Source organism: Ovis canadensis, chromosome 1, assembly GCF_042477335.2.
Source record: "Ovis canadensis isolate MfBH-ARS-UI-01 breed Bighorn chromosome 1, ARS-UI_OviCan_v2, whole genome shotgun sequence".
Classification (NCBI taxonomy): Eukaryota; Metazoa; Chordata; class Mammalia; order Artiodactyla; family Bovidae; genus Ovis; species Ovis canadensis.
In genome coordinates, this window is record NC_091245.1 from 230,072,201 (window position 1) to 230,360,558 (window position 288,358).

The window sequence follows — 288,358 nt, forward strand, 5'->3', positions numbered from 1 at the left end:
GTCAATACTGAAATCAGATTGACTATATTCTTTGCAGCCAAAGATGGAGAAGCTCTATACAGTCAGCAAAAACAAGACTGGGTTCTGCTGTGGCTCAGATCAGTTCAGTTCAGTTCAGTTCATTTCAGTCGCTCAGTCGTGTCCGACTCTGCGACCCCATGAATCACAGCACGCCAGGCCTCCCTGTTCATCACCAACTCCTGGAGTTCACTCAGACTCACCTCCATCAAGTCAGTGATGCCATCCAGCCATCTCATCCTCTGTTGTCCCCTTCTCCTCCTGCACCCAATCCCTCCCAGCATCAGAGTCTTTTCCAATGAGTCAACTCTTCACATGAGGTGGCCAAAGTACTGGAGTTTCAGCTTTAGCATCATTCCTTCCAAAGAAATCCCAGGGCTGATCTCCTTCAGAATGGACTGGTTGGATCTCCTTGTGGTCCAAGGGACTCTCAAGAATCTTCTCCAACACCACAGTTCAAAAGCATCAATTCTTCAGTGCTCAGCCTTCTTCACAGTCCAATTCTCACATCCATACATGACCACAGGAAAAACCATAGCCTTGACTAGACAGACCGTAGTCGGCAAAGTAATGTCTCTGTTTTTGAATATACTATCTAGGTTGGTCATAACTTTTCTTCCAAGGAGTAAGCGTCTTTTAATCTCATGGCTGCAATCACCATCTGCAGTGATTTTGGAGCCCCCCAAAATAAAGTCTAACACTGTTTCCACTGTTTTCCCATCTATTTCCCATGAAGTGATGGGGCAGGATGCCATGATCTTCGTTTTCTGAATGTTCAGCTTTAAGCCAACTTTTTCGCTCTCCTCTTTCACACCTTATTGCAAAAATTCAGACTTAAATTGAAGAAAGTAGGGAAAACCACTGGATCATTCAGGTATGACATAAATCAAATCCCTTATGATTACACAGTGGAGGTGACAAATAGATTCAAGAGACTAGATCTGATAGAGTGCCTGAAGAACTATTGATGGAGGTTCATAACACTACAGGAGGCAGTGATCAAAACCATCTCCAAGAAAAAGAAATGCAAAAAAGGCAAAATGGTTGTCTGAGGAGGCCTTACAAATAGCTGAGAAAAGAAGAGGAGTGAAAGGCAAAGGAGAAAAAGAAAGATATATCTGAATGCAGAGTTCCAACGAATGACAAGGAGAGATAAGTAAGCCTTCCTAAATGATCAATGCAAAGAAATAGAGGAAATAATAGAATGGGAAAGACTAGAGATCTCCTCAAGAAAAGAGAGATACTAAGGGAACATTTCATGCAAAGATGGACACACTAAAGGACAGAAATGGTATGGACCTAACAGAAGCTGAAGATATTAAGAGGAGGTGGCAAGAATACACAGAAGAACTGTACAAAAAAGATCGTAATGACCCAGATAACCATGACAGTGTGATCATTCACCTAGAGCCAGACATTCTGGAATGCAAAGTCAAGTGGCCCTTGGCCCTTAGGAAGCATCACTATGAACAAAGCTCTTGGAGGTGATGGAATTCCAGCTGAGCTATTTCAAATCCTAAAAGATGATGCTGTGGAAGTGTTACACTCAATATGCCAGCAAATTTGGAAAACTCAGCAGTGGCCACAGGACTGGAAAATGTCAGTTTTCATTCCAATCCCAAAGAAAGGCAATACCAAAGAATGCTCAAACTACCACACAATTGCACTCATCTCACATACTAGTAAAGCAGTGTTCAAAACTCTCCAAGCTAGGCTCCAAAAGTATGTGAACCGTGAACTTCCAGATGTTCAAGCTGGATTTAGAAAAGGCAGAGAAACCAGAGATCAAATTGCCCACATTCGTTGGATCATAGAAAAAGCAAGAGAATTAAAAAAAAATCATCTACTTCAAAGACTATGCCAAAGCCTTTGGCTGGATCACATTCTTAAAGAGATGGGAATACCAGACCACCTTACCTGCCCCCTGAGAAATCTGTGTGCAGGTCAAGAAGTAACAGTTATAACTGGACATGCAAAAACAGACTGGTTCCAAATTGGGAAAGGAGTACATCAGGTTGTATATTGTCACCTTGCGTATTTAACTTACATGCAGGGTACAGCATGCCAAATGCCAGGCTGGATGAAGCATAAGCTGGAATCAAGATTGCTGGGAGAAATATTAATAACCTCAGATATGCAGATGACACCACCCTTATGGCAGAAAGCAAAGAGGAACTAAAGAGCCTCTTGATGCAAGTGAAAGAGGAGAGTGAAAAAGCTAGCTTAAAACTCAGCACTCAAAAAACTAAGATCATGGCATCTGGTTCCATCACCCCATAGCAAATAGATGAGGAAAACAATGGAAACAGTGACAGATTTTATTTTCCTGGGCTCCAAAATCACTGCAGGTGGTGACTGCAGCCATGAAATTAAAAGAAGTTTGCCTCTTGGAAGAAAAGCTCTGACTAAACTAGATGACATATAAAAAAGCAGAGATATTACTTTGCCGACAAAGGTCCATCTAGTCAAAGCTATGGTTTTTCCAGTAGTTGTGTATGAATGTGAGAGTTGAGCCATAAAGAAAGCTGAGCACCAAAGAATTGATGCTTTTGAACCGTGGTATTGGAGAAGACTCTTGAGAGTCCCTTGGACTGCAAGGAGATCCAACCAGTCCACACTAAAGGAAATCAGCCCTGGATATTCATTGGAAGGACTGATGCTGTAGCTGAAACTCCAATACTTTGGCCACCTGATGCAAAGAACTGACTCCGTAGTAAAGACCCTGATGCTGGGAAAGATTGAAGGCAGGAGGAGAAGGGGATGACAGAGGATGAAATGGTTGGGTTTCATCACCAACTCAATGGACATGAGTTTGAGCAAGCTCTGGTAATTGGTGATGGACAGGAAAGCCTGGAGTGCTGCAGTCCAAAAGAGTGAGACGCAAGTGAGTGGCTGAACGGAACTGAACTAGAACGTAGAGCATAAATATTCTCTAGATAAATGAATAAGTAGATTTATGGGAGCAAAGAGTTTGGGTACTTAATCCAGATTGGGGCAGAGTCACTAGGGAAGACTTCTTGAAGGAAGTAGGACCTCCTGACTGGCTCAAGAGTTAGCCAGATGAGGTGGGGTCAAGTGCCTTCCCCTGACAGGGAAGGGAGGGAAAGAACTGAATCACTTTTAGTCTAAAAGTTTACATCAGGATCGGTGGGAAGGGACCAGAAGAAGACACAACACAAAATACGCTTTATTTAGGAGCGCAGACAGGGATTTTCAGTGGGAGAGTGACATTGTCAAATCTGAATTTACAAATCACTTTATCAGCTTTGTTGAACATGGATTTCAGGAAGAAAAGAAAAGAGACATGAAGACCAATTAAGAAGCTCTTAAGTGTTACTGGGCAAGAAAAAAGGAATTATTGAAGAGAGGTATGCACAGTAGAAATAGAGAAGAGGGAATAGCCTTAAAAATGTAAGGTATTGTTGTTTAGTCACTAAGTCGTGTTCGACTCTGTAACCCGTGAGCTGTAACCTGGCGGGCGCCTCTCTCCATGGGATTTTCCAGGCAATACTGGAGTGGGTTGCCGTTTACTACTCCAAGGGAGCTTCCTGACCCAAGAATCCAACTCGTGTCTCCTGCTTGGCAGGCAGATTCTTTACCACTGAGTCACTTGGGAAGCCAGTTTAAGGTATGTCCATTATCAGTTGTCTTTCAGCTCCAAGTCCACTCTTCTTTGCCCGATTTTATGACATTGGAGCTGGACCATGTAAATGTTTTCCCATTACCAGCTAGCACAGTGTTAGGCTTTGTCAATAGAGAACGTTGGAGTAACACCACAGACTACTGTAGTGGGAAGACATTTCAGGATGCCTGTTGTCCATTTTTATTATTCACACTAGAGCCCAGAGAGCCTGAGGGACTGGCTCGTGTTGTGCCTTCAGGTCACACACTCAGCATGGCAGCTGCCTCAGAGCAGCTCCAACAGGCTGCTTCCGCAGCAATGTAGGAATGTGCATGTCATACAGGAGATAGGATGAAAATTTATGGATAGTTGGAATGTTATCCGGGCTTCCCTGATACCTCAGTTGGTAAAGAATCCACCTGCAATACAGGAGACCTCGGTTTGATTCCTGGGTTGGGAAGATCCTCTGGAGAAGGGATAGGCTACCCACTCCAGTATTCTTGGGCTTCCCTTGTGAGTCAGCTGGTAAATAATCTGCCTGCAATATTTGAATGATTATGCCAAACTTTTAACTGTGTAGATTACAACAAACTGTGGAAAATTCTTCAAGAGATGGGAATACCAGACCACCTTACCTGCCTCCTGAGAAATCTGTTTGCAATTTGAAACAGTGGACAGGTTCCAAATTGGGAGAGGAGTATATCAAGGCTATATATTGTCACCCTGCTTATTTAACTTATATGCAGAGTACATCATGAGAAATGTCGGGCTGGATGAAGCACAAGCTGGAATCAAGATTGCAGGGAGAAATATCAATAACCTCCGATATGCAGGTTATACCATCCTTATGGCAGAAGCAAAGAGGAACTAAGGAGCCTCTTGATGAAAGTGAAAGAGGAGAGTGAAAAAAGCTGGCTTAAAATTCAGAAAACTAAGATCATGGCATCTGGTTCCATCACTTCATGGCAAATAGATAGGGAAACAATGAAAACAGTGACAGACTTTATTTTCTTGGGCTCCAAAATCACTGCTGATGGTGACTGCAGCCATGAAATTAAAAGACGCTTGCTCCTTGGAAGAAAAACTCTGACCAAACTAGACAACATATTAAAAAGCGGAGACATCACTTTGCCAACAAAGGTCTGTCTAGTCAAAGCTATGGTTTTCCCAGTAGTCATGTATGGATGTGAGAGTTGGACTATAAAGAAAGCTGAGCACCGAAGAATTGATGCTTTTGAACCATGGTGTTGGAGAAGTCGCTTGACAGTCCTTTGGAGTGCAAGGAGATCCAACCAGTCAATCCTAAAGGAATTCAGCCCTGAATATTCATTGGAAGGACTGATGTTGAAGCTGAAACTCCAATACTTTGGCCACTGATGTGAAGAACTGACTCACTAGGAAAGATCCTGATGCTGGGAAAGATTGAAGGCAGAAGGAAAAGGGGTTGATAGAGGATGAAATGGTTGGATGGCATCACCAACTCGACGGACATGAGTTTGAGAAAGCTCCGGGAATTGGTGATGGACTGGGAAGCCTGGCATGCTGCAGTCCATGGAATCACAAAGAGTCGGACACAACTGAGTAACTGAGCTGCACTGAACTGGAATGTTATCCAAAGAATAACTTTATAAGAAATGTGCCAGATTAAGACAAAACATTAAATGCCACTGCAGGAAATTGATGTAATCTCAAATTATATAAAATCTCAAAAGTCAATAATAAGAAAACACAATTTAAAATGAGAAAAATTTTGCACAGACATTTCAGGAAAATGACATGTGGATAACAAACACATGAAAAGATGTTCAGCATCATTAGTGACGAGAGAAGTGTGAATAATGACTGCAAGATACCACTAAACTCCTAAATTAGAATGGTTAAAATTTAAAAACAAAACCAAGGCCAAATAACTGACAATGCCAATTATTGACAAGGATGCAAAGCAACTTGCACTCCCTCACATTCCTGGAGAGAACCCAAGATGACCCAGTCACTTCAGAAAACCGTCTGGCAGTTTGTTATAAAGTTAAACACACACTTAACCCTGCAACCAGCAGTCTACTCCTAGATATGACCTCAAGTGAAATGAGAACTTCATTCACAGGGAAACCTGCATGTGAATGTTTATAGCTGCATTATTCATCACCACCCAGTACTGCAAACCACCCCCATTCCTTCAACTGGAGAATGGATAAACAAGTACATCCATATAATGGATTATTCAGTTCAGTTCAGTTCAGTCACTCCATTGGGCCCAACTCTTTGCAGCTCCATGAATCGCAGTATGCCAGGCCTCCCTGTCCATCACCAACTCCCAGAGTTCACTCAGACTCACCTCCATCGAGTCAGTGATGCCATCCAGCCATCATCCTCAGTCGTCCCCTTCTCCTCCTGCCCCCAATCCCTCCCAGCATCAGAGTCTTTTCCAGTGAGTCAGCTCTTTGCATGAGGTGGCCAAAGTACTGGAGTTTCAGCTTCAGCATCATTCCTTCCAAAGAATACCCAGGGCTGATTTCCTTTAGAATGGACTGGTTGGATCTCCTTGCAGTCCAAGGGACTCTCAGGAGTCTTCTCCAACACCACAGTTCAAAAGCATCCATTCTTCGGCGCTCAGCTTTCTTCACAGTCCAACTCTCACATCCATACATGACCTAAAAAACCATGGCCTTGACTAGACGGACCTGTGTTGGCAAAGTATTAGTCATCAATAAAAACAAACTGATAAAAACAACATGAACGAATTTCAGATGCCCTATGCTAAGTGAAAGCCACTTGATTTTCACTCCAGTTACACCATAATCTGGACAAGGCAAACTGTAAGGACAAAACATTGATCAGTGGTCTCCTGGGACTAGGTGGGAGAGAAAAGGGCACAAGAGAAATTTTTAGAGTGATGATAAAGTGCTATATCTTGATTGTAGTGGCGATTACACAAGTGTATTTATTTGTCAAAATTCATAGAACTGTCCACTAAAATGGATTAAATTCGCTATAAAATATACTTAAAGTTTTTTTATAATGCTATTGCTTGCTGAACACAAGTGGAGATTTGAATTTTAAAAATCTCTTAAGTTACCAATATGTCAGCTCTCCTGAGTTGATCTTTTAAAAGAAAAAAATATGAACAGAAATATGAAAATTCTGAAAAGGAGTACTTACTAGCTCTGCTGTGTTGTAAAATATATATAAAATTTTAATTAAAACAGTATAGAACTGGCTTATTAATAATAATTTACAAGAGGCAAATTTTCTGAAAGTCTAGAAATAGATCTAAACACATTTAGAAACATAGTGCTTTATGTTAATAGCAGCATCTCAAATAAATGGGAAATGATGAATTATTCAATAAATAGTAATAGAAAACTGAGTAGCCATCTGGAAAGAAAATTGGTTTATATATCACACTGCATATCAGGAAAAAAACCAAATGAATAAAAGTAAAAAAAAACCCAAAACACTGATACTATGGAAGTGCTAGTGGAAAGCCATGAAAGGGTCATTTTATAAATGAAAAGGGGGAATTTTTATTGTTCGTTCACTCATTCACTCACTCAAATATTTATGTCTCAAGGGGGGATTTTTTTCAAGAATAATACAAAAACTCAGAAACACCATAAATAAGAAATTGATTACTTGCATAATAATTAAAGAAATCTCTGCAAGAAAATCTTCGGAAGAAAGAAAACTTCAAAAGAAAAACAACGGAGAAAAGTATTCATAATCATCCTAGAGGAAGAATCCATCTTTCTAACATGAAAAGATCCTACAAATCAGTTTTTAAAGGTTCAATGGAAAATAGATGAAATATATAAACAGTTTAGAAACTATAAATGGCTCTATTCTGACTTAAGTTGAGTCCTCCTAAAATTCATATGTTGAAGTCTAACACTTGGTACCACAGAATGTGACCTTATTTAGAGATAGGTTCTATAAAAATATAATTAAGTTAAAATGAAGTGATTTCCAGGTGGTATTAGTGGTAAAGAATCTGCCTGCAGTGCAGGAGACTGGGATTTGATCCCTGGTTTGGGAAGATCCCCTGGAGGAGGGCATGGCAACCCACCCCAGTATTCTTGCCTGGAGAAGCCCATGGACAGAGCAGCCTGACCAGCTACAGTTCATAGGGTCACACAGAGTGAGACACGACTGAAGTGACTAAGCAGCAGCAGCAACATTCATATAATGGAATATTTTACACTTACTAATAAAATTAAGAAAGACTGTTTGTGTACTGATACAGAAAAATTTCCCAAATATTGAAAAAGCAAAATATATAACTGGGTACAGTGTTTTTCTGTGTGTGTATGTCTATATATAAACATTTGCTTGAATATGTTTAAAATATCTCTGGAAGTTTTGTTGTTTTTGCTCAGTTGTTCAGTCATGTCCGACTTTTTGTGACCCCATGGACTGCAGCACACCAGGCTTCCCTGTCCGTCACCGTCTCCCGGAGTTTGCTCAAACTAGAAGGGTATGCACAAGAAAATATTAACACTGAATTCTCTTTGGAGAGGAACTGGGATCCTGAAGGGCATGGTTGGAGAGACACCTTTTAAAACATGACGCTTTTAAAAACTTCTTTTTGAATTTTGTACCATGTGTGTACCAAATGGCTTGTTGGGTGGCTCAGCAGTAAGGAATCCACCTGCAATGCAGGAGATGCAGGAAAAAACCGGTTTGATCCCTGGATTGGGTAGATCTCCTAGAGGAGGGCATAGCAACCCACTCCAGTAGTCATGCCTGGAGAATCACATGGACAGAGGAGCCTTGCAGGCTACAGACTGTGGGGTCACAAAGAGTCAGAGACAGCTGAAGCGGCTGAACACACAACACAGAGTCATCATATGTGTAATATAAATAAATATTAATATATACCTTCTACATAAATACACTTTCTTTTTTTCTGCCACAAGGTGGCAGTGTGAAAAGGCTTTATGGAAGCCTTTTGAAATTGGTCTCATGACAAATTTTTATTTGGCTTATAATTTTCAAGGATCTAACTGGAGGGTTGAAAATATATAAAATATATTCTCATACAAGACAATTATTTTGGGGGTCATGTAAGTATTTTTCCTTGAGTTCCCTAGTTTTTTAATCATAGTCAATTTTGTTCTCTTTTTGCTTTAAGCAAAGCACTGTAGGTCCTTGGTAAAATAAACAGTGGATAGGACAAAGGGCTTTTTATGAAACATCAGTCTTCCTCTCCATTCCAGTTTCATTCCCCAGGGACAACTATCTTTATTATAATTGGGATCACACATAAAACTTTGCATAGTATGCATATATCTCTGGTTTTTATTTTACCAACATTAGATAGTATGTGCTTCCTACAGATGAAAGACAAACTCTACTCCCTCAAATTACCCTCTCTTCTTTTCTTACCAATTTTTGATAAGTTATTTGTGAATTCTCCTATTGGTTACCTTTATACTTTAAATTGTTCGTTTAAGTCTCCAGTTCTTGTCAACTTTCAACATCATCTCTTAACCTCCTGACATATTAGATAAGGGTGTTACCATCTCAGCTCTTTTCTCCACTCCTCTCATCCACCTCCCAACTTTTGTTAGCTTTACTTTAAAAAAAAAAAAGCTTGGTTGAGATATAATTTACAATTTAAGGTTGACCCATTTAAAGTGTGCAACTCAAATTTTTTGTGTGTATTTACAGTTGTGCAACATCACCATAATCTCAGATTAGAACATTTTCATGACCCTTCAAAAGAAACCCCATTTCCATTAGCTCTCCATCCCCATTTCTACACAGCCTTATGCATCCCTAACCTGCTTTCTGTCTTCATAGACCGGCCTATTCTGGACACTTCTTGGAACTGAAATCATGCAATATGTAGTCTTTTGTGACTAGCTTCTTTCACTTTGCAAAATGCTTTTGAAGCGTGTACCCTATTCCTTCTTTATTGCTGAATAATACCTCATTGTGTGGATATACCACGTTTTGTTTTTCCGTCTTGGTTGATATACATTTTTTGTCATTTCCACTTTTGTTTTGCTATTATGAATAATGTTGCTATAAACTATTAGACTGATTTTTCACTTTATTCTGTACCCGTATTCTGTAAAGCTGTCTTTAACCATGTATTATAATCACATAATCATGTGTTATAATCATCTTGTCTGTCTTGCCTATAGTTTGATTCGAAACGTTGCTCTACTACAAAGCCACAGTTATCAACACAGTATGGTACTGGCACAAAGACAGAAATATAGATCAATGGAACAAAATAGAAAGCCCAGAGATAAATCCACGCACCTATGGACATCTTATCTTCAACAAAGGAGGCAAGAATATACAATGGATTAAAGACAATCTCTTTAACACGTGGTGCTGGGAAAACCGGTCAACCACTTGTAAAAGAATGAAACTAGAACACTTTCTAACACCGCACACAGAAATAAACTCAAAATGGATTAAAGATCTAAATGTAAGACCAGAAACTATAAAAGCCCTAGAGGAGAACATAGGCAAAATACCCTCCGACATAAATCACAGCAGGATCCTCTATGACCCACCTCCCAGAATACTGGAAATAAAAGCAAAAATAAACAAATAGGATCTAATTAAAATTAAAAGCTTCTGCACAAAAAAAAAATAAAAATAAATAAAAGCTTCTGCACAACAAAGGAAACTATAAGCAAGGTGAAAAGACAGCCTTCGGAATTAGAGAAAATAATAGCAAATGAAGCAACTGACAAACAACTAATCTCAAAAAAAAAAAAAACAAGCAACTTATACAGCTCAATTCCAGAAAAATAAATGACCCAATAAAAAAATGGGCCAAAGAACTAAATAGACATTTCTCCAAAGAAGACATACAGATGGCTAACAAACACATGAAAAGATGCTCAGCACCACTCATTATCAGAGAAATGCAAATCAAGACCACAATGAGGTACCATTTCACACCAGTCAGAATGGCTGCAATCCAAAAGTCTACAACCAAAAAACAACAACAACAAAAAACAAAAGTCTACAAGCAATAAATGCTGATGAGGGTGTGGAGAAAAGGGAACCCTCTTATACTGTTGGTGGGAATGCAAACTAGTACAGCCACTATGGAGAACAGTGTGGAGATTCCTTAAAAAACTGGAAATAGAACTGCCTTATGACCCAGCAATCCCACTGCTGGGCATACACACCGAGGAAACCAGAATTGAAAGAGACACATGTACCCCAATGTTCATTGCAGCACTGTTTATAATAGCCAGGACTTGGAAACAACCTAGATGTCCATCAGCAGATGAATGGATAAGAAAGCTGTGGTACATATACACAATGGAGTATTACTCAGCCATTAAAAAGAATACATTTCAATCAGTTCTAATGAGGTGGATGAAACTGGAGCCGATTATACAGAATGAAGTAGGCCAGAAAGAAAAACAACAATACAGTATACTAACACATATATATGAAATTTAGAAAGATGGCAATGATGACCCTGTATGTGAGACAGCAAAAAAGACACAGATGTATAGAACAGTCTTTTGGACTCTGAGGGAGAGGGAGAGGGTGGGATGATTTGGAAGAATGGCATTGAAGCATGTATACTACCATGTAAGAAACAAATCACCAGTCTAGGTTCGATACAGGATACAGGATGCTTGGGGCTGGTGCACTGGGATGACCCAGAGAGATGATATGGGATATTGGGAGGGTGGTGGGAGAGGGGTTCAGGATTGAGAACTCATGTACACCCGTGGTGGATTCATGTCAATGTATGGCAAAACCAATACAGTATTGTAAAGTAAAATAAATAAATAAATAATAAAGGGCAAAAATAAATAAACAAATAAACGTTGAAACATAATGGATATGGTTATATTATTGTGTATATGTTGCTCACTACGAGAGCCAAATAGTGCACTAGGATTATATTAACTTCGCTACAAAACTGACATGAAGTTCTTTATCCCCCTGAAGTGTCTCTTCCAGAGCCTTCTACTGTCTGTCCCAATGTAGAGTCACTGCAAGAGGTCATCTGGGGATTGATAACTCATGGGAAGATCCCACATCTTTCTCTTTTTTGTTTATTCTTTTTGTTTTAAGGTCATTCATCCTCAGGTCACTTCCTCAGAAATAGTTGATGGAGATAAATTTTTGACATATTTGAATATCTGAAGATATCTTTACATTACTTTCACATTAATTTGACATATAATTCTATAATGAAGTATAGAATCCTTCACTCAAATCTAGAATTCTCAGAGCCTTGAAGAAATTACTCGTCTGCTGGCACCTAATATTACTGTTGGTAGTTCGTATAACAGTGGGATTCTCATTCCCTTTTTGGTAATCTGTTAATCCTCCTTCCCCTCTGAATCTTTTTATGATCTCTTTATACCTGGTGTTTTGAAACTTAATGATGATGGTGTCAAGCACGAATTTTGCCTCATTTATCATGTTAGGCAGACTCATGTCTTTCTTCAGATTTTGGAAATGTTTTGTCCTTTTTTTAAAAAAAAAAATCTTCTCCATTTTCTTACTTCTCTTTTTCTTTCTTTTGGTGGAGGATGTAAATGTTGACCCTTAGACGGTACTTTTCATCTCATCCCTTGTCTGTTTTTTCTTGATGTCCTGGGAGGGTTGTTTGTTTGGTTTTTTTTACTTTGTTATTTGGTTAATTGTTAATTACCCCTCAAGGAAATCCTGTTATTGTTTAGTCACTAAGTCATGTCCAGTTCTTTTCTGACCCCATTGACTGTGTAGCTTGCCAGGCTCTGTCCATGGGATTCTCCAGGCAAGAATACTGAAGTAGGTTGCCTTTTCTTTCCCCAGGAGATCTTCCTGACCCAGGGATTGAACCTGAATCTCCTGCATTTGCAGGCAGATTCTTTACCACTGAGCCACCGAAGAAGTATTTTCCTTTAACAGTTCTCTAATTTTCTTTATTCACTTTGGCAATTTTTGTTTCTCATTTTCAAGCAGCTTTATTTATAGTTTTGAATGTTCCTTCTTCGTTGCATTCTATTCTTGTTTTATGGATTACTGAGTTCTTAAATCTCTTTCAAGTGTTAATTAGAGAGCCATTTACCCCTCTATTCCCCAAATTATATTTGTTTTTTTCTGTGATCAGGTGCTTTGCTTGCCTGGATCCTTATCTTTCTTGCCATTGTTACTTAAACACAGTGATCTTTGGTGTTCTGCTCATCTTTAAGACTGAAGGATCAGATTGATTGTTCTAGGTCACTGATGTGTTTTCTCTATTACACTGTAGGTCTTTTTTTCCCCCCCAAGATATCTCTTCTTAAACTGACAAGGCTGAGAATTTTTCATGATTTAAGGAGGTCTTGTTGACTGCAGACTTGCTTTAAAGTGTGTGGCTAAGATGCTGATCATCTACCCAAGAGCCTCAACATTTCAGACTAAGGAGAAGGAAGCCTTAGTTCTTCCCAAGCAGATCCATATCTCTGGGTAAATGCTCGCTTGTTTTTGTTTTCAGTTTGTTGCATTCAAGATAAATGTCAGTTGTTTTACTTGCATATAGGCATAGGCAGGTCATTGAAGGGCCAAATGTTCACCTTCAATGTACCCTTGTTCCAGACCCACCTCATCTCTCTCTCCACCATCCCAGTTCCTGGCCTAGTGTCTCCCCAGATTTCCGCCCTAGCGTTGGCTCTTACCTCCACTTCAGTCTCTTTAGACTTGCACTGTGGGCTTCCTCCACTCTGATTAGCCCGCTCCTACTTCTCATCTTCTTGAAATCACTTGATGCCCCTCTTCTGATGATGCACCCTTTCACTTAGCGTCCTTACCTGTAAAGGTTTGTTTCTTTTTGCTCTTTTACATGGTCATTTTAATTTCAGCATTTCAACAAGTTCTTATATGGAAATACATATGTTCCATCACCATATTGAACTGGAATACTCTGGTGATGATTCTTAGTTCTGCTTTTATCTTTTTTCTCCAGATCATGTGTGTGCACGTGTATGTGTGGAAGTATGTGTGTGTGTTTATAGCAGCAGTTTGCAACCCTAGTACATGTCATCCTATAAAATTTGGAAATATGGGAAAATAAAAAATATCTATTACTCACCAGAAATAATTAGTTGCCATTATGGTGTATTTATTTTCAGTCTTTTCAATATGCATATGATCTATTTTTAAAAACAGACTTAATGTTATATCAAGTACAATTATTTTTTACCAAGTACAACTTTATATCCTGCTCTTTTTACTTGTATCATAAACAATTTCTCAAGTCACTAAGTGATCTTCTCTGATATGGTTTGTAATGGCTACATAGTATTTCACAATACAGATAGACCATCATTCACTTACTAATTCTGTTGTTGACCATTCTGCTTGGTTCCGGGTTTTTTTGTTGGTTTCTTAATTTGTTATCATAGAATATATCTATCACCCCTAGCCTTTTTGTGTGCTTTGATTTTTTATTCATTTATTTATTTTTATAAGTCCTTTCTTAATATTTATTTGTCTTTGTTGGAATTTAGTTGCAGCTCAGTTGCCTCATGGCATGTGGGATCCTAGGTCCCCAACCAGGGATCAAACTGATGTCTCCTGCTTTGGAAGGTGGATCCTTAACTATTGGACCACGAGAGAAGCCCCTCTTTTGTGTTTTTTTACTAGTCTTAATTGCAGCTCAGAACTGTACTCTGTCTGATTTATACAGTGAAGAACTTATTAAAAGGAAAGCAGATATCCCACAAAATTACCACAAATCACAGGGAATTTATGATTTATTAACACGTGTATTGCACAGGTTCAGGTAAGGGCTTCTCTTCTCTTAGTCATGGAGAAGAAGCCATCACTGTGGCCTTCCTGCTCTGAGAGGTCCCCTTTACCTATCGCGTGGAGCTCACTGGATAGCATGTCTCCTAGATGTTCCCTTTTTCATTCCATTCCCCTCCTCCTTCCCCTTCCCCCATCCTTTCTAGTCAGGCTTGCCCCTGAAATTTGTCAGGTCTGGGGCAAAAGTACAAATTTGAATCAATATTACTATGTCTAAATATTTAAGTGTTACAAATTATCCTAAAATTTTTTAAAAATTTGTTCTATCTTCCTCCCTTGACATTCCTAGTAATCTGGAAGGCTGAGTTCTAGGTTAGAATTCTTGTTCTGCACCAGGATGTGATGGTACAGGATAAACCAGCACCAGTCTGCAGCCTCAGGCCCTTGGTCCACCCTGCTTCTTTTCCACCTTCTACTCAACCCTTTGCCTGCCTGCGGCTGCCAGGAAATAAAGTCCTGAAAGTGGCTCCAAGTTTGGCCAGAATCCTGGGGCCACAGTACACAGCATGGTCCAGAAGAGGGGGGATGTATACCCCCACACTCCTTGCTTGTGTGGGGTATATAACCAAAGAAGCACCGGAGGTGATCCACGTTGGTCCAAAGTGAAGCTATTTGGTCCAGTTCAGACTTACTTTTCCCCGAAGCCTCCTTTGTTGCTGAGAGTTCATAGTGATCTCACCTTTACCTTCGATGTTCCCAGAGCATTCAACATTGCTTATCACTCATCTGAGCTTTTAATCACATGTTCACTGTGCTGTTGTTCAGCTATTTCCTTACAGTGTAGGTTTCCTGGCTTCCCAGCTAGAAGACCTGGGTTCATATCTGTTAAGTGTCAAATATTTCAGTCTTCATAAATACTTGATAAATTAAATGGCAGTAAACCCCACCAGTAGAACAAACCAATAATAGTAACTTTGTTCTCAACTTAATGCCTTGTTTGGTATTTCAAATATGACCATTTATGTTTTTGCCATAACTGCATGGCCGCATCTCTTGATTATGGGAAACACACACACACCCTGGAAAAGTGTCTTTTAATAGATGGAAACTAGTGTTATAATAAAGGTTGTTATATATCTAAAGTACAGCTCCAAAATTTAACTATTACATAGAAAATTTTGGAGTAAGCCAATACACTATAGAATTGTTGTCTTCAGTATAGGATATGCTGAGAAAAAAGTTTCATCATAGCACAGAATAATCAGTTAAAGTGAAGTCGCTCAGTTGTGTCCGACTCTTTGTGACCCCATGGACTGTAGCCTGCCAGGCTCCTTCGTCCATGAAATTTTCCAGGCAAGGATACTGGAGTGGGTTGCCGTTTCTCTCTCCAGGAGATCTTCCCAGCCCAGAAATCAAACCTGGATCTCCTGCACTGCAGGCAAACCCTTTACCATCTACCTTCTGGTTAACAGATATCTGTCCAGGGTCCTGCAGGAAGTTCAGTCAGTTAATCAGGCCACAGATATTTCCCAGACACCTTCCATTTACTGCATGCTGGACTCAGCTCTAGGCCCTAGGAGTATTGAGTAGCAAATAAAATGACAAAGTCCCTTCTCTCATGGACCTTATATTCAAACTGATTATACCAGAAAACTGTTTTAGAAGATTCTGGACAATGCATGGAACTAGCGAAGAGATTCTGTATCCACCCTGGAGATCAGAATGGTGACTTTGGATTGTTTATGCAGTGATGACCAAGGGACACAAACCTGAGTTATAAAAGACTTTTGTATAAAAGTAGACGGCCACACACTGTCTCACAGAGGCTCCACGCAAGGCCGTTACTCTGGAAAGCAATCAAGCTGTCTTGTGCTTCGTGACGTACCCTGAGACTGGCTCTCACATGTCTCCGTTCTTTTCCTCAGATGCCACTGTAGGAAGCTGTAATGCCAGCTAGTTCAAATACGCAGAGACGCTTCTTTCCCCCATGATGTTTCTCTTCCTCATTTCTCTCATTCTTGCCACTTTTGTGGGAGAGCACATTTTGAATTCCAAATGATTTAAAAGCAAACATCTAAAGAAAATGAGAATTTTCTCCCTAGACTCAGGGAACTCACATTGTTATTTATGTTAGTATACATTTAGTCATCTTTTCACACCTGCAGGTACTAAACATATGAAAAAATAAAAAGAATTAATATATGTTCTAGTAAATACATATGTAGTATCCTTATTTATTTATTATCCTTATAGACCTGGGTCTGTAAATTCCATGAGAACAATCACCTCACAGCTATGATATCAAGAATCCAGCTGAGCTTTTAAAAAAGAGTTTTGTATATTTTACAATTGCTTACATTCAAACAGAATTATAATAACGTTGATAACCCCTTTCCAAAAGAGACTGGGGAGGAGAGAACGGGGAGAAATTCAGGACAATGTTTCACTGTTTATAACGTTTGTGTCTTTGTTACAGCGAGTGGTTTCACTGGGACTTAATCACTGGAGGGAGTGAAGGTAAAGGAGAGGTGACAGCTTCTGAGTGACCCCAAATAGCCAACTCAGGGTTCAGGTGGTCACAGCATTCTCTTCAGACCTCTTATCCCATTTTTCTCTCTTTTAAACATAATGGTAACCATGATAAGAAGCAAATCAACTCCAGACTGCTTTCTCTCCAGCTCCTCCTCCACCTCCAGCCCACACCAAGGTCAGCCACAGAGGTGCGGGTTTTGGGGGTTTTTTTTTAGATTTTTTTAATGTGAATCATTTTTAAAGTCTTTATTAACTTTGTTATAATATTGTTTATGTCTTATGTTTTTAGTTTTTTTGGCCCTGAGGCTTGCAGGATCTTAGCTGTGTGTGTGTGTTAGTTGCTCCATCGTGTCCAACTCTTTGCAACCCCATGGACTGTAGCCCACCAGGCTCCTCTGTCCATGAAATTCTCCAGGCATGAATACTGGAGTGCGTTGCCAGGGGATCTTCCCAACCCAGAGATCAAATCCACACCTCCTGCATTAGAAGGTGAGGTCTTAACCATTGGACGGCCAGGCAAGGCCCAGTCACACAGTTTTGACTGTTCAAATGAGATGTTTGCAGGGCAACAGACAAGATGCCTATGAAACTTTAATTCTTTAAATTCTTAAGATGGGCTTCCACATGAACCAAAGGATTTTAAAGTATATAAATCTTCTCCCTTCCCATTTGCAAATACCTTAGGGCTCACCCTATTTGCAAGGGTCTGATCAGGAAAAAACTCATGTCCACTCTGCCCGGATGGGTGTTGCTGCCATTGTGTCTCATTGGCGTTCAGTATCTTTTTCTGAGGCTGGTCCTCCCTTGTCGCAGGTGGTCACAGTTGCCCACTGAGTGACTGTGCCCCACAGATCGGGTGGGACCCAAGCCTAAAGTGATCCTTTTAATCAGCACTCTCCTTGCCTCAGCCCAGGCTTAGCCAATGAGGCCTCTCAGTGGGGTGAGCCCAGTGCAGGACACCCCCACCCTGGAAGCTCTGTGTCATGGCTGGTTCTGGCATTCACCTCTTGCGGACCAAAATCACTGCCCCCACTCCCTCCCAGGCTGCTCAGTTCCCTTTCTCCAGCTCTGGGAGCAGAGCGGACGGATGACCCTACTCCTCGGACACAGCGTTCTGGGCTCACTTTCCTGCAGACACCCACACTCAGAAGCAGGCATCTCCAGACCACCCTGGCATCTCTCGCTCTGAAGTTGGAGGGAAAGTCATTTTATCTGCAGGGACACATATGGCAGATAAGCTGCTGCTGCAGGAACTCATTTTAACTATCACACCTCTCCTTAGCCACTTTACTCAGTTATCACCCCTCATTCTCATTCCCCAGCCCCAATAATTGTCTTGTTTCTAAAGTTTCTCAGTCCTTCAAATCTCAGTGGGGTATACTAGAAGATATTAAAAGAAGCAAATGTGAGTGAAAGTGAAATAAATATAAAGCTGCAAAATTTAAAGTACTATAGAAATAAAAATAATTATTAATAGATATAGGTTAAATACCAGAAGGGTAGTTATGTGTATGCATGTATGTGTATGTGGTTATTATTGTGATAACTTCTCTCAACTAAACAACATAAATGAACAAGAATACTATCGCATAGGATTCAGTTTGCCCACAATGCATACAACTTAGTGGGTAAACATTCAACAGCTGAGCGACTTCACTTTTACTTTTCACTTTCATGCATTGGAGAAGGAAATGGCAACCCACTCCAGGGTTCTTGCCTGGGGAATCCCAGGGACGGCAGAGCCTGGTGGGGTCACACAGAGTTGGACATGACTGAAGTGACTTAGCAGCAGCAGCTGCCATTATTATGGTGAGCATTCTTATTAGCATGGCCTTTGAACTATAAAATTTCTACCTGGCAGAAACCCCAGCAAGAATAATCACTTTGGTTTGAGACTTGGTTTAAGTCCTAACCATGCTGACAGAATTTCAAGATGAAAGATCCTTAACAGTGGCTGAGTTTCTTATGTTCTTTTCAATGGGAAGATTGACATTTTCCTTTCTTCTTGAATTGGGTCATTTATTAGCATCTTTTTCATTTAGAGTCACACTGCCCAATATAAAGTGTAACATTAATGTAACCCATTTTCTTCATGATGACTAAAGCTTTTTGTTTGGTAACTGTGGTCTGGGAAGATCAGTAGAATCTTGAAAAGACTTACTGAAGAGCCTGCTTCAGACCTTGTGTTACCCACATCTCCACCTCCTTGACTTGGGCCTTGTTTCACAGTCAGCCTTGAAGGAAACAGTGTACCTGTTTGTTTTGGGGACCAAATGACTTGGGTGGAAGAGGGATGAAAATGGAATGAAGTCAGGAAAGAAGAAGACACAGGGATCCTGAGACCTTTCCTCTTCTGCAGCCCTGGACCTCACTTCTTCCTGCTGAACATCAAATATTAGAGGTGGGGGAATTCAGGTTTGCTGCCCTCTCCAAATTTGGAAATTTTTAAAAGATACTACTCATATTTAGTTACCTTCTTATTTCCTCTAACGCAGATATTTGTAGTAGTTGCTACAAATTTGAACCTTCATCATTTGCAAAGGAGAAGAATTGTCTGGCTTTGCAGAACTGCTGGGATCCAAAGAGCCGTGGGAGTAACAGCCTTTGGAGCTGGAAGGGAATGCCAAGATCAGGGCTCTCATTTGATGACGAGAAGACTGAGGTGGTTCAGTGGGTCAGTGGCATGGCTGGGACCCAAGTTTCTCCTCCCCAATTTTAGTACTCCATCACAATATCTGACTCATTCTTAAATAAGTATTTGGGTTCCTATTATGTGTCACAGTTCTTTTTTGAAAACAATTTTTTAAAATGAAACATTTTCATATTCTAAATATTAAATAATAATTATAATAATAAAATTATTATAATTTTAATAAATATAATTGTAATAATATTTTTAATTAATTAATTTTTTGGAGGCTAATTACTTTACACTATTGTATTGGTTTTGCTATACACTAACATGAATCCGCCATGGGTGTACATGTGTTTCCCATCCTGAACCCCTCTCCCACCTCCCTCCCCATCCCATCCCTCTGGGTCATCCCAGTGCACCAGCCCCGAGCATCCTGTATCATGCATCGAACCTGGACTGGCAATTCATTTCACATGTGATAATTCACAGGTTTTAATGCCATTCTCCCAAATCATCCCACCCTTGCCCTCTCCCACAGAGTCCAAAAGACTGTTTTATACATCTGTGTCTCTTTTGTTGTCTCGCATACAGGGTTATCGTTACCATCTTTCTAAATTCCATATATACGTGTTAGTATTAAAAGATGCTTACTCCTTGGAAGGAAAGTTATGACCAACCTAGATAGCATATTGAAAAGCAGAGACATTACTTTTCCAACAAAGGTCTGTCTAGTCAAGGCTATGGTTTTTCCTGTGGTCATGTATGGATGTGACAGTTGGACTGTGAAGAAAGCTGAGTACCAAAGAATTGATGCTTTTGAACTGTGGTGTTGGAGAAGACTCTTGAGGGTCCCTTGAACTGCAAGGAAATCCAACCAGTCCATTCTGAAGGAGATCAGCCCTAGGATTTCTTTGGAAGGACTGATGCTAAAGCTGAAACTCCAGTACTTTGGCCACCTGATGCAAAGAGTTGACTCATTGGAAAAGACTCTGATGCTGGGAGGGATTGGGTGCAGGAGGAGAAGGGGATGACAGAGGATGAGATGGCTGGATGGCATCACGGACTCGATGGACATGAGTCTGAGTGAACTCCAGGAGTTGGTGATGGACAGGGAGGCCTGGCGTGCTGTGATTCATCAGGTCGCAAAGAGTCGGACATGACTGAGCAACTGAACTGAACTGAATACTGTACTGGTGTTTTTCTTTCTGGCTTACTTCACTCTGTAAAATATTAAGCATATTTAAACATTTAACCAGGTCTTAGTTGCAACATAGTTCCCTGACCAGAGATTGAACCTGGAGTCCTTGAAGAACTGGGAGCACTGAGTCTTAGCCTCTGGGAAGTCCCATGCACAGTCCTGGGCTTGGTCCCCTTCCTCAGTGAATTTACGTTAGATGGTCTTCAGGGAGATACAGGGTGCTGTGTAAGGGGTAAGGACGTCTAGAGGTAGACTTCTAGGTAATAATGACAAGTCATTTTGGTGTGATTGGAACATGAAGAGAAGGCGAGAGGAAGTGAGATGGCTAGCAAAGGAGGCAGGGTCGGCTCTTGAAGAGCTGTGGAAGCTGGTGGGCAGCCACACAAGGATTCTGAACAGAACAGCGAGATGACAAAGTCTGTGTTTAGAACGGCTTCCCTGGCAGCAAAAGGGTGAAGAAATTACTCCAGAGCTGTCTGGTGCGGCGTGAATGGCTTTGAAGTAAGCCCAGATTATGAACCTTTAGCCTCTGAGTCAGTAGGCAGGACCTGACAGCTTTTTCCAGCAGCTTCGAATGGTTGTTCCAGTGTACTGTACAAAAGTTGTCATTTTCCATGTTACTGTGATGAGAGACAGACTGCAAACCGCTGCCACGGAGGAGAGCAAAACTCTAGGTAGGGAGTGGCTCAGATAGGAAATCTGAGTGGTAAACATATTGATCTGGACCAAGAGGTGAGGACCCGACTCCAGACTTTGGTTGTAGAGAGTGAGGGGAAAGTAGGAGTAAGAAACCCCTAGCCTTGGGCAACAAGAAGGGTGATGGTGCCATTCACTGAGATGGAGAACACAGGCAAAGAGCTCATTTGTGGGGAAGGACTATGTGTTGGGACATGCTGCTTCTCTGGTGGCTTGGTAAAGAATGTGCCTGTGATACTGGAGACTTGGGTTCGATCCCAGGAGACCCTGGGTTAGGAAGATCCCCTAGAGAAAGGAATGGCAACCCACTCCAATATTCTTGCCTGGAGAAATTCTATGGACAAAGAAGCCTGGTGGGCTATAGTCCATGAGGTCTCAAAGAGTTGGACATGACTGAGTGACTAACACACACACACTGATGAGGTACCTGAAAGACATCCAAGAAGAGATATCCAGTGAGCAGGAAAGTCTGTGGCTCTGGAGCAGAGAAGGGGTCTAGGCTATACTGTAGACTTGGGGATCCTCAGCCTGTCTATGAGAACCACAGATACGACAGTGAATAAGATGGCAAGAGAAATGTATGGAGTAAAAGGAAAATGGGGTCCAAGAAAGGAGCACCAAAATCTTGTTGTTGTTGTTCAGTTGCTCAGTTGTGTCTGCCTCTTTTCTACCCCATGGACTGCAGCATGCCAGGCTTCCCTGTCCTTCACTATCTCCTGGAGCATGCTCAAACTCATGTCCATTGAGTCGTTGATGCCATCCAACCATCTCATCCTCTGTTGACCCCTTCTCCTCCTGCCTTCAATCTTGCCCAGCATCAGGGTCTTTTCCAATGAGACAGTTCTTCACATCAGGTGGCCAAAGTATGGGAGTTTCAGCTTCAGCATCAGTCCATCCAATAACTATTCAGGACTGATTTCCTTTAAGACTGACTAGTTTGATCTTGCCGGAGAAGGCAATGGCACCCCACTCCAGTACTCTTGCCTGGAAAATCCCATGGATGGAGGAGCCTGGTGGGCTGCAGTCCATGAGGTCGCTAAGAGTCAGATACAACTGAGCGACTTCACTTTCACTTTTCACTTTCATGCATTGGAGAAGTAAATGGCAACCCACTCCAGTGTTCTTGCCTGGAGAATCCCAGGGATGGGGGAGCCTGGTAGGAGGCTGCCTATGGGGTCGCACAGAGTTGGACACGACTGAAGTGACTTAGCAGCAGCAGCAGCAGCAGCAGTTTGATCTTGCAGTCCAAGGGACTCTCAAAAGTCTTCTCCAACACCACAGTTCAAAAGCATCAATTCTTCAACACTCAGCCTTCTTTATAGAAAGGGCTTCCAAAAGAGAAGATGTGGCCAGAGTGAAGGAGGAAGGTCAAAGAGGTGTCCTGAAAGTCAAAAATAGAGCCTTCTAGAAGATAGAGAAAGTTAGGGGTATAACATGCTATAAAAACTTGCATTTTGTGGGGCTGTAAATGACCTCTAACCCCTGGTTTGCATTTGTATTCTCAATATGCATGAGACTACTGGAAAGAGAAGAAGGCAAAAAAGTAGGTGATGTGAGGTGACGTATGTCCACTAGCCTTATGAGGAAATTGAAAAGATGAGGTCATCATTGAAATAGTTCGTCATCATTTCACAATATACACATATGTCACCTGTCACCTTGTACACCTTAAATTTACGTGTCATTTGTCAATTATGTCTCAATAAAGAGGAAAAAGACATTGTTGCCTGGGCGTGTGGGAGAGAAGGAGAAAGATAAGGGAAAAAGAGACCCTGAGAGGGTCAGTCAGAGCTGCAGAAACTGGGTAATGAGGGGCCTTGTGAGACTTTGGGTCTGAGGGATAAAGGACTGGAGACCTGGGTCTCACTCCTATGCCATACCAGGACCACTGTCTGGCTGGGCCCACAGAGCAGAGGGCCCCGCTTGGGGGTAGCATCAGGACCAGCCTCTGCTGGCTTAAAGAGGCAGTACTCTCTATTTAAGATCTTGGAGAGAAGAGCAGGAGAACATATGAGTTTTCTCTGGGGCCACGACAAATCACTGGGGAAACTGGGGGCGGTGCTGAAGTTTTGCTGGCAGGGTGAATGAAGGAGCGAGAACAGAGTGTCTTCTCTGTGTGCACACTGAAGAGATTGGGGTCTACCTAAGTGTGGGAGAAAGAGCAGCATTCTTAATGAGAGCTGCAGGAAACAAAGTTGCTCAGGGAAAGGCCAGCTTTCAGAAGCGGATGGAACTTTCAGAGGAAAGATAGAGTATATCAGGGAGTTGGTTTTCTTGGAAACAAGTTTTAGAGGCCTCCATGGGGAGAAAGTTTCAGGAGGGAGTGGAATGACAGAAAACTAGGTCAAGGAAAGAAAGACCGGAGAAATACGGGGTTGAACGTGCATAGAGGAAGGGTGATGAGAAATGGCTCTGACTAAAGATAATCAGGACTGGAGGGGTGGGAGAGACAGTTTGGAGGTGGGGTGCGAAAGTGAATTCAGATCTCACAAAGAGCCAGCCGTGCTTCCAGAAGGGCCTCAGCCCAGGGAAGTCTCAGTCACTCTCCATTCTTCGGAAAAGGCATCAGACTCTGGGGAATCGGGTATGCCCTCCTTCTGGGGAGAATTTACTCGTGACCTGGTCTGCAGACTTGCAAGGCAGGGTGAGGGTTGCTGCGTGTCTTTTCCCTTCCCGTGTCTCCTTTGTCTACCAAAGTAACTCAAATCCTCTAAGTTAACTACCTGTTGGTAGTAAGAGTGCCTCTAGTTTATGTTAACCTTTCAACCTCTCATCTTAGAGTTTGCTTTTTGCTAGTTAATTCCATGGGCTTCCCAGGTGGTTCAATGGTAAAGAATCCGCCTGCCAGTGCAGGAGCTGTGGGAGACAGGGGTTCGAACCCTGGTTTGGGAAGATCCCTGGAGTAGGAAATGGCAGCCCACTCCAATATTCTTGTCTGGGAAATCCCATAGACAGAGGAGCCTGGGCTATAGTCCATGGGGTCACAAAGAGTCAGACATGACTGAGCAACTGAGCATGCCTATAGTTAATTCCTTGCATACCTGATTCTCACACACTTGTACACATGAGGACCTATGTGTCCTGTTGTGATCCCCTGCCTATCAGACACCCACAGGCTGGGCCCACCCAGGTTCCTCTGGAGCGGCTTGGCAACTCAGTGAGTCACGGTCAAGGGGATGGTGAGGCCCCTGGCTCCACCTCGGTGTTCTATAACTAGGAAGAGAAAGGGTTTGATCAGAAGGGAACGACAAGAAAAGCAAGAAGCAAATGTAGTATAATGGATATGGTGTGCAGTAAGATAAGGACATATTCTCAATAGGTAGGTGAGATTTCTCTTTTGGTGTATGGGGTGCTTCATCACAGAGTTACTTCAGAGGCAGGTGTGGGGCAGAGTTTAAATCTTGGATCTGAGTGCAGAAGTTCTTAAACTTTAGCAGATGTCAGAACCCCTGGGCGGGGTTTATTAAACCCCTAAATTACTGGCTCCCTGCAGAGTTTCTGATTTGGTAGATCTGGGGTAGAACCTAAAGAGCTTGCATTTCTAACATTTTCTAACATACTCTTGGGTGGTGTGATGTTGCTGGTTTGGAGATCAAATTTGGGAAACCATTAGCTTACAAGAAACAGGAGATTGCCTGGATAACTAAAGAGGAAGAATTTGGGGCTGAGGAAAGGAAAGATCCAGGGGGAGAGAAGATAGAGGCAAAGGGGATGGCAGAAGGCTGGGTGCTGTTCTTTGTAATTCTCCAGGCTCTGATAAAGACCTTTCGAATATAACATACTTTGGGCAAAGGGATTTCTTGTGGAAACTGGAAATGAGGTTGAGGTCTGCATTTGGGGGTGAAATGAGGGTGAAATAGAGACATCACCCATGAGCCAAAAGGACTTTAAACCTACAGAATGTTTCAGAAATCTCAGGAGAATGCTTGAGAATTTCCCCAGGTGATGGAAATGGAGGGTGAGAGGTGGTTTAAACGAATTGCACTTTGTTTATTTATTTTTTACTTTATTTATTTGGCTGCACTGGATTTTAGTTGCAGCACAAGGGATCTTTGATCTTTGTTGCAGTATGCGATCTCTTAGTGACAGCATGCGGTAGGTATCCAGTTCACAGGCTAGGGATTGAACCCAGGCTCCCTGCATTGGGAGTGCAGAGGCTTAGCCACTGGGCCATCAGGGAAGTCCAGAGGAATTGCACTTTAAAACTCAAGGAATGGATAAACAAACAAACAAATAAAATTCAAAGGTTGGGGGCCTGGGTTTTCACACTCCGGCTGACGTCTATACTGTGTGTCTTCTAAGAAGTAGTACTCTCTGGGGAGAAAGAAAGTTTCCGAGAGAGAGAGAGAGAGAGAGAGAGGACGTTACACATTATCTTTTCTTGGGGAGAATGTGATAAAGCCAGTGCTCACAATCCATCAAATGTTAGCAAATACACAGAATGCCTGGAAAATATAGAAGTTGCTCCACTTAATAAGAAAGGATTCAAAAACCTTTTAACAAGGCCCTGTGTTCATTAAGTCCAAGGTGACGTTAGTATGCAGATGTCCACTACCTGCATGTCCACTAACTGGTGACTGGGAGAGACAGTGACGTTTTTACTCTGATATATCTTTCTCCCATATTTGTCAAAGTTTGAAAGAGGCAACTTTTTACATTGTCACATTACAGCTTACCACATTGTTAACAGTGGTTACTCTAAACGGTGGGATGATTACATTTTCCACTTTCTCCATTTCTGTACCAATTTTTTAAAAATAGGGCATTGCATTATGTTTGTGAACATTTTTAGAAAGCAGATTTATTCATAGTTCAACTGTTCATGAACCTGATTATTTTTTCACTTGAAAAGGGGAAAAGGATAATAAAACAACTTTATTGTAATGATGACATTGAAATAAAATTTAAATTTACCATGTTGATACTCAACAGGTATAGATGATCCCTTGCAAGTGTGTATTTGAAACTCAACTGAACTAACCTGTCTGGTAACAAGTTTATTTTAACAAGCTTCCGACAGAAACCTGTGATGAATGCAGCCATGTGGGCACACAGACTGCCTTTCTTGCCTTTGTTTCACTCCACAGCCTGTATACAGACATCTTCTCATCTGGTCACAAGTCAGGGCTAACCTGCTAACAAAGACAGGCCATTTTAGCAATGTTCAAAACTGTCAACTGTAGCTCAAACAGTAAAGAATCTGTGATGCAGGAGACCAGGGTTCAGTCCCTGGGTTGGGAAGTTCCTCTGGAGAAGTGAATGGCAATCCACTCCAGTAGTCTTGCCTGGAGAATTCCATGGACAGAGAAGCCTGGTGGGCTACAGTCTGTGGGGTCTCAAAGAGTCGGACACGACTGAGCAACTAACACACACACAAAACTGTCAATGTAGTTGTAACATCAGGCAGTTAACAGCGTACAAATGCAATTCAAGCAGGGACAAATGCTGACTTTGCTCTTTGTATTTCCAACTCCTTCAAATTGACCTTTTCAAAGTTTTATTATAAGTAACAACATTTGTTTCATTATGTGTTTATTTTTTAAATATTTTTCTTTCTTTCTTTATTTGTCTGCACTAGCTCTTGGTTGCAGCACACAGGATCTTCTATCCTCATTGCACCTGCAAACTTTTGGTTATGGCATGTAGAGTCTAGTTCCCTGACCAGGGATCGAACCCCAGGCCCCCTGTGTTGGGAGTGCAGAATCTTAACCACTTAACAACAGGGAAGACCCTCATTACATATTTAGTTTCTTTATCAAAAGTCCAGATGACGTCTCATTTGTAGAATAAATAGCCTTCTTTCAAGAATCATTGGTACTTCATTGCATTTATAGGATTCATTTTTGTATATATATATTTTTTTAAAAAACAATTCTGGCAGGGCTATTAGGGCCCATCCCAGCCTGCTTGATGTCATTCTGGCTGAGAAGAATGTTGAGGAGTTGCTGGAAGAGCTTTTCTTTCCTGATGAAAGGGGCAGCTGTGGCTGGCACCTCCTCTCCTCTCTTCTTCCTTTTCTAAAAAGCAGGCAGACTTTATGTCTGGAGCCTGAGACACCTTGCTGTCCAAGGGAGAAGCTGAGAGGACTGCAGAGGGCAAGTACTGCTATCACTGAGCTGCTGAACAAACAGGGGAGGACCACTCACCTCAGATTTCCTGTTCTGTGAGAAAATGAAACCCTTATTAATCTAACCCTTGTTAGTCCTTACTTGGGAGCTGGTTTTCTCTTTATTTGCAACCAAACTAATTCCCAATTTATTTAGAGTCCCATCTGGGTGTCATGGCAGTGAGACTGCAAACGGGCAATATGCAGAGCCAGGCAGGCAGGGCGTTGGTACCTGGAAGCTGAGTAGCAAGTTGAGCTGCCCCAGGATGGAAGCTCAAGGGCGTCAGCAGAGTAGGAAGCAGAACTTCTCTGCGGAACTGGAACCCTGATGTGTTATCAAGCCAGGGCTTCAGGGTAAAAAAAGACAGGAACACACATGTGGGCCTAAACACAGGGATGAGGTGCTAGAGTTAGAACAAAGGGAAAACTCACTTCACTATACGATTCTGAATTCCAGTTCTCTTTTAGTTCTTTAGGATTTAGAGGAGGGCTGGCTGTAGATATTCAACTCTGGATGACTGGAAGAAGGTAGGAGTTGACTGTTCCAGTCATTAGTCAGTGTCTACTTCAGGGCCCAGGATCTGATAATGCCCAATGAATTGTTTGTGGAATTCTTAACTGCATTGTAATAATCATGGGTTAGCCATCTTCTTTAAACAGTTCTAGTTTCTAAAACTGTGTTTTGGACACTGTTGGTATTCAAGGATAAGGAGGGTTATTTATGACATTTGTTACCACACTGATTTTAGAGTTATTTTGTGCTCAGGACTCATTTGGTTGTAAGTGACAAGAACTCAGGGGGGAGAAAAAGTGAACTGATGGTTTTTATAACTGACTGACATACAAATGCAGTTCAGGAACAACTGGATCCAAAAATTAAAATAATGTCATTTATTCTGTCTTCCCATTCTGCTTTCTTCTATAGTGATTTTATTCTCATGGAGGCTCCAATAGAGGCAGAGAGAGCTACATACACCTCAAGACTCTATCACGCCAATGGTGGGGGATGGGTGAGATTTTTTTCTTATAACTCCAGCGCAAGAGTCTTCCTGGGAAGGATTCTGTTTGAACTGACTGGGGTCATGGGCTTGTACTTGAACTGATGAGTCTGATTCTAAGGGGCAGAGGATGAAATGCTCAGTTTGGGCAGGCCCAGGTCTCAAATCTGTTCTTCTAGTACACATGGGAGATAAACAAACACACAGTTCATGAATTCCCTCATTCTGTATTTCATTATGAATTGTGCATCGCCTCCACCTATTTCCTTCCTCTTTTTTTTCAGAGTTTCTTTTTTGTTTTATAGTTAACATAGAATAGGGATGTCCTTGGCAGTCCGGTCTTTAAAACTCTACATTCCCCTTACAGGGGGCATGGATTCAATTCCTTGTTGGGGAACTAAGATCCTGCGTGCCACACACGAGGCCAAACAAAACAAACAAAAAATCCAATACAGTAAACTCTTTAAAGGATGCAATTTGATGTTTTAATGTGTGTGCACCTATGAAACCCTCGCCACAGTCAAGAAACGTTAAACTGTCTTGTCTTCTCAGTCGCCTCCAATCTGTGACAGTCTCTCTCTCAGTCTTATGACATTGACATATTTTTAACTTTTACTTTTGATTTAACTTTAGACTTACAGTTAAAAGTTTTAACTTAGTTAAAAGTCTACATTTTTAGATTTTTTTAAATGTAGTTTAAAAAATGTCCATATATCCCTTGCCCAACCTTGTCTCCTAATGTTAATGTATTTGCATGACCATGGTACAAATGATTGAAACCATGAAGTTAACATTGATATTAACTGTTAACTAAAGACCTTTATTCAAATTTCACCATTCTTCCCACAACCGCTTTCTTTTTGTCCCAGGATCCCACATTGCCTTCAGTCTGCCTTCTCTAACCATTCCTCAGTTCAGTTCAGTTCAGTCGCTCACTCCTGTCCGACTCTTTGCAACCCCATGAATCGCAGCACGCCAGGCCTCCCTGTCCATCACCAACTCCCGGAGTTCACTCAGTGTCGCATCCATCGAGTCAGTGATGCCATCCAGCCATCTCATCCTCGGTCGTCCCCTTCTCCTCCTGCCCCCACTCCCTCCCAGCATCAAAGTCTTCTCCAATGAGTCAACTCTTCGCATGAGTCTTTCCTTATAACCTTGACTTTTGAAAAGTACAGTAGAGTTATTATGGATATTGTCTCTCAGTTTGAGTTTATCTGATGCTTCCCCTTCGGGGCAAGATTAACATAGAATGATTCTGTGCCCTTCTCAGTGGACTGCAACCATCATGTTGCTGTCTCATTACAGTGATGTTAATTTTGATCAGTTGGTTAATGAGGCCCACTATATTTCTCCACTGTAAATTGACTTTCAGACGGAAAATACCCTGTTTCTCATCATATTTCCACTTGAAGTTTAGCAGACACTGAGGACTTTTGCCAGTAGCAATTATTCCTGTGGTTGTTTGCCAAATGGTGATTTTCTGTTTCCATTATTTCTTCTCCATTTATGTATTGGAATTCTGCTGTACTGAAGAGCTATTGCTTCTCTCCTATTTATTTAATTATTCAGGTATTCATTTTTATCAGTATGGATATATCCAAAATATACAAAGAACTCACACAACTCAATATTGAAAATAAACAACTTGATTAAAAAATGGGCAGAGAATTTAATTAAACATTTTATTTCAAAGAAGACATACAGATGGCCAACAGGAAAAGGTGCTCAATATCACTAATCATCAGAGAAATGCAAATCAAACCAAAAATGAGATACCACCTCACACTCGTCAGAATAGCTATGATAAAAAATGATAACAAATAACAAGTATTGGCAAGGATGCAGAGAAAAGGGAACTCTTGTGCTCTGTTGGTAGGAATGTGAATGGTGCAGCCTCTATGGAAAAAAGTATAGAGAATCCTCAGAAAATTAAAAAGAGAACTACCATATGATCCAGCAGTTCCACTCCTGGGTATTATCAATAGAAAATGAAAGCATCCCTATGTCCATTGCAGTAGTATTACAATAGTCAAGACATGCAAGCAGTCTAAGTGCCAATCGATAGACGAATGGATGAAGAAAATATGGCACACATGCCATGTATACTTAGTTATAGAAAAGAATGGTGCCAGGGCCCAGCCCCATTGGATCCAGGATATCCTCAGGGAGATGGCATCGGCGTCTGAAAGAGATTAATTAGAGATCTAGAGGGAGATAAGGAAGGAATGTTACAGTTAAGGAAATAGAGGAGAGAAAGAGGCTGATATTCCTTGGTTTACACAGAAAGCCAATAAAGTCCCAGACAAGGGACTTGCTCTGTTCACGGAGGCTGCAGGCACCCTCTCGCTGGAGTGAAGATGCAAAGCACCTTCTCCATCGGGTCTTAGAAGCCCAGGCAGAAAAGTGAACGCAGAGAGCCTTTGCGCTCCAAGGGATCAGCCTGAAAAACAAAGAGAAAGAAAGACACGGGGAGACCAAGCTTCGAATGAGGCCCAAACTTTATTTCCCAGGGGGACTTTTATACCTTGAGCTGTACATAGAAAATAATGGAAGATGTAAAGTCATGCAGGGTCAGCAGTTCTGACCTTTATCAAGACCAGGCTTTCTTTTTACATTCCTTCCGACATACAGAGGTCTCAGGTGATTTACATCATCTTCTGGCCAAAAGGCCTGCCAACATTTTTATGACCCTTTCTGATAATGATTAGTCAACCAGAAAACTTATTTTCTCCAAAGGTGATTATTCTAAAGTCAGGTGCCACTCTCAGAAAGCACTAGAAAAGGTTACATTCCCATAGGTTAAGGGTGAAGTGGGCTATAACATGGAAAGCATTTCTGATGTGGTTAAATCAAAGGCTACAGCTTATTTTTCTACATACCAACTATACTAATTAACGTATGTTCTCAAAAACATAATGGGTAAGGGATACGGAATCTTAGCAGCAAATATTGGCTCAACAATGAAGCCCTCTACCAGGACTGTTCTACTAATTTCCTAACTCCCCATAAGACTATATTTTGAGAGTATTATAGGCTTCCCATACCTCTCACGGTTGGGAGGCCATGACAATCACATGCGTAACTGCAGGAGCCTGAACAAACCTGTCAGGCAGGCTAGAAAGTCATCAGAGGGGTTTGGATTGGAACACTCTATTATGCCCAGGAGACTTATTAAGCAGAGCTCTAAGTTGAATTTCTTAGAGAAAGTTGGTCAGGGATAGCCCCTCGTTAATGTCAGAGGTATTGGTGAGAGGCATGATAAAGTAAAACAGACAGATTCTGGTTTTGGGGTAGATGCTCGAGAAGGTTCAGGGGGGGTCCCTCGAGGCCTGATCTCACCTTGCCCATCCGGTCTCTGCATGACATTGTCATGGGTGGGCTCTCCCGTGCTGGCTCTCGGCAAATGGAATCTTAGCATTTGCAAAAACATGGTTGAAACTAGAGGATACTATGCTAAGTGAAACAAGTCAGAGAATGACAACTGCTGTATGACTTCACTTACATGTGAAACCTAAAAAACCAAACAAGTGAACAAGCATAATAAAATAGAAACAGAGAACAAACAGGAGGGGAGAGGGACAGGGAATAGGAAAAAACAGGTGAGAGAGATGTATGAGTTACAAACTTCCAGTTGCAAAATAAATGAGCCACAGGTATGAAATGTAAAGTGTGGGGAATAGAGTCAACAACTATGTAAAAAAAAGTAAAGTGAAAAATATTTGCTGAGGAAATATTTTGAAAATAAAGTTATAATAATGTTTGAGAAAATTTGAAATATTTTGGAATATTGCAATCAGAACTAGGAATTGTTTCAGTAGGTTATGTTTTTGCCTGTTATAACTATCTTGTCAATTGCAAATAAGTCTTCATAATCTAGGATCACTAGACATGTAAAGGTAACCCCATCAGTCATTTCTGACTTACTTAGTGGGACATTCTTCAGCTGAATAATTTTAAGTCATAGAAAGCTTCCCAGTTTTATGAAACAGACCCTTGTCTTGTTGGAAATGTCACCAAATAAATTATTGTTGGTAACCTGGCCACTGACTGGCACTATGTACTTTTGTCAGTGCTTCAACTGAACTGAGTAAACTTTGTGAATAAGAATTCAGAAGTTGTGAGTGAATATGAAACTTATAACTGCCTAATAACTACTAGAAGCCAGAAGTATTGAACTGTAGTTAACCAAATTCTCACCATCCATGTGAGTTTTGTGGTTTTGAACGCTACAAGATTTTTGCTGAAAAGATTATCATTCTAAATGCACACAGTGGATTATCTTTATAAATGCACAACTCATTTTGATTGCTATCAAATGGGTGCAGAATGAAACGTATAGAGTCTCTTCAATTGATGCCAGAATCTCTTGCAGAGAAAGAATGTTTTATTATTTGTTTTAGGAAAATAACTTGACCCTGTGAGTAGGGAAGGCAGGAGCTTATCTAATAAGAAATGTCTAAGCTACTCTACACAGGAACGTGAATAGACTGTTTTGCTCCTTTGGAAGGGGAGTCAGAGGAGAGGGTCTGTGAAACGAGGGGGGCAGTGGTGAACAGTGGCCATCTGCTGAAGCCATCACAAGCTGGGCCCCATCTCTGCCAACATTGTCTCACTATAACAAACATCTTTTTGTTTAAGAGTAACAGATCTCCCACTGTTCATCAACAGGTGGTAGAGGATGGGACTTTTGTTTTCAACACAATATAACTGGTAATTTTGACAAGAACATATCAACTCCGTAACATCTTTAATTCTGTTCTTCCATGGTTCTTCCACCGTTCCTTTGTAAAATACTCCATACAGAAAGTTCTTCCCTTGATCCTGGATAACAATGACAGGAGACTTGATTTCTTTGGTCACTGTTGGGGAACACAGCAAAGTCCTGAGTCTTCTTTAAATTGCAGAACACAGTCTCGTTTCAGAAATTAGTCCCACTGCTAAGCTTCTAACTTCACTGAAGCCACAGGTACTGCCTCCCCCTCAGGTAAGGAGGTAAGACCTGCTACAAGAGGGTTGCTGACTCCTGGTAAAGGTACAAGCTTGGCCATTTCTGAATTGCTTTCTTTCTGCTTCTGTAGTTTAATGGAACTACATTAAAAAAAATTTTTTTTTTTTGCCTGCACTGGGTCTTTGTTACTGCACACAGGTTTTCTCTAGCTGCAGCACGCGGGAGCTACTCTTTGTTCAGCACACGTGGGCTTCTCATTGTGGTTGCTTCTCTTACTACAGAGCAAGGGGTCTAGGCATGTGGGCTTCAGTAGTTGTGGCACATGGGCTTAGTTGCCCTTAGGCATATGGGATCTTCCCAAACCTTGTCCCCTGCATTGGAAGGTGAATTCTTAACCACTGGACCACCAGGGAAGCCCCCTGAATGCTTTATTATTTCCAGATAAAATGACCTCAAAACTGTTGGGTAAGTTTCTTAGTTCATCGCCCTTGATTCACTGCCACTGTAATCATGGCACCAGTTGTGGCTGTGCTTTCTTTGATGTCCTGGATATGAACAACCACAGTTCAGTGCAGTCGCTCAGTCGTGTCCGACTCTTTGCGACCCCATGAATCGCAGCATGCCGGGCTTCCCTGTCCATCACCAACTCCCTGAGTTCACTCAGACTCACATCCATCGAGTCCGTGATGCCATCCAGCCATCTCATACTCTGTCGTCCCCTTCTCCTCCTGCCCCCAATCCCTCCCAGCATCAGAGTCTTTTCCAGTGAGTCAACTCTTCACATGAGGTGGCCAAAGTACTGATATTCAGCTTTAGCATCATTCCTTCCAAAGAAATCCCAGGGCTGATCTCCTTCAGAATGGACTGGTTGGATCTTGCAGTCCAAGGGACTCTCAAGAGTCTTCTCCAACACCACAGTTCAAAAGCATCAATTCTTCGGCGCTCAGCCTTCTTCACAGTCCAACTCTCACATCCATACATGACCACAGGAAAAACCATAGCCTTGACTAGATGGACCTTAGTCGGCAAAGTAATGTCTCTGCTTTTGAATATACTATCTAGGTTGGTCATAACTTTTCTTCCAAGGAGTAAGTGTCTTTTAATTTCATGGCTGCAGTCACCATCTGCAGTGATTTTGGAGCCCCCAAAAATGAAGTCAGCCACTGTTTCCACTGTTTCTCCATCTATTTCCCATGAAGTGATGGGACTGGATGCCATGATCTTCGTTTTCTGAATGTTGAGCTTTAAGCGAACTTTTTCACTCTCCTCTTTCACTTTCATCAAGAGGCTTTTTAGCTCCTCTTCACTTTCTGCCATAAGGGTGGTGTCATCTGCATATCTGAAGTTATTGATATTTCTCCCGGCAATCTTGATTCCAGCTTGTGTTTCTTCCAGTCCAGCTTTTCTCATGATGTACTCTGCATAGAAATTAAATAAGCAGGGTGACAATTACAGCCTTGACATACTCCTTTTCCGATTTGGAACCAGTCTGTTGTTCCATGTCCAGTTATAACTGTTGCTTTCTGGCCTGCCTACAGACTTCTCAAGAGGCAGGTCAGGTGGTCAGGTATTCCCATCTCTTTCAGAATTTTCCACAGTTTATTGGAATCCACACAGTCAAAGGCTTTGGCATAGTCAATAATGCAGAAATGGATGTTTCTCTGGAACTCTCTTGCTTTTTCCATGATCCAGCAGATGTTGGCAATTTGATCTCTGGTTCCTCTACCTTTTCTAAAACCAGCTTGAACGTCAGGAAGTTCACAGTTCATGTATTGCTGAAGCCTAGCTTGGAGAATTTTGAGCTTTACTTTACTAGCGTGTGAGATGAATGCAATTGTGCGGTAGTTTGAGCATTCTTTGGCATTGCCTTTCTTTGGGATTGGAATGAAAACTGACCTTTTCCAGTCCTGTGGCCACTGCTGAGTTTTCCAAATTTGCTGGCATATTGAATGCAGCACTTTCACAGCATCATCTTTCAGGATTTGAAATAGCTCAACTGGAATTCCATCACCTCCACTAGCTTTGTTCGTAGTGATGCTTCCTAAGGCCCACTTGACTTCACATTCCAAGATGTCTGGCTCTAGATGAGTGATCACACCATCGTGATTATCTGGGTCATGAAGATCCTTTTTGTACAGTTCTTCTGTGTATTCTTGCCACCTCTTCTTAATATCTTCTGCTTCTGTTAGGTCCATACCGTTTCTGTCCTTTATCGAGCCCATCTTTCCATGAAATGTTCCCTTTATATCTCTAATTTTCTTGAAGAGATCTCTAGTCTTTCCCATTCTGTTGTTTTCCTCTATTTCTTTGCATTGATCGCTGAAGAAGGCTTTCTTATCTCTTCTTGCTATTCTTTGGAACTCTGCATTCAGATGCTTATATCTTTCCTCTTCTCCTTGGCTTTTCACTTCTCTTCTTTTCACAGCTATTTGTAAGGCCTCCGCAGACAGCCATTTTGCTTTTTGCATTTCTTTTCCATGGGGATGGTCTTGATCCCTGTCTCCTGTACAATGTCACGAACCTCCGTCCATAGTTCATCAGGCACTCTATCTGTCAGATCTAGGCCCTTAAATCTATTTCTCACTTCCACTGTATAATCATAAGGGATCTGATTTAGGTCATACCTGAATGGTCTAGCGGTTTTCCCCACTTTCTTCAATTTGAGCCTGAATTTGGTAATAAGGAGTTCATGATCTGAGCCACAGTCAGCTCCTGGTCTTGTTTTTGTTGACTGTGTAGAGCTTCTCCATCTTTTGCTGCATAGAATATAATCAATCTGATTTTGGTGTTGACCATCTGGTGGTGTCCATGTGTAGAGTCTTCTCTTGTGTTGTTGGAAGAGGGTGTTTGCTATGCCCAGTGCATTATCTTGGCAAAACTCTATTAGTCTTTGCCCTGCTTCATTCCATATTCCAAGGCCAAAGTTGCCTGTTACTCCAGGTGTTTCTTAACTTCCTACTTTTGCATTCCAGTCCCCTATAATGAAAAAGACATCTTTTTGGGGTGTTAGTTCTAAAAGGTCTTGTAGGTCTTTATAGAGCCGTTCAACTTCAGCTTCTTCAGCATTACTGGTTGGGGCATAGACTTGGATTACCGTGATATTGAATGGTTTGCCTTGGAGACGAACAGAGATCATTCCGTCGTTTTTGAGACTGTATCCAAGTACTGCATTTCAGACTCTTTTGTTGACCATGATGGCTACTCCATTTCTTCTGAGGGATTCCTGCCAGCAGTAGTAGATATAATGGTCATCTGAGTTAAATTCACCCATTCCAGTCCATTTTAGTTTGCTGATTCCTAGAATGTCAACATTCACTCTTACCATCTCCTGTTTGACCACTTCCAATTTGCCTTGATCATAGACCTGACATTCCAGGTTCCTATGCAATATTGCTCTTTACAGCATCGGACCTTGCTTCTATCACCAGTCACATGCACAGCTGGGTATTGTTTTTGCTTTGGCTCCATCCCTTCATTCTTTCTGGAGTTATTTCTCCACTGATCTCCATTAGCATATTGGGCACCTACTAATCTGGGGAGTTCCTCTTTCAGTATCCTATCATTTTTCCTTTTCATACTGTTCATGGGGTTCCCAAGGTAAGAATACTGAAGTGTTTGCCATTCCCTTCTGCAGTGGACAACATTCTGTCAGACCTCTCCACCATGACCCGCCCATCTTGGGTTGCCCTGCAGGCATGGCTTGGTTTCATTGAGTTAGACAAGGCTGTGGTTCTAGTGTGATTAGTTTGACTAGTTTTCTGTTAGTATGGTTTCAGTGTGTCTGCCCTCTGATGCCCTCTTACAACACCTACCATTTTACTTGGGTTTCTCTTACCTTGGGCGTGGGGTATGTCTTCACAGCTGCTCCAGCAAAGCACAGCCACAGCTCCTTCCCTTGGATAAGGGGTATCTCCTCCCACCGCCCTTCCTGACCTTCAGTGTTGGATGGCTCCTCTAGGCCGTCCTGCGCGGCGCAGCCACCACTCCTTGGACGTGGAGTTGCTCCTCCCAGCCACCGCCCCTGGCCTTTGTCGTGGGGTTGCTCCTTCTGGCCGCTGCCCCTGGCCTCGGCGCGGGGTAGCTCCTCTTCGCCGTTCCTGCGCAGTTGCAGCCTGGCACTCTAGGCCACTGTCCCTGACCTCAGACGTGGGGTAGCTCTTGGCCGCCGCCGCCACCTGCGCTTAGTGCCTTATAATTTGGAAAACCTCACATTCTCTTTACTATATAATTCCGTGAGGTCAACGTGATGGGAGACAGTAGAGGGGTATTTAAACTTGGTAGCTATTGAAACCCCAAATCAGAACGTGTTTAGCTTGCTTACAGGGCACCTTCCTGTGACTGAGGCCTCCTGTTTTGTTTCTTGAGACAGAGAATATCTAAGTGAGGAGTATGACGTGAGCACCAAAGTTTGTCATAAAATTCATGCTTTATTGCCTCTTCTTTGTGTCACCTGTTAATAACTGCAAAACATTTCTCATCTTTTATCCTTTCCCTATATTCTATCAAAAGGAGATTGTTGCAAGTATATAAGCATAGACCCAAAGCAGCTAAACTTTCTCTCTCCCCACCATGTTTTGGGGTAGCTGAGCCTTGCTTATTTAAGTTATATGCAGAGTACATCATGAGAAACGCTGGGCTGGAAGAAACACAAGCTGGAATCAAGATTGCCGGGAGAAATATCAATAACCTCAGATATGCAGATGACACCACCCTTATGGCAGAAAGTGAAGAGGAGCTAAAAAGCCTCCTGATGAAAGTGAAAGTGGAGAGTGAAAAAGTTGACTTAAAGCTCAACATTCAGAAAACGAAGATCATGGCATCCGGTCCCATCACTTCATGGGAAATATATGGAGAAACAGTGGAAACAGTGTCAGACTTTATTTTTTGGGGCTCCAAAATCATTGCAGATGGTAATTGCAGCCATGAAATTAAAAGATGCTTACTCCTTGGAAGAAAAGTTATGACCAACCTAGATAGCATATTCAAAAGCAGAGACATTATTTTGCCGACTAAGGTCCATCTAGTCAAGGCTATGGTTTTTCCTGTGGTCATGTATGGATGTGAGAGTTGGACTGTGAAGAAGGCTGAGTGCTGAAGAATTGATGCTTTTGAACTGTGGTGTTGGAGAAGACTCTTGAGAGTCCCTTGGACTGCAAGGAGATCCAACCAGTCCATTCTGAAGGAGATCAGCCCTGGGATTTCTTTGGAAGGAATGATGCTAGAGCTGAAACTCCAGTACTTTGGTCACCTCATGTGAAGAGTTGACTCATTGGAAAAGACTCATGCTGGGAGGGATTGGGGGCGGAAGGGAAGGGCACGACAGAAGATGAGATGGCTGGATGGCATCACTGACTCAATGGACGTGAGTCTGAGTGAACTCCGGGAGTTGGTGATAGATAGGGAGGCCTGGCGTGCTGCAATTCATGGGGTCACAGAGTCGAACACGACTGAGTGACTGAAGTGAACTGAACTGAGCACTTTATCACCTCAGATTTATTTAAACCTTTTTTAATTGGAGGATAATTGCTTTATAATATTGTGTTGGTTTCTGCCATACATCAGCATGAATCAACCACACGTATATATATGTGCCCTCCCTCCTGAACCCCCCTCCCATTTCCCTCCCGATCCCACCCTTCTAGATTGTCCAGAGCACTGGGTTGATCCTCCTGTGTCACACAGCAAATTCCCACTTGCCATCTGTTTTACATATGGTAATGTATAGGTTTCCATGCTACTCTCTCAATCTGTGTCCCCCACTGTGTCCACAAGTCTCTTCTCTATGTCTGTGTCTCAACTGCTGCCCTGCAAGCAGGTTCATCAGTACCATCTTTCTAGATTCCATATGTATGCATTGATATATAACATTTATCTTTCTCTGACTTACTTCACCCTGTATAATAGGCTCTAGGTTCATCCACCTCATTAGGACTGACACAAATGCATTCTTTTTTATAGCTGAGTAATACTCTATTGTATACATGTACCATAATTTCTGTATCCCTTTGTCTGTTGATGGACATCCAGGTTGCTTCCATGTCCTAAGCACCTCAGATTTTTAAGCTTATGGATTTTAAGCATGTACTTTTGCATCTGAGAGTTATCTTTCTGAGAATTATCTGTCTATCCTTTCCAGGCAAACATTATCTTCTGTAGCATGCATGGATCACAGTCCACAAACCCCAGTATATTAAGTGGACTGTGATACTGAGGCTGCCACTGTTTTTGTAGGCTCCTGTATCTCTCTGATCATGCTGGTTACGGAAATCTTTGGTCAAGTTGGGAATCCATGGGCCTCTAAGCCAGTCTCTTCGTAGAAACAGAAATAGCCCTTCATTTTAGGCGTCATAGCTTCCTTCCACTAGGACCTGATTTATCTTTAACTGGGGGCTTCTTTTTACTTCTCCTAAACATTCAGCCTCTTCTGTCAAATGTTACTTACCTCAGTGGATTGAGGCTTTTGGGAAAACAAAAGGCAGATAAGTCTAGGGAGAGATTACTTCTGATTTCTTGCTACATACATAATTCTTCAGGTAAGGAAGGGAAGGGGAAAACACAAGTGGAAAAAATTAGAGCTTAAAGCATTAGTCAGCCATATGCATTCATTCTAGAGGCAATTACACTTAAAAAAAAAAGACTATCTTTTTTTAAGAGCAATTTTAGGTTCACAGCAAAATCAAAGGGCAGGTACAGAGATATCCCGTATATTATTTCCTGCCCCTCCCCCATGCATAGTCTCCCCCATTATCAACACCCTCCACAAGTGATGGATTTTCACAGACACATCATTATCACCCAAAGTCCATTGTTAACATCACCCTTACACTTTTCTTTTTTTTCAAAAATGAGAATAATTTTATAAAGTATGTTATATTTATTGCCAGGGAAAAATATTCACAACATATTGTTTCGACAGCAAGTTAAAAACTGTTTATCAGAATGTTTCCAAGGTTGTAAGAGAAAATTCAACTATGTGCATGCTAAGTTGCTTCAGTCGTGTCCGATTCTGTGCAACCCCATAGACGGCAGCCCACCATGCTCCCCTGTTCCTGGGATTCTCCAGGCAAGAACACTGGAGTGGGTTGCCATTTCCTTCTCCAATGCATGAAAGTGAAAAGTGAAAGTGAAGTCACTCAGTCATGTCCGACTCTTCGCGACCCCATGGACTGCAGCCCATCAGGCTCCTCCATCCATGGGATTTTCCAGGCAAGAGTACTGGAGTGGGGTGCCATTGCCTTCTACCCAACTATGTGTATGCTGCTGCTGCTGCTAAGTCGCTTCAGTCGTGTCCGACTCTGTGTGACCCCATAGACGGCAACCCACCACGGTCCCCCGTCCCCATCCCCAGGCAAGAACACGAGTGGGTTGCCATTTCCTTCTCCAATGCAGGAAAGTGAAAAGTGAAAGTGAAGTCGCTCAGTCGTGTCCGACCCTCAGCGACCCTATGGACTGCAGCCTTCCAGGCTCCTCCGCCCATGGGATTTTCCAAGCAAGAGTACTGGAGTGGGGTGCCATTGCCTTCTCCGAAAGTCTAAATGGATGTATGTCACCGTGTAACAACGGATAGCTTGGATAGCACTGGAATTCACACAACGTAAGCAACCCTTTCAGTAAACTGGTGAAGACATCTGAGATTGACTCGGGACTCACTGATACTAAATTTTATTAATATTTTTCTGTAATTTACTGTTGAAGAGCCTAAGATCTGAAAGTACTAGCAATATACAGTATACTGAGGTCCGCAGCTTTATTCAGTACAGTAAATAACTTCCAACTACATATTAGAGGGAAGTGTGATGAGAGCGTATCTTGAGATATAGCTGGATAAAGTTTCTTAAGAGAAAGGACTGAACTGTTTGTTTTGTAATTCTAGGGGTTAAGAAGGTGAAATAGGAATTTGGCGGAGACATTAAATTGGAAATCAGGAATTCTGTGCAATAGTCATCTCCAGACAACAATTTCGTATCGTGGAGACGCGGCGGAGGCGAGAGTAGTAGTAGGACGAGATGGAGGGAAACGGTCCTAAATGCGTCTTGAGGTCCCACTACCCCTCAGAGTTAGTTCTCTTTAAGTACAAGAGAATTCTCAGTCATCAGAAGCCCTCTCCTATGCGGGAACAAGTATTCTGATGGGTTTGTCTCTCCAGACGCTGTAAACAAAAGCAAAGCCGGGCTCAGGCGAGGATGGCACTCGCTCACTGGGGTGCTGTGTGCGCTCAGGACGCCTCAGGGTGCTGGGAACCAATGAAGTCACGACGGAAGACGCTGCGCTTTAAAGTCTAGAATTAGCACATGCCGACTTGGCTCCACGTTAAAATAAAAAACAGAAGTAGTTCTAAGAATCTTTTGTAGAAATCACAGGCCTCCGCCAGGCCCCGCCTCTCCCCGGAAGCCATCCAGAGGGCCCAAGAGGGACTCCAGAACAGACTCAAGGCAGCCAGAAGCGGCCCCGCCAACTGAAGCAACCCCTGCGGCGCGCCTCTGCAGCTCCGGAGCTGCACCCGCTCCTAGTGCGCAGGCGCAGAAAGCTGGCCGCAGTCCTCCAGCCGAGCCCTAGCAACCGTGCCCCCACTTCAGCCCTAACTGTGGGCAGTTTACTTTCGAACCGCGGCCCCGCGCTCTTTCTCATTGGCTGAGGCGACGCAGTTGAAGGTTGCCGGGAGACTGCGCCTGCGTCGTAAGGCGCCTGAGCTCCGCCTCTTCTGAGCACCTGAAGGCCTCAGGGCAGAGGAGGGCGGGGACGCCAAGCAGCCCTCAGCACCGTCGGGTGGCAGTGCTACCCTGTTGCTGCTAGTGGAGTTGCCTGTTTCCCGTCCTCACGGTGAGTTTAAGGAGCTTTTCTTCGGTCCGAAAAGGCGGCTGTGGGTCCCTCCTCTTTGCTTGTAGCCCAGGCTGGTGTACGGTGTGTGTTTGAGGCTTGGTAATTCAGAGGGCTGGCTTGGGTCCTGCGTCTCTTCCCTCTTGTCCGAGGTGAAGAGCTGGGGGACCTTGTTTTCCCTCCCGCCAGGATGGAGCTGCCTTCCCGTGAGAGAGAAGGCCCCCTGTGGCGGGGTGGGAAAGGGGCCGGGCTCCGCCGAGCTGAGTGACCGCTCGGGGGTCGGCGTGGATGGAGGACGCCGAGGCGCGTTGGGAGAGAGGCCGGGAAGGATTTGTCGGAAACCTTCGGGAAAGGGAAGGTGAAGGCCCTGGTGGTCGAGCCCCTTCTCTGGCAGACGTTCTCACCGGAATTAACGTTCTACACCACGGTAGGTGTAGTTACACCCATCTTACAGATGTGAAACGGCAGTTGGGAGAGGCACTAGGTAAAACACCTCCAGGGATTCTCAACATTTACGTGGCAGAACTGAGACATTAACAGACGTACTGATGGGAATAACCGAAATCAAGATTTGTGATTTTCAACTGGCATAACCTTTCACTCCTATGAGTGCTTCTTGCCTTCCAGTTAACTCTCAGCAGTCCAACATGACCCTGAAGGTTTACTCCGTCATCACCATTGTTAGCTAATGTTTTCGAGATGCTTGACGCTATAAAAAGAGGTCCTTTGTGACAGTTTATTTGGTCACAGATTTGTTGGGATTTTCAAGTTACAGTGATACCTCTCCTGCTACTCCACAGCTATTGATATTTGTCACTACTTTAAAACACACACACACACAGTGAGGCTCAGGGAAGGTAAGTATCAAAGATAGTGATATTTCCTTTTGAGAATTTGAATCTAGAACATTAAGATAAAATAATTTTATTTCAGAATAAGGATAAAAGAATCCGAAAAAGTTAAAGAAGATATATATTCAGTCTCCAAACCAGAAAGTCAACTAAATGGTAAGTTCTGGGAGATTAAGTGAATACCAAAGAGATTTTCAGTAAATTTTTAAACTGTAAGGTGATTTAAATTTTTGAATCTTTTTTTTAAAAAAGGAATGCATGTTGATGGTATGTAAAATTCGAACCATGTAGAAGAATCTTGAAATGAAAAGTAAACAACTCTCTTATCTGACCTATACCTTAGTCACTGTTAACTCTTGTTTACCCTGCTGCTGGAAATTTTACAAGAATGTGTGCATCTTAATACAGACACACACGGTTAACACAGATCTGCAAGTTGAATTTATTAAGTTATTGGGGTACCTTTTTACCATGCATTTACATACATATCGTTGCTGCATTCCCTTTTCTTTTTAAGGTTTTTTCCAGTGTGGACCTTTTTTATAAACTCTTGATTGAATTTGTTATAATATTGCTTCTGTCTTATGTTTTGGGTTTTGGCTTCAGGGCATGTGGGATTTTAGCTCCTGGACCAAGGATCGAAACCAGCATCCCTTGTATTGGAAGGCAAAGTCTTAATCCCTGGACTGCCAGGGAAGGCCCTGCATTCCTTTTTTATTTTTTTCATTTTTAATTGGAGGATAATTGCTTTATAATGTTGTGTTGGTTTCTGCCATACAACAGTGTGAATGAGCCATAAATATGTACATAAGTACACATATACACTCCCTCTTCGTCCTCCCATTCCCCACTGCATTTCTTTTTAATCACCAAGTAGCTATCATTTGGCACTTCCCTGGTGGCTCAGCAGTGGGGGGTTGGGTTGGGGGAGGTGGAAAAAAAAAGAAATCCACCTGTAATGTAGGAGACACTGTTCAATCCTTGAGTCAGGAAGATCCCCTGGAGAAGGAAGTTGCCACCTGTTCCAGTATTCTTGCCTGGGAAATCCCATGGACAGAGAAGCCTGGAGGGCTACAGTCCATGGGGTGGTAAAAGAGTTGGACACAATTTAGTGACTAAACAATAACAATAGCTATCCCTTAAAGTAAGGGACCATAGTTTAGCTGGCAAGATGAAATTTTGATCTTAGTTGATGTTAGTTTTAACGTTGCTTTTTTCCCACCAAATATGTATTTTCACTTTGAAAATATTTTTTAAAAAGGCAAACAAAATCTTAACTCCTCATATCAGTTCCTTATTAAATTGCATTAATGGGCTTCCCCTGGTGGCTCAAATGGTGAAGAATCTGCCTTAATGCAGAAGACCTGGGTTTGATCCCTGGGTCGGGAAGATCTCTTGAAGAAGGGAATGGCTACCCATTCCAGTATTCTTGCTTGGAGAATTCTGTGGACAGAGGAGCCTGGTCTTTTTTCAGTTTGAGGGAACAGGTTGATGTCAAAATGCAGGAAAACATACAAATGGGCAGAGTTAAAATCAGATCTGACCATAGAATTTTTTTGTTTTGTTTTGAGTTAGGTGAGCCTTCATTATTTTTGTGCATTTATTCTTTTTTTTTTTTTTTAAATCAGGGCCACAGAGATGTGAGACCCAGACTGGGTGGTGGCACTTCTTGAATTTTCCCAGACTTATAGCTGACTCACTGTCTTAAGTACTAGAGCAAGTCATATAACTCTATAATGTAGCAGATTTCTCTTCAGAGGTGGTAAACTGTAATGAATGTTTTATAACCATTCATGTTTAGAGATGAAAGACAATAATGCATTAGGGAATTAAGGCTTTTAAAAAATAGTTTATACAGGAGAATGATATTTTTGATATGCCCAGTTCTCCATCATCTGCTGTCAGTGCTGACCATACATAATAAGCTGGTTAGATGCTGGAGACTCCATAGAAAATCAACTTTCTGGAGAAAGACTGCATAAAAACTTTAGAAGTTCAATAATGTGTTTGTTTTGACACTTAAGCACAAGAAATCTGAGAAATAATTTATAAGTAGATGATTTAGCTTCAGGTTTATTTCTAAAAAGATTTCTTTTTTATATTCATATTTCTTGGTGACTTTTAAAAGGGAAGCAAGGAATCTTGAACTAAGTTATCAGTTTGTCCTTTGTCTCTTAGTCCCTGCTGGAGGAAAATAACATTTTACATGGGTCATTTTAATTTTTTTGCTTTTTAAAATTATAGAATAATAGAAATTGATTTCAAAATTAATTTGGCAGGGGTGAGCCTGGCTGGATGATAGGCAAGACACTTAAACATTTTAAAATATTTTTAAAGCTTACATATAATTTACCATTTTAACCATTTTAAAGTTTATAGTCAGTGGCATTAAGTACATTTCACATTGTTGTACAGCCATCACCATCTATCTCCAAAACATTTTCATCTTCCCAAAGTGAAGCTGTACTCATTAAACAATAACTCTCCAACTCTCCTCCCTCTAGCCCCTGGCAACCACCAGTTTACTTTGTCTTTGTAGACTGTGCTTATTGGCTTTTATATTATGTGCATTTTTCACATCTAATGTGATCATACATTTTTTTTCCACTGACCTGAGTAATTTTCTGTTACTGAGTTAACTTTACATTTCTGGAAAGAACTGTATTTGCTTCTGTACTGTATTCTTTTAATGTGATCAGGATTTGTTTTTGCTAATATTGTGTTCAGGATTTTACATCAGTATCCATTTTTGTAATTGTTCTATTTTTAGTTTTGAGTTGTCTTTGTTAAGTTTTGCAATTGTGTTATATACGATCCATAAAACAGTTTGCAAACTTGCCATCTTGTATTCTCCAGCAGTAGTACAAGTAATTGTTTCTTAACCACTTGGATGAACCCACCAGAGAAGCTTTCTCCCTTTCCCACCTTTTTTTTTTTCCAGAGCCTTTTTTTTTCCCCCAGAGTAGCACTTTTCCAGCTTGTGAATTTCTCTCATGGTTTGCTTTATCTTCTCTGGTCAATTTTGGTATTGGAACTGACAGAGAATAGTTAATTTCTTGTAGACTTTCAAATAGGTATTCTCTATAATTTTGGCTTTTCCCATATTTGGCTTATTTCCTTTTTTTAATGCTAAACTTAGTACATTTGTTGTTTTTTTCCTTAACCCTCTTGTTTGCATTGCATTGCGCGCTTAGTCACTCAGTCATGTCCAACTGTTTTGCGACTCAATGGACAGTAGCCTGCCATGCTCATCTGTCCTTGAGATTCTCCAGGCAAGAATACTAGAATGGGTTGCCATTTCCTACTCCAGGGCATCTTCCCTACCCAGGGATCGAACCCTGGTGTCCTGCATTGCAGGCAGATTCTTTACCATCTGAGCCACCAGGGAAGCCCCTTATTGCTGCATAACCAATCCCACATTTTAGCAGCTTATAACAAAAATTGAAACCGTTCCCTTGGGTCCGGAATCTCGGAGCTGTCCGCTTCTGGCCCATGGTCTCTCATGACATTGCAGTCATTGCCAGATTTTACTGGACCAGAAGTATCTGCTCATTCTGTAGTTGCTTGAGTCTTCGTGTTCTTGGGGGCTGTTAGACTAAGGGTCTTAGTTTCTTGCCACAGCGGTGGACCTGGTCTGCTTGCAACGTGGCATCTTTCTTCCCTTAGTGAGAGTGATCTAAGAGAGCTGGAGAGAGCCAGAACATTCCAGACTGAAGTTTGGTCTTACAAAATCTTAAAGTTACATCTGCTGTATTGTTTGTTAAAAGGGAGTCACTAAGTCCAGCCCACATTCAAGAGAAGGGAATTACAAAAGGATGTGACAACTGGGAGGTAAAGGTCCATCTTGGAGGCTTCCTGACATAGAAAGCTAAAGGTTTGTTTATTTAAAGAGCCAGGCCTCAGGTTTATCAATTCTTAGAGTTTTCTGTTTTCTAATTCACAGTTTTCTTCATGAGTTAGAATTGTTGTTTTCTTTTGCTTTTCCTAGGTTCATTTTCTTTTTTTCCCCTAACTTTTAAAAAAAGATGAATCCTTTTTATATTACTTCTTTAGTTTATTAATGAATGAATAAATTGTATCTTGGCTGGGTAGAGAATTCTTAGGTCATACCCTTTTTCTTCCTGACCCCTGTGGGTATTGACTGCTATATTGTCTTTTATCATTTCTAGTTGCTTTGGAGGTGTTGTGTTTATCTACTGCTGTGTAACAAATAGAAGGTTTAGATGCCTAATGTCCAAGATGACTTTTTCACTCACATGTCTGGCACCTCGTTGCTCCTCCACTTGGCCTCATCAGCAGAGCAGGATAGAATTTTTACATAGCAAAGAGGCAGGAGTCTGTTAGGCTCCCTAAGGGTTATATCCAGAACTGTCATCGTGTCACTAGTACTGTATCCTGTTGGTCAGAGGAGTCACATGTCTTGTCCAGATCTTTTTGAGGGGAGAATAGATTTCATCTCTTGAGAGAATACCAGCAAAGTTACATCTCAGAATAACGTATCTGAGAAATAACTTTTGTGGCCATCTTTAGAAATTACAGTCTCCCAGAGAATTTTGAGATCATTATGTTTTTATTTTCCTTTTTTTAAAGTGTCTTTTCTGGCTAGATGCATGTGGGATTGTCTTTATTTCTTTATGTAAAATTTTAATATTTTAAATTACCTGTTAATTTGTTGAAAGTAAAAAAGAATTTAGGTTTATAATGGAAAGCAGCAGCCTCCTGCCCTCATGTTCCCGAGTCTTGATTCCTGCTCTCCAGAAGCAATCATTTCATTCCATTTAAATATTTCTTTTGTTATTGCTTCTATATTTCTAAATAATTGGCTTTTGATATGATTTCTTGATTTTTCATTTTTAGGTATGTATTGACTTCTCTTATAAGGGAAGATTAAGATAAGTTCTTAAGCACTGTTTCCTTCCCTATTCCCTCCTCCCAATATAACTTTTTCATTTTTTAAATTTGAGCTGTTACAACAAACCTACCTTAAACAACAATCATTGATTTCTTAAACAACACTCGTTGATTTCTTGTAGTTTTGTAGGCTAGGAAGTTCAGGATCAGGATGCTGGCACAGTTGGGTTCTGGCCAAAGCTCTCTTCCTGGTTTGCAGATGGCCATCTTCCTGCTGTGCTTTCACATGGCAGAGAGCAGAGAAAGAGAGGGAGCAAGCTATGTATCTCTTCCTTTAAGGGGCTCATTTCGTTCATGAGGGCTCAACTCTCAAGACCTAATTACCTCTGCCTCATTTACACTATCACATTAAGGGTTAGGATATTAACATATGCATTTTCAGGAGACACATTCAATCCATAACAGTCATGCTTTTTGGTAAAATCAGTATTAATATTTATAATGTTATGATTAATGGGACAACTGAGTTATATAATATGCTGTAATATTTCCTCTTTTCATGATTCCATCATTTTCTCCTACATTTAGTTTTCTCATTACCTCTGAGTATGTTCAGACACATGAAATACTGTCTGTTCCATTTATTTACTTAAAGACATTTCTTCTGGATTTCTGTCTTCTTCCTCTAGACCTTTTCTCTAGGCTTGCTGCACAGTTGTCCAGGATTCCATTTCACAGTTACCGGGGTGAGAATTCTTGTTTTTCTTGTCTTCCTGCAGTAGTTTTTTTTTTTTTAAGAAATGGCAAGTAGTGGGGGTTTCAAAACCCAGGTAGTGGGTTTTGAGACCTCTTGTGTCAAACTATCTTTAGACTACTTTCAAAATTTACTTTTTCTGGGTGTAGAATTTTAGGTTGAAAGCCATGTTTTCCTATTAAAGAATTGCTTCATTGTCTTCTAGTTTCCAGTGTTGTTGTTACACACAGCATAGCTAAATCTAAGATACTCATCCCAGAAAATACTCATTGGAAAAGTTTTTTGCTCCTTTTCCCCCTGTCAAGAGTCTAGGCTGGTTATGGAAAATTTCTGGTACATAAAATTTCATATTAGTTTCTGGAAGAACTAGCCCCTAAGCATGCTAGCCACTTTTATCTTCTGTTTCTCAGGCAGCACCCAGAGTTAGGAAGTTCCTGACCTTACATATTAATAGTTATTTTCAATCAGGCTTACTTCTGTTAGCCGGTCTTCACTTCTCATGAATGTGTTGGCTAAAATCAGTTTTTCATAACAGTTAGAAGAGGGTAATCTGAGAGTAGATTTGATTTCTGTATCTTCAAGTTACCTACACATTTCTGATTAAATTTTATTAAAAATATATGCTCTTTGTTGTTCAGTCACTAAGTCATGTCTGACTCTTGGCGACCCCATGGACTGTAGCACGCCAGGCTCCTCCTCTGCCTTCCGCTATCTCTTGGAGTTTACTCAAATTCATGTCTTTTGAGTTGGTGTTGTTATCTAACCATCTCATCCTCTTTCACCCCCCTTTTCTTTTGCCTTCAGTCTTTCCCAGCATCAGGGTCTTTTCCAATGACTTGGCTCTTCGCTTCAGGTGGCCAAAGTGTTAGAGTTTCAGTTTCAGAATCAATTCTTCCAATGAATATTCAGGGTTGATATCCTTTAGGATTGATGGGTGTGATCTCCTTGCAGTCCAAGGGACTCTCAAGAATCTTCTCCAGCACCATGATTTGAAAGCATCCACTCTTCAGCACTGAGCCTTCTTTATGGTCCAGTTCTCATATCCATACATGACTACTGAAAAAACCTTAGCTTTGACTGTACAGACCTTTGTTGGTAAAGTGATGTCTCTGCTTTATAATATGCAGTCTAGGGTTGTCTTGAGCTTCCCAGGTGGCTCAGTGGTAAAGAATCTACCTGCCAGTGCAGAAGACTTGGATTTGATCCCTGGGTCGGGAAGGTCCCCTGGAGGAGAGCATGGCAACCTACTCCAGTATTCTTGCCTGGATAATCCCATGGACAGAGGAGGGCTACAGTCCATGGGGTTGTAAAGAATTAGACGCAACTGAGTACGCATGCTTGCGGTAGGTTTGTCATAACTTTCCTTCCAAGGAACAAGTGTCTTTAAATTTCATGGCTGCAGTCCCCATCCACAGTGATTTTGGAGCCCAAGAAAATAAAATCTGTCACTCCTTCCATGTTTTCCCCTCCTGTTTGACCAGATACTATGATCTTGGTTTTGTTAATGTTGAGTTCCAAGCCAGCTTTTTCATGCTCCTTTTTCACCCTCATCAAGAGGCTTTATAGTATCTCTTCACTTTTTGCCATTAGCATGGTATCATATGCATATCTGAAGTTGTTGATATTTCTCCTGGCAGTCTTGATTCCAGCTTGTGCTTCATCCATTCCAGCATTTTGCATAATTTACTCTGCATATAAATTAAATAAGCAGGGTGACAATACCTTGTCGTACTCCCTTCCCAATTTGGAACCAGTCAGTACCATGTCTGGTTCTAACTGTTGCTTCTTGACCTGCATACAGGTTTCTCAGGAGACAGGTAAGGTGGTCTGGTATTCCCATCTCTTTAAGAATTTTCCAGTTTGTTGTGATCTACAAAGTCAAAGGCTTTAGTGAAACAGAAATAGATGTTTTTCTAGAATTCTCTTGCTTTTTCTATTATCCAGTGGATGTTGGCAGTGATCTCTGGTTCCTCTGCCTTTTCTAAACCCATCCTGTACATCTGGAATTTCTCAGTTCATGTACTGTTGAAGCCTAGCTTGAAGGATTTTTGGGCATTACTGTGCTAGCATGTGAAATGAACGCAATCATATGGTAGTTCGAACATTCTTTGGCATTGCCCTTCTTTGGGATTGGAATGAAAACTGACCTTTTCCAGTCCTGTGGCCACTACTGAGTTTTCTAAATTTGCTGACATTTTGATTGTGGCACTTTAACAGCATCATTTTTTAGAATTTTAAATAGCTCAGCTGGGGTTCCAACACCTCTTTTAGCTTTCTTTATAGTCATGCTTTCTAAGGCCGCTTGACTTCACACTCAAAAGATGTCTGGCTCTAGGTGAGTGACCACACCATTGTGGTTATCTGGGTCATTAAGGGTTTTTTTTGTATAGTTCTTCTGTGTATACTTGCCATCTCTTCTTAATCTTTCTGCTTCTGTTCAGTCCATACTATTTCTGTCCTTTATTATTGTGTCTATCCTTGCATGAAATGTTCTCTTCATACCTCTCATTTTCTTGAAGAGATCTCCAGTCTTTTTCATTCTATTGTTTTCCTCTGTTTCTTTGCGTTCTCTTAAAGGCTGCCTTCTCTCTCCTCACTCTTCTCTGGCACTCTGCATTCAGTTGGGTATATCGTTCCCTTTCTTCTTTGCCTTTCGCTTTTCTTCTTTCCTCAGCTATTTGTAGTCTCCTTAGGCAGCCACTTTACCTTTTTTGCATTTCTTTTTCAGTGACTTTGGTCACTGCCTCCTGTACAGTGTCATGAACCTCCATCCATAGTTCTTTAGGCACTCTGTCTACCAGATCTAATTCTATCTTTTCGTCACCTCCACGGACTACCCTGTATCTCAAATGGTAAAGAATCTGCCTGTGAGTCAGGAGACCAGGGTTCAATCCCTGGGTTGGGAAGTTCCTCTTTGAGAAGGGAATTGCAATCCACTCCAGTATTCTTGCCTGGAGAATTCATCGACAGAGAAGCCTGGCGAGCTACAGTCTGTGGGGTCATGGAGTTGGACATGACTGAGTGACTAACACACATTCGTCACCTCCACTGTAGAATCTGAGCCACCAGGGAAGCCCTGTATAATCATAAGGGGTTTAATTTAGGTCATACTTCAGTGGCTAGTGGTTTTCCTTACATTCTTCAGTTTAAGCCTGACTTTTACAAAAAGCAGCCGATGATCTGAGCCAGTGAGCTCCAGGTCTTGTTTTTGCTGACTGTGTAGAGCTTTTCCCATTTACTGATATCCATGTGTAGAGTTGTCTCTTGGGTTGTTGGAAGAGGGTGTTTGCTATGACCAACATGGTCTCTTGACAAAACTTATAGCCTTTGCCCTGCTTCATTTTGTACTCCAAGGCCAAACTTGCCTGTTACTCCAGATATCTCTTGACTTTCTCTTTTTACATTCCAGGCCTTATCATGAAAAGGACATCTTTTTTTGGTGTTAGTTCTAGAAAGTGTTGTAGATGTTCTATATTTGCCAAGTAACCTTTGAGACCAGGATATCTAATGCTTCCATTTTATATAAGTTCAAGAGATGATATTTTCTTTGCAATATGGTTATTTTGAATATCTTCCTTCTAAAAAAAGTTGAACTTTTGGGATCCTTAAATGGGTTCCCAGGGAAAATGTTTTCTAACTTTTTAACAAGTATAGGATTTTGGAGGGAAGCTTTGGAGGGAAAGATGGTGTTCAGTTTTAGGGTTACTTTTTGATACTTGCATTAAATAACTCTAATATTAAATCTAAATTGAATATATGTCCATTGTTCAAATTTTATTCCTTTGCAAAATAGTATCCTGTTTATTTCTTCATTATGAATTCTGACATCACTTAAACTGAAAAAACGTTTTGTTTTTCTTGGGTGGTTTTTCAATTTCAGAGCTCTCTGTTAGGTTCAAGATAATCATAAAGGCTTCTCAACATGTAGGCACATGAATTTATCTGCAGTGAATGTCATCTTCTGTTCTGTTGCCCAGTTACTTTTGTTTCCTGGAATACTTCACAGTTCAGGCTTATTAGTCTCACACATCTTGGCTCATTGTAGTTCTTAATGCTGTTAGTCTGAATGGCGTATTTTCTGTTTTCAGATGTATTCTTGATAGAACTTTTCCTAAGCAGAAATTTTGCTGTTTTAAAATAAAAGAACCCTAAAACTAAGGTCTGACATTTTTTTAGCATTGGTCTCTTAAGGGGCACTGTTTATTCAGCTAGTATTGAGTGAATGCCTGTTGTGTCAGGTTCTGCACTTAGACACAATGTCTGCACTTACTGCAGGCTTATATTCTAATGTATAGAAAAATGTTACAAAATCCTTTATTATTGGTTTTTTTTTTTTTTTTTGGCTATGCCACACAGCTTGCACGATCTTAGTTTCCCAACCAGGTGTCAAACATGGGCCTTGGCAGTGAAAGCACCAAGTCCTAACCACTGGACCACCAGGGAATATCCCCACAAGTCTTTTAGATAAAGTCCATCTAAGAGCTAGAAAGTAGAAGTGCAGTGTTCAGTGAGATTAACAGGGGACCAGATCTGGGGAAGGAGGTGGGGCTCAAGTTCAGGCTTGAAGGAATTTGGTTTTGCACATGGTGAAGAGGGGGCACATAGAGCTATAAAGACTGAAGAGGATTTATGTTTATTAAAAGTACAATTAGTTATTTGTAGATGTTGTTTATTGAAACTCCTAACAGTTTTTATAGAGGATGATTTGGTAAGCTTTAGATTTTACAAGAATGGCACTTGGAATGCTTGTTGGAAATAACCAGTAATAGCTTGCCAAGAAGTAAAGTTACTTGTGTCAGAGAAGATCTCTGAACTGTTGCTGGATTTCTTTCCTAAAGGAAAGATGACTAATTGCGTTCTTTAGCACTAATGCTCTGCTGCTGCTAAGTCGCCTCAGTCGTGTCCGACTCTGTGCGACCCCATAGATGGCAGCCCAGCAGGCTCCCCTGTCCCTGGGATTCTCCAGGCAAAAACACTGGAGTGGATTGCCATTTCCTTCTCCAATGCATGAAAGTGAAAAGTGAAAGTGAAGTTGCTCAGTCGTGTCCGAATGCTCTAGTGGTCAGTAATTCATAATTACCACTATCAACACTTCATCTTTCAAACTTCATTGCCAGGACTAATTTAGAAATGTTTTCCCTTTCCAAATCTTCAAATTAACATTACTGTAGAATATTACACTGTGCTGATTCAGGGCTTTAAGCACATACACTAGAATTCAAATTCAAGAACCTGAGAAATTTATAGAACAGTTAGAAATTTAGTAACTTACTTTAGAAACTGTGGTTGAGTCAACTGGGAATGTGAATTAAAGAACATAATTTTGCTAAGAATCAACTTGTTATTTAATATTTAGTTCTGTCTATTCATTACTTGTGTATAGTTTTGATTTTAGCATCTTAGAATGTAAAAAGTTGCTCAGGCTATTTATAATCATTAGGTAGACTTCCAACAGAACACCCCAAAGTGACCTCTTAAAGGTTATCAATAATCAGTGTTAGGAATTAAATTATATAGAGAATCATTGGTGAAATCTTAGTAAATATCCTCTTGTAAATGACAAGTACAATATATTGTTTGTAGGTTAACACTTAAAACTTTATATAATGTATGCAAATATGTCTTTGTGATATGTAGAATTAAAATACTTTTTTCTCTTGACAGGAAATGCACAATTTTGAGGATGAGTTAACATGTCCCATTTGTTACAGTATTTTTGAAGATCCTCGTGTACTACCATGCTCTCATACATTTTGTAGAAATTGTTTGGAAAATGTGCTACAGGCAACTGGTAACTTTTATATATGGAGACCTTTACGCATTCCACTCAAGTGCCCTAACTGCAGAAGTATTATTGAAATTGCTCCAAGTGGTATTGAATCTTTACCTGTTAATTTTGCATTAAGGGCTATTATTGAAAAGTACCAGCAAGAAGACCATCCGGATATCATCACCTGCCCTGAGCATTATAGGCAGCCCTTAAATGTTTACTGTCTCCTGGATAAAAAATTGGTTTGTGGTCATTGCCTTACCATAGGTCAGCATCACGGTCATCCTATAGACGACCTTCAGAGTGCCTATATGAAAGAAAAGGACACACCTCAAAAACTGCTTGAACAGTTAACTGACACACACTGGACAGATCTTACTTGTCTTATTGAAAAGCTAGAAGAACAAAAATCTCATTCAGAGAAAATGGTCCAAGGTGATAAGGAAGTTGTTCTCCAGTATTTTAAGGAGCTTAGTGATATATTAGAACAGAAAAAAAAAATTTTCCTAACAGCTCTTTGTGATGTTGGCAATCTGATTAATCAAGAATATACTCCACAGATTGAAAGAATGAAAGAAATAAGAGAGCAGCAGCTTGAATTAGTGACACTGACAACATCTTTACAAGAAGAGGCTCCACTTAAATTTCTTGAAAAAGTTGACGATGTCCGCCAACGTGTGCAGATCTTGAAACAAAGACCGCTTCCTAAGGTCCAACCTGTTGAAATTTATCCTCGAGTAAGCCAAGTATTGAAAGAAGATTGGAGCAGAACAGAAATTGGACAAATTAAGAAACTTCTCATTCCTGAAATGAAGATCTCTTCAAAAAGGATTCCCTGTGCCTGGCCTGATAAAGAGGAAAAAGTTGAATTTTTTAAGATTCTAAACATTGTTATAGTTACACTAATTTCAGTGATACTGATGTTGGTCCTCTTTTTTAACCAACACATAATAACCTTTTTAAATGAAATCACTTCAATATGTTTTTCTGAAGTCTCTCTCTCTGTTTACCAAAGTTTATCTAAGAATGTGCACAATTTAAAGAATATACTATGTCACACTGTGTATTTATTGAAGGAATTCATGTGGAAAATGGTTTCTCATTGAACATTCTAATCTGGATTATTTAAGGCTTATTCTGTACAGCAGAGGCTAATGACCATCGCTAAGTAGAGGAATATAGGGGTAACTTGGATAAATAAAATAGGCTGAAGTTTGTTAGAATTGCAACAGAAAAATCCCTCTTATGCTTCTGTTGAATACAAAATGTGTCATCAGAAGTTAGAAATGAGACAATGTCTGGTTTTCTGAAAACCAGAACGAACTCTAGTGAGAACTTAAGTATTAATACATTATCCCATTTTTATTGGTTTTTAAGGTTGACTATTTTAACATTCTTACACCAGTAGTGTTTTAGCATTATATACTGCAGTGGTTGGCTTTACAGTTCTTTGTGTATACATAGTTTTTAATTAAAAGATGTCAAAATCCTGAAAGATAAAACCTTTTGAATGGGCAAATAAATAAAGGTGGTGAGAAGAGGTTTTATATTCAAGTAGCTAAGTCAAAGTGATAGGGGATTGCTGATGTTCAAGATATGTTTGATCAAATGTACCTGATCCACACATTAGTGTTTTAGATTTAAGAGCCTACAGTTTCTGTAACATTCATTCCTAATAAAACTGTTGCTTAAGTGTTGTTACGGACAAAACAGTAACGTTTCCTAGCACTTACTGTCCTATGATTCATGTAAATTTATTTTAAGATTGTATTGATATTTAACTTTTGTGGTGTCTTGTTAGTCAAATCAGTTCTTGGGAAATATTGATACATCCCACCCTCATTATGTTTGGATGGCATCATGTTAACTGTATGTCTTTAAAAGTGTCTAAAATTTTCCAAGTCTTTTATGCTAATGCCAATTCAGTTCAGTTGCTCAGTTGTGTCCGAGTCTGCGACCCTGTGAACTGCAGCACACCAGGCCTCCCTGTCCATCACCAACTCTCAAGAGTCCACCCAAACCCATGTCCATGGAGTTGGTGATGCCATCCAGCCATCTCATCCTCTGTCATCCCCTTCTCCTCCTGCCCCCAATCTTTCCTGGCATCTTTCAAATGAGTCAGCTCTTCGCATCAGGTGGCCAAAGTATTGGTTTCAGCTTCAGCATCAGTCCTTCAAATGTATATTCAGGACTGATTTCCTTTAGGATGCACTGGTTGGATCTCCTTGCAGTCCAAGGGACTCTCAAGAGTCTTCTCCAACACCACAGTTCAAAAACATCAGTTCTTCGGTGCTCAGCTTTCTTTACAGTTCAACTCTCACATCCATACATGACGCTAATGCCAAAGCACCAATAATTTGATGTTATTTTCTTGAATTGTAAGGGGAGTCTGCCTAGCTGCCTAAGTCAAATCCCTTTGATGTAGTTCCCTTTTTGTTAGCAAAGACTGAATTGTGGTCCTGGTAGACTTATTGACACTTTTGTCCATGCAATCCTAAGTACAAGCTCACTTCCCAAAATTCCAAGTAGATAGCATGTTTAGGAGCTGAAGCTCATAGTCCTAGAGGTGGCTGTAATCAGGGCGGCAGTTCCAGAATACTAAGATCTTATCTGCTGAGTAAAAGTCTAAAGATGGCTGGCTGTACTCAGTTCATGATCAGAGTATCAGAATAGAAAAACTAAATGTTATGTGGGCAAAGAACATTTGCAGGTAGAAGATGTGTATAGAGCTACACACCAACTGAAGCCTGGAGTTGCACTGACTTGATTAAAGTTATAACAAAAATGCCACATACGTTTTGAAGTGTATATAATTAGTCTCACACTTCTGAAATAAGTATTAATCCTTGCTTTTTTGTATGTTAGCAAACACACAAAATTGCCAAAGCCATATATTTAGTATGAGAGACCCATATATATATTTTAAGAGTTCACCTGTTGTGTTACCTTTAAAGAATTTAAACCAAGGTTTTTACTAGGGTTTCTAACATGTCTATGAATCACAGCTAAAAATGGAAACATTTTAGGTTTGACATTCATTTTTTAAATAACTTGCCAGTTTTTAGTAAACAATACTTTTAAATTTTATGTAGTCTGCATGAATAATCAAATATACAAATAACTCATACATGCTCTTCCCTTTTGTATTTTTGAGGATGAGATTATAAAATTTGAAGTATATAATCTTGAATCTTCATTTCTAAGTTTTTATGTATAACAAGGTTTACATTGTAATAAAACTCATTTGGATCTTTGCATTGAGTGGTTAAATAAGGTGCTGAAACTCAGGAGTGGTTGCTTTGGAATTTTCATATGGGCTATGAGGATTATGTATTTTAACTTTTTAAAAGCACTACACTTTACTATTCTATATCTATTGGTTATGAAAATATAAAAATATTAAATTCATCTGTTCTCACCAATGAAAAGACCTTGATTATACTGATACTTTTTTCTAGTTACCTTTCCCTTGTATAATCTTGACTTTATAAACAAATGACCATACTTGGATTTTAGATCTTACTTTATTTAAGTCCATGCTAATGTATTTACATCTTACTGATTATGATACAGACTCTTTGTTGGGTTTTAGTACTTAAACAGTGCACTATGAATAAGAAGGTAATTTAAAATTTTAATTCCTCAGGCTCTCTATCTAGAAACTGAATAGCTTAGACCAGACTTCTGATTCAATATCAGGATTTTTTCTGAAAATGAAGTGGTTGCCAGCTTATTTCCAGTAGTATATTCTTGAGTTAATGCAGTGTTAACACAATAACAAGAAAGCCTTTGACAACTTGATGGACAAACAGTACTGCATGCTAATTTCCATTTATACTAAAGAAATTAACCCCTATACACTTAAATCATTCTTTTTCTGAAGCAACTATAGTGGGTATATATAACCACTCAAGTTATTCAGACATTTGCTGGCCCTTTCACAAGTGTTTTAAACAGTCAGGCACCTTGAGTTTAAGAATGTATAATATTCAAATTCTCATTCCTGCAATTCAGAATCACTAGTTTAACATGATTTAGTTTACAACTGTACTGTTCATCAAAGTAATATACTTTTAACTCTGCATAAGAGGAAATTATCTGATCATCCAGGCATCTTATTTTCTCTATAGTTGCCACTTACAAAATTGTCAGATTCTTAACAATCTTCTAGAAACAGGCACAGAGAATATTTTATTAAACTTGTAACATCTCTTAATTAACAGCATAAAATAGAAACTATATGATACAATTTAAGAATAGGTATTTTATATAATTTATAACCCTTTACAAATACAAAGTAAATACAATATGTTGAATCTACGATAAGATTTGAAAAATCTTCAGATTAAGCAAGTTTAGCAAAGTCCTTTAGATGCAATTTCTTTTGGGTTTACTGCAACGCTTTTTGTTATATTATATGTCTTGTAAATTCCAATAAGTCTATCTGAAATCTCAAACATATTATTTCGAAGAGAAATTATTATGAACTGGGCATTTTTTGTTTGTTCCTAAAGAGAAAAAAACAATAAATTAGAAAAATTATACATAGATATGTAAATGTATGAATAATAATAGAGATCTAACTTTACTTCCCTAAAATATTTCTTGGGCAATAAATTGAATGACATTGGTAATTAATATGAACAAGAATGACAACATGATAGTATCTGGGTTAGAGAAGAACTCGGGTATTTGGAAGGACAGTTGCCTAGAAGTCTTCTAGTAGAAAAAATTCTACCTGTGTTTCTGCTACTAATTTACATTTATATTTAACTTTTCCAAAATGGAACCATTTTGCTCAAATAAAGTGGTCTCCGTTAATACCATGGGAATAGAGAATGGCAGAAGCTGGAAAGAAGCCAAAGAATTCCATGTGTAATGTTTAGGGAACACATAATTTTCACAATGAAAGCTCTAAATGATTACTTACATATATGTAAAATGCAACAATAGATACATTTTTGAAGTCAAGGGCTGCATCAATCTCATCCATGAAGTACAGTGGAGTGGGTTTATAGTGATGAAGAGCGAACACTAAAGCCAATGAACTAAGTGTTTTCTCTCCTCCTGAAAGGTTGAAGATCTTCTTCCAACTTTTTTTAGGTGGTCGAACACTGAGATAATTAAGAAAATCTCATTACTTAAATTACTTGCAAAGCTAAATTAAGACTCCATGATTTGTTTCCTATAACTGGCTTCTACCACCCTCCTTGGAAATACCGAACTTGCTTTTTCATTAATATAAATTCTTGGGTTATTTTATAAAAATATTATTGGAGGATGAACACATAAGAACACCTAACAAAAATTTAAGATTTAAACAGTAGATCAGTAAGTAATTCTTGCTATTCTTCCTGTTTCCCATGAATACTGGAGTGGGTACCCTATCCCTTGTCCAGGGGAACTTGCTGACCAAAGAACTGAACCAGGGTCTCCTGCATTGCAGGTGGATTCTTTACCAGCTGAGCTACACAGGAAGCCTATAGGCAAACTAGTATTTGTCAAATAAAATACATTGTAGGCTTAACTGTCACATCCCACCCCTAAAGAATGTTAAGTTTGGAGAATATGTACAGAGATGGTAACAGAAAAATCCAAAACTTGGTATATGGCATCATTACAAACCTGAATGTGATTCCTTCAGAGAAAGGATCCATGCTGTCTACAAGGTCCAGCTCAGCATCACCTCCCAAAGTAAGCATTTGGTAATTTTCCTTTAATTTATTTGTTATTATATAAAAACCTGCCATGAATTCATTAAGTCTTTGTTTTCGAAGATCTTCATATGCCTGTCTAAAATTATCTCTTTCATTAGTAATTTTGTCCAATTCTGCCACCCGTTGTAAATATAATTCTTCCTATGAAAAGAATATGAGAAAAACATGTTATACATTTGACATGAGAATTAAAACTGCTAATTATATAAAATAAAGGCTTAATTTAACAATTTAGGGTAAGGACTAAAGAGACTTTCTGACCATTACATGAGTTGTTTACTTGTACCTTCTTTTTATAATCTGCAATGGCGCCAAGATTTGGTTTCATTTCATGACACTGGGCTTCCAAAACTGCGATTTGATTTGTTATAGAATCTGGGTTCTTGATTGCTTCAAGCTCTTCTGGGCTTAGAACTGGAATCTTTTCAACGTGGTTATCTTCTATTGGATGCAGTGATATTTTTGAAATCTATAAAGTTAGATGAATATTAGAAAACACAGTGTTACTTACAATTCATTGTTTCAAAAAAACCTCCCAGGGACTTCACTGGTGGTCCAGTGGTTAAGAGGCTGCCTTGCACTGGTTGGGAAATTAGGATTCCACATGCCACAGAGCAACTAAGCTCAGGTACTATAGCTAGAGAGTTCATGCACTGTGATAAAAGTTCCTGCATGTAGCAACTAAGACCTGACAGCCAAATATATTAAAAAGCAAAAAGCTCACAAATTTAAGACAAATCACCTATCAGAATGACATATAATAAGTGGTGACTCATTTGTGTATCAACTATTTTTCATAGGACTTAAAAAAAACATAGCTGTAGTGCCCAAGTGTTCATGTTCAATCTCTAAATCAGCCCTGGGATGAAAATGTTGATTAATTCTAACCATTGCCCTTATTTTTCTGTATATAATAACTCCTATATACTGTTCATTTTGTCCCCTATAAACCTGAGAAGTGATTATATAGCCTGAAATTAAGAATTACAACATACTTCAAAAACACAAACCCCAACTTTTTTCATAAAGGCTATTTTAAATTTACACTTAACTAACAATTCTCACCTCTCTTTGCCAATATTTTATTTTAGAATTATGTTCACCAATGTGACCATCTATTTGTTCAAGTTTCAACTTGATACTAAGTGCATCTTTTTGGAGAGCATGTTCATTTTCCTGAATTACTTTTAGTTCTTGAAGTAGGTTTCGATGTTCTTTCTGGATTTCTGGTAAGGATGCCTAAGAAACAAAAAGAGCTGCTATACGTATGATCTCACAATAGGGATTTGCACATTACAAAGATGAAGTTAGCACTCTCACCTCATGCCTCTTTCACTTTAAAGAAAATGTTTTTATTTACAGAAAAGTTAAAATAGTTATTTTTTATTACACAGATGAAAGTTAATATAGTTGTGTGATCTACTGAATGCTCACTACACAAGGCACTGGCGTCATCCGTAACTCTCTGCTGCTTCAAGCAGCGCCCCTCCCCTCTCCCCATCTTACCTCTGCATCGTCTGTATTCTTCACAACCTCTGCTGCTTTGTCTTCAAGACTTTTTAGCTCTGTTGTTAAGTCATCTACTTCTTTCTCAGTATCTTTTATTTCTTTCTCTGTACGTAAGACACTGTCTTGTGCTTTTTTAAGATTTCTAAACAAGCAAAATCTTATATTAAGAACTTTTCATGACATTAATGTGACAGTTTTCTATCATAGATTTAAAAACTTTTTTTTACTAAAAAATCAATTGGTTTTTATGTTTATACACACACTTGTGGGATGTTGTATATTTTATTAAATTCTCAGTATAAATTAATGAAACTTCCATATATAAAATTTTAGTTTCATTCAATCTTAAGACTATGAAGCAAAATTGTCCATTGTAGTATTATAGTCTTGTCATTTTCTTGTCGGATTGGAGGGTCTTAAATCTTTAATTCTTTAAACTATACCTTCAAGTAAATTACTTCCTAGTTCAAGTCAGGGAAAATAAGTGTTTTAGGTAGAGGGGAGGAAATGGAACAAAGGACAACGGGGATGACAATGACACACACAGTTATTTTTTCCCTGTGACTGATAACTGTGTTTAGGTAAAACACTGCTTATTAATTAGCACCTTTGAACAAAGTACACTGCAATAACTGAATAACCAGATAATCACTATGCAACCAATTTATAATTTTAAGACAAACAGCTGTTTACATTTCAACATTTTATATACACTTTGCTTTATTTTAGAATACTTTAATACTCTAAAATTTAAAACAAGACCTGTATTATGAATGTATTAAAAACTTTTTGGGACAATGGAATAATTAAAATTTTCAGTTATTAAAACAATTATGCTAATAGATCTCATCCTTCTTAATTCTCCTAAGACCTAAATCTACTTAAATGAATCGCCATCTATTCCTCTAAACCAGAGAAATGAAACTCTAACTTCTATGTCCTCACAACTGGGGAGTTACATAACCACGTTTTTTTAAGCTGTACCTGTTTTATCAGTTTTTAAAAAACTAATCATATGATAATTTATTACTGGCATCCACCTATTAAAATCCTACGAGGTAACAATGTCAGATCTTAATAAGTAACAGGAAACATTTATTAGACATTAAATTTAAATATTAATCCCCTTTTCAGTGTGATGTAGGGAAGAGGAAGGCAGGGTAATATGCAAACTCTACCTGTCAGCAGTCTTGATTGCCACTTGTGCTTTAGTAATAGCAGAAGCACATTCATCTAATTGCTTATTTATTTTATCAAGTTTGTCTTGTTGGGCCTTGAGTTTATGGTTATTGATTTCTACGATGATACTGTGTAACCTTTTAACCTCAGCTTCCACTTTACCAGCTCTCTCAGCCACACTGTTATACTCTGGGGGATAAAAAAAAAAAGGTTAATTTGTGTTTCTACACTAATAAGCATCATTTGTTAGATGCATTCAATAAATCTCTTCAGTCAATACAACTTAACCTGATACATGCAAAAGAAACTTTTAAACATTTGAGGAAAAGGGCCTCAAAAACAAAGCAAAACCCCAAACAAAAAACCATAATGCCCTTTATCAAAACAAACAGTGTTACAACAACATATAGTTGAATTCTCTGGCTCAGCTGTGAACATAACCCATTATTTCTTGATGGCTTCATACTGTGCAGCTCTTTTCAGAAGTTTATAGGGTACTTTATTTGTTTCATAGTGATCTTTTACCCTTAGACTCTGTACTCAACTATAGACTGGGGGTGAAGAAGTTGTGGTTATTTAATTCTGCTAACCTCGAATTCTCTTCCCTATAACAAAGTGGGGGAGACAGAATAAAGTGGCACTTTTCTCTGTGGCACAGAAGGCTCTTAAGTTACACTTTCTAGATTCCCTTGTATCTAGTGTTCAGACATAAATTTAAGTCCATTCAATCAAGAAAAAGCATACAATTTGGATGGCAAAAGTGATGAACTGAGCATGTTTCTGCTGGAAGTCATGGAAAAGTTTTCTTGGTGGTAGTAGAGGCTCTGATGTCCTGTCAAAAGTTTTGTGAAAACTTACAGGCAATGGCATTAACTTTGACGGGGTGGATTATGATAGGTACAATGTGCTTCTGTTGCTGGCAGTTATAGTGTCATTTTCCTAACTTGATACATGGCTTTTCAATTGCAGAAGAGGCAGTATAGTTTCTTTCATGGTTCTTCAGAGTAGCTCTGGAAATTATTCTTAGCGTTTAGCCTAGAATTTAAGGTATCACAATGATCCTATAAACAATCTTTTTCTCTCTTAAATACACAGTCTCACACCAAAAATCATATTTATACTAGCCAGAGTGGATTCTGTTCTCCATATCTGAACCCTAATCATTATATGATGTAGGAAAGATGAAAGGTGGCAAAATGGTAAGGGGCTCAAGCTGTCGATATGTATGTCTAGAAAGGAAGCAGAAACAGTGCCAACTTATGGAAAGAAACTCAATAAAGCTTCTGTGGGAGGTATGTAGCATTTAGCACAGAAGAAAGTGGGTAGGATTTGCTGAGAGAAAAAGAAAAGACTTAACTATTGTTTCCTCTTGACTGTCTATTCTTCTCTGTAAGAGGGAATTTCAGTATTCTCCAAATTTTACAACTATCTTTTTGTTCCACATTTATCAGAGAATTCTTTAGTCTGATTTTAAAAGCCCATCTAGTGGGTTTAATTACAATGTCTATTTTTCGTATTTCTGAGATCACCACTTGATTAAAAAAAAAAAAGGCATACCAAAACCCTGCCCCTTTTAGTCTTCTAACTCTCCCCTCTCCCTTAAGGATACCAAGATACTATATTTATTGAAGGAATTGTTTCGCTCACAGTGGCAAGTCTGTGTGCTTAGCTCCCTTGTGAGGTAGAGTACCAGGTGCTGTGGGGTCATGGCATCATGACTTATACTGGGATGGGCCAAGTATACAACTGGAAAGGGTTCCACTCTTCAGAAGATCATTTTCCTTATATTCAAGTACCTAACATGCATTAAATTCCCCCATTTATAGTATCATCTCTGTTAGAAATAGGGGAAAACGGACATCATGTAATTTATAATTTCAACGTCACCATTTCATATCACCTTGCTCCTTTTATTCTCCACACATTTGCCAGATTTTTAAAATCTAAATTAATGTAAAATGAAATATTTAATCTTAAAGATATGCTTGCATAAATGGGCTTCCATATCAGACATTGAGAGTCTACTAATAACAACCAGTACTTCCATGAGAGAATATATATATATGGGCTCCTAATAAAGTCAAGGAGTCTTTTTCAAATAAAATACAAATTTTTGTAGTCTCTCAATGAGAGTGTTGTTATAAATGACAAAGATTTATTTTTTATTTGACCACTAGGTTCCATCAAAGGCAGTAACAAATACTGTAGGTACCCCGGGGAAGGAGAAGTAGGGTGAAGTCTGTCTGCAAGAACAAAATACAAATCCAAAATAAATGCAAGGAAAAAAAAGCTCCTGTCAGGTTATGTCACCTTCCTGTATATCACTCTTCAATGGCTTTTAATTTCCCCTGGAGACATGGCCTATGAGGCTCTACGTTATCTGGATTCTTCTATCAGTTAAATCTAAGGATTCTGGTTTCCTTGCTAGAAACTTCTGACATACTACTTCCTGCCCTAGGGCCTCTACTTTCTCCTCTACATTCTTCCTGGAATGCTCTTCTCCCCCATTTGCACTCATACTTCCTTTGGGTCTCTGCTCAAATCTCTAGCACTAGCCTGTCTAACCATTATGTCTATCTGAATCCCTATCCCGTTGTTTCCCTGGTTTTACTTTTATCACCTAGCACCACCTGTTACAGTATGTGATGTATTTTTTAGTTTCCTTATCTCTTAAGGGTGAATTCCTTGAAAAGAGGGACTTTATTTTGTTAACTGCTTGATCAATAGCATCTAAAACAAAGCTTGGTCAGTAGCAGATACTTTTTGAGTGAATACCTCAATATTAAAAACATAAACATGACTACAGAAAATAAAAAACACAGGTATATATTAGTATGCAATGTGCACAGTGGACATCTGTATGGTTACAATCTTTTCACTTCTTTTTCTTTTGGAAGAAAACTCCCTTATTTTTTAAACATTTAGATAATTGCTCCAATTCCAGTCCATCTAATACTTATGGATGAACAATCAGTATTTGTCTTCCTTTGCTCATGAACCAGACTGTAAAAAGGGTCTTTCTTGATGTGACGAAGGCTGTTTCCTGGGGTCACTGAAATACTGTGAAACTCACCGTTACCACCTCCTGCCATAAGATGCATACCTATGTATATTTAACTGAAGCCAACATGGAAGTGGGCTTCCCTGGTGGCTCAGATGGTAAAGAATCTGCCTATAATGTAGGAGACCTCAGTTTGATTTCTGGGTCAGGAAGATCCCCTGGAGAAGGAACTGGCAACCCACTCCAGTATTCCTGCCTGGAGAATCCCACAGACAGAGGAGCCTGGCAGACCATGGGGTCACAAAGAGTTGGACACGACTGAGCATCTACATGACCTGAACATGGAAATAGAAGCAGGCTACTCAAGTACATGACCAGAAGATTTTAATGTCAAAGCCAATTCTGACTATGAGCCTGTGAACTAATTCCCTTTCTTGTTTAAAAACTTTGGTAGAACAGTTACATGTTTATATATACACAAGAAGAAAAACCTTCTGGAAAGAAAAATGTATGTTCTTTAAGTTCTCATTAAGAGCACAGGTACTGTAATCAGATTGCCTTCATCCTGAATTCCTTATATCACCACCATACATTATGTGACCTTGAGCAAATTATATAAACCATTCTGCACCTCAGTTTTATCTGTCCAATGACGTACTTAATTTATTAGTACCTACTTTACAACCTTCTGAGGATGAAATAAAAATAAAAGCTGTAAAACAGCATGGTCACTTGAACATAATATATATAATCTACTATTTTTTATTCTACAAACTGTGATCTTAAATAATACAAATATTACAAACCTGTTTTTGACAATATAGGGGAAAAAGTCTATACTTAAACATACCTGTCTTGAAAATATTAACATTTTCTTCAAGCAGTTTCTGCTGTTTTTTGTCAGGGACTGTAGCAAGTACATTAGCTTCAAGTTCCTTAACTTGGACATTCAAATATTCTTCTTGCTCTGATAAACGCTATAGAATGTTTTAAAATTCAAGGTCAATCTTTTAACATACAAACAATAATATTTGCTTTAAACATTTTAAATTAAAAAGGAACTTAAAATCTTTAAGAAAAACACAAAAACTAACAGGAAAGGGCAGAAAACATGAACAATAAATACAAAAATTGAAAATGGCCAACAAAACAGATGAAATGTATAAACTCATTATAAAGACAAGTTAAATGCTATTTTTCAGTACATCCGTGTAGCAAACTTACAAAATATTGAAGAGTACTTAGTGTTCACTTAGAAAAATTATTTGCATACGCTACCAGTAGTAAATGAACTAGAACTTTTGGAGAACAATTTGGTGTTATGCACCAAATGCTTAAAAACAGTGTACACAAAACTGGGTGATGATTACAATTTTAGGACTAAGGAAATAATTGGATAAACATATTAAGGTATGCCTAACAAGAATATTTAAAACATAGTGGTGTACACAGCCAACACAGAGAAACCTTTATCAAACTGTGGTACAAACTATGTCAATATAATTGCACACAAATTAAATTTACATTTGCTTGAAAAGGAAATTAATTACTGAGTGAAGAAAAGTTACTATTCGACTATAAAATTACATATACAAATTTAGTATGTATATCAACATCTACCACATACATAAACACATACGCGCAAACTAGGTACTGCCACTAAAAGTTAAAGGACATACACAAAAACTGAAGGTGATCATTTTTTGTGCATTTTCTAAAAACTTTCTTGGTTTTGTTTTTTTAAAAAGACTGTGGGCATGCATTGCTTTTTTATAATTAAGAAAACTTTCTACTTTGTAAAGAGAATAAAATAAATAAAGGGTCATTGTTAAGGGAAGGCACATTTCTCTCCAGTCCAAATGGAAACCAGAAATAGCTGTGGCTGGAGCAACATTGTGACAGGACATTTATCTATTAGTACTCAAGGAACAAAAATCAACAGACCCTAACCCAACCTCCCCCTCCCCCTTATATTTTAAAAATTATAAGCAAACAGTAAAATGCCTCTGGTAAATTGCTGTTGAATTCCAATAGTTTCAGCTTTGGTAAAAAGGTACCTGGATGCTTGCAGAAAACTTTTCTAGTGTATTCCTCATTTCTCGTTCACTATGCTTTAACCTAAGTATTGCTTCTTCCAGTTGTACTTTCTGTTCCTGAATTTGCACTGCTTTTTGAGAGTCTCTCTGCAACTGTGATTCCATTTTATTTACCTACAAAGAAAATTACCAGTGAATTAAATTTACTCCAACAAGAGTTATTTCAGATTAATAGCAATTTACAAAAATGATGAAAACCCAAATTTCTGATCTTATAGACTAGAAACAGGGAGGGAGGTTCAAGAGGGAGGGGACATATGTATGCCTATTGCTGATTCATGTTGATGTATGGCAGAAACCAACACAACATTGTAAAGCAATTATCTTCCAATTAAAAAAAAAAAGACTAGAAACACACCAAACAACCCAGTTCTAATTCTAAAACCTAATGCTTAGGAGATGGTCAACTAATTTCTGCATCATAGATTCAGGTGAAAGACAATTTTAAGTGTTGTACAATCAATTATAGTTACAGTGAAGGTATACTATGCAAATACTTAAGAGGAAGAATATAAACTACTTTAGAATTTTCAGGAAGAAAGTAGTATAGTGTTCTGATTGTGATAATGGAACATAGGTTTTTCTGGGCATTCTGACATTCTGTTTCTGGAAACAAAATATTTTGAGATAAAAATCTGGAAACATATCAGAAGTCTTTGCTATATTTACAATTTAAATGATTATTTTGAAATACAAAAGATAATTATGTAATATAGCAGTAACTGTAAATGTCAAATAATAATAGTGAAATAAATCATATGATCCAAATGTGATAACAGAAAAAAACATATATGTTGAGTAAATATTTTCAATTAACATACTTTTAGAACTTTAACAGGCTTCATATGAAATCCCACAGCTTATACACTAGCCATTTATAGAAAGTTCAAACTGTTAAATTGAAAATATGATTGCAGTACATTTAAAATAGTACAATGTTCTACAGTATGTTATATATCAATAAAGCTGCTTTAACAAAAATGTCTCAACTATAATTTTATACATGCTGACCTCTTCTTCTGAGATTTCAACAACAACTGATGAACCCATCCTTCCTTTCATTACTTTGCTTCCACCACCAGTCATTGTACCTAAAGAACAGAAAAGTCAGACTTACATGTATGTATCCCCCAACAGGATTAAACAGACTCAACGGCAAAGGAAAAGAACTATTACCTGACTGTTCTATGATTTGCCCTTGTAATGTTACCACTCTCCATCTTCTATCTTTTTGATAAGCTACTCGTGTGGCTTGATCTAAGCTGTCAGCTACTAAGGTATCCCGTAAGGCAAAGTAAAAAGCTTGGCGAATTGCCCCATCTTTTACTTTTACTAAATCAAATAACCGAGGAGTATTCTCAGGAGTTTGAATTTTGGTCATTTTCTTTGCCCACACTGCCATCTAAAAAAAAAAAAAAAAAGAAACCGACGTTTCTTTAGGTATCATTTATAGAATACACATGTTAAACATAAGGATATATATACAAAGTTCTTAGTATCTACACAATATTATGTTAAGAAAAAGATATTGTAAAATTCTATTCACAGATGATCTGATCTTAATATATTAAATTAAAATTATATATATATTAAAATTCTTATATATATATTAAAATTCTGAGGAATCCTCACATGAAAGAACTATTAAAACTAACATGAATTCAGCAAAGCTGCAGAACATAAGATTAATATGTAGAAACTGTATTTCTATACACTAGCAATAATCAATCTGAAAATGAGATTAAGAAAATCCCATTTATAATATATTAAAAAAGATATTAAAGAACAAAATCAAAGGATTTCTAATTTTAAAGCTTACTACTAATCTACACAGTGCGATATCAATGGAAAGTCAGACATATAAATAAGAGGCCAGAAATAAACTCGTACATTTATGATTGGTTGATTTTTGACAAGCATGCCAAGAAAATTCAATGGGGAAAGAATACAAAAGGTGTCGTAACAACCCAATACCCAAGAGTAGCTGGACCCCCCACTTTATAAAATTAACAAGGATTAAAAAACTAAATGTAAAACCTAAAGCTGTAAAGCTCATAAAACAGAGAAAGTAAATCACCCTGCCATTAGGATTACACGGTAGCTTCTTAGATATGACACCCAGAACACAAGCAACCAAAAGTAAATAAACTAGACTGCTATCTAAAATTTGTGCTTCAGAGGATGCATCACAAGAACATGAAAAGATGGCTCATAAAATGGGAGAAAACATGCATATTATGTGTAAGAGACTTATATCCAAAATAGATAAAGAACTCTTACAACACCAAGACAAACCAATTAACGAGAAGCAAAGAATCTGAACAGAAGATAAAGAAATGGCCAATAAATAAGCACATGAAAAGCTGGTGTACAAAAACCTGTGTACATGAACGTTCATGGCAGTATTAACCATAAAAAGCCTAAACACGGAAACAACACAAATGTCCACCAAATTGATGAATGGATAAACAAAATATGCTACAGAACATAATGGAGAAGGGAAGAGCATTTAGCAATAAAAAGGACTGAAGTGCTTATGATGCAACATGAACCTTTTTTAAAAAAGAGCAGACAGGGAACTGGATCTTAGTTCCTGTAAAAGGGATCAAATCTCTGCCACCTGCAGTGGAAGCACAGAGTCTTAACTGCTGAACCACCAGCAAAGTTCCATCATGGATGAACTCTGAACACTAAGTTAAAGAAGCCATAAACAAAAGGCTACATATTATGTTATTTCATTTATATACAATGTCCAGAATACATAAATCCAGAGACAAAAAGTCAAAGGTTGTGGGGGTGGGGTGGGTCGGAGAACAAGGGTAGTGATTGCTCATGCGTATGGGGTTCCTTTCTTGGGGGTAATGAATATTCTGAAATTAGATAGTGGTCATGGTTGAAAAATGAATTCTGTGAATGTACAACTATATATTTTACAATAATTAATTTTATGATTGTGAATTATATCTAAGTATTTTTCTATTTTTTAAAAAAGTAGTTATTGAAGATGGAAGTTAGCAATTCAAACTACCAGTCACTCCAACATAGGAATGCATATTACTTTAGGGAAAGCAGTATAAGTTTTTTTTTTTTTTCCCCACAACAATGTAACCCCTAGAGCCTAATACAATCCTCAGAATCTATTAGGTGGTTCACTGAAGTTAACTATGAAGAAAAAGCTAGGATTCAAAATCAATCAACACCTGGCACTTAAAAACTAAAATACAGGTAGATTATAAATACCCACCTTATCCAAACCTATGAAGGTTGCAACTCCAATATTTTGTCTTTTAAGGAAGTTTACACATTCTTGGGCTGTATCAATAGAATCAACAACAATGTAGTCTAATGCATGACAACAAGATGAAATAGCAACATCGTATTTTTCATCAATTGTTCCTAAGTCCCCCTAATAAATGAGAGGAAAGAAAAATAATCAATGCATCAGCAGGGAATTAGGCACAGGATCATTTCATTACTATTTCATACAGATTTTCCAAGTTTCATTTAATTGAAGAACTATACCTACATAATTTACAAAAGTACAAAATGGTACACAATGAAAAATTTAAGTGTCCCTCACATTCGATCTTTCTCTTCTGCAGAGGCAATCACTACTAGAGCTTTTATCCACCTTAAAAAAAAAAAACTTATGGATATACAGAGTCTGAAATTTTAATGAGCACAAAATGAACAGAACTGTTTTCACTGCATGTAAGTGAAAATGTATAATGTGAAGATCTGAAACCTAAAATTATTATAAGCAAAATAACTTACAGAATAATAAAACTCTGAATTATTGAAAACCATCTAAGTAAATGTTTGTCTATTAACAACTTAGCTATCAAGTAACATTAACTAGTTTCATTTTTCCTTGAGCAAAGGAATAGGATCAAACTGTGTATCTTCAAAAAACTAAGGCAGAAGTCCTTGACATGCAGACATGGATGCAACTATGCTGGATAATTTTCATTTGCCCTTCTGAATCACCCTCTTCTGCTTCCTTCTCTGGGAAGGCTGATTCAGGAGTGCATTAATTGGTTCTTCTGGCTCTCCAGCTTAAGACAAAGTGAGGCACCGGCCAGAAATGGTAGAATAGATGAATGGGGTATCTATTTTCCTCACTTCCTTCCAGCTACTGCTAGCCATGGCCAAATTCCCTTCCTTCTTCAGGTTCAGGAGCTCAGGCTTCAGGCACCCACTATCCCTAGCCTTGGGTTTTGACATCATCCTTTGTGATTTTCCTAAACTCTAGTTACAACCCTCAGTATGATGGTATAAACCTCAAAATATAATTTATCAAATTCTTATTTTTTTTTAAAGAAAAAAGTAGTTAAGTTTATCAGTACAATTAGATTATTTTCTTAAAGTGACTACAATTATCCCAAACTTTTTTAATGGACTTCCCTTATGGCTCAGGAATAAAGAACCCGCCTGCAGTGCAGGAGACCTGGATTTGATCCCTGGGTTGGGAAGATCCCCTGGAGAAGTGAAAGGCTACCACTCTAGTATTCTGGCCTGGAGAATTCCATGGACTGTATAGTCCATGGGGTTGCAAAGAGTTGGACACAACTGAGTGACTTGTACTTGCACTTTCTCAACTTTTAATGTTAAAGGATCCATACCACAAAGAATTTTACCATGTCTGAGTGTAAGAGCAAAATGCTTAAAAAACACTTAATATACATTTAAGTTAAGAAAACTATAATGTCTGAGAAAAATACAGTTATTTATAAATAAATTTACTTTACCAGTCGTCCATAGATTCCTGGAATTCTGCCAGATTTTTTTTCTTGAATTATTGCATCAAGGACTTTTCCCCTACTTCGATTCATTGCTAAGGAACTCTTTGCTTCTTCAACTTTTTGGAAAAGATCACGAACCAAACTTTTGAAATTTATTTCTTCTTGTGTAAGTTTTTGAAGTTCTTTTTCTTTCTAAAGGTGAAAGTAGAGAAAATGAATCCCAGAAGCAGACACCCTTATTACAACATAAGGCCAATAATAAAATACCTGAACCAGAACTCTGCCGTCACACTGTAACTGCTTGCTGCTTTGATTTTGAAAAATATGGATGGGTTTTCTATTCTAAAAGGGGCATAAGTTATTTGGGTCAATAATAAGGTGAATGACCTCAATATAGTCCTAGGAGCAGTGGTGCACTGATTGATAGAAGGAGTAGAGCTAGGGTTTTGGAAATCCCAGTTTTGTACCATACAATTATGCATAGTAGTAGTAGTTTACTTGCTAAGTCGTGTCCGACTCTTGCGACCTCATGGACTGTAGCCTGCCAGGCTCTTCTGTCCATGGGATCCTCTAGGCAAGAATACTGGAGTGGATTGCCACTTCCTTCTCCAGGTAATTATCCATAAATGTTTCCTAATTCTTATATTCTTACACTAATCAAAAATAGCTCTCAATATAGGACTCTAGATATGGGTGACTGGGTATGGCTATGATTAGAAAGTGGTTTGCTTTCTAAATTAATAGATAATAAACTGTATAACAGACTTAATATATATTACATTAAATTATATAGTGTTATATAGCATAATTCATTATTCTAATTAAACCAAGGAAAACAAAAGCACAGCTCTGAAACGAAGGGAAACATGATGAGTGAACAGTACTATTTCTATACAAAAATGTCAGGCTGCCAACAAAAGAGAAACCTCACACATGTACACAAAAATCCTAACTCTCAGTTTCTCAGTCTACCTATTTAGAGCAGCCATTTTCCCAACTGACATTCTCTTTCATTTCTTGGTTTTAAATTATTACCGCTATTACCAGTCATACTGGTTTCAAGTAGAAGCTCAAGTTATAAACACAATTTACCCCAAAATAAACTCAATCACCAAGAAGACAGAAGTCATAACTGAATATAACCTAAGTTTACATTTAAATTCTACATGGCCATGAAGTTTTCTCATGACCAATCAGTGTGCATTTACTAAAATGAAAAAGACTATTTTCAGTGTCAGTTTGCTTCTAAGAGCATCTTCTATTGCAATTTGCCTAATGATGCTTTGGGAATTAAAGTTATGGAATTCCTTACTCAAGGAGAGAAGACTGATGAACTAAGATGTCTTGATTAGTTAAACAACTTACAGTCCCAATAAAGAAAGTACGTCCTTAAGTTCAAAAATAGAAAAATACACTAAGACAGTTGACTTGCAAATTTGTTTATACACACGCATTTGACTTTCCTGTATCACCCATAAGTTGTCTACATTTACATTTAGGGAAACAAAAACTTTCTTTTGTTTAAATTATTTCTTCGGGAAATAATGATGGCGATAGCAATATTATTTGCTATTTGACACTTGAGGGGAGAACAGTTTCTTGACAGTCTCAATTTAATTTGTATCAGATAGAGTACTGAAATAGTAACCTCATTCTTTTGGGAAAGATTACACTAAACAACAGCAACAAAATCTATGTATCCAGTCACACCAGATATTGAGATTAAAAAAAATATGTATGTAAATATGTATGAAAATAAAACTAGGGTTGATAAACAATGTTCATATGAAACACAGAAGCAAAAATTTACCTCCTTTAGCTCATGTTCAGTTTGAGGGAGTTTTGCCTCTATATCTCCAATTGCAGCTTTCCTTTCTTTGAGAGTCTCAGAAGCTGCCATTAGAGCTTCTTTGGCTTTACTTAATTGAGACACTGCAGTATTATGTCGACTGAGATAGATATCAAGTTCTGATTGAGCTACATCCATCTTTGAACGTGCTTCATTTACTGATTTGCTGAAGTCCATAAGTTCTTTCTCTCGACTCTGTTAAAATATGACAGGCCCCCACTTAATCTGAAATACGTGTTTTCAAACCTAAACCGAAGTGGAAACCATACATTTTAAATTTAACTTCATAGATTATGTAAGCACAATATATAGAAATAACTCTCATAAGTGAATGGACTAACAGTTTTTCCCCAGTTGTGAATGTTTATGGTATATAAAGTCTTTCCCCAACTGATTTAATAACAGCTTAATGAGGTTAACAGCTGCTACTGCTAAGTCGCTTCAGTTGTGTCCCATTCCGTGTGACCCCATAGACGGCAGCCCGCCAGGATCCTCCGTCCCTGGGATTCTCCAGGCAAAAATACTGGAGTGGGTTGCCATTTCCTTCTATCTCAATTTAGAGACTAAAATGACAAAAAATCATGACCATCAACACACACACCCACACTACTGTAGAATATATGTTCAAAGTACTATCCTGAATGTTTTGTAAGTATCAATTCCTTAACCCAACATTCCTACGATCATCATTATGCCCATTTTGAGGAAACTGAGGTCAGATTTAAATAACTTGTTCAAAGTCATGCACTCACTCATAAGTAGCAGAGCCTGTTTTTAGCTCCAAAGATACCTAGATATGAGTCCTGGCTTTGTCACTAACCTAGGATGCCAAGGCACATGGGATTACTTGATATACATGAGATGAGCAAATGTGAAAAACTGATCTTAAAGTATTCTATTAGGAAAGTGACTGTATGATACTTAGCCACTTTATCACATAGGCATCCTACTTACAAACTCTTATAGATGATATCAGAACATGTCCATATTTTAAAACAGAATCAATTTATAGTTAGTCTGTCGAGAAACCCCGAAACACTTCACTGAGGTATAATTTACAAAGATCTTATATGTAACTGACTTAAGCAACCAAGAATGAACACAAGAGCCATAGCTTTAAAACTATTACACAAGAGCTACAAAAGTAAAGAAGGGAGATGTTGACCTATGGTTAGTGTGGTCCCAAGCAATTAAATTACCAAGAAAATAATTTAAGAGAAGAGAAAACGTGATGACTAAACCAACATTAATAGAGAAAAGCACATAAAGCAAAGTATGTGATATGCATTTTCTTCTACCACTTTAAGTTCTCATTCTCGGTTAACGTCTTTTTAAAATGAGAAAGCAGAAAACAAAAAAAGGAGAGTCTAGGTTGACCGTTTTTTGGGGATGTTAGATAAAAGCCCAAACTTTTCATTCTAATAGTTCATTTTTTTACTATTACTATAAAAATAATCTTTAAGATAGGAGGGGAAAAAAGCCATCAAAATAAACACCAACTGATAAAGAAATCTTACTTCTTTTTCTTTTTGAAGGCCTTGTGTTTCCTGCTTAAGGCTATCCATAACTTCCTTTAATTTTTCTTCTTCTTTTTCTTTTTCTTTCTCAAGGGCATTGTTTTTAGTTGTTGTCTCCCTTATGATATTCTCACTCTTGGCAGGTATACCTTTAAATTCTTCAACCTAAGATTATAAAACAAATTAAAAAGTTACTAGGAGCATGTATCTTTAGGCTATCCAATACCATTAATATTTGACTTATTTAAAAGCATTTCTCAAGATCTTCTAGATCTTTGCAGTTTTCATTGTAATTAGGTTTGAACCTGCTAGCTTTAGCAAGTATACTTCCTTAACCATATGCTATAATTTCTATATTCTCAGTCTAATTCATAGAATCAGGTAAAGATAATTCTATGAGTTCTTGATTCCTTACAAAAGACAATTCTCCTTGGCTGGGCTTTATATCTTTCTTCCTTCTGCTCTAACTTTATGCTGTTATTAACTTTCTTCACCTACGAACATGGTCTGAGTACATGTAATTCCTTAAGTACCCTTCATGGTACATGGTACATTACAACTTTACACCCCCTAGTCTCTCTCAAATCCTAAGATCTTTCCCAACTTTACCCTTTCAGAGTCACTATGTGGGACTCGTATTTTATTCCATTAATACCTTCCAGTAATAATCACTCTTTCACAGTTGGTGTCCAAAGGTTAATAACTACTTAAGTTACATTTGGCTTACTCTGTCCAATTTAGGGGTTACAATGACATCCATGGTATTTTGCTTAATCTGGTTATCTATAACGGGAGAAATTAAACACTTCCCAAAACATTATCCCTCAAACACTGATTCATATAAGATGTGCTACTACTGTAACACAAAGTATTTTGTGAATAAATGCATTTGCTTATAAGGTAAAGCAGAGCCTATAAGTACCATGTAAATATATGGTACAAAACTTTGTTGAGGGGAGGGGCTTTCAGTGTTGCCTCTATTAATACCTGATTAAACTGTGAATATATTTGAAATGCTCCAATTAATTATTAGTCTGGGTCCCAGCAAATTAGGCACTCTGGTCTAAAGTTCATCATCTTTTAAATCTTCAAACTAGCTAATCAACCCCTTGCTATAAATTATGGCTTCCTCTTCCCTCCTTTCTAAAGAGAAACTCCTGCTGATATTCTTAACTTGATTTCTATAGACAAAGGTACTACTTTTAAAAGTCTATGCTATGTAGCCCCAAACCTCTTTTTAAACCATATATTATAGAAAGATTATTTTGTCAACAAAATAGAATTACTGATTTGGTAAACAATTCTCCAACAATGTACATCAGATACATAAGCTCTAAAACTCAAAGTCAATGAATGCAGGATTTCCATAGTGGGTGAGGGGGAGAATTAGGTTCAGAGATAAATCCTGAAGCCCTTAACATTCAGAATTCCAATTCATTTTCTAAGGGGCAAGAACATTCATGAAAAATAAGAACTACATCCGACAGACATGAAATATTAAGCATTTCCCCCACATAACCTACCTTTTCTTTATCTTTTTGAAGTTGTTTCTCTAGTTTTTTGGCTTTACTTGTAGCATGTTTCAATTTTTCCCTAACTTGAACATCTTCCAAATCTAGTTTTGTAAATTTTTCTTTGTTCTCCTCAATAAATTTTGTAATTTTACTCAGCTTCCTAGCAAAGTAAGAAAATTATCAGTCACTATTTTGGATATTCAGATATTTTAAAGTGACTTTATATACCTTGCTTGAACCACTATGTAAGTGTACCAAGTTCTTATAAGGTAGGATCCTAATACTACCTGCTTCAAGCTAACCCTCCTCTCCATCCATATTTGAAGAAGTTGTTAAAATGTGTGGTTATGAGTTATTTTGTCCTTCAAAGCTAGATTGGAAATAGTGACTATGATGTCTAGGTATATAAAAATTTGACCATTAAAAAAAAACAGGCAAAACTCATTTTAAAGAATAAAAAAACGAAAACTGAATAGGTAAGGGATACTGGTATCACTGAAGATTGCCATGAAAAAAGTAATGATACAACTTTAAGACAACTAACCTGTCAGGTTAAATACCTATTTTTGCAATGATGTTTTGTATTATTGGGTTCTGCCACTAGGGGGTAGCATTCTCCACTATTAAAGACCAGAGTTGGGCACTCAAACCTGTGATAAACTGGAAATGCAGTTCAGTTTTTTGGTTGCAAAAAGAAACCATTTAAAATATTTTATATGCTGGCAAATATATTGCCTTCATATGCTGTATTAAGTTTATATATAGACACACACACATACATGTAATAAAATAATCTACTTTTAGTACTTTCCAAAAGATTATTACTTCTCTATATCTTTTACAGCTTTATTCTTAGCTTTCATTTCATTTGACAGTATATTGCTCTTCTCATTAATTTCTTTGGTATCTTCATTAATTTTTTCCTTTTGAGTTTCCATTTCAGCAATTCGTTTCTGCAGATCATAACTAGAGAGAGAAAAAAAGCTATCAGAGATCCTAAAGTACCATTTTAAAAAGTCTGAAACTATTTTAAGTAAATTCAGCTGTTTCTATATCTAGGTCTTTGGAGGGGGAAGGAAGAAACCAACCCAGGGTCAAAGCTAGCATTAGGACCAAAATAGGATCCATATAAACACAATTAGATCTGCTATTAAATGAATTAAAAAGAATTTATAAGTAAAACTATTAAGTATTAAGCATAGTGATATTTGTGAACCCAACTTCAAGTAGGATAGTTAAAAATTAACTTCACTACTATATCAAAAACTCTAATTTAATAAATTCATCACAACCACTTGCAGAATTTTTTTACTTCAGTCTTCACATTTCTCTAATACAGGAAGAGAGAACAGATTAGATTAATACAAAAGTTGATAAATTAAGGTACTTACATGTAATATTGACAAACGTGATTCTTTTTTCTAAATATTTCATTTTCCAAGGTAAGAAATTCAATGGCTATGTTTTTCTCTCCTTCTAAGGCATCTTTTTCCTTTTCTACCATTTTAACTCTGTTTAACTACAAAAGTTAAAAGGATAGAAATTGTTCATGTTAAGTGTATTGAACAGTCTGAATTTAAAATATGCCAACATTAGATAAAAACAAACTACATTCATAAAACAATGTTTCTCTGAAATATTAATAAGGAAAACATAAAACTTTGCTTAAACAATTATGATCTATCATAACTTGAATTATCTGGCTTAGTAAAATCTGTTAATCAATGAAACATTCTGGTTTACAAAAGTCTATGGAAGATTCACCTTCTCTCCTCTGTGTTCATTTAATATTTCAACTCTCCGACACAAGACTTTAATAGGTTCATTCAGTCGTCCAGAACCAATTATATCTTCTAAATATTCAAGCATACCCTCATCGTGTTCAGTCTGGCCTTTTGGTTTCATCATAGCAATTTGTTCAACTTCACCCTTTAAAAAAAGTAATTTTTCACACTCACTGTATATGTTTGGCTACATCAGCCTCAAGTAAGAACTAGAAACAAGTCAATTAGCAAATCCAACATTAAACTAAATGATATGAATCAGTAGCATAAAGAGATTTTAGTAAGATGCAAATAGGACTTCCCTGATGGATCAGTGGTAAAGAAGCCTCCTGCCAGAGACTTGAGTTTGATCCCTGGTCTGGGAAGATCCCACATTCCTCAGAGCAACTAAGTCCGTGTGCTGCCAACTACTAAGCCTGTGCTCCAGAGACCAGCTTTGCAACAAGAGAAGCTACTGCAATGAGAAGCCTGCACAACACTAGAGTAGCTCCCATTCACTGCAACTAGAGAAAGCCTGTGCAAAGCAACAAAGACCCAGCACAGCCAAAAATAAATACATAAATAAAATTATATAACAATGCAAGTAATGATGTTCTTACTTTCTAAACAAACAAACAAGCCATTAAATGAAAAAGGAAATACTATTTTCTCTCACGGTAATAACAGGAAAACTGACTGCAAACTAAAGGTCTTGGTACATACAACACTGGAAAACTTTTGCTTGCAATTATTATTATAACAACTTTTAAACTATAGTTAAAATCTAAGATTAACATTATATATTTGCATTTATGCAGTTCAGTTACAAAGAGAAACGAAAAAAGTACAGTCAGTAACTTTCAAGGCTGACTGAAAGGCAGCCATTTAACTTGATGGGGGAGAAAATTTTGTCTGAATATGCTCAGGCAAAATGCTACTTTACTCCACACCAGTAGTCTGCCTGTACTCTTTATTACAACAGAAGAAAAGGGACAGACAAGTACAAAACTAAAAACATACCCCTTTATTTCTGCAAAACAGCACAAAATGTTATCCTGAAAAAAAATTTTTTAAAAGGGGCATATATTCTGTCTCAATTTAAGTATCTACAGTATTTATAAATGAAACTTAAAAATCTGGGTTAAAACTTGCTAATGACAAAGCATCATATTTCCAAAATCTTCAATATAATTATATACAGTAGAAAAAAACTAAAGATCAAACAAGAAAGGATAAAACAACTCCTCGAAAAATCTACTTATTAGGGACTTCCCTGGCGGTCCAGTGGGGTTAGGGTTCTGAGCTTCCACTGCAGGGGGCACTGGTCTGATCTCCAGTTGGGGATCTAAGACCCCATAACGGGGGGGTTGGAGGGGGGAGAATCTACTCATTAAAAATCAAAATTAAAAAAAAATTTATAGATGACCAGTTTTCTGTATTTTGACAACAGCACATGATTATAAAACACAAGGTGAAATGTTATCCTAAGAGCCTGTCATTATTTAGATTTCTCTGTAACCTTGGGTATGTATGAATTAGATTTAGCTAAATATTAGTGTTTAAACTAAAACATGTAGACATTTATATAAAATATTTTTATATAAATATTTCAATTTATATAACTGAAATATCTGCTTTCAATTATCAGTTCTTTCCAAATATTTTAGGCAAGCTTTAGGTTTTATACAGAACTTAAGCCTGGAAGAGTATCTAAAGCTTTGGATCACAATAGGTGAGACTCTAGCCATTGTACAAGCCAAGACTTATTCAGTTGTTATCTAAACAAAGTTTATCAACAGCAACATTGCTGACATTTTGGGCTGAATACTTTGTTGTGGGGAACTATGCTGAGTATCATAAGATGTTTAATAACATCTCTGACCCTACCCACTAGATGCCAGCAGCATGAGGCTTCCCCCAGCTGTTAACAGCCTAAACTGTCTCCAGACAATGCTACATGTACTGGGTGAGAGAGAAAGCAACAACTACTCCCAGCTGAGAATCACTAACCTGGAAGTAGTCAGTTTAACTCTTTTATGTCTGTGTTTATAATCCAAATATCTGACACCAAATAGTCTAACATTCTGATCTGATTTGAATAGCTGAACACTTACAATAAGATAAATGAAAAGCCATGCCAAGAGAACTTACGTATCTGAGTCAAATCACATAAGGTATTATTTAGGCATACATTTTTCAGATAACCAGAAGTTATGACTTGGTGTAACAATCATAAAAAATATTTCTAAAGGTATTATACTTTTCAGGCCAAACTATTTACTAAAGTGATGGAATACTACTATTAGACTGCCTAGCTTCAAACAAAGCATAGTGGTTGCTTGTTTTTGGTCACTTGTTCCTCCCTTTCCAGTTAAAATTAAAGATACATAGCTCTGATTTCTTTTCATTCTAACAAGGCTGCCCAGCAGTAAAAACACTTTCAAGTGAAAGAAAAGGACATTTATGAATCAACATTTCCATCTCAAGTCCCATATAACATTGTTTTCATTTGTTATATGGGATCCATTAAAAAATGGTTATTATCAATTAACACTACTGAATCAACAGGTCATTAGAACATTTAGGCCTCTGCCTGTCATATGACTATTAGGACTGTTGTGGTATTTCAATGACAACCTTTCTTGTGGTTCTGTTCCTTGATGTTCTCTGACTGCCTTACCACCTGCTATTTGTTTTCTTCCTTACCTTTCCAATTTGTGTCATTTCATGTATAATCTAAGGGCTGACAGTCTATGCTTAGAAGACCACTCATTTCAGAAAACATACCTATCCCATGTGAAATTACAAAGTAGTTTTAGTTTAAAGCAATAACCTCAATACATTTTAATAATAATTTAAAACCTGAATTTGAAGTCACGTTGAAAGCTCCAAATCACAAACAGTGGTAATATGGTAGACAGAAACCCAAACAAGTTTTAAGTTGCTATAAAGCTAGCATCTGAAGCTGACAAAAATTTTATAGTCCTCCTCAATGTTATTTCTATTTTCCATAGCTTAAGTATACTAAACAAGGTTTTAAACACATTTCTTCCCTGTTGTTTACTAACTTCCTGTTTTAATTTATATTTACACTATATCAGAGATATTAAGCAACTGTGGAAAATACCATTTATAGTTTTTAAAAGCAACATAAAAATAGCATGCATATGTCAAGAGGATATTTATAATATCCAAGGCCTAAACCTTAACTTATTGAACTGGGCAGAAAACCAAGATATTGTGACTCATTTACAGCATGCCTCAATAATCTAATTTATAATATAGCTTAAAAATCTAAGAGGAATAAATAGGTACTATGCTTTATCTTTATTGAAACAGAATCCAAATTTTACCAAGCACTGAATCACAAACTCAAATACAGTACATGTATAATAAAACTTTTCCTAATAAGGAAGGCCTTCAGATTTAAGGTAATTATGGGTGTCTGCATCAAAATTAATGGTCCAGATTTACTAGGTGTTGAAATTTTGCCTTGGTTATATTTTTATTTTATCCATTTTCTATTTTACTGTTAAGTTATTGTTTTTGTGCTATTCTAGTAAATTTTTAATTTGTGAACTAACAAAAGCTACGAAACTATAATGACTGAGGTCAGTATCTGTGTAAAACAAGTGCAAAAACAGAAAGGACAACAATTTAGGAGGTAGACTGCTTGGTATTATTTTGGGTGCTTAGAGATAGCTTCTTTCACATAGTGAGGTGATGAACAAGACACTTCTGGATAACTGAAGTACTACTGATAAAACTAAAACAACTTCTTTTGATACAGCACAGTCTTATTTCTACAGATAAAAGATCAGAATTCAATAAGCTTATACGTTATGCAAGCAGGGAAGAAGTATACCGGAAAGAAAAAATGAACAGGTAACTCAGATCTTGGTTAATCCAATCTCCAAATTACTGAATAAGAAAAAAATCTTAGTTCTTATTTTTAAATTTTAGTTTAGATTTTAAAATATGAAGACAAAAAGCATATGAAGTTGAAAACTGTGACAAAATGAGCTACTGTGAAATCTTTCAGCTAATAAAAACTCAACTTGTTCATACCAAGAATTATGACAATGGGAAAACAGCTCTCAAACAAGGTATAAACAGGGAAATGTACAAAAATGTACGGATTACAATGGCCAATTATAATCTAACACTTTTAGAAAGCATGTAGAAGGACAAGAAATAGATTTCTACCATCTTTGGATCACTTATAGTATCTCAGTTTAGTGACTCATTAGGAACTCATTAAAATAGCCAATGATGAAATTTTAAATCATTTCAAATACTAGAAATGCCTACTTGAAGAACCTACTATACCATTATAAATACTATATAAAAAAATTATCCTTATGGACTTCTAAATTTCAGTGCTTTTTAGTCTAAAAAATAAGTTTTCACTTTAGCTGAATTTCTATCACTTAGCCTGTTAATCACTGCCACTGGCCAAAGAGCCTACATTTTATTCAAAGCAATCACCTATGTTCTGATGGTCTCAAGTTCCCAGTCTCCCAAACTAGTTAATTTTTAAGATAAATGTTATTTAGTGGGAGATAAGGTAACGAAAATTGTATTCTTACTTACCTTCAAATGCTTTAAATTTCTAGGGCAGGAATCTAAGATTTTGATAAGGAACTAAATAAAAATCCATAGAAACCACTGCCTCTTTCCCTCAAACTTTAAAATAAAATAATTATATCTAGTCCAGTCCCTGTTTCTTCTTCCTAACAGGTGAGCTCCTAAGAGTCTTTATCTGTAAATTTAATCAAATGGAATTCAATTTGTTAATGTGGAAAGTTTACCTTGGTATTAAAAATGATTTCAACAATGTAACTGTTAAGATGATTAAAAACAAGTTGAGATTATGAGGATAAAGGGCTTAAGCATCCTGGACACTTTAGAAGCACATACTGAATATAAAATTTACAATTTAAAAACTATTCTGATTTATCTCTTTGAGATGTTACTTTATTTAATTCCCTTTATTCACAGAACTATGTAGAAAGGCTACACCAAGGAAAAAAACACACAAGGGTTAAAATACAATCTATTTTGATGAGTCTACGTACAGGTGTAAAACTCTGATTATTTCAGGGTGATAGTAAATATACAGCAAATAATAAGATAAACACAACAATAAGTTCCTGCAAAATGGTATCATTATCAAATTTAGTTTTCTAATGAGGCGTAACTTTTTAATCCATAATTAACCAAATCAAGTCCCAGAACAGTTAAATTTGATTTAAAAAACACGTATAGCTTTAACCCCACATTTATGTAAATTCAAATCTCATTTAGAAATATATCTGCTAAGGAGTTCCCAACATCCATTTTAAATTAAGTTTGGGTTACAGAAGTATACAAATGAACTGGTAGTGAGATACTAACATAAGTCACCCCAGAATTATATTTACTTACTTTCCACATATATTATGTATAAATAACTTTTATTTTTAAAAAAATAGTTGTAAAATATAGACTAAAATGGAAATAACGGCTAACATTTTGTAAGTTTCTTACTGGGAACACTCAGCCACACTAGTAAAAATTTCTCAAACCAAAATCCAGTTTAAAACCAGTAGTGCAGGACACTAAAGAATATCAGCAGCTATTTCCACATCACTATAGTTTTCCTCTTAAGCCATGCTTTTACACTAAAAACTTTTTTGAAAGGTAAAACATAGAGAAGATGAGGGATTTTCTTACCAAGCAAATCTGGTAGAAAATATCTTTACTCAAATAAAGAATAGTTTCTTTTATAAAAATCAACTTAACACCATGTACTTAATGTTATAGCTCTTTAAAAAGCCTTTAATAGTATGATACTTAAGAATGAAATATCACTTTCTAATTTTCCAGTAGTAGTGGTTCAATAGGCCATTTGAACCAAAACACAGAGCTTGTATAAGCTTTTAATTGACCATTCTAAGTATTTAAAAAAATAAAAAATTACATCAGAGAAGTCTGTCAAACACCAAGAATCCAGAGTGGTTTTTTCCCCCCTTTTTTGGAGTATATAATATTAGTAGAGATTACAAATAAGAACAAAAGTAAAAGAACTATTATTAAAAGATAACAAATCTTATTTAAAATGTTATCATAAAGAGCAATACAAACAAAAATGATAAATAGTTGCTATGTCCCTGTCACGCTAAAGCAGCACAATAATATTGGTGTTTAATATTTATTTTACTACCCCAATATTTACGTGCTGCTAGAGCGGAACAAGTATGTCAGTCCATCCAAACAAACTGAGCATATGATCATGAAAATACAGTTTTGAATGAATTTCCTTAAATTTCTAGAGCAGCAAATAATGATTCGCATCTTGACTGTAGTATGTAAACCATGATGTGCTGCTACAGTACTTTAAGGCCTCAAAAATACAGGATTCATCCAATAGGGAAAAACCTCTTTACGCTTTTACTAAAAGAAAAAAAAGAGAGAACCTCTGATGTCTTAATAAACTTACCTGTAAGATTAAAAATCTATTATGATCCAAGTCAATTCCATGGCTTCGAAGAAGAATTCCAACATCCTTAAATGTAGTCTTTTTCCCACTTACGTGATAAACAGAAGTATTATCTCTGTAGGCCGTTCTGGATACATAGAAGTTACTGTTAGGAATGACTTCATAATCATCCCCTTCCTGTTTTGAGGAAAAACAAAACCAGAAAACAATTGCTGGTATTAAGTCATAAGTTGCTTCAAATTTCACTCAATTCATATTGAAACCAATTCTATGGATTAAGAACTTTAACTGGATATGCACAAAAGCTAACAATAGTTCTTAGAATTAATTATCTTAGCAAAGAATAGAAATAATTTTCTATTTCTAAGGAGTTCTTGGACTCCTTCCTCACAGATCACAAAAACCAAAGTCAAACCAACTACATCTTCAAGCCTAGAAACATACTTAACTGAGAAAAGAACTGAAGGGAAACAAGAATCCCACTGTATCCAAAACAAACTCACCCCAAATATTAAACCACCTTGATAGATTACATTAGTTCATTAAAAAAAGCTGCAAGGGATGATTCAAGGAAAAAGGGAGGGGATGGTAGTACGGTGATATAGATTAATTTTTTGGGGGGGGTGGTGGTGGTGAAAAATAGCTATCAATTAAAGGTAAAAAGAACTGCAAAGAACTGACAACTACATTCCCCTATTTTTTAATCAAACAAAAAGAAATGAAGGGCAAATCTGCTTTAACATTAAAACTTGCTTTCCTTTAAAAACTAGGTCATTTTGAAACCATGACTTTTAAACTTCACACAAATCAAGTGTAATTAATAAGCTACAAAATCAAATCTGATTTACTGGCTATCTACTTTCCAACCCAAACTGTATAACAGAAAAGCACTAAGAAACAAAACTAAAATATATACCACCATGTAGATTTATTTAAAGCTCGTTACATTAAAATTAAAAACAAGACCTAGAGGCCAAATCACATCCTCATTTTGTTATGTAATTAGTTTTCTACATTTTTAGGTTCCAGCCAGTTTTGAACTACGAATTCCCAAAGCTGATTATTAAACAGAAGAGAAAAAACCCCAGTACCAACAGAGCCATGTAAATAACCCAAATAGGCATTTTATGTATAACTGTCTCCTTTTAGAGGGAAAAAAAAAGTTAGCTTATCCTTCTGCTGTTTTAAAAGGGTAGTAGATTCCTACTAACTTTAACGTGAATTGAAATAACAGAGATGGTAAAATTAGTCAACTTACATTTTCAAGTTTAGGTAACTTATCTGAAAGCAAGGAAAACATAACTTTAAAACTGGTACTCAAGATACTAGAACTGCTCAAAAAGGTACTATTATGAGCTACTTATAATTCATTTCCATGACTAAAAATTTTAATATTTTAACAGCCACCATCACACCTCAAAAAGAAAATACGATCATGGAGGCAATGAAATCAATACTGGTTCTGCTTTAACCATATACTAATTTTTACAAGCTAATTTAAGCCCAAATTAATAAAATGTGTAATGTACTGAAATCCTGTCTTCCTTACTTGAAGATGCAAATAACTAAACAAAATCCCTTACCTTATCAATTATCTTTTGGAAATGAACAGCTACAGTGCAACTCTGAATATCCTTATGTTCATCAGAATTGTGTATTAGAACTGAGAGTTTTTTAGATCTTATTTTCTGTGCTCGATAGCCAAACACAAAAAGCATAGAATCAATAACATTGGATTTGCCACTGCCATTTGGCCCAATAATACAGGAAAATCGCTGCATAAAAAGAACAGGAAAAAAAAAAAAGTTAAAAAGGTTATACTACTGATTTTAATTTAAAATAATTTAACTTGCAGCAAAACTACAAGTATTCAAAAAGCTTTTGGTGCTAGAAGATAGTTTTCACAGATCATGTCTTGTATGTTACAAGTTTCAATACTTTAAATGAGATCATATTCTAATTTTGACTCAGACTTTTTACAAAATTCATTCTTACAGTTAAAAAGAAAATATTCTTTTCAAACATAAAACCCACAAATTCTATTCAGTGAGGAAAACTTTATAAAGAAAGGTACCAAAAGACAATCAGATAAACAAAAGCTAATTTTAGTAGTTAAAAGCATAGAAACCACACCATGTATGTATCAATCAGAATACACAATAACTACAAAACTGAAACAGTTTGTAATAAAGATGCATTACCTTACAACAGCTATTTAAAAATTGTCAAATACCTTATGGAAAGGTCCCAGAATTTTTTCCCCAGCGTAAGATTTGAAGTTCTGGTTTACAATATGAGTTATCATAAGACGAGGAGCTCCAGGTTCATTGGTCATTGCAGGAGGTGGGGGAGGAGGGATGCTATTCAAAATCTCTTCTAAACTTCTACTATCAATTTCCTCACTTGGAGTTTCTAAGTCAGTCAAAGGAAAGGAAAAAAAGGGGGAGAGAGGAAGCCTGCATCAGTGCAATTTGTAGCCTGCTAATCTATGAAGACGTCATTTATGAAACCTAGGAATCTCTATTTTTCACTCAAATACAGTATTATCTTACATTCACAAAGGATGACAGTCTTTAGGCTTTGTCTTACGACAAAGGAAAATTTTTGAAAGAGATGCCATCAGTCACAAAATTCTATAGAAATATACCTTTTAGGAGTCAATACACTACATCGTAACGCAAATCTGGAAAATCCACAATCACTTGAGTCCCTGCCTGAACAGGTGGTCAAATCCTACGGCTCTAGATCCAACTTTCAGTATCTGTTAAGCATCTGAAACCCTAACTTTGGACACTGGCGAGCTCCCGTGACAGTTACAGGGGTTTCATGTCACTCAATTCCTGGACTCAACAAAACCTACGGCGCGTGCGGGCGTAGGCGCAAATTACCTTCTCTTTGCAATTTAAGATCACCGAGGTGAAGTTGTACGATCAAGCAACTTTTTATCATATTAACAAATAGTCACGCTGACACTGAAAAAAGTCCACTCTGGCTGACCGTGTCGATTTCCGCGGAAATATAAGACAAGGAACAGAAGTTCAGAATTTTAGCTATTTACTATCCCCCATTCCTCCAGCACCGTTAACCGAAATTTCACTGTCGAATCTGTGAAAATCGCCTTCTTGACCTTCGGATGTCAACCCCGCAGCCCTTCTCGTCCGCGCCCTGGAATACCAACCGTCCACGCGCTTGCCCTCGGCGTCGCGAAGGGCTACTCACCTGCGGTGGCCAGCGCCTGGCTCCTCGCGCGGCCGGGCGGCGGATCGGGCTCCGTGTCGCTGCAGGTGCTGTCCGGGGACCGCGGCGGCCCTTCCTCTCTGCGATGGGCAGTGGAGGGCTGGGTGCCTTTACGGGGCATGGTCGCTGGAGCCGAGGGAAAGCCGGGTGCAAGTCAGCCCGCGGGCCGGTGGCCGTGCAGTCAAGTTCCCTGTCGGCCCGCCACCCGTCCCACTCAGGGAAAACTTCATCCACCCGTTTTCTAGGGCTCCGTTTAAAAACCCCGCGCAACGCCAGCGAGTCCTCGGGAAAGAAGGCACAAAAAACTCAAGTGCTAGGAAGGCGGGATTCGCCCTCTCAAGTTCTAAGCAAGTTCCTAGACGTGCTTGCGGAGCGAGCAAAGAGAGCAACTGCTTAGGTTCTTTTTATTTTTTTAATGTCCCCCTCCTCTGCCCACAGTGTAAATGTGTAAGAATACCGTAACGTCATTTCTAAACGAAGTTACATCCCGCACGCCGACATTTACGGACATTCCCACGCTCTCGGGGCTGGGGATCAGAGCGCAGATTCTTGTCTCTGAGTCCGTACTAGCTTTAGGTTTGAGGGGTTCTCAACTCTTCGCAGAGCAGTCGGGAACCAAGTGGCGGTTCGCCGCCCACCTTCCTCTCCCCGCCATTTAGCCCTTGGCGCGGCTGACGGCCGGGGGGCTTTGAGGTCTCCGTTTACACGGCGGCCGGGGCCCGGCGGCTGCGGTCGACCGCTCGCGACTTTCAAATCGGAAGCCGGCAGCTCCAACTCCGCTTCCATCACCTTGGGGTGGCAGGGGTTTGTCCCTGAGGTCCGCGGCGAATCCCGCTGGACAATAAACTACGAAAGGCCACCAGTAAGGGCTCAGACCTAGTGATCAGTCCCTCGGGAGAAGAGAAACGGGCAGAGGGCCGGGACAGGGGGCGACGCCGTAGCCGACCAAGATTTCTGAGAAAAGGTCCGCGAGGGCTGAGAGGGGCCCAGCCCCAGTGCCACAATCGACGCTTCAGTAGCTCAGAGAAGTGGCGCCCGGGAGAAGCGCGCGGGAGCTTCGACCGCCGGGGAGCACTGAGGGGGGAGGGGTGACAGCGAGCGAAATCTCCCCGCGGCAGCCTCAGCCTAGACTTCGGCTGCTCCAGCTCAAGGCCTCTTTCCAGGCGCCTGCGGACGGGGCAGGAAGTGAGAGTGTGACAATCGATCAGGAAAAGAAGTACTTTACCTGCGGGATAGTCCGCTCAGACCAAGGCTGGAAACGGTTGTATAGGCCCCCCCGGTTCCTACCGGTGTTTCGGCTCCGGGTCCTTCACTCGAAAATGGCGCCTAAAATACAAACTCGAACGGAAATTCGTTACAAACGCGCGCAATGCTTTCTGGGAACCACTAATTTGAAAAAAATGCGGCGATTATCGCCATCTTCTGATACCTTACGCGCATGCGCGAACTCCTGGCGGGACCCAAGCTGCAAGGAACGTTTTCTACAAAGTGAAAAAAAGCGAAACAATGTTTTCCGTGGCCCTACGGCAATAGCACTCTTATAAATTTTTTTTAAAAACAAACCTTGCGAATCTTGAGAAAGATAAAGTGGAATTCACCCTTCAGTTTAAGTCAAGGACCAGTCGTCCAATAACGTCCCTTTAGAAGAGGGCGGGCCCACTGAGGGGCGGGGCCTCAGGCCCGCTCGGGTGACGCGCTGAGGGGAAGTATCGCGCGAAGAGGGAGTGAGCTTAGCTCTTAGAAGTCGCTATGGTGACAGGGCTGTCCTGCTTCTTGGTAACTGGTCTCAGTTCTGTGAGAAAGATCGACCCCGTTTTCCTGGAACTTAAGGTAAATCTGTTTACTTCCAAGCGAGAGTTGAGGAAAGGATTTGGAAGTTGTGGCCTTTACTGGATTCACCTTCCCTACTTTGATTGTGTGTGTGGCGTGGAGCATCGGTTATTGCCGGTCTCACTGGGCGCTCTGGACTTAGCTTTTGGGATGCGAAGGAGGAAGCCCTGAATTTGGAGGGAGCAGAGGAGCAACACGGAGGAGAGAAGATCTGGATTGGTGAATGATCGTGTAGTGAATAGCAAATAATGATTTCGAGTTATTGGTGTTAGGTCATTAATGTCACTAGTGAAAAGGGGTTTTAAGTTTTTAAAATCATTCGACTGAAAGACTCTAATGGAAGAAACGATTTGCTGGTGTCGTCTGGTTATGGGGAAATTATTGATCTGCAGATATTTCTTAAGTAGCTTCTGTATACACTGCACTCTCGGGCATAATCAGGATTATGGAGCAAGTATTCCTGCTCCCAGATAATTTAGTTTTGTTAATGGGTTTTTAACTAGGAGTTTGTGGATCTGGTAGTAGGTGATTGGGGTTCAGAGTTCATACCACTTCTCCACTACTCTAGCCCCCGCCTGCCCCCGGAATTGAGTACAAAATTCTGTGTGCTTGTGAATTTTTCTGGGGAGTTAGTTTTTCCAGAACTTTGATCAGATTATTAAACTTGGTCCTGTCCCATCGCACTGTTAACCGTTAATTGATCTGAATAAGTCCAACAAATATTTATTCAGAGACTCTTAAGTACTTGACTGATAACTGGGAGCCTCTTTTATTTCCCCTTTTAACTTTTGCATACTTAGGACTTGGCATGCTGAGGCCCCAATAAATCTTTATTGAGTGAATTTACATTGTCATTCTAAGTAAGAAAGTATGATTCTTGCCCTGAGGAGCATCATGTTAAGGTTCAGTGATTCTCAAGAGTTGAAGGTGTGGAAGACACTCCCCTTAAGTGTAAGAATTCAGTGAGGTTGAGAGACTAAGGTGATTTGAATAAACACTGACTCAGTATTGTAATACACTTTTGTTTATTTGTAGTTGAAAAAAATTATTTTCATAAGACAAACTACAGACAATAAAGCTCAATGAAAAATTTGGTTGGTAGGTGTACCAGAACATGTACATCAGTTCTGTTTGAAATCATCTGGAATCTTTTGGATTTTTAAGTCTGTAAAACAATACTAAACCCAAGTTGGAGAGATATTAACCCTGAAAAATATCGAAGACTAGACCAAATTGAGTAATGTATATGGGAAACAGAGCACCATGTAGGAGAAAGATGTAACAGATAACAGAATCCCAAGTCTCATCGTTTTTTTAAAGCTACCTACTTAGACAATGTACTCAGTTTGTCAAACTCTGTTTATTATGAAACCAGCGTATAATACCTACTGCATAGGATCGTTTATGATTGTTCATCTAACATACACACTGCATGCATTTGATATTGCTGTGTTTATGACATTGACCTTGTTAGGGTATGTGCTAAGGTTGAATAATGGGGTGTCAAGTTAGAAGAAGGTTAGTTTATGAAGAGTCTTGAAAACCAGGTCAAGGATGTTAGATTGATAAATCTTCAAAATATTAGAAAAATTTTGAGCTATGGAGTGACTTGGTTAAAAAAAAAGTTAGCACTTATGTGGGATGTATGAAAAGAGAAAGAGACTGAGATCAAGCATGGCTTAGATCGTTACTGTCCACTTCTGTATGTAGGAGGTGAGAGGTGCCTATGCAGTAGAATGGTAAAAATCTGGACACATTTAACAGTTAATAGTCTGAGCTCTTAAAGTTAGATAGTAGAGTAGTAAAAAGCTCTCCGAGGAAGGCGGGCGCGCAGTGGAGGCGGCTGGCTGGTGGGATGGCAGATGAAGAAGAGGATCCCACCTTTGAGGAAGAAAATGAAGAAATTGGAGGAGGTGCAGAAGGTGGACAGGGTAAAAGAAAGAGACTTTTTTCTAAAGAATTACGGTGTATGATGTATGGGTTTGGAGATGACCAGAATCCTTATACTGAATCAGTAGATATTCTTGAAGACCTTGTCATAGAGTTCATCACTGAAATGACTCATAAGGCAATGTCAATTGGAAGACAAGGTCGGGTACAAGTTGAAGATATCGTCTTCTTGATTCGAAAGGACCCAAGAAAGTTTGCTAGGGTTAAAGACTTGCTTACTATGAATGAAGAATTGAAACGCGCTAGAAAAGCATTTGATGAAGCAAACTATGGATCTTGACATCTTTTCTGAAGCTTCATTATGTTCTGGGGAAACCATACTTAATAACTGTATTTTCCACAGTAAGGCCCTGATACCTAACCATGTGAATGAAAAAATGGAGAACCACAAAGTTTTCAGGCTTTATTTTCATGTTTTCAATTTTAGAGTGATATATGAGCCTTTAATTGCCTGCCATTATATTACCCTACTTGAATGACATATTAGATTTTAATGACCACATGTAAGTCAAAGTACCTTTGGTTTGCAAACCATTCAGTTTCTTCTGACTCTTGACCATCTCAATGATGAATTAATATTTATGTATACTTGTGCCATTGTAGGTTGTACTATAGCTGTTTAATATGTGAAATCTAAATGGCACCTTTGACTTTAATAGCTAAGATGTGTTTCATATATTTCTAAAGCTTTTAGACCAAAGTAGTGTAAGTTATTAAAAGATGGTGAACTGGTTTGTGTTTCTTTTAAGGAGAAAACAATATTAGAAAGTACAGTCTTTTGTAGGAGTGTTTATTTGTCTTAAGATAATTTAATACTCTTTAGATAACAAGAGTGATTTTTTTTTATTTTTTGAGAAACTAAGAATTTCCTATGAATGGTTCTGTGTTGAAAGACATACTGGATTACAAATCTCTGGGGTTTATAATATACTGTTTGTCAGATTTTAAAAGAACTCATTTTCCCAGGTCAGATTAAAACTTCAGAAAGTGCTTTCAGTAGCAGGAATGGCATTGCTGAAAAGTTGATGGCAGGTAAGCATTTGGGGTAGTGTTTTATTAACATATTTGTTAGTATTTATTTATTCTGAAAATGTATACTTGACTAAAACCATGTGTGGCTATGGAAACCACTTTTGTAGTTCACAAATTTTGTGTGTATTTAGCTCATTGTATTATTGCACTTAGCTGAAAGTAAGGATTAAAATTGCATTTAAAGGGATCACTGGATATTACTCTTGGTGAAACTGAATGTTTTCGTGTGCCGCTTATAAGCATTGTCTATGAATCAGTATTTAGGAAGATTTCACTTTCTTAACCTATCAATGTAGAGAATAAAGTATGAAAAATTAAAAAGAAAAAAAAAAGTTAGATAGTATTCTTTGTGAATCTCTGGATTAGTGATGAGGGGATAAGAAAGATGTCACAAATAAATCTTAGTTTTACTACCTTTCATGGTTGTTGTAAATAATGTTTGGTCTTAGTGACTGATAAGAAATGTAATTTCAGAAAATCAATAAAGTGACCAATAGCTCTAGATTTAGTTGAGCCTAACCATAAATATTTTTTAAACAGAATAAATACTTTTTAAACAGGCTTAACTCAGATTGATAATGAGGAACAGACATTGATAACCAACAGCTATAATGGAGACAAATCTAGAGTGAAAGTCGGATACTCAGAATAAGTGAAGAAGTGACCTGAGAAGAGATTAGGGTCACAAGAAGTAGACTTCCTCCCTCTTGATTGATCCTTGCTAGTACTTTGCATAAAAAGAAGCTGGTTCTGTTGGGATGGGCTCAAGTTAAAACCACCTTGGAAAGTATAACCAAGTCTCATCTTTCTGGTCCAAAATCATCTACTAATAGCCATTATCTATAATTTCAGGCAGTTCGAGAGGAGAACCCTACTTTTTGTATTTTAAAAAGTTGTACCCCATGGGAAGAAATAAGAAAAGTTCAAGGGGAAAAATTGGGAAAGAATTAAAATTAACATCTGCAGTTCTTTAAGTGCATAGTTAAATTTTGTCATCATTATAATAATATGTGACAGAAGACCAAATCCAAATTGTCTTGAGGAAAAAAAATAGCTTCCGTAAGCAAGAAGTTAGGTGAGTATAACTGGATTCAGTATTCAAAGAAAGAACTAGGAGTGTGTTTCTTTGCTCTGCGTTATGTTCCCTTGTCTTGGCATTATTCTCAGACCTCACATAGTGGCCTCTGATACCACCATGCTCTCCCCTTGCCGTATGGTAAGATAGTTATAGTAACTCTTGCCTTGAATCTAAACTTGAAAACCTGGAAAGTTAGGGAGAGTCTTTCTTCCCTGTCTTTTAGTTGAATAAAAGTTTCCTTCAGAAAGCTCTAATTGACTTAAGCCTAGGTCTCATGCTGACTCCATTGAAGCGATATGGGCTAAGAGGGAGTAAGTGGTATTCCAAGAAGAAATTCTTTGTAGCTCAGAACAGAGTGAATATATGAAGGGTAATGAAACACCAGTTTTCTCTACAAATAGCAAATAGTTAAGTTCTTCCGATGTTTCAGGCAATCTACTGGACATTTGTAAGATGTTGTTTTTTTTTCCCCCCAATCTCATGTCTACTCTATCTCATTTAACATCATAACCAACCTGTGAGGTAGGTATTATTAGCCGCATTTTATATATAGAAGAAAACAGTACAGTGTTTGGAAGATCACGGAGTGAAGGTTTCAGTCAGAAGTGTGGCAAATGCAGTAGAAATGGCTAAGAGAATGAGAATGGTGGATCTTATAAAAAAACATTTATTAGTTTTTTTTAATGCAGAAATGCTTAAAGAAAAAAGCAAAACTATGCCATGAACATATCATTCAAATATTCCTATGTTAAAACTATAAATGTATGGATAAAATATTATGAACATGATAACTTCAAACAGTATAGAATAGTATGAAATGAGGATTAAAAGCTTCCCTTTTCATACCAGTGTCTCTACCCTTACAAAGCCTCCATTAAGTGTCTTGCACGTCTTTTGAGAAAAACATTTTAGTATGCATTAACGAGTATATATCTCTTCCCCTCCTATTATTTTTTATCACAAAAGAGATTGAGTTACATAATACTGCTGTATACTTTGTTTTTGTCATTTAAGATATTATAGACATCTTTCTGTATCGATACATATAGATTCATCTCATTTTTTAAATAGCTGTACAGCATTCTAGTTTGTCAGTTGAATGTGATTTTTTTCTCTGCTAGTTGAATTAAAAGGATGAATTAAAGATGACTACTTATTTTTAATTTTGTGAATCACATGGTTTATTGGCTCAAAGTTATTAGGCCATCCTGGATTATAAATATAACCAATATGAATAAGATTAAAGTATAGCTAGCTCTACTTAGAGCTAGAATTGCAAGGAAATATGAATACCACTCCTTATATATACCTGGGAAGCCCCAGTACATATACTTCAAATACGTACAGGAGTTGGAATAGGGTGGAGGTTGGAGGTCTTTAGTAATTGAACGATACTGCCAACCCTGTTTCCATTGTTTATTAGGTGTTTGAATCTGTCCCTGGAAATGGTGCATCTTCCTCTGCCTTCCCTGTTACATGAGAGATCCCAGCTCTAGTCTACAAGTGGTTCTATGATGGAACCAGTCGAGTAAAGATCTGCTTCTCTCTCACTCCTGTCTTTACTGGAAAAGAGACTTAGGAGTCTAATCAGAGGTATCAATTTAGAAAACTATTGATAAGAATAATACTTTTAAAAACAGAGCCTTGGGTAATTGTCAGCAAACCATTAATTTCAACTGTTAGTATCAATGCCCATGGGTTAGCCAGTGTGCAAATGACCCAAACAGAACCTGTTGGAAACAAACTTGTGATCTAATGCTTGCATTTGTTATCTGTCCTTCATATTCTTATTCACTTCTGAGGCTCTCTGCTATGTTTTATCTATATGTCTATTCTTGTTGACAAGTCATAGCTTCCCTCTTTCCCTCCTAAAATTTCTCTCATTTTCTTAGTGCTTTTACCTTTTAGTTTTTGTTCTTAAATCTAATTTTCTTTCTTTCTTCTTTTTTTTTTGTAAACTCTTACCTTTTTAAAGTGTACCATTCAGTGGCATTACATACATTCATATTGTTGCACTACTTTCACCGCCATCCATCCACAGAACTTTTTTCCTCTTGCAGAACCGAATCTCTGTCCTCATTCCTCCTTCCTGCCAGGTAATCACCATTCTGATTTTTGTATCTCTGTATTTGACTACTTTAGGTATTTCATATAAGGGGAATTACATAGTATCTGCCCTTTTGTGACTGCTTTCATTTAGCATAATATGAAGTTTAATTCTTAACATTAATTCTTAATTCTATTTTCTTAATTCTACTCCACATTAAAAACACATGTATCTGGAATATGAGTGTATAATCTCTGATAAATATTTAAATTTCTGGTTTTTGATAGTACTATATAGAATTCTGTAATAAGCTTGTACAGTTTGTGTATGTCTCTTGGTATACATTTACATGTACTGATATATGACAAATTCCTATGATTAGGAATTCTTCCCAGGGTAAATTCCTTATATATACCTACTTCAAATCAGTATCTTCTAACTCAAAATATGGCATAGATGTGTTAGATTGGCAAAACCTAGGTAATTTGCCTGTGTCCTAGCTATAAGGAGGGCTACAGAGGAAATAATTTTTTATTTGTAAGGTAGGAGATTCCCCAGAGCTGGAGAAGGAAATCAAAAGTGTTGAGAGGTGGGGCGAAAAAAGAATCAATAACCATTATTACTAATTTCCTGCTCTTCACTAATGTATGTGACTATGTTTCTCTATGCCAGTGCTGAGTTCTGGGTGTTTTGTATTTGGTCACTTTGACAACAGGAAATGGTATCTAGTGTTTTTCATTTTCATTTCTTTAATTAAAATTAAGGCTGTGCCTTATTTCATGTTTTTGATTGCCCACTGACCATCCTTATTTATGTTTTTGTGAACTGTCAGTCTACAAATGAAGTACTCCATTATCAGTGTCCTTGATCAGATGGCTTCTTGGGACCATGCTGTCTTAGTTATCTTCTGTTTCTGTTGTATTGCCATTTGATCCCTGTCCACTGGTTCCTTCTCCTTTGCCCCGAAACATAGAGGCTAGTGTGACAGGAGCAGTTTGAGTGAAAAGAGAGGAAACAGGAGATGAGGTCAGAGACATGATGTGTCTATTAGGACTCTCTGGAGAAAGAAGTGTTAATGTTGAAGCCTGTAGTCTTAGAGCTGGAAACTCAGGCAGAGTTACATGTGCTCCTAGCAAGACTTCCCTTTTCTCTCTTATGGAACTTTTCCTCAGCACCACAAACCTCCTAAGAAAACCATTCCAGGAAGAAGACAATTTAAACTGATTATCCGCCTTCCTTTATTTGACCATGGGGACTATTCCATCATTCATTACATCCCTGTTTACCTCAGTTTCCACATTCAAGACTATTAATCCCCTGCATTAGTTCACTATTAAGTTTAACTACTGATGACACTAACTTAAACATGATAAAACTTTATTTTCTATCACTTAAAGGTTAGATAGGACTGGTAGGACTCTTTATAATGTCAAGAATCTTGGTTCCTTCTGTTTTGTTGCTGCATTATGTATGTCTTGATGCATGGCAGGGAGCATGTTATTATTTTCCAAGTTTTAATTTGCCAATTATGTTGATTTATATTGCTTTTATAAGAGGTAATTCATTTATTTTTCATATTGTCACTGTGGGTAAGCATTACTGTTGGATAGTGTTATCTATTGCCCCCACCACAAGATATAAATCCCAGATTGGGCCATTAGGTTGATGATTTTGTAATATCCCCATTGGATTTAAGAATTGTTGATGTCCTATGTGGTTCCACCCAGTTTTTAGGGCAGTTAAGAAACATAATCTTTATTTTGGATGGCTAAGAATGCAGCAAAAATTTAGATTCTTCTACCACAGAGGCAGGGAAGAATGAAGAAGGACAGCAGGCTCTTTATTTCCATTTCCCACCATCTGTCCTAGACTTAGCTCTTCCCCATCTAAACCCTACCACTCTACCTTTTGGAACTCACAGTATGTCACTGACCAAATCTATGTTCTCAGTGTTTTGGAGTAAACATTATAGTTTTGTCTTTTAACTTCTTAGTCTAATTTAAATCTGGTTGTTTCCTAAGAAAACTACTTTCCTCTTGGCTGTTTCAAACGGAGGCAGTTTTGCCTTTCAAACCTCCATGTGTCAAAGGACCTTTTTTTCTCATTAGGGTTCTGCACAATTGATTGTGTTTCTCTTTCCTCTTGTCCCTTTGAGACAAGTCTTACGAGATCAAACCATTCTCTTCTTTGCCTTTTTGCAGTCATCTACAGATCTCTTTGCTGTTTTTTTTTCGTTCAGTGAATAGTATTTTAGCGTCTGGGTACTGTGTCTATCTCCACCACTATTCTTGTCATTATTCTCAGTGATTTAACATTCCCAAATCAATCCTTTGTTTCTCTGTCCTCTCAGTTTCTTGACCTTGGCCACCCACTTTGACAGTCTTTACCTACCTCATCATTAACAATATCTATACTTTCCCAAAATCTGTTTTTAAGTATTTCATTGTCTGTCTGTCTCCACTTGTTTTTCTCTAGCTTACTTCCTCTAGAATCTTAATGCTGACAGTTCTTCAGACTTCAGTAGGACTTCTAGGTTGTTGAAGCTACCATCTGTTCAAGTTCTGCTGGGTAGTCCCATCCCATGGCTTTGAATATAACCTTTGTGCTGATAACCCTCAAACTGAGGTCTCAATGATATCTCCAGCTCTGCCCTATCTGTTAACTCCAGACAAATATACAAATATTTGTATATTTGTATATCTACTTTCTCCTTGGATTCGTCATTCAGATATCTAAAGTCACCTTAAAGTTAGCCAACCAAAAACAGAAATTTTATATCCCTTCCAACTTGTTCCTCCATTCAGTTCAGTTCAGTTGCTCAGTTGTGTCTGACTTTTTGGGACTCCATGAACTGCAGCATGCCAGGCCTCCCTGTCCATCAGCAACTTCTAGGGTCTACCCAAACTTATGTCCATTGAGTCAGTGATACCATCTAACCATCTCATCCTCTGTCGTCCCCTTCTCCTCCTACCTTCAATCTTTCCCAGCATCAGGGTCTTTTCAAATGAGTCAGCTTTTCGCATCAGGTGGCCAAAATATTGGAGTTTCAGCTTCAATATCAGTCCTTCCAGTGAACACCCAGGACTGATTTCCTTTAGGATGGATTGGTTGGATCTCCTTGCAGTCCAAGGGACTCTCAAGAGTCTTCTCCAACACCACAGTTCAAAAGCATCAGTTCTTCGGCGCTCAGCTTTCTTTATAGTCCAACTCTCACATCCATACATGACCACTGGAAAAACCATAGCCTTGACTAGACGAAACTTTGTTGGCAAAATAATGTCTCTGTTTTTTAATATGCTGTCTAGGTTAGTCGTAACTTTCCATTAGTCTTTTTCATTTCAGGAAATGGCAGCTCCATTGTGCCTGTTGAAACTTGAGTCATTTTGGTTTCTCTTTCTCTTAAACCAAATTCATCAACGAATCCTGTATAATTTTATTTCAAAATATATTCAGAATATGACTCATTCATATCATTTGTATCCCTACTGCCTTCCTCATCAATCCACTTTTGTTCTCTCCTGGGTTGTTGAAATCCTAACTGGCCTCTTTGCTTCCAGTCTTGCTCATTTTTGCCTTTTTTTTCTTGTTATACCATCTGTAGTGTTCTCCATAGTGATATTTTAAAACTGTATGTCAGATAACATCATTCCACTGGCTTCTCTGTTTATTCAGAAGAAAAAAGAGAAACTTTTATTGTGGTTTTCCAACCTTTATGTGATCTGTGTCCCTCCCTCTTCTTCCCCAGTTTCCTGCCATCCTCTTCACTCCCTCTGTGTTGGCCATACTGGCCTTATGATCTGACTTAGCTTTAACAGCATTACTAGCGACTGTGTTTAGCAGAGTTTGAAGGATAAATGTAGGATCAGGAAAATTAGTTTTGGAGCTATGACAGTACTTGAGGATGATGGTGGCTTTAGACTTACGTTAGAGATACTAAGAAGTGGCCAGATTTGGAGTATGTTTTGGTAGTTTGGTGATCAGGATTTCCTGGGGACAGTTTTTCCTCTTAAGCCCCATGAATGTTGACTCATGCTAGATCAAAGACAATTATAAATGATTTTTAGTAGCAGAAGCTGCTACTTTTAGATAGTTGCTCCTGTCTGCTTCCTGTATAAAGTTGCAAAATAGATTATTTCATACTCTAGAAATTTTCTGTTATTTCCCCTCCCATGCCACTTACCACTGACTAGTCAGATCCTTGGTCATCAATCCGTTTGGGCAGCTAAAAACACCCTAGTGCACCCCTCAGACAGCTTTGCACTTCCCTGAATTGACTGTGCTCTAATTTGTTGTTGTTGTTCACTTACTAAGTTGTGTCCTATCTTGCGGCTCCCATGGACTGCAGCATACCTGGCTTCCCTGTCCACTATCTCCCTGAGTTTACTCAAATTCATGTCTATTGAGTCAGTGATGCTATCTTACCGTCTCATCCTCTGCTGCCTGCTTCTTCTTTTGCCTTTAGTCTTTCTCAGCATCAGAGTCTTTCCCGATGAGATCAGCTCTTCACATCAGGTGGCCAAAGTATTGGAGCTTCAGCACCAGTCCTTCAGGTGAATATTCAGGGTTGATTTCCTTTAGGATTGACTGGTTTGATCTCCTTGCAGTCCAAGGGACTCTCAAGAGTCTTCTCCAACACCACAGTTCAAAAGCATCAATTCTTTGTCACTCAGCATTCTTTATGGTCCAACTCTCACATTCATACATGACTACAGGAAAAACCATAGCTATTCACTTATTCCTCTATTCATTCTCACACCAGAATGCACATATGCTTCATGCACATGATCTCCGCTCAATAGGATGTACGAAGAAGTGTTTTCTGAGCAGAAGAGAATCTTCCCAGTGTTAGGATGCTACCCTCCTCTTTCTCTGATTCCTTGGCACTATATTTCTGAACAGTTGCAAATTACTTTCTCATGAAAAACATAGTCTTTACTGTCTATATGGGATGATGATTTCTTTTGGTAAGGAATGATTCCTAATTATTATGGATTTCAGCAGTTGGAGATATTTTGATGTAGTATACACCATGCCTTTGCTAAAGATCTTTAAAGTTTCTGGTTAAAATTGTATATTTACACACATGAATTCTTGTCTATTATGTTGTTTCTCATTTCCAAAAGCAACAGTTTATCTGCCTTTATTCTTTTAAAATCCTTATAAGCTGGGTGAGTTTGAAACAGCAGCATGTTTTTACTTTTTCCCCCCTCTAGTTAAAGGAGGTCTGATAGAAGGGAGGTAGTAGTTTCAAGAAAGGTGCTAAAACTCCTAAGGACCAAAAGTGAGCCTTAGAAGTGTGACTAGGAGAGATTATTTTCTTGATCTGGCTGCTATACGCAGGTTATACTTCAGAAGTTATACATAAATCTCCTTAAGTGAACTGGAGAAGGGAGAGAGAAGATTTCTGACCCTAACTGTTTAGTAACTGGATAAAAAACTTCAGATTTTTTTCTATGGCCTTAACAACTTTCTACTCATCCTCACAAATTTATGAGTAAGTAAAAAAGGTGCTTTGAGATATCGCTGTATTTCTGCTAAGCTAACTCATGTCAGTAGTGTCTGACTCTGTGTGACCCCATAGACGGCAGCCTACCAGGCTCCCCTGTCCCTGGAATTCTCCAGGCAAGAACACTGGAGTGGGTTGCCATTTCCTTCTCCAATGCATGAAAGTGAAAAGCGAAAGTAAATTTGCTCAGTTGTGTCTGACTCAGCGACTCCATGGACTGCAACCTACCAGGCTCCTGCGTCCATGGGATTTTCCAGGCAAGAGTACTGGAATGGGTTGCCATTGCCTTTTCCGTAGCTGTATTTAGCACCTTGCTAATCTAAAAGTCTTCTCAGTTTGGGAGAATGAGAAGTTATCTAAGGCAGGACCACTGAATTCTTACCTATCACTAAACACCTCCTTTGATGTAGTTAGCAGTAATTTTCTACTTGGTGAAGAGGATTTTTTTCCTTTAATTACACTTTCATTTATTTTTTTCTCTCTAGGTTAGTAATATGATTCAAAGAATCCCATAACTGTAAATTGGATTCAAACAATTTAGCATTTTCTTCATTTGTATCTTTTGATAATATGGTTATTTGTGAGAGTGTAACTTGTTTTTCTAAGTTTTTGTTTGCCAGTTACATTGTGATTTTTATATATTTTTTATAAGGGATTTATTACCTCTTTCGTAGATAACTTGCTTATTTTTCACTTTGTCACCATGGCGGCCATAACTGGTGGCAGTCTGTTTACCTACAATAGAATGTAAATCTCAGATTTGATCACTAGGTTGATGATGTCATAGTATTCCCATGTGGGTTCAATAATTAAATCCCATAAAAATGTATCTTAGTCTTTGATGAGACCTTTGGAATTTATTTTAATGTATATCCATTCACTGGAAAAGGTCAATTTTCATTCCAACCCCAAAGAAAGGCAGTGCCAAAGAATATTCAAACTACTGCATAATTGCACTCATCTCACGCACTAGCAAAGTAATGCTCAAAATTCTCCAAGCCAGTCTTCAACAATACGTGAAGCATGATTTACTGGATTTAGAAAAGGCAGAGGAACCAGAGATCAAATTGCCAACGTCCGTTGGTTCATCGAGAAAGCAAGAGAGTTCCAGAAAAATATCTACTTCTACTTTATTGACTACACCAACGCCTTGACTGTGTGGATTGCAACAAACTGGAAAATTCTGAAAGAGATGGGAATACCAGACCACCTGACCTGCCTCCTGAGAAATCTATATGCAGGTCAAGGAACAACAGAACTGCACGTGGAACAACAGACTGGTTCCAAATCGGGAAAGGAGTACGTCAAGGCTGTATATTGTCACTCTGCCTATTTAACTTATATGCAGAGTGTATCGTGAAATGTCAGGCTGGGTGAAGCACAAGCTGGAATCAAGATTGCTTGGAGAAATATCAATAACCTCAGATACACAGATGACACCACCCTTATGGCAGAAAGCAAAGAAGAATTAAAGAGCCTCTTGATGGAAGTGAAAGAGGCAAGTGAAAAAGTTGGCTTAAAGCTCAACATTCAGAAAACTAAGATCGTGGCATCCAATCACATCACTTTGTGACAAATAGATGGGGAAACAGTGAGAGACTTTATTTTTGGGGGCTCCAAAATCACTGCAGATGGTGATTGCAGCCATGAAATTAAAAGACTAGCTGTGACCAACCTAAACAGCATATTAAAAAGCAGCGACATTACTTTGCCAACAAGTCTGTCTAGTCAAAGCTATGGTTTTTCCAGTAGTCATGTATGGATGTGAGAGTTGGACTATAAAGCTGAGTGCCGAATAATTGATGATTTTGAACTGTGGTGTTGGAGAAGACTCTTGAGAGTCCCTTGGACTGCAGGGAGATCCAACCAGTCCATCCTAAAGGAAATTAGTCCTAAATATTCATTGGAAGAACTGATGCTAAAGTTGAAGCTCCCATAGTTTAAAAAATCTTTTGATTAGGCCTCAAGACAGCCCTTGGAAATTATTTACCTGGTCAGATTTACTGACATTCTGTACTTGTAGGACTGTTTTAGGCAGGTTGTGGAGAACCTCTGAAGTCCCACCTAAAGCCTCCAGTCACCCATTGGCTGAATTAGTCCACTGACTAGTTTTCTTCCTCTTTCCATGTATTTGATGCCAGCAGGATTGAAAGTGCTTCAGTCATTGGGGTGCTAAGGACCGATGTTTTGTTTGCTTTTAATTTTGTGTGTATATATATTTGTTTTTAATGTGTATTCTGTATTTTCCTCCTTTTATTTTTACAGTGAATTCAATCAGGTGGCATTTAAAAAATTTTGCTGGAAGGTGGAGACATGAGGCTGAAGATATCTCTTTTAAAAGAACCAAAGCATATCCTTTTAATACTTATAAACCTTATTGTGATCTCCTTATTGTAGTATTATTAAAAGTTTTCTTCTATTTTGTAGTCTAGTTGGAGAATGGATTTTTTCATTCCTTTAATGATAGTTTTGTAAATTATTTCTGAAATATTTGAGGTTGTATGTTGCAGGTATTTTTCCAAAGCAAATTATTTGCACTAAATCTTTCAAAAATGTATTAACTTTTTTTCTTACTTTACTTTAGTACTACTGTACTTAAGTACATAAAAAAGGTTGGTTTTTGTTTAGTCTAAGAAGTTTTTTTTTAGAAAAATCAAGTAATTTCTCTCTTTATTAGACCTAGTATGTTTTCACTGAATTCTGTTCTGTTTTTTCATACTCATAACAAAATGGAGGGTAAGCTGGGGAAGTCTGAGCAGTCAGACCTTTATTATTTCATGTGTGAATGTGGCAATAATAAATATTTTATCAAATGCATGACCCTGTATTTTGTCAGCAAGAACTCCCAATTATATGTCAGAAAGATATGGTAGGCCCCATTACCTTCATTCGTAGTTATTTAGACCAGTGCTTCTAAAAGTATCATCTTCAGACTTTATTACAGGCCTGTGAAGGGATAAGAACAGAAATTGAAAGTAAGAGGGAAGAAATTTTTGTAGCAATTTGACAGTCACAACATCCAAATGTAAGATCATTTTCCTAGTAATTCATTTTATTTTACCTTACAAAATGTTACTCTTTAACATATTTGAAATAAAGAAAAATGTGATCCTTCAGCGATAGAAAAGCAGTGTTTTAGACATTTGATCAAATGTTTTGAATTTATATTACTTTTTTTTTTTTTTTTTTTTTACTGTTTGAGTGAAGATGTAATTCCTTTTATTTCTCATTGAATCACTTTTATTCTTTTTTCAAAGTGTGCCCTCGGAGGTCATGCTTTTTACAGTCTTATAGATTTTGACTGTCTAGTGTCTGCTTTTACCTTTTCAAGCTGAAGGATAATGGTATTTTTAGACTTTCTTATTCTAGCAGTCCTCTCATTTCTCCCATAATTTTAGCTGACTTACTAGTTTGAAGACACCTCACATATGTCTGCTGGGTACTTACATCAGTTTTTATGAGGATAAAATTAATGTTTTTTTGTTTTGGAGTGTGTGTGTTTATTTTCTTTCTAGGTTTTAGCTGACACTTTACCTTTGTATAATAAAGATTTTAACTAACACTGTTTAAGCTATGACAGTTATACTGGAAGAATTTTTTCAATAATGGTCTAGTGATATCAAGGTTCTTTTGTTTAAATTTTACTTTGAATTCTGAGTATTCCAGTGCCACTTTGTTACCTATTTGTGCAGACTCTTCAGACCCTTCTATAATTTCATTTTTTACCTTTCTGGTTATTTGCTTAATCTATCATAATTTGAAGTATTAAAAAAACTTAGAACATCCCAGAATAATTATGGCACATAGTCTCTTTCTTTTTTCTTAGAGTTTATTGATTGCTTGGATAGAAAGCATTGATGAAAACAGAAGGAAGTAAAATGATTATACAATAACAACAAAAGAGCAAACAATCCAACTAGGATGATATGGTAATATAGAAATCCATATATAAACAGGAGAAAGCATCTCTCATGAAAGACAATCTAAAGTTCCTTCTCTAGGATACACAACTCTGCTAGGGTAAGAGCCTGTTCTAATGGAGGAAGTAAGGGCCAGTTTAGTACCTCAATTTATAGAAATCTACTTGATAAATCAGAGACCAAAAAATAGGTTAAAGTAAGAATTTTAGGGTTTATGTCTTATCCATATCACCTTGTGTGGGCAGTAAATTGTAACTGAATTACTTCCTGAATTTAATGTCAGGAAGTTTGATAGGATTTTAGTTTCAGCTATTAAGCTGTAAATTTTTTCCTGGGTAAATTATTATGTCATTTAAGCAGGTATTTAACTGTTAGATTTCAGTGTTCTTTTAGCAGTTGATTTTTAAAAACTTATCAAAATGATACATGCTTATTCTAATAACAATACAGATATAGGTAAATTAAAAAAATACATATTTCCCTTTTTCCCCACTTATCCTACAACAGATTAGAGTAGACCTTTCATTCCTTTTAATCCGTTAGGTGTCTTTCTGCATCTTTTGGCCTTGTTTATAGAATCTTGTGTAACACATTAAAATTTTTTTCATGTATTAAATCTTTCTTTTTTTCTCTTTTGGCACCTGGGTTTCTTATCCTGCTTTCCATTCTTCTTACAACTGTTTTGATAGGTGCTTATTTTCCTTTCCTTATATGGAAAAAATATGAAAGTCATACACTAAAAAATAGGTTTTGAAGCTTGAAACATTTGGCCCTATTTTATACTGTTCTTATAATGTGCATCTGCAAGATATTGTGTTTGTTAAAACTGAAGGCTTTTGTGTGTTTTATGTCTCCTTAATATGGTGACACATCAAGAATTAGTAAGCTGTGTGGGCTGGACTACTGCTGAAGAGCTGTATTCATGTAGTGATGATCACCAGATAGTGAAGTGGAACTTGTTAACCGGTGAAACAAGTCAAATAGTAAAGCTGCCTGATGATATTTACCCAATAGACCTTCATTGGTTTCCAAAAAGTTTAGGCATAAAGAAACAAACTCAAGCAGAAATATTTGTCCTCACAAGTTCTGATGGTAAGTTTTTAATAAACATTATTTGCTCATCTTTGTTTGTAAAAGATACTGCTTCTTAGTATGATTTATGTTTTGAGTTGTTTGTCCATTTCCTATGTGGTCAGTTGGTCTGACCAACTGTCACAGAAGAAAGTGAGTTAAACTGGCATATACTGAAATCAAGTGTGAACCTTGGGCTTTACTTTTTCTGTTTTCACAGATATTGTTGTGCTTTTAACAGTTTTGGTTTCTAATTTCTTAAAGTTTAACAGTGTAAAATAACCACACTAACAATAGGTATAACACACATTCATTTAGTAAGGTCTCTAATAAAGTCTTTATTTTCTAGTATGTGCTAATTTGGGCTTCCCAGATGGCACTAGTAGCCAATGCGGGAGATGTAAGAGATGCAGGTTGGATCCCTGGGTTGGGAAGATCCCCTGGAAAAGGACATGGCAACCCACTCCACTGTTCTTACCTGGAGAATCCAATGGACAGAGGAGCTTGGCAGGCTACAGTGTGAAGAGTCAGACAGGACTGAAGCAACTTAGCACGCATACTAATTTTCACTTACAGAGGTGGAAAGTAGTTTGATCATAGCCTTATTATTGGTGAGTGAAAGGCACCATTTTTCTACTTTTTAAGATGTTTTTGTTTCTTAGAAATAACTTGAACTGTTTTCTGTCTGTGTGTGCTCGTGTGCTAAGTTGCCTCAGTCGTGTCTGACTCTTTGCGATCCTATGGACTGTAACCTGCCAGGCTCCTCTGTCCATGGGAATTCTCCAGGCAAGAATACTGGAGTGGGTTGCCATGCCCTTCTCCAGGGGATCTTCCCAACCCAAGGATTGAACCCATGTCTCTGATGTCTCCTGCAATGGCAGGCGGGTTCTTTACTAGTGCCACCTGGGAAGCCCTTTCCATCTGTATTACACTTTTTATCTTTGGTGTCAGTTAGGAGTACTTTCATCAAAGTAACAGTAACTTATTAGGCTAACAACTTACTTACGCACAGCTAGAGTTTTCTGGTTTACCTAGCTCCTGGGGAAGATCTTTAAGCACAGAGGCAGCAGGCCCCTAACCCTTACCATCTCTTGGACAGACTCTCCCCAGGTGAGCATGAATGGCAGCCAGCAGCCCAAGGCTTAATTTACAAGAAGAGGAAAATCAGCAGACACAGTGCCTCTTCCTCAGTCCCTCTTGCAGTCACCTTGCAGAAAGGGTCCAAGCTTGGGTCATGTGCCCATCGCTAAGTGAATCATTTTAGTCAAGGGATTGGGACACTGATTGCCTGAGCATGGCAGGCCTTTGGCCACTGTGGAAAGGGAAAGAGAAGAGGGCTTTTGTAACCAGAAGAAGAAAGGGATGTTACGGCAAACAATCACATCAGATCCCAGTTCTTCTACAGGCAGAATGTATGGCAAATTTTAAACTTACTTCCTGAATCTTGATTAGATGAAATATTGTATGAAAGTATTTAATACAGTGCCTAGTGCTTACAAGATTGACTCTGAAAAGAGCTAGACTTGTTTACCTCTGATGATAATATGAAGGGTAGACTTAAAAAAACTTAATTTTGATATAATTTCACATTTATAGAAAAGATGTAAGAATTGTACAGATAATTTCCTGCATATTCTTTATTCATATTCACTTATTGTTAACATTTTGTCCCATGTACTTTATCATTGCTACTTTTTTCTCTCTCTTCTGCCCCCCACACATACTTTTTCCTGAAACATTTGAGAGTAATTTACAGACATCCCACTTTAACCATATATCAGTTCAGTTCAGTTCAGTCGCTCAGTTGTGTCCAACTCTTCACAACCCCATGGACTACAGCACACAAACCCTCCCTGTCCATCACCAATTCCGGGAATCTACTCAAACTCATCTCCATTGAGTCGGTGATGCCATCCAACCGTCTCATCCTCTGTCGTCGCCTTCTCCTCCTGCCTTCCATCTTTGCCAATATCAGGGTCTTTTCCAATGAGTCAGCTCTTCGCATCAGGTGGCCAAAGTATTGGAGTTTCAGCTTTAGCATCAGTCCTTCCAAAGAACACCCAGAACTGATCTCCTTTAGGATGGACTGGTTGGATCTCCTTGCAGTCCAAGGGACTCCCAAGAGTCTTCTCTAACACCACAGTTCAAAAGCATCTATTCTTCGGTGCTCAGCTTCTTTGTAGTCCAACTCTCACATCCATAATTGACTACTGGAAAAACCATAGCCTTGACTAGATGGACCTTTGTTGGTAAAGTAATGTCTCTGCTTTTTAATATGCTGTCTAAATTGGTCATAACTTTCCTTCCAAGAAGCAAGTGTCTTTTAATTTCATGGTTGCAATTGCCATCTGCAGTGATTTTGGAGCCCCCCAAAATAAAGTCAGCTACTGTTTCCACTATTTCCCCATCTATTTGCCATGAAGTGATGGGACTGGATGCCATGATCTTAGTTTTCTGAATGTTGAGCTTTAAGCCAACTTTTTCACTCTCCTCTTTCACTTTCATCAAGAGGCTCTTTAGTTCTTCTTCACTTTCTGCCATAAGGGTGGTGTCATCTACATATCCGAGGTTATTGCTGTTTCTCCCAGCAGTCTTGATTCCAGCTTGTGCTTCATCCAGCCCAGCATTTCTCATGATGTATAAATTAATTAAGCAGGGTGACAATATACAGCCTTGACGTACCCCTTTCCTTTTTTGGAACCAGTCTGTTGTTCCATGTCCAGTTCTAGCTGTTGTTTCCTGACCTGCATATAAGTTTCTCAAGAGGCAGGTCAGGTGGTCTGGTATTCCCATCTCTCTCAGAATTTTCCACAGTTTATTGTGATCCACACAGTTAAAGGCTTTGGCATAGTCAATAAAGCAGAAATAGCTGTTTTTCGGGAACTCTCTTGCTTTTTCGATGATCCAGCGGTTGTTGGCAATTTAATTTCCGGTTCCTCTGCCTATTCTAAAACCAGCTTGAGCATCTGGAATTTCATGGTTCATGTATTGCTAAAGCCTGGCTTGGAGAATTTTGAGCATTACTTTACTAGCATGAGAGATGAGTGCGATTGTGTGGTAGTTTGAGCATTCTTTGGCATTGCCTTTCTTTGGGATTGGAATGAACACTGACCTTTTCCAGTCCTGTGACCACTGCTGAGTTTTCCAAATTTGCTGGCATATTGAGTGCAGCACTTTCACAGCATCATCTTCCAGGATTTGAAATAGCTCAACTGGAATTCCATCAACCTCCACTAGCTTTGTTCATAGTGATGCTTCCTAAGGCCCACTTGACTTGACTTCCAGGATGTCTAGCTCTAGGTGAGTGATCACACCATAGTGATTATTTGGATCGTGAAGCTCTTTTTTGTACAGTTCTTCTGTGTATTCGAGCCACCTCTTCTCAATAGCTTCTGCTTCTGTTAGGTCCATACCATTTCTTTCTTTTATTGAGCCTATCTTTGCATGAAGTGTTCCCTTGGTATCTGATTGTAAGTGAGTGATCACACCATCATGATTACCTTTGTCATTAACCATATATGGTGCTGCTGCTGCTGCAGCTAAGTCGCTTCAGTCGTGTCCGACTCGGTGCGACCCCATAGACGGCAGCCCACCAGGCTCCCCGTCCCTGGGATTCTCCAGGCAAGAGTACTGGAGTGGGTTGCCATTGCCTTCTCCGTTAACCATATATACTTCAATGCATTTCCTAAGAGTAGAATTTTTCTGTTACTTAACCACAATACATTGATCAAAATCAGGAAATTTAACACTGATACAATATTGTTATCTAATCTACAGTTTGTATTCAAATTTTAGCAAGTGTCCTAATTATTTCTTTTATAGAAATTTTTTTTCTTATAAAGAATAATATTGTTTTTATCATATCTCATTAATCCTTTAACCTGGAGGAAATCCTCCATCTTTCTTTTATGATCTCGACTGTTTTAAAGACTATGGGCCTGTTATTCTTATAGAATGTCCAATCAATTAACTTTTGTCTGATGTTTTTTTATGATTAAATTCAGCTATACATTTTTAACAGTAATACTTAAGGCATCAGAGTGGAAAATTCATAATTCTGGTTTGACCCTTTACGGGTGACATTAACTTTGATTACTTTGAAAGGTTGTATTCACTAAATTAATCTACAGTGAAAGTGAAAGTGAAGTCGCTCAGTTGTGTCCAACTCTTTGCGACCCCATGGACTGTAGCCTACCAGGCTTCTTCATCCATGGGATTTTCCAGGCAAGAGTACTGGAGTGGGTTGCCACTTCCTTCTCCACTATAAAGTTAATATTTTCCCCTTTTAGTAAATAATTTCTAAATGGATACTTTCAGACTATATAAAAATATTCTCTTCCTCCTCAAATTTTCTCCCACTATCTTAGAATTTAAGACTCTTAGCTGAGTTATTTGTTACTAAGATGGTTGCCAAATGATATTTTTTAAAATTCCATAATATCTTTTATATTGATTAGCTGATATTCTACTTCAAGGAAGAGCCTTCTGTCTCCCGCCCATTTGTTTATTTGTTTACTTACATCAGATTAGACTCATAGATTCTTATTTCATTTTATGTTATTCGTTCTTTTCTATAATTAGCAAATAATTGCTTTACAGTGTTGTGTTGATTTCTGCCATATGACAACATAAATCAATTATAACTATACCTCCCACCCCACCCCCCATCCCATCCATTGTTTTATTTCTTGAGCATCCTATCACTATCATTTACAAATTTTAATGCTAAAATTGCCCCAGATTTGGCCAGTGGGAGCTCCATGAAGCCAGGTCAAATGAATTTTTGTTTTGCCATGGAGGGTGTGTTTCCTCATCTTTTGAGCACTTTGCTGGCACAAGATGTTCCAGGCTCATTTCGTACTTTCTCAGTCCCAACTTCCAAATCAGCTGTTTCTCCAAGGAGATGTGTTCTTTTTTTGTGTGCTTAATGATATCTAAAAACTAAGATGAGAGTGCTGCTGCTGCTGCTAAGTCGCTTCAGTTGTGTCCGACTCTGTGCGACCCCACAGATGGCAGCCCACCAGGCTCCACCATCCTAGGATTCTTAAGGCAAGAACACTGGAGTGGGTTGCCATTTCCTTCTCCAATGCATGAAAGTGAAAAGTGAAAGTGAAGTCGCTCAGTAAGTGTCCGACTCTTGGTGACCCCATGGACTACAGCCTACCAGGCTCCTCCATCCATGGGATTTTCCAGGCAAGAGTACTGGAGTGGATTGCCATTGCCTTCTCCGGATGAGAGTGCTAGGTGTGTGCATTTCAGTGGGATATGTTTGCTTCAAGGCCCTCTCATAGGATGGAGCTAAGAAATATATGTTACAAACATACATATCTATAGCTATTTCTTCCTCCCTTCCTCCCTCCCCCGCTTCCTTTACCTCCTTCCCCTTCCTCCTACATTTCCTCCCTCCCTTCCTTCCATGGTTCCTTCCCGTGACAAAAGCCATAAGTTAATTTTGGTACTGCCAATTCTAGTTCAGCACTGCAGGGTTAATTCTAGGCATTTTTCTTGATACTTGGAAACAGTGTGGAAGCTTGGCTCCCATTATTATCAGTATGTTTACTCACTTGTTTAATTCTACAATACATAGTAGGTTGTTTTAGAATTGCTAATCCATATAATTTCAAAAAAAATAAAAGTTTAATATTTGTTTTTGTGCTTGTGTGTTTAGTTGTGTCTGACTTGTGACCCCCTAGACTGTAACTCTCCAGGCTCCTCTGTCCATGAAATTTTCCAGGCAAGAATACTGGAATAGGTTGCCATTTCCTTCCCCATGAGAAACTGTATTTTATTTTTAGGTTTATTACAAAGTAAAAAAAATAAGGTAACCTACCACAACTAGATGTGGGTAAAAGAGAGAACCAAAGCAGAGTAGTTGAGTCTTTTCTCCTAGGTGGAATTACGAATATCTTGGCTCTTGTGAAAGAGAAAGTAAAAGATGGTAGTTCAAAGGAAAAAAGTGGAAGAGTGAGACTAGAAACAGAATCCAGAAATAAAAATGAAAAATGAAATGAAAAAGAAATATTCAAAAATAGAAGAAAGTGGATCCCACTGGAAGATGGTTGGTCAAGGGTTTCCTGCCAGATAAACATCTGAGATCATTTTTATATATGGATGCTGTGTTCTCTGCTAATCAAATACTATAAAAAGAAGTATTATTCTGGTTTGAAAATACATATAATATGAGATCTACACTCAACACATTTTTAAAATATAAATTTATTTATTTTAATTGGAGGTTAATTACAATATTGTATTGGTTTTGCCATACATCAACATGGATCCGCCACAGGTATACATGTGTCTTAACACATTTTTAAGTGTATGAAAGTGAAAGAAAGTGCAAGTGAAGTCACTCAGTCGTTTCCAACTGTTTGCGACCCCATGGATTGTAGCCTATCAGGCTGCTCTGTCCATGGGATTTTCTAGGCAGGAGTGCTGGAGTGGATTGTCATTTCCTTCTCCAGGGGATCTTCCTGACCCAGGAATCGAACCCGGGTCTCCCACATAGTAGACAAACGCTTTACCGTCTGAGCCACCAGGGAAGCCAATATTTAATAATTATATATATATTATATATGTGTATATATATAAACACGGAGAAACATATATGTATTTATATAATTTTGTGTAACGACAATGTTGTACAGCAGATTGCTAGACCTTTTCACTTTGTATGATGTTAACCCAATACTTAAAATTTTTTTCTTCAAAATTTAATTCATTGCTTGAGTTTCCGTCTTATAGTTGGCACCAGCTTTCTTCTGTTGACTTTTCTCCCCCAAGGCTGACAAAAAAGGTTACAGATTTTGGAGTTCATCACTGTTCCCTTTGTTATGCTCTCTTCATCTTCTGTGTTAGTGGTAACATTAAGAAAAAAACCCAACAAACATGGGATTTGGGGGTCAGATCCTGAAGTATATAAAGCAGACTCTTGCCAAGTATTTTGTCTCTCCAATAATTCTCTCTTCACCATTATTACCTCTTTTTTGAATATTTCATGCAGCTGTATCCTACTTTTTAGAGGTGATATATCTTTCACAATGTGTTAAAAGATTTATATTTAAAGAAGAATTATGTGAAATGCATTAGGGGAACTGCTTTGTAAAGGAATTCTGGTGTAAAATCTCTTGTAAATCCAATAAACACTCCTTAAATTAGTGAAAGTTGAATTTTTTATACATTGTTAAATATCTTAAAGTAAGCCTTTTATTCTCTTACTGGTTAATAAGTACATTTAAAATCCCAATTTAAAAAGAATTTTTGTGTTCATTTCTTTTTATCAGAAGTTAGTGGTTACTGATCTCTTTGGCTATTTACAACCATTTGCCAAAACATTTCTGCTATAAAGCAGTCTGCAAAAGTGGTCATGTGACCTTTTTTCTAATATCCTATTCCAAGCCTTCTCATGTTTCCATGGACATTTCTTAAGGCATTTCTAACTTTGAGAAATGTGTTTCATATAATTTTAATCTACTACCTCTGTTCTTTTAAATAGCATTTTCCTCTTTTTAGTGTATCTTTAATAATAGATACATTTTTTACATTTGGCTGTAAATATGCATGTTTTTTACCCAAATCATCCACTGTTTAATCAATGAATTGCTATCAATTAAATAAATAAATAAATTGTTTATATTCTCTTCCCAATCCTACCCTTAACAAATAATTAGAGGTAATTTATTTGGTCTCTAGTTTTTTGGTCTAGCACTTTTAAAAATTTATAGAAAAGCTGAAGGGAAGAAGAACCAAAATCGTTAAAGGAATAATTATGTTTAAAAAATTTTTTTGATATATGTAGTTTTATACTTAGGCTTTACTTGGGTTGTGCTATTCAAGCAATGTGTAACAATCAGACAAATTACAAAGGTCAAAGATTTACTGAGTGCCAAATCTGTGCAAAGAGCTGGCCTTAGTTGTCTCAGTGTATGTCTTCTGTGAGGTTGTGGAAAGTAAGAATTCAGCATTTGTCAGAAAGTCAGATTACATATTTTAGGATAAGAAATATCAGTGATCAAAGTACATAAAATTTCTAAATATGTTGAAAAGAAATTTATGGACCTTTCATTTATGGTTCACGAGTTGCTTTGTTAATCTATTTGATGATAGATTCATTCATGACATGTAGCAATTCAGTATGTTGATATTTTGTGTTAGGCAGCATGCTAACATTTAGTGAAATAGATTGGATAAAGTAAATATTGGCCACTCACTATATGTCATCTTTCTAGTTTCCTCTTTTGAAATCCACCCCTATTCATATTTTTAATGCATTAAAAAAGTATATCCAAATTAATTTTTTTAGTCTCATAAAGAGAGTACTAGTACAGTTGAATTCAAAGTAATCTTGTTACATTGAAAAATGACCCAGAGGCAAATAGAAAATTAAAAGGAAGATATGAGGAAAAGTAGATGGCACTAGTGGGTGGTTAGATGAAGGAAAGGGGTAGTTTATTGATGAGGGCCTAGAAAATAAATGATCAGATTGAATGAGAGAAAAAAGAATGTCAGAGTCTTAAGTTACTAAGTATGGTTACTGAGTTGGTTAAACTTAATGAATGCTATTTATGTAAAAGCACTACTGCAAATAAAACTATGACTAAGACATGGCCCCTTGAAAAGAATTACAGCCCAATGAAAAATGCTGCAACAGAGCTACAAATAATATGCAGTGTGTGTAAAATGCAGGAATGATTTTGTTGATGGAAATGGTTTGGCGGTCAGTGAAATAACCACAAGATGCTAGGTATAAAATATTTGAAAACCGTCTGTATTAGAATTCTCCAGAGAAACGTTTTAAAGCCCACCTAATGCATCTGACTTAAATATATTTTTAATGAATTGTTAGTAAGAATCTTGAGAAGTCTTAAGTTAAAAATGAATTCAAACAAATCCTTTGAGGCAAAATCTGATTAGGCAAGCCACATAATTACTTTATAGCAAAAAAAGATATACATTTTTTGAGGGGGGGTGGAATTTCTAATTCCACTTACAGTTGGCTCTCAGTATCCAAGGGGTTTGGTTCCAGGACCCCTGTAGATACTAAAATCTACAGATGGCAAAGTCCCTTGTATAAAATGGCATAGTATTTGCACATAACCTACACACATCCTCCCATATACTTTAAGTCATCTGTGAAAGTGAAAGTGAAGTTGCTTAGTTGTGTGGGACTCTGCTACCCCATGGACTGTAGCCCACCAAGCTCTGCTGTCCACGGGATTGTTCAGGCAAAATACTGGAGTGGGTTGTCATTTCCTTCTCCAGGGGATCTTCCCAACCCAGGGATCGAACCTGGGTCTCCTGCATTGCAGGCAGACTTTTTACCCTCTGAGCCACTAGGGAAGCAAGTCATCTCTAGACATCTCTAGACTGCTTATAATACCTAGTACAATACAAATGCCGTGTAAATAGTTGTAAATACAATGTAAATGCTATGTAAATAGTTGATGGTGCAGGGCAAATTCAAGTTCTGTTTTTGGAGCTTTCTGGGCTTTTTTGTTTGTTTTTTGGTAGGTTGAGTCCAAGGATTTCAGAACCTTTGAATATGGAGGACCAACTGTACTTAATTATTTTATCAAAAACTATATATTACTAGACTTCATGATCATTCAAAACAACACTGCAGTTGTTTTGGCTTCCTGTAGTACTTTTGGAGAAGGCAATGGCGCCCCACTCCAGTACTCTTGCCTGGAAAATCCCCATGGACAGAGGAGCCTGATAGGCTGCAGTCCGTGGGGTCGCCACGAGTCGGACACGACTGAGCGACTTCGCTTTCACTTTTCACTTTCATACATTGGAGAAGGAAATGCTAGCCCACTCCAGTGTTCTTGCTTGGAGAATCCCAGGGACGGGGGAGCCTGGCGGGCTGCCGTCTATGGGGTCGCACAGAGTCGGACATGACTGAAGTGACTTAGCAGCAGTAGTACTTATTCTTTGTATAGTTGATTTGTTCCCTTGACATCTCTTAAATACTTTGCAATACTTGTAATGTAAGTCAGGTGCATTAGGTGGCTTTAAAATGTTTTCTGCTGTTTGCCTATAAATGTGTGAACTTTCGATGACAGCAACCAAATAACCTACTTCTTTTTGTCTACCCAGTGCCTGGTACAGTATAAAATAAGGCAAGGATTTAAAACATTTGGGCTTGTCCGTTAAATTAAAGAAGGAGGCCTTTAGACTTGAGGTGACTCTAATGGTGTATACTTCAGCAAGTCAAAATCTAAGCCTGTAAATGAATGCTTCAAGATTACAAAATTGAAACTGAAGGATAACCAATCACAGACAGCCAACTAGGCTTTAGGATATAGTCAGTCAGTAATATCCTTAGTTTTGTCATTTCTCTGTACCTGAGCTCCTGTCATTGGAGCACTCCTAACCACTTAAGGTTTGGCACTGCTAAATTGGAATTGATTTCTGTGCAAATAAACTCAGTATTTTTCAATATGCCTCAGTTTTTAAAATTTTTTTAACAGTGTTCAACTATTTAGATCTCCATAATTCCTTCTACAACCTGTTTTTCAGGTTATATAACTTTTTCTAGCTTTTCTATAACCGTTTTTTAAAAAAAGCATAACTTCAAAATTCTGTTTAAACAGAAGACTTTGTTGATATTCCTCTTGGGTTCCTTTGACCATATTCCAGTGGAATTTTATTGTCCCTCTGAACTATCGTAGTATCATATATATATTCTGTCATACCACTTGTTTCAAGGTTTTGTAATTTCACTTTTGTGCCTGTTTTTCAGAATAATTATTTTATTTGCCCTGTATCTCTGATGCCTAGCACCATGCTGACTAGTCTAATAGTTGGTACTCAACAGATGCTTGTTGATTGGATAAATTTATAAAATAGATTTCTCAAGTATAATTTCTTTTAGGCAAATTTCATCTGATTTCTAAGTTAGGAAGAGTGGAAAAAAGTGTGGACGCTCACAGTGGAGCAGTGCTGGCAGGACGATGGAATTATGAAGGAACAGCATTAGTTACAGGTAAGTTATCTGCAGAAATGACATTTAAAATGAATTTTTTAAAGAAAAATTTCCAGAAGAACAGAATGTTTTAATTTAGCAGTAGTGTCTTTTATCTAATAGCAAGTAATTGGCACAGTATTGATCTAGACTGCTATATAATGTTATAATTCAGAGTGTCATATTAGTTTTCTTACATGGCTAATGGAGAACATTCTGTCAAGAAGGTTTTGAAATAATCAGATATTGAGTAAATGTAAGTTTTAATTCTTCAAAATATTCTCATTTAAATATGTGTGTGTGTGTGCGTGTGCCCATGCGTGCACATTAGTTGCTCTGTCGTATCTGACTCTTTGCGACCCCATGGACTGTAACTTGCCAGGCTTCTCTGTCCATGGAATTCTCCAGGCAAGAATACTGGAGTGGGCTGCCATTCCTTTCTCTAGGGGATCTTCCTGACCCAGGGATCAAACCTGGGTCTCCTGCATTACAGCCAGATTCTTTACCATCTGAGCCATCAAAATTCAAAATTTTCTCATTTAACTTTACTCCTTTCTATCTCTCTTCCATATCCTTCCCTATTGAGGGTTTCTCATCTTCATCTGTTATATTAGATATCTATTGTTGTATGACAGATTATCCCAAAAGTTAGTGACTTAAGATAACATGTATTAGCTAAGAGTTTCTGTGAGACAGGGAACATTTAGCTGGGTGGTTCTGTCTCAGAATCAAGAAGCTGGATGGGGCTGCAGTCATATGAAGCCCTACTGGGGCTGGATAGTTCCAAGATGGCTCACTCACATGGCTGTTGGCAAGAGGTCCTACTTCCTCTGTGACTCTATGACTGAGGCCTAACTTAGTTCCTTACAGCGTGGACTTCTCCATAGGGCTACTGGAATGGTCTTACAGCAAGTGTGACCGCTGGAGATTCTCTCTGGGTGAATGATCCAAGAGAGAAGGATGGAAGCCACCATATATTTTATGACCCACCCTTGGATGTCATACTCCATCATTTCCACCATATTTTATTAGAAGCAAGTCACTAAGTATTAGTGACTGAAGGAGAGAGAAATTAAGCTTAACTTCTTAAAAGAGAGAATAACAGAGAATTTGTAGTTATATTTGAAAACCATGACACCTGTCCCCTGGGCCTTTTGTAGGACTTTTATCAGTGAGTTGTCTCTTGTCTTGCCTGTTTATTCAACTTCTCCTTTTCCAGTTTTTTTTTCTTTTTCCCAGCATGTAAATGTGTTTAGATGCTATTTATCTTGAAAATTGAGGAAAAAGAAATAAAAATCCTTCCTCTAATAAATAACTCTAGCTACGATTTCCTCTTTCTTTCTTTCCTTTTCAGGCAAACTGTTCAAAAGAGTAGTCTGTTACTTCACTCCATTCAGTCCCCAAGTCCCTGGAATTTGGCTTTAACTCTTCTTATTACACTGAAAACACTTTTCTTAGAGTGCTTCTTGGATGGAGATGTCAGTGAAAATAGAGAGCATTATTTGAATCTTCTAAGATTAAAGGAAAAACAATTATTGTCATGAAAGTTAGGCTACTTTGATAAAATTGTTTCAAAGTAATTTCAGGTAAATTTTTTAGTTGTGAAGCAGTGACATATAATTAGAGAAACTTGTGTCTGAATTTTAAATGTGCATTAGTGTAGATAGAGTTGATTTTTATATGTAAATGTAATGTTTACATTTATTTCCTATAGGTAAAATATTAATTATTATTTTCTTTTTATAGTTGGAGAAGATGGGCAAATAAAAATATGGTCAAAGACTGGAATGCTAAGATCGACATTAGCTCATCAAGGTATGTATTATAAATGTCTTAACATTTTCCTATAAAAACAGTCTAATATAGTTCCTCAGATTGATTTTGGTCACGTTCAAAACCTGAAATCTCTCACTTCTATTTAAACTTTTTCCTCTTACTTTCATGTTTCCTGATGGGGCATGGTGACTTTTATTTGAGCTCAGAAATGTAAGAAATACTCAAGGACTTTTTCTTTGTTAATGAATCTATAAAAATAGAGTTATAGGCTAGTGATTCTTTTTAATAGAACTCTGAAGCATTATGTGCATATTCTATCTGAAATAGCATAGGGTGTCTAATAATAGAATACATTCAATATCCATACTTAATAATTCTAATAACTTCTTAATATTAGCACCCTTTCTGAATTATGTTGCACGTTTGATTTCAGTGCTAATGAAGGGGAACAGACACTTTCGTGATCCAAAACTTGGTAAAATAAAACTGCTTAGAACAGCATCTTGGTTTTCCATACTCATTGGGAAGAAGTGCCTATAAAATCAATCCAGAAGTCAGATTAATGTTGTCTTGAGCACATATCTGCTTCAGAGATAGATTGCCAAAAAGCTTGCAGACTGTTCTTCAGAATTATATGATAAAGTCATATTGTGAAGCATCTCCAACAACGGACTTCCAAAAATTTGCAGATTTCATTTTTTAAATTATGTTCACTCTTAGGATAGTGTTAAAATAGTTATATTTCTTTAGCTACACATTAACCAAATGTTAGCAAAAGTAACCATAAGTGATATGTAGTGATTATCTCCTGAGGTTAAGTCTTTGGTACAGATGATCTCCAAGTAGAATGTTTATCCATGAGTAGAAAATTCAGAGTTCATAGAAACATTCATGAGCAAATTTCAGTTAGGAAAAAAATGTTAATTTATTGTTTCTTTAGTAATAAAGTATATCTTTAGAAAATAAATTTTATTTTAAGCTAATAAGAATAGGCATTTACTTTTGGTTTTATAATTTTTGTTACTGCTAATAATTTGGCATTCTTACCTTATGATGTCTGACTTATAAGCAACTACAAAATTCTTTTAGAGATTATTATCACCCCCTTGGAGCTGAGGCTGCAGTTCTTTTCAGCTGTAGCTGCTACTGATACATACCCTTTTTTCCTGTCTTTTCTATTCTACTAAATATATTGCCTAGAGAAGACACAGATCTTCAGAGAAATTTTGAAAGCTTATCTTATTGCCCACCACAATAATCTGAATTTTTACCTGAGATTCTTCACCAGTTGTCACCATAAGGCTCCTTTTCTTTCTTTAAATTCTTCATAGTCGTCTCCTTCCCTTTGATTACCCCTGGGATCTACCATTTTGGACTTTCCAAAGTCTAAAGTTGAAACTTGGACTAAGTTGCTTAACATAAACGTTGTTAATGATAGAGGGTAGAAGACATAGCACTTTCGGTTCAGTGCTGTGATTTGTCTGTATAATGGGTCTGGAAAACAGATTGCTGCTTATTTCACTCTTATACAGAAAATGCATTTAGAATTCCCAGACTTGCAGAGGAAGTTTGGAAACCCAATATATTCATGAATTAAGGACTTTTCATTCATCAAAGGCTACAGATGGCCTGTGTCCTGAATCTAGCCCACTAGCATGGTCCAGGCCCAGCATTAAAGATTAGGATATTTTACATTCTTATATGGATCTCTTAGGTATCCTGAAAAATTGGAAGAACTGGCAACGTTAAGTCTGCTTTCCAGAATAAATACAATCAGCTGGAGTTCAGTGGTGGCTGTGCCATTTTTAGTTGGATTTTAAACTTCTCTTAGTTTTCTTACACTCCACGTAGGATACTTTACTCATTTATGTTACGTGGTAGAACACAACATAAACCTCTGAAGGGATTTGGGTTTACAACTCCTATTTTCAATAATGTGTGTTTGTGCTCAATTGTGTCTGACTCTGCGATCCCATGGACTACAGCCCCCAGGCTCCTCTGTCCCTGTTTTTTTCCAGGCAATAATACTGGAGTGGGTTGCCATTTCCTACTCCCAGTTTTCAATAATAGTGATCATAAAAGTTTGATTGTTCGTATATGCCTTGCAGGGAGTGCTTACATCTTTTTAAAGTATAAATTTTTAATAGATACTAATTCACATAGTTCAGAATTTGAAGTGTAAAAAAGGGTATAAAGTTATCTCTTAAATACTACCCTTGTCTTTCATATTACCCCTGTTTTCTGGCCACCCAGAAAACATTCCCAGAGGCATACTGCATCTACTACAATATGCTCCTTACTTGTTTTCACTTGAATTGTGAACTGCATTGGATATAGTTTCATATCAGTAAATTAAAGTCTTCTTCAAGTTTTCTTTTTCAAAGTAAACATACAATTTTACATTCCCACTAGAAATATATGAAGGTTCCAATTTCTCCAAATCCTCAACACTTGTTACTATATTTTTATTATAATCATCTTAGTGACTGTGAAGTAGTATCTCATTGTAGTTTTGGTTTGCATTTCTGTTATGACTAATGATGTTGAGCCTCTTTTCATGTACTTTATGGCTGTTTGTAGATCTTGTTTGAAGAAATACCTATTAAAATTCTTTGCACATTTTTAAATTGGGTTGTGTTTTTATTGTCGAGTTGTAAGATTTCTTTGTGTATTCTGGTTAATAGACCATTGGGTTATATGATTTGCAACTTGGATATTTGATTTCCCCATTCTGTGGGTTTCCTTTTCATTTTATTGATGATACCTTTTGAAGCACAGAAGTTTCTTTTTTTTAATATTTATTTTATTTTTGGCTGTGCTGGGTCTTTGTTGCAACACATGGGCTCTTCGTTGCTTCATGCAGGCTTTCTCTAGTTGTACAGTATGTGGGCTTCTCATTTGGGTGGCTTCTCTTTTTGTGGACCACAGGCTCTAGGGCATGTGGACTCAGTATTGTGGCCACAGGCTTAGTTGCTCCATCCTGGTCTATCTGAGACCAGGGATCAAACCCTATCCTCTGCATTGGCAGGAGGATTTTGAACTACTGGACAACCAGGGAAGTCTCTTAAGCACAAAAGTTTTGATGAAATTCAGTTTATCTATTTTTTGTTGATTGTTTATGTTTTGGTGTTATATCTAAGAAACTATTGCCAAATCCAAAATCATGGAGACTTACACCTGTATTTTCTTGTAAGAGTTTTATAGTTTTAGTGTGTACATTTAGGTCAATGATCTATTTTGAGTTGGTTTTTGTGTATGGTATTTATTTTGGAGAGGGATGGATGGTGCTTTTTTTGTTCATTCCTTCCAGATAAATGGATAAATAGGATTTTCTTAAAAGCTAAATTACATATTATGTCATATAGGATAGGTAATTTTATTATGTATTCATTGACTCACATAATGGTATTTTACACCAGCATTCCAAATGGCTCCAATTTCCTTAATATCAAATGCTGTTAAATTGCTGATCATTTTTATCCTATTTGAATCTTGTTATTCTTCTTACTCAAGGTTTATGTTAATTATGAGATTAATGAGCAAAACTAAATTATGTAGATTTTATTTTAGTTAACCCATTAGTATTTCAGCTTAATAACTAGTATCTTTTTCTAGGTTAAAAATTATAAATTCACTATAGAACCATGATTTTAATTTATGAATTTTTGGTCATTGTTCCCACCCACACTTTCCTAGTAAGCATAGAGTTTCCCCGTTTTATTTCTGGGAAAAATCAATGGAGAAGTTAAGTTGTAATGACATTAACCCTGAAGGAAAAGTCCCTAGTTATTTATAAAGTTTGTTTGATTTGTTATAGGCTACAAGTTTTGAGGATAGTTATAAATCTAATCTACTGAGAGCTAATTGCTAAAATCTCAAGTAAAATGACCAAGGCAGGTGGAGGTGGGGGATGCTGAGCTCCTTTGAGGAGAAAAACTAAATTTTGACACAAAAATGGAATAACATAAGCCTGAATTACTCTAAGACTTGGAATTATGTAAACAATATTGAAAACACTTTATGATTTTTTTACTACATGTCCATGTTAATTGTACTTATTCCTTGATGAATAGAAAAATTCCTGAATTCATTTCTTGATAATTGGAGGCAGACATAAAGATAGAAAAAGTCATAGTCATCCCCTTCTCCAATGCAGAAGAAGCATTAATTTTGTTTTTTAGTGGGATAGGGATGGAATTTGACTATGTTTAAAAATGATTCTTACTGGTGCTTATCAAGAGTTATTTTTCCTTATTAGAGAAAAGTAATATGTAGGCCAAGAATAATTATAATGATGCCCTATCTTGCAATACATTGTATATTTTAATTATAAATTAAAATTGGAAGAGAGAAATACTTACAGTATTTAAGAACATTTAAGAACCTTTAAGAACATTTCCCTTACTGTATTCAAATGGATTAAAGAGATGACAAAACATGGAAGCTACCTATAATGAATTTAGTAAAGGAAATATAAGTAACACAAGGCAGGGTGTGCTGGTTGCCTTAAGGCATTGTGGGAAGACAGGAAGGCAGAGATGAATGCTTTGAGGGGAGAGAAGGTGTCAGAATACCTTCTCTGGTAAATACTGCAGCATCTTTTAACTAGACTTTGAAGGATAAAGAAATTAGGTAGGGAAATGGGCTTGTTGGCAATGCAGCGGAGCTCCGGAGGAAGTTAGATGATCAGAGGCACAGAGGCAGATTAGCATAAAGCCTGGGAGTCAGGTGAAGGGGAGTGGACCCCTTGGGCCAAGTGTAGACTGTGTGAGGGATGTTACTGCCAGAGGGACCAAGACACAGATAACCTCAGACATTAAATGAAGGGGGTTGGAATTTATACTTTTTCTTTTAAAAAATTTATTTTTATTTGTTTGACTGTGGTCTTAGTCGGAGAATGTGGGATCTAGTTCCTTGACCAGGAATTGAACTCAAGGGCCCCCTGCATTGGGAGCAGGGAATCCTAGCCACTGGACCACCAGGGAAGTCTGGTTGGAGTTTGTTCTATAACCATATAAAAATCTTTAAAAGATGAGCAGGAGAGTAAGAGATAAAGCCTGTTTCTTCAGGTAGGTTTTGTTGTTGTTTTAGTCTCTAAGTCATGTCTGACTTTTGGCAACCCCGTGGACTGTAGCCTGCAACTCTCCTCTGTCCATGGAATTTCCCAGGCAAGAATCCTGGATTGGGTTGCATTTCATTCTCTAGGGGATCTTCCTGACCCAAAGACTCAACCTGCATCTCCTGCTTGACAGGTGGATTCTTTACGACTGTGCCACCTGGGAAACTCTTTAGGAAGATTACCTTAGCAGTAGGATGTAGGATCAATTAGAGGAGGTAGAGGTTACGTTGGGGTGACTGGTAAGGAGGTTACTGAGGTGTTCTCTGCTAATGTACAGTGAGGCTTGAACAGAGATGGTGATGAGAGTGGTTGAAAAAAGTGCGTAGTTCTCAGTGGCTGAGAGGAATGATCGCCCTGTAAAGAGGTGAATAATTCAGAGGAAGAATGAATGAGGGAGTACATGGGGAGGGATAATATACAAATATGTAGAGTATGACGTTTTGGCATGTCTTTGGGATAGACGGAAATTTGTTAGAACTCAGAAATAAAGGCTGAAATATTAATGTGAGAGTCTGTTACAGAAAGGTGAAAAGTGAAGCTATGGAGGAAGTTGAGATCCCCAAGGGAGAGGTGACTGAGGATAGAAAGTAAAGAAACACATACCTTCATTTTAGCTTTTTTTCTCTGTACTGACCTGGTGACATACACAGCCAAAAAGTTGTTTGGTTTTTTTTTTTGAGGAATAAGTTCCACTTGATATTACTTATTTGTTAGTAGATGTCTCTACAAATAGAATGAAAGGGAAATAATTCTTTGTTTTTGAATTCTTAATGATTTGACCACCAAAGAAATTGAAAAGCTTCCTGGCAAATATTGCAGCATATTTTAACTAGGTTTTAAAGCATAAAGTGCCTACTCCCATGAGCAACACAATAACAAATGGTTGCTTATTTCATTACAAAGTAGTAGTGGTGGTTACTAATAGATAGTGCTTATAGAGTGCCAAATTCTTCTCTACCTTCTTATGTTCACTCGGTGTAGACCTATACTGCATTCAACACAAAGGTAGCTAATGCTTCATGGTAATAGTGAAGAGTTTGTTTCAAAAGCATTCTTAAAAACATGTAAAAACAACATTTTAGGGGATACCTTTAGTATGAATGTGAAAAACATGGTGTATTTGACCATGTACTTCCTTAAAACAATTGAAATACATTTTTGTCTCCTTCTGTGGTTTAAAATGCCTTCAACAGGTTGAAAGAATTTAGATAATTTGTTTTACAGAGAGATAAGGGTCTGACATTTAACACAACCCCAGGTGCATGTGGTTTCTTAAAAAATGTCAAAAAGATCACATGATCTTAGTGTACAAAGTCAGAAAAACAAGATCTTTTTGAGTGTCTTAACTGAAATAGAGCATAAATAAAAATTCCCAGTATAAAAAGCAAGAAATTAATTATTACAAAACTGTTTATGTTTTTTGTCCATTTTTGTTAAAGATGAAATTTATAACATCTCATTACATGATTTGCTAAATTTTTTGTTGTAAAGTTTTTTAACCTGAAGGCTATATTTCCATACTGACTTATGGAAATCATTATGAAGCTATTTCATCCACATTCAATAATCTTCTCCAGAACCACCTAAATCAAAGTTGTATAGCAATAAAGACATGCATATATACAGGAATTTCACACTTAGCATTTTATTCTAAATGTAAAGAATGAATATAAAGACACATTCTCTTAGCTCTTGATGTTACATACATTTTGAATTTTGCTGATTAGGAAGCTGTAACTAATAAGGCAGCTGTTGATCTTATTTAGGATTGCTTATTTATCATAAAAAATTCCTTTTGTTTTTGGATTGAGGGAATGTGATTAAAAACCACATATTTTAACAAAGGAATTGCTTAAATATTCCTCTATAAGCTTATTTTGTTTTATTCTTTAAGTTACTATACCTGTTTCTTTAACAGTATTATTGTTTAAAAAATTATCTTATAAGCAGGAAATGAATAATCTCCACATCCCAACACAGGAGGTAAGTATTCTGAAGATTTATAAGGTTTATAAACAAGGAAATGGTGACACAGCTGACTTAATGGGGCCACAGATTCAATGTGAAAGAGGACATAAGAGTCCCTAGCTCTTCATCCTATACCCCAAACCATGTCTTTTACCACAACTAAAAGGCTAGAGTCACATCCTGTATAACTCAATGGGAGTTGTGTTTACTGAATTATTTCCTTGGGGGCAGATGTTTGTCATAGTTTTGTATACACTGAGGAAAGTGTAATTTTACTGAGTGTATTCATGAAGCTTTGATAATTGATAATTAAAATATATAAATTTACTTTTTTGCACAATAATTGCAACTGTAATAATGGAATAAAGAAGGAACCTGTAATTCACTCCCATATTTCCTTATAGTGCTTACCAAGAATCACATTTGGAATATCTGAAATTTTGATTTACATTTTCTGGGGAGTTTATTACAGTTGAACTCTGTTCATTTGGAGATTTACTTTGAAGCCCAGGTTAGCTCCTGGCTACTCCCAGATAATGTTCCAAGAGAATGTAGTTACTAAGAATAGAAGAAGTACCTTCTGAGGTGAGCCATCTCATTGGCCATCTGTAGGTTCCTCTGAATCAAGACAATCCTAGGTGTCACCAACTGACCAGGAAATTTAGACCCTGTATGATATCTAACCTATACTATGGAGGGAATGCTTATGGAGTTTTTTGGATTAGGTCTAAATCAGATTTTCTAAGTCCTCTAAGTCTGGTTCCCATCACTTCATGGCAAATAGAAGGGGGCAAAGTGGAAACAGTGACATGTTTTATTTTCTTGGGCTCCAAAATCACTGCAGAGGGTGACCACAGCCATGAAATTAAAAGATACTTGCTCCTTGGAAGGAAAGTATGACAAACCTAGATAGGGTGTTAAAAAGCAGAGACAACACTTTGCTGACAAAGTCAAAGCTATGGTTTTTCCAGTAGTCATGTATGGATGTGAGAGTTGGACCATAAAAAAAGCTGAGTGCCAAAGAATTGATGATTTTGAACTGTGGTATTGGAGAAGACTCTTGAGAGTCTCTTGGACAGTAAGGAGATCAAACCAGTCAGTCCTAAAGGAAATCAACCTTGAATATTTTTTAGAAGGACTGATGCTGATGCTGAAGCTCCAGTACTTTGGCTACCTGATGGGAAGAGCTGACTCATTGGAAAGGAACCTGATGCTGGGAAAGATTGAAGGCAGGAAGAGAAGGGGATGACACAGAATGAGATGGTTGGATGGCATTACCGACTCAATGGGCATGAATCTGAGTAACCTCCCAGAGATAGTGATGGACAGGGAAGCCTAGCGTGCTGTAGTCCGTGGAGTTGCAAAGAGTCAGACATGACTTAGCAACTGAACAACAAAGAGTCCTGTAAAGCACTGAGTTGTTGTTTTAGTTGCGAAGTCTTTTGTGACCCCATGGACTATTGGCTCCTCTGTCCATGGGATTTCCTAGGCAAAATACTGGAGTGGGTTACCATTTCCTTCTCCAGGGAATCTTCCCAACCCAGGGATCAAACCCAAGTCTCCTGCATCTTATACATTGGCAGGTGGATTCTTTATCGCTGTGCCACCTGGGAAACCCAATTAGAGCGTTTATCTTACTGAAATTTACTCCCTGTTGATTGCTGATTGCTCCCTGTTGATTCAATCAGTTGGGTTTTCCATTTCAATAAACACATCTTACTGATTGCTCATAAATCCTTAGATTCAGATTTCATTTTACTGTGAATGTAAATTCCTGAAAGATTTATTCACTTATTCACATAAATTCAGCTACTATAATAGCCTGACTTAGGAATCCTAGACAATTTTTAAAAGCTTGATTTTATAAATATAAATGGGTTAATATTTTATAGTTAATTGTATAACCTTGATTCACTTCCCTAATGAATATATTCTAATGAATAGGTAACTGGGTCAGACAGTGGACTGCAGATAATGCTCTCAATTGATATGATATTCATTTTTTAAAAAATAGGCTCAAACAAAGCATAGTCTTCCAGAAGATATTAGGTAATCTGTGAAGTAATCAAAGTAAAAAATACCTAAATCTTATCTCTAGGATTCCTGTCCTAGGAAATTGAAAACAGATTTACCCAGTATGGTGGGTAAATCAAACTTGTACCTTTCCCATGGAAGTGGAGTCAACTTTATCCTGGCAATACTTTAGCCTAACTTTCAGGCCAAAGCCACACTTGATAGAGAGCAAAACTTTCCCTAACCTCTTATTTACTTTGCCTTTTATGTTTCAGTATCAGGCTATATACTCCAGTTTGGATAGTCCACTGAGTAAGGAGGAAATGAAATGATACCCCAAATTGGTTTTTTGACTTTCCTAAATCTCTGTTTTATAAAACATGATAATTAAAGCTTATCTTTTTCTTTTTTCTTTTTACCAGGAACACCAGTGTATTCAGTAGCATGGGGCCCTGATTCAGAAAAGGTTCTTTATACAGCAGGCAAGCAACTGATCATTAAACCGCTTCAACCAAATGCTAAAATTTTACAGGTACTTCTCAGGCATTTGTAAATTGTTATCAGGATCTGCCAGACTGCTCAGTAAGAGGTCACTTTCTTAGGAGTCCCTTTCTTCTGGGGGTGGTCTTATTATAGTCGAGGCTTTTAAGTGTGTGGTTTTATCACCCTTTATAGTCCCTTGGACTGCAAGGAGATCCAACCAGTCCATTCTGAAGGAGATCAGCCCTGGGATTTCTTTGGAAGGAATGATGCTAAAGCTGAAGCTCCAGTACTTTGACCACCTCATGCGAAGAGTTGACTCATTGGAAAAGACTCTGATGCTGGGAGGGATTGGGGGCAGGAGGAGAAGGGGACGACCGAGGATGAGATGGCCGGATGGCATCACAGACTCGATGAACGTGAGTCTGAGTGAACTCCGGGAGTTGGTGATGGACAGGGAGGCCTGGCGTGCTGCAATTCATGGGGTCGCAGAGTTGGACACGACTGAGCGACTGAACTGAACTATAGAACAGGGAATACTTGTTGATGTTTCCAACAAGGTTCACTTCCCTCTTATTCCAACTCTGATTATATCAGTAAATCATAAATATGTTTGCATAATTTGGCACAAATTTCAAATTTAGCACAGTCAGCCTCACATGTATAGATTTGAGACAGAATAAGACTAAATCATAAAACTTTAAGAACTTGTTTAGACTGATTTTTATCATCTCTAGTGTCTTCTTCCCCCTCCTCCCCACTGTCTGTTCAGTACCCTTGAACTTTCTCTAAGACCCTAGAATTCTTTTAGTATTTATTTAAAGTGGGTTGGGGGGAGTCAGTATAATGCTTAGAACAAATTGGGTATATATAATTTTACCAGTTACAGGGAAGCAGAACAATAGTGGCAGTTAAGACAGGTCAGTTCTGTTCAGTCGCTCAGTCGTGTCCGACTCTTTGCAACCCCATGAATCTCAGCACACCAGGCCTCCCTGTCCATCACCAACTCCTAGAGTTCACTCAGACTCGTGTCCATCATGTCAGCGATGCCATCCAGCCATCTCATCCTCTGTCGTCCCCTTCTCCTCCTGATGGAAAATCTTTAATCCTGTCTCTGAGATTTTGATGTTTGATTTCAGTGTGAAGAGGCAGAATCATTTTCTTCATATTTTGATAGCAACACAGTATAGAGTAGGTATTAGAAATATAGGTTTTGGAGTTAGTCACCTGGGTTCAAATGTTCATTGCTTATATGTAACTTAAGGCAAATTATAAAATATCTTAGAGCTTAAGCTTTCTCATCTCTTAGATGTGATCCTAATACCTAATTGATAGGATTGTTGTGAGGATTAAATGAGTTAAATTACAAAGTACATAGGACAGTGCATATAATAAAAATATTGAGTGTACACAATAAAGTGCAATTGTTATTATTGATGTTATGGTGTTATTATGTCATCTGTAACTTTTATTCAGCCGCTAATAAATTAGAGGCAAGGAGGCCAGTTAATAGGTCAGGGATTTGGTGCTCGAGATTCACTGGCTACAGAAGGGATAAAAGTGTTTTAAGAAGAAGCATCAGGGTTTTTAGTTTGTTTTTTGCCATGCTGTGTGGCTTCCAGGATCTTAGTTCCTGGACCAGGGATTGAACCTGGGTACCTGGCAGTGGAAGCTCAGACTCCTAACTACTGGGCCACCAGGGAATTCCCAAGAAGCATTGTGTTTAACAGTTCAGTAGATAGAGAATTTGGAGAGTAAGGATATAGAAGTGACTTTGAGGTTCCATATTAGTCACTTCTGTGTAGAATTATGCTATACATATTCCATACAGTCATCGTGTATTTATATTTTTACTGCATGTGGAACACTCTGCTAAGAACTGTGACACAACAGAAGGGGAAGAAGCTAGGGATGAGGACTGGTTCTTCCCGCCTTTAGTCAAAGTCCTTCCATACCATTTATACCCTGAATATGTTCTTTGAAATCATAAAGCAAAAGCAGGCCCAATGAATCTTTCAATTTATAAATATATGATTTGTTTGTGCTGTGCTGTGCTTAGTTGCTCAGTTGTGGCCAATTCTTTGCAATCCCATGGCCTGTAGCCCGCCAGACACCTCTGTTCATGGGGATTCTCCAGGCAAGAATACTGGAATGGGTTGCCATGCCCTCCTCCAGGGGATCTTCCCAACCCAGGGATTGAACCCAGGTCTCCTGAATTGCAGGCAGATTCTTTACTGTCTGAGCCACCAGGGAAGCCCGTGATTTGTTCAGATACCTGTAATTACGCATATATAAATTAAACTCAGGAAGATGCTTATATCACCATTGATAAAGTTCTGGTTTTGTGGCTCAGTGAAACCTTTGGCTCAGGAGGGAAAAATTCAGCTAGAGTCAAAGGAGTTAAATGAAATTCATAATTTAATGCAAATCTTCTATTCCTTTTGGAAAACTAAAGCTCCAGCAGTTTTTCCTTGGAAATAAATATATACTCAACTTTAGACTGTTCACAAAAAAGAATGCTTACTTAATTCTTACTTGTAGAATACAGTTCAAAAGTGTACACTTCATTTCCTTTAAGAGCTTTAGGGACTCTTCTAGAGGCCCAGAACTTGGTTTCATAGTGAAGAAACTTCTGTTTATTTAGTCGATCAGTGAGAATGTGATGAATACTTACTATATCTCAGGTACTATGTTGAGTGTAAGCCTTGTACTATAACATATTCAAGGTGAAACAGAACATAGTTTCTGCCTTCAAGGAGCTCATGGTTCAAAGGAATTTCACAAAATGCCTAATACCTTAAGAAATAATTGAAAACTGTGTATGCATTATGTATAATGTGTAAATATATGTACTGTATAAGTGATATCCTAAATTATAAGGAAAATTTAAACCATATTTTGTTCCTAACATTTAAATATGAAAATTTTATTTTTTTAGCTTTAAAATAAATAATGTTTGTATATTGAAATTTTTATCTTTACAGTTTATTTCAGGAGAGTGGCTTAATTTAAAGTAACTTGTGAAAATTATTGCTTTCAAAACATTTGTTTTTGACAGTGTATATTTTTATGTATTTTGAATAAAGCAAGTTATGAATTACTGCTTATTCTTAGGGCTTGCTGCTGCTGCTTATTTGACACTAATTTGATGTGGGTTTTTTTTTTCCATATACATGAAGAACAATAGATTGGGAAGGATCTATAGAATGAAAATCCTTGAAATCAGTCACTCTTTGATACAAACTTAGTTGACTCAGACATGAAAACATACCGTATAGTCTTCAAGAAAAATTCTTATTCATTTATATTATTCAAATATAGTGAAAGATTAATGGCTTTTAATTACATGTGTGGTAATAGCTAAATGAGCACATAAATTATATTTAAGAGTAAGAAGATATCCATATTTACTTTCTAGATTTGCCAATTTTGGTGTGACTTATATAGATATATACACAAGTATTGTATGTATTCTGTATATGTATAGAATATATCTGTAGAAAGCCTCTTTTTGTTATATAGTGAATACAGCAGAAGGTTCTCAGAGTAGTTAGTGTCTACTCTAAGGACATGAAGGTAAAGAGAATGAATCTTAGGGGAGTGAACAGGAGAGAATAAAGGGAGTAATAAAGAGGATGTCCATGTAGTAGAAGATTTTTTTAAAAAAAGAAAAGAATTAGCAAACAAAAAATGAAAGCAGTATCAATAACAGGATTAGCTGTGCAGAGGGAGAAAAACTTGATTTAACCAAGTTTTGGAGTACATAACATATATTCATATTCATTCTGTTATCATCACACAAACTTCAAGCTTGTAATAGATCAACAGCAACTGATTTTCCATCTGGGCTCCAGGCTATTGAGGAGACCTGAAGGATGTAAGTTCCATAATGGATATCATAATGCAAGGTGCTTTTCATTAGTTTAAATCAGAAATGAAACAAACAAATAGCTTGTGCATAATGGCTATGAAAGGAAGATATGAGTTTTCTCAAAGAAGACTAGAGAACACTAGAAAGAGGCTGAAAAAAAAAGTCTTAGAAAGTTTTCAGTGCCCTTGAAGTTATAATTTATATCTTATTTTTTCTCCTAGTGGAAAGCTCATGATGGCATTATTTTAAAAGTAGATTGGAACTCTGTCAATGATTTGATTTTATCTGCTGGCGAAGACTGTAAATATAAGGTATGTAATGTTTGAATTTATCACCTGGTTGAAAGAATTGAATTTTGGTGAAAAGTATTTCACATATAAGAATATTCTTTAAGTCCTTCACTTTAGCCATACCTTTTAATCTAACAATTTAGGAAATTGTTATTTTATAATTTTCAGTATCTTAAGTGTTGCCTTTCTCCTTGGCCTATTTCATTGACCTATAAAATTTGACTTAATGAGTAGTAACAGGAATACAATGCCTTGTTTTAGTGACTGGTTTTTCCACTGGTCGTGTATGGATGTGAGAGTTGGGCTGTGAAGAAAGCTGAGCACCAAAGAATTGATGCTTTTGAACTGTGGTGTTGGAGAAGGCTCTTGAGAGTCCCTTGGACTGCAAGGAAATCTAACCAGTCCATTCTGAAGGAGATCAGCCCTGGGATTTCTTTGGAGGGAATGATGCTGAAGCTGAAACTCCAGTACTTTGGCCACCTCATGCGAAAAGTTGACTCATTGGAAAAGACTCTGATGCTGGGAGGGATTGAGGGCAGGAGGAGAAGGGGGCGACGGAGGATGAGATGGCTGGATGGCATCACTGACTCGATGGATGTGAGTCTGAGTGAACTCCAGGAGTTGGTGATGGACAGGGAGGCCTGGCGTACTGCGATTCACGGGATCGCAAAGAGTCGGACACGACTGAGCGACTGAAGTGAACTGAAATCAATTTAAGGTTTAAAAAGTCAACCATACTGGTTTATTAAATGAAAATCAGCTCCAGACCTAAATAATTAGTGAGGAAGAATAAGATTTATGGTAAATATAGTTGGAGAAAATTTGGTTCAAATAAATACTTTCAGGGAAAGTTGATAGAGCACTTATTGAACAAAAAAATTTAAGCAAAAATCAGAATATGTCAAAACCTTGTTATTAAATTTAAAAGGATTACAATGGGTAGCTTTTAGAATTAATTAAAGACTTAGTAAAATCCAAAATTATCATGATGTTACTATAACTTTTTCATTGAGATATTTAGATTTCCAGGAATACATCCCCCCCCCCAGCCCCCACAACCTTTGTGGATAGTTCAGTTCAGTTCAGTTCAGTTCAGTCGCTCAATCGTGTCGACTCTTTGCGACCCCATGAATCGCAGTATGCCAGGCCTCCCTGTCCATCACCAACTCCTGGAGTTCACTCAGACTCACGTCCATCGAGTCAGTGATGCCATCCAGCCATCTCATCCTCCGTCGCCCCCTTCTCCTCCTGCCCTCAATCCCTCCCAGCATCAGAGTCTTTTCCAATGAGTCAACTTTTCGCATGAGGTGGCCAAAGTACTGGAGTTTCAGCTTCAGCATCATTCCCTCCAAAGAAATCCCAGGGCTGATCTCCTTCAGAATGGACTGGTTGGATTTCCTTGCAGTCCAAGGGACTCTCAAGAGCCTTCTCCAACACCACAGTTCAAAAGCATCAATTCTTCGATGCTCAGCTTTCTTCACAGTCCAACTCTCACATCCATACATGACCACAGGAAAAACCATAGCCTTGACTAGACGGACCTTAGTCGGCAAAGTAATGTCTCTGCTTTTGAATATGCTCTCTAGGTTTGTCATAACTTTTCTTCCAAGGAGTAAGCGTCTATTAATTTCATGGCTGCAGTCACCATCTGCAGTGATTTTGGAGCCTAAACAAATAAAGACATATAATTGCTAATATTATAAAGTGATGATTTCTAAATCTTTACTTGATATTTTATTGGAAGGCAGGCTTGTTTGTAATAATGTGGTGACTGTTATAAAAGATTTTTTAAATTTGCTTTTGTAGGTATGGGATAGTTACGGCCGTCCTCTCTATAGTTCTCAACCTCATGAGCATCCTATTACCTCAGTAGCCTGGGCTCCAGATGGAGAATTATTTGCTGTTGGATCATTTTATACTTTACGCTTGTGCGATAAAACTGGGGTAAGACATAGTGATGAGCAATCACAGATGTGCTGTCATAAATGTGATAATGAACAACATACCTATTTCTCAATCTTTAAAAAACATTTTCAGTGATGCATTTTACTGCATCTTTCTGATTTGTCTTCTTAATATATTGGTTTAATCAATTCCAGATTTATAGGACCATTCAACCTCTTTAAGTTCAATTTGAAGACTGAGTATGTTCTCTACTGTCTTTCTGAAAATAGTTATTTTAACCATATTTGTGAAAGATAGTAAAGTCTTAAAACTTATGCCCAACCACATAGAGAGTTGAGTTTTGAACTTTTTTTTTTAATCTGCCAATGTGCTTCATACAAAAATTTTGGTTGCATATTTTTGGTAAGGAATTGATAGTAAATTTTTTAAATGGTCATTTTAAAACCAAAGATTTCATATTTGAATGCAGGTATGATTTTTCTCTCATAAGAGAGTATGCCCTGTATACAAATTCTGTTTAAAACATAGGCTAACAACCTAGCTCAGCGGCGTTTACCATTGTACTTAGAGAATGAATTGTTTCATCATAGTGCTCCCAAGGCAGCAGCATTATATGAGAGACTATTACATATTGTTCCTGACTGTGAGAAAATCATAATTTTTCTGTGGCTCATTTTCCTCAAATGTAAAACAAGACAGTTAATTTAGAATGCAAAAAGCATAAATACGAATTTGCTTTTTTCTGATTTTGGTACCTAAAAATCTAAATATAATTCTCTGTTTCTAGAAGCACACAACTTTACTTCTGTTTGACAGATGTTCTCTGGATGTGCATCGTTAACTTTATAATGCTGTCTTAGTTTCAGGTGCATAGCAAAGTGAATCAGTTACACATATACATATGTCCACTCTTTTTAAGTTTCTTTTCCCGTACAAGTCATTACAGAGTATTGAGTAGAGTTCTCTATATAACACATTTTAACAGTAGTTATTCCTGGAGTTTAAAGTAGTAGGTGATGTTTTTTGAAAATTGCATTTTCTAAAATTTTCAAATAAAAGATATGCTTTGTATAACTTTTGAAGAAGGGAACAAAGCTAGATTTATTTTTAAATTTTAATTTGCTCGCAGAGTTCATTGGATTCTCTAATCATGTAATTCATCTTTCTTTCCTTTTTAAAAAAAACATTGATTTTTGAAGCTATTTAATTTGTATGTATACATAATAAATGATGGAAAATTATTTTTAAGGTGACAGACTAGAACACATATATCTTTATTGGAAAATGATTCTGTTCACTAAGATATAAATGCTGTAAGCATTTTGGGTCAAAAGCAAATTACCTGGGGACTTCCCTGGTGGTTCAGTGGTTAAAATGCCATGCTTCCAATGCAGGGGGCATGGGTTCAAACCCTGGTCAGGGAATTAAGATCCCATATATTGTGTGGCCAATAAATAACTAAAATTAAAAAACAAACAGAAAACCTCAAAACTAAGTTACCTGTATAAGTACTTCCTGTACATCTTTTTTTAAAATGCCGAGCAAAAATTGTCCCTTTGCAGTTTACTTTCTTACTGATAAGATGGGTATTAAATGATTAATTACCCACTCATTTATTTAATTACAGTTGTAATAAATTTTACAAGAAGGTACAGGCTTCTCCTAGTAATGAGAACTAATATCTTTGGGGGGTCAAGGCAAGTTCGAGTGGTGAAAGGTAAGAAGGGCAATGCTTATTGAGATTCTTCACCTTTTCCACTTACCAAGTAAGTGGTGTCAAGTTAAGAGCCTAAAATTTAAGTCAGTGGGTGCTGAATACTTTTCTCACACAGCTATTTATATCTTGAAAAAACCTTACTAAGGTTTCTTTAAAGAAGTACATATTCTCATCAGCCTGAAAATGTCACTCTGAAATATAACTCCTTGTTTTTTTCTTTTTTCCTCATAATCCGGCAGCTTTAGTTCAGTTCGATAGTTCAGTCATGTCCGACTCTTTGCGACCCCATGAACTACAGCACTCCAGGCCTCCCTGTCCATCACAAACTCCTGGAGTTTACTCAAACTCATGTCCATTGAGCCGGTGATGCCATCTAACCATCTCATCCTCTGTCGTCCCCTCTCCTCCTGCCTTCAATCTTTCCCTGCATGAGGGTCTTTTCAAATGAGTCAGTTCTTCACATCAGGTGGCGAAAGTATTGGAGTTTCAGCTTCAGCAACAGTACTTCCAATGAATATTCAGAACTGGTTTCCTTTAGGATGCACTGGTTGGATCTCCTTGCAGTCCAAGGGACTCTCAAGAGTCTTCTCTAACACCACAGTTCAAAAGCATCAATTCTTCGGTGCTCAGCTTTCTTTATAGTCTAACTCTCACATCCATACATGGCTACTGGAAAAAGCATATCCTTGACTAGACAACAGTTAGAACTGGACATGGAACAACAGACTGGTTCCAAATAGGAAAAGGAGTACGTCAAAGCTGTATATTGTCACCCTGCTTATTTAACTTATATGCAGAGTACATTGTGAGAAATGCTGGGCTGGAGGAAGCACAAGCTGGAATCAAGATTGCTGGGACAAATATCAATAACCTGAGATATGCAGATGACACCACTCTTATGGCAGAAAGTGAAGAGGAACTAAAAAGCCTCTTGATGAAAGTAAAAGAGGAGAGTGAAAAAGTTGGCTTAAAGCACAACATTCAGAAAACTAAGATCATGCCATCTGGTCCCATCACTTCATGTCAAATAGCTGGGGAAACAGTGGAAACAGTGGTTGACTGTATTTTTCTGGGCTCCAAGATTGCTGCAGATGGTGACTGCAGCCATGAAATTAAAAGACGCTTACTCCTTGGAAGGAAAGTACGACCAACCTAGACAACATATTAAAAAGCAGATACATTACTTTGCCAACAAAGGTCCGTCTAGTCAAGGCTATGGTTTTTCCAGTGGTCATGTATGGATGTGAGAGTTGGACTATAAAGAAAGCTGAGCACAGAAGAACTGATGCTTTTGAGCTGTGGTGTTGGAGAAGACTCTTGAGAGTCCCTTGGACTGCAAGGAGATCCAACTAGTCCATTCTAAAGGAGATCAGTCCTGGGTGTTCATTGGAAGGACTGATGTTGAAGCTGAAACTCCAATACTTTGGCCATCTGATGTGAAGAGCTGGCTCATTGGAAAAGACCCTGATGCTGGCAGGGATTGGGGGGGCAGGAAGAGAAGAGGACAACAGAGGATGAGATGGCTGGATGGCATCACTGATTTGATGGACATGGGTTTGGGTAGACTCAGGGAGTTGGTGATGGACAGGGAGACCTGGCTTGTTGCGGTTCATGGGTTGCAAATAGTCAGACATGACTGAGCGACTGAACTGAACTGACTAGACAGACCTTTGTTGGCAAGTAATGTTTCTGCTTTTAATATGCTGTCTAGGTTGGTCATGATTTTTCTTCCAAGGAGTAATTTCGTGGCTGCAGTCTCCATCTGTGGTGATTTTGGAGCCCCCCAAAATAAAGTCAGCCACTGTTTCCACTGTTTCCCCATCTATTTGCCATGAAGTGATGGGACCGAATGCCATGATCTTAGTTTTCTGAATGTTGAGCTGTAAGCCAACTTTTTCACTTTCCTCTCACTTTCATCAAGAGGCTCTTTAACCTTTCCCTTCTGCAAGGGATCTTCCCAATCTAGGGTTCGAACCCAGGTCTCCTGCATTGCAGGTGGATTCTTTACCAGGTGAGCCACAAGGGAAGCCCAAGAATACTGGAGTGGGTAGCCTACCCCTTCTCCAGTGGATCTTCCCAACCTAGAAATCGAACCGGGGTCTCCTGCATCGCAGGGGATTCTTTACCAACTGAGCTATCAGGGAAGCCCAATCTGCAACTTAAAGTTGTATAATTAATAGTAGTAATCATTTATCCAGGGCCAGATTCTGTGGAAGAATGTCAGTGGTAGAGATTATAAAAATCTGAGGAAGGATATGTATCCTAGCATTTGCTCCAAATTTATTATTTCTATTTTGAGAGCTGTTTTGAGAGCTCTTCACAAATTTTTAGTTGAGTGCAGTTTTCTTAAAAATTCTTTCTAGGTTTTCTTGAGAGAAATTAGATAGTAATTTTATAATATAAGCTTTAAAATGTGATGTTGATAAACTTTCAGGTTATCTGTGAAATAATAAACCAAGAAAAATATGGTTTTTGTAAACATTTTCTTTTAATGTTTTTCAAGAAATATTTGTAATGGGGCGAAAAAAGATCAAATGCTCAAATAATAGGTTTTGGTTTGAATGTATTCCTTAGCATGCATGTATGTAACCTGACTGATGAAAGAAATATTTGAAAAAGCAGAAATTTTTGTATTTTTATCTAGGTACATCACTGCAGCTCAGTTGTTATATAGTAAATCTAATATTCTCACTAACTTTCATCATAAGATTGGAATTTTTAAGTAAAGACTCTCACTAAGCTGATATGAAACTCTGGTTCCTATTTACATCTTCTATTTAGGAAGGCAAGTTAACCTATATTGGTTCAGAACTCACATCCTGGCTAACTTTTACAGACTGTGGTTCAAATACAATTTTCATTTTCAGAGTCATTGCAGCACTATTCTGGTTTGCCCTACTTGTTTTCAACCCAGAGGCAAATTTGTCATGGTTTTACTGTGCTTATTCAAGTCAGTTGCATGTATAGGCTGTTTGATGGTGTTCCAAGGGCTTCATAGTAGTGTTAGTCGCTCAGTCATGTCCAACTCTTTGCAACCCCATGACTGTATCTTTCCAGACTTCTCTGTCCATGGGATTCTCCAGGCAAGAATACTGGAGTGGGTTGCCATTCCCTTCTCCAGAGGAGCTTCTCAATCCAAAGATCAAAGCCAGGTCTCCTGCATTGCAGGCAGATTCTTTACCATCTAAGCTCCAGGGAAGGGCTTTGTACCAGTCTCTTAACTTCTTCCACTCCAGATCCTACCCCAGATTGTGCATAGAGGGAGTTGTATGTTGCCTCTTTGCTGTCATTAGTGTAAATCAGAGATGGTAGACCAGGACCCCACTGGACAGCCTTCACAGTACTCATTGGAGATGGCCTCTGCTTCAGTATTACAGGGCTGGAGTGGTCGGAGAGGCTCTAGCTCACAGACTCTACAGTACCTGGTGGGGAGGGAGAAAGGTGCTCCCTCTGCTCACTTGAGTGCAGAGCAGGAATGTTCCACAGGGCTCCATCCCACTGTCTCCACAGCACGCAGTGCCATGGCTTCTTTCATTGTGATTGGAGAAGGGTAGTTTTGTCCAAAGCGTTCTGTCTTGCATTGCAGTCCCTCTCCCCAGCCCCTTGACCAGAGAATAAGCATTACTTAGTGCTTGTTTTATCTCGTATACTACTTAGAGTTAATATAATGCCATTTCATGTAAAATATAAGAACCTTGCATGCATGTTGTTCCATTTACCCACCTCTCCTCTATAGTTGTACTACATATCACAGTGAGTTATAATTTTTACTTTTAAAAGCCATTCATTTTAAAGAAATTAAGAGAAAGAGGAAAGAAAGAAATGTTTAATATTTCTAGTGCTCTTCATTTCTTCCTAATTTCCAGTCAATATAATTTTTCTTCAACCTAAAAATCTTCCTTTAGGCTTATCTCATAGTATATAAGACTTCCCTGGTGGCTCAGATGGTAAAGAATCCACCCACAATGCAGGAGATCTGGGTTAGATCCCTGGGTTGGGAAGATCCCTGGAGGAGGGCATGGCAAACCACTCCAGTATTCTTGCCTGGAGAACCCCCATGGACAGAGGATCCTAGTGGGCTGCAGTCCATGGGGTCATAAAGAGTCAGACATGACTGAGCGCCTAAGCACACACACAACATAGCACATAACTGCTGGTGATGAATTTTCTTTTTGTTTTTCTGAAAATGTTTTTATTTTTCTCTTCACTGGATTTATAATTCTGGACAGACAGAGTTTTTTGTCCTTTCTTTCAGTGCTTTAAAGATGTTGCTCCACTCTCTTTTGGTCTGTATTATTTTTGATGAGAAATAAGTGACTATTGGTATCATTGCTCTCCTGAATGTAAGGTGGCCTTTACTTCTGGCTGGTTTGCAGATGCTCAGTTTGTCTTTGCTTTCCAACAGTTTGATAGGGTATGACTTTCTTTGTATTTGTCATGTTTTGGATGCTCTATACTTCTTGAATATGTAAGTTTATGATTTCATCAAATGGGAAATTTTGGCCATTATTTTTTTGAATTTTGTGACCCATTCTTTGTTTCCTTCCCTGCTGGAGGCCCAATTAAAATTTTTTTAGACCTTTGATTTCTAAAAAATCAGGTCAGTAAGGCTCTGTTCACATTTCTTGAATCTTTTTTCCCTCTCACTTCTAGAAATTTATCTGAAGAGATCACTGAACATGTACACAAATGATGTATGCATAACGATCTCATCACAGTATCATAATAGTAAAAATCAGAAATAAGTTGTGTCCATAAGTGGGAGTCTGATTAGGTTATTATTCTATATACTCAAAATGGAATACCCTCAATTAATTAAAAGTGGGGAAGAGGGATTATGTTTAATAACCTGGAAAGCTATATATAGTAATTTATTTAGTAAAAAAACAAAAAACATTTTATTTTGTGATCTCACTTACATAAAATTGTATACCAACATCTCTCTGGAATCTAATCTAAAAGTTATAGCAACCAGGAGTAATGCTTAATGTAAAAAAGAACAAGGATGCTAAATTTTGGTAAGAAAGCACTATGGCATTTTTTTGCTTACCTGCCTACCATCTGCCATTTCTAGCTTGGCAGTGACCTTGGGGACAGAAGCCTATGTTCTAGTATAGCTTGTTGGTGTCAGTATGGTTTGTTGTTGTTGTTCAGTTGCTAAGTTGTGTCCGACTCTTTGTGACCCCGTTGACTGCAGTACACCAGGCTTCCCTGTCCTTCAGTGTCTCCCATAGTTTGCTCAAATTAATGTCCATTCAGTTGGTGATGCTATCTAACCATCTTATCCCCTGGTGCCGTGTCTCCTTTTGTGTTCAGTCTTTCCCAGCATGAGGGTCTTTTCCAATGAGTTGGCTCTTCCCATCAGGTGGCCAAAGTATTAGAGCTTCAGCTTTAGCATCAGTCCTTCCAATGAATATTCAGGACTGATTTCCTTTAGAATTCAATGGTTTGATCTCCTTACAGTCCAAGACTCTCAAGAGTCTTCTCCAGCTCCACAGTTCGAAAGCATCAATTGTTCAGTGCTCAGCCTTCTTATGGTCCAGCTCTCACATTCATACATAACTGCTGGAAAAACCATAGCTTTGACTGTACTGAATTTTGTTGACAAAGTGGTGTCTTTGCTTTATGATATGCTGTCTAGGTTTGTCTTAGCTTTCTTTCCAAGGAGTACCATGTCCTTAAAAAACTATAGTTGTACTTTTTGACCCTTTTGGTGATTCCCCTGAGAGACCCGCATAAAGGCTTGTCTTTGTTTTGCCTTCCTTGGAAATCTCTCAGAGCTGGAGAGGCTACCCATGTGGCATCTGTTGAAAGCATGTGAAGACATACTATGCACAGCCACTTGGAACAAGGGTTGGTGAATGGGGCAGGCAGCAGATAGACCAGAAAAACCTGGGAAGAAAGAGGCTGAGACAGAAGATATATGGAAAAATAAGGGCATCGGAGAGCTGTCACATATACTGAGATTTCAGTGTGCAACACACATGCTCATGGCTAGACACACGGGACTTTAGAGGTGTGTCATTGGCAGACTTTTGAGTTCTGCACAGGCAGGAGGTGAAGGCTAAGGCAGAATTATAGGTGGCCTGGCTAAGTGTTGAAGGAGTGCCCCAGCTCAGAGCCGATTGGGAAAGAGTGGGAGAGTATTTTTTTCTTTCTGTTGGCTTTGTCAGGTTGCTGGCTGATCACTGAGATAACAGAATGGAGACTTCAGTGCCTGTACATGAAGGGAGTACAATCTTTGCAAAGATAATTTGGAAAAATCACTAAATGAGCGGATGACTACTGTCCTCAAAAAGCAGCAGCAGCAAGCCCTGGGGAGGGAGGAAGAATTTGATTTCCAGAGTTTAACACATTTTAATATTCAAAAAGGTCTACTTTTTAACAAAAAATGCAAAGTACACAAAATATGGCCCTTTCATAGAAAAAAAAGAAATAGAAACTGTCCCTCCAGAAGCGCATTGTTGGACTTATTAGACAAAGACTTTAAATCAGGTCTTACAGAAATTATAAAAAAAAGAACCAAATAAAAATCTTTAACTGAAAAATAAAATGAGCAAAGAATAAAAGAAGTGCATTGTAAATGCTCCCATAAATCCCAAGTATATTCAATTTATTTAGCAATGGGTATCATGCAAATAAACATTGCAATATAATGCTATTTCCTATTCATCAGAAAATGGGGGAAATGGGCCTCTGTCCCTACAACTTTCCTCAAGTATAATTTGGCAGAGTCTGTCAAGATCCTCGAAATCTTTGACACAGCTATTGTACTTTCAAGGAAGTTTAAAAACACATTGCATATTTATTTGTTCATTTGTTTTCATTATGGCTGAAAGCAAAGAGGAGGAGCTAAAGAGCCTCTTGTTGAAGGTGAAAGAAGAGAGTGAAAAAGCTGGTTTAAAACTCAGCATTCAGAAAACTAAGATCATGGCATCTGGTCCCATCACTTCATGGCTTATAGATAGGGAAACAATTGAAACAGTGACAGACTTTATTTTCTTGGGCTCCAAAATCACTGCAGATGGTGACTGAAGTCATGAAATTAAAAGACGCTTGCTCCTTGAAAGAAAAACTATGACAAACCTAGACAGCCTATTAAAAAGCAGACACATTACTTTGCCGGCAAAGGTCTATATAGTCAGTGTGAAAGTGAAAGTCATTCAGTCGTGTCTGACTCTCTGACCCCATGGACTGTACAGTCCATGGAATTCTCCAGGCCAGAATACTGGAGTGGGTAGCCTTTCGCTTCTCCAGGGGATTTTCCCAACCCAGGGATTGAACTCAGGTCTCCCTCATTGCAGGTGGATTCTTTACCTGCTGAGCCACAGGGAAGCCCAAGAATACTGAAGTGGGTAGTCTATCCTTTCTCCAGCGGATCTTCTGACCCAGGAATCAACTCGAGGTCTCCTGCATTGCAGGTGGATTCTTTACCAGCTGAGCTATCAGGGAAGCCCCTGTATAGTCAAAGCTATGGTTTTTCCAGTAGTCATGTATGGATGTGAGAATTGGATCATAAAGAAGGCTGAACACCAAAGAATTGATGCTTTTGAACTGTGGTGTTGGGACTCTTTTGAGAGTCCCTTGGACTGCAAGGAGATGAAACCAGTCAATCCTAAAGGAAATCGGTCTTGAATATTCTTTGGAAGGCCTCTTGCTGAAGCTGAAAAGTTCCATTACTTGGCCACCTGATGTGAAGAGTTAACTCATTAGAAAAGACCTTGATGCTGGGAAAGATTGAAGGCAAGAGGAACAGGGGATGACAGAGGATGAGATGGTTGGATAGCATCACCGACTCAGTGGACATGAGTTTGAGCAAGCTCTGGGAGATTGTGAAGGACAGGGAAGCCTGGTGTGCTGCAGTCTGTGGGGTTGCAAAGAGTCAGACATGACTGAACAACAACAACAAAATTTTCATATTCGTTAATTCCTTTACAAATATTTATTGTCTGTTATGTACCAGGCACTTGCCCTCAGTGTTAAAGAAACAGCAGTAAACAAAACACATTCCCTGCTCTTAAAAGAGTTTTTACTCCAGCAGACAAGACTATAAAAAACAAGATAAATACATATTATGTAATAAATGTTATAAAAAATAAAGCTACAAAAGAGAAATGGCATTATTTTAGAAGCGGTTAGCGAATATCAGGCACAAACTGTAATTTCCTGTAATATTCCACAATAAATTTTATTTTTACTATTAATTTTTAAAAACGCATGATTCAAAGATATAAAATAAAAACTTTAGTTATTATAAGTTATTCCCAGGTGGTGCTTAGTGGTGACCTGTCTGCCAATGCAGAAGTCCCGGGTTCGATCCGTGGTTTGGGAAGATCCCCTGGAGGAGGAAATGGCAACCCACCCTAGTATTCTTGCCTGGAAAATTCCATGGACAGAGGAGCCTGGTGGGCTACAGTCCATGGGGTTGCAAATAGTCGACTGAAGCGACTTAGCATACTTTATAAATTATAAATAAGTACACAGGATATATTAATTAATTGCATTGTCCTACATTAAGTGGAACAGAATTCAAGGGAAAAGAGCTGAACATAAAAAGTTTTCTTGACCAGATTTTAAATTAACTGATGTTGTTGCTTGTATTTATCAGTAGGTGGTGCTATTGCTTGTGTAAGAGAGAACTTTTTTCATTTGCTCTGTTCTTGAATATCAGTTAGTCATTATAATAATAATACTTCCCTCCATTCGTTCATTCTCCCATTCAATGAGTATAATTGTTATGATTCATCATCTTCAGTAACTGGTCTTACCGCTGTATATAACTTTTCATTGTCAGTTATGTATGTCAACACATGTAATTCGACATGCAATTTGCTAATTGCTGGTATATTAGATTATTGATCTTAAAAATTATTAATTAGTGTGCCCTAAAGAGAATCTTTGCATCTGTTTTCTTTCCCGCTTAAACTTAGTTTGTGAACACATAATTTTACAAATTCAATTAATCTAGCTTGGCTAAAGATATGTACTTTTGAGGATCCTTTTTCATGTCTGACTCTTTGCACTCTGTGGACTGTAGCTGGCCAGGCTTCTCTATCCATGGGGATTCACCAGGCAAGAATACTGGAGTGAGTTGCCATGCCCTCCTCCAGGGGATCTTCCCAACCCAGGAATCAAACCCAAGTCTTCCACACTGAGGGCACATTCTATACCGTCTGAGCCACCAGGGAAGTCCAGTATATTTATATACAAGTAGTAAAGAGAAGAGTGAGTTTGACATTTCAGAGGTACTTGTAAAAGTTGTTATAGTTAAGTCATGTTTTTTAGTTTAAATAACTCTTATTTCCCTATTGGGAAATAATCCCCATGCCTGAGCAGTTTGACAGAATACAGGAGAAAAAAAAAGGTATCTTCCCTTAAAGGTACATAATATCTTTTGATAGGATAATGCTTTAAAGACAAATTCTGAATTATTCTCTGCCTTATGCTGTTTAGTATAATTGCTTATTTTTTATTTTAATGTAGAAATAGTATTGTTATGTTTGTAGAGCCCTGGAGTCTAGACTCCAATGGTGAATTTACAAATTACAAAATTAAAGGCTCTTTTTGGACCTTCAGGTTCTTCATCTATAAAATAGATGAGCTGGGCTAAGTGATCATCTCTCTTCTTTCAGCCCCACAGTTCTATGATGCCTTTCCCGTGGGCACCGGACATACTGCTTGTTTCCTCTTATGAGCAGTATTAGTGTGGTGCTTCTTTGTTTTTTAATGTAAGGTTTGTACAGAGGGGTGGGCTTCCCAGGTGTTGCTAATGGTAAAGAACTTGCCTGCCAGTGCAGGAGATGTGGGTTTGATCCCTGGGTCTGGAAGATCCCCTGGAGGAGGGCAGGGCAACCCACTCTAGTACTTTTGCCTGGAGAATCCCATGGACAGTTCCTGTGGTCTCAGAGTCGGACACAACTATAGTGACTTAGTACTCAGGCATAAGAGGAGGTAGTGCTGTACATAAGGTGCCAGAAGTGGGAAGAACTCAGGCAGTGCTAGAGAAGCATGGCTGATCCTATAACTTCAGACTATTTATCATGTATTTTATTATAGTTGGATGCAAGTAGCAGAAACCATTGATCAAAAAGAGCAATTTCCTCTAAGGTTACAGAGTTATCTTCCAGAAGCCAGACCTCAGGAAACTGCAGTGCTAAGAAAACACAGAACATGGTCCTTTTGTGCATTTTGCCTCTGCTTCTCCCTACTTATCCCTCTTTGTCCTTTCCCAGCAAACTGACCCCTCGCCCAGCCCTCCCCAGTTTACCTGCTTAAAGGTGACCAGTGTTAACAGTTCTCAAGTGTCCATCTCTATCCAAGAGAGCTGCCAGACTGAAATAAGAACCTTAGTCCTAGTTTTAAACACCTTTAGAGAAGAAGTTACTGGCCCAGCCTGGTCTAATCAGATATGTCTAGGCAGGTTGGGGTATGCTGCATAAAAATGGCCTTTAAGAGTCTAGCAGTAACTGTGGGGATCCCTGGAGAGGGCCAGAGCTTAGAAAATGGGGGAGGGAGACCGCAAACCCAGGAGGTTGCTATTTGTGTTTCAAAGCCTCCTTAGCCATATTTGCCAAAAATTTTCAGTTTTAATCCTCTGAGAGTTTTTCTTTTTACATGAGTAAATTTCTGCTTTTATAATGAGAGTTATATTTTCAGATTTGCTATAAAACCAACTTTGTTAGAAACCATAAAGTATAAACCATCAAGGGAACTAAGCTGCCTTTACATTCTGTTGTCCAGAATTGTGAAATTTGGTAAGCAATACAAAATCAGAATTCTATTATAGAATTTACTTTTAATCATTTAAAAATCGGTACCTAACACGTAGGAGGTGTTCCATAAATGTTGCATTTTAATGCATCATCGTACAGACAAAATGTTTTCGTTTTTAGTGACTTACATTCACTCAATTGATGTAACTCAGTTAATGGCTTACATTGCAGCATTTTGACTAGTTTTTCTAGAATTGACCCAGTTAGTCAGTTTGATTGATGTTTTTGAGAAAGCTAGTTTAAAATTTGTAAATCTTTGGCTTTTAATTTGTTCCTTTGTTTTTTTTTTTTTTTAATTTTAAAACTCATATTTGGTTGAAGTCATGGTTTAAGCTCTGGGAAGAAAGGCTTGCTTCAGGACACAGGCACATTCATTCATTGATCCATTCAGCAGATATTTGTGTGTATGAGTACTATGTGGTACTCTTGACTCTTCAAATAATAATACCCATACCTGTCAAATGGTAAAGAGTCCGTCTGCAACGTGGGAGACCTGGATTCAATCCCTGGGTTGGGAAGGTCCCCTGGAGAAGGCCATGGCAACCCACTCCAGTATTATAGCCCGGAAAATCCCCATGGACAGAAGAGCCTGGCGGGCTACAGTCCATGGAGTCACAAAGAGTCGGACATGACTGAGCGACTGAGCATCCTCTGGGAGTAGCTCACTTTTTCTGAGAGTACTGATATGTAAACAGATAATAAAGTAACTAGTTATTTAATGGCAAAGGTTATAACTGTAGGAGAATGAATAAAGAATAGGATAATGGTGAGTTTTTAGATATGTCTCTACTCATTTTCCCTGGTGGCTCAGACAGTAAACTATCTGCCTACAATGACGGAAACCAGGGTTCAATCCCTGGGTCAGGAAGATCTCCTGGGGAAGGAAATGGCAATCCACTCCAGTATTCTTGCTTGGAAAATCCCATGGATGGAGGAGCCTGGTAGGCTACAGTCCATGGGGTCACAAAGAGTCAGACACGACTGAGCGACTTCACTCACGCTCACTACTTATTTTGGATGAAGCTAAATTGGTTAAACTTCCTCTCTGGTGGAGTAACTTTAAAACATTAAAAAAAAAAAACCTTTTTAAAAATGATCAATAAATCATGTGTTGTTGATGTTATTTTTCACCAAAAAGCACAAATATGAATTAGCTTTTTTCTGATTTTGGTACTTAAAATCTAAATATAATTCTCTATTTCTAGAATCACAGAACTTCTGTTTGACAAATGTTCTCTAGATGCCCATATGTTAAAATCATGCAGAAGCTCCTGTTAGCACCTGGACCTTTCATGCTCTGACTCCTTACACGCAGTACGTCATTGTTCCTCCACCCTCCATTTGGGTAGAATTGGTAGTTTCCTCTTCTAAAATCTCTCTCATATTTTCTTTTACTTGTAAATATTTCATAAATCAAGCATCCATGTTCACATATTCTGATCAGTCATTGCCAGAGATACCAATCATGTAAAGAAGTCCTTTATTTTGATTTAAGAAAAGATGTTATTTCCTTTTATTTCATTGCCTTCAGTGAAATTACCTTTCCTCTTTTACTTACTCTTCCTTCTTTTAAATGATTCTATAGATTTTTTTTCAGCCCACTAGTCCATATCTAATTATTTACACTATCATCTGTTAAGGGCTATAGATTTGACAATTAAAATTGCTCCTTGAGGACTTTCCCCACCCCTCTCCCAGTATTCTGAGATTATCTTTATTTTCACCAAGGAAGACTCTGTCTCTTAGTCTAATTTTTAATACTATTGGAAAATATTCATGAAAAATGATAGCTTTCTTTTTCTTGATTACAATCTCAATGCTTTTTGTACAGTTTACATGGTAGGATATTAAATGCATGTTTTACTTAATGTTATAAACTCATTTTGATAACTTTTTCTTTCTAAAAGCAACTTGTTCAAAAAATTTTTAATGTTTTATATATATACATATCCTTAATCCTTCAGTACCACATGAATAATAACCAAGATCCTACTATCACTTGGTGACAATGTCATCTAATTAGTTTAGTTTCTTTCTAGTTGTGAATAGCCTTTTGAAAGTCAAAACCACAGACCACAAACTACTTTTTTAAAGTGTTAAAAATATTGTTACATGTGTTTATGCTTATATTTGAACCTTTAGGGAAAAAATTAACAAGCTTTTAAAATCCCCAAATTGATTGCTATAATTTTGTGGTAGGCCAGATAATGGGGTTCCAAAAAATGCCCATGCCCTAATCCTGAGAACCTCTGAGTGTTACTTAAAATCCCCAAATTGATTGCTATAATTTTGTGGTAGGCCAGATAATGGGGTTCCCAAAAATGGCCCATGCCCTAATCCTGAGAACCTCTGAATGTTACCTTAAATGGCAAAAGGGACTTTGCAGATACAAATAATGGACCTTTACCTGTAACACCATCCTGGATTACTCAGGTTGACACAAACTAATCATACGACTACTTTAAAGCTGAGACTCTTTCCTGGCTGTGTAAGTGTTTCAAGGAGGAGGAGACATTCAAAGTGAGAGCAACTCAGTCTCTGTTGCTGGCTTTAAAGAAGGAGGAAGGGGACCACAGGCAAGGAATGCAGGTGGCCTCTAGAACTTTCAGTTTGGGAATGGGGAATCTAGTCCTACAACTAACTGTAGGAAACTGAATTCTGCTAACATCCTGAATGATCAAGGAAATGGATCCTACCCCAAAGCCTCCAAAAAGGAACGCAGCCTTGCCAACACCTCTTTTATATTCAGTTCAGTTCAGTTCAGTTCAGTTCAGTCGCTCAGTTGTGTCCGACTCTTTGCGACCCCATGAATCGCAGGAGGCCAGGCCTCCCTGTCCATCACCAACTCCTGGAGTTCACTCAGACTCACGTCCATCGAGTCAGTTATGCCATCCAGCCATCTCATCCTCTGTCATCCCCTTCTCCTCCTGCCCCCAATCCCTCCTAGCATCAGGGTCTTTTCCAATGAGTCAGCTCTTCGCATGAGGTGGCCAAAGTACTGGAGTTTCAGCTTTAGCATCATTCTTTCCAAAGAACACCCAGGGCTGATCTCCTTCAGAATGGACTGGTGGGATCTCCTTGCAGTCCAAGGGACTCTCAAGAATCTTCTCCAACACCACAGTTCAAAAGCTCCAATTCTTCAGCGCTCAGCTTTCTTCACAGTCCAACTCTCACATCCGTACGCAACCACTGGAAAAACCATAGCCTTGACTAGTCGGACCTTAGTCAGCAAAGTAATGTCTCTGCTTTTGAATATGCTATCTAGGTTGGTCATAACTTTTCTTCCAAGGAGTAAGCGTCTTTTAATTTCATGGCTGCAGTCACCATCTGCAGTGATTTTGGAGCCCCCAAAAATAAAGTCTGACACTGTTCCCACTGTTTCCCCATCTATTTCCCATGAAGTGATGGGACCAGATGCCATGATCTTCATTTTCTGAATGTTGAACTTTAAGCCAACTTTTTCACTCTCCTCTTTCACTTTCATCAAGAGGCTTTTTAGTTCCTCTTCACTTTCTGCCATAAGGGTGGTGTCATCTGCATAGCTGAGGTTATTGAGATTTCTCCCAGCAGTCTTGATTCCAGCTTGTGCTTCTTCCAGCCCAGCGTTTCTCATGATTTACTCTGCATAGAAGTTAAATAAGCAGGGTGACAATATACAGCCTTGACGTACTCCTTTTCCTATTTGGAACCAGTCTGTTGTTCCATGTCCAGTTCTAACTGTTGCTTCCTGACCTGCATATAGGTTTCTCAAGAGGCAGGTCAGGTGGTCTGGTATTCCCATCTCTTTCAGAATTTTCCACAGTTTATTGTGATCCACACAGTCAAAGGCTTTGGCATAGTCAATAAAGCAGAAATAGATGTTTCTCTGGAACTCTCTTGCTTTTTCCATGATCCATTGGATGTTGGCAATTTGATCTCTGGTTCCTCTGCCTTTTCTAAAACCAGCTTGAACATCAGGGAGTTCCCGGTTCACGTACTGCTGAAGCCTGGCTTGGAGAATTTTGAGCATTACTTTACTAGTGTGTGAGATGAGTGCAATTGTGCAGTAGTTTGAACATTCTTTGGCATTGCCTTTCTTTGGGATTGGAAGGAAAACTGACATTTTCCAGTCCTGTGGCCACTGCTGAGTTTTCCAAATTTGCTGGCATATTGAGTGCAGCACTTTCACAGCATCATCTTTCAGGATTTGAAATAGCTCAACTGGAATTCCGTCACCTCCACTAGCTTTGTTCGTAGTTGATACTTTCTAAGGCCCATTTGACTTCACATTCCAGGATGTCTGGCTCTAGGTGAGTGATCACACCACTGTGATTATCTTGGTCTTGAAGATCTTTTTTGTACAGTTCTGTGTATTCTTGCCACCTCTTCTTAATATCTTCTGCTTCTGGTAGGTCCATACCATTTCTGTCCTTTATCGAGCCCATCTTTGCATGAAATGTTCCCTTGATATCTCTGATTTTCTTGAAGAGATCTCTAGTCTTTCCCATTCTGCTGTTTTTCCCTATTTCTTTGCATTGATCGCTGAAGAAGGCTTTCTTATCTCTCATTGCTATTCTTTGGAACTCTGCATTCAGATGCTTATATCTTTCCTTTTCTCCTTTGCTTTTCGCTTCTCTTCTTTTCACAGCTATTTGTAAGGCCTCCTCAGACAGCCATTTTGCTTTTTTGCATTTCTTTTCCATGGGGATGGTCTTGATCCCTGTCTCCTGTACAATGTCATGAACCTCCATCCATAGTTCATCAGGCACTCTATCTATCAGATCTAGTCCCTTAAATCTGTTTCTCACTTCCACCTTATTATCATAAGGGATTTGATTGAGGTCATACCTGAATGGTCTAGTTGTTTTCCCTACTTTCTTCCATTTAAGTCTGAATTTGGCAGTAAGGAGTTCAGGATCTTTTATCTTAGTTTAGTGAAATCTGTGTGGGATTTATGACCTATGAACCTGTAAGATAATAAAGCTGTGTTGTTTCAAGCCTCAGCGTTCATGGTAATTTGTTACGGCAATACTAGAAAACCACCTTTATAACTGTGGTACAAAGCCAGTCTTAGCAGTGAGTTATGTGGGTGGTGTTTGGGGAAGGTTTTCACCCCCTCTTTATTAATGACAAACTTTCTCCTATTAGCTTTATTGGTTTGCTTTAACAGTTTGTTATTTCTTGAAATAGTTTCATGGGAGTAATACACTGAACTTATTATTATCAGGATCTTTTCTGAGTAATTTGGTTAGCTGAGAGTAGATTTTGGATGAGAGTGTGAAAAGAGAGGCATGGATACTATTACCAGGGAAATGGGTTTTAATGGGGAGAATTTGGGGCTAGCCATAGAATACTATCAAGGTCCTGGCTATTTGGGGAGGTGCCAGTGATATTTGCCCAAGACAAAACTAAACTGGCTAGCCTCACAACTTTTCAAGACTGACTGCATTTAGACAAAAAATACAGGCATGCCTCAGAGATATTGCTAGCGATATTTCAAGTTTGGTTCTAGACCATCACAATAAAGCAAATATCACAATAAAAGGAGTCACATGCGCTTTTTGGTTTCCCAGTGCATATAAAAGTTATGTTTATACTATACTATAGTCTATTAAGTACGTAAGAGCATTATATTTTTGAAAAAACTATGTGCATATCTTAATTAAAAAATAATTAGTTAAATAATAATTGGTTGATTAAAAAAACTGCTAACCATCATCTAAGCCTTCAGTGGTCATAATTTTTTTGCTGGTGAAGGGTCTTGCCTCAGTGTTGATGCCTGCTGATTAACGAGGGTGGTGGTTGCTGAAGGCTGGGGTGGCTGTTGCAATTTTGAAAAATAAGAATTAATTGACTCTTCCGTCACAAACAATTTGTAGCATGCAGTGCTATTTGATAGCATTTTACCCACAGTAGAAATTCTTTCAAAATTGGAGTTAATCCTCTTAAACCCTGCCACTGCCTCATTAAACAAGTTCATTTTATATTCTAAACCCTTTATTCTCATTTCTATAATCTTCACAGCATCTTCCCTAGGAGTAGATTCCACCTCAGAAAACCACTTTCTTTGCTCATTCAGAAGAAGCAACTCTTCATCCATTAAACTCTAATTATGAAATTGTAGTAATTCAGACACATCTTCAGGCTCCAGTTATAATTCTGCTTCTCTTGCTATTTCCACCACATCCTCAGTTACAATGGTAGCATCAAAAATCACTGATCATTGACCAATGTAACAAATACCATAATAATTTAAAAATTTGAAATATTGCTAGAAACACCAAAATGTGACAGACATGAGATGGGCAAACGTTATTGGAAAACTGTTGCTTGATAGACTTGCTAAGCACAGGGTTGCCACAAACCTTTAATTTTTGAAAAATACAACATCTACAATGAGCAAGAAAGTAAAGTGCAGCAAAACAAAGTAAGCTTGTTTATTGCTAAATCTCTCAAAAGCATGACAGCAGCTAACTGTGTGTTCTTGTTCAGTGGCGTAGTGCTTCTTCGTAGACAGCTCAAAATAGCATTGGTGTTTCACTTGGATGAGTTATTGTGAATGCAGATTATTCCATAAACTTCTTTTACAATAACTACTATTTCTATCATTTTTCTTCTGTTTTTTACTCATTCATACTGTTTTTTAAAATAAATTATTTTCACTTAGCCAAGTCAAAAGTAGTTTATGTTTATGTTTTCATATTCTGTATTCTAAGAAAACCATGTTAGCTACGATTTATTGCTTGGAATTCTGAAAAAGATAGAAAACCTCACCAGTATGGTCAAGTGATTCTCCCAAAAGTATCACTGATAGTTAAATGTGGTATCAGGCTTCTAAGATCATAAAAAAAGAAGAATTCCCAAATCACCAACAAAGGCCTGTAAATAAGACAGGCCAATCTGAGAACAGCAGCTGAAACTGGAAAGACAGTTCGGTAGAATCCAGTTCTAAGTGCTGAGGGATCATGACAGGATCTGGCAGTGCTGAAGATGTCTGGGTCTAATGTACTCTTGAAACTAACAAGTCAAGCTTCCTATGGTACAAAGCCCTGTGCTATAGAAATTGCTGAGATTAAAATTCAGTTTGATTACAACAGAGACAATTGAGCAAAGATGAGAATGGATCCAGATAAAATTGGGGAAGAAGCAGAGAATGCCCGTCTCAAAAACTGGAGGCTCTTTTTTTTTTTTTCAATCACTGCAAGAAAACAACAGAAGAGAGAGCTCTAGAGCTATCCTGCTGGGACATTCCTCCCTCCCATGAGTATACAGGAAAACCCTTTTCACTTGAAAATGAGCAGATCAGGGCCACAAATCATGTTACCAAAGACAATGAAAGCATGCTATAAAGAGACAAGCACTGCAACCAATTAATTCAAAAGAAGTTGAAGGATATTAAAAACATGACAAAAAACATGACAAAAGCCATGAAATAATCATGTAAATCAGAACTAGAAAAGTAGGAAATGAGGTGATGGGAAAATGCGAGATTTTTAAGGAGAGATGACAGAACTTAGGAGGGAGTTATTTTAAAAAGGAAAAATTATTACAGCAGTGAAGACCAGAAGGAATATAAGAGCAAGTGAACAAGGTGAATGGTACCTTAAGATAAATAGAATGTGAAATGGAAGCAAGGAAATTGCAAAAGAGATATAAAGTTTGATAGGAAGTGATACAGAAGATAGAGGAAGTTTGATGTAAATTATATAAATATGCCTATGTATATAATAAGCATCTTTAAAGGAGAGACCCAAAGCAATGAACAGAAAAATACTGAAAGCCACTATTCAAGAAAGATTTCCTCAAACATAAGAGATTTGAATTTGATATTGAAAAGGCATACCCGATATACCCAGGACAACTACCCAGGTGGCCAACACCCAGGTATACGCTAATATAACTCTAGGACTTTAAAGAAGAAACAAAGTCCTGTGACATACAAGGAAAAGAGCAAATCACTCATAAAGGGAGGAAACTCGGAATGCCATCAGGCTTAAATAGTGTCACTGTACAATGGTTAACATAGGATACTACAGCTATTCTGTCTTTTAGTATAAAGGTCCATAAGCATACTGGTATAAACATGCAAGAACTCAAGGAATGTTATTCCCATTAGTGTTTTAAGGAGTTTATAGGGGAATTAGGTTCAGATTAACAATCCAAAACTCACATGTATGCATATACAGAGTATATTAAACATATTGTGTATTAAACATATATTAAACAAAAACATATTGATCATACTATCAGTAGCTGTAAAAGAAGGTATATATCCATATATTATATTACAATAGATCGTGTCTTAATATTGGACATATTTGTACCACCACTTCTACCCCTTTCATAGATAAATGCTAGTGCATGTTGGAGAAGGCAATGGCACCCCACTCCAGTACTCTTGCCTGGAAAATCCCATGGATGGAGGAGCCTGGAAGGATGCAGCCCATGGGGTTGCGAAGAGTCGGACACGACTGAGCGACTTCACTTTCACTCTTCACTTTCACGCATTGGAGAAGGAAATGGCAACCCACTCCAGTGTTCTTGCCTGGAGAATCCCAGGGACAGAGAAGCCTGGTGGGCTGCCGTCTATGGGGTCGCACAGAGTCAGACACGACTGAAGCGAATTAGCAGCAGCAGTGCATGTGCATGCACACACACACATGACTCTGCACATGCACACTTATGAAGGAAAACAGGGTAAAACATAAAATAGTTATCTATATCGAGAGAATGGGCGAGGGGAAAGGGATAGAGGTTGGACTTCCTTGATTATACATTTTTTAAAATATATTTTTTGGTAAATTGAACTTTGAATCCATGTAAATATGTTGCATAATTATAAAACAAAGTTAAATTTTTAGAAAGCAATTCCTAAACCCAAAGTAAGGGGAAAAAAAAGTGATACTAATTGTGTGCAGGAGGAGAAGGGGACGACCGAGGATGAGATGGCTGGATGGCATCACGGACTCGATGGACGTGAGTCTGAGTGAACTCTGGGAGATGGTGATGGACAGGGAGGCCCGGCGTGCTGCGATTCATGGGGTCGCAAAGAGTCGGACACGGCTGAGCGACTGAACTGAACTGAACTGAATTGTGTACTGTCAGTTGTATACCTACCTAGGGAGGAGCTAGTTCAAGTGACTAAATGATGTGATTTTCTGTTCCTTGTGCTTACAGTGGAGACATAACAGAAAATTATCCTACCACATTGGAAAACATTTTGGCAGTCCCTTAAAATGTTAAAGTAAACATACAGTTACCATAGACACTGCAATTCCATTCCTAGTTATGTGCCCAAGAGAAATTAAAACATATTCACAAAGTAACCTATACATAAATATTCATAGGATCATTATTCATAATAGTAAACAAAGCTGAAAAACTCAAATGCCTCTCAAATTATGAATGGAGAAACAAAACATGATATATCCATGCAATACAAGACAATATTACTTGGCAATAAGAAGTAATGAAATACTGATACATGCTACAACATGGATGAACATTAAAAATATTATGTTAAGATAAATAAGCCAATCATAAAAGATCACATAGTGTATTATTTCATTTACATGAAATGGCCAGAATAGAAAATGAAAGTTGATTAGTGGTTGCCAGAGCTTGGGGTGGGGGCGGGGGCGGTGGCATGGATGGGAATGTCTGCTAATGGGTATGGGTTTCTTTTTGTGGTGATAAACATGTTCTGAAGTTAGTAGTGGTAATGGTTACAACTGTGACTATACTAAAAAACCACTGAATTCTCTACTTTAAAAGGGAGAATTTCATAAGTGAAATTATCTCAATAAATTTAAATTTTTTAAAATGGAAATTTAAGGGCAAAAGAATGAAAAAAGAAATTTTAAAGCTCATTTGTAACTGTTTGCTTTGTGGTATTGATATTGTTATCCTGAGTATTTACTTACATTGATGCTCTTAACTGGGGTTTTTGGCCAAGTGAAAGGAGATATGGAGGTAAGATTGGAGAGGGTAAACAGAAATCCTACATTAATTTCCTGGCTTTGAATTGGAAGTTTAAGTTTGAGTTATTGAAAAAATGCCCTAGTGCTGTCTGTTTTAAAGGCCTAGAAAAGACTTAAATGATCAACTCAGTAACAGTAGACACCCTTAGCATTTGTGGGGGTTTTTTCAGTACCATTTTCCACATTTCCATAAAGTGAACCATGACTCACTGAAGAAAAGATGAATGCCAGGTGTGGGGCAGGAAATATAAAAATGAGTCTGGAACATTTTGTCCTTGTATCAAGTAAGGAAAGTGATCAAAGACTACAGGATATTGTCAAATAGTCTAAAGACTAACTGAAAGAGAATCCCACTGGTTAATACTGAGCTAATTGGAGCATTATATTGATTGAAACACATCAAACGTTAAAATTAATGAGTTCATGATACTAAGCAATCAGATTTCTTAGTTACCATTTGGAGGTTACAGGGGAACCAACTAGTGTAATAAATGTCTGCTTCCCTGGTGGCTCAGAGGTTAAAGTGTCTGCCTACAATGCAGGAGACCTGGGTTCGATCCCTGGGTCGGGAAGATCCCCTGGAGAAGGAAATCGCAACACACTCCAGTATTCTTGCCTGGAGAATCCCATGGATGGAGGAGCCTGGTGGGCTACAGTCCACTGGGTCGCAAAGAGTTGGACACAACTGAGCGACTTCACCCATTACCTAACAATTATTACCTAATGGTTGATTCTTGCCTCATCATACCATCACCTACTGGCTCATTTTTGAGCAAATCCTTGACATATCATTTCATCACTAAATTTTTCAGTAGATATTTAGCTGAAAGTTAGACTGAAAGTCTAGCACAAAGACTTTTTAACATAACTCAATACCGTTGTTAAGCCTAAAAACAATTAATAGTAATTTCTTAATTATCCAGTCACTATTCAAATTTGTATTTTTGAAAACTAATAATTAATGGGAAATAGTCAAGAATTTATTCTGTGCTTTGATATATGAACTATATCCCAAGGTAACCAAATAGTTGAGGAGATGTTTCTTTTTGTAGAACTATTACAGTTAGTAAGTGAAGAAAGATTGTAAATTACCAGGGAATCCCAAGAAGGATTGTAATATTGCCATTTTGCAACTGCACATGAATTAGTTCACCTAGGCAATGATCATCATTTCTGACTAACATAAAAAGACATTTAGACATTAAATGCTTCCTGCTGGAAGAACACAACATCACTTATGAAGTTTTCTTGCCAAAAAATCAAACTTGAATCTGATCAAGACTCTAGATCTAACTATCAATTAACAGGAAATAAAGAGGACAGAGTAACATGTTAACCCCACAAGAATGCAGATGGTAAATTCAAGCCTACAGGACATGACCCAGTTTCTTCAGCCACAGAAAATTGCAAGGGGAAAGAACATGTGTAAGGGGAACATAGATCAAAAGAAGTCTAACAGACTTCTCAACCAATCAAAATGATTATACTTTATTTGCATCTCGATTCCAGCAAACTGAAGGCAAAAAAGGACAACTGGAAAAATTTGAACAGTGACTAGGTACTTTGATAATATTAAGGAGTTATTGTTCATTGTTTTTAGGTTTAATAATGATATTGAGGTTGGATTTTTAAAAATTTATGTTTTTAGTGATATATACTGACATTCTTCATGATGAAATTATAAATGATATCAGGGATTGCTCAGAAAGATCTGGGCCATGATGGTGGTACACATGAGATAAGAATTACCCATTAGTTGCTAAGTGGAAGCTGAGTAATGAGTGTTCATTATACCAGCCATTCTCAAAAGTGTGGTTGCTGGACCAGAAGCTTTAACACCACCTGTGAACTTGTTAGAATGCAAGTACTTTGGCCTCACCCTAGATCTACTAAATCAGAGAGACTGGGGTGGAGCTCAGCAATTTATTTTAACAATCCCTCTTCAGTTCAGTTCAGTTGCTCAGTCGTGTCTGACTCTGCGACTCCGTGGACTCTAAGTAATTCTATAATAATACACATTAAAGTTTGAGAACCACTGCTTTATATTACTCTTCCTAATATACTTTATTTGAAATTCTAATAAGACGTTTCAAAGAAAAAGCTTGATGAATGTAAGAAAAAATATATATAACAAAGAGAAGCTAGTTTAGAGGATAAAGCAAAGGTCGTGTAATTTTCTCAAGCGTTAGCAAATGAATTGTCATGGTATTAACAGTGAGCCAGCAGCTAATGATAGTCTTAAAGGAAATCATGGGTTTTGCTTTTCTTTTAGAATAGTGTCTCTACATTAAAATCACCTAGAGAACTTTTAAGAACATACCCAGGCTCCACTCAAATTCTAGGTTTAGTTGGTTGCATTTCTGGGTTTTGGTTTTTTTTTTTTTTAAAGCTCCCCAGATAATTCTAATGTACAACCAGAGTTCAGAACCAGTGTCCTAACTTTACAATGCTTAAGATTCTTGAAGTGCTTGTTAAAAGTTTCCTGAACGAACGTAATGTCCATTGACATAAGAATGGATAAAGATGTGTTTATCTATCTGTCATCTATATATCTATCTATATACACAATGGAATACTACTGCTGCTGCTGCTGCTAAGTCGCTTTAATCGTGTCCGACTCTGTGCAACCCCATAGGCGGCAGCCCACCAGGCTCCTCCGTCCATGGATTTTCCAGGCAAGAGTACTGGAGTGGGGTGCCATTGCCTTCTCCAATGGACTACTACTCAGCCATAAAAATGAGCAAAATAATGCCATTTGCAGAAACATGGATGCAACTAGAGATTATTATACTAAGAGATTATTATACTAAGTGAAGTAAGTCAGGAAGGAAAGACAAATACTGTATGATATCATTTATATGTGGAATCTAAAATACGGCACAAATGAACATATCTACGAAACAGAAGCAGGTTCACAGAGAACCAGCTTGTGGTTGCCAAAGGTGGGGAGGGGGGGAGAGGGAAGAACCGGGAGTTTGGAGTTGACAGCTGCAAACTATTACATTTAGAATGGATAAACAAGAAGGTCCTACTGTATAGCACAGAGAACTATATTCAGTATGCCATGATAAACCATAATCAAAATGAATATTAAAAATAGAGTGAATATGTATAACTGAATCACTTTGCTGTACAGTAGAAATTAACACAGCATTGCAAATCAACTGTATTTTAAAGAATAGACTAACAAGAAAAAGTTTCTTGGTCCTCTTGCCTCTTAGATTCAATAGGATGATATAGAGCATATAATTGGCATTTCTAACAAGATGACAGATGATATAGATGGTGCTGGCTTGAGCACATTTTGAATAACACTGCCTTCAAAGAAGGGGTAGTTATCAAAGAAAGAGATAAGCATAAGTGAGAGGGATAATCTTCAGGGTTCTTGCTGTTGCCGCTGCTGCTGCTGCTGCTGCTAGCATCAGTAAATTACATCCAGAGAGACTGCCTAGTTTCTTTCTCATGGTTAGAAATGCAAATATGCATCCAGTGTTCCATGGCTTATTTGGAGAAGAAAAGATACTTAGAGCTTTGAATCTCTTTGAAAGCACAAATGACAAAGGGAATGCAGCCAGTATTTTATAGAAATTTTAAATGGAATATAACTTATAAAAATTTTGAATCTCTATGTTGCACACCTGAAGCTAATATTAAGTTAGTAAGATTTTTCTGGGTGGTTGGTTTTTGGGTATTTTTAAAATCATAGTAAGAGTGGAAGAATCGAAAGAAAGTATAAGTAAATTTAGCCAAATCATCCTTTCAGTAAGTGTATATTTCATCTGAAGAATGAAAGAAAATGCATATAATATCATTTTTGTAAAAGTTTTTTTTCTTACTATCTCATTCACACTGACACGCACAAGAGTTTTTCATCCAGTTGATGCTTATTGATTTTGCTAGATTGCTTTCTCAAACAGATTCTATAAAATGTCATACTGCACCGTGAATAAAAAAAGGAAAAATCTATTTACTTGTATTTTCATGGTTTAAGATGTATTAGAGATGCTTTAGTCACATTGTGTGTTTAGTTTCAATATGACAATTACTAAAATACTGTAGTAAAATTTTAGGTGTAGGGACTGTAGAAATCCTTATGAATTAATAGTAAGATGTCTTTATTTTTTTCCCTCTGGAATGTTTGTATTTACCCATTGAGTATTAACTGCTTAAAAGTGAATCAAATGATGCAAATCGAAATGGTGTGAGTGTTCTACAGTTCTTAAGAGATTTTATACTCTTATCACATCATGTATTCTACTATGTACTTAGAAAAAAAAATCATGTCTTTATCTTCCACTCAGTACACTATCATTTTATTAAGAAAAATATTCCTTATTAATTCTGCAATAAAGACATGTTCTTTTAAAAAATCATCTTACTATGTTAACATATGCCCAATTTAAAACTTCTTTAAACTATTTTAAAATAATTTGATTCTGTTATGTTCTTTCTTCCCCAGTGGTCATATGCTTTAGAAAAACCCAACACTGGTAGCATATTTAATATTGCATGGTCAATTGATGGCACCCAGATTGCTGGAGCCTGTGGAAATGGACACGTTGTTTTTGCACATGTGGTGGAGCAACGCTGGGAGTGGAAGAATTTTCAAGTAACATTAACTAAAAGAAGGACCATGCAGGTATGATTATGTTTCATAGTTGATTAAATCTGCTTCCTCCCCCCAACATATTCAGTTTACAATACAGAATATGGAATTATCTTTGTTTGTTATGGTATCATTGACTTGAGGGACATGAGTTTGAGCAAGCTCCAGGGATTGGTGATGAACAGGGAAGTCTGGTGCTACAGTTCATGGGTCGCAAAGAGTTGGACATAACTGAGTGACTGAACTGAACTGATTATATTTAAATCATGTTTATTAAAATTCAATCATATTAGAAAGATACTAATTATACCATTAGTATAGAGCATGAAATGTTCCCTTGGTATCTCTAATTTTCTTGAAGAGATCTCTAGTCTTTTCCATTCTGTTTTTTCCTCTATTTCTTTGCATTGATTGCTAAGGAAGGCTTTCTTATCTCTCCTTGCTATTCTTTGGAACTCTGCATTCAGATCCTTATATCTTTCCTTTTCTCCTTTGCTTTTCACTTCTCTTCTTTTCTGAATTCTATGTCTGAATTCAGTCATAAAACACAGAATAACATATGTGAAATACCTGGCAAAGTTCTTAGTGTGAACTAATGAATGACTCAATCCGCAATTCTCAACAAAATCCACACACATCTCTTTAAACTACAGCCCACTCCCTCTTAAACAGGAATTCTATTTTGGTAGTTAGGGGTGGGGGAGAATGGCCAGTTTTGTGTTTTTGAGCTCCAGAGGATTCTGATGTGTGTCCAGATGGGATGGAAAAGAGTAAATTTGTCCCCTTCTAAGTTCAGAGCAGCACTTTGTCCAGTCTTGATTTCCATGGTGGAAGAATAAGGCTCATGGATTTTAGCCAGTGGTTCAGTATCAGGCTTTCCTGGTGCCTCAGAGGTTAAAGCTTCTGCCTGCAATGTGGGAGACCTGGGTTCAATCTCTGGGTCGGGAAGATCCCCTGGAGAAGGAAATGCCAACCCACTTCCGTATTCTTGCCTGGAGAATCCCATGGATGGAGGAGCCTGGTGGGCTACAGTCCATGGGGTCGCAAAGAGTCGGACACGACTAAGCGATTTCACATTCACGTTCTCTTCTTTTCACAGCTATTTGTAAGGCCTCCCCAGACAGCCATTTTGCTTTTTTGTATTTCTTTTCCATGGGGATGGTCTTGATCCCTGTCTCCTATACAATGTCATGAACCTCCTTTCATAGTTCATCAGGCACTCTATCAGATCTAGTCCCTTAAATCTATTTCTCACTTCCACTATATAATCATAAGGGATTTGATTTAGGTCATACCTGAATGGTCTAGTGGTTTTTCCCACTTTGTTTAATTTGAGTCTGAATTTGGCAATAAGGAGTTCATGATCTGAGCCACAGTCAGCTCCTGGTCTTGTTTTTGCTGACTGTATAGAGCTTCTCCATCTATGGCTACAAAGAATATAATCAGTCTGATTTCGGTGTTGACCATCTGGTGATGTCCATCACCAGAAGATGTAGAGTCTTCTCATGTGTTGTTGGAAGAGGGTGTTTGCTATGACCAGTGCGTTCTTTGCCCTACTTCATTCCGTACTCCAAGGCCAAATTTGCCTGTTACTCCACGTGTGTCCTGACTTCCTACTTTTGCATTCCAGTCCCCTATAATGAAAAGGACATCTTTTTTGGGTGTTAGTTCTAAAAGGTCTTGTAGGTCTTCATAGAACCGTTCAACTTCAGCTTCTTCAGTGTTACTGGTTGGGGTGTAGGCTTAGATTATGGTGATATTGGATGGTTTGCCTTGGAAATGAACAGAGATCATTCTGTCATTTTTGAGATTGCATCCAAGTACTGCATTTCACACTCTTTTGTGGACCACGATGGCTGCTCCGTTTCTTCTAAGGGATTTCTGCCAGCAGTAGTAGATATAATGGTCATCTGAGTTAAATTCACCCATTCCAGTCCATTTTAGTTCGCTGATTCCTAGAATGTTGACGTTCACTCTTGCCATCTCCTATTTGACCACTTCCAATTTGCCTTGATTCATGGACCTGACATTCCGGGTTCCTATGCAATATTGCTCTTTACAGCATCAGACCTTGCTTCTATCACCGGTCACATCCACAACTGGGTATTGTTTTTTCTTTGGCTCCATCCCTTCATTCTTTCTGGAGTTATTTCTCCACTGATCTTCAGTAGCATATTGGGCACCTACCAACCTGGGGAGTTCCCCTTTCAGTATCCTACCATTTTGCCTTTTAATACTGTTCATGGGGTTCTCAAGGCAAGGTCAGGAAGCAACAGTTAGAACTGGACTTGGAACAACAGACTGGTTCCAAATAGGAAAAGGAGTACATCAAGGCTGTATATTGTCACCCTGCTTATTTAACTTATATGCAGAGTACATCATGAGAAACTCTGGGCTGGAAGAAGCACAAGCTGCAATCAAGATTGCCAGGAGAAATATCAATAACCTCAGATATGCAGATGACACCACCTAGGCAGAAAGTGAAGAGGAACTAAAAAGCCTCTTGATGAAAGTGAAAGAGGAGAGTGAAAGAGTTGGCTTAAACCTCAACATTCAGAAAACTAAGATCATGGCATCTGGTCTCATCAGTTCAGTTCAGTTCAGTCACTCAATCTTGTCCAACTGTTTGTGACCCCATGAATCGCAGCACACCAGGCCTCCCTGTCCATCACCATCTCCTGGAGTTCACTCAGACTCACATCCATCGAGTCCATGATGCCATCCGGCCATCTCATCCTCGGTCGTCCCCTTCTCCTCCTGTCCCCAATCCCTCCCAGCATCAGAGTCTTTTCCAGTGAGTCAACTCTTTGCATGAGGTAGCCAAAGTACTGGAGTTTCAGCTTTAGCATCATTCCTTCCAAAGAAATCCCAGGGTTGATCTCTTTCAGAATGGACTGGTTGGATCTCCTTGCAGTCCAAGGGACTCTCAGGAGTCTTCTCCAACACCACAGTTCAAAAGCATCAATTTTTTGGTGCTCAGCTTTCTTCACAGTCCAACTCTCACATCCATACATGACCACAGGAAAAACCATAGCCTTGACTAGATGGACCTTAGTCGGCAAAGTAATGTCTTTGCTTTTGAATATACTGTGTAGGTTGGTCATAACTTTTCTTCCAAGGAGTAAGCATCTTTTAATTTCATGGCTATAATCACCATCTGCAGTGATTTTGGAGCCCCTAAATAAAGTCTGACACTGTTTCCACTGTTTCCCCATCTATTTCCCATGAAGAGGAGCTAAAAAGCCTCTTGATGAAAGTGAAAGAGGAAAGCATCAAAGCACTGCAGATGGTGATTATAGCCATGAAATTAAAAGATGCTTACTCCTTGGAAGAAAAGTTATGACCAACCTACACAGTATATTCAAAAGCAAAGACATTACTTTACCGACTAAGGTCCGTCTAGTCAAGGCTATGGTTTTTCCTGTGGTCATGTATGGATGTGAGAGTTGGACTGTGAAGAAAGCTGAGCACCGAAGAATTGATGCTTTTGAACTGTGGTGTTGGAGAAGACTCCTGAGAGTCCCTTGGACTGCAGGGAGATCCAACCAGTCCATCTTAAAAGAGATCAGCCCTGGGTGTTCATTGGAAGGACTGATGCTGAAGCTCAAACTCCAGCACTTTGGCCATCTGATGTGGAGAGTTGACTCATTGGAAAAGACTTTGATGCTGGGAGGGATTGGGGGCAGGAGGAGAAGGAGACAACAGAGGATGAGATGGCTGGATGGCATCACCAACTCTGTGGATGTGAGTTTGAGTGAACTCCGAGAGTTGGTGATGGACAGGGAGGCCTGGCGTGCTGTGGTTCATGGTGTCGCAAAGAGTCAGACAGGACTGAGTGACTGAACTGAACTGAATTGAAGCTTCTTAAGGGCATGGATCTCCGTATGGTGCCTAGCCCAGTGCCTCACATGTAATAAGAGCTTGACAAATATTTTAAAAGTTAGTTGATGAAAGGTAGGAGTAGCCAAAGATGATGTGTTCATGGCAAACCAGCTGCCAAAGTAAAGGGAGCTCTACCTTCTTCCCTTTCTTTCTGGTGTCCTTATCAGTTGCCTCTATCTTCAGTGTTCAGAATTTAGATGATTGTAATAACTATAAAAATTTGAAAACATACCTTGTGATTTCTTGACTGGATCTGTTCAAGTATTCTGTAGGCTGAGTATCCAGATTTTAAAATTTGGACAGTAGGGTCATTAGTGATAATAATTAGGTAACTTATACGTTTTCTTTATTCTACTTTCTTATTTAAAAAATTTTAAACTTATAGAGAATTTAAAACACCCAAAAATAGAGACAATAATATAATGAATCTCTTTGTACTCATCTCCCAGCCGCAACAACCCTCTGCCCATGATCAAGCCTGCCCCATTCATGTCCATATGTACTTTTCTCCTGCCCCAGTTATTTTGAAGAAAATTTAGATATCATTTCAACTGCAAGAATTTCAATATATACAACTAAAAGATAAGGACTGTTTTTTTTTTTACATACCCACAATACCGTTGTATCTTAAAAATACTAATTCCTTAATATTATCAAAGGAATATCTAAAATCAAATTTTCAATTGTTTACTCCACATCACATTTTTAAAGGTTTGTTTTTGTTTGAATTAGGATCCAAAATGGTTTACATGTTACAATTCATTGATATATGTTTTAAGTATCTTTTAGTCTATAGATAACCCTTCCATCTTTATTTTTTCCCCCTGCAGTTTATCTGTTGAAGACACCAAATTAATTGTTTGTCTCCAGAGTCTGGACTTTTGCTGACAGTATCCCCATGGTTTGGTTTAACGTACTTCTCTGTCTTCTGTATTTCCTGTAAATGAGTAGTTAGATCTATTTGATAGTATAAATATATATTTTTGTTAGTTAGCCTGGGAACCAAGACATTATTTATAGTTTTGTGTCTGTGATAAGGAATGCATTGTGAGTTCTAGTCAGCTGACTTGGGGACACAGTTTTATTCATATAGGGCATGCTGCTGCTAAGTCGCTTCAGTCGTGTCCAACTCTGTGCAGCCCCATAGATGGCAGCCCACCAGGCTCTGCCATCCCTGGGATTCTCCAGGCAAGAACACTGGAGTGGGTTGCCATTCATGTCAAACTCTCTGTGACCCCATGGACTATAGCCTTCTAGGTTCCTCTGTCGATGGGATTTCCCAGGCAAGAATACTGGAGTGAATTGCCATTTCCTTCTCCAGTGCGTGAAAGTGAAAAGTGAAAGTGAAGTCGCTCAGTTGTGTCTGACTCTTTGCGACTCTATGGACTGCAGCCTACCAGGCTCCTCCGTCCATGGGATTTTCTAGGCAAGAGTACTGGAGTGGGCTGCCATCGCTGCTTTGGGTATCTACAAATTGCTCAGGAGTGACCCGGAGAAGGCAGTGGCAACCCACTCCATTACTCTTGCCTGGAAAATCCCATGGACAGGGGAGCCTGGTGGGCTGCAGTCCATGAGGTCGCTAAGAGTCAGACATGACTAAGCGACTTCACTTTCAATTTTCACTTTCATGCATTGGAGAAGGAAATGGCAACCCACTCCAGTGTTCTTGCCTGGAGAATCCCAGGGATGGCAGAGCCTGGTGGGCTGCCATCTATGGGGTTGCACATAGTCGGACACAATGAAGCAACTTAGCAGCAGCATGCCCTATATGAATAAAACTGTGTCCCCAAGTCAGCTGACTAGAACTCACAATGCATTCCTTATCACAGACACAGTACTATAAATAATGTCTTGGTTCCCAGGCTAACTAACAAAAATATATATTTATACTATCAAATAGATCTAACTACTCATTTACAGGAAATACAGAAGATTGGGGCTAGCTAATATAATATTGCCTTAATTTCAGAAATGCCCCAAGATGAGAATATATTTAAAAAGAGAAATTTTTCTTTCATAAAAAAAGGAGTCATCTTAGAATTAGAGGATTTTTACATCAGATGAGATGAACAGTGAGGTTTTTAAATAGCTTCTCTAAACTGAATTGTCTTTATACTTAAAATAATGTTTAGAAATAATCTTTCAAAGCTTTAGAAGCAGAACACTATTTTTACTTTTGTAAAAGGATCTTCCTCTCAATGACTCTAAGACATTTATATTGCATTTTTGCTAGGCTGGGTCTATCCATAGTTTTTTTTTTTTTTTTTTTTTTTAACAACAGTTTCATTTACTCATTTGGTAACCTACTTGCAATGCCTTGAGCTAGGCAATGGGTGATACAGTTTTGAATAAGACAGATTTGGTTCCTGTTCTCATGGGACCTTCTGGATTAATATGTTGAAATTTTTTTTCATAAATTTATCTCAGATTGATTAAATGAAGGTAAAGAATAAAGAAACAAAAGAAATTTATTGGTCCATGTGAAGTCAAGAGATAGACTGATGAGGTGTTATTGGATCCAGAGGCTTAAATAAGGTCAACTGGACTTCCATCCATCACTTTCTCTTCCTGTACTCTCCTTTTTTCTGTATTGGCTTCATTTGTACAAAGGCTGTGTCTCCTTTGGCTTACATTCTACCAGCTTCAAGCCCAACAGAAAGAGTGCTTTTCCCTCTAGCCCCCTAGTAATTTCAGCAGAAGTCTCAGCATTGGATTTCATGGGCCAAGTCTGGGTCAAGTATATTTAGCTGGGAGTTGGAGGGAATGGAATCAACCCCATCAAAACCACTTAGTCACTTAGAATAATGGGTATGGTTCCCCAAAGGAAAACCAAGGCATAATTACTAGAAAAGATAGCATTTGATTCTGGGCAGACAGAAACCAACAGCTATCCATATAGTCTTATCTTTTAGCTACTTAGCAACTATAACTATTAGTTATTGATGACTGCCTAATAAATAAACTTAGTGGTTTAAAACAGCAATATTTATTTTCTCTTAGTTTCTTTGGGTCAAGAATCCAGGCATGGCTTAGTAAATCTTCTGACACAGAGTTTCTCACAAGGCTGCAATTAAGGTGTTGGCCAGGGTTTTTAGTAGCACCTGAAGCATCCTCAACTGGAGAGGACTTGGTTCCAAGCTCACCAATATGGTTGTTGGCAGGCTTCCATTTTTCAAGGGCCGTTGAACTGAGGGCCTCAGTTTCTTGTTGGCAATTGTCTGGAGGCCTCCCTCAGTTCCTTACATGTAGCCTCTCCACTGGGCAGCTCACAACCTGGCAGCTTTGTGAGAGCAGTTGTGAAGGGCACAGAGCGTGTGAGTGAAACATAAATCACAGTTCTTTATAACCTCAACTTAGAAGTGTCATCTCATCATTTTAGCCTTTTTCTGATCATTAGAAGTGAGCTATGAGGTCTAATTCACACACAAGTGGAGAGACTTACATAAGGATGTGAATACCAGTAGGTGGAAATCACTAAACCCTTTACAGTCTAGTCACAACACATATTAATGCTTACCCTTATTCATGTATACGTATAATTCAGAAGTGCTCTACTTAACTAATGCAGCTATTCCATTTGCTTTGGAAAGCAAACCCATCCCCTCTAAAAGATGATAACCTAGACTCATCCAACTCATCTAACTCTTTGGTCTGGAAAACTAAATAAATATGAGTTTTAATTATTCTCCTCCTCCCCATCACCTTCCCAATTTATAATGATGAAGGGAATACAGGGCAGCTGGAATGAAAACAGTTTGGAGAATGGGTGAAGGAAAAAGCACACTGTGACTACAAGGTCCATAACAAAAGCCCAGCTGGCCAGGAATATCCTGAGAATTCTTTGTTTTAGCACTGAAGTAAAAGCGTGGTTAATTTGGCAACTCTAGCTTGCCTTTTGGGGAAGATCTCCCACTTGGAAGGATTTCCTTTCTGGAGTCTGTACATTTTAACAGCACACTTAATGTTGTTAAGATGGAGCCATAGATTCCAATAGGAACAATAGCCACAACTTTTTGTTTGCCTGGTTTAGGGTTTCACAGTTTACTTAGAAGCTTTGTAGACTGTTGATTTGTGTTTCATTAACTCAGAAACCAGAGATCATGTTGAGCCCTAATTGTTAACTCTAGACCTTGACCTGACAGTTGCTACCTGGTAATAGGTTTCATTGCCCTAAGACATTACCTGTCTCCCTGGACCTCGGCTTTTATGTGATACAATAACCAAGAGTGAGAAGGTTTCTTAATTTGTGCCTTGTCTCCAGGCTGAATTCTAGCCATATTTCTTCCCAAAAGGAGAGTAGATGTCTTTGCTGGGAGGAAGGGCCTAGAAGGGAAGAAGGTACAGGTGGAAGAGATGAGGCATTCCTTAGGTCTCAAGTTTCTCATTTGCTCTTTCCTGCCACTGTCACTTGAGCATGGGGCACAGATTTGGCATTTACACAATTTGAACATTGCCATAGTTCAAAATTATTTAATTCTTAGTCACTCTATCTCCTGTAAAGATAAAAGTTAACGAGAGAGTGTTTTTGATGATTAAATGAGATCTTGTATGTAAGACAAAAATATATGGTATCTATTGCTATGGCTATATCTATATTTAGGATTAAATGTGTATTTGGAAATGTGGAAACAGAATTTTCAGACTTAGGTCAGACTGAGGGGGTCAAATATTGTGCTCAGGTGAAAGTATTAGGTGATACAAGTATGAACAGGTTAATTCTGCAGCTGACCTGAATTGAACAGAGCAAATGTGGGTGCATTTTAAAATTCATCACAGGACATTTCTGACGTAGGATTCACCATAACTTTGAAATTATAAGAGCGATTATCAGTGTGTCTTTTGTTTGTTATTATGGCCAGGATGTTTTATTGGTGTTCTAGTGTTCCAGATTCACAAAAAAGATAATTCCCCCACATGAAGCTTTAGACCAATGTGAATTTTAAGAAATCTGTCTGTAATTTGAATAATGACAGAAGCTCATACAATCAGATTTTTTAAATATTGAATTAATTGTCCTAAACCTGTGTTAACAGCCAGTTTATTTCACTGGGTATCATGTTGCTGTAAAGAAACCTCCATATAACTTCCTTTAGAAACTTTTATTTCATTCCATTAGCTTTCAAATGTTTCTAGGAAAGGATGGCATTATGGGTCTTTTTAAAAAGTCTCTGGGAGCTCAGACTTCTGGTGAAAATGGTGTCATCAGTTCATATTTGGAAGGATAAGGCATACATTTGGCTCCAGGGAGATCAATAATTTATGAAATATATTTTTAAAAGATTTATCTGGACTCAAAAATAGGATAAACATCTCTGTGGGCCAGAAATGGAATAAAGAAGCAGAGTATGGCGTGAAGTCTCCAACCTGCTTGACTCCTGGTCCAGAAGTGGGGAGGCAGAAGCAGAGCTGAGAGGGCCTCCTGCAGACTAATGGAGCAGAAAGGACTCGAAGATTAGGGACCTGATCCAGGTCTCTTAAATCAAAGCCTGGGGCCTGGCGTTAGCTCTCTTCTCCCCTCCTGAAAGAAAAACCTAGAACACTGTAGGCTTTAAAGAGAGACCCACAGGGTCACCACCTTCAGTCATGGCCCTCTTGGTTCTAGGGGGCCCGTCACTTAGATCTAGAGTTGTGCAGTACACACCTACCTGCAGCACCTACCTGTGGTCTTGCAGACAGAGCGTAGCCTTTTCACTGAAAGTACAGTTCACATTTTTGTCCTAAGTAAAAACTGAATGACTCCTGAGGCCAGTGTTTCTCCTTCAGCCTTCATAAGTAGAAGCGTTTTTCTTCATTATGCCAAGAATATCTGGGTCTGGGGGTCATATAGGTGTCTCCTAACCCCTCATTTGAACTGTGGTGTTGGAGAAGACTCTTGAGAGTCCCTTGGACTGCAAGGAGATTCGACCAGTCCATTCTGAAGGAGATCAACCCTGGGATTTCTTTGGAAGGAATGATGCTAAAGCTGAAACTCCAGTACTTTGCCACCTCTTGCGAAGAGTTGACTCATTGGAAAAGACTCTGATGCTGGGAGGGATTGGGCGCAGGAGGAGAAGGGGACAACAGAGGATGAGATGGCTGGATGGCATCACTGACTCAATGGACGTGAGTCTGAGTGAACTGCAGGAGTTGGTGATGGACAGAGAGGCCTGGCGTGCTGCGATTCATGGGGTCACAAAGAGTCGGACACGACTGAGCAACTGAACTGAACTGAACCCCTCATTGCTGAACCCAGACCACAGTAACTTCTTCCCTAAAGGATTCCAGCTCCTTTGAAGCACCTGCTATCAGACTACTACTCCCTTTTCAGTCATTTCCCACATTCATCTAAGAGTGAAGCAAATGTTATCAGTTCTTTTTCTTTCTTTTTATTAAGACTTTAAAAAAAAGTCCCAAAGATAAGGACTATTTTTATTTTAACATAATCATGGTAAATATTTCACATTTCTCTAGTTGTCTCCTAAGTCTGTCCCATGTCTTTAGCTGTTTTCTAATACATACATTTATGGTTGGTTGGTTTGTGTTAGGAAACAAAGTCCCGCATTACATTTAGTTCATTTTTCTCTTCAGTCTTTTAAAATCTGGATCAATTCCTCATCATTTATGTATTTGTTTGTTTGTTTAAGAAACCAAGTCATTTGCTCTTTTGGATTTCCCACATTATTCTGTTTGCATCCTTGTGGTATGAGTACATGTGACATTTTTATTTAGCTCCTGTATTTCCTGTATACTCGTGATTAGATTTAGAGCCTTGATAAATATATAAAGAATACTTTGTACATGATGCTATGTACTTCCTGTTGCCTTGAGACACATATGTCTTCTTATCTCTCTCTTAACTATGATGAGATTGATCAGTGTGTTTAGGTGTTATAAGTCTGATTCACCTGTCATATAGTTTTCCATTAGGTTTTTACTTTAATATTTTTAGCAGTCAAGGATGGTACTTATTTAGAATTGTGTCTTATCAGGAGTTGCATCTTGTGATTCTATCATTCCTTCTGCATTTGTTAGCCAAAATCCTTCTGTAATAGACTTTGCCTAATCAACTATTTGTCACCCTGAAGTAAGACAAATTCTGATTATTTTCCTTTATTTATCAGTTTTCAAATAATGAGTTCATTTCCTGGCATTCCCAACGAGTTTCTCTGTTGGTGTTGATGATGATGTTATTATAAACTTGCAGATTTAAAAATTTTGGTATATTTCAATCCATTGCAGTCATTATTCTCTTTAATGCTCAAATGGTTCCATCTTTGCCCAGTTGACTCCTGTGTTCATTTGGGATGATTTCAGTAGCTTGCTTGCATTTCTGATAAGATGTTCTAGGTTTTTTATACATTTCCTATTCCAAACTTGGAATCAGCCATTTTTTAAAGAAGGCTTTGTTCCTTTTGGAGGGGAATGCTACCTAGATACCATGATCCAAGTTCTAGGTATGCTCATTGCTATTGGTTTGTTCCTTACTCCTAGATAAAATATACTTTTTGAACAATAAAAATATATCATGAGTATGTACTGAGCTTTCAAGTTCAAATTCAAGATTATGGCATTTTACTTCTGATTTGTTTTATTTGCAGTACTTTTCTCTTACAAGAAAATTTTTGTTCCTAAAGACATTAATATATTCTAGAATATACCCTAAAATATAATTTAAAATAATAATCTCAATATTATTGCTGAATATTGTTTTACATTTTTTGTTTTTTTAATATGAATAAATCTATATATCTTCATAGCCTTCCCTTTATAAGATAAAAGGTATCATACTATACATACTATTTGCATCTTGCACTTCTTATTTTACAATGTATTGTGGAGATCACTCCGTAGACATTACTCAGTCCTTTTTATAGCTATGTGTTATTCTACTCTGTGAATGTAGTTTATTCAGCCTATCCCTTATTGATACACACATGGGTTGTTTCCAGTCTTTTGCTATTACCAGTAATGATGTATGTAGTAAGAGCCTATTTGTATGTTATTTCATAATTTTGCCTGTTTATTTTGGTATAGAATTCTAGAAGTAAGATTGCTAGGTCAAGGATTATGTGTGTATATAATTCTGCTATCTCTTGGCATGGTGATGACTAATAGGAATAGGAGTTAGGGAATAGGTAATAAAAATATATGCCTTATAAGTACTTTGAGGAAGTACTTGTAAGAAGTTTGACTTTATCTTCCTATTTTTTTCCATAGCCTTTTATTCTTCATTAATACTATAATTGTCATATCAATTTAGAAAGATGATAATATTTTGATGGAAATTTAGAGAAGTATTAACTTCTAGGTATAATTAATCTCTTTCAATTTTTTACCTCTTTATTTAATATCTTCTGGTATTAACCGGAGATTTCATAAATTTGTCTTGCCCAATGTATTTTTTAATTTGTTGTAGGTTATCTGTCAATTTCAAAATTTTTGGCTGGTATTGCCAAACTTTAAAATCCTTGTAAACTTTATTCAGTCAACAAACTTTTATAACAGTTTTGATTATCATCGGCGCATCTCTGTTGGTTGGTGCTTAGTTTTCTTATATGTTATCTCTGTGTTTTTACATATGGAAACATTTTCCACCCCTCTGTATAGGTTGGCTTCTTCACTATGCAGTCAGTTTCTTTACTAACACCTCCTACTCCACTTTTGATTTTTGAAGTTATTATATCTCTTTTTTAGAACTTAAATTTTAAAGTATAACCTAGCCATAGAAAGAGGAATTCTCACTATTTTGAGCAGAAATCATCTGATCTCTTTCCAGCTCCTATAGGCTATACTTCTTTGACTATATACTTCACTGTTCTAACACTGTACCACTGGTACATCATACACGTTGGCTTTCAGATTAAAAATCTCTATAGACCATTTTCTACTAATTTCTAACTTTTCTGTATCTATACTTTTGTTGGTCAATTTTTGTACCCAAATATGATATCGTATGCCTGGTTCCTATTAAATTCTTCTTTCTATGGTTAGATAGCAAGAATGCCTTTTAATTTTTTTTCTTTTTGGGTGTGTTTCAGAATCTTGCTAACTTATCTAAGTAAAAGTTTGATGTATTTTAATGTTGTTCGTTGGTATTTCCTTTTTCCTTGTTTAGGTTCGTAATGTTCTTAATGATGCAGTGGATTTACTGGAATTCCGTGATAGAGTCATTAAAGCCTCTTTGAACTACGCACACTTAGTTGTTTCAACATCTCTTCAGTGTTATGTGTTCTCGTAAGCATCTTGCATTTCTTTAAAATCTAGAGTTTTGTCTATGAAAAAAAAATTATTTTCCAGCTGTCATATTAACGTGGTTTGGCTTAAACTTAACTTTCTCAAAAACGTCACCTATCTTGAACTTACTCCTAACTGAAGAGTGATAAAAAGTGAGCTATGAGCAGAGAAAATAGATATAATAGTTGTGCATCAAAGGTTAATAATCACTTTTATAACACAAAATACCTTCTCTGGGATAATGCTTGCTCTTATTTTACTCATAGCTCAAGGACTTTGGTATACTTTTATTTCAAAGCCCAGAGAAGTTTAGAAGCATCTGATAAATGGTATGAAAAGGAATCACCTAACCACTGGCAGAGAGGACAGCTTACAGCCTGACAGCAGGCTGAAAGATGTTCAGTAAAGACACAAGGAGGTGTTCAGGCTTAATATCATAGCCCAGGGTAATCATAAATGTTCATATTGATAGTCCAGAGTTGTCCAGAAATGATGAAAGAAAATATTCAGTATACTTTATATTGGGCTTCCCCGGTGGGAAATTGCAAAATTACTGAAATTTAAGACATAATGTTTGAATCTGAAAGATTGATATCATTATTACTTGTATTAGAGAGGTTGCCTTTTAAAATATTTACCGAAGGTTTAGAAGCTGTTATTTAATTTTTTTCTCAGTCTACCTTTCTCACACCAGTTAATACGTATCAAAATATTAAATTGCTTTTCTTTTCTGATTTAACATTTCTTCCCCTCTCTTGTTGGCAAGACATTCACTAAGGTACAAAATATTTATTAAAGTGGAAATGAAGTAGTACTGAGAGCCATCATACCAAAATATATTTCATTAAATTATTATAAAAATACCTGGTATTTTAGATAATAACAACCATTCTTTACTGAGCACTGTTATACTATCTTTTATGTTCATGATCTGATTTACTCTGTGTGTTGAATATTATTATTATTCCCATTTTACAAAGTGAAGAAACTGAAGGATGCAGAGGTAATTAAATATTAATAATACCCTGGGCCAAACTACTTAACTTCTTTACTAAAGGAAGAGCTGAGATTTGAATCCAAGTTCCTAATCACTGTTGTTCCTTTTTTAGTAATAAAAATATAATTTAAAAAATAAACCTGCAAACAATATACTGGTTTATATGGAAAGAAGTTCCAAAGAAAATCACATATGAGCATTCTATGTTAAATTTTCACTTGATTTCTCAAATAGTTATATAGAAAATTCCCTTCTGATCAACATTTAGTTTAAGGAGTTTATATCTCCATGACATGTGTATGTATCTTAGTTGTCAAGAATCTCAGATATTTTGTAAGGGGACACGGGAAAAAACCCTCATACTCACTGTTCTTTTTAGCTCTCTTGCCAAAGAATGAAGGTTAATTCTAATGACTGCATAAATGAAGCGTGTGTGATATTTTTTCTAAACTACAAAAGTACATAGCTTTATCATACCTGTGAACCTCAGACTTGCTAATTATTAGTAGCAGTTTATTCACTATTTGGCTTTATGCATGCATTTACTTACTGAAATGGGTATCAGGCTCTGCATTAGCCACAATTAATTTCAAGCAATGTGCCTGCTTACTGCAACCTTTCCCTTCCCCCATCTTCTGGATCTGCATATGAGATTTAAAGAATTAGATTTAAAGAATTAGTTCTATGAAAGTAATTGAAAGAAGTTTAGAATATATAGGAATAATAAAACATTTTAAACTATCAAGCAACTTTGATTATTTGAGGATGAGATTTTCAGTTTGTAATGTCCTTTCTGCCCATCCCTATCTTTGAATTAAACTACATCATGAAACTCATAGGAGTTATTTGTTCATTTGTTTTATCCACTTGTTCAGTAAGCATAGTCATAGCTTACTTGTATATAGAATTTTACAGTTACAGACTGTTTCACAGAAATCTTCATTTGCTCAACACTTACACTGGGAGACCAATAGGAAAAGTGATCATGTTATTGTTATTATAGTTTTTGTTCAGTATCTGCTACACAGTAGGCAGTTAATTAGACACTTTAGGTAAGATATCATTATCACCATTTTACAAATAATGAAACTGTTGTTTAGGAGGTTAAGCTTATTAAGATCATAAGGCTGACAGGTAGTGAAACCAGATTTCTAATCCTGATCTGTCTAGCCAAAACCCCATCCTCTCAAGAGGGAGGGGACATACGTATACTTATGGCTGATTTATGTTGATGTATGGCAGAAACCAATATAATATTGTAAAGCAATTATCTCAATTAAAAATAAATAAATTAAAGAATGTTCATAGCATCACAATTCATAAGAATCAAAACCTGAAATCAACCAAATGTCCATCAACATTAGAATAGATAAACAAACTGTATCATATCCATGCAATAAAATATTACATAATAATGACCAAAAATAAAACCCCATCCTCTTTTTACTATGCTATGCTGCTGCTGTTTTTCAAAAGAGAAACATTAGATGACATGCTCAAATCACAGAGCTAATAAATGACAGAACATGAACTTATGATTCCTCAGTTCACAAGTTGTGGTTCCTAGAATAAACATTTATGGAGTACTTACTATGTGCTAGGTGCTGGGAACACAGACTCCACTTTCTAGTCAGGTATACAGATGTGTAAGTGAATAATTTCAGAACAATGCACTAAGTGCTGTAATAGAATGATAGACAGAGTTACGGTGAAACTAAAGATGCTTTGTTTAAAATGAGTACCCATCTACTTATTAAAAAGTATTTTAAGTGTAAATAAGTATCCTTTTATTTGTCTTTCAGTACAAAGAACTGGAATACACCACTTATATTTGATCTCAAGGAAGGAACTGTTAGTTTAATTCTGCAAGCAGAAAGGTAATTTATTTATCATGTTTCACTACTGAATTTGGGATTAAAATATTTTAAATTGCAGTAAAGTACTCTTTAAAGTATGCCATTTACAGGATGGTATGTTCTGAAATCACTGGAACACCGGAATCAATCTGTTTCTTCTATTTATTTTAAAAGAAAAGAAAAAGTAAGAGAATAAACCCTTAGATCAGTAGTTCTAAAACTCTGGTCTCAAAATTTCTTTACATCCTTAAAGTTATTGAGGTCTATATGTGGGTTATATGTGTTGGCCTTTACTATGCTAGAAATCCTTCAAGCAAGGCTTCAACATTACGTGAACTGAGAACTTCCAGATGCATAAGCTAGATTTAGACAAGGCAGAGAAACTAGAGATCAAATTGCCAACATCCATTGGACCATGGAAAAAGCAAGAGAATTCCAGAAAAACATCTACTTCTGCTTCATTGACTACGCTAAAGGCTTTGACCATGTGGATTCCAACAAACTGTGGAAAATTCTTAAAGAGACGGGAATACTAGACCATCATAACTTGTTTCCTAAGAAACTTGTTATGTGGGACAAGAAGCAACAGTTAGAACCAGACATGGAACAGCAGACTGGTTCAAAATTGGAAAGGAGTCTGTCAAACCTGTATATTGTCAACCTGCTTATTTAACTTATATTCAGAGTATTTCAACCAAAATGCCAGGCTGGATTTATCAATAACCTCAGATGTGCAGATGATACCACCCTAATGGCAGAAAGCAAAGGGGAACTGAAGAGCCTCTTGATGAAAGTGAAAGAGGAGAGTGAAAAAGCTGGCTTAAACCTCAACATTCAAAAAACTAAGATCCTAACATCTGGTTCCATCACTTTTTGGCAAATAGATGGGGGGAAAATGGAAACAGTGGCAGATTTTATTTTCTTAGGCTCCAAAATCACTGCAGATGGTGAGTACAAGCCATGAAATTAAAAGACTCTTGCTCCTTGGAAGGAAAATTATGACAAACCTAGACAGTGTATTAAAAAGCAAAGACATCACTTTGCTGACAAAGATCCATATAGTCAAAGCTATGGTTTTTCCATTAGTCATGTGCAGATGTGAGAGTTGGACCATAATGAAGGCTGAGCGCCAAAGAATTGATGCTTTTGAACTGTGGTGCTAGAGAAGACTCTTTAGAGTCCCTTGGACAGCAAGGAGATCAAACCAGTCAATCCTAAAGGAAATCAACCCTGAATAGCCATTGGAAGGACTGATGCTAAAGCTGAAACTATTAATACTTTGGCCTCCTGATATGAAGAGTCAACTCATTGGAAAAGACCTTAAAGCTGGGAAAGATTGAGGACAGAAGGAGGAGGGGGCAACAGAGGATGGCATTACTGACTCAGTGGACTTGAATCTGAGCAAACTCTGGGAGATAGTGAAGGACAGGGGAGCTTGGCATGATGCAGTCTGTGGGGTCACAAAGAATCAAACATGACTTAGCAACTGAACAAGAACAAAATACCAGAAAGTAAAATTGAGAGATATCAATTTATTATAAATGATAAGAATAAACTTATTACAAGTAAACATCAGTAATGATGAGAGAATGACAGTGAAACAGGCAAATTACTATAACATAGTTTTGACCTCATTGTTCCCATATTTTCTGTCTTGTATTTGTTTTAAAATACTGATTGAGGTTCATTCATTTTATGAGGCACTACTAGGCTGTGATCTGGAGTTTGAAAAACAATATTCTCTACCAAGACTTTGTGTGTACATGACTGAGAAACTCTGGGCCAATTAACTGGAGTAAATTAGTAATAGCTATTACTCAGGAACCCACATTTTCCCATGAAAATGATTAATCAATCTGTCACGTACAGTGGTACCCTACTGAATCAGAGGTCAGAGTTAGAAAGTTAAACTTGATAAAAGCAGGAATAAAGCATGAAAATATAATCTGCAATTACTTAAGATTGATACCCATGAAATCTTTTCACTAAAATATTTATTACCTCATTCCTTTAATCACTATTTAGGCAGCTCTTGAGAGTGTTATTATCAGGTTTTCTAGGCCATTTGTTGTTGTGTAGTTGCTAGATTGTGTCTGACTCTTTTGCGACCCTTACGCACCACAGCCTGCCAGGCTCCTCTGTCCATGGGATTTCCCAGGCAAGAATACTGGAGTGGATTGCCATTTCCTACTCTGAGATATTTTCCCAACCCGGGGATTGAACTTGTGTCTCCTGCATCTCCTGCATTGGCAGGTGGATTCATTACCACTGCCCTACCTGGGAAGCCCATAGCCTTCTACAAATAGCCAGATAATGAATGCTGGTGGGCTGTTAGAATCTGGCACAATGACAGGAAGAAAGTGACTGTTGGCAAGGGAGCATGGAGAAAAACTAATGGCATAGAGCCTTTTTTTTTGGAAACACAACTTTATTCTGATTTTAAACGAAAAAGAATGGGAATGACAGAAACAAACAAGATTCCACCTCTCAATATTGTCATGTGACTATAGCAGTCTTATATTTGAAACTCAAGGAGGAAACAACTATGTTCCGAAACACTTATTTAGGTCCAAAAAATGAAGGTGTTTTTTTTTAAACTGCCATATTCACTTGAAAGCCCATCCATCTCCTTCCGCATCCAAAGATTAAACACATGTTCTTCTTCAGTTCAGTTCAGTCACTCAGTCGTGTCCGACTCTTTGCAGTCCCATGAATCGCAGCATGCCAGGCCTCCCTGTCCATCACCAACTCCCGGAGTTCACTCAGACTCACGTTCATTGAGTCAGTGATGCCATCCAGCCATCTCATCCTCTGTTGTCCCCTTCTCCTCCTGCCCCCAATCCCTCCCAGCATCAAAGTCTTTTCCAATGAGTCAGCTCTTCGCATGAGGTGGCCAAAGTACTGGAGTTTCAGCTTCAGCATCATCCCTTCCAAAGAAATCCCAGGGCTGATCTCCTTTAGAATGGACTGGTTGGATCTCCTTGCAACTCCAACTTCTCCAACTTTCTTCACAGTCCAACTCTCACATCCATACATGACCACAGGAAAAACCATAGCCTTGACTAGACGGGCCTTTGTTGGCAAAGTAATGTCTCTGCTTTTCAAATGCTCTCTAGGTTGGTCATAACTTTTCTTCCAAGGAGTAAGCATCTTTTAATTTCATGGCTGCAGTCACCATCTGCAGTGATTTTGGAGACCAAAAAATAAAGTCTGACACTGTTTCCACTGTTTCCCCATCTATTTCCCATGAAGTGATGGGACTAGATGCCATGATCTTCGTTTTCTGAATGTTGAGCTTTAACCCAACTTTTTCACTCTCCGCTTTCACTTTCATCAAAAGGCTTTTTAGTTCCTCTTCACTTTCTGCCATAAGGGTGGTATCATCTGCATATCTGAGGTTATTGATATTTCTCCCGGCAATCTTGATTCCAGCTTGTGCTTCTTCCAGCCCAGTATTCTTCACTATATAATAAAGTGGCAAACACGCTGCATCACTGACATCACAAGACAGTTGCCTATAAAACTAGACTTCTGACACTGGGCTCCAGCTTCACTTTCTCACAGGTCATCATCTTCACCTGGGAAAGCAGTTGTCTGAGCAACCTCTAAATCGTGCCCGTGCTGTGCTGCCAAGACCGGGGCCATGACCACCTCTGGCGGGGCAAGAGCAGGCATGGCAACAAACTCCAAGTTAGGGTCTCTGATCAGTTTTCTAGCAAACCACAGGAAGGGCTTTTCAAAGTTATAGTTACTTTTGGCAGAAATGTCATACTACTGAAGATTCTTCTTGCAGTGGAAGACAATTGACTTTTCCTTAACCTTTCTGTCCTTAATATCCACTTGGTTGCCACACAACACAGTCGGGATGTTCTCACACACTCATACCGGATCTCTGTGCCAGTCAGGCACATTCTTGTCAGTTAACTCTCGATGTTACATCAAACATTATAATGGCACACTGAGCTTGTATATAATAGCCATCTCTCAGTCCACCAAGCTTCTCCTTACCAGCTGTATCCCATACTTAATCGGTCCTCTGTTGGTATGGAACCCAAGAGGATGGACCTTAACACCCAAGGTAGCCACATCTCAAATTCACTAGTCAGATGACATTTCATGTATGTAGTTTTTCCAGTACCACCACCACCAACCAAAACAAGTTTGAACTGAACTTGAGATTCTCATTGGGCAGCCATTTCAGTGTTACTTCCAGAAGTGTGTCTCTGCCCGTCTGACTAAGGGCTGGAAAGATGGTGGAGGCATAGCACCAACAGATTCTCCTAAGTATCAAAGCTATCAGTTGCACAGTTGCTGAAGAGTATGATCATCATATTGATGACCCTGAGTGATCAAGAAAATAATTGCATCAGATTTTCTACCAGGTGTTTAATGATATTGAACCAGTGATTGATTGATTGATTGATTGATATGATAAATTTTACAAACAAAAAGACATCTTTGCTAGTTAAAAGGTAAGATGTCAGCTATCTAAAAAATCATAATTTTGAAATTCTTTTTTACTTGAATAGTTCCAAATTTATTTCTTTATACAGTATTTATAAATGCATATTGAATATGCTCTTAGTAAAGTCATATGTTAATAGCATAAATGATTAGATAATTAAAGAATATTTTATTTACTAACCATTGCTAGCCATATCTGTACATTAGAAATGTTTGCCCCTTGGAATGGTGTTTATTCACAGGAAGTTAAAACTTCAGTGTGTTGTTTAGAAGAGAAAATGCTTTTATAACTGAGACAAAAAAAGAGTATATACTAGTATGATGTGTCACTTGTCAACATTAGCAAATATTGTTTTCATAATGTGTAAGGGCCAAATCCTTCAATTAAATAAACCACGTAGCAGTACTCAAGTATTCATTTAATTCAAGTGTACATTTTTGGTATTCATTGTATACTAACTTTTGTTTGTCTTGATGTTTATTTCCTAATGGTTTCCACAGCAAAAAGGAACAGTTAGCAATTCTTAAATCAAGAAATAATTCTGGGGAATTCCCTGGACATCCAGTGGTTAGGATTTGGCTCTTTCATTGCTGAGGGCCCGGGTTCAATCCCTAGTTGGAGAACTAAGATACCATAAGCTGGATGGTGTGATCCAAAAAAAAGAAAAGTTCTGAATCAAGGATATTAATAGCTTGAACATAAAGTTTTAAGAAGTAATAATATGTTCAGCTTTGAAGAAACAGACTCTCTCATATAGCAATAGTATGAGTGTAAATCAGTAAACCTTTTAAAGGGGAGTTTAACAACATATGTTAAATTTTTAAAAGTATATGCCCTTTGATCCAATTATTGCATTTTTAGGATTTATATTAAGGAAATAAGCAATGTAAACATACAGAGATGTGTATATACCTTAGACATTCTTTAAGAGTGAATAATTTGAAATAAAATAAATGTCCATCAGGAAAGAGTTAATTAAGTTCTATCCATATTTTGCCATAAGTTATCTCTACAGAGGTAAGAAGATTGCAAGAGATCTTTTACTTTCTCTGTATTATTTGAATTGTTTTTTTGTAATGTTCTTAAAATTTCAAAGGAAAAAATAACAGCCATAAAATGTTTACATTTTGACTTAAAAAATAAACATGGAGAAGGAAATGGCAACCTACTCCAGTATTGTTGCCTGGAGAATCCCAGGGACGAGGGAGCCTGGTGGGCTGCTGTCTGTGGGGTCGCACAGAGTCGGACACGACTGAAGCGACTTAGCAGCAGCAGCAGTTATAGCTACATTTAATAGCCATTTAATCAGTCTTGATCAACTTATATTTTGAAAGCCCTCCAATAACTGAAAAAATGAACAGTCTAATGACTGAGTAACATACTTTAAAAATAAATAAATAAATAAATAAACAACACAGGATACTATGTCTTGAATAGAGCTGTCATCACAGCAAATGAACCCAACTACCTGATACTAAAAACAGATTTTTAGATATGAATACATTTATTCATGGTTACGGTATTATTTTAAAATCAAAGCTTCTTATTTTAATAAATGCTCGTTCTGATGTTAATTTTTGAGTTGTTTTCACTGTTTAAGACTCTCCTAGTATTTAATCTAATACTGTAATGATCCTTAGCATAATCTTTTATTGTAAAATATGTGTTAATACTGTTTCATAAAACAAATAACATCTGCCATTAAAAGATTCACTGAATTGTAAATTACATGATTTTTTTTATTGCTTTAGTATAGATATGCTTCTTTAGGAAAGGAAATGAATTATAATTATAATATTAAAGGAATCAAAACTTTATAAGGTGGTGATTATGGACATTTTCATTTTTCTTTTCCTACCTCCATCAAAAAACAAAAACCTAGGAAACAAATCAAAACAACGAAATGTTGACTTTCGGGTTGTTTTTATATTTCATTCTTTCTATATCTATGTCTTATTATTGTTTTAATTGAAGATTTAGATATTTCCAAAGCATAAAATATTTTCTAATATAAAAATGAAATTATAGTATATCCTACTTGAGAATACATCTTTATTCTGTATTTTTTAGGCATTTTCTTCTTGTAGATGGTGGTGGTATCTATTTATATTCTTATGAAGGGCGCTTCCTTTCCTCTCCAAAATTTCCTGGAATGAGAACAGATATTCTAAATGCACAGACTGTCTCTCTGAGTAATGATACCATAGCAATAAAAGACAAAGCTGATGAAAAAAGTAAGTGCATTTTTACAATTTTCAATGAAATTTATTAAAATTTTCATCAATTGACTTTCATTTTCTCATCTATTAATATGTTGACTTTATATGGAAGAATGATGAGCTTTCTAATTTGTCCTAATCATGAATTAAAGAGCTAAAGTTGTCGTATTAATTCCAGTTGATGGAACAAATAAATATTGTCACAACATAAAAGCTTAGTGATAAGAAGTAAATCTATATATTCAGTAGCTGTTCAGTAATAGTTTTAATTCAAGACTGTGAGTCCTAAAAATGTATGTTAATTTTTAAGTTTATTGAAAGTATTTCCTTTTTCTTTATTTAGTAACATAGTAAATATTGTGCTTCATGGTACTATTTATTTTGCTTATATATATTCATGTATTTTTTATACTTACATATTTTTAAACTAAAGAAGTAGGAGAAAGTTACAAATAATTTTTGCTTTTCATATAAAAATTTAGGCCACATTACTGTTTATAAATAAATTTAAGTATGTCAGTCATTTTAGAATGCCACAGTATAAGTAAAACTGTTTTCTTAAGGCAATGCTGTATCATAACATGTATCCAGCAAATAATAATGAGTGCTTCCTATGTGCCAAGTAGTCTTCTAGAAGTTGAGGATACAAAAGTGCATTAAGAAAAACAGATAATCAAGCAAATATAGTCAACTAATGACACATGCTGTGAAGAAAATTAATGCAGGGTGAGGGCATAGAGAATTCTAGAGCTGGGGCAGGGCAGTGACTATAGGAAAAGCAAATGCAAGGGTGGGAATGATTGGTACTTAAAAGGAACAAGGCTTTATGACTAGGTCAACATGAACTAAGCAGAGTGTGATAGAAGACACAAAGTTAGATAAGTAGCAGCCAGATCATGTAAAGACTTGGCCATGGTAAAGATGCTGGCATGAGAGAGTGAAGACAGGCATATTATCCTAAAATTTTTCCTGGGTGAATGAAGGATGGGGAACGAGGAAGTTTTGAGTAGGTCACACAAACCCAGAGTTCTGTTTTTGTCATGATAAGTTTAAATACTTTCTAGACGTCCAAGAGGGGTTGGAGAGGAAACAAGGAAATAAACAAATCCAGCGCTCAGGAGAGAGTTGGAGATGAGATAGGAATCTGGGAGTCATTGATGTGTAGATGGTGCCATGGCATGAAGTCACCTAGAAAGTGAATATAGACAGAGAAGACCAGTGGCTGAGCACATCAATATTTAGAAATGAGTAAGAAGAAAAAGAACTAATGAGGTGAGAGTGAGAGTGAGGTATCCTTAAAGCCTAGTGGTAAGATACAGAATAATTGTTCTTCTCTGTTAATACATATTGGGCTAAATATTCATTACTGTGACATGTTAAAAAAAGGTATGACCTGGCTGTTAATTTTGTTAATTCATGGAACACCTAATTTTGGAGCTAGAAAACTGTCCCACTTTTAAATTTTCAGTACTTTCAGATAGCATCACCTCTCATTCTGGTAGAAAAGATAATTCTAAACAGAGCTATTATTTTCTCTTTATGCCTCAGGTGTTCTCTGAGAGAGGGCATTTGGTAATTGTTTTGTTTTTAAAGGACTTCCTTCCTGTCTCAAAGAGAGGAAAGAGAATGAAATGAAATAAACTAAAGCAGAATCTAGACAGCAGACAGATTTAAGATGGGTGTGTAATTGTTAATAATTTGGAAGTCAGATTTTTGTCTTCAGTAAACTTAAATTTGAAAATCCCAGTGATCACTGTGAAATGTCTATACTTTCCTTATTCAACATCACATATTTTAGATGGAAGCTGTAAAAAGGTATGTATGTTTCCAACTGAATATACCTTATTCTGAATTTTCCTATAGTTAATTCACATCTGAAACATATTTCATTATCATTTAAGCCATTGATAATTCATAGAATTTTAGAGCCAAAAAGAATTATGAACATTTTCAGAATTGTAGATTTACATGCAAATAAATTACTTACATAAACTTTGTTGAACAAAATAATCATATCATCCTGCCATAAACAAAATTTTAAAAACTAAAACTAAAATTATTGTAGAACTGATAGAAAAATGAGAAGGAAAATAGTTTTCTTATGTTTAAAGAAACTAGTAATTACTGAAGGCTAGATAGAAGGCAATGGCAACCCACTCCAGTACTCTTGCCTGGAAAATCCCATGGACGGAGGAGCCTGGTAGGCTGCAGTCTATAGGGTCACTAAGGGTCGGACACGACCGATCGACTTCACTTTCACTTTTCACTTTCATGCATTGGAGAAGGAAATGGCGACCCACTCCAGTTTCTTGCCTGGAGAATCCCAGGGACGGGGGAGCCTGGTGGGCTGCCGTCTGTGGGGTCGCACAGGGTCGGACACAACTGAAGCGACTTAGCAGCAGCAGCAGCAGATAGAGATATACACTAACAATAGAAAGCATAATTGAAGTACCTGGAATCTTCAACCTGTAAAAATTTTCTTTCAAGAGGACTATTCATGTATGAAATCAGTGGTTCCTTCCTGACTTGGGAGTTCCTTTACAGGCAGGATTCTTTGAACCAGGCCTAGTGGTCGTACGTTATAATCAGTCAGTTTAGTAGGTGCTCAATTAATGTGTGTTAAGTGCATTTGATTATGATTAAGAAGTAGAGGCACATATGATTAGGGTAGGTACTCCTTTTGATTAAGGAATAAGAGTATTGCTTTTGCTTCATCTCCGCATCCACCTTGCACGGATTCACTATGATGTCATTGTGAGTGATTCTTTGAAACAAAAGTCTGGGTAGAGGAAGGTGAAGTTGGAGAGCAGTTACTTAGATTTAGAAGCAAATCTTTCAGCTCCCAGCTCCTTAGTTGTCCAATCTGCCAATTTCTGTTGCGTATTTAAATTAAAATACAGGTCCAGCCTCCCACTGAATCAGGGTCACCTCCAGTTGTGGAAATTAGACAAATTAATCCATATACCTCCAGCTCTTTATAATATGTGCAGTCAACAAAAGGATAAAAAACTTACTTTTTTAAAAAGTTAGTTTATATAGCTATGAAAATAACTGGGCTTAGTTATACCCAAACCATTTTTTAAAATGGAAGTCAAATTTTTCTATTTTTGTTTCTATACTTAGTTAAAAATTCTATAACTATTTTTCTTTTTCATTTTTAACAGCTAGATTGGCAATTTTAGAACATAACTTATTGTGAAGACATGATTTCCTCTGTGAATATAGCCAATGACCTCAAACTTAACATCCTAAGGTTTACTAACAGCTATAAATCAATATACTAAAAGTATGATCCTCTGGAAATTAAATATGTTATACATATATTAGCAGTTTTATGATCTGTATAAATTGTCCAATTTTTTTTGCTGACTGCTCGTGTCACTTCTGTCTTTTCGTTTTTATAATTCTTTGTGTGTGTTCAGTCATATGAAATAATTCAATTGGAGATGAATCTTGAGCTGGAGTAATTTGGGAATTACTTAAAGAGAATCACTAAAGCACTGACAGTCTTCAGAGAGCAAAAAGTAGTGGGCAATATCTGTCACTTATGATACTAGGAGAAGCCTTTGATGAAACAGAGAAGGAGCAGAGGCAGCTTTTGTTCCTGGCTTCTTCAGTACATATCTCCAATAATTTTTACAACTTGGCCTACTCAGAATATCTGAGAAAGATGGGATTGGAAATAGAGAACTTTGAGTTATCATTTTTTAGATAATGATTGATGTCATGAAAATAATCCAGGAAAGTATATAGCATGAAAAGGTGACCTAAAACAAAACCTAGGAACAGGGATCACCAAAGAAGGAAGAACTAGCAAAAAGAGAATAAGGGATGGTCCAAAATAGGAAAGAATCAGGAGAAAACGGTGTTTTTTGGTAGCTCACATAGGAGTTTCAAGAAAGAGGATGGTCAGGAGTATCCAGTGCTCCTGGGAGGTCAAGACTAAAAGTAGATTCTTGACTAAAAATAGACTCTGATTTGGCACCATATTGATGATCCAGGCAAGAGCCTTTGCATCAGTGTAGTGAGGTTGAACATCAAGTTGCTCAATGGTAAAGAATCCGCCTGCTAATGCAGGAGACACAGGAGACTCAGGTTCAGTACCTGGGTTGGGAAGATCCCCTGGAGGAGAAAATGGCAACCCACTCCAGTATTCTTGCCTGGAGAACCCCATGGACAGAGGAGTCTGGTGGGCTATACTCCATAGGGTTGTAAAGAGTTAGGCACGACTGAGCGACTGAACACACAAAAACCTATTTCAGGGAATTGAAAGTCCAAACTCTATAATCATATGCTTGGTCTTTCTGGTGACCCTATAGCGATCCTGAAGCTATCTAGGGAATCACCCAGAATCTCTCTATTAGCATAACAAAGACATTCCTGTGACTGAGAAAATTCCAAGGGTTGTGGAAGACCTGTGTCAGGAACCCAAGGCAAAGACCACACAAATTATCACACAGTAGTGTACTGACCACAGGGAACTCATCACTACAAAATTTCCTGGTAGTATAGTAGGCATTCAATACATTTTTCCTTTGTGAATGATTGTCTGGGTTGTTCTGTTGGTCTAAATCAGAGTTATGAAAATTACAAACTGCATCCAGATTTGGACTTGCCATTTTTGATCCTGTGGTACATTGATTCCATACCATTAATAATAATTCTAATTAGGGAATGTATATTTTAGGAAGACATGTTTGGTTCCACTGAGAAATATGACCTTATTACTAACTGATGGCTGCTGCTCTTCAGTGCTGATAGGTATGCTGTGGTCCAAAGAGTTAGATAATTTCTCATTAGGATTATGATAGCTCCATAGAAATTTGCCAGTAAAAATTCTAATGTAATGTGGTGATTAATGCTTTACTTTTTTTCAAGTAATCTTCCTGTTTGAGGCATCAACCGGAAAACCAATGGGAGACGGGAAGTTTCTTTCTCATAAGGTGATGGATATTAGTTAGCTATGTTTAATGTAAATAGTTACTTACTTCTTTTCAAAATCAATGTTTTCAGACTTCCCTGGTAGTCCAGTGGTTAAGACTTTGCACGTCCATTGCAAGGAGCATGGGTTTGATCTTTAATTGGCAGAGTTCCATGTGCTCCATGGTGTGGCCAGAAAACAAAAATTAAAAACAAAACACTAGGAGCAGAATTAATGTTTTCATTTTAAGGAGGAAAACATGGAGATTAGTTTTATATTTAAAACCAGTGTGCATTCTTAGAGTATTTTGCCGAAAAATGTCCTAAAGATAAAGCACTATTAAATTCTGTAATGGAAACCTATATGTATGCAAATTAATTGAATGGAAGAATCTGATGTATGTTTTTGTTCAAGCTCTTTACTCCTTTTTTAAAAATTATTATTTGCTTTATTTATTTTTGACTGTGCTCATTCTTCATTGCTGTGCACGGGGTTTCTCTAGTTAAGGCACATGGACTTCAGTAATTGCAGTGCATGGGCTCAGTAGTTGTGAGTTCGGTACCCCACAGCATGTGGATTCTTAGTTTCTGGACCAGGGATCGAATTCATGTCCCCTGCTTTGGCAGGTGAATTTTTAACCACTGGACCACCAGAGAAGTCCCTCTTTACTGCTTTTCAATAAAATATTCTATCTTGATTAAACTTTTAGCACATATAGTATCAGTAAATAAAAATGTGTTTATACCTCGATACAGCTTACACTTTTTCCATTGACCTGGTCTAGCCCTTTTTTTTTAGGTTTTAAGACTGTAGTTAAACTGAAAAAAATCCTGAATTGCAAGCTGTTTATTAGTTTCTGACTTTTAGCCTTAGAACAAATAAATGGCACCATTCCATTGAGTTATCCTCCAATAAGTGATATATTAGGGTTAAAGATGTTTTTAACTTTACTGTTCAGTACTACTAGTGAGGTGTTACCCTATATTTTATTTTTTTCTTTTTGTAATTATTAGTTGAATAACAAATACAGTCAGTGTTTCAGAAATGGAAAAGCAGTCAGTGAAAAACTATTCCTGCTGCACCTGTCAGTTTAGTTCCTTTCCACCAAATAAGTAGCCATCATTATTAATCTCCTTTTACCCTTCCAGAGGTTTTTAGTGCATACATGGACAAAATGGGTATATGTTCCTTTCTCTTTCTTTTACACAAAGATGACATATAAGTCTGCACTTTGCTTTTCTCATGCAACATTCTATTTCTGGAAATTTTTCCATATCAATAGATAAAAGTACTTATGCAGTCCTTCTTCCTGCCATAAGTATAACATTTTATGGATGTATCAAAATTTGTTTAACTTGTACCCAAATGATGGATACAAATGGAAGTGTATTTCAGTTTATAGCGTTTCAAAGATTACATTATTTTATGGTGTTCTAATGGGCATTTTTCCCTTGTAAATTAAAAAACAAGTAATTACACTTTAGCTTTTGAATTATTTGTATATTAGCAGTTAAGTTATTTAGCAGGGACATTTTACCATTATAAGTAGGTAAATGATATTTAATTGATCTTTAAATAAACATATGTTCTTGTAAGTAAACAATTAAAATAATCTGGTGTAAGCACTAAAACTAATCCAGAATTTTCATTCTTTAAAAATTTTAGAATGAAGTTTTGGAAATTGCTCTGGATCAAAAGGGACTCACCAATGATAGAAAAATTGCTTTCATTGATAAAAATAGAGATCTCTATATCACTTCAGTGAAACGATTTGGGAAGGAAGAACAGATTATCAAACTTGGTAAAATAATTGTAATACACTTAAATTTTTTATTATTTTCAGTATTCTTAGATCTACTCTATATTATACTAAATAGCTTACTTGTTTGAATGAATCTATGAATAATGCTTTGGTCTCCTAATATTTCTTAGCTATTTAATTCCATTTTGATAGCAAGTCTTTAGCTGCTGCAACTAAATTGGCATTGAACAAAAGACATGCAGATTGAAAATATAATGGTTCTGGGTAAAATGCTCAAATATTTCCATAAATCTTTATGTGCATTTTTGCACGTTTTCACCATCATAAAATACTCATACCTACCAGCAGTTAGTTGTGGTCTTATACATCAGCTAATTTTAAAGATATGTTTTTAATACTTATATAATGGAAATAATACTTTAACATTCTTTTTAACATAAGGAACAATGGTGCATACTTTGGCATGGAGTGATACATGCAATATCCTTTGTGGACTTCAAGATACTCGATTTACAGTGTGGTATTACCCCAGTACGGTTTATGTGGACAGAGACATTTTGCCTAAAACATTATATGAAAGGGATGCAAGGTAACATTTTACTGTGTGGGATTGTTTATTGTCATCAATAAAACTAACAGAGTGTTGTATTCTTGCTTCTAATTTCATTCCTACAAAATAATCTTTTATGTTATTTAGTTAAATTATTCAGCTAAAGCTAATTTAATGAGATTTAAGTGACAGAATGAAGTTGAAAGTGTTGATGTAATACTATTTATTTATATGTTTCTTAAATGGATATAATTTTTTCTTATATGATTTTCAGGTTTACTGTTGTTTAATGGAAACTCAGGTAGTTTTTTCAATGTGGTTTAATTATTTTATTTTAGGCACTCAATATTTTTCTGTGATGTACAATTTTATGACAGCCTTTACTCTTTCCCATTTTATCATTGACCTTGAAACTCTCAGGAATGAATGTATCTCTAGAATTGAATTTAAAATTGATATTAAATATAGAAAAAATACATAAAGTTATTTAAAAGTTTTTTTTTAATTTTACATTCTTCAGAAAATAAAATGTGTTTATAGTCCTAAATTCTCTAAGAAATGGCAGGGAGATCTCTTATTCCTGGCAAACTAGGAATACAAAGGCTTCTCAATGCCAAATCTTAGTTTAACTTTCAAATCTATTTTGAGTTCATTTTTAATATTTAAGCTCACATTAGCAAAACCAGAGAGGCATCATGTAAAAAAATTAGCTAATGAAGAGAAGTTAGTCTCTTTACTGAAAATTCACCTCCTGTTATTATGAGAAAATAATCTTCGAATCAACTTTTTAATGTTTGTACTTTCAAAAGCTGAAGCTAAGTGCTTTAATCATTTGTGTGATTTACCTTAATTCTTAGGCGAAAAGATCATTTCAAATGCTTTTAGGCATAGTTGTCAAATATGTAATAATTTTTGTCATGTTAAAATGTTTGTATATTTTGCTCTAAGTGTACACAGCAAGTTAGATTCCAATATTTATTTGAAGATATACATTCTCCCTGGAATTAATTTTCTTGGGGTGCATTTTGGAGATTGTGGATTTCATACGTATGTTGGGGTCAGCTCCCAAATTTAAACTGTATGAAATTTTTTGCTCAGAATATAAATTGCATTTTGCCTTTTTTCAACAGTGAATTTAGTAAAAACCCCCATATTGTGAGTTTTGTTGGAAATCAAGTAACTATAAGAAGAGCTGATGGCTCTCTGGTTCACATCAGCATATCACCATATCCTGCTATTCTCCACGAATATGTAAGCAGTTCAAAATGGGAAGATGCTGTAAGACTTTGTCGTTTTGTTAAGGTACTTTACATTTCAGATCCACAGTTGTATATATATATTGTGTATTAGTTTATACAATATCTTTTTGCAAAATGAGAAATCATAAGAGCTAAGGGTTGGAAAAATTGTCAACAAGATCACATCTTTTTTTTTAAATAAGTGATGTCATGAGAGAGAGATAGATGTTGCTGTGTGATTTATTCTCTGAAGAAGCGAGTAGTTTCTTCTTTCTGGTACATATAAAAACCTTTCATGGAACTTTATTTAAAAGTCAGATTCCCAGGTTCTACCCCCAAGGTCTAATTTATTAAATCTAGTGAGCCTGGACATATTTTTAAGTTCCTCAAATCATTTGTATAGCTAAGGTTAAGAACCATTCACTACTTTAGATAGCATTTTCCAACCTAGTTGAATTAAGTATTTTCTGAACATGTTTGACCACAGAACTCTTTTATTTCACATTGTTTAATTATCTTAAAATACACTTTTGTAAAAGGACATTAAGATGGTTTTCCTTACAATGTGTTATTGATGACAGTCTGCTCTAATAGCATTGTCTGAAAACCTCACTTTTTCTCTGGTTCCCTGCAGTTGCATTCTTTGACATCTCATCAAAAAGACTGGAGGGCTTATAACCTTGAATTATCATTAATGTGTATCATAAGTTCTAAAGTAAACCTTTTTTAATTAGAAATGAACATTTCACAAAAAATTTATTCAAAACTTTCTCTATGTGTTTTGAATATGTGAACAGCATCAGTTCAGTTCATAGTGTCCGACTCTTTGCGACCCCATGAATCATAGCACGCCAGGCCTCCCTGTCCATCACCAACCCCCGAGTTTATTCAAACTCACGCCCATCGAGTCGGTGATGCCATCCAGCCATCTCATCCTCTGTCATCCCCTTCTCCTCCTGCCCCCAATCCCTCCTAGCATCAGAGTCTTTTCCAATGAGTCAACTCTTCGCATGAGGTGGCCAAAGTACTGGAGTTACAGCTTTAGCATCAGTCCTTCCAAAGAAAACCCAGGGCTGATCTCCTTCAGAATGGACTGGTTGGATCTCCTTGCAGTCCAAGGGACTTTCAAGAGTCTTCTCCAACACCACAGTTCAAAAGCATCAATTCTTCGGTGCTCAGCTTTCTTCACAGTCCAACTCTCACATCCATACATGACCACAGGAAAAACCATAGCCTTGACTAGATAGACCTTTGTTGGCAAAGTAATGTCTCTGCTTTTCAATATGCTATCTAGGTTGGTCATAACTTTTCTTCCAAGGAGTAAGCATCTTTTAATTTCATGGCTGCAGTCACCATCTGCAGAGGAGCCCCCAAAAAAACAAAGTCTGACACTGTTTGCACTGTTTCTCCATCTATTTCCCATGAAGTGATGGGACCGGATGCCATGATCTTCGTTTTCTGAATGTTGAGCTTTAAGCCAACTTTTTCACTTTCCTATTTCACTTTCATCAAGAGGCTTTTTAGTTCCTCTTCACTTTCTGCCATAAGGGTGGTGTCATCTGCATATCTAAGGTTACTGATATTTCTTCTGGCAGTCTTGATTCCAGCTTGTGCTTCTTGCAGCCCAGCATTTCTCATGATGTACTCTGCATATAAGTTAAATAAGCAGGGTGACAATATACAGCCTTGATGTACCCCTTTTCCTATTTGGAACCAGCCTGTTGTTCCATGTCCATTTCTAACTGTTGCTTCCTGACCTGCATATAGGTTTCTCAAGAGACAGCTTAAGTGTTTTCCACAGTTTGTAGTGATCCACACAGTCAAAGGGTTTGGCATAGTCAATAAAGCAGAAATAGATGATTTTCTGGAACTTTCTTGCTTTTTCAATGATCCAGCAGATGTTGGCAATTTGATCTCTGGTTCCTCTGCCTTTTCTAAAACCAGCTTGAACATCTGGAAGTTCATGGATCACATACTGCTGAAGCCTGGCTTGGAGAATTTTGTGCATTACTTTCCTAGCATGTGAGATGAGTGCAATTGTGCGGTAGTTTGAGCATTCTTTAGCATTGCCTTTCTTTGGGATTGGAATGAAAACTGACCTTTTCCAGTCCTGTGGCCACTACTAGTTTTCCAAATTTGCTGGCATATTGAGTGCAGCACTTTCACAGCATCATCTTTGAGGATTTGAAATAGCTCAACTGGAATTCCGTCACTTCCACTAGCTTTGTTCGTAGTGATGCTTTCTAAGGCCCACTTGACTTCACATTCCAGGATGTCTGGCTCTAGGTGAATGATCATACCATTGTGATTTTCTTGGTTGTGAAGATCTTTTTTGTACAGTTCTTCTGTGTATTCTTGCCACCTCTTCTTAATATCTTCTGCTTCTGTTAAGTCCATACCATTTCTGTCCTTTATTGAGCCCATTTTGCATGAAATGTTCCCTTGATATCTCTGATTTTCTTGAAGAGATCTCTAGTCTCTCCCATTCTGTTGTTTTCCCTTATTTCTTTGCATTGATCGCTGAGGAAGGCTTTCTTATCTCTCATTGCTATTCTTTGGGACTCTGCATTCAGATGCTTATATCTTTCCTTTTCTCCTTTGCTTTCGCTTCTCTTCTTTTCACAGCTCTAAGGCCTCCTCAGACAGCCATTTTGCTTTTTTACATTTCTTTTCCATGGGGATGGTCTTGATCTCTGTCTTCTGTACAATGTCATGAACCTCATTCCATAGTTCATCAGGCATTCTATCTATCAGATCTAGTACCTTAAATCTATTTCTCACTTCCACTGTATAATCATAAGGGATTTGATTTAGGTCATACCCGAATGGTCTAGTGGTTTTCCCTATTTTCTTGAATTTAAGTCTGAATTTGGCAATAAGGAGTTCATGATATGAGCCACAGTCAGACCCTGGTCTTGTTTTTGTTGACTGTGTAGAGCTTTTCCATTTTTGGCTGCAAAGGATATAATCAATCTGATTTTAGTGTTGACCATCTGGTGATGTCCATGTGTAGAATCTTCTCTTGTGTTGTTGGAAGAGGGTGTTTGCTATGACAAGTGCGTTCTCTTGGCTAAACTCTATTAGCCTTTGCCCTGCTTCATTCCGTACTCCAAGTCCAAATTTGCCTGTTACTCTAGGTGTGTCTTGACTTCCCACTTTTGCATTCCTGTCCCCTATAATGAAAAGGACATCTTTTTTGGGTGTTAGTTCTAAAAGGTCTTGCAGGTCTTCATAGAACCGTTCAACTTCAGCTTCTTCAGCATTACTGGTTGGGGCATAGTCTTGGATTACCTTGATATTGAATGGTTTGCCTTGGAAACGAACAGAGATCATTCTGTCATTTTTGAGATTGCATCCAAGTACTGCATTTCAGACTCTTTTGTTGACCATGATGGCTACTCCATTTCTTCTAAGGGATTCCTGTGCACAGTAGTAGATATAATGGTCATCTGAGTTAAGAGATTCCCCATGTCCAAGGTAAGAGAAACCCAAGTAAGATGGTAGGTGTTGCAAGAGGGCATCAGAGGGCAGACACACTGAAACCATACTAACAGAAAACTAGTCAATCTAATCACACTAGGACCACAGCCTTGTCTAACTCAATGAAACTAAGCCATGCCCTGTGGGGCCACCCAAGATGGGTGGCTCATACTGGAGAGGTCTGACAGAATGTGGTCCACTGGAGAAGGGAATGGCAAACCACTTCTGTATTTTTGCCTTGAGAACCCCATGAACAGTATGAAAAGGCAAAATGATAGGATGCTGAAAGAGGAACTCCCTAGGTCAGTAGGTGCCCAATATGCTACTGGAGATCAGTGGAGAAATAACTCCAGAAAGAATGAAGGAATGGAGCCAAAGCAAAAACAATACCCAGTTGTGGATGTGACTGGTGATAGAAGCAAGGTCCGATGCTGTAAAGAGCAGTATTGCAGAGGAACCTGGAATGTTAGGTCCCTGAATCAAGGCAAATTGGAATTGGTCAAACAGGAGATGGCAAGAGTGAATGTTGACATTCTAAGAATCAGCAAACTAAAATGGACTGGAATGGGTGAATTTAACTCAGATGACCATTATATCTACTACTGTGGGCAGGAATCCCTTAGAAGAAATGGAGTAGCCATCATAGTCAACAAAAGAGTCCAAAATGCAGTATTTGGATGCAATCTCAAAAACGACAGAATGATCTCTGTTCGTTTCCAAGGCAAACCATTCAATATCATAGTAATCCAAGTCTATAACAGCATAGCCACGATGAAATTTCCACATCATTAATTTATTATTTTTTTCAGTGCCAGGCTCAGCAATCTTTTATTTTACATTAAAATATAACCTTGTTTTATTTTAATTCAGCCATGTAGTTGAAATAATTGTTCTCATATTTCACTTTAGGAACAAACCATGTGGGCTTGCCTAGCTGCTATGGCAGTTGCTAATCAAGATATGACTACTGCAGAAATAGCCTACGCAGCAATCGGTGAAGTAAATAGTTTTTACTTACTTTTGTGTGTGTGTGTGTGTGTGTGTGTGTGTGTTTAACTGTAATTTGTTACTATATACTTCAAATATTTTTCTTTTTTTTTAGATTGATAAAGTTCAATATATCAATTCTATAAAAAATCTTCCATCTAAAGAATCAAAAATGGCCCACATATTAATGTTTAGTGGGAACATACAGGAGGCTGAAATTGTTCTTCTTCAGGCTGGCCTTGTTTATCAAGCAATTCAGATCAATATTAATCTCTACAACTGGGAAAGGTAATAAAAAACATTTTTCATCAATTCCAAAACCTGACTGATCTTAATGTATTCTTCTGTCTACCAGTTAGTAAATTACATTTTCCATTGTACTTAAGAGTTTCCTGATATCATATAAAATTTTATTCACATTTATATTCATGAGTCAGTTCAGTCACTCAGTTGTGTCCGACTCTTTGCGACCCCATGGACTGCAGCATGCCAGGCTTCCCTCTCCATCACCAACTCCCAGAACTTGCTCAGACTCATGTCCATTGAGATGGTGATGCCATCCATCCATCTCATCCTCTGTCGTCCCCTTCTCCTCCCACCTTCAATCTTTCCCAGCGTCCGGGTCTGTTCAAATGAGTCAGTTCTTCGCATCGTGTGGCCAGAGTACTGGAGTTTCAGCTTCAGCATCAGTCCTTCAAATGTATATTCAGGACTGATTTCCTTTAGGATGGACTGGTTGGATCTCCTTGTAGTCCAAGGGACTATCAAGAGTCTTCTCCAACACCATAGTTCAAAAGCATCAATTCTTTGGCACTCAGCTTTCTTTGTGGTTCAACTCTCATATCCATACATGACTACTGGAAAAACCATAGCTTTGACTTGACAGACCTTTGTCAGCAAAGTAATGTCTCTGCTTTTTAATATGTTGTCTAGGTTGGTCATAACTTTTCTTCCAAGGAGCAAGTGTCATTTAATTTCATGGTTGCAGTCGCCATCTTGCAGAGCCCAAGAACATACCGTCTGTCACTGTTTCCACTGTTTCCCCATCTATTTGCCATGAAGTGATGGGACCAGATGCCATGATCTTAGTTTTCTGAATGTTGAGTTTTGAGCCAGCTTTTTCACTGTCCTCTTTTACTTTCATCAAGAGGCTCTTTAGTTCTTCCCTTTCTACCATAAGGGTGGTATCATCTGCATATTTGAGGTTATTGGTATTTTTCCCGGCAATCTTGATTCCAGCTTTGCTTTATGCAGCCCAGCATTTGCATGATGTACTCTGAATATAGGTTAAATAAGCAGGGTGACAATATACAGCCTTGATGTACTCCTTTCCCAATTTGGAACCAGTCCATTGTTCTATGTCTAGTTCTGTTGCTTCTTGAACCAGAACTGTTCAAGAGCTGTTGCTTCTTGACCTGCATACAGATTTCTCAGGAGGCAGGTAAGGTGATCTGGTACTCCCATCTCTTGAAGAATTTTCCACAGTTTTTGGTGATCCGTACAATCAAAGTCTTTGGCGTAGTCAATAAAACAGAAGTAGATGTTTTTCTGGAACTCTCTTGTTTTTTCAGTGATCCAACAGATGTCGGCAATTTGATCTCTGGTTCCTCTGCCTTTTCTAAATCCAGCTTGAACATATTTGTGAGTAGCCTGTGATAAAAGATTTTTGCCATCTGTGACTCATGATTAATTAGATGTTGTCTGTGAAGAAGAAAAGAGAGTCTAAGATGGCTCCAGAATTTCTGATTTTAGTAACTGGATAGATGGTGGTAAGAATATTAGCAGGTTTGGAAGTGATGTTGAATTTGAAATATTTATTTAGAGATATGTGATAATAGTTGATTATTAGACATGGATCTCAGGAAAGATTTTAAATAGAGATGTAGATTAAGAGTCATCAGCAAACGGATGGTAGTCAAGCCAGAAGGATGGATGCAATTGCCTGGGGTGTGTGTGGAGTGAGAACACATCAACTCTATTTGCGGGATGGGTGAGGGAAGAGAAATTCATTGAAAGGTGGGAATGAAGCAGTTAGACAGCCAGAGAGAGGATCCAGGAAAGATTTGTTAAGCTAAGAAAGACAAACGAAAGGATTTGTATCAAGGAGTGGTCGGTAACCTTCCCTGCCAGCTTAGCTGTTGGGACAGGTTGCTTTCTGAAACTGAGTGGCAAGCTTCTCTTTTCTATGGCATATTATGTTTCTCTGTTGTTTTTCTTCAGGTATATATCTCTCAGTGAATAAGATTGTAGTGTTTATATACACCTGAAGTTACTGTGTTATAAAGTTGGCATGTTGATTTTTTCAACATGAAAATGTCTTTCATCATCTTTGTCTCTCTCTGTGCTTAAAAATAACCACGAATTTTTTAATTACTAGCCCCTTATAATTCTCTTAGATTAGAATTTTTATAGAGACCCTGTCTCTATCTTCCCCTTGAACAGGAATAATAAAAATGGCTAACAAAAATAACAAATGATTTTGGTATGGACATACTATGGTCTCTTTATTTAATTTATACATTTATACAGGTCAGCCATTCTATTTCAATGCTTTATTTACACAAATCTGTTGTCATTGTTTAGCTATACAAAGGATTGTGAAAACTATTTTAGGTTCTACAAAGATGAATAGACCTTTGTTCTTGAGCTCAATTGAGTCATAATTCATAAATATTTAAGTAGTTTGGAAAGTATAAATAATATTTTTTAAACTATATTAAAGAACTGATGGAAAATTGTACATATCATTACTAAACTATGAGTTTCATGAGAAATGGCGAAGAATAGTGTTTATAGCATATTCTCAATTGATACTTTTGAGAAAATATTTATGTTGATAAATTTTAGGCATTACTATTTATACAGCATTCTAAACACCATACAATATGACAAATATTTTAAAAATCATCTTTATATTAGAAAGCTTACAACCTATTTAAGAATTCCATTTTATTGTCATTAATAATAGTGAAGCCTCTACTTATTGATGCTTATGATGTGTCAGAATTGTGTTCAGTGCTTTCCATATATCATCTCACTTTGTTATCACAACATTATACAAATGAAGAAGTTGAGGATTATTTGTAAGTATGTGGCAGATCTAGGATTTGAACCTGAGCCTTCCAATATCAAAGCGGACCTGAATTTTCTATTATTACTGCAATAAAGTATATACTGCTGATACTACTACTTACATTGTTCTGTAGGATTGATGTTTATCTCTTTTATTATTTATCTTTGTAAATTTTTACATTTACAAAGATTTTAGATTATATACTTCTTGAAGGATAAAAACATTTTATCATTTTATATTATCTATGAACATAGCAGGTACTTAATTTCATGCTGTTAATCTTCATGCAGTACTCAATCATTTTGCCATACACTTCCCATGCAAACACTGAATGTAACAGTGTGTAAGTGTCGGAGCAGGTTGATGAAGCAGTTTGCCTCTGATGGTTTCTATTGATGGCCTATAATACAGCCCTCTGAACATTTCTTGTACCTCCTTCACCTAAGTGAACATCATGTCTTTCCAGAGGACCCTCCTTGCCTACATCTCAGATGAAGTCAGTTTATTCTTTCCAACTCCACATTCATTAGGTCTGGATGTGAGTGATGGCTCAGCAGTAAAGAAATTACCTGCAGTGCAGGAGACACAAGTTTTATCCCCTGGGTCGGGAAGATCCCCTGGAGGAGGGCATGGCAGTCCACTCCAGTATTCTTGCCTGGAGAATCCCATGGACAGAGGAGCCTGGTGGGCTACAGTCCATGGGGTTGCAAAGAGTTGGACATGACTGAAGCGACTTAGCATACCTAGGCAAACATCTTTACTTGTCCTGTAAAAATCTCTGATCCTTTGAGACATGACATGTAACCATTCTTACTCTCTGCTGTTAATTTCACATCTTGTCTACTATCCCTATATCCTACCCTCCATGCTGCTCCTTCCCCTGCTCTAGTTTTCAGCATAGGACCCTGCTTTAAGATATTAGGTGTCAGGGAGAGGGGAAACAAGAGGGGCAGAGAGATGTAATGGGGAAAGAAAAACAAACACTTGGTGCTCCTCTGTTCCTTCTATCTACTTGGCATCTCCTTCCTGTTTTTTATCTAAACTATAAACCAATGGGTTGGTAAAATGTTGGTAGACCTCTGTGCCTGCCTGATAAGTTGATAAAGGTCGAAAAGCATTATTCAAGGCTTCTAATTACTATTTACACACTTTTTGTTGTTGTTGTTCAGTCACCCAGTCATGTCTGACTCTTTGTGACCCCGTGGACTGCAGCATGCCAGGCCTCCCTGTCCCTCACCATCTCCTGGAGTTTGCCCAAGTTCATGTTCATTGCTTCGGTGATGCCATCCAGTTATCTCACCCTCTGACACCCTCTTTTCCTCCTGCCCTCAATCTTTCCCAGCATCAGGGACTTCTCTAGTGAGTTGTCTGTTTACATCAGATGACCAAAATACTGAAGCTTCAGCTTCAGCATCAGTCCTTCCAGTGCATATTCAGGGTTGATCTCTCTTAAGATTGACTGGTTTGAGCCCCTTGCTATCCGGGGGACTTTGAGAAGTCTTTTCCAGCACCACAGTTCAAAGGCATCAATTCTTTGGTGGTCTGCCTTCTTTATGGTCTAACTCTCACAACTGTATATGACCACTGGAAAGACCATAGCCTCGACTAGATAGACCTTTGTTGGCAGAGTAATGTCACTGCTTTTCAACGCTGTCTAGGTTTGTCATCGCTTTCCTGCCAAGAAGCAATCATCTTCTGATTTCATGGCTGCAGTCACCATTTGCAGTGATTTTGGAGTCCAAGAAGAGGAACTCTGTCACTGCTTCCACCTTTTCCCCTTCCATTTGCCTTGCAGTAAAGGGGCCGGATGCTATTATCTTAAATTTTTTTTAATATTTAGTCTTAAGCTGGCTCTTTCACTCTCCCCATCAAGAGGTTCTTTAGTTCCTCTTCACTTTCTGCCATTAGAAGGGTTTCATCTGTATATCTGAGGTTGTTGATGTTTCTCTTGCCTATCTTGATTCCAGCTTGTAACTCATCCAGCCTAGCATTTCTCATGATGTGCTCATCATATAGGTTAAACAAACAGGGTGATGGCAGACAGCCCTGTCATACTCCTTTCTTGATGTTGAACCAATCAGTTGTTCCATACAGGGTTCTAACTGTTGCTTCTTGACCCACATACAGGTTTCTCAAGAGACAGATACGATGGTCTGGTATTCCCATCACTCTAAGAGATTTCCACAGTTTGTCATGATCCACACAGTCAAAGGCTTTAGCATAGTCGATGAAACAGAGATAATGTTTTTCTGAAATTCCCTTGCTTTCTCTATGATCCAGCGAATGTTGGAAATTTGATCTCTAGTTCCCCTTCCTTTTCTAAACCCAGCTTGGACATCTGGAAGTTCTTGGTTTGCATAATGCTGAAGCCTAGCATGCAAGACTTTAAGCATGACCTTACTAGCATGGGAGATGAGTGCAATTGTCCGATGGTTAGCACATTCTTTGGTACTACCCTTCTTGGGAATTGGGATGAAGATTGACTTCTTCCAGTCCTGTGGTCACTACTGGGTCTTCCAGATTTGCTGACATAATGAATGCAAAACCTTGATTTATACACTTAAGACTCCCAAATATGTATCTCTCCTAGCCCTCTATCTTGCTCATGTTTGCTGTCAGAATCCAATTATCTACCTGCCTATTGAGCGTTCCCACTGGATGTCTCATATGTTTGAGTTCAAATTTATATTTATTCTCTCATAAACTTGATCCTCTTCCAAAGTAATCTGTCATCTTTTCAATCTATCCAAAGCTGGAAATTTAGGAGTTACTTTTGACATTTTCCCTTACCCTGTAGCGCTCATCCTCTTTACCACCAGCACCCTTGTCTAAGCTGATCCAAGTTTTTCTTGGTATAACATTATCTCTGCATCTACTTTGTCCTTTTCCTATCCACTCATCACATTGTACTCACAGTGATCTATTCACAGTGGAAATCTGATCATGTCACTCTTGACCCCTGACTCACTTAAATGAAACCGTTAGTTTCCCATCATTTTTAGCAAAATATCAAAGACTGGGTAAGAATGACTTCAAATAATCAACAGAAGTAATTATAATTGCCAGAAAACTCTCAAGAAACTTTATGTATTGTCTTCATTTCCAGATTATACAGCTGTTTTTGAAATCAGTTGGAATATTTGTTCCTATTGCATATTCATTCATTCAGCAGATATTTAATGAGTGTCTGCCATACTAGGGATATTTAGATATTACATGGTAATCCATTTAAAACAACAACAATAACAGTCTTTTGGTAAAATGTGTGGTCACTTTTAATGACTCATTCGAAAAGGCTGCTGAATGGGACAAAGACAAATGTAGTGGTTAAGACTGGGAGCTTTGGAATAAGACCTGGGTTTGATTTCTGATTCTGCCCATATTAGTCTTGTGATCTTGGACAGGTTACTGAGGCTCCGAAAGCCTCAATTTCCTTGTGTTTAAAATGATAATTACAAGAAACACATGTTTGTTGTCAGGGTTAAGTAAAATAGCATGTGAAACTCTCTTAGCTTACTGCCTGATACATAGTAAACCTTCAATAAATAGTAGCTATTGTTCATTCTTTAAATATTTATTGAGTGTCTCTAATGTGCCAGGTTTTAGGCACTGGGGATACAGCAATGAACAAAACTGACAAAGTCTGAGATGACAGTTCTATATTAAATGTTAGGACTAATATAAAAAGTAGGAGTAAGACGTATAAATACTTGGATCCAGTATAGAAATAAACTTATAAGAACATAGTCCAAAGAATGGCCTGCTTAGAAAGTAGAATAATCCCCATCTACAAAGATATTCCACAGTTTGTTGTGATCCACAGTCAAAGACTTTGGCTTAGTCAATAAAGCAGAAATAGATGTTTTTCTGGAACTCTCTCGCTTTTTCGATGATTCAACAGATGTTGGCAATTTGATCTCTGGTTCTTCTGCTTTTTCGAAATCCAGCTTGAACATCTGGAAGTTCATGGTTCACATACTGTTGAAGCCTGGCTTGGAGAATTTTGAGCATTACTTTGCTAGCGTGTGAGATGAGTGCAATTGTGCAGTAGTTTGAGCATTCTTTGGCATTGCCTTTCATTGGGATTGGAATGAAAACTGACCTTTTCCAGTCCTGTGGCCAGTGCTGACATAATGGCATAAAAAAAGCTTATTTTCCAAATTTGCTGGCATATTGAGTGCAGCGCTTTCACAGCATCATCTTTGAGGATTTGAAATAGCTCAACTGGAATTCCATCACTTCCTCTAGCTTTGTTGGTAGGGATGCTTCCTAAGGCCCACTTGACTTCGCATTCCAGGATGTCCAGCTCTAGGTGAGTGATCATACCATTGTGATTATCTGGGTCATGAAGATCTTTTTTTATATAATTCTTCTGTGTATTCTTGCCACCTCTTCTTAATATCTTCTGCTTCTGTTAGGTCCATACCATTTCTGTCCTTTATGGTGCCCATTTTGCATGAAATGTTCCCTTGGTATCTCTAATTTTCCAGAAGAGATCTCTAGTCTTTCCCATTCTGTTGTTTTCCTCTATTTCTTTGCATTGATCACCGAGGAAGGCTTTCTTGTCTCTCCTTGCTACTCTTTGGAACTCTGCAATCAAATGGGTATATCTTTCCTTTTCTCCTTTGCCTTTTGCTTCTCTTCTTTTCACAGCTATTTGTAAGACCTCCTCAGACAACCATTTTGCCTTTTTGCACTTCTTTTTCTTGGGGATGGTCTTGATCCCAACCTCCTGCACAATGTCATGAACCTCTGAGAAATTTGTATGTGGGTCCAGAAGCAATAGTTAAAACTGGACATGGAACAACAGACTGGTTCCTAATCGGGAAAGGAGTACATCAAGGCTGTATATTGTTACCCTGCTTATTTAACTTCTATGCAGAGTACATCATGAGAAATGCTGGACTGGATGAAGCACAAGCTGGAATCAAGATTCCCAGGAGAAATCTCAATAACCTCAGATATGCAGATGACACCACCCTTATGGCAGAAAGTGAAGAACTAAAGAACCTCTTGATGAAAGTGAAAGAGGAGAGTGAAAAACTTGGCTTAAAGCTCAACATTCAGAAAACTAACATCATGGCATCTGGTCTCATCACTTCATGGCAAATAGATGGGGAAAAAGTGACAGACTTTATTTTCTTGGGCTCCAGAATCACTGCAGATAGTGACTGCAGCCATGAAATTAAAAGATGCTTGCTTCTTGGAAGAAAAGTTATGACCAACCTAGACAGCACATTAGAAAGCAGAGACATTACTTTCCCAACAAAAGTCCATCTAGTCAAAGCTACGGTTTTTCCAGTAGTCATGTATGAATGTGAGAGTTGGACTATAAACAAAGCTGAGCACCAAAGAATTGATGCCTTTGAACTGTGCTGTTGGATGAGACTCTTGAGAGTCCCTTGGACTACAAGGAGACCCAAACAGTACATCCTAAAGGAATTCAGTCCTGAATATTCATTGGGAGGACTGATACTGAAGCTGAAACTACAATATTTTGGCCACATGATGCGAAGAACCATGCTAGTAAAGTAATGCTCAAAATTCTCCAAGCCAGGCTTCAGCAATATGTGAACCGTGAACTCCCTGATGTTCAAGCTGGTTTTAGAAAAGGCAGAGGAACCAGAGATCAAATTGCCAACATCCACTGGATCATGGAAAAAGCAAGAGAGTTCCAGAGAAGCATCTGTTTCTGCTTTATTGACTATGCCAAAGCCTTTGACTGTGTGGATCACAATAAACTGTGGAATACCAGACCACCTAACTTGCCTCTTGAGAAATCTGTATGCAGGTCAGGAAGCAACAGTTAGAACTGGACATGGAACAGCAGACTGGTTCCAAATAGGAAAAGGAGTCTGTCAAGGCTGTATATTGTCACCCTGCTTATTTAAGTTATATGCAGAGTACATCATGAGAAACGCTGGACTGGAAGAAACACAAGCTGGAATCAAGATTGCCGGGAGAAATATCATAACCTCAGATATGCAGATGACACCACCCTTATGGCAGAAAGTGAAGAGGAACTAAAAAGCCTCTTGATGAAAGTGAAAGAGGAGAGTGAAAAAGTTGGCTTAAAGCTCATCATTCAGAAAACGAAGATCATGGCATCCGGTCCCATCACTTCATAGTGATGGAGAAACAGTGGAAACAGTGTCAGACTTTATTTTTGGGGGCTCCAAAATCACTGCAGATGGTGACTGCAGCCATGAAATTAAAAGACGCTTACTCCTTGGAAGAAAAGTTATGACCAACCTAGATAGCATATTCAAAAGCAGAGACATTACTTTGCCGACTAAGATCCATCTAGTCAAGGCTATGGTTTTTCCTGTGGTCATGTATGGATGTGAGAGTTGGACTGTGAAGAAGGCTGAGCACCGAAGAATTGATGCTTTTGAACTGTGGTGTTGGAGAAGACTCTTGAGGGTCCCTTGGACTGCAAGGAGATCCAACCAGTCCATTCTAAAGGAGATTAACCCTGGGATTTCTTTGGAAGGAATGATGCTGGGGCTGAAGCTCCAGTACTTTGGCCACCTCATGCGAAGAGTTGACTCATTGAAAAAGACTTTGATGCTGGGAGGGATTGGGGGCAGGAGGAGAAGGGGACGACCGAGGATGAGATTGCTGGATGGCATCACAGACTCGATGGACGTGAGTCTGAGTGAACTCCAGGAGTTGGTGATGGACAAGGAGGCCTGGCGTGCTGCGATTCATGGGGTCGCGAAGAGTCGGACACGACTGAGCAACAGAACTGAACTGATGCGAAGAATTGACTCATTTGAAAAAACCCTGATGCTGGGAAAGATTGAAGGCTTGAGGAGAAGGGGATGACAGAGGATGAGATGGTTGGATGGTATCACCGACTGAATGGATATGAGTTTGAGTAAATTCCGGGAGTTGGTGATGGAGAGGGAAGCCTGGCATGCTGCAGTCCACGGGGTCGCAAAGAGTCGGACACGACTGAGGGACTGAACTGAACTGAACTAAACAAAGATATTCAAACACAGGATGATAAAATTATGTGATTGACTGATTAACAATAGACTCTGTGCATGCCTGTCTATATGGATGATGACTTTTTATAAAAGATCTTATTGTTTTCACTGTCATGGTGTGAGTTCAGTCCCTACAAGCAACACATGGTTGGGAGAAGAAGAAAGCTTATATGTTTTTTGGCCACATGTATTTCTCTGTTTCCCTGGGAGTGAGTAAATAATAGGTCTCATAAACTAAGACTTCTAGGACTGTTGAAGCTGAGTGATGGGTACCTACTAGAATTTAAGGAAGGAAAAAGAAAAGAAGGCAGCAGGCAGATTTCTCCTGAATTGAACGTTTAATGGTCTGGTTGAAGAGGAGGATTCAGCCAGAGAGATCAGGAAGGGGCAAAGAAGATGAAATTTAAAAGCTATTCATTATGGAAAATTTCAAACTTATATAAAAATAGAACAGTATAATGAATATCCATGTACCCATCACTCAGCTTCAACAGTTAGTGATTTGTGAGTAATCTCTACCCACACTTTATCCCTCCCCACTGTTGTTTAAAGGCAGATCCCAGTCATCATATTATTTTATCTATGAATGTTTCAGTATGTATCTTAAAGGGTTTTTTTAATCCAACCATAATATGATCACACCTTTAAAATTAATAATAATTCTATTCAGTGTTCATATTTCTCTGTTTGTCTCATAAATGTTTTGTTTTGCTTTGTTGTTTGATGCAGTATCCAGAAAAGATAGATGCATTGTGATTGGTTGATGCACTCTTAAGTTTCTTTAAATCTTCTATTTGTTTTTTGTATTTTATTTGGGCTTAGAGAACTTCTTATAATCTAGACTTTGTTAATTGCATCTTTGTGGTATCACTTAACATGTTCCTTTGCCCTGAATTAGCTGTGAATTGGTATTGATGTAGAAACTTGATGACATACATGCCTGCATGCTCAATTGTGTCCAACTCTTTGCGACCTCATGGACTATATAGCCCACCAGGCTCCTCTGTCCATGGGATTCTCTGGGCAGGAATATTGGAGTGGGTTGCCATTTTCTCCTCCATGGGATCTCCCCAGCCCAGGGATAGAACCCATGTCTCCTGGGGCTCCCGCAGCTCCTGCATTGGCAGGTGGATTCTTTACCACTAAGCCACCTAGAAAGCCTTAGAAACTTGGTTAGGTTTAGATTTAAATTTTTCCTTCATCAGATGGAAGTAAATTTTTCCAGATCCATCAGAATTGGTATTATGTGTGTTTCTGTAATAACTGGTCATCTGTCTTTTTTGTGATGTTAGCTATTGACAGTTTTTGCTCTGATCCATTAATCAGTTATGGTGATATTCTAATTCTATCCTTCCAAAATTCTAGAATGATAGAATTTAAGTATTGGCTGATAAATATATTAGATTTTTTAGGATCCTTGAATTTCTATATTTATTTACATACTTTAGAAGAAACCTTTTTTTTTTTTAATTGGCTATGCTGATTTTTCATTGCTGGGCTAGAACTTTTTCTAGTTGTGGAGAGCAGGGGCTACTTTCTAGTTGCATTACGAGGGCTTCTCATTGCAGTAGCTTCTTTTGTTGCAGACCACAGGATCTAGAGTACGAACTTCAGTAATTTTGGAATGTGGGCTCAAGAGTTGCAGCTCGTGGACTCTAGAGCACAGGATCAGCAGTTATGGTGCACAGACTTAGCTGCCTTGTGGCATCTGGGGTCTTCACAGAGCAAGGATTGAACCCATGTCCCCTGCATTGACAGGTGGATCTTTAACCACTGGATCTCTGGGGAAGCCTGGGAACAGATTTTACTTTGTTAATATGTGTTATTCTATTTGAGAAGCATTGTCTTGCTGCTTTGTGCTGCTATCATTTATATTTGAATTTGAAAATTGCCTGCAATTTACTAAGATGCAGCCCTTGAGGGTGGTAGATATGCAAGTTATCCATGTGCCGTTCCCCCTGGACATTTGGTGGTGGTCTGTTTTCAAAGGCAAGTTAAGAGAGGTAGGAACTAGAAACTCCATGTGTGCATATTGATCCTTTATGTAAGTATTAATAAAAATAGTTTCTTTTACTTATACCACTTACATAAAGTAATCTTGCTTCATTCAAGTTATGCAAAAATTATACTTTGAAGTTATAACATCTTTTTATATAATTTCCTTCTATTTAAAATCAGAGAGGATACATGGATTTTTTCCAGCCCCATAATCTAATGTTAAATTTGTTTCGTTGCCAAATAACCATTTTAAAGCTAGAGACATACTGTTCCCATAACTCTTATATAATTTGGAGTAAATTCCCTCTTAAATGTGGTAGAGAGACATTTGTTACCCAGGGTGTGCTTTTAGAGGCATTTACAATAGCACATATCATTTGACTGTTTACCTTTAGCATTGTTTTCAGTCAGATAATTAATACATATTTTATAATACTAATAATAACTATTATAATAGATAATACTTAGTATCTAGTATATAAATGCAGGATGGCAACCCACTCCAGTATTCTTGCCTGGAGAGTCCCAGGGATGGGGGAGCCTGGTGGGCTGCCGTCTATGGGGTCGCACAGAGTTGGACACGACTGAAGCGACTTAGCAGCAGCAGCAGCAGACATCATATTCTACACCTTCTACATAATTAAATGTATTGATGTTCCATAACAAAGTATCTCTTTGGAATTTTTGGAAAGCCCCAACCCAGATGCTTATGTACTTCCTGCTTAAAACTTCCAGTTTTGTGCAATCCAGAATTCCTTCCCCTGTCCTGTACAATCATAAAGAAATAATGGTAAATGGAACTCTAAGATGCCAAAGAGGTGGTTCACTGGAGTCTCCACCCATAGTACCCCACTGGAATCAGAGCCTTAGGAATCTAGAGGGGGATAAAATGAGAGAGGCTTTCTGTTTCTCCTCTTTTGAGCCTCTAAAAATTGTTTTTTGCCCGCTCTGGTTTTCTGCTTTTGTTCCTCTATATTCTAGTACCTCTGCACTTTTTTCCTCTGTATCTTTTTTTTTCTCTCTGAAAGGCTTAAAGTCACAGAGAAATAAGGAAACTTTGTGAGGAGTTTGTGGTGGGTAGCAAATATTGACCCTTGCATTTAGCAATGTTGTTTGGGCTATAAGAAATCATTGTACTAGAGTTTGGCATTATCATTTGTGTTATACATGACTTATATTCATAATTTTTCTTATCTTTAATATCTCTCATTTGTTATTCATCAGTTAATACACACATCATATCTAAAATACTTCTTAAAGTTACTATTTATGTCAAACCAAAGCATGTCAAGAACCAAACAGATTTTCCTACTAAGCAATCCCATGTTGAGAAAATTCTAGTTTTCTTAAAAAACAAGTTTATAATAATTGACTCTGATAAACTATGACCGCCTATTTTGAAGTCATATGGCATATTAGAAAGCAAGACAACTTGAGAAATAATATACTCTGATTATTACAATGATCATTTCCCATACATGGAAACAATGAACAGTATATGTTGTGTGAAAATTGTATAAATCATATGTTGAATTGGTTCTTAGTTCTTTTCTACTACTATCCTTCTACTTCTCTGTATATTCATTCTATTATTTTTTGAGAGTTCAATATTGAAACTCCAACAAAAAAATCTTTATTTACTTAAAAAACTTATTGTAATATATAATGGAGCTATATGTCACCTTGTTCTGTATTTTCCAAGTCTCCTGTAAATATGTTGTGATATTTTTACAATTTAGAAAAATCCAGTGAGCAGTGTAGGAGAGCTATACTGTACTAGGTTGTTCCTGGCTCAACTGATATGAGTTATGCATAGGATGATGGGCTGAGTGCTGTCCAAAACCTACCTGCAAAAACAGACCTGGAACTGCAGAATAATATTGTCATCTCCCTCTGTATTATCAGTATGTAGATTTTATGCCTCTGGTGTTATACCTCTGATTTTAGTGATTAATTTAGTTCTGAGTGACTGAACTGAACTGAAGAATCAGATGGCAAAAGGCATTTTGTCAGACTTTTATCCTCAAATTTTATTTTCATAATACTAATATTTTTAATTTGTTATGCTAAAAATGTAAGGATATCAGTATTTAGTTAAATATTGAACAGAATAAATTCATTCATTTCAGTTCAGTCACTCGATCGTGTCTGACTCTTTGCGACCCCATGAACCGCAGCACGCCAGGCCTTCCTGTCCATCACCGACTCCCGGAGTCCACCCAAACTCATGTCCATCGAGTCGGTGATGCCATCCAGCCATCTCATCCTCTGTTGTCCCCTTCTCCTCCTGCCCCCAATCCTTCCCAGCATCAGGGTCTTTTCCAATGAGTCACCTCTTCGCATGAGGTGGCCAAAGTATTGGAATTTCAGCTTTAGCATCAGTCCTTCCAAAGAATACCCAGGACTGATCTCCTTTAGGATGGACCAGTTGATCTCCTTGCATTCCAAGGGACTCTCAAGAGTCTTCTCCAACACCACAGTTCAAAAGCATAAATTCTTCGGCGCTCAGCCTTCTTCACAGTCCAACTCTCACATCCATACATGACCACTGTAAAAGCCATAGCCTTGACTAGACGGACCTTAGTCGGCCAAGTAATGTCTTTGCTTTTTAATATGCTATCTAGGTTGGTCATAACTTTCCTTCCAAGGAGTAAGCATCTTTTAATTTCATGGCTGCAGTCACCATCTGCAGTGATTTTGGAGCCCCCCCAAATTAAGTCTGACACTGTTTCCACTGTTTCCCAGTCTATTTCCCATGAAGTGGTGGGACCAGATGCCATGATCTTTGTTTTCTGAATGTCGAGCTTTAAGCCAACTTTTTCACTCTCCTCTTTCACTTTCATCAAGAGGCTTTTTAGTTCCTCTTCACTTTCTGCCATAAGGGTGGTGTCATCTGCATATCTGAGGTTATTGATATTTCTCCCAGCAGTCTTCACTCCAGCTTGTGCTTCTTCCAGCCCAGCGTTTCTCATGATGTACTCTGCATATAACTTAAATAAGCAGGGTGACAATATATAGCCTTGATGTACTCCTTTTCCTATTTGGAACCAGTCTGTTGTTCCATGTCCAGTTCTAACTGTTGCTTCCTGACCTACATACAGGTTTCTCAAGAGGCAGGTCAGGTGGTCTGGTATTCCCATCTCTTTCAGAATTTTCCACAGTTTATTGGGATCCACACAGTCAAAGGGTTTGGCATAGTCAATAAAGCAGAAATAGATGTTTTTCTGGAACTCTCTTGCTTTTTCGATGATCCAGCGGATGTTAGCAATTTGATCTCTGGTTCCTCTGCCTTTTCTAAAACCAGCTTGAACAACTGGAAGTTCACGGTTCATGTATTACTGAAGCCTGGCTTGGACAGTTTTGAGCATTACTTTACTAGTGTGTGAGATGAGTGCAATTGTGCAGTAGTTTCAGCATTCTTTGGCATTGCCATTCTTTGGGATTGGAATGAAAATTGACCTTTTCCAGTCCTGTGGCCACTGCTAGTTTTCCAAATTTGCTGGCATATTGTGTGCAGCACTTTGACAGCATTATCTTTCAGGATTTGAAAGAGCTCAACTGGAATTCCATCACCTCCACTAGCTTTGTTTGTAGTGATGCTTCCTAAGGCCCGCTTGACTTCACATTCCAGGATGTCTGGCTCTAGGTGAGTGATCACACCATCGTGATTATCTTGGTCATGAAGATCTTTTTTGTATAGTTCTTCTGTGTATTCTTGCCACCTCTTCTTAATATCTTCTGCTTCTGTTAGGTCCATACCATTTCTGTCCTTTATCAAGCCCATCTTTGCATGAAATGTTCCCTTGGTATCTCTGATTTTCTTGAAGAGATCTTTCCCATTCTGTTGTTTTCCTCTATTTCTTTGCATTGATCGCTGAGGAAGGCTTTCTTATCTCTCCTTGCTATTCTTTGGGACTCTGCATTCAAATGGGAATATCTTTCTTTTTCTCCTTTGCTTTTCGCTTCTCTTCTTTTCACAGCTATTTGTAAGGCCTCCCCAGACAGCCATTTTGCTTTTTTGCATTTCTTTTCCATGGGGATGGTCTTGATCCCTGTCTCCTGTACAGTGTCACGAACCTCCGTCCATAGTTCATCAGGCACTCTGTCTATCAGATCTAGTCTCTTAAATCTATTTCTCACTTCTACTGTATAATCATAAGGGATTTGATTTCGGTCATACCTGAATGGTCTAGTGGTTTTCCCTACTTTCTTCAATTTAAGCCTGAATTTGGCAATAAAGAGTTATGATCTGATCCACAGTCAGCTCCTGGTCTTGTTTTTGCTGACTGTATAGAGCTTCTCCGTCTTTGGCTGCAAAGAGTATAATCAGTCTGATTTTAGTGTTGACCATCTGGTGATGTCCATGTGTAGAGTCTTCTCTTGTGTTTTTATACAGACTTATAAAATGGTCAGGATAGTTGGACCCTTACTTTGGGGAATTCACTTGAATTTTCTTATGATTTCAGTGAACTTTTCAATGAGCATTTATCATACATCTACTCAGTAATACTCACCAAAGAGAAGTGAAACCCACATCTCCCTTTAATAAATGTATAGGTTAATTCAAGGAACAAATTCATAATAGTTACAATACACTCTGAGCAGGACTATAATAATAGTATGTAAGGAATGTTCTGTAGCATAGAAAGATGTAATGATCATTTATTTCTCCAAGGAGAGCTGGTCAGGGAGAATAGATCATGTTTGGTCTGGACCCTGAAGTATAAACAGAAATTTACAAGATGGATAAGGTAGGGGCCATGACATACCTTTCATATTAAAGAATGAGTAGAGGGAAAAACATAGAGCATTTGTCCCACCCTCTCACCCCAGAACTGCCCATAGAGGTCAACATATCAGTGCTGATAACGTTTTATTTCTCATTATAGGGCTCTTGAATTGGCTGTAAAATACAAAACACATGTTGACACAGTTCTTGCTTACCGTCAAAAATTTTTGGAGACATTTGGTAAACAGGAAACTAATAAACGATACCTGCAGTATGCCGAAGGTGTAAGTATTATGCAGTATTTGATAATAATTATATGCTTTATATGTTATTTGTCTCAATGAGACAAAATTGAATAACTTTCCTACTGCAGTCTCTAAAAATAACTGCTTCTTGTCTTTCAATGTTGCAGTTTTGACTATATAATTATATTACAGAATATTTTTCTGGACTCTTAGAGCCATGTTTTGCTTAACTCAAGTCTGTTCTTACAGTTTCCAATTTATGTTAAGGTTGTGTCCTAACTGATATTTTTATATAAACAACATAAAATGTGAAGATAAAGGCTTCTAACTCCTGAATTTTGTCTTCCACCAGCTGCCCTTTCTATTCCAGGGAAATAAGCACAGAGGGCAGTGGCCAGAGCTTGGATACTTTGTCACTTTGCAGATTCTAGGGAGCCTGGTTGCACTTAAAGAGGTGCCTCACCTGGGTAGACTTCACCACCTAGAACCAAAGAAGGCTGACCCTTTGCCTCTTAAGTTCCTACCAGAACTTAAGGTTTTGTCAATCCAGTTAGGAAAAAAGCCATTCTAGTACATAACAGCAGACAAGGCAAGCCAGTGCCTAGAACAGAAATGATTGTGGCCACCTGCCCAGATACTTCTAGATTCAAATGGCAAAAATAGAGCTCACTTCTAGCCATGGGAGATCCAATTTGTAAACCCAAGACAGGGCTAACTAACCTTTCTCCCAGTTCTGCAAACTAATTGGTTTCCTTATCCTTTTAGGCACTCATATATTCAAAATGTGTTTATAAGTACTCAGTCTGGATTAGGCACCACACTAGGTGTTAAATCAGACATGGCTTCTGTCTTCATGGAGCTTATAGACCACGTAGGGGCTTTCCTGGTGGCTCAGATGGTAAAGAATCTGCCTGCAATGGAGGAGACCCGGGTTTGACCCCTGGGTTGGGAAGATCTCCCCGGAGAAGGGAATGGCTACCCACTCCAGTATTCTTGCCTGGAGAATCCCTTGGACAGAGGAGCCTGGTGGGCTACATACAGTGCATGGGGTTGCAAAGAGTTGAACACGACTGAGTGACTAACACTTTCACTTTCTTACATAGACCATGTGGGAGTGTTTCTCGGTGGGGATAGAATGTTCTGCTTCATTGTGGGGGTGGGTAAAATATATTAACCCGTCCTCTTTGGAAAAGGAAAAAGGATGTAGAAAGGCAACTACTAAAGACATTATCCATTTGCTGTATGTAGAATATCGAGTGTCGTGACTCACATTTTTGGACTTCAGGGCAGCCTGGAGAATCCCATGGAGAGAGGAGCCTTGTAGGCTACAGTCCATGGGGTTGCAAAGAGTCGGACACGACTGAGCGACTTCACTTCACTTTCAGGGTATTGAAGACTTTGGAGCTATTCTTAGTTCTGCAGTGTTACCTCATTATCTGGATCCAGGATAGACACAGTTGTGGGTTTCTTGGTAGAAAGGGACATATTTTATAGAAGCTTCACAATTTTTTTTGTTTGATTCAGAAATGAATTGTTTGGGCTATTAGCCTTCCGTAAGAGCTCTGAGGGTTGTACTTTTTAATTCACAGAATATGACAGCAGCCACCAACACTATGGTGCGAAACAGCCCAGAAAATCATTGGTCAGCTAATCTCTTTTGTCTGTTTTGAAAATATGACAGTATGTTGAAAATGAGCACCCACTTTAAATTTCCTTTACTATATAGTTTTGAAGCAAATTAATACTACTCTGCTTCCTCTTCATCATATTATTATCAATATTTTTTTCACTGTGTTCACATTAGGTGCTTTTGAGGACATAGAAAATATAGTTTTTACCTCAAAGTTATATTTCAGATCCTGAAAACTTAAAACTCTTATCCTCTTTTTCATTATATATGTATTCAACTATAAATAACATGTTAGTACTTCAATCATAAGAGTAGCTGAAATGTTCAAAATGGGATAATCAGAACAACATGACTTTTCTTGGGCATTTTGTTTCCTTTTTTTGACCCCCTATGGCACCATGTTCTAGTTTCCAACTTGTCTTCATAAATGTAAACTGGAAGTTAACTAGAAATCATAAAACAGTATCTTAAGATGAAAATCTTAAATAAAAGCTGAAGAATTGATGCTTTTGAACTGTGGTGTTGGAAAAGACTCTTGAGAGTCCCTTAGACTGCAAAGAGATCCAACCAGTACATCCTAAAGGAGATCAGTCCTGGGTGTTCATTGGTAGGACTGATGTTGAAGCTGAAACTCCAATACTTTGGCCACCTGATGCAAAGAGTTGACTCATTTGAAAAGACCCTGATGCTGGGAAAGATTGAGGGCAGGAGGAGAAGGGGACAACAGAGGATGAGATGGTTGGATGGCATCACCGACTCAACGGACATGGGTTTGGGTGGACTCTAGGAGTTGGTGATGGACAGGGAGGCCTGGTGTGCTGCAGTTCACAGGGTCGCAAAGAGTTGGACATGACTGAGCGACTGAACTGAACTGAACTGAACTAAGATGAAAATAATCTTTGACTTAAAATTTCTTAACCAAAATTATGATCATATAAACTTTTTATTTCAGAACTAAGAACTGAATAGAAAAAGATCATTTTTGTAAACCTTGAAAAATTTATTCTAGATAGCTGGTGAATTCAAATGGCTTCACAATGCATAACATAAAAGTTTATAAGAAGTGAGGCTTGACATACATTCATATTTATGAGCCCTGAAATGTTATTTGGGCCTTTCTAGTTTAAAATGTGGAAATCTGAGATCTATACAAGGTGTACTGTCTTCTAAGAACTCCATTAGAGTCATTATACCTGGTCTACAGTGGTGTTCAGCAAGTGTTTGTAAGATAATTCATTAGTCTGGCAAATAAAATCCACCTGAGGAATACGTTCAGTTCGCTAAATACAAACTCTGTGCAAAAAGAAAAGTAAAAGAGCCAGGAAATGTGTAAAGCATTATGGTAGGAGAAAGAAAAAAGGAATGATAAATAGGAGAGAAAATAGTGAGAGATTAAGTGGTAGCTCACTTCCTGGATAATTAGTGATCTCTCATTCATTCAGTATTTATTGAGTACCTCCTGCAGACAATGTATTATTCTTGGTGGTTGGGATATAATAGTAAACCTGGCAGACACTGACCCTTTGAAATTTGTATTCAAATAGAGGTGACAGATAATTATATAGTTAATTGTTCATTTCATTTGTGATAATAGTTTTGAAGGTAGTGTGCATAGTGCTATAAGACTTTATGAATGTGGAGCCTGACCTAGAATGGGGGTATCAGCAAAGATTTTTCAAAGGAAAGCAAATGATGTTAGAGCTGAACTCTGAAGGATGGGTAGAAACCAATCAAGGGGAGAGGGTGTAGGGATGGACACATTCCAGGATAGGGAAGGCTCTGAAGTGGTTAAGAGTGATGAGCAAAGGGGAGGTTGACCTGAGAGTTTCATAGGGCACATTAGGTAAGTTGGATTTACAATAAGATTAATGTAAAGATACTGAATGGAAGTGACATGATCACTTTTCCATTTTAAAAATCCCAATTTCTAAGTAGAAACAGAAACTTAGAATTTTTCACAAATTATCCTGTTTTCCCCCCACTTGGAAATTATATACTTAGCATTTGTTAGTTTTAATTTCTTTAATTTATTTTTTCCACAAAATTATCTTGAGTAGGGTTTTATCAGTCAGTCAAAGGATATGATAATAAGAGCAAATGCATGGGATCTTGAAAAAATGGTGGAGTACAGAGGGGGTGCCTTGGGTTCTGAGTGACTGGAATATTGATGGGACCAGACATTGAAACATCTTAATACTGTGCTAACAGATTTCATAATGAAGGCAATGCGAAGACTTGAGGTTTGTAATCAAGAGAATGACTTGAAAGATAGCTTCTTAGGTGGAAAATGGTTTGGAGGTGAGAGTGGTGACCAGGAGGCCAGTTACTATAATAGTTTCACCAGGAGATGGAAAGGGTAGGATTAATGTAAGGAAAAAAATCAGAAAAATTAATAGAACATTGTGGTTAGAGGTAGGAGGAGAGCAGTGAGTTAAGTCAAGGCGTTTGAGAACAACTTCAGCATTCCTAGCGTGGGTGACTGGTGGAGGAACATGAGCATATACAAGTTGTGGACCTTTTTGTTTGAATACATGAAAATAGGCCATTTTTTGCATTAGAAGTCCCTGTGGGATAGACCCTATCTAGGTGGAGATGTCTAGTGGGCAGTTGGAAATACCAATGTGAACATCGAAGGGTGCTGATAAAGGAAGAATAAGGGCTAGATAAATAAATCTTTGATCATGACAATTTAAGTTGAAGCTATGTGAGTTGATGAGATTTCTTAGGGAAAGTATGAAAAAGCTGTGTTTGGAACCCTAGTGAATGCTAATAGTGAAGAGAGTACCAAGGAGAAAGATATAGAAGACAAAGAAAGAAAAAAGATTGAGGACATTTAGAAAGGAGAGCAGAAACCAGAAGGGGAGGATATACTGAAAGAGATTTTGAAGAGCTGGAATGGAATCAGCAAGGTCCAGGGGATGCTTCTACATCAAGGCCTTTTTTTTTCCTCTGTTAGGTGCTCTTCCCCAGATATACTGATTAATCTTCAGATTTTCACGTCATTAATTTTCAATTTTCTCAGGGAGGCCTTCTCTGCTCACTCTGTCTGAAGTTCAGCACTCATCCCCTCAACTCCACCCGTGGTACTGCCTCCCTCCCCTGTTTCTGAAACTCTTACCACTATCATTTGTCTCTGTTTCTCTCTATATAAAGACACTGATTTTTATCTTTTTATTCACTGCTAAATCCATGTGCCTAGAGCAATCCTTGGCATAGAGCGAACATTAAATATTTGTTGAATGAGTAATTGAGTCATATAGAGAAGGAATATAGGATGAGGAATTGAAACACTTAATGGTGGCGTTAGTGGTTTCTGAAGTATAGTGGGAACACAGTAATATCACAGTGGTCTGAGAAGTGGATGAGAGTCGGGAATGAAAAGAAGAATGAAGGTAGTAGCTTGTAGGGAGACAGAATAGAGAAGGATGAGAAGGAGCAGCCAGTGAAGAGAAGGAAACTGAAATATGTAGGTAATAATTGAAGGTCGATGTTCTAAAGGAGTCTCAGATAAGATCAGGGACTTATGTGAAGATGCTGGGCTGAGACAGAAGGGAAAGAGAGAGGCGTGGGTACAGACGTACCTACTTTTGTGAAAGGAAGGAAATTAAGTGAATTCTACCTAATGGTCACTATATTCTCTCTAAAGTAGGAAGCTGATTTTCAGTTGAGAGTAAGAGAGGTGAGCTAGAGGATGGAGAGCCATTCGATATGATTTTGAAATTACTTCTATGTGAATATAAAGAATTGACTGGCTCAGGACTAGAAAAAGAAGTGCCAAAGAGTATTAACACTCCCTAGAAGAGAAAAGGATGTGTTTTAACGTAGAAGTCACTTGACAGCTGTCATGAGTACATCCTTATCTGAAACCCACTATTAAAAATACTCTATTCCAGAGACTAAATTATCAGAACATTGTTCTAAAACTGGACAGATGCCAGAGTGAAAGGGAAACATTTATTTTCAGTAGGATAGCTATCAACTGACACCCTCATTTGTACTATAACAAGTAACTACTATAGATGTCATCAGTCTACTTGATATACTGCTGGTGAAGCCGAGCAACAGTTGTTTAGTTTATCAACAATATATGGTTTTATTGTGATTGATTCAGGAAACATATGTAAGTCAATTTAAAGCCGGAAGAAGGACAAGGTATTCATCAAGTTTTGTCTTTCTCTTTGAAATGTTTTCTTAGATGAATGTTCTGCCGTTTAAAAAATATCAGGTTCTGGCCAGATTGAAAAATGAGCCTTTCAAATAATCTAACATTTGCTCTGCCTTTCATTGAGTTGTCACTTGCATCTTAGCACAGACATTCATCTTCTATGAGTAAGAAGGATTCTTTTAATTCATCTATTTTATATATTACAGACAAATATATGGAATGATTATCTTAATAAAGGTGACCAATAATATCCACAAATTGCTTCACAGAAATTAGAGAAAGGATTTTGGCATAAAAAAGAACCAAATACTTAATTCTACCTACTTCCAGCACAAAATAAAAGAGGCATGCAGTCCTGTGTTAAATTAGTCTCAGTTACTTAAGATAAATCTGTTCAAGCAGCACATATCACCACAGTCTGCTTTAATACTGCTTATTCTACTCAGCTCCCCTACATGGAGGTGAAAGAAAACCTATTTACTTTTGGTGCAGTCTAGGAGTTTGGGTTCATTTCAAAGTAAATCAGAGTTAAGTTTAAGCTGGGACCCCATTTTTTCCCATGTCTTGCCTGAGAGGACACACATTTCTAAGTTAGTGATCTCCAGACTTAAAAAATCTGAATGCTTTTCCCTAAAGAACTTGTCTGTGGGACTCGGGGTAGCTGCTGCTGCTAAGTCACTTCAGTCGTGTCTGACTCTGTGCGACCCCATAGACGGCAGCCCACCAGGCTCCCCCGTCCCTGGGATTCTCCAGGCAAGAACACTGGAGTGGGTTGCCATTTCCTTCTCCAATGCATGCAAGTGAAGAGTGAAAGTGAAGTTGCTCAGTCGTGTCCGACTTTTAGCGACCCCATGGAGTGCAGCCCACCAGGCTCTTCCATCCATGGGATTTTCCAGGCAAGGGTACTGGAGTGGGGTGCCATTGCCTTCTCTGGGTAGAGTCCACTCCTAACACCAAGTCTGTTGCTTTAGTGGAGGGAAGGAATATAGTGGAGGGGCAGGGCTGGATCTTGGTGGGGATCAGTGGTCAACATGCAACAGATATAAATATTATCACTTTATTCTTTTTAGTTGTCTTTCAACCTTGTTCTCCCGCTATTTCATCTAATATCTTTTCATCATTGTCTTACCACCAAGTCTTCATACTATTTTAAGAGTTGTTGCAAAGGAGCCCCTTTGCAGAGTATGCTCTGGTGAAGCAGATGCTCCCCTATCTTTCTTCATAGCTAGGTTCCTGATGGAAACCTCAGTGTAAGAGTGCTGAAGTGTTGATGTGCTTGAAACATGGCCTGATGGCCAGGGCTCTGTCCATTTTCCCTCTTGTTTGGAGAAGAGCAATCCACCTTACCTGCCCTTCCCACCTCATACCTGAGCAGAATCCTAGGGTTTCATAGTTGAGATGTACTTTTTATAAATAACTACAACTAGACTTTGGTCTTTTGCATCACAGTGAAAGTCTTTGCTTTTTATGGTGATAATTGTTCTAGTAGGAATTACTTAACGCTATGTCATTTGCGAGGGAGCATTATTTCTTCTTTTCTTTCCCACCGTCTTTCTCTAATGTTGTGGAAGTCATACATTCTATTTTTGTTTACTCTTAGCTACTTTGGATTAAATAAAAAGGTCTTATACTATATATGTGCATTTCTTTTCTTCTACCACAGCTCCAAATAGACTGGGAGAAAATCAAAGCCAAAATTGAGATGGAAATTACTAAAGAGCGAGAGCGGTCATCTGGCAGCCAGCCCACCAAGAGTACTGGTCTAAAGCACTAAATGTCATGATTACCTTTAAGAAGTTTTACCTTTTGAAACTGAGTCTGATTAATCAAGGATAAGCATGTTTTCATTGCTAAAGAAAAAGGCAGAATCTCCAAGTATAAGCACTTGCTGTGTATTTAATACCAAAAGTACATTCAGAAAGACTGAGCACAAAATAACTGCTGAAATTTCATCTTTTATCTTTTTAGTCCAATAATTAGCAAATATTCCTATATACTTATGATACATCCATGTCGTATTGCTTACATCCTAGTTTTCTGTCCATTATTTTATCCCTGAATCTTCAGTATGAACAGATATTAATGCTAATAATAAAACACTGGACTCTTTAAAATGTATGTTATCGTTCATTCCTATTTGAGCTCTAAATTGTAAAGTGCCCCAAAAGTTTATTTAAACAACAAAAAATGAAGATTGATTTATGAACTATATATAATAATATGTATACTTGTATATGTTCATAGCAACATTATTCACAAAAGCAAAGTGGTGGGCAAAAAAAGATATACATCAGCAGATGAATGGATAAACAAAATGTGGTGTATACACAAAGTGGGATATTATACAGCCTTTGAAAAGAATGAAATTCTGATACATGGATGAATCTTGAAAATAGCGTGTTAAGTGAAAGTCAGACACAACAGGTCAAATATTGTAGAATCCCACTTACATGAGGTATAAAAATAGACAAGTTCATTGAGACAGAAAGGAGAACAGTAGTTGCCAGGGACTGTTGGGAGGGAAAATTAAGGAGCTATTGTTTCGTAAGTTCAGAATTCCTGTCTGGCTTGAATGAGTTCTGGAAAGTGATAGTCGTGATGGTTGCCCAACATTGTGAATGTACTTAATGCCCAAATGGTAAATTTTGTTATATCTATTTTATCATAATTATAGAAATATATCTAGAACAGGCAAGAAATATTTTTCTCATTCCTTTTCTGACTTAAGAATGTTTAGGCACTAGACTCTGAATTTGTGAAAATCTCCTTGAATTATCAACCCATTTGACTAGCTTTCATTCAGTATGTCCCCAAATTATTATTACCACAAAAGCTTTTTAACATAGCACAAATAATCCTTAGAAATTCTTCCATGAAACCATTTTTGGAAATGGTACATTATAGAGTGGGCATGTGCATATACATGGGAAAGTGATGCCCTCTCTCACCCTCATTTTAATGAATATGTTTAGTTTTTTTAAATGAAAATGTTCCTGTCTTTTCAACATATTCCTTTTCCTTGCTGAAATGTTGTAATGTTCTGTTCTTCATGCAGATGCTGGGTACAATGGTGTGTTCAATTTGTGAAATGTGATTGAGTGGTTTACTTGTAAGTCGTACTTAAATACATTTGTTTTGTTTTCTTATATTACAATAAAAAGTTTAAAAAGAAAGCTGGTCAGAAGGGTAAATTTTATGTTTATTTTACTATAATTTTAAAAGTCATAAAATATAATGAAATATTTCTGCATTCTAACAAGTCTCTGATAGCCAACTTGATGCCCTGACATTCAATTCAGTTGATAATACCCAGTTAGTGTGCTCAGTTGCTCAGTCGCATCTGACTCTTCATAACCCCATGGACTGTAGCCCACTAGGTTCCTCTGTCCATGGAATTTTCCAGACAAGAATACTGGAGTGGGTTGCTACTTCCTACTCCAGGGGATCTTCACGACCCAGGGATCAAACCCACATCTCTTGTGTCTCCTGTACTGGCAGGCAGATTCTTTACCACTAGTGCCACCTGGTAAGCCCAGAGTTAGTGTAGGTCTCACAAATTAAAGGGCAAGATCCTCAGCTAAATTACCCTTCAGTTGCCAGTCCGCTAGTGGGGACCCTAGGATACTCATACCCCTCTGACTTGGCTGAAAATTTGGGGATTTCTACCACCCCCTTCAGGTTTGATAATTGACCAGAATGACTCACTGGACTCACTGAAACATTTTCGGTTACAGTTTTACTATAAAAGATATAATTTAAGAACAGCCAAAGGGAAGAGATGCATAGAGTAAGGCCTGGGAGGAAGGAGAGGTGTCAGGGCAAAGGAGACACAGAGCTTCCACACCATCTCCTCATAGAACCCAGGCATGTCCATCATCCCCCCAGCACATCAGTATGTTCACCAACTAGGTGAACATACCTAGCTCCCCTAGGTCTTGCTGTCCTGAATTTTGTATCAGAGTTTTACTATGTAGGCACAGTTGACTGAACTCAGCCTCTAGCCCCTTTCCTTTCTCTGGAGGTCAGGTGGTTAAAAGTTTTAACCCTCTGATCATGTGTTTTTTTCTGGTGACCAGCCCTGATCCTAACGCTCTGTAGTCATGCCCCTCCCCTAACACACACACACGTACACGTACATGTTCATTAGCATTAACAAAGATGCTCCTTTCATTCAGAAAATTTCAAAGGTTTTGAAAGCTCTATACCAGTCCTCCTCCCCAAGCCTGGATACATCCTTTATTACATCTTAGGCCAGTCCCTGGTCTTTGATCATGGGATCTTTTATAGCAAAAGCGACCTGACAGCAACATTTGGAGGAATCAATGTGGGGTAAGGATAGGCAGCTAGTAAACTCAGTGTCCCGATACATTTGATTATCAACACTGGCATTATCTTTCCAGTAACGCCAGTATTCTAGCACATAACATTATGGTAGATGTAACCTGAAAAGTAAGAGTCAAAGATACACATTTACTGGAGTCCCATCCAGTCAGTCTGATAGTCAGCCCCATCCATCATCATATTGTATGACAGGATGTCTCGGGGCTTCCATTTGATCTTGTCAGGAAACAGAAGTGGTGTCAGAAATAGATGACTTCATGCTCTCAGGCATTTGGTATAATTGAGCTTAAGAGACAATATTATTTCTTGCTCTTAGCTTTCTTCCGAGCATTATCGTTGGACTTCTCTCATTGCATAACTCAGTTACTCATTCATTTAGCCTTCATTACATACTATTTCTCCTCTCTGTATCCAAACCTTTTCACCTTAGAAGGGACATTAGGTTTGGCCACTGTGCTGGTCTAGATCATTGGCAGCACTAGGAGTCTAGCAAGTGCCTCCCACTCTGTCCACTCTCATCCATGTAGGAAAGGGTTCCATAGGTACAGAGTTAGTGGGCTATCTCTACCAATAGGCAATGTAACTGTGTACAATGTTAGCCCAAATACTGCCGCATGGAGTGAGTGAAAGCACAACCCACCCCATCAGGCCCTTAGGAACTCTGACATAAAGATTTTAAAACAGCTATGGTTTGGTGCCCAGGAATCATCCCTGCTTCCTGCAATGCATTAGTAGTTGTAGTTTTGGTCCAGGGACCACTGCATCAAGTATGAAAGAGAAAGTTACCATATGATATCCCTGATAGCTCAGTTGCTAAAGAATCCACCCACAATGCTAGAGGCCTGGGTTCAATTCCTGGGTCAATCTTTCTCTTGATTAATCCCCCTATTGTAGCATTGGCCAAAAAGTTCATTTCAGCTGCTTTATCTGGGGTATTCCACTTGGCATTGATATGGGAAACTGGAAAGGCCTCCTCAGGTAAACACACTTTACAGCAGCATTTATGTAGTCCATTGGGCTGGCTGTTCCCTTGGGAATAACGCGCTGTGAGTCTGGCATATCTAGCCATCTATGACTGTCCTATACCAAGCTGTGGGTCCTGTGTCCATCTGAAGGTGCTCATCCACTCTGTAGTATTCAAAACCAAAGATTCTGCCCCTGAATTTATCACTGCTACAACCCATTTTAGTAAAACTTCTGCAGGGAGCCAATGAAAACTATCCACACAGTGAGACAGCTGCTTCACCCTGGACCTTCACTTTCCAATAGTTTCTTGGTTTTGTGTCCTCCCCTCCCCTACATGGACTACCTTCTGGGTAACCAGAGGTCTTGGAGGCACTTTCCATTGTCACAGCATAATTTTTTCCTTTGGGGGCAGGTTTGAGGCCAGTGGCCATAGCCCTGAACTTGGTTCTCAATCAAGATCCACCTCAGCATTCTCTTTTACTCTGATGGTAGCAGTTACAGATAGCAATGGGATTGTATATTTGGTATATTTCTTGTTATTTTGCCTTTCTCTAAGTATCCACATGTCTAGCATTAAAATGCTAGAATGTAATCAAATGGAGATTAAGTAAAATTTATAATGTGATAGAGGATTAAATTAGAATTTTATACCCACGATAGTAGAATCCACAGCCAGTTTTCCAGTGTTTGTTTCTCTTACCTTTCAATATCTACCATTAACACTATATTAATTTCTCTTAGTTTTTCTGTGTCTTTTTAATCCAAAATATGTTTATGGGGATGGTTTCCGATTCACCTTGATACAGGGTACTTTTAGTGCTGCTTCTGTTGAAGGAGCATCCTTCTGTAAACCTTGCTTTTCCTCCTGTAGGCTGGCAGAGGACGGTAGAACAGCCAACAGACAAAACTACTGTTTGGGCGTGGCTGAAGACGGTGGTGATTGTATAGCACCCAGGGCATTTCACATCCATGAAGTAGGAACTGGGGCCCTGCACCAGGTGTTTCTTATGTTTCCTCTTCTCCTCTTCTGGAGAGGGATGAAGGAGACATTTGTGAGAGGCACATTCTTGTGGGGAGGTCATCACCGCTGAACTCTGTGTTTTCAGTGTAAATGAAAATACACACAAGATGCACACCTGCTACCTGTTCTGATTAGCTATCTGGGTCACAAGAATGGAATCTTAAAAAGGATTCTATTAATGGATTCAGGGCTAGAATAAATTTGTACTTAAGAGGAGATACTAAACTATTTGCAATGAAACTAAAATTTTTATCTTTTAAATCTAGTGACATTATTCAGTCAAAATTGTTAGAGAAATAGTTATAAGTTAAATAATCATAATTAAGTCAACAAAATTCCTCCTTTGTAGGGCTTGTCTTCCCAGAATAAAATCTTTTTTCCTCGTTCTTGATGACTACCTGCATTTCAAATGGCAAAATTCATTTATTAAACAAACCAAAATCTTGAGCACCTACAGTGGCCTGGACACTGTTTTAGGTACCAGAGGCCTTGTAGTGAGTAAGACAGAAATATTCCTGCCCTCTGGTGAAGCTGACATTTAAATGGGAAGAAGACAGACCATAAGCAAATGAGTAAAAATATACATAGTATTTTAGATATAAATGAGTAGAGACAAAGCACAAAGGAGATAAAGATGATGGCAGGAATGTGATTTTCAGTAGAGCGTATGAGAAGCTGTCTCTGAAAAGGTACAATTTGCACAGAACGCAGATACTCCAAGGAAGGGATGCTCAACTTCAACTTCTGCTAAATAATATACAGGAAAACCACCAAATAAAATTTCTACTAAATGAGCTTATGTCATCCTTGTTTAACCCAATTTAAAATGTTCTCATCAACAAAAGTAATTCTACATGTTTTGACATTAATAGTCACCATCATACAGAACATGGCTTACCTGTGAATAAAATTTATTTACATAGTCATAATAATGGAAACACTGAATATTTATCTAATCAAATTATAATTTTCAAGTCGACAATTCCTTCTCTGAAACCCTTGGGCCAAATGTTTCAGAATTCAAATTTGTTTAAGAAAAACAGTGGGTATTCAACAAAAATTTTGGTAGTACAGCTCATAGATCATTTATTACAGAGAAATCTCAGAAGGGTCTCAGCTAACACTTCCTAATGAAACATATTAACAATTTCTGCAGTGCAGCATGGGGATATTTACATTAAGCAATATGAATAAAGATTAGAAGTAATTTCTCACCAGGTTTTGCTGCCAAATGAGTTCAGTTTGGGTCAATTATGAAAACATTTTTGGGTTTAGAACTGTGGAATGGGATTATAGATTTGTTTTGGAGGAATTGGTGTGCATATATTGGATGGGGTTAAATGGAAGGGTGAAAAAGAACTAAATCTTCATGTTTCATAGTGGAAAGGCAATAGATAATGTCCCCCAAACCCCCCAAATCAGGAAATAATAAACATTTTATCTAGTGATATGGCAGTCAATACTAAAAGAGCCAGACAAAAGAGCTGAAAGTGGTTGCCTTCAGGGGAGAGAGATTGAGAAGGAGTCTAGCCTCGTTGTTTTTCACAAGTCTCATAGGATGATTGGCTTACTTAAATGTGTGTATGACTTTAATAAGAGCAAAAATTAACTCTTAAAAAGTGGCTGAGAGGAAGAAAATATGCAAACTACATATCTGACAAAGGACTTGCACTAGAATATATAAAGAACTGTCAAGTTTGAACAGTAAAAAACAGTCCAATTAGAACATGAGTAAGATATGAAGACATTTACCAAAAAGAATGTGCAGATGGCAAATTATTCACATGAAAATATGTTCAAAATCTTAGCCAATAGGGAAATGCAAATTGAAGCTACAACAATCAGAATAGCTAAAATTAAAACTGGTGATAACACCAAATGTTGGCAAGAATAAAGAGAAACTGGATCACTCATATATTGCCCATGTGTGTATGTGCTCCTCAGTCCTGTCTGACTCTTTGCAACCCCATGCACTGTAGCCTGCCAGGCTCCTCTGTCCATGGGATTTTTCCAGGCAAGAATAATGGAGTGGGCCACCATTTTCTACTCCAGGAAATCTTCTCAACCCAGGGATCGAACACATGTCTCTTCCATCTCCTGCACTGGCAGGCAGATTCTGTGATATAAAAATGGCACAGCCACTAATGAAAGGAGTATGGCAGTTTCTTACAAAACTAAATGTGCATGTAATTGTACAACCCAGCAATTGCACTCTTGGGTATTTATCCCAGAAAAATGAAAACATATGTTCATGTAAAAACCTGCACACAAATGTTCACAGGACCTCAATTCATAGTAGCCAAGAACTGGGACTTCCTGTGGTTAAGACTCTGCCCTTCCACTGCAGGGGGTACAGGTTCCATCCTTGGTCAGGAAACTAAGGAAAAAAAACAAACAAAAGCCAAGATCTGAAAACAACCCAAACATGCTTCAGTGGGTTAATGGGTTAGTAAATTGTGGTACATTGATATCATGGAATGATGTTGTTGTTAAAAGTGTTGCTATGCACAACTTGAATGGATCTCTAGGGAACTGTGCTGAGTGAAAAAACAATCTGAAAAGATTATATACTGTATGCTTCCATTTATATAACATTCTTTAAATAACAAAATACAGATGGAGAACAGATTAGGGGATGCCAGGGGTTAAGGACTAGTGAGAGGGAGCATGTGGATGTGGTTATGTGTATTAGTTTCTCAGTCATGTCCAATTCTTTGCGACCCTGTGGACTATAGCCCGCCAGGCTCCTCTGTCCATGGGGTTTCCCAGGCAAGAATACTGGAGTGGGTTGCCATTTCCTTCTCCAGGGGATTTTCTGAACCCAGGGATTGAACACGGGTCTCCTGCATTGCAGGCAGATTTCTTTATTGTCTGAGCCACCAGGGAGTGGCTACAAGGCTGAAAAGCGGGGCACCAGAAAGCTCTGTGATGATGGAGCCATTCTGTACCTTGAGTGTAGTGGTGGTTACATGAAGCCATACATGACAAAACTGCATGGAAATAAAAACCTTAGGTGCAAAACAGTACTTTATTTACTGTGAGTATATCTATGTATAGCAAAAATACATAGAAAATATTCTGGAAGGATATTGGAGGAATGAGTAGGGATTAAGTGACCAGGGATGTTACAGGGAACTTTGCTGTAATGTTTTCTTTTTTTAAAAGGAAGATATATTTGTTATTACCCATGTAATTGAAAATTTAAGCAAAACAAAAAAAAGCTTGAAGTTTCTATACATTAGTTGGTATATCTCAGTGAAACAACATAACAGATGGATTTTAAACTTGAGTTTTCTCCCGTATGTGTGTGTGTATGTTTATAATTTTATTGCTAATTCTTTTCATTTAATGACATGATATCATAAACATATTTCCATACTAATAGATGTTTTATCACATCATTTTAAAGGTTGCAGAGCATCTCTTTGTATGAATAGAGCAGAATTTATTTAATCAGTGTCCTACTGTTGGATAATTAGGTAATTTTCAATACTTCACCATTTGAGCAGTGCTTTGATGGATGTCTTTGTAATCCTGTCTTGGACCCTGATTATTTCCGTGGAATAGATCAACTGCCGACTCAAAGTTATGTACATTTTAGGGCTTTTGATCAGTACCAAGGATATGCTTCTGACACATTCTGGAGTCCAGGCTCTCCTCAGAGCTCAATGCAGAAAACTTTTCTCATGGCTTTGAGGTCAACCTCGACCGCTCCTCTCCCTCAAGTCCATTCACAGTGGGAACACCAATCACTTCATATACAATTCTTCCTGGGTGCCAGCATCTCAGAGCTTTACCCTCTGATGTACTACTTTTAGCTTCCTTTTTAGAAGTAGAAATGAGGCACAGAGAAGTTAAGCAATTCAACTGGAATCACAGCTCTAACAAGCACTGGATCTGGGGTCAGGAGCCTCAATAATCTGGTCCTAGAATCCATTGCAACCCCCTGCTTCTTGGGAAGGTTGTTTTCTTTTTCCATTGAAATATAACCATCAACTATACTTGAATAAAATAAATTTTAAAAAAGGAGAAACAAACAAAAGAAATAGAATTGACATGTAACATTGTATTAGCATTCAGTGTACAACATAATGATTTGATATATGTATATATATATTGTGAAATGATCCCTACATTAAATCTAGGTTATAACCATCATCCCAGGTGTCACTAGTGATAAAGAACCTGCTTGCCAATGCAGGAGACATAAGAGACATGGGTTCAAACCCTGAGTTGGAAAGATTCCCTGGAGGAGGGCATGGCAACCCACTCCAGTATTCCTGCCTGGAGAATTCCATGGACAGAAGAGCCTGGTGTGATACAGTACATAGGGTCAGAAAGAATCGGACATGACTGAAGTGACAATTTACATAACGTAACAATAACCTAACCATCATCACACATAGCAACTTTCAAATATACAGCATAGTATTCCTAACCATACTCACTATGCTGTACCTTAGATACCCAGGACTTACTTAACTTGTAACTGGAAGTTTGTATTCTTTAACCACCATCCCCCACTCTACCACTCCATCCCTGCCTCTGACAACCACCAATCTGTTCTCTGTATTGATGAGTTCAGCCTTCTGAGATTCTACATATAAATGAGAACATACAGTATCTTTTTCTTTCTTACAGTGTCTGTACTTCACTTTGTATAATGACCACAAGGTCTATCCATGTTATCGCAAATAGGAAGATTCACATCTTTTTCATGGCTGAATAATATACCTCTGTGTGTGTGTGTGTGTGCGTGTGTGTGTGGTGTTGTTTTTGTTGTTGAGTCATGTCTGATTCTTTGCCACCCCATGGACTGTAGCCTGCCAGGCTCCTCTGTCCATGGGATTCTCCAGGCAAGCATACTGGAGTGCATTGTCATTTCCTCCTCTACCATTGTATGTATATATACCACAATTGTTTTATCCATTCACCTGTTGATAGACACTTAGTTTGCTTCTATATCTTGGCTATTATAAATAATGATGCAATCAATATGAGGATGAAGACATCTTTTTGAGATAGGGATATACTTTCCTCTGTAAAAAAGCATCAAGAGTTAAGAGTTCTAGATATTTTTAGCTCTCTTGAAAACTTGTAGTGAGCTATGATGTTATGCCATTAGCCTATATGAAGGATCTCATTCCTAGAAGATCTATGGAACATATTTAGCATAAAGATGGTTGACTGTTATTCTTGACATTACAGCAGCTTCTTTATGAAAACTCACAGGAGATGCTTCTCCTAGATCTCAGTACCAGGAAGAATTGTGCTTCTCTCAAGTTGCTTGTCTGGTTTTGACTTAATATTCATTACAACCATCTCTCCTCATTTAGTAGATGAGAAAATAGGCTTAGAGACATTAAGCAACTTACTCGTGGTCACATAACTAGTAAATCTGGAGTCCAGAGATTCACCCAGGCAGTCACACTCTAAACCACTATGTTATTCTACATGAAGTCTTAACAATCATATTCTACCACAAGAATATAAAAAAAACCTTCACTTAGGAAGCTATTTTTGTCCCTACTTTGATATTAGCTGGCACTGGATATTTACTTGTAATGTTAGCTTCTATGATTCTCATTTTATTCTGAGCATATAAAAATCTGTTTCTTTTTTTAAATACTGGAAACGACTTACCAGCTGTTTTAAAGAAATGCTTTTTTAAAGTTAATGAAGCCAGACCAGGAAGGAGGCACACTTGGCACTGAAGGAACTGGCTGAATGAAATGGAAAAAATCAGCATCTGAGTTTTTCTGTGGATCATTTCAGGTTTTATCCATGAAATATTTCTGCATGCCCACAAATAATTGTTGAGTCATTAGAGACTTCCAACCCAGATTCTGTTGTATTTTTAATAATATTTCCTTTAAATAGCAAATAACATATAATAGCTACCTTACTGGGCTTCCCTGGTGGCTCAGATGGTAAAGAATCTGCCTGCAAGGTGGAAGATCCAAGTTTGATCTCTGGGTCGGGAAGATCCCCTGGAGAAGGGCATGGCAGCCCACTCCAGTATTCTTGCCTGGAAAATTCCATGGACAGAGGAGCCTGGGTAGCTACAGTCCATGGGGTCACAAAGAGTCAGACACAACTGAGCAACTTTCACTTCTTCACTTCAGAGCCCTTATTAGCTTGCAGGGGAAGACGGGGATGCCATATAATATGCAGCTAAGCCATAGCTCTGTTGATAAGATATTCTGAAGGGTTAGGTTGAGAGCATGTTGAGAAGTTGAATGATTGAGAGTTCCAGCTCTGCAGCCAGACAGGCTGGATCTACCCCTTGAATCGTCCACATATCAACAACATGGCTTTGGGCACACCATTCATCCTCTCTGAGCCACACCTTTCTCATCTATAAAATGGGACTAATAATCCTTAGCTCCTTTTGTTATGAATTTTAAGTGAGACAATACACATAGAACAGCTAGCACAGTGTTTGGCATATGGAAGCATTCAATGAATTACAGCTATTATTATGATAATCGTCATGACAGCAAATGAAAACTATCACCCCAAAGCAGCTACCAAGCTTGTATCTAAAATTGTTTGCATGCTTATATTTATTCTTTGGAAGAAAGGCTAAAATGTAAAATACAAAATTTTAAAGCAGAGGGTGCAAAAAAAAAAAGATATTTAACTTAAGGTGAATTGCCAGAACTCCAACACAGTACTATAAATTTCAGGAATTAATTTACAAAATTATTAATTATAGACTGATGACAGACGCTTGTAAAAATTAAATGTCCACAAAAGGCTTAGGTGCACTCCAGAGCAGGATCAGGGACTTTGGGACACTGTAGAAACCACCCAAAAATACAGAGCCCCTGGAAGACTTGGCCAGTGTCAAAGAGCTCCCACAAAACCAAACGAAACAGAGACAAATAAATGGAGATAATGTCCACAGAAGGCATAGGAGCACACCAAGGCAAAGACCAGACCCAGCAAATATCACAGAAATGCTGAGGACACTGTGATACAACCAGAACTGATGAACAACCCGGCAGGTCTCAGACAGTGTCTGAGAGAGAGCATCCGTAAACACCAAAAGAACCAGAGGAACAAATAAATGATGATCATGTTCCCAGAAAGCTACGGAACACTTGGAAGCAGAATCCAAAACCAGCAGAAAATCTAACAGGCCTCAGGAGGCTGCTGAGAGTGTCTAAAGTAAAACCAGAACCCCTGGAAGATATGGCACGTATCAGAGAGTTCCTGCAAACACCAGAAGAACCAAAGGAACAAATGCTGGTGACGTTCACAAAATGCTTAGGAACATTTCAAAGCACAAGCTGGAACCAGCAGAAAATCTAAGAATACTTAAGAGACCACTTGGAACAAGTGAAGGAAAAATGAGGACTCTGGAAGAAGATCTGACAGGCATCCTAGAGAAGGACAAATATCGTGTAACACTGCTTATGTGTGGAATCTAAAAAATAATGGTAGAAATGAACAAAACAGAAATAGAGTCACAGATGTAAAAAAACTTACAGTTACTGGGGGGAAAGTGGGAAAGGGGGAGGGATAAATTGGGAGAATGAGATTGATTAATACACTACTATATATAAAATAGTAGTATAATTATTATATATATAATTATATATAATATATAAATGTATAATTATTATATATTAAAATAATATAATAAGGACCTATTGTATAACACAGGGAACTCTATTCAATATTCTGTAATGACCTCTATGGGAAAAGAATCTAAAAGAGAGTGGATATAAGTATGACTGATATACTTTGCTGTACAGCAGAAACACAATATTGTAAATAAACTGTATGCTAATAAAATTTTTTTAAACAAAGAGCAATCTGGAGATATTAATATAAGTGAAAAATACACATCCTTTGAACTAATTGTTCCCCAAAAAAAGATGATCCAACAGGCACCAAAGAGGTTATACAAACACCAAAGGTACAATACAACCAGAGAATAAAAGGACTCCCTATTCAAGAGGAAATGTAGAAAAGAGGAAAATCTCACAAGCTAAAAAAAAAAAAAGATTGTTTAGGATGCCTAAATTTGTGGCTCAGTTGGTAAAGAATTTTCCTGCAATGTGGGAGACCTGGGTTCAATCCCTGGGTTCAGAAGATCCCCTGGAGATGGGAAAAGCTACCCACTCAGTATTCTAGCCTGGAGAATTGCATGGACTGTATAGTCCATGGGGGTCACAAAGAGTCAGACATGATTGAGCGACTTTCACTTTCAAAAAAGGGGCAGAATCAATGAAAGACCCAACAGAAAACTACAGCCCTATGAAAACTTCACAGCAAATTGTGGACCCGGAAGATAAGACAAGAAACTTGGGATAGTTCCCTGGGAGAAATGTCTATCAGCTGAACTCCTGACAACAATCAAGAAACCTCTGATAACTTGTGTGGAAAAGACTGTACCCACAGAAAACTCAACAGGCACCAAGAGACAAAACTCCTAAAGATAAAGGTAACCAAGTAGAAGACAAGTCTTCTACAATTTGTAAAACTGTAATATAATGCAACTCTTGACACTCACCTCAGGACACCTCCAAAGTAGATATCCTGCAGGCATGAAGAAAACCCCTAATGTGTATCCAAGTAAGCAGATCCGGCCGACATTACAACACTTAGGGCTAACTCCAAATCCTAAAAACTTGTCAAAAAGAAACCCTTAGGAAGGAGTCAGATATATCAGAGATTTAAACCTCAGACATCTGTAGGTTCTTCAGATGTGAAAAATACTACTCATGAAAACCAAGTAATAGGAAAAAAAAATAGAACTACAGAGTGTATATGTTTTTCAATTAGAAGAAAAGGTAGGGCTTCCCTGCTGGCTCAGTGGTAAAGAATCTGCCTGCTAATGCAGGAGACACAGGTTCTATCCCTGGTCTGGCACGATCCCATATGCCATGGAGCAACTAACCCCGTATGCCACAACTACTGAGCTGGTGCTTTAGAGCCTGGGAGTGGCAACTACTGAAGCCCATGTGCCCTAGACCCTGTGCTTTGCAACAAGAAAAGCCACTGCAACAAGAAACCTATGCACAGCGAATAGAGAGTAGCCCCCACTCTCTGCAACCAGATAAAAACTCTGAGCAGCAAGGAAGACCCAGCACAGCCAAAAATAAAATAAATAAATAAAAATTACACACACACAAAAAGAAAATGTAGAAGCCCACAAAAAACTTTTTCTTAAAATACCACTAGAAAACCTGCAGCCAACAGTTATCAGTACTTTATTGAATCAAGAAAAATGTGGTTGAAGATTTTGGACTGCACACACTTATGGCAGAATCCAAGCAGAAGACACGCTTGGGAGTGGACCATAGTGGATCTAAAGACATATTTTTGATTCAGTGAACAAAAAATAAGGATAGATCAGGAGATCTCATTCAAGAAAACTCCTCTAGGGACTTCCCTAGTGATCCAGTGGCTAAGACTCTGTGTTCCCAATGCAGGGGGCCTGGATTCAATCCCTGCTCGGGGAACTAGATCCCACATACTGCAACTAATAAAGAGTTCGAATGAAAGATCCCACATGCTGTAATGAAGATGCCACAGGCCACAGCTAAGACCTGGAACAGATAAATAAGGAAATTTATTTAGAAAGAGAACACTCCTCTTGTAAGCCTCGTGAATATGAATCTAAACTATTGCCTCTGAAATTGAACACATGTAGCCAAAGAACATGCAAGACAGTAAGTCAAAGAACCTGTGTCTTCTGCACTGCAGGCAGATTCTTGACCATCTGAGCCACCAGGGAAGCCCAAGTCAAAGAACTGTATCTATCCTGCTGTGTCTTGTTAGTCGCTCAGTTGTATCTGACTCTTTGCAACCCCATGGACTGTAGCCCGCCAGGCTCCCCTGTCCATGAAATTCTCCAGGCAAGAATACTGGAGTGCATTGCCATCCCCTTCTCCAGGGGATCTTCCCGACCCAGGGACTGAACTCGTCTCCTGCATTGCAGGCAGATTTTTTACCATCTGAGCCACCAGGGAAGCCCATATCTATCCTAAGAAACAAAAAGATTTTTTTAAAAGTCTAAACATTTGTCTAGTCAAAATGATAATGTGTGAAGAGAGATAAATGTAAAGAAACATGAGCTTAATTTTCAAGAAAAGCTGAGTCAGGGAACATCCCTAAATGCCAGACACAGATATAGAACCGACACAGAGCTCTAATCTCAGTTGCTTACATCAACAGAAAAGATTGAAATAAAGAAATATGAGAAGAATACTATGAAGAACTGCCACAAAAAAGAAAAAAACTCAGAAAATAGAGTTATGAAACAGAAGACAGAGACTATAACATCAGGGGAAGAAGTAAAACTGGTATCTACAGGAATCTGGCAACTTGGCTAACTCACATGGAGAAATGTGACAAACCAGCAGAGGTTATAAGAGAAAAGTGGAATCAAGAGGAGATACTTTGAAGGCTGAGGAAAACAATCAAAATTAATTTTATCTGGTAAAATCTTTGGTCAATACAGAAAATTCACAAAACAAAACAGAAATAAATCTAGAAAATTCTAAGCCTTTGTCTGATGAAACAAATGTAGCCAACAAAGAGGCAGCAATAAGACAGAAGTAAATCAAGATTTATTGTGTTTGAAAACTAGAAAAATTAAAGTCTTTGCTAGAGAGATGCAAAGATTTGATCTTCTGCCCAGTGTGAAAGAGGAAATTCTGTAGATCAGAACAAAGGGAGAGATGTTTAGAATCAATTAGCGGATAAAAGGGAAAAACCACCTGGTTCAAAATTGGAAACCTACAGCAGTCAGATGCAAACAGAATACAAAGGAAACACTTAGAAAATACTGCTTTAACAAAAGAAGAAACTTCATGCAAAAAGCCAAGGCATAACTAGAGTGATATTAAATCATAGCAAAGAGTAACCTGGAGTTCTAAGAAATGAAGTGAAGTTGCTCAGTCGTGTACAACTCTTTGCAATCCCATTGACAGTAGCCTACCAGGCACCTCCATCCATGGAATTTTCCAGGCAACAGTACTGGAGTGGGTTGCCATTGCCTGCTCCAGGGCATCTTCCCAACCCAGGGATTGAACCCAGGTCTCCTGCATTGTGGGCAGACACTTTACCATCTGAGCCACCTGGGAGTTTTAGAGAAATCATCTACTGAAAATCCAAAGAACAACACACAAAGAAAGAAAATAAGAACTCGAAGGTATCAAGACAATGAAGGTGCTTAGCTAGGAGGGAAAAAAGTGATAATCTTTAGTTTAATGGCAAGCCTAAATATCCTCCATATAATAATTTTACCATAAAATTAAGTGAATTCTGTAAGTAAAAGAGAATAAATAAGTAAAATTAAGTTCTCTATGGATTTCAGTACAATCAAAGGTATTGGTTTTATTTGATTTTATTATTTTATAGGCAAAATTAAAGAAAACAGAATTAAGACATCCTTCCCATTTCTATGGAAGAAAGGATGCCTTTGTTTCTTGCAATTAGCTGGTTACTGACTTAATGTTTGCTTGATAAAACACATTCCCTTAGCCTACCATGTTAGCCTTTTCACCAATGGATGAAACCAGAATGAAAACATAAATTTAAACCAGTGAGTTCAACATAAACTTGCCAAATATTCTATTATTGATTGGTTGTCTGCAACTTACATTCTTGGAGAGATGGCTAATGTTGGGTTGTTCAAAGTAAAACAACTCATCATTGCTTCTCTCAATCCTGAAATTCAAATTAATTATAATTCGTGAAATTTTTACAAGTCAGTGTAGAAGACTATATAAATCTGAACACAATCTTCATGTTCTGGATTGTTTCTTTTATTAATTTCACTTGAGAGAAACTATATACATAAAGTACAACATTAAGATACTTACCATATTGCCTTTTAAACTGTTGAGGCCATCTCCTTAATGTTCCCTTCGGCCTTTACAATTGAATCTTATTTTCCTTATACAGTACACTTCATGCCCTTTGGCATAATTGCCAATGCCATTTTCCTTCGTTGAACACATGCATATCTGCAGAATGTGGCAATTAACGGTCTCTTAAAACTATCATTACATCTCAAGAAGACATTTTCCCCTTGATTATGATGTTGAACACCAATATAAATTGCTTTTAAGCAACTGGTGATTACACACACACACACGATTTAGAAAATCAATCATGTTTTCTTTCATTCCAGATGGATTTTTACCATATCCAGGGCCATTATTTCCCTAGTCATGTGAAGTCAATGAAAATAAAAAATGTTTTAGTATGTGAATTACTTTGATAGCTGAAAATCAGGAGGAAAAGTCAGTTAGTACTGGATTAAGGTTTGCATGTATGTAGCAGCCTTGCAAAAACTATGTCACAGACTATGTATCTATGTAGATATGTCTGTATCTCTATAGATATATCTGTGTTCTACATTATATAGAGAAGAATATTAAAAAATAAGTCAGCATTTCATCATGATTTATTTTCAGGTGAAAGAATAAAGCTATTTTCTACATTTCTATTTTGCTACTAGTTCTATGCAATAAAAAACTTCCAGGTGAAATCTATAAAACTTAATACCAAGATACTGCTATTAGTGCTTTAAAAATGTTCCTGACTGGATATTGTAGTGTTCTGAATACATGAGTTCTGTGTATATTAATATGGTAGGTGAAATATGTGTGTGCATTACTATGAGATATGTTCATTTACCACTAATAAAAATAGATCTTCAGTATTTAACAGAATTGTGCTTGGTAAATCAATGAATTATAAGAAAAAAACCAAAGTAGAGTCAAACTCATTTTTTTTTTTTTACTAAACTGAAGGATGTGAATAAAGGCTTGTATGATGGGTAGGAAAAAAAAACAAGTGTAAAACTCTTACTTTTAAAATTCAGTAGAATCTCATCATGTGATTGGTGTCACATTAGAGACCTTCTGAATTCTAGTGAGAGAAATGTTTCATAAGCTGGTACAAGAAAAACATCTCGATTCATATCACGTGTATTTTCACAAGATTTGTTGTACAGTTCAAGATATTAGTAGTAACAACATGAGGATATATTTTATATACTGGTACTTGGATATTCATGTTGATGTTTCAGATATGGGTGATTTTTTTAAAAGTGTGCCCTCAAAGGATAAATCACTTAAAGGAATAAGGCAACTTCCTGGTTTGTCTGAATGGTGGGTGGTATTGACAACCACATATAAATAAAATGTACAGTGTTTGAGTAACATTAGTATTTGTGATCATTCAATATAATGTGATTTCATTAAACCCTATACCATTCTCAGTAAAAGCTGATACAGTCTCTACTCCTGATCTTTTGCCAATTCACAGCTTAAACTTATTTTTAAATGATAAAGACACACATTTCATATTTTAAAACAGTACCATATAGTTACACATCTAATACAATTTGCACAGAGAAAGATTTTAATATTTTTCTGTTTTGATACACTTCAAATGATTCACTTTAATGACAGGGTCATTAGCTATTAGAAGTTTAGAATAAACCATTCTCTTCTCTAACAATTCAGACATCTTAAGATTTCTTAAAACTCTCATACTTTTTCAATCAGCTTTAAAAAGTTTAAAGTAATTAAATAATTTTTTCTAATACAGATATTTTAAGATTTCTCAGGATTGTCAGGAATTTTCAATCATAAGAACAACTTTTCTAAACACATGTGTGAGGTCCATTGTGTAATTTTTCTCAATGTAATATTCATCTTTCCCTAAGCAGAAAAACCTTTTAAAATTTATTTTCCTTCTTTTCCTTTCTTGATAATCACAAACTGTAATAAGATATACAATGTGTATATTGTACATAGACAATACGCATATGTACATTATACATAATGCATTTTAATGCATTATTTTATATTACCATTTGCTTAAAGGACATTTCATAGAATGGCAGAACTGATACAGTGACATTGTTTCCTTAAGTGCCTGCTGTAATCCTTCTGTAATACCACACAGCACAGTTATGGCTTTAAACAAAAGTTACAAGTCACAACAAAGTCTTACGTTTTGTACTATGTTGTGAAGTGTATTCCAAATGAAAAATGGAGGGAAAGTGTATGACATCATGCTTTGTAGTATGGTATACATGTATCAATCCATTTTACACGTAACTATCACCTAGACTACATACATAATGTATAGTTATTATAAAAGTTATATATTATGCCACAGTACTAAAAATAAAATATATTTTTCTCAAATAGTGAAAATAAGGTATCCTTCATGTATTTAATCACATAATGTTTTCTTGTTTGACCATGCCTCTTCTTTTTCTCCGTTGTAAATGAAGTAATATCCAGCATTTTATTAAACAATAATGACAGAGTGAGACAATTTCTGGGCCATTAAGGCCTAAAAAAGGCATTGAGATGATTACCTTGTCATGAATTGCAGAAATACCATGCGTTTAATACATGGTAAAAATATAAAAATAAAAGACAAATAAATATAAATATCTTCTCAGTTACTGAAAAATCAAAAGTTCAACTGTACCTTATTATGAGTATGGTCTTGGATGTGCCGTAATTGCTGTGTTAATTACAGCAACTAGCCGTGTATCACTGTTGTCCCCCTACTAATCTGTGAGCTGTGACTATGCTGCGCCAAGAAGACACGGAAGGGTTTGGGGGTGTTTCTCCGCGAGGGAGGGCTCGACCATACCTAGGTGCTGCTGGCCCAGACCCGCGCGCAGCAGTCTCCAGTCCTGGCCCGCCTCCTGCCCTCCGCCCATCCTGGGAGACCTCGACCTGTCCAGGCGAGAGGGAAAGGAGTGGAACTGCGCCCCTTCCCCTGCATCCCTAACGGTCACTGCCCTTCTCCAGAGGCTCCTGTGTCCTCTCATTCGGGAAGCAGGCACTTACGAGTGAACACAAGCCAGCCGAAGGGAGGCTGAGGGCGGCGACGTCCTCTAAAGTTGTGCTCCGGGCTGGTTTGCGGCGGTCTTCCCTGCCGCGCGTGCCTATCGTTTTCTTGAACCGAATGAAATGTAGGGAAACTTAACATCCCTGGGGAAGCGGGGGTGGGGGTGGCCCCAACCCAGTCTCCGGGCGACAGGCGGGGGTCTCAGGCAACTGGCGGCGGCCGCGGCCACCCGGGCCGTGGCGTCCCACCCACAGCCCCCGGCCCGGTTCTGTCCGCGTGGTCCTCGCGAGACCGCGGGTGCTCAGATGAGCGGGAAGCGGCCCTCGCCGCCGCCGTCGGACTCCCCGGCGCCGCCACCTCGCGGGCGGCCGAGTACCGACACGGGCAACACGACCTCCCCCGGGCTGAGCTGCTGCAGCCGCATGGACTCCTCGTAGGTGGGCAGGTACTTGACCTCCTCGTAGCTGGGCAGCTGCAGGAAGACCGGCGACACCACGCGCAGCTCGTGCTCCGAGGCGCAGGAGGGGGCAGAGCGTCCGCCGCCGGCCCGGCCCCGGCCGCCGCCGCCGCCACTGTCCAGCAGCGAGTCCTGAGAGCCCGCGGCCACCTCGTCTCGCAGCAGCTCGGGCGAGTCGTCGTCCTCGTCGTCGGGCGGCCCCTCAGCCCCCGGCTGCCCGGCGCCCCCCGGTGGCCCCGGCCGCGCCTGCCCGCGGGGGTACCTGCGTGGGCTGGGGCAGATGATGCGCTGCAGGAAGTAGCCGATGGCGAAGAGCACCAGCAGGATGAGCAGCCCGGAGAGCTTGCGGACGAACCAGCCCACGTTGTCGAGGAAGGCGTGCAGCGGTAGCTTGCAGCAGCGCACCGCGGTGGCGTTGGCCGCGTCGCAGCAGCGCTCCCGCTCGCCGCACGCCAGCTCCGCGCAGCCCCCGCCGCCCCGCGAGGGCGCCACCAGCGCCAGGGCCAGCAGCAGCAGCAGCGGCAGCAGCGGTGGCGGCGCGGGCGCCACCGACACGCCTTCGGCCGTGATCCCGGGTCCCCACATGGCCGGCGCGTACCGTCGCTAGGGTCCCTGGCGGGAGGTCCGTCTGTCCGCTTGTCCGTCGGCCCCTCCCCTGGCGCTCCGATCGGGTCCTGTGCGCCGCCTCCCTCGCGTCTGCTACCTGCGGCCGGAGCAGTGCTCACTCGGCCACGCTTGGGCGGAAGGAGGAGCCCGAGGCGCGCCGAAGCTGCGGGAGGCGGCCGCTTCCCGCCGCCCGAACTGCCTCTTGAGCTTCTGACCTCAACCCCGCGCTTCCAGCCGCCCCGGACGGGCGCTGGGCGTCCGGAACCGCCCAAGATGGCAGAGGCAGCCTGCGCGGGGCTGCCCTGGGCATCTTGGCTCCGGCCAGCCGCGCTCGTCCAAGCCCCTCTTGGTACTCTCCGGGGCTGGAAGGGTTAACGCTCTGCGCGCAGCCTGGGGGCCCCCTGATCTTGATTAATTCAGCAGTCGCACTCTTCCCAGCCACACGGGCGGGGGCTCTTGCTAGCGTAGGTATCTCAGTGTTAAGTGATTGAATTTCCCCAGGAATGTTATTTAAATTGACTTGCGACTGGGATTCGCTTACCATCCTTCTTGAGATCTTTCCGATTAAAAAATGGATGATGACTAATAAAGGCTAGCGCAACCCCCCCGAGGTCCCAGAGCTTTGGGGGGTTGGGGACCGCAGGATGGTTCTCCCTTCAGGCAGATCCAGAGGGCTGGGAATCCAGTACCCCCAGTAGATCTCCAGAGCACATAGAGAATTCCTCTGAGAGGCTAAGGTCAAGGCACCACGAAAGTATTCCCAGAGGGACAGGGAGGACTCGGCCAAGGTGACCCGAGTTGACGCCGACGAAGGAGAGAAGGGGCACCTATTTTCCCAAGGGCTCTTCCGACAAGTCCCCACTGCGCTCGAGGGACAGAACAGGGATTTGGGTTTAGGATGGAAGGAGGCCTCTCCTCCCGCGTAAGTAACACATCCGTGAAATGTGAGGGGAAATTGGCAATGTTTCTGAGCATTGATCTGAGCCTAAGGGTCTTTTTCAAGGTTGTTTTTGTTTGCAAAGTTTGCCTTTAAGGGAGTCTGTGCTCCAGTTAAGCGCATGGGGTCGCGTAGTCACCACTCCCTCCCTGATTAAGCACCGTGTCGCAAAGGGAGGAATGGCATTTACACAGTCCTTGACACCGTGTGTCTGCTGGGTGGTGGCCTTCAGCAGCTTCTTGAAAGAAGGTGGCATCATGAAGAAGCTAGGGACTTGTGCTTTTATTAAGGCTGTCTGAAACAGTCATCTTTGTAGAGTTAGGATTTATTAATACCTTCACTTGGTCCCTTGTAGAGAGACCAAACAGGAAATTACGAAGTCATCGAGAGAAAAAAGTAAAAGCAAAGGAAAAAATTTAGAGACACACGAACTCAACTGTAGGTCAGTAAAAGCAAAGATTTCTCTCAGAGTAAGTCACACTGTATCTCCCTAATAACCTTATGGGACAAGGTGAAGGGTGCTGGTTGATTTAGGCATTTCATTGCTCCTCCTAAATGAAAACTTTCTAAATATTCTGCAGCTGGGAGTACCTTACTTTTGCTTCACACTCCAAAGCAATCCCTCCTCCTGGCTTAATGTGAAGCTTAGTTGAACGCAGGTCCTACTTTCTAAGCCTTCCTAAAGCCACAATATTTCTCTGCCATAGTTTGCTTTACTACGCGTGCACGCTAAGTTGCTTCAGTCAGTCAGTTAAGTCCCTCAGTCATATCGAACTCATGAATCACAGCACGCCAGGCCTCCCTGTCCATCACCAGCTCCTGGAGTTCACCCAAACTCATGTCCATCAAGTCGAGGATGCCATCCAGCCATCTCATCCTCGGTCATCCCCTTCTCCTCCTGCCCCCAATCCCTCCCAACATCAGAGTATTTTCCAATGAGTCAGCTCTTCACATGAGGTGGCCAAAGTGTTGGAACTTCAGCTTTAGCATCAGTCCTTCCAAAGAACACCCAGGACTGATCTCTTTTAGAATGGACTGGTTGGATCTCCTTGCAGCCCAAGGGACTCTCAAGAGTCTTCTCCAACACCACAGTTCAAAAGCATCAATTCTTCAGCACTCAGCTTTCTTCACAGTCCAACTCTCACATCCATACATGACCACAGGAAAAACCATAGCCTTGACTAAAAGGGCCTTGTTGGCAAAGTAATTTCTCTGCTTTTCAATATGCTATCTAGGTTGGTCATAACTTTTGTTCCAAGGAGTAAGCGTGTCATTCACGCTTTAGAGTCTTTTAACTTCATGGCTGCAATCACCATCTGCAGTGATTTTGGAGCCCCCCAAAATAAAGTCTGACACTGTTTCCACTGTTTCCCCATCTATTTCCCATGAAGTGATGGGACCAGATGCCATGATCTTCATTTTCTGAATGCTGAACTTTAAGCCAACTTTTTCACTCTCCTCTTTCACTTTCATCAAGAGGCTTTTTAGTTCCTCTTCACTTTCTGCCATAAGGGTGGTGTCATCTGCATAGCTGAGGTTATTGAGATTTCTTCTGGCAATCTTGATTCCAGCTTGTGTTTCTTCCAGCCCAGCATTTCTCATGATGTACTTTGCATGTAAGTTAAATAAGCAGGGTGACAATATACAGCCTTGACGTACTCCTTTTCCTATTTGGAACCAGTCTGTTGTTCCATGTCCAGTTCTAACTGTTGCTTCCTAATCTGCATACAGGTTTCTCAAGAGGCAGGTCAGATAGTCTGGTATTCCCATCTCTGTCAGAATTTTCCACAGTTTATTGTGATCCACACAGTCAAAGGCTTTGGCATAGTCAATAAAGCAGAAATAGATGTTTTTCTGGAACTCCCTTGTTTTTTCAATGATCCAGCGGATGTTGGCAATTTGATCTCTGGTTCCTCTGCCTTTTCTAAAACCAGCTTGAACATCAGGAAGTTCATGGTTCACATATTGCTGAAGCCTGGCTTGGAGAATTTTAAGCATTACTTTACTAGTGTGTGAGATGAGTTCAATTGTGTGGTAGTTTGAGCATTCTTTGGCATTGCCATTCTTTGGGATTGGAATGAAAACTGACCTTTTCCAGTCCTGCGGCCACTGCCGAGTTTTCCAAATTTGCTGGTATATTGAGTGCAGCACTTTCACAGCATCATCTTCCAGGATTTGAAAGAGCTCAACTGGAATTCCATCACCTCCACTAGCTTTGTTCGTAATGATGCTTTCTAAGGCCCACTTGACTTCACATTCCAGGATGTCTGGCTCTAGGTGAGTGATCACACCATCGTGATTATCTTGGTCATGAAGATCTTTTTTGTACAGTTCTTCTGTGTATTCTTGCCAGCTCTTCTTAATATCTTTTGCTTCTGTTAAGTCCATACCATTTCTGTCCTTTATTGAGCCCATCTTTGTGTGAAATGTTCCCTTGGTATCTCTAATTTTGGTGTCCAATTCATTGCTACCCTGCCAGGCTCCTCTGTCCATGGGATTCTCCAGGCAAGAATACTGGAGTGGACTGCCATGCCCTCCTCCAAGGGATCTTCCAGTCCAGGGATTGAACCCTCATCTTCTCCATCTTCTGCATTAGCAGGTGGGTTCTTTACCACTAGTGCCACCTGGGAAGCCCTTGTTTCTCTATATGGAAGCCTAAAACCTATTTTGTAAAGACTGGGTAACAAGGGGTTTTAAACTGTAGTAAGATAACAGTGTGGAAATGATTCATTTTAAAACCATGAAAATTGTATTATTCTTTCATTCACCCATTCTTTCGCCAAATTTGCACTGAACATTTTCTGTGTTCAAGGAACTCTGCTAGGTACTCACCATTATGGAGAAATAAATTATTCCTCCCCAGCATAGAATAAACCCATGTCTTCGGCCCCAGATGCTACTAAATGGAATAAAGCAGAAATTCCATAGAGAGAAACAAATGGCAGTTTTCTCTCTGATCATGGCTTGTTCTGACTTTCCCAAAGGAAGAATAAAATTAATGGGTTTCAAACAATCTCAAGGATGAAAGCAGTTCATAGCTTGAGATTGGCTTTGAGTATGAAGTTGAAAAAAAACGTGAAGACCTCTTTGGGTTTTTATTATCTGATCTTTTAGGATTTCTGCTAGTCATAGTAGGAGCAATGGTGAAAGTAAAGGGGAAGTTGTATGGTTGACAGTGTGTAAGTGAAAGTGTCCTGCTTATCCTTATTTTGAAATTACTTAACAAACAGCATTTAATTTGTTTAATTTCTGTCTGCCTTTAAGAGAGTTAGAATTTGCGGAATATTAGGACACAGTAGGAAAACAATATAGATCCTATATACAATAGAATATTGGCAGAGTTACTTCTGTGAAAACAAAGAAAAGGATGAGGTCTGCAAAATGAGTACGGAATGGATTTTTATTTGATTTTTTTCTTTCCAAATTGATAGTCCCAAAGCATGATCCATTAAAGACCCTCCACAGAAACTGGCGCCTCTTTATTTCTTCTCTGATCTCTCTGTCTCACTTAATTCATTTTTGTTTGCCATGTAATTTATTGTGTACAACCTTTTGAAGGAAAGAAAAGAAACTCTATAGCTTTAAAAGCGCCAAAAAAAGCCCCATGATCTTCACTACTCAGCATCCTTATTCTTTATATTTGTCTAACACACGAATAAATGTGTTAGCTCCCAGGAAGTCATAAATTCAAGCCACTTAGTGAGGAAGATGGAATTTAATTGTATGTTCCATAGAATAATTGAAAGGTAAAGGAAGATCACAATATAGAAATTAAAAAGAAACCTTATTTTGTTGAAAATTGGCACCAAACTGTGTGTAAATAAGTGTGTGCCAAAGTTAAAAAAAAAAAAAAACTGATGGAAAGGGGATGGGAACTGAATTTATCCAAAGAGCAGTCTCTTGGAGTACGGCTTAATCAGGTTTAAGAACAATTAACTGCTTTATCTTGCTGTGGTGCTTGAAGAATATTTTCTGAAAAATTTATCTTCCTTCTTATTTATATTCATGTGAATGAATGCCAAGTAAGCCATGTCTTTCAACTTTATAGAACAGAAGAAAGTAAAAAGAACACAAGCAGGCTGGCTGCTGTTGCATGTGCTTCTGGAAGTGTCTTCACAGCTTGAGAAAGACAGGGCGGCCCCACCGTGCAACTTTCTGTTGTCTCATATGGTACCTGGTCCTGAAGAGAACTTCTCTCCGAGGTCTGCTGTGAGTTTGTGCCTTTAAACCTGGAAAGCAGTAACTCTGCTCTTCTCACGTCCCTCCTCTAAAAGTTCTAAACATGGCCAGTTCAGTTCAGTTCAGTTCAGTCGCTCAGTCGTGTCCGACTCTTTGCGACCCCATGAATCGCAGCACGCCAGGCCTCCACATCCATCACCATCTCCTGGAGTTCACTCAGACTCATGTCCATCGAGTCCGTGATGCCATCCAGCCATCTCATCCTCTGTCGTGCCCTTCTCCTCCTGCCCCCAATCCCTCCCAGCATCAAAGTTTTTTCCAATGAGTCAACTCTTCACATGAGGTGGCCAAAGTACTGGAGTTTCAGCTTTAGCATCATTCCTTCCAAAGAAATCCCAAGGCTGATCCCCTTCAGAATGGACTGGTTGGATCTCCTTGCATTCCAAGGGACTCTCAAGAGTCTTCTCCAACACCACCGTTCAAAAGCATCAATTCTTCAGCGCTCAGCCTTCTTCACAGTCCAAATCTCACATCCATACATGACCACTGGAAAAACCATAGCCTTGAGTAGACGGACCTTAGTCGGCAAAGTAATGTCTCTGCATTTGAATATGCAGTCTAGGCTGGTCATAACTTTTCTTCCAAGGAGTAAGCCTCTTTTAATTTCATGACTCCAGTCACCATCTGCAATGATTTTGGAGCCCCAAAAAATAAAGTCTGACACTGTTTCCACTGTTTCCCCATTTATTTCCCATGAAGCCAGGCTTCAGCAATATGTGAACTGTGAACTTCCTGATGTTCAAGCTGGTTTTAGAAAAGGCAGAGGAACCAGAGATCAAATTGCCAACATCTGCTGGATCATGGAAAAAGCAAGAAAGTTCCAGAGAAACATCTATTTCTGATTTATTGACTATGCCAAACCCTTTGACTGTGTGGATCCCAATAAACTGTGGAAAATTCTGAAAGAGATGGGAATACCAGACCACCTGACCTGCCTCTTGAGAAATCTGTATGCAGGTTAGGAAGCAACAGTTAGAACTGGACATGGAGCAACAGACTGATTCCAAATAGGAAAAGGAGTACGTCAAGGCTGTATATTGTCACCCTGCTTATTTAACTTCTATGCAGAGTACATCATGAGAAACGCTGGGCTGGAAGAAACACAAGCTGGAATCAAGATTGCCAGGAGAAATCTCAATAACCTCAGATATGCAGATGACACCCTTATGGCAGAAAGTGAAGAGGAACTAAAAAGCCTCTTGATGAAAGTGAAAGAGGAGAGTGAAAAAGTTGGCTTAAAGCTCAACATTCAGAAAATGAAGATCATGGTTTCCGGTCCCATCACTTCATGGGAAATAGATGGGGAAACATGGCCAGTTAGGACCTTGTAAACCATCCGATTTCTAAGAACCCCCTTTTTGGATGTGCAGCGTTTCCCCTTACTACTAACTTGCTATTAAAGTTGATTCATTAATGTCCTCATTTCAAGGTCTCCCTCCTGTGCAATATGGCCTTGTACATAGAGGGTTTTATGGTAAATAGTGTATATCTGCATAAATATGTCTACCTGGAAATGATTTGTGATCTGAAATATTCTGCTTTGACATTTTCAAATCATATTGCTTTCAGTTCAGTTCAGTTCAGTTCTGTCGCTCAGTCGTGTCTGACTCTTTGTGACCCCATGAATCGCAGCACGCCAGGCCTCCCTGTCCATCACCAACTCCCGGAGTTCACTCAGACTCACGTCCATCGAGTCAGTGATGCCATCCAGCCATCTCATCCTCTGTCATCTCCATCTCCTCCTGGCCCCAATCCCTCCCAGCATCAGAGTCTTCTCCAATGAGTTAACTCTTCACATGAGGTGGCCAAAGTACTGGAGTTTCAACTTCAGCATCATTCCCTCCAAAGAAATCCCAGGGCTGATCTCCTTCAGAATGGATGGGTTGGATCTCCTTGCAGTCCAAGGAACTTTCAAGAGTCTTCTCCAACACCACACTTTAAAAGCATCAATTCTTCAGCGCTCAGCCTTCTTCACAATCCAACTCTCACATCCATACGTGACCACTGGAAAAACCATAGCCTTGACTAGATGGACCTTTGTTGGCAAAGTAATGTCTTTGCTTTTCAATATGCTGTCTAGGTTGGTCATAACTTTCCTTCCAAGGAGTAAGGGTCTTTTAATTTCATGGCTGCAGTCACCATCTGTAGTGATTTTGGAGCCCTCCAAAATAAAGTCTGACACTGTTTCTACTGTTTCCCCATCTATTTCCCATCATCACTCATTTAATAAATATTTAATTAGGGCCCACTCTGAGCTGAGCATTCTACTCTTTTCTGGTCACACTATAAAGTCAAACAGTTCCCTGTCCTCAGGAGCTTGCTGGGGTGGGGAGTTGGGGGTGGGGGAGAGAACAACAGAGCTAATCAGTCAAAGTAATGAATCACTAATTCCAAACAAAGATCCATGATTATAAAGGAGAAATGCAGGGACTGCCCGGGCAGTCCAGTGGTTAAGACACTGAGCTTCCACTGCAGGGGACAAGGGTTCAATCCCTGCTTGGGGCAACTAAGATCAAACCTTGCCAGTGCAGTAAAAAAAAAAAAAAAAAAGTGCAGGGTCTGTGAGTTTTCACACTGGACATGATCTGGATTGAAGTAGGGTGGGGGTGTCAGCTGGAAAGTATTCCCTAAGAAAGAGTTCCTTAAGAAAGGGCAAAACTAGGAAAAACCATGTTCTCCAGGCAGAGGAAACTTCACAGGGACCAGTTCCCCAAGTGGGAAGACTCTCACACGTCATCCCATGCTTGGGACAAAGCCTGTGTAATTTCTGCCTCAACAGTTGAGACTCTCTCAAAGATTAGTTTTAAGCAGAGTCGAGTCATGCTCCAATGTTGTTCAATTTTAAACCAAATCTGGTTCCCTGTAGAGTCTGTAACAGGTTGCGTGACTTGGTTACCTCTGCAGTCCTACTCAATCTTTCCTTGGAGACTGGAAATTCCAGCACTGTTTTCTCTCCATCTCCACTAGCCAGACTGGGAGTGGAGTCTGGATTTCCTTTCAGCTCTATCAGTTGGCAGCTTTCCAGCAAAAGGCTTCTTCAAGGCAAATGCTTAAAGTAGATGAAAAGTCAAAATAAGATTGTTGTTGTTGTTTTTCAGTCGCTAAGTCATGTCCAACTCTTTGTCACCCCATGGACTGCAGCACGTCCCTGTCCCTCACTATCTCCCGGAGTTTGCCTAAGTTCATGTCCATTGAGTTAGTGATTCTTTCTAACCATCTCATCCTCTGCCACCCTCGTCTCTTTTTGTCTTCAATTTTTCCCAGCATCAGGATCTTTTCCAATGAGTTGGCTGTTTGCATCAGGCGACCAAATTATTGGAACTTCAGCTTGAGTGTCAGTCCTTCCAATGAGTATCCAGGGTTGATCTCCTTTAGGATTGACTGATCTCCTTGCTGTCCATGGGACCTCTCAAGGGTCTTCTCCAATACCACAATTCAAAAGCATCAAGGTGGTTTGTATCTTTTGTTCAATTTAGGCACAAAAGGAAATAGAAATCTTCCTTCCATGCTTGAAACTAGAAACAAAAGGTTGGTTGTATTCAGGCACTTAGGAAAATTATAACATCTACATTTGTATTTGGCCTTTCAGCTTTCAAAATATTTCCCGATGCATTGTTGTGTTCTCTCCTTCCTACATTCTTATGAAATGGTTTGAAATAATCATTTATACCTTTTTCCAGGTGAAGAGAGGTTAAAACATCCGAATCACAGAGGAAGTTGTTGGCAGTGCTGAAAGTGGGATCCAAGCCTTGTGAATCCAAGTCTGGTTAAAAAGAATGGGGAAGTCTCGGACCACCTCACTGACTTGCACCAGGCCAAAGGAACCCCTGGGGGAAATACTTGTGTTCCCTCCACCAACATCCGATACATTAAGAGCCCATTTATAAGGAAAACAGAGCTGGACTCTGTTCTAGACCATAAGTACAAAATTCTTCTGAGGACATAAAGCTTTTATTTCTGTCATTTTTGTGGCCACTTTTGGTAACCCATTAATAATGGTTCAGGTAATAATGTGATAGGCCAGCTATTTTTGTATGCATTTCTGAAAACAACAAAAGAAATGCATTGCCCTCCTTCACTCTAACATTCTTTACATGAACTAAGTCATCTAATTCACATTGATATGCTAATGGTACATGCTTGAGAAAATAAGTATATACTGGGTTCTGAAGCACAAAATGAATATAGGAAACTGTCAGTGACTTAGCTTTCTATATTTAATTTTGCTTTATAACAATTCATCAGTTAATTTCTCATGGCAAACTTTTCTATTGCTGGAGATATAAAAATGAAACTGTAAATACGAGAGATATTTAGTGAGGCCAAGAAGATCTGAAATTAGAATTGCAATTATGTCAGCTGAATAAATTTCCTTTTCACTCATACTTTTTTAAATGGTCAGATTGTTGAAGTTAGAATATATCTGTCAGTAAGCTGATGTACCAGCCAAATGCTCACACTGGCAGAAAACTCACATAGCATGAAATTATTTCATACAATGAAATAATTTCATAAGGTGAAACATTTTCACACTCCATTATTTTAACTCAAAGCTAGTAATATATTCTTTGCCTCTCTTTCATTACAAGGAGAAATTGGTTGTTAATACCTCCTTCCACATATTCTCTGTAGCCCTAGATAGTGTGAGGTACATGCTTTTGCTCAGGATCCTGCATGTGACTTTATAGTTTCCGGGCAGCAGGACTGGGGCACTGACTCTGAGCTTCCCACTAGTCCCCAGGCAGGGCTGTGGGCCATCTACCCAGCACCCTGCTTCTAATGTAAAATGGCATGGCATAACTCTTCAACGAGACTTGCTTTAAAATACAGTGAATGTAGTCAAATATCCAAAATTGCCGTTAACAGTTTTCATTGAAGATTTATGCAACAATGAATTTTTAAAGAGCCTCTTAGGTGTAATCTTGAATTTCTTGTTCATCTTGATTTTTCACTCCTTTCTTCCTATACCCTGTACTTCAATAAATGACTGCCTGAGACAGCAGCCAAACCCCCTGCTTTAGCAATGTTGTCTTTTCCCTTTTGCTGTGCCCTCCACCAGTACTTCTCTTTTTCTATCTCTTTAGGTCAGACTGGGAGATTAGCATTCACATACACACACCACCATGTGTCAAATGGACAGCTTGTGGGAACCTGCTGTAAAGCACAGGAGCTCAGCTCTGGTGGTTTGTGATGACCTAGAGGGTGGGATGGGGGCAGGGGATCAGTAGGAGAGCGGTCCAAGTAGGAGGGAATATATGTGTGTGTGTGTCAGTTCAGTTCAGTTCATTTCAGTCGCTCAGTCGTGTCTGACTCTTTGAGACCCCATGAATTGCAGCACGCCAGGCCTCCCTGTCCATCACCATCTCCCGGAGTTCACTCAGACTCACGTCCATCGAGTCGGTGATGCCATCCAGCCATTTCATCCTCTGTCATCCCCTTCTCCTCCTGCCCCCAATCCCTCCCAGCATCAGAGTCTTTTCCAATGAGTTAGCTCTTCTCATGAGGTGGCCAAAGTACTGGAGTTTCAGCTTCAGTATCATTCCTTCCAAAGAAATCCCAGGGCTGATCTTCTTCAGAATGGACTAGTTGGATCTCCTTGCAGTCCAAGGAACTCTCAAGAGTCTTCTCCAACACCACAGTTCAAAAGCATCAATTCTTCAGTGCTCAGCCTTCTTCACAGACCAACTCTCACATCCATACATGAATACTGGAAAAACCATAGCCTTGAGTAGATGGACCTTAGTCGGCAAAGTAATGTCTCTGCTTTTGAATATGCTGTCTAGGTGTGTGTGTGTACATATATATATCTGATTCACTTCATTGTGAATTATATTCCAATTAAAAATATACATATAAGACACAGCTCCAATGTCACTTTCTCTCCAAAATTTGTAAAACTCATCTCCAAATCCACTGACCCCAGCTGGAAGTTATCTCTTTCTTCTTAGAATCCTCTTAACATTATCTCCCATTTGTGACAGTTCTCATTCTCTACTTCATATTTGAGGTATTGGGTACATATGTTAATCCTGGGGTTTTTGGAAACCCGTTCATGGCAGTAGACCTTGTATCTGGACCCCTGTAGAGCGGTGGTTTTCCATCTCTCTGTGAACTGGTGCCATTTTGACTAGTCCTTTGGGAAGCCCCCTGAAGAGCTCCCCCTGCTCACACACTCCCTTCCCCCCATTGCTGTGCTGTCTGAATGTCTGCTCTGCTCCTGTCTGCTTGACTGTGTGCTGCTGGAAGTTCTCACTTGTTCCTTTCCTGTCAACACATCATCTTGCTATAGTCGCGAGATTCGCTGTTAGGTCACTCTTCTTACTTCCTGCAGGAACGTTTATACTGCTGATCATGAGTCATAGGACCCATTCTGTTCATCATTCCATGGGAGAGGCATCACCATGTATGTGTGGGGCTCAATTGGGACAAAATGGACCCATCAGAGTTGGGAGCACATCTATGAAGAGCTTATAGCACTCCAGAAAGCCATGGCCACATCATTTAGGAATCTCTGTCTTGGCAACTTGAACCTCATAGGTGCTAAATGTGTTTTTACGGAATTAATTTACCTAAGTGTGTGACTCTGTTTATATTTTCAACCTGTAGCCCTTTCTTGAGTAACAATACCATGGTTTTGCTACCTGCAGAATGAAGTATTTTACATATGTATAAGCAAAAAGAATATTTCCCTCGTTAGCATCTCTAGACCAGGAATTCAGAGAACAACTCTGTATCTACCCAGTGACCTGCCTTCTGAAACCCTTTAGCTTCAGCTACTGGAAGACACAATTTTTACATGTTAACTTTAATATCTGGGCCAGTCCTGGGCATTTTTACTTTTAGGTCTGTTCCTCAACATTTATAGGATTGTTAACCTTATGTTATAGGAAGGCTGCCTTGTAACATAGGTGGGCTGATCCCTGGAGGGTGCATTTTTCTGTTAGTGGGATTCTGGCAGGGTTCAGCCAGTGGGAGGATGGAGGGCAGTTGAAGACAAAAGCCGAGGTGGGGGCTCTGGCAGCTCTCACATGCTCCCATAGGTCTGCGGTGGGCAAACCCAGCACCTAGACTCCCATAAGAACACTTCTTCCTTCCCTCCATTGCTAATCACCAGGCTACTTCACCATCTCCTGAGGATTCTGAGCTGTTGCTGTGTAACCAGTCTCTTGTATTTCATTCTCTCTGTTTTAAGTCCCCAGGATGGTTTGTTTTTCTGGTTGGACTTGACGGATACAGTGCCGCTGACACACCTTCTCCAGCTCTAGGGACATAAAGATGACAAGTCACATGATTCCTCTGATTGTATAGACTGAAGGGAATAGTATTCTTCACTCTGTTGCCAAAGACTGGCTTCCATCCATATGGAAAAGTTGGCCTCAATTGCAAGTGACAAGCAGACAGTGTTAATACTGCTCTGTGACCTTAAGCACATAGTCTCTGGGTCTGCATTTCTTCATCTGTAAAATAAATGGTATAATAATATTGACCTCATAGAGTTATGAGGATTAAATGAATGAATACATATAAAGTGCTTACAACACTACTTGGCACATAGAGAGCTCTATATAAGTGTTAACTATTATTATTTAACTAAAAAGAGCTCATTATCTTTTCTTGCCTGTTAGTTTAATTCTGAAAATGGTGAAGTATAAAGCTAATTTGTTGTAGGATTTTCATGACTTTATTAGATTTGTAACTTGTCTTCCTGAATCAGCCAAAGACAAATGGAAGCCATTAACTTTGCAGAGTTTAATATTTGGCCTGAGCTTTATCATTGGCAATGCTATCAGAATTAGCCACATAAATTTGTTACTGAATTTGGAAAACAGTTTGGAAGCATTACATCTTCTATGAAATTCTCCCTTTTGAATGATTCCTTTTAGAATTCAGTCCAAAAAAGCCTTGTTTGCCTTATGAACCTGTCAAAGCTTTCTCTTTTTTCATCATGGTAATTATGTAAATGGCCATGAATCCTTTTTGGTTTCGGTTGTTGAAGAGCTGAGAACTAAATTTAAAGTTTAGTTGTATAATTTGTGCTTGGTTGCCCCTGCCCCATATTTGTTTCTACTTAATTTGGCTTTGGTTTTATCATTCAACTTATTTTTTGATTGATTCCATTATATTTCACCATTTGTATTAGTGTTATGTGTTACAGCAAATTCTTTCTGGAATAAGATGTGATAAATAAATAAGATGTGTTATAAATAAATAACACTAAATTCAATTTGTAGGGTTTTTGGAGTGTGTTTTCCATCAATATGTTATTCTTTGTGTGTCTTAGTTGCTCAGTCATGTCTACTTTTTGAGACCCATGAATGTAGTGCACCAGGCTCCTCTGTCCTTGGGATTCTCCAGGCATGAATACTGGAGAAGGTTGCCGTGCCTTTCTCCAGGGGATCTTCCTGAATATGTTATTCTACATCACCGAATTCACGGGGCGGAGGGGTGGGAGTGGAGGTGGGTGGTGGGGTCGGGGGGGTGGAGGGGGTAGAGGAGGAATGGGTTGGAAGTATGGGATTAGTATATATAAACTATTGCATGTAGAATGGATAAACAGAAAGGTTCTACTATATAGAACAGGAAACAATATCCAATATCCTGTGATAAACCATAAAGGAAAAGAATATGAAAAAATAATATATGTATGTATAAGTGAATCACTTTTCTGTACAGAAGGAATTAACATATAGTAAATCAATTATTAGTTAGTTCAGTCGCTCAGTCGTGTCCGACTCTTTGCGACCCCATGAATCGCAGCACTCCAGGCCTCCACGTCCATCATCATCTCCCGGAGTTCACTCAGACTCACGTCCATCAAGTCCGTGATGCCATCCAGCCATCTCATCCTCTGTAGTGCCCTTCTCCTCCTGCCCCCAATCCCTCCCAGCATCAAAGTCTTTTCCAGTGAGTCAACTCTTCACATGAGTTGGCCAAAGTACTGGAGTTTCAGCTTTAGCATCATTCCTTCCAAAGAAATCCCGGGGCTGATCTTCAGAATGGACTGGTTGGATCTTCTTGCAGTCCAAGGGACTCTCAAGAGTCTTCTCCAACACCACAGTTCAAAAGCATTAATTCTTCGGTGCTCAGCCTTCTTCACAGTCCAAATCTCACATCCATACATGACCACAGGAATACTTCAGTTAAATAAATTTTGATGAAGAGATTAATCTCTAGGTAAAAAATTATATTCATAGGTAGCTGAAGTTTTCAGCATGGCCCGTCTTAGGAATCTGAAGTGGTTTGGTCACATGCCTCGGTCATTTTTATTTCAGAATCAGTTGTAATAGACTGCCAAAGTCTTACAGAGCATGAATTCTATGGTATGTTATTGCTATTTGGAAAAAGCATTTTGTGGTCAAGTAAGTTTGGGAAATGCCCAGTTATAGAAAATTATGTCTCACTGCTTCAGGAGTTTTTAGAGCGTGAATTAAGTACATTGTGATTCTCTAAGAAGGAAACAATATGAAGTAGAATTTTCCTAACTTGCATAACCAAGGAACTCTCTCCACTGCCATTTTTTTTTCTTTCTTAATCGAAACTCCAGTTAATATTTTGAGGAGTTAGGATTCTCTTATATAGGCTGATTTCCTACAGACTGGATTTTCCCTATATAGTTTAGGCAAATACTATTTTTTAATTAAGTCTAAGTCTAATTAAGAAAATAGGTGATGCTGGTGATGCTGTTCACCATCAATTAAGAGCATTCTTTAGAATCAGGAATCTTGAAGTTTTCTTAATTCTTAAAAATTCATCTTATTATAATAAGAAAAGCAGGTTGTTTGGAAGTAAATGCACTTTTTTTAGTGCTGGACCTCTTAAGCACTGTTTCTGCTTAAAATCAACTTACCTGGACAAAAATATAAAATCAATGACCATGTCACTAATGTGACATCTAAACTGTTCAGTATAATGGAGCCATAATTTAGTTTTAGACAAGAGTCAGATTAAAAGTGAGTAAGAATAGAGTTAAAGGGATCCAGCTGTGAATATAAGAATTTTTTAAATGATGTGATTGGGAAATAAAAGTAATCACTTTCGAGCACTTTACCATATATAAACCTCAAACACAAGGCACAATTTTATTAAGATTGACAAGGCTAATCTATAATTAAAGCGATTTGGAAAGACATTTAACCATGATTTACTTTTTCTTAAAGCTGAACGAAATGGATGCTGTTAAGTGGAACTATCTAATAATACAGCATTCCGGCTGCCTGTCTTTGGTTCCAGAGAATATAGTGGTGCTGGCGCCAGAATTCTAGATTCCTCTATTTATGGGGACATTTATTCCCACAGAGCCCCTCTTCCAGCACAATTTTCCTACCATAACCAGACTGAAAACAGCTTGGATACACAATGTTTGTTTCATGCTTAACTTTTACAAAAATGCTTGCACATGTATCATTTTGTTCATTTTAACAAGACAAATGAGAAAAATGTTAGCAGAGACAATTATGCTGCATGGTTAGGAGTGTAAGCCACACCTGGATTTAAATCTGACTCTACCATTAGTTCTCGACCCTTGAGCAAGTCACCTAATTGCTCCAAGCCTCCGTTTCCTGCTCAATAAAATGGGAGTAATAATAGAATCTAATTTATGTGACGATTAAATGAGCTAATCCAAAGTGCTTAGTGCAGAGTAAATGCTCATTACATGCATTGTATATTATATAATGTATAGATTCAAACAGAAGAAAGTGAGATTCAAGAGAGTGACTTGTTCAAAGTTGCAAAAAAAAAAAAAAAAAAACAAAACTAGGATTTGAACTCTGACCTTGCCATCCCTAGTAGGGAAACCGTAAGAGCCCTGTCCTGGTGGACGGCTGCTTGCCTGGTACGCTCCTTGCTGACCCTAACAAGGCTCTAGCACATGACCTACCATAGCATAGTAGACAGAGTGTGTGGGGTGGTTGGAAGTATGTGAGTTTTAGAATTAGACAGATATGAGTTCAAATCCAAGTGTTGCCACTTGTTTGCACAATTAGTGAAACTGTGATAATAATATCTTCTTCAGGATGAGAATTCAGTGAGATGATGTATGTAAACTGGCTGGTCCATTATAAGCTCTCAGTAGATGTTGATCATTGTTGAGAAGTGATGTGGGGTTGTGGGCGGGGTTGGGGGGGCTCTATATTAACCTGGAGAGAATAGGAATGGCCCCAGTCCTCAACTAATGTGGTGGAGATATAAACTCCCATTTTATTCCCTCTACTCAGATATAAAGAGATAGAAAGCCTTCTCATCCCTGTTATTTTTAACAATCTTGTTTATAAACTTTATCTGCATAATCCAAAATAAAATATTAAAGCTCCTTAATAGGCTCTTAGAAGTAACATCTTGGCAAGCTCTTCTGAGCATGTTTACTACATCTTGGGTTTGTAGTTACAGTAAGTCAATAGATACTTCTAGACATAATTTAAAATTTACACTTAAATTCTAGATGCTTAAAAGAACATCAGAGAATAGAATATTAAATACTGCCCCACCAACATTTGATATTAACTACTGTCAACTGGGAATCATGTAAGTATTTAGCTGTTACAAAAATGATGTCTTGAATTCTGTGAGCCTGGCAAAGAGGGCAAGGAGTAGAATCAGGAAGTACTCCCCTGGGGAGGGGAGATTAGCTCTACTAAAGAGGGGAATTATAAACTGAAGCTTGAAGGAGGAGCTGGGACAAAAAAAGACACTGAGAACTGCGGGTCATTATAATGTAAAGTGTGTATAGCAGTTCTTACAGTCTAAAGATTTAGAATAAATGCAGGTATGATGGATTAAATGTTTATATCACCCCCAAGTTCATATACTGAAGCCCGTAACCAAGCTCAACATTCAGAAAATGAAGATTATGGCATCTGGTCCCATCACTTCATAGGAAATAGATGGGGAAACAGTGGAAAGAGTGTCAGACTTTATTTTTTTGGGCTCCAAAATCACTGCAGATGGTGACTGCACCCATGAAATTAAAAGACGCTTATTCCTTGGAAGAAAAGTTATGACCAACCTAGAGCATATTCAAAAGCAGAGACATTACTTTGCTGTCTACTCAAGGCTATGATTTTTCCAGCAGTCATGTATGGATGTGAGATTTGGACTGCGAAGGAGGCTGAGTGCCGAAGAATTGATGCTTTTGAACTGTGGTGTTGGAGAAGACTCTTGAGAGTCCCTTGGACTGCAAGGAGATCCAACCAGTCCATTCTGAAGGAGATCAGCCCTGGGATTTCTTTGGAAAGAATGATGCTAAAGCTGAAACTCCAGTACTTTGGCCACCTCATGTGAAGAGTTGACTCATTGGAAAAGACTTTGATGCTGGGAGGGACTGGGGGCAGGAGGAGAAGGGGATGACAGAGAATGAGATGGCTGGATGGCATCACTGACTCGATGGACATGACTCTTAGTGAACTCCGGGAGATGGTGATGGACAGGGAGGCCTGGAGTGCTGCGATTCATGGGGTCGCAAAGAGTTGGACATGACTGAGCAACTGAACTGAACCCCTAGTGGGAAGATATTGGAGACAAAGCCTTTAGAAGGTAATTAGATCATGAGGGTAGAGCATGAATGGAACAGTTAGTGTCTTTTAAAAGTGACCTCAGAGAGCTCTCTTGGCTTCCTTCTGCCACATGAGGAGAAGATGAGAAGGCAGTCTGCCACCCTGAAGAGGGCCTTCATTAGAACCTGACCATGCTGGCACCCTGGTCTTGAACTTCCCACCTTCCAGAGCTGTGAGAAATAAATTTCTGTTGCTTATAAGACCCCCAGGCTATGGTACTTCATTATAGCAGCCCAAACTGACCTAGACAGCAAGAGCCTGAGAATATATATATATAACTGTAAATTTGAAAGGTAATTCAATTTTCCCCAGGTCTATGATAATAACCATATTTTCCTACCTCTTGCCTTTCCTCCCCACCCCCACCCCCGATATAAAAGTAAGGCACCCAAATTGTTTCAACATTGTGGTAGATTATATTCTGCAAAGAATACTGCATATCTATCTATCTATCTGTATATACATACATATATATATCTCTCCCATCTCACATGCTCTTATAATGTGACATTAACATACCTCCATCAAGAGATAGGGTATATGGTCCTTGCACCCACAGTACGCAGCAGAGGTGGCTCTGGATGATTTCCAACAGTAGGTCATAAAAGATGATGTGACTTCCACCTGGCTCTATCTCTTGCAGCACTCACTCCTGGACTCATGCTCAGGCTACCTGGAGAAGTGTCATGTCGATGCTCCGGCTGACTGTCCCAGTAGGGCGCCCAGCATCAACCTCCAGACAAGTGAAAGAATGATTCCAGTTCCCTGCCTCTGAGTTTTCCAGCCAAGGCCCTGGAATTTGAGGAGGAGAACCAAGTCAGCTTTGCTGTGCCCCATTTGAACTCCTGACCTGTAGGAACCAGGAGGTAACAAATGCTTATTATTGTCCTAAGAGTCTGAGTTTTGGGATAATTTACTCCAGTTATTTGGCAAATCCCCAGGGGTGTTTCAAACATGTCTCATAAACAGTCTTCTCAGACTGTTTAGCTTTGTTTCCTGGGACTAGTGGCTGCCCAAGAAGCTGTGCAAAGCACAATGCCTCACTATTGTCACTATTGCTAGGTCACTTGTGTGATTAGAACCACGTTGGACTTATTTGGAAACTTCATATGGAGCTGGAGAATCTTGATTAGTTGAGAGAAGATGAAAACCCGTTACCTAAAAGAGAAATAACATGTGCCATGATTTGGCTATTTAGGCATGTAGACATAAGTGCTTTTCTGGGTTTTTGAACTGTGGTGTTGGAGAAGACTCTTGAGAGTCCCTTGGACTGCAAGGAGATCCAACCAGCCCATTCTAAAGGAGATCAGTATTGGGTGTTCTTTGGAAGGACTGATGCTAAAGCTGAAACTCCAGTACTTTGGCCACCTCATGCAAAGAGTTGACTCATTGGAGAAGGCTTTGATGCTGGGAGGGATTGGGGGCAGGAAGAGAAGGGGACGACTGAGGATGAGATGGCTGGATGGCATCACTGACTCGATGGACGCGACTCTGAGTGAACTCCAGGAGTTGGTGATGGACAGGGAGGCCTGGAGTGCTGTGATTCATGGGGTCGCAAAGAGTCGGACACAACTGAGTGACTGAACTGAACTGAACTGGTTTCATGCTGGAGGTGGAGTAGGGGAATTCAGTTGCAGTGGGAGGCTAGTGACGCTCCCTTTAGGGTACAAACCACAGGCAACATTACCCTTTTGCTGGTGCTCACTGAGTATGTCACTCAGCCTGCATACTCCAGTCTCTATCCTTCTAGGGACCCTCCGGGGAAACTCTAGAGAATGTGGTTTGAGGCACAAAAGGAGCCAAGAGATCCAATATGTATTTTTAGCGAGAGGAGTCAGGAATCTACTACTTCTTCTGCAGTAGACTGGTTCAGAGAGTTCAGTTCAGACTGGTTTGCATTTAGAATCTTACTTAACTGGAAGAAATAGGAAACCTGCAGAAATGGTGGCTGAAACAAATGTGTTGTTGCTCTTGTTACCTCATGTAAAAGAAATCCAGTGGGAAGCAGCACAGAACTGGGAAGCAGTCCTGGGATGACACCCTGATGCCTCGTGGTTACAAACATCAGCTCTGTCTCCAGACATCACATCTGAATTTCAGGCAGGAAGAAAAAGAAGGGCAAAATATAAAAAGCACGTGAAAATAAAGAAACAGAAAGTATATTCTAGCTGTGTCTGCTCTTACTGAAAGGAGTTTTCCTAGAAGCTCTACCTAAACAATTCTATTTATAACATATTGGCGAGGATGAGTGGTGTATCCATCCACCCCTGGCTGGAAAGGATCTGGGATATATAGTTGAGTAGTTGAGCACATTCTGCCCAAGCCAAAATTGGGGGTCTGCTGCTTTTAAAAAATGTCTATCACGTGGGGTTTGCAGTCTCCCAAGTGTCGTGTTTCTAGGGTAGGTTTTAGAGACGTTACATGGTATGTTAGAAAAGGGGTTCCCAGGTGGCTCAGTGGTAAAGAATCTACCTGCCAATCCGGAGATGCGGGTTCAATCCCTGGGTCAGAAAGAGCCCCTGGAGAAGGAAATGGCAACCCGCTCCAATATTCTTGCCTGGGAAATCCCATGGACAGAGGAGTCTGACAGGGCTGTCCAAAAGAGATGAACAGGACTGAGCAATTGAGCAAAAACAGCATGCTAGAAAAAACCTTGGTTTTGGAGTCCAAAGGACTTAGTAAAAGACTCCACTTTGTCTGAATCTCATTGTCCCTACTTAAAACAGTGATGTTACATGAAGTTTTAAAAGACATGTAAAATGTCCACTACAACCCCTGGACATAGGACACTTGCAGAATAATTAGTTCCTCTTCAGTTCTTCTCGCAAGGATCTCTAAAGAATCTCAGTGAGGCCCTTCAGAGTGCAAACCAATCAGGCTCTCCCTAGTGCCTCAGGCCTTTTTACACAAGCAGTGAGTAAACCTCCCAACCTCCCTTGGCCCAGAACAAGGCTCCCGGGAGCCTGAACCCTCCTCTCATGTCAGGAGAGCCTTGCAGCCAGACTACAGCTATCATGACACTGACGGCTCTGACACCCCTCTCCTGAAGAAGGTCAGCATGTGTAGGCATTTTTGGGGTGTCTCATGAACAGTTATGTGTACAAAGAGGTACTTAACTTAGATGGTTCTCATCTCTCCTTAGTCCTAAGAAGTGGGCTGCGTGTAATGGTAAAGAACCCACCTGCTAACGCAGGAGACATAAGAGACCCAGGTTCAATCCCTGGATCAGGGAAGATTCCCTGGAGAAGGAAATGACAACCCATTCCTGTATTCTCACCCTGGAGAATCCCACGGACAGAGGAGCCTGGCAGCTACAGTCCATAGGGTTGCAAAGAATAGGACATGACTGAAATGACTTAGCACACACACAGGATATGGGCTGCGTATAATACAGGGTGTGTGTGTACTTAGTCGCTCAGTCAGGCTCCTCCATCCACAGAATTTTCCAGCCAAGAATATTGGAGTGGGTTGCCATTTCCTCTTCCTGCATTGGCAGGTGGATTCTTTACCACCTGGGAAGCCCAACACAGGTAAGCATTGTCAGTTGGTGACAGGTTGGTGACAGAATTTCTTATTATGCCAACAGAAGCCATTTACATGATGATAGGAATGAAGCAACTTAGCAGCAGCAGCAGGACTAAAAGAGTGCCCTACCGATTTGGGAACCCAGGTTCCTTTCACATTAGGGTCCTTCATCATCGCTTCATCTGCTGATTTGCCTAAAGCCAGTGGCAGGAGCGGAGAAGGCAATGGCACCCCGCTCCAGTACTCTTGCCTGGAAACTCCCATGGACAGAGGAGCCTGGTAGGCTGCCGTCTATGGGGATGCACAGAGTTGGACATGGCTGAAGCGGTGCAGCAGCGGTGGCAGGAGAAAGGGCTGGAAAACTGTGGGTGGGTGGTGTGGGTGGGTAGTTCTTGTGGGCCAGCCCTGGAGGTAATGGACATCTATTGACTAGCAATCAGTTGCATGGTGACGTCTTACTGCAGGACAGGCTGGGAAATGCAAACCAGCTGTGTACACGGGATTGATGGGAGGAAATGGGTTTAGTGATCAGCTAGCTGGTACCTGCCATGGAGATGAGAGCAAAGGCCAGATCCAAGAGACAGCCTTTGACTCATAAAACCTGAGGGCCAGAATGAATTCTTAAAATCCTGTAGACCACTCCCCTTATTTTGAACTTTGTTCCATTAGAAATCAAGACAACAAGCTTTACGATGCTGTGGGGGACACAAATAGGAATGCAATCCTGCCATGTCCCTGCCCCTGCCCTGAAGGAGTCCACAGTGCTGGGTGGAGACAGGGGCAGGGGCAGGTATGCGTATAATGAAATGTAAGGCAGATGGATGGTTGCTAGATGACAGGAGGCCTTTCAGAATGGTTTAATTTGAAGGTTAGTGGTACAGGTAAGTATGAAGGTGGTACTATGAAACTAGAAACAGTTAATAAACAGGAGCTTCATTTATTTATTTTCTTGAAGCATAGTTGATTTATTATGTGTGCATTTCTGCCATATAGCAAAGTGATTCAGTTGTATGTAAGGTGGCACTAGTGGTAAAGAACCTGCCTACCAGTGCAGGAGACATAAGAGACTCTGGTTCGATCCCTGGGTTGGGAAGATTCCTTGAAGAAGGGCATGGCAACCCACTTCAGTATTCTTGCTTGGAGAATCCCCATGGACAGAGGACAGAGGAGCCTGGCAGGGTACAGTCCATGGGGTTCAAAGATTTGGACATGATTGAAGTAACTTAGCACACACAGCACACTCATACACACACATATAAATATATATGTATATAATATACATACATATATATATATATATATATACACATATATATATCCAATCCAGGGTTCGAACCCACGTCTCTTAAGTCTCCTACATTGAGGCTGGTTCTTTACCACTAATGCCACCTGGGAAGCCCCTATATATATTTTTTTAATGTATTTTTTTCACATATTCTTTTCAGCTCTGGTTTATCACAGAATACTGAATATAGTTCTCTCTATGGTGCTGTCCAGTAAGACCTTGTTGTTCATCCATTCCATGTGTAATAGCTTACCTCTGCTTACCCCAACCTCTCACTCTCTTCCTCCCTCAACCCCCTGCAATCTCTTGGCAACCACAAGTTTGTTCTCCATGTCTGTAAAAAATGAACTTTAGACACGTGGTTCTGAAAGTGTGGTCCCCGGACCAACAGCATCAGGCTCATTGGGAACTTAGAATTGCAAGTTCTTAGGCCCCTTTCCACATCTACTGACTGAGAACCTCCAGGATGGGGCCTGGGATGATAAAATCTGTGTTTTATCAAGCTCTCCACGTGATTCTAATACATAAAGTTGGCACACCAGTACTTTAAAGCATATCAGCTCTGCAGATCTTCTTCATGTAAAACATCCTAGACCATGAAGATTTTAACCATTCTTTCCATGTTTATTACAATTCTGTAAGGGCACTTCATAATCAAATATCAATAGCATCTGAAACCTAAATAAATTCAATGAAGTTATATGGGTGTATTTTCAACAGTTTTTTAAGCTGTTATTTGTTATTATTAATAGCATGATATTCTTTGGGGTCATGAAAGCATTTAAATCTAAAGACCAGCACTTAACTGCACAGTTGGTCCTTGATGGTTTATACACTTGCTGTTTCATTTTGGAATGAGCCATGGCTCATAGAGTCTTCTCTGTGTGCAATAGCAGTCGTAGCATGGAAACAACCAGCTGTCTATTGCCTTCTATTGTCACTGTTTTAGATTAGAAGAGCCTGTTTCTCCAATGGGTTTCACCGCACATCACAGCCTCACCCAAGTTTACAGTCAGAGCAGAGGGCAGAGGGCAGTGCCATGAGGGGGTTCTGAGCCTTCAGTTGGGGGGTGCTAACAGAGATGGTTGGATAGCATCACTGACATCACTGGCTCAATGGACATGAAGCTGAGCAAACTCCAGGAGATAGTGGAGAACAGGGGAGCCTGGCATGCTGCAATTCACGGGGTTGCAAGGAGTCACACATGACTTAGTGACGGAACAACAACAACAGTGATGCCAGGCTGGGGGAAGTGGTAGATTTTCTGAGAGGCAAGGAGGTGCTGGGAGGTACCAGCTTGCTTCTTAACACCTTTTCTGCCATCACTGACTCCAAGACCTGTTGGTTTCCATCTCTGTAAAGTGAGAGAGCCAGGTTTGTTCTGTGATTTTAAACTTCTTAGGAGTCATGGTCCCTTTGGGAATCTCTAGAAGGTTGGACTCTGTTTCTCAGAAATACGTCCATGTATATGTATACCTCCAGCTCCACAGGCAAACCCAGGATTAGATGGTCTCTCCAAGCCATCCCAGCCCTGGTCCCATTGAAACTTCTGATGCGTCTGTGAGATATGTGGAAAGAAGTCTAATGCTTAAATTCTGGAGATTAAAAAATGTTGCCATCCTTCATGACTCTGTGGCCGCTTAAGTCATGTCTTGTAAAGAACACCTTTAATCTAGTTTACTTAATCTAGTTAAGTTACCCTGATTTGGAAGATGATTGGTCTCAGGGTAGAGAAATGAGCAACTCCTTTTCAGCCTTTTGGATTGAAAAAAAGGCCAAGGCCTTATTGTTTATTTAGAAAGTTAAAATGAGAGTTTTACATTTAAGTTTCCATTTTTTGACAGTGTTAGACAGGAAGCAGCCAATCAGAACTCTGGAGCTATTCAGCAGTAATTATCCTTCATCTGCTAATTTCTAAGCAGGAAACATATGATTAAAATGAGTTTCCGCACAGCTGTTGATTAGGCATAACGGCAAAGTAATCATCATAAAGCTAATAATCAAAGCAGAGCTAACATTTGGAAAGTTATTGTTGAGTAACCAGAAGGCTATAAAACCCAAAACCGACATCCAACTAACTAGAAAATTACACACACCCCCACACATTTTTTTTGTCTGTAATTCAACATCAATTAAACTGAGAAAACTAAAATCAGTTAATTACATCAATTTTGAGGTCAACTTTTAACAGCTCAAAGCTCCCTGATAAACAAACCACAATATTGAAAGCTTTTTGAAAAATCAATAAATAAACAGCCATCATACTAGGCAAAGCTGCAACACATTTAACAACACATCAATAAATTCTAAACAAGCCTGTACTTTGATGAGCTCAAACCCCCTGCTACCTGACCTCCCTGCCTCCTAAGAGGCAATCCCATTCTGCTCAGGCAAGTATGCCTGTGGTTGGTGATGCTGCCATTGGACAGCTATTACAGACCTCCACTGAGCAGGTCTTTGTAATTTTACAGCTCCCACTGGAGAACAGAGATTAATGAGTTCACAAATGGGACAGCACATAATTTCAGATCTTGGGGATGATACCAAAGCTATGTAGGATGCTTGATAACAGAATCACTTTCTTTCTTATGTCCATCATCCAGAAATCTAAAGTCGGTAGCATAAGTGGAAAGTTGGGCTGATGCGGAGGTACTTCAAACAGAGTGAGAGCAAATGGGGTTTTTGGCTTGTCTTTCACTGTGATCCTGATTGAAGACCACTGGATAAGACCTGTTAGGATTCTAACCACAATCCACTGGAAATCATTAGAAAGCCAAGGGTGAACAAAGACAAAAGTGTGTACTAGGGAGGAGTGGTTGGTTAGGTGCCCAGTGACAGAGGAACTTGTGACCCAAGGGTGTATATGTTTAGCGTTACAACACCTTAGTTGCTTTCTTTCTACTTTCACCTTCCCTTCCTTTCTTTTTCTTTTAGTTTTTTGGCTGTGCCATAGGACATGTGGGATCATAGTTCCCTGACTAAGGACCGAACCCATGCCCCTGTACTGGAAGCAAGGAATCCTAAGCAATGGACTGCCAGGGAAGTCCCTTTTTTTTTAATATATATATAACTTAAATTCCTTAGAATTCTCTCTCACTATCCTGGGTGGAAACACTGGATTTCCTCTACCAAATGAAGTAGGATGTTTCCCATTATGTCAAGTTACCCACGCAATTTTTTTTCAACAGACCCAGACCTATATTCCAACATCCTCCTTTTAATTTTTTCCAATACTCTGGCCACCCACTGTTTTGAGGTTATCCAGATGCTCTTGCATATGATTTTATACTTTAATGGAAAAAGGCTGAATATGGATTGTAAAATCATCTGTCCCTTTTCCCATCATAAGAACATGACAACTCATTAATCTTAACTCCTCAATAAATAGCAGTCTTCTCTGTGGGTAAAATTCCATAATGTCAAAGTCACTGTTTTGCAAAGGCCTGTATCACAAGACCTTCTTTCAAGGAAGACTCCAAATTTCTAGTGCTATGAGTATTAGTCACTTTGATGGAAAAAATAGTGTGGTCAAACATTTGAAATTTGCATTGAGATGTACAAGCTCTGACTGCGGGGAGTTGGAGGGTGAAGACGCCCCTGGAGAAACATAAACAAAAGTGACAAGAGGCTGGGAATTCCAGTGGACATGGAATTAGCAGGAGAAAGGCATGGGGTTTTCCCGAATGATTCTGGTCAGAGTTTTCTGTCAGTTCTGTACACAAATTGTGAGCCTCACGGTTTTTCCTCTGGGCCATGTTTAAAGCCAAGAATTGTGGTTCTCCAGGACCAGATGGATGTTCAGGCCCCTCCCCATTCTTGGTTCTAGAAAGACGGTGCACATTTCCCCCTCAGCCCCTCTTTGTAGATGGCTCTGCTTCCCTGCCTGGTGTGAGATTCCCAGAAGTGTTCTATGAGGTCTTCCTGGAGAATTGTGTGTGGCCTAGAGGAAAACTTCACTCCTCATTCCTCCTAGTTTCTTCCCAACATCCTACACTCCCACCCCCATATTGTGGGACATCTCCAGTGATGTCAATGTGTAGAATGGGCTGAGGTTAACTAAGATAAAGTTACAATAATCTTAGGATGTTAAGATGACTGTTTCTACTCTAAGTCTTATAAAGGGAATTCTGTGGTGGTCCAATGGTTAGGACTCCATGCTTCCGCTGCAGGGGCCATGGGTTTGATCCCTGGTCATGGAACTAAGATTCTACATGCCACACAACATGGCCAAAGGAAATACATACATACATATATATACGTATTTATATATGTATATATATATATGCATGTGTGTGTGTGTATATCTTATATCAATAGAAGCACTGGAGGCTTTGCCAAAAGATGTGTAGCTGCTACTGCTGCTAAGTCGCTTCAGTCATGTCCAACTCTGTGCAACCCCATAAATGGCAGCCCACCAGGCTCCCCCATCCCTGGGATTCTCCAGGCAAGAACACTGGAGTGGGTTGCCATTTCCTTCTCCAATACATGCAAGTGAAAAGTGAAAGTGAAGACGCTCAGTCGTGTCTGACGCTTTTAGGGACCCCAGGGACTGCAGCCTACCAGGCTCTTCTGTCCATGGGATTGTCCAGGCAAGAGTACTGGAGTGGACTGCCATTGCCTTCTCTGAAAAATGTGTAGAGACCCCAAGAATTTATATTTGCTTCTCTCAGTCCCACTATTTTCAGGATCTGGGTGGTCTTATTTTGACTTCACTGAATTTCCCAAATTTTACCTTTTGTAGCCCCAAATAGCCGCTTTGTCTTCCCTTGCCATTGTCAGGATAAGGGTAGGAACAGGTGATGCCGAGGTACAGGGGAGAAACTGAATGAACTTAACTGTGATTTAGTCCGGGACAGGGACTCCATGCCCATTCTCTGTGTGAGTGGGATTAGACAACTAAGACAGCTGGAGAGATTGATCAGATCTCACAATCCAGGCCAAGGAGGCTGAAGTCAATAATTATGCCAGTCATCAAAAGCCTGCCAGCAGGTCATGAACAAGGCTGAACCATGGAAGAAAATAGGAAAAGAGGAAGAGAGTCATGGTGGGTTTATACCAGCTCCTCTTTCTTAAACTTCTGTACTCTTATCTGACTATTATTCTCAGCTGAGGGTATCACATTCTACTTTATAGGGAAAATGGAAGCCAGACCTACACATCTACGGACATAGGGCCCATCTGAGTTCCTGTGTCAGTGGAGGAAGTGCTCTCTCTCTTCTCCAAGGTCAGCCTTCCACTCATGCCCTGACTCAGGCCCCTTTCATCTGCTCAGGACCTGGTCCCTTGGTTTCTCTTCTCTCTCTTCTGAATCTTCGGCCTCTCCCTCTTTACTGGACTATTGCCATCAGCAGACAGACATATGCTTACAAACAAAAAGTCACCTCCCTCAACCCCTAAGTTTCTCCTGCTGCTTTCCCATTTCTCTATCTTAACACCAGCTCCAGGGTAGAACAGGTTAAAATTCTTACCACACAAGAAAGGGTCAAGGAGGTCCGTACATGTAGACGAGAGTGAGCAGACCATGAGAACCAACGTGCCTTCATTTAGTGAGCACCTACTCTCTGCCAGATGGTCTGCTAGGTGTTGGTAACATAAAGAGCGTTAATATTTTGTCTCTTCACTCTTAGTGTGGAAGTGTGGGTAGAGATTTAGAGAGGTGAGGCTGTTAAGGCAATATGAGAAGCTATAATTGCCCCACTCCCACCCCAGCCATATAGACTTTTGGGCCAGTTATAAATAACTACTAGGATCACATCCTCCAAGGTCACATCTCTTTATAAAGCTCCTGAGGTTTCCTGAAGCCCTGTTCTACACCACCCTTATACCCTTGGGCACACCAGGCCTTTAACCTAGCCAGTTCTGGTGAGGCGGACTGGGGTCAGGAGGGTAGCGACATATTAGCACAGTGTTCCAAGAGCCATCAAGTAGATATTCTCCAGATGGTTCTGTCAAAGTGCAGACCTTTTGAAGAGCCTCCTACAGCAATGAAAACACATAGCTTCTCATGGTTTAAGAGTCACAGTCTACAGGTACAGACAAGTACTGTTTGAGTCCCCTTATATGAAATACTGTGCATCCTTGCTAAGTTGCTTCAGCGGTGTCCGACTCTTTGCAACCCCATGGACCGTTGCTTGTCAGGCTCCTCTGTCCAGGGGATTCTCCAGGCATGCATACTGGGATGGGTTGCCGTGCCCTCCTCCAGGGGATCTTCCCAATCCAGAGATTGAACCCATGTCTCTTACATCTCCTGCATTGGCAGGTGGGTTCTTTACCACTAGCGCCACCTGGGAAGCCTGCATGAGTTACCTAGAGTAGTCAAATTCATAGAGTCAGAAAGTACACTGGTAGATGCCAGGGGCCGAGGGGGGTGTGGTGGGGATTCAGACACCTTCCCTCTTCCTGGTCTGCCACCTCTATGTTTAGCATTTGGCTCTTGTCCACTTCACTGTAATATGGCTTCTGCAGCTCCATTCATCACATCTGTATCACTGGCAGTAAGACATTAAAAAAAGCAAAGGGCAAGAGGCTGGAAGAGCAGTCTCCCTTCAGAAGCTTTCCTGGATTCTCCACCCAGCCAATTCTACTTTTGTCTCATTGGTCAGAACTAGGTCACATGGGTCTCTTAGCTGTAAAGCAGTCTGGGGAGGAAAATGTTCTATTTTGCTATTTTTTTATTTTTTACGTTTTGGCTGCACTTTGTGGAATTTGGGATCTTAGTTCCCTAACCAGGGATGGAACCTGCATGGAAGCATAGAGTCTTAACTGCTGGACCGCTGGATAAGTCCTCTAGTTTTTTTTATGAGAAGACAAGGCATCAAGCATGAATGACTTTGGGGTGGCTCACAATGTCTGTAGTATACCCCATTTGACTTTCTTCCTGAGCAGGGGTTCTCAGCCTGGACGTGCACTAGCATGTCTGGGGAGCTTCTAAGATTAAAGCCCCCCCCCCCAAAAAAAAAAAGATTAAAGCCCAGGCTATCTTCCGACCAATTAAATCAGAGTCCCTGGGTGGGACCCAACATTGATAACTGTCAAGCTCCTACCTGCAAGTGATTCCTACCTGCCAGTAAGGTCTGGAACCACTGCTACATTTCTACCTTGGCGACTCTAGAGGCTGATGGGAGTGTTAATTTTGACCTGATTCTCATTAGAAATAAGCAATAGATTTATATAAAGTGTTAGGGAAGGGTAAGACCTTCCTTAGTGGTTACAGAACAAGAGTTTCACAAGGTCAACTATGAAGTCAGTGAAAATTTAGGGTGAGATCACTAGACGCTCCACCCCCTACCCCTGCAGTGAGCGGTAGCCCCACTCAGGTTTCCCATTGCATCCAGTCAAATGCCGTGTGAATTATGTGGCAGTTTGGGGGAATTGGGGCTTCCCCAGTGGATCAGCGGTAAAGAATCTGCCTGCAATCAGGGAGACCTGGGTTCGATCCCTGGGTTGGGAAGATTCCCTGGAGGAGAAAATGGCAACCTGCTCCAGTATTCTTGCCTGGAGAATCCCATGGACAGAGGAGCCTGGTGTGCTAAAGTCCTTGGGGGTGACAAAAAGAGTAGGACACAACTGAAGCAACTAACGCTTTAGGGGAATTTAACCTTGATCCAATTAGCACTAAAGGTTAAGGAGAGCAGGTAACCTTGAGCTGCAGCTGTCTCTCCTCCATTCCAGTAATGACGCTCAGCGTGGAAATCCAATTTGGGATGAGTGTGTAATTTCAATGTTTATTTAATCCAGAGCCACTTCTCTGTAAATAGGATGCTTAAAAGCTTGAATTACTAAAGCTTTCTCTATCCAAGGTGCACTTACTAATCTGCTCCCAGCACTGTTCACTGGGTGTGCGACTGCTAAAAAGCCCAGTGGTAAATACCCTCTTGTTTATCCAGAGGGCCTGGCTTCTGAAGCCAAACAGGTGATGCTGATTCACATGGAGTTTTCCAGACTCTTAGCATTAGAGGCAGCCTTATAGATCATCCATCCAAACAGAAGCTTGGGGAGGTGGAGTGACTTGTTCAAGGTCACCCAAACTATTTGTTGCAGTTTGGGTCATTAGCATCAGCCTTTAGGTTAAATAGATTATTTTTACATTTTTACCAAATGTGACCAAAGGTACACTGGTCTCTAATTATTGTCCTCTAAATTTTCAGCATAAATCTTTAAATAATTCAGGACTCAAAACAAACCCATCTTGCAGGAATAACTCAGCCAGCAGAGGGAAAAGGAAATGTGTATTTCTATATGCATTTCCTGAACTGGCTGCCAGCGCTGCTCAATGATACTGAATGTGCCTGCCAGCACCTGTGCAGGTTCTGTCTAGATGTTTGTGGGTCTGAACTGATACCCACAAGCCCTTCATATGCCTGGCCTGTGCAGGTTCTCTCTAGATGTTTTTGGGTCTGAATTGATCCCCACAAGCCCTTCACTTTGCTCCGCATTGTTTAGAATGCCTCTGTAGCATCAATTATCACCAGCTGTTACATTTAGAGCAAAGCAACATGAAATCAACTATCTTTGGGATTTATGTGAAAAAGACACTTCCAGTAGTAGCTGGAAGTCATACATAGACTGATGAGTGTTTTTACAGTAATGCGCGCTCAAGTTCAATTTCTTAAGTCCTCTAGGTGACGCAAAATGATTGATTCTGAAAGTGAATGCTGAAGAAATAAATTGATTCCTTTGAAGTAACCAGACCATTAATTCTTGACCTTAAAGTCTCTAAAATGTTTTTAAAGGAGTTGACTTAGCAGTTTCTGCATTTTATGGAATTAACTCTTTTTTTTCTTCTTTTGTTAATTTATTATCTTCCTGGGGCTTATGCACAAGCTTCCTAGTTTCTAGAAAAATATGATGGAGCTGGCTATATGCCAGAGGGTACCTTAATGCCTTGCTTTAAACACGTATCCGGTCAATGGTTGAAGGCAGAGCGGAGGACTTAAATCCATAGGAAAGCTCAAAGCTGCCTTCTAGGCCACCTTAGCAATGGCTGGTTAGTTTGGCTACAGTTCTAATTCGAGTTCATTAGTGAGGCTGATTCCGTCCTATAGTCATCCCCCAGGCTTCTGATTTGACCCGTCTTGGCTCTAGCTCTGCACCTGAGCTGTGTGTGTCCAGACTGACTCAGAGGGTCAGCTTCACTCTGTGAGACTGCCCTTAGCTGCCACAGCGGAGCTCTAGTGGTTGTTGTTCAGGTGCTCAGTCGTGTCTGACTCTTTTGTGACCTTAGGAACTACTGCCCACCAGGCTCCTCTGTCCATGGGATTCTCCAGGCAAGAATACTGGAGTGGATTGCCATTTCCTTCTCTAGGGGATCTTCCTGACCCAGGGATCAAATCTGCAGCTCCCTCACTGACAGGTGGATTCTTTACTGCTCAGCCACCAGGGAAGCCCTAGAAGCTCTGGTGTGTGGGCCTAAACTTTGTCTGCTCACATATTTATTTAGCTGATGTTTAGTTGTTGTCTGCTATATGCTGGCAGATCCACCCTAATATTTGTCAGGCTCTGGGTGAAAGAGTAATCAGAGACCCACTGAGTCTATGTCTAAATTCTGAGTTATAGATCAAACTAAGAAACTATTCAATAATACACCCTCACAGTGACCTGGAAGAACAGGTTCAAATGAAGTTCTAGGGCTCCTTGGAGTTGTGCATTAAAACTGAGGGGCATGGAAAGCGCCTCCTATTCCAGCCCTCTAGCCCTCAGCTGGAAGCCCCGGGTTACCCCCCATCCTGCTGCGTCTGCCCAGTGTTTTGAGGGGGCCTCCACTGCACACACTGTCCCTGGGCCACCCTCAGGCCTCGAGTCTTGCAGCTGGGATGTGACCTGCCTTAGAGAAGACGAGGTCCATGCAGGCCCTGAAAGTGAATGTAGGGCCGTGTGGCCAGGGAACGCCCAGCTCCTGGGTGCCCCCAGTATAGTCTAGAAGAGGAGGTGGTGGGCTCCGGGTGGGCATATCTTTGGCCCTGTGGACTCCTCAGCCCAGGGGAGGGCACAGCTGCAGGGACATTAGTTCAGTGCTAAGTGCAAGCAAGGGTCTTGTCTTCCCCAGGCTGAGGAAAGCGCTATGTGCTACATGCTGAGAGGCAGCAGTGAACACAATTCCTAAACTGCCTTAATGAGGGCGACAAAAACAAACCAAGATGACTGGGCTAAAAGATGTGAAGGCAGTGAGTTGGGGGATGAGCTGCAGAGTGACTGGTAAATGCTACTTTAGAGCGATCAGGGAAGGCCTCTTGGAGGTGGTGACCTGTATGCTGAGATCCAATGACATGGAAGTGCCAAGGTGAGGAAACACATGGAGGGAAAAGGCCCAGGGACAGGAAAGGGCTGGTTTGTCTGAGGAATAGTAAGGAAACCAGGGTTGGTGGCAGTGGGAAGTGAGTTGTGTGTGTGGAAGTCAGCAGGGGCCATGCCAGGCAGGGCCTGGAAAAAAGGGAATTAAGCTGAGACTTAGAAAAATGACTTGAGGCTCAGGTCCTCTGCTTCCTCACTGGCTGACGCTGAGCAAAGTTCATCCTCTGGCCTCTGTCATCTCACCTGGGAACTTCAGCTGCCTCATAACTCTCCTCTCTCTTTCAGCGTGCTGAGGGAGGACCAGGCGGGGTTGCTGCTGGTTTAGATCTTGGGCATGAAGTAACTATGCAGCGAGGAGCAGTGACCAGCAACCTTGAACTGTCCCAGGGGCTGTTGGTGGGGAATAATAGTCACAGGGAGTATCTGGTTGGGCTTAAATGGGGGATTGTTTTCCACACAGACTCAAGGCCACCCCCACCTCCTCTCCCAGGTAGGCTTTGAAGCTCATCTCATGTTGCCTGTACCCTGGGAGAGAGCAGAGAGTGCCAGCAGGCCATGGAGCTGATACCATCTGCACAAAATGGCTCTTCTGAGGCCCCTTACCCCCTGTCAACGTGTAAAACCCAACCTTTTGCCAGAACGGAGGGCCAGGAGCTTGAGCAATGACTAAGACTCAGCCCCTGGGCTCCGAACCAGGATGTCAGCAGCTGGCTCAGCACAAGGGCAGCAGGCACCATCCCTGAATGCTGGCTGGCCAGGACCAGAGCTGCAGTGGCTCGCCCAACCCTCCCAGCTAAGGATGCTGCTTCATGGGAGGAAACAGGGACCAACATTAAATGCACATGTTTCTTTCATGGGCCTTTGCCTATACTTTTTCTTGTGAGTCTGTTATCAGTACAGAGTGTGAGTTCCACATTTCCAAAAGAGCCTTTTGCCATCTCTTCAAGGTCTCAAGGTAACGAATCCTTGGGGACTGTGTAACAATAATGATTTCAACCACAGCTATGTCTACTTTTTGACTGCTTACTGAATGCCAGGACCACACCGAGCACTCTGGTCTCACAACCAGTCTCTTCAGAAGACACTCGTTATCATCCCATTTTACAGATGAGGCAGCGGAAGCTTAAAGAAGCTGAGTAGCTTCCTCAAGGTTGTACCTCTGGGGTTTGAACCTAAGTTTGTTTGACTCAGAAGTGGCACTCTTAAATCAAAGTACACGAAGACTTTACAAATCTTCATCACCTTTATAATCCTAAATCATGAAGACTTTACAAGTCTTCATCATCTTTATAATCCTAGATTATGCACACATTAGATTCTTTAATCTTCACAATAACTCTATGAGATAGGAATTATTAGTATTTCCGTTTTGCAGAAGAGGAAACTGGGGCACAGAAATTGTAAACTACAGTCTTGTTGCTCAGAGATAGATACATGTATCTGTATATCTGAATCACTCTGTTGTCTACCTGAAACTATCACAACATTGTTAATCAGCTATATTCCAATATGAATAAAAAGTTAAAAATTAAAGATAAATAATCAATTAAATTTTAAAAAGAGCCATGGGAGGCAGGTTGAAGATTTTTAAATTTAAGTCTAACCATAAAGTGCAGAGATGTGTTATCAACAGGATCCATCATGTGTAAAGGCAAAGCAGGTGAGATCCAGGGAGACTGGTATGTCTCCGTTGCTCGTTCCTCAACTTCCCCTCTGCCCAGTGTCTGAAATTCCACCATTAATCACAATCCATTTACCCCCTCCCAACAGTTCCCTGTTGAAATTCAGAAAATACTCCAATACTCCTGGGCGTGGGAGAGGGCTGTCAATACTGAAGTGAGTGCAGCTGCAACTGGGAGTGGGGCTCAGGGCCTGTCATGTTTGGAGAAAGCAGGGTGGCACTGGGTGTCTAAGCAAGGTGGGGCGGCTGAAACAGCGAGGGAGGGCGCAGGACTCCGGGCCCATTGTGTTCTCCAGGGCGGCCTTGACTGACAGCTGCACTCATTGTGGGTTACATGGCTGATCCATTATCCGTAGGGCTGAATTGATAATGTTTGGGCGGCTAAATGTTTTATGACTAAAGACTCCCAAGGTGAAGGCAACCAATTAGGAAACATGACAGAGAATCCCTGGAAGCATATTCTACTGCTCTCTTTGTGGGCACAGACGTGTGTAGGTCACACGTCTGTGCCAGATCCCTGCTCTCAGTTCTGTGTGAAAACACCTCCCAGCCCCCATCTCACTTGGCTCTGACCTGCCCCTCCCTGGGGGTCTTTCAATGGAGCTTCTTTCCCTTCCTGCCCCTGAAAACCTCATGCTCTGCCCTGAAACCACTGACAGCCCTGTCTAAAAGGTTTTATTTGGGACAAACTCCTTTTAACCCCAAATTCATAGATTCCTCTGTTAGTGTATGAAAGCTAGCTGTGGCACTAAAGTGTCATTCTTCCATTCATTTATGTATGGGAATGAATAGCATTCATTAAATGCCCCTGTATCTGCTAAAGCTAAACACACACCTACTGTGGGGCTTGATAAGTCACTCAGTCATGTTCAACTCTTTGCGACCCCATGGACTGTAGCTTGCCAGGCTCCTCTGTCCATGGGATTCTCCAGGCAAAGATACTGGAATGGGTTGCCATTTCCTACTCCAGGGGATCTTCCTGACCCAGGAATGGAACCTGTGTCTCTTAGGTCTCTTGCATTGGCAGGTGGGTTCTTTACCACTAGCACCACCTTGGAAGCCCACTGCAGGACCCACTGACTTCACTCTTGGGTATTTACTCAAGAGAACTGAGTGCCATGTGCTTACAAAAAACACATTATATGAATATGTTTAGCAGTTTTCGTCATAATTGCCCCCAAATGGAAACCAACTCAAAAGGCCATCAAGGTGAATGAACACACAAATTGTAGTATATTCATACAGTGGAGTACTACTCAGCAAGGAAAAGGAAAAAACCACTGGTACATGCAACAATATAGATAAAACTCAGAGACAGTATGTTGAGCAAAACAAGTTGGATACTAAAGAGGATACACATTATGGTTCTGTGCACTGTCAATTCAGTTCAGTTGCTCAGTTGTATCTATCTGACTCTTTGTGACCCCTTGGACTGCAGCACACCAGGCTTCCCTGTTCATCACCAACTCCCAGAGCTTGCTCAAACACATGTCCACTGAGTCAGTGATGCTATCAAACCATCTCATCCGCTGTCATCCCCTTCTCCTCCTGCCTTCAATCTTTCCCAGCATCAGGGTCTTTTCCAGTGAGTCAGTTCTTTGCATCAGATAGCCAAACTATTGGAGCTTCAGTTTCAGCATCAGTCCTTTCAATGAATATTCAGGACTGATTTCCTTTAGGATGGACTGGTTTGATCTCCTTGCAGTTCAAGGGACTCTCAAGAGTCTTCTCCAACACCACAGTTCAAAAGCATCAATTCTTTGGTGCTCAGCTTTTAAGTTCAAAAAGAGGCAAAACACAACTGTGGTGTTGTTCGAAGTCAGAATGCTGATTACCTTTGGTGTAAGAGTTTATTGGCTGGGAAGGGGCATGGGAAAGTTTTTTGGGGTGATGTAATTTTAAAAGAAATCTTGACATAAATAGTGGTTGCATGGGTATATGCCTGTGTAAAGGTCCATCAAGCTCTCACATATGTTCTATATACTGGACTCTAGATAAGTTATTTTGTTGTAGTCACTAAGTCCTGTCCAACTGTTTGCAACCCCCTGCCAGGCTCCACTGTCCTTGGGATTCTCTAGGCTGAAGTGGGTAGCCATTCCCTTCTCCAGGGGATCTTCCTGACCCAGGGATCAAACCCACATCTACTGCATTGCAGGCATATTCTTTATGGCTGAACCACCAGGGAGGTCCTAGATAAGTTATACTTCAGGTTTTCAAAAAAAAAATTATTACTTATTTGCCTATTTTGGGTCATAGTTGTGGCACGAGGAATCTTCGTTGTGGCGCCCAGAAACAGGGGCTCAGGAATTGTAGGACACAGGCTTAGTTGCTCTGTTGGACATGGGATCTTAGTTCCCTGATCAACGATCAAACTGAGTCCCCTATTTAGAAGGTGGGTTCCCAACCACTGGACCACCAGGGAAGTTCCCACATCTCAGTTAAATAAAAACGTCTGCTAGCAGAGCTGTGTGCTGAGCTGGCCTGAATTTTCCAGGCTAATGTGGCTGAGAAGAGTCAGCGACCTGGGTAGGGGTCTAGAGCAGCCTTTCCCAGAGGGTCCCTAAGGGATGTGGACGAGTCCTGGAGTGGCAGTGCTAACTCAGGGGCCCAGGATATTCAAGGGGAAGACAAAAAGTTGTTGAGACAAAAATAAGAGATGTCTGGTGGTCACTACTGAGAGCCTGAAGGGAAAACAAATCCAGCATGGAGTGGAGAGGGGTCTGGGAGAACTCTGAGGCAGGAAAGAAGCTGATGTCATTAGTAGTCAGGGACATGAAAGCCGGGAGGACTTTTGCAGTCAGGATCAGGCCAAGAGGCAGCAACCCTGGAGCTAAGATGAAGGAGATTGTACAAAGGTGACCCATGGAGGAGTGAACTGCGAAGAGCGACTTCTTTTAATTTTTGAATGTATACAGATATTATTTCATGTAAGTCTCATAACTGTGTGATTTAAGATATATTAGCACCCCAATTTCCAAACAGAAAGTTGAGAACTAGGAGATTTCACAGGATATGCTGAAGGGCACCCAGCTGTTAGTGCAGCACTCAGCCCATAGCTTTGAGACCCAGTACCTGCACCCCAAGGCCAGTTAAGTGTCTAACCAGTCCAGTGATGGGTTAATCAACCCATGCAGGTGCATTCATGAAATGGCATTACTGTCTCAATATCTGTCTCCATCTATGCTTTGCTGCTCTGGCTCAAGGGCTTCCTTCATGTTATCTTAGTCCAACTCTGTAAATCCGCCTCATTTCAGTAATTTAAATAACATGACCCAGTTATTAAAACTCAGTCCTAATCATTTAAAAACTCCACCCTCATGTTTGATTCAAACCTTTTCTCCTTTCCTGAGCTCAGGGTTACCTGTGGCTGTAGGAGCCTGGAGGAGGGGCAGTGGGGTGGCCTGCCCTCTTCAGTGCTCACCTGTTATTCCTGAGCTCTGCAGAGGAGGGAAACTGTTTCCTTAAGCAAGAGCATGCATCGAGGTTTGGTCCCCTTTCCCAATTGTTACCATTGATCCAGTTCCATTGTCAGCACTCCCAAGGCACTTGAGCAACTCCTGGCTTTGGTGGTGCTTGGGAGACACACCTCCTCCCATGCTCCTCAACTGTACTCCAAGTTCAGCATTCCTGTATCCCTGCAGCCCCAATTTCCTCTTCCTTCCCTAGCCTCTGAACCTTGGGCCTGAAGGCTTGGATCAGCTCTTTCTTATCCCCCCCCATCCCCCCTCCCCCCACTCCATCTACCATGCTACCTCTCCCCAGGGTTCTTTGCCCATCTGCAAGAATTTGTGATAGGGACAGAGTAAAGGGACAAAGTAACTGATTAAATAGTTAATCCCACTAGGGGATTGTAAGTAGAAAAAAATATGGGAGACCTCTGTAAGTTAATGATTACTCAAGAAAACAGTTTTGCTTAACCACAAAACCAAGCAGTCTTGCTTTGCAACAAAACCATATGACAAAAGCACCAGATCATGCTCCCAAACAATAAAACAGTGGTGACATGAAACCCACATCCCGCCCAGTGAGCTCGTAAGTTAGGACACGCTCTCTGCACACATAGGAGACAATATCTGTGGGACTAGCTTGACCATACAGGGACAAGAAAACTCTCTTGTTCAACCTGGAAAAGAAGCTGATGATGGAAACACGACATCTATGCAAGAAAGACAAAGAAGTTCTTCTCCTCCTCTCCACTTTTCCTTTGATTATAAAACTGTAACCCAGTAAGTTTTAGGGGCATGGCTCGCTCATCCACCTGCTTGTAAACCTCATGAGTGTCCTATTTTAATAAATCCCTTCTTATCCGTAACTTTCCCTTTCACTGAATTCTTTCTGTGTTAGGACACAAAGGACTATGGCACTGGATCTCTTTGGAGTCCCCAAAACAACACCAGTCAATTTCAAATGGGTAGCCTGGGACCCAATGGCCCAGCCAACAGCCAAACAAGTAACAAGACCATCCAGTCTTTCCTTCTGACATAAACACCAAACTTTATGACAAACTTTTGTGGGACCTCCTTTCTTATCCTCAGTGTTTAACCAGGAGTCCTCAAGGAATGGTAATGAACCAGGACCCACTCTCTTTGGGTGGGGAGGAAAAATGGCTTATCCTCATGAATATTGCCCTCCCTCCAAAGACAACTTCCTCCTCTCCCCAAGTCTTCTCTGTTCTCTCCATATTGAGAGCCCCAAAGCCAGTTCAGCCACTAGGGGTGTCTCCTGCCTAGAAGTAGGCCTTTGGACTAAGTCCCGGATAATTTAATAGTTTTATTAACAATGCCTCTACCTACATGAAGGGTTATTGCTGAATTGTTATGTAACTTCCAGGGGCAAAAAAATATTTCATTCCAAACTCTCACCAGCTCATAGGCACAGGTTTGCTACTGAAAACCCTCTGTGTGCAAGCCCACATTCCTATCTGAGGTAAGTGAGGTGGTTTGCTTCCTCTTAATATGCTGTTCATCATGCTACATTGCTTAGGAAAGGTTAAAGCTCCAGGACATATATCCTGGCAGAAACACCCCCTCTCTCACCTCTGACACCTCAGATTCCAACAATGGCTATTGAAAGAACTCTGCATCTTCAGACAAATATACATCCATGAAAAGCACCAAAGTGGATCATTACACCATGAAATGTTGCTTCTTTCTAGTGGGTGACTGGTTGCTTGAGGTGCTGTAGAGCATCAACTGGGGGCTTCCCAGGTGTCGCTAGTGGTAAAGAACCTGCCTGCCAATGGAGGAGATGTAGGAGACATGGGTTTGATCCCTGGATTGGGAAGATCCCCTGCAGAGGGCATGGCAATCCACTTCAGTATTCTTGCCTGGAGAATCCCATGGACAGAAGAGCCTGGCAGGGTATGTATGGCTCATGGGGTCTCAAAGAGTTGGAGATGGCTGAAGCGATTTAGCATGCATACATGCATGCAGAGTGTCAATAATGAGAATTGTCGTCCAGTCTAGTTTCTGAAGTGTGCTATGTGTACAGAGGGAAAGACTTCCATGGACTACTTGCTGTAGTGCCATTGAGCTCAGTCTCAAAGATAAAGCTATCCTAGGATCCAGGGCAAATTTCTAGCTTCATGACTCTCCAATCGAAAGGAGAAAGAGCCCTCAGGACATTATTTTGAATGTCTCTAGCAGGATGGCATACATCTAAATCTCTTTGTCCCCTTGAATGTGGTGATCAGGAGGGGACCAGTCCCTGAAGGTTCCCAGACCTGGGACTAGAGCATAGAACATTTCCCTCTGAATCGTGGAATCACCAAAACTAGAACAGGGCAGTTGAGTCAGTGAAGAAATGAGATGAAAGCAACCACATGGGGGCTCTAGAGAAGAGAACAGAACTAGGCATCAAAACTGGGGGGTTGAGACAAACATCTGGAAGACAAAGAGGGATGCATTTGGGAAGAAATGGAGGAAAGATCCAGAACTGTGCTTTCCAACATGGTGGCCACTAGCCATGTGTAGCTATTTAAATTAGTTAAAATAAAAAATTCAGTTTCTCTGTTTTGCTAGTCCCAGTGTAAGTGCTGCATGTGGTACAGATTTTGGAACATCTACAATATCACAGAAAGTTCTACTGAGCTGTACTGACTCTAGAACACTACCTAAAATGGGCAGCTTGTTCCATGAACCAGTCTTAGCATGATGGGGGGTGGGGCGGAAGGTGGGGAGATAGTCAGCTGAACATAAAGGACCAGGAGCACATCTGATTTTCCAAAATAGGCCAGAGCCATTTGGAGTCAAATCATACAGTGGATCTGGTGCACTCATTCTCAACACATTTCTGTTGAATTAATGAGTAGGTGAGCTGGGTAGCATTGGTTAGTGGGGGCAGAGGATGGGGAAGAAGACAGAAGGCATCTACAAAATAGAAGAGCTATATTTTCTTGTGTTAGCAGCTCATTAGCTAAATGAGAGACATTCTAAAAGGAGAGCTCCTGAGTACTGTCAGCAAGCCTGAAAAAAGTATAAAGCCTCTCAAGGTAACTGCTTTAAAAGGGATCATGTTCAACTAGCTCTTTGGGTGACTGATTAAGAGTCCTAGCTACTCTTGGCTTCAACTTCTTCAGCTGTAAAATAAAGACTCGGACCAAGAACCAGCTCTTTCTGTATGTCTTGTTCAGTTGCTAAGTTGTGTCTGACTCTTTGTGACCCCATGGACCACAGTGTGCCACAGTCTGTGTCTAGGATTTGGATATTTAAGCCACATTATTATCTTTATTAAAAGAGCTTTCTTGTCATACCCCAGAGTTACCATAAACGCTGAAAATAATCAAGAACAAATAGGTTTTATCTCATGAGCCAGAATTGACTAATTGGTAGGATTTTAATGGAAAACTCTGTGGGGAAGAGTTTTGAGGCCACATCCAAGCTTGTTTGATTAGCAGCTGGTTCGTCTGCCACGGAGATGGAGCCATGGAGCACTCGCTGACACTTGCCATCCCAGGTTTATGGACTGCCCAGCCCAATACCCATTCTAAGCGCTTTTCCCCTGCCCAGGTAGCTATAAATACTGGAAAATCTAAATATTTGCTTTCCCACCCTTCCATGCAGCTAGGGGTGGCCTGTAACACTGCACATCTGGGGAAAAAAACAAAAAACAAAAAACAAACCTCGATAAGGATATTTCCAAGGTCTGTTTTAGCTGTAATTCCTATGGATGCTGATAGAAATGGATGCAGACATGCTGTTTCCCCCTTTTTGTCTTAAGCTAATCCCTGGGTATAAGTCATATTTTGATATCGATCAGGCTATAATAAACCTAGACAGCATATTAAAAAGCAGAGACACTACTTTGCCAAGAAAGGTCTGTTAGTCAAAACTATGGTTTTTCCAGTAGTCAGGTACAGATGTGAGAGCTGGATCATATAGACGGCTGAGCACTGAAGAACTGATGCTTTCAAACTGTGGTGTTGGAGACGACTCTTGAGAGTCCCTTGGACAGCAAGGAATCAAACCAGTCAATCCTAAAGGAAATCAATCTTGAATATTCATTGGAAGGACTGATGCTGAAGCTGATGCTATAGTACTTTGGCCATCTGATGAGAAGAACTCACTGGAAAAGACCCTGATGCTAGGAAAGATTGAAGGCGGGAAGAGAAGGGGATGACAGAGAATGAGATGGTTGGATGGCATCACTGACTCAACAGACGTGAGTGTGAGCAAACTCTGGGAGATAGTGAGGGACAGGGAAGGCTGACGTGCTGCAGTCCATGGGGCTGCAAAGAGTCAGACATGACTTAGTGACTAAACAACAAAAGACCTATAAATACACGTCAGAATCCATTCTTGCTGGTAGAATATAGCTCTTTCTTTGGTAAGGAATAAACAGAGAGCCCTGGGATGAGACAATCCTTGGATCAGACACAAGTGCTCCATCTCAGAATCGCGATTCTGGCACATCTGCTTGCCTCTGTCCTGACCTTTGCCTGCCTCACGTCTGATACGTAAGCTATCCTACAACATGGATTTGGGAACCTCACCTGTGTTTTGGATTTCTGCATGCTGGATTTGTTCTTCCACCTTCCACCCTCTAACTCCTTTCCCATTCATTTTCAACTCTGATAACCCCTTCCCTTGTGCATGTGTGTGCTCAGTGGTTTTAGTTGTGTCCAACTCTGCAACCCCATAAACCATAGACTGCAAGCCTCCTCTGTCTATGGGATTCTCCAGGCAAGAATACTGAAGTGGGTTGCCATGCCCTCCTCCAGGAGATCTTCCTGACCCAGGGATCGAATCTGCATCTCCTGTGTCTCATACATTGCAAGCAGATTCTTTAGCTGCTGAGCCACCGAGGAAGCCTCCCTTCCCTTTGTGCTCAACAACTCTCCACCTGGAATCTGCAGGGTGAGCCCTGCTCTGACGGCAGGCCCCTGTGACAGATGGAAACGTCGCGATTGCCCACACATAGAGGCTGAGCTCAGTGTCTGTAAATTGTCCCTCATCTTCACCTCATCCTCAGTATTAGGAGCCCCAGTCCCCTTCTTATTATAACAAGCAAGCACCAGGGTGCCAGTAATATCAGCTTTCTCCCTACCCAGGTTCTCAGGGCTGGCTAGACACATGCAATCTGATCCATTAAGTAGCTGCCTTGTAAACATGCAGCAAACCAAAGAAAGTCCTTTTAATTGTGCTTCCTGTGGACTTTGAAATTCAAATTCTGTTAGGTACACAAATGATTCCAGCTATGTGATCATATTGCTATAGCAACCTCCCCAGGCTCCTGCAACGCAGGCACTCAGTTCCACCTCTGAGGTGTGGGGTGGGGTGCTTTTCTCCTGACCTTTAAATACATCAACTGTCCTTAGCCATGTTTCAGTTTGCCCATTTGCTATTAGCCAAGAGATAGAACTGAGCTTAAGAAATCATAGGCGAACAGCCATTATGTGTAATCCAATTTATCCTGGTAACAAAATTCATTTAGGTGATCTTACGTCTACTCAGCAGTCAAAGGATCACAGACTTTGCGTGGGAGAGTCCAGTCCACATCTTCCTGGGAGTGTAAAGGAGATCTTCCCTCAGAATGAGATTTGTAGCCCCTGCTTTAGTCTTGTGGGTCTTGGGTCATACCTACCTGTGCTGACTTTCAAACATTTAGTGCCTGACTTCCCTTTAAACTATGAATTAACTACTCAGCTTTCTGATTTCTCTTCATTTTTACCTAGTTTTTACATTAGCATGCTCTTTTATGAATGCGTACTTCTATCTCTGATTTCTTGCTTGTTGTGGCTTTGATCATTTATATTTCCATAATATTTGCCATTTTTTTTCAGTGTTAACACTTCCCTATTATAGCCCTGCTCACTATAACTCATTTCCCAGGATAAAAGCCATGTGTGTACAGTTATATACAATATATAATTGTATATATGTAGAAGCACCTCCCTGGAGAAGGCAATGGCACCCCACTCCAATACTCTTGCCTGGAAAATCCTATGGATGGCAGAGCCTGGTAGGCTGCAGTCCATGGGGTCGCTAAGAGTCAGACATGACTGAGTGACTTCTCTTTCACTTTTCACTTTCATGCATTGGAGGAAATGGCAACCCACTCCGGTATTCTTGCCTGGAGAATCCCAGGGATGGGGGAGCCTGATGGGCTTCCATCTGTGGGGTCACACAGAGTCGGACACGACTGAAGTGACTTAGCAGCAGCAGCAGCAGCAGCACTTCCCAGGTGGTGTAGTGGTAAAGAATTCGTGGATGGGGAAATAATGGAAACAGTGAGAGACTTTATTTTGGGGGGCTCCAAAATCACTACAGATGGTGATTGCAGCCATGAAATTAAAAGATGCTTGCTCCTTGGAAGAAAAGCTATGACCAACCTAGACAGCATATTAAAAAGCAGATACATTACTTTGCCAACAAATGTCCATCTAGTCAAGGCTATGGTTTTTCCAGTAGTCATGTATGGATGTGAGAGTTGGACTATAAAGAAAGCTGAGCTGCGAAGAATTGATGCTTTTGAACTGTGGTGTTAGAGAAGACTCTTGAAAGTCCGCTGGACTGCAAGGAGATCCAACCAATGCATCCTAAAGGAAATCAATCCTGAATATTCATTGGAAGGACTGATGCTGAAGCTGAAACTCCAGTAGTTTGACCACCTGATGTGAAGAACCGACACATTGGAAAAGACTCTGATGCTGGGAAAGATTGAAGGCAGGAGGAGAAGGGGACAACAGAGGATGAGATGGTTGGATGGCATCACTGACTTGACGGACATGAGTT

General features: G+C 39.0%; 5 protein-coding genes, 1 long non-coding RNA gene and 1 pseudogene across 15 annotated transcripts; 4 read left to right on the forward strand and 3 right to left on the reverse strand.

Annotated features, from left to right (window-relative positions):
* The first annotated feature begins 41,965 nt into the window (after window positions 1–41,965).
* On the forward strand, window positions 41,966–57,757 carry TRIM59 (tripartite motif containing 59). Of its 2 annotated transcripts, XM_069561600.1 has the most exons (4): window positions 41,977–42,277; window positions 42,464–42,701; window positions 43,208–43,281; window positions 54,395–57,757. In XM_069561600.1, the coding sequence occupies exons 3-4, from the start codon at window positions 43,279–43,281 to the stop codon at window positions 55,604–55,606; spliced, it is 1,215 nt and encodes a 404-aa protein (XP_069417701.1). In that variant the 5' UTR covers window positions 41,977–42,277; window positions 42,464–42,701; window positions 43,208–43,278; the 3' UTR covers window positions 55,607–57,757. The 2 variants fall into 2 exon arrangements, with proteins under 2 accessions (XP_069417695.1, XP_069417701.1); XM_069561594.1 differs by lacking the exon at window positions 42,464–42,701 and having other exon boundaries at window positions 41,966–42,277; window positions 54,395–56,210.
* A 908-nt stretch (window positions 57,758–58,665) lies between these two features.
* On the reverse strand, window positions 58,666–90,781 carry SMC4 (structural maintenance of chromosomes 4). 4 transcript variants are annotated; one of them, XM_069561234.1, is made up of 26 exons: window positions 90,669–90,781; window positions 90,535–90,586; window positions 90,331–90,431; window positions 89,088–89,231; window positions 88,102–88,280; window positions 87,452–87,643; window positions 85,869–86,045; window positions 79,389–79,553; window positions 79,016–79,143; window positions 78,450–78,590; window positions 77,634–77,784; window positions 76,111–76,275; window positions 74,555–74,788; window positions 72,751–72,936; window positions 71,247–71,408; window positions 69,179–69,404; window positions 69,014–69,093; window positions 67,964–68,116; window positions 66,757–66,883; window positions 62,905–63,094; window positions 61,724–61,868; window positions 61,283–61,456; window positions 60,504–60,686; window positions 60,126–60,358; window positions 59,431–59,614; window positions 58,666–59,008 (listed from the first exon to the last, which is right to left on the reverse strand). In XM_069561234.1, exons 4-26 carry the CDS (start codon window positions 89,224–89,226, stop codon window positions 58,856–58,858), a joined length of 3,867 nt encoding a protein of 1,288 aa, XP_069417335.1. In that variant the 5' UTR covers window positions 89,227–89,231; window positions 90,331–90,431; window positions 90,535–90,586; window positions 90,669–90,781; the 3' UTR covers window positions 58,666–58,855. The 4 variants fall into 4 exon arrangements, with proteins under 4 accessions (XP_069417335.1, XP_069417341.1, XP_069417352.1 ...); XM_069561240.1 differs by having other exon boundaries at window positions 89,088–89,387; window positions 90,669–90,773; XM_069561251.1 differs by having other exon boundaries at window positions 89,088–90,272; window positions 90,393–90,431; window positions 90,669–90,763.
* On the forward strand, window positions 90,774–224,553 carry IFT80 (intraflagellar transport 80). Of its 6 annotated transcripts, XM_069561447.1 has the most exons (22): window positions 90,821–90,935; window positions 93,852–93,917; window positions 94,770–94,992; window positions 104,814–104,898; window positions 107,339–107,560; window positions 118,413–118,523; window positions 120,249–120,317; window positions 129,801–129,910; window positions 133,951–134,040; window positions 135,826–135,963; window positions 162,832–163,011; window positions 175,955–176,073; window positions 178,873–178,947; window positions 185,462–185,625; window positions 190,489–190,553; window positions 192,197–192,332; window positions 192,735–192,882; window positions 193,974–194,145; window positions 198,471–198,560; window positions 198,664–198,836; window positions 215,501–215,624; window positions 223,044–224,553. In XM_069561447.1, the coding sequence occupies exons 4-22, from the start codon at window positions 104,862–104,864 to the stop codon at window positions 223,152–223,154; spliced, it is 2,334 nt and encodes a 777-aa protein (XP_069417548.1). In that variant the 5' UTR covers window positions 90,821–90,935; window positions 93,852–93,917; window positions 94,770–94,992; window positions 104,814–104,861; the 3' UTR covers window positions 223,155–224,553. The 6 variants fall into 6 exon arrangements, with proteins under 6 accessions (XP_069417555.1, XP_069417531.1, XP_069417566.1 ...); XM_069561430.1 differs by lacking the exon at window positions 94,770–94,992 and having other exon boundaries at window positions 90,796–90,935; XM_069561465.1 differs by lacking the exon at window positions 94,770–94,992 and having other exon boundaries at window positions 90,796–90,935; window positions 193,974–194,094.
* On the forward strand, window positions 91,789–93,277 carry LOC138424594 (transcription initiation factor TFIID subunit 13). Its single transcript, XM_069561779.1, has one exon. It carries the CDS (start codon window positions 92,791–92,793, stop codon window positions 93,163–93,165), a length of 375 nt encoding a protein of 124 aa, XP_069417880.1. The 5' UTR covers window positions 91,789–92,790; the 3' UTR covers window positions 93,166–93,277.
* LOC138424571 (GTP-binding nuclear protein Ran-like) lies at window positions 182,416–183,122 on the reverse strand (annotated as a pseudogene).
* Window positions 224,554–239,478: 14,925 nt separating the features above from the next.
* C1H3orf80 (chromosome 1 C3orf80 homolog) lies at window positions 239,479–244,964 on the reverse strand. Its single transcript, XM_069561693.2, has one exon. The coding sequence runs from the start codon at window positions 243,595–243,597 to the stop codon at window positions 242,857–242,859; it is 741 nt and encodes a 246-aa protein (XP_069417794.1). The 5' UTR covers window positions 243,598–244,964; the 3' UTR covers window positions 239,479–242,856.
* A 1,998-nt stretch (window positions 244,965–246,962) lies between these two features.
* On the forward strand, window positions 246,963–253,812 carry LOC138424613 (uncharacterized). Its single transcript, XR_011250885.1, has 3 exons — window positions 246,963–247,154; window positions 248,604–248,764; window positions 252,475–253,812. It is a non-coding gene; the product is annotated as an uncharacterized lncRNA (long non-coding RNA).
* Window positions 253,813–288,358: the final 34,546 nt, after the last annotated feature.

Bases quoted from the DNA above. Each gene is read 5' to 3' on its own strand.
- SMC4 (XM_069561234.1), bottom strand. From the start codon at position 89,226: ATGCCCCGTAAAGGCACCCAGCCCTCCACTGCCCATCGCAGAGAGGAA. The intron at 71,409-72,750 runs GTAAAGTAAATT...CTCATTTATTAG, and splicing joins CAGGAATCTATGGACGACTG to GGGGACTTAGGAACAATTGA. The intron at 60,687-61,282 runs GTGAGAATTGTT...CTAACTTTATAG, and splicing joins TAAAATATTGGCAAAGAGAG to ATTTCAAAAATATCACTGCA.
- LOC138424594 (XM_069561779.1), top strand. From the start codon at position 92,791: ATGGCAGATGAAGAAGAGGATCCCACCTTTGAGGAAGAAAATGAAGAA.
- IFT80 (XM_069561430.1), top strand. From the start codon at position 104,862: ATGAGGCTGAAGATATCTCTTTTAAAAGAACCAAAGC. The intron at 107,561-118,412 runs GTAAGTTTTTAA...AATTTCTTTTAG, and splicing joins TGTCCTCACAAGTTCTGATG to GCAAATTTCATCTGATTTCT. The intron at 190,554-192,196 runs GTGATGGATATT...TAAAAATTTTAG, and splicing joins GGAAGTTTCTTTCTCATAAG to AATGAAGTTTTGGAAATTGC.
- C1H3orf80 (XM_069561693.2), bottom strand. From the start codon at position 243,597: ATGTGGGGACCCGGGATCACGGCCGAAGGCGTGTCGGTGGCGCCCGCG.